Source organism: Falco biarmicus, chromosome 3 (assembly GCF_023638135.1).
Source record: "Falco biarmicus isolate bFalBia1 chromosome 3, bFalBia1.pri, whole genome shotgun sequence".
NCBI lineage: Eukaryota > Metazoa > Chordata > Aves > Falconiformes > Falconidae > Falco > Falco biarmicus.
Window position 1 is genome coordinate 96213853 of NC_079290.1, and position 288358 is coordinate 96502210.

The window sequence follows — 288358 nt, forward strand, 5'->3', positions numbered from 1 at the left end:
AGGGAGGGGGTTCTGTCTTCTGGATCCCCTGTATTTATTTATATGTTCGTGTGTGTGCACATATGTATATATATATATCAATAAAACAATTGTGGCCATGTGCTGAATGGCCTTAGGTGGGTTGTTTCGTTTCCATCGGAACAGCACTGTGATGGACAGGGGAATCTTGCTGGGTTGGACTTCTGTATGAGACCGTGGTGCTAACCACTCTGCAGACAGAAGTCGTGTTTAACTTATAGGTTGATTATTCTGTGTTTAAGCCTCTACCTAAAGCAGGGTGAGCTGAAAGCTTGAGTAAATTCAGTATATTTTTGGAGTGCTGCTTAGAGTCTGCAGCTGTAACTGGTAGCTCTTAGGTGCATGCTTTGCCATTTTCTTTCATGTCCATCAGCCTCATCCTAAAAGCCAGGGTCCTACGTGCCGTCAGCAACCCGTTTGAACTAAGATGAAGGAACACAGAATGAGCAGAGAAGCAATGCCCAGGAACCGGAGTTGTTTCTCTTGCCACCAGCAGATGCATACAGAACCAGCTGAAGTTCCCTCCTGCTGCATGCCTGAGTCTCCTTTTAGTGGAGCCTTCTAGAGGCCAACGTGCCTCTTCTAGCTGGGGAGCCGCACTGATTGAACATGCTCGTTAGCACAAAGCTGCATCCTTCTCCAGGGGCAATATACCAGCCTCATGGAAAATCAGGCTTTGTCACCTGCCCCCCACACTGTCCCTTCCCACCCCCCCCCCCCCCCCCCCCCCACCCCCCGCCCCGACCTGGGATGCCATGGGCTCCGCACCCAGCCAAGCACAGCCAGTTCTGCCCACTTCATCCCCTTCCCTGGGGATGCTTTGGGCTGCACCTCCGCTGTGGGTTGGAGAGCGTCATCCTCAGGAGATGCCAGGCCAGGGCTGGACTTGGGCTGAGGTCCCCAGCTCCCCTCCAGCACCCTGTGCCCCATTGCTGCCACCTGTTAGGGGAAACTCCTGGGGCTGCCCCCAGTGACCTGCATGGCATTGCTGCCTCTGAGCTACTTAAAAAGAGGATTTCTTGTGTTTTGTGTGTTGTTCCCCACCCGATGGCCCCCAAATACCTCTTTTTCTTTTCTCACTTTTAGGGTTTCAGCAGCCAGAGTTCACCTATCCATGTGCACATGTGGTCAGCAAATGCAGATTTACCTGAAGGGGATAACCGTTGGGTTTGACCGCTTCTAACAACTACAGCTGCTTTATGCTGGTGAAACAGAAGTGACGTGATGTCTTGTCCTTTCTCCGGTAGTTCAGCTTTTTGGCATTATGTAATTCTCACAGAAATAGCGTGTTTCAGGGACACCAGTGGAGGAGACGGATTTTGTACATCCCTTCTCCACTGCACGTGTCCTCTGCAGCGACGTGTCTGCCTGCTGCTGGCGTGGGCTGCTTTGTGAAAAAGCTGTGGGAGATCATTAGCAGACCTTCTCCTTTCTCTTGCCTGGTTTATCTTCCACCCAGTTAGGTCTTTGGGGTAGGAGGGAGAAGTTTCCAATGCTGGTTGTCTCCTGCGGGGGAATAGAGGCACAGCCCAGCAACTTTAAATTCAAGTGAAACACTGGAGGGAAGGGATCTGGGCTCCTTAGGGATTTCGTAAGGGTTTGCCATGCAAGTCGCTAAACTGTCCCGTCACTTACTGACCTGCTCCCAAACTCGGGTGATTTAGTAGCTGGCTGTGTAGACACTTGTTCTGCATTAGGGTGTTAATTCCTTCTCCCTGTATTTGTACTTTTTTTTTTTTTTTTTTTTTTCCCTTGTAGTTTTGTCCCAGGGACCTCATGGAAAGCTTTCCTGATGCTACTCCCTGGGACCTCTGAATTTTTTTGTATTTATATATATATACACACACAATATAAACTCTTTACTGGTGCTTCTCAAAAAACAGTACAAAAATAGGGCATGAAAACACAGCCTCCAGTGTAAGACTTGCAGTTACAGCAGCGGTTTCTAGAACATAAATTCCAAGGCAGGCTACTGTGCGAAGCGCTTAGAAAGTGAGGTTTGGGTGTCCTCAACAGCAAAACTAAATTTCCCTTCTTGTTGTCACTCAGCTGTTGAGGTGAAATAGCAGCTACCAAAAATCAGATTCTTCCTCTCTTGTTAGGACATCCCCACCCTGTGAAGGAGGCTTTGTTCTCTCCGTTTAATCCTATCTCTCCTCGACTTCTCATGGAATCTTCCATCAGGAACAAACCCGTTTTATTGCGGTGGGGGCGGGGTGGTGGTGCACAAAGCAGGCATGCTTTTTCACATTTGCTTTATTTCTGTTTTGGTAAGCCTTGTTTGAAAGTCGCTCAAAGCTTACTGGCCCAACGTGTTTATTTTGGAAGGAATATGTTCCCTATTAAGCTACAGTGGTAGTTGTATGTAATACGTATGTTTTTTTTAAGTGGATAAGTTATCCGCAAGTCCCAGATGATGATATGTCTTGCAAAGAAGATGCTGGTGTGGGCCAAGATTGCCTTAAAAAGTGGGAAAGTGTCATCGGAGGGTGAACAAAATGGAAGCGTTTGCTGGGGGGAAAGAAAAACCGCTTGATCTTGCGTTCATGCACTTCTTGCTGTAGCTTGCAGCCCTTGTCAAGTACTTGTTACACTTTCCTCTGATTGAATGCATTTATTTTGCCACCGTTTGTGGTAGGGAGAGCAAGGAAAGGCGAGGTGAGGTGACCTGCGTGTGGAGGGGCCAGCGCCTCACCTGCAGCCCCTGGCTACCTGTGTCCTAGCCGTGCTGTGGGTGATGCCACCATGTCCTCAGCATCCCACCCCAGGTACCACTGAGGGGCCACCCCACCTTCTGGGCTCCTCGGGGGTGGGGGAGTCTGAGATGCTGGAATGACGGTGTTGGTTGAAGTGCATGAGGAGAGGGGCTGTGTTTGGATGTGTTGCTGGGTTATGGTGTGAAGTGCCCACTCCACGGGGCTGTGCAGCTAGTGAAAGTAATGACTGCTGCTGCCGTGTGGGGAAAGTGGTCTTTAAAATGGAGAGGGCTAGGTAGGGCTTCTCTTGTGGATTTGCTTTGGTTTTTGTTTTGTTTTGTTTTTTTTTTAATAACAAAATACAAAGTGTTGAGAGTCTGCATCTGCCTGGAGTCTCTCCATTGAAATTTCTCTGTTTCATTAGAGAAATGATGATTTCTCAGGAGTTACCATTTTTTATTCTGGGAATGCTTGTTGCTGTTTTAATCCTGCTTCTCATCCCTCCCACCCTTCTTGGGTTTTTTGGGCTCTCTTGCATCCCTCCTCACTGCCTTCTTTTTACCCCTTTCGGACAAGCTCTAGTGCAGCTCGCCTTGGTTAAGAAAAATCAGGCTAGACAGCATTGGGCAAGGCTCGTGACTTGTCACATAAAGGGTGCTGAGGAGGCAATGTGGCCACAGCTGAGGTTATTTTGGAGACAGCCCTCTCATGCCCTGCCCCTATGCCCATGCCCTGCTGCAGGCTCCAGCTGCGCCAGGGACACTGGCAGCTCCGAGGGGCTGCTCTTCACCGAGTGAGGAAGAGCCTGGAAATCCCCAGGGCTAAAGAGTAAATGCATTATTTTATTTCAACAGGGGAAATGCAAGCTAAGTGGTTTTGTTTTTTTTTTTCTTTTTCCTTCTCTATTTTTTTTATTTAGAGCAGAAAAGAATCTCCAGACCCAAGCAAAAAAAAAAACAAACCCAAAACAACAACAACAAAAACCCCAAACATTTGCATTCCTTTCATTTTCACACATATGTAATGATTTGGATTTTGTTGCTGTTCTAAAATAGCGGGTTTGAATGTGGACAAGCTGAGAAAAGCCAGTAACAACTGGGACGGTTCGTTGGGAGGACTGGGTTTCCGAGAGCGGTGGCCTCCTCGGGGCTTTGCTTTTCCCCTGCCCTCCCCTCGGTGCTGCGAAGGGGCCGATGCCTCCCAGGGTTGACGGCCTTGTGCAACAGCTGCAAATGATCTGGTAAATCCATCCCGAGGGCAGCGAACTCTGGGATGGAGCGGAGGGGAGCGCGGGGCTTGTTTTTGTTTTGCTTTCCCCGAGCGTTGCGCAGGCTGCGGTCTGCTGGCCCAGGCACCGCGCCCGGCAGCTTGTGACTCAGGGTGCTGGTGATGCTCCAGGGCAGCAGGAGGGCTGCCCACAGCCCAGCCTGCCCGGGGAACCACGCTGCTACGTAGGCGCTGAGCTTGGGGCTGGGGATGTTCCTCCTCCCATCGCAGAGCAGCCGGGAAGATCCCCGTCACCACTGACAGCGGTTAGGCACAAGGCATACATATTTACAGAGGTCTCTGGGAATACAGCTGAAAAACAAACTGTCTTCCCCCCTTTTTTTTTTTTTTTTTCTTTTCCTTTCTTCTTGGGTGTTTTTTTCTTGCAATGCTTAAAAGTCCCCTGGTGCTTCACCCTCCCTCGTAACGCTCCCACAGCTCCTCTGCCAGCATCTCCCTTAAAAACACAGCTGAGCAATTACCATCGCTGCTCCCAGGGCGCTGGCTCCCGGAGGACAGTCCCAGCGAGGGGTCCCGGGGAGACCTCCCTGCTTGCCTGCCGGTTGGGTTGAGTGAGGATGCTACACCGGGGAAATCCCACATGGCCCCTTGCTGGGGGTAAACCAGCCAGGCACTGCGGCAGCCTTCGGCTGAAAGGCGCTGTATGCTGTGTGTGTGTATATGTATGTGCGTGTATAGAAAAGATATTATTATTTAGCAGCATAAGCCCTCATTAACAGCAATGGGATTTGTGTGGTTTACAGCCCCTAGGAAGCTATTTGATAGCTTACTCCTAATTTGCAAATCTTTGAAGCCAATTGCCGTACCTGGTGATTAAGGGTTGGTTTTTTTGGTGTTTGGTTTTGGGTTTTTTTGCAATAATCCGGTGCAGAGAAAACAGAGGCCTCTCAACGGCTTGCACAGAAGGGCTGCTGAGCGAGTCCTGTGATTCACGGGCCAAAAATAATGTGCTCTGTTTAAACAAGGTTAGCTCTGTGATACAAACTGACAAAAGCCAGTGAAATTTAAAGGGACGCTGTCAAAGTGGGTCTAAAAATAACCCCAGCCAGCTGTGTTTTGGTGAGTGGGTGCGTGCGCTCACATGGCACGCTCCCTCTGCTCTGCCAGTTTTGTCTTGGGTTGGTTTTGTGTTGGGTTTTTTTGGGGGTTTCTTTTCTTTTTTTTTTTTTTTTTTTTTTGCCCTGTAACAGGCTAGTACAACATTTGAGCTTTGCCATCTGGTCGCTCGGTGTATGAAATTACTCCGTTCTGGGATAAAGGGTCTGGTTTTGGTGTGGGAGAGAGCTCCTCACCCCCATTCCTGGCCCCTGCACAGCCCCCTTCCTCTGACGGAGGTGAAAAGTGGTTGGTTTGGGCTTTTGCATCCTAAAAGGGTGTCACAGCAATGCTGCTGGGTACCATCTTTTAACATGGCACGACGGTGGCAGCAAAGGGTCCCATCCATGCCCGCTCATGCTGGGTGGGCTGCCCTTGCTGTGCCTGGGTATTCCTAGGGATGGGAGGGCTCCGATGCCCACCGTGCACTGTGGTGTTTCTGTGGGACTGGGGGGCTGCTGGGCTCGGGGCTGCTGGGTGCACCATCCCCTGTCACCAGTGACCCCCAGCAGCGGTGACCTGCGGCAGACCACAGCCCGTGTGCTGGCAGCCACGCTGCACCGGCACGGTGTGTGTTAGGAAGCCTCAGGAGCCCCTTCCAACTTCCCCTCCCACCTGCCTGGGTTTTGGAGACATCTCTTCCCTGGGGAGTGGCGTGGCTTCCCTACGGCACCAGTGAGATGGGCTCTCCATCGTAAGGCAGCTTCTGTTTGTAGGACAGCGTTTACTTTGAAACTGGGATCCCCCCTCAGAGGGGCCAAAAGTGACACTGTGGTGTAAACAGGCATCATTCTGCCCATGCGCACCTCGTCTGGCCCTGCCTTGCTCTTCTTGAGGTGTGTGTGGGGGAAATCCAGGCTTTATATCTCTGTAAATGGAATCCCTCCCCTCGCCCTGTCCTCTCCTGGGCACACAGAGGTGCATACAAGATGCACATAAAGTGCGTGTGCGTGTGATGCAGCTGCTTTGAGGAGCAGAAGCAGGCTTCGGCTGGCTTCCTTATCTAAAGCAGAAATGAGAGATGGAGAGCTGGGTATTTCTCACTGTCGTTTACCCGGTGTTGAAATTTCCCCAAGTCCTGTTTTTTCAGTCAGAAATGGCAGTAAATAGCTGCTGGGGAATTCCCTCCTGTAGAAACCTCGGTCAAACACCCTTGCCCTGTCCCCAGAAGCAGCTGCCCCCATCGCCCTTCCCTCTCCCACACACCCACAGACTTCCCCACCGCCCTTCCTGCCCTCTGGAGATTTCTGTTGTGGAAGCCCCTGCTCCGACACCGGCAGTAGGAGGCTGAGCATCTCCTTTCCCCTTGGGCAGAAGCTGCAAAACCCCAAAGATCCTTAGACCTGCCCTGCCAGGCAGAGCCAGAACACGTGCAGCGTTGGGGCAGCTCTCCCCTTGCTGTTGCACCAGCAGTTGGATGCAGGATAGAGGTGGTCTACCATCACTTCTGGTTATTTTTTTTTTTCCAGGTGTGATTTCATGCTGACTCAAAATAAAGTCCCCAGACTGCACTATGGTTGACCAAAATAATTACAATAATAAAAACTACCTGGAATCCTCCTCCCAGCATGCTTCAGAGTAACCGAAGCATTTCCATCCCACTCTTTTTTTTCTTGAGGGTATAGGTAGGGATTGAACCTATTGACTGATTGTACCTGATTGACTGAAAACTGAAGCAAAGGTGGGTTTGAAATTAAGTTAAGCAACTTAATTTTAGCACGCTGAAACTCTAAATACTACTATCAGGTTCCTTTTTGCTATCGACAACATTTTTTGATGTTATCTCCAAAACAAAATGTCAGTGAAACTTGGTGTCTTGGCATGACTTTGTGCTCCTCTGCTTTTGCTAGGAGGCTGTTTTCCAAGGGAACTGGTACTCTTCCCATGGCAGTTTTCCTTTACTGGATACTTACTGCTTCTGTCGTCTCCCACATGTAGGTGATGTGTGTGTTTTGCTATAACAATGCAATACAGTTGATTACAAATGAGGCTGGTAATAGGATATTGATACTCCTGTTTGCATTCTAATGGTTGAACTTTTTGTTCTAGAGCATTCTTCCTTGGCTCCAGGCTTGTAAGTGTAGTAAAGGACAGCAGTGTCCAAGGTTGAAGATAACATGTGCCGCCAAAGGAAATGTGGCAGATATTCAGAATATCAAATAGCTGGTGATAGTCTCTTCCAGGTGTATGGGGGGGGGGGGGGGGGGGGGGCGGGGGAAGTAAGAAACCCTTCACTTTGATCTCATTACTGGCGCTGAAGCGACAATGGAGTTCAAAAGGATTTTTCATCATAAGAAGGAGAAAGGAAACTTTCAAGATGTTCCTCTGAAAATAGTTAAATGGAAGACACCCCGTCTATGGTCTTTCACATCCATTGATCTGATCCGAGGCAAGAAAGACAGAGCAGGAGGAAGAAAATAATTCTAAAGCACTTTTGACTTGGTGTCAGCAAATTGTCCGCTGTTCATCAGCATGAATTCATTATTTGTCTGAAAAATCAGGGGTCAGAGCAAGTGTTGCAGAAAACTTTTGTGAAAGTAAATTCCAAATTTCTACAAGAATCTCCTGAAATATATCTGCCTTTTCTGTTTACTTTCTGCAAATGGCTTTACTGGCGAAAGCACTGTGGAATGGGGGGGAAAAAATGGGGCAAAACCCCAAGCAAAAGTCAGAGTAGTCCCAGAAGGCAGAATCTGAGTTAATCATTCAAACATAAGTGGTTCCCCACTGCAACCTCCCCCAAAAAAGGAGTTAATCATTCAAACACAGCAAGATGCTGGCTGATTTGTGTATTCAATCAAGGCTAATCACCACAGCTTGAATTTTGAATATTAAATGCTTGTGAAGTCTGCTTACAAATTATCTGCATAATTTTTGTCATGCAGATTAAGTTATTTTATGAATTATGTCAGACAACACATATGTCTGGAAGTTGGGATATGCTGGTGGACAATCTGCCAACGGGGAGGAAATGGGTCTGAAGGAATACATGATATAATTTCCTATAAGAGTTTGTTCATTTCTGAGTTTGATTCCAAGACCTAGGGATTTTAATTTTTCAGCAATACCTGTTAATGTATGACTGATGTTTTACTGGGTTACATTTATGGGGGAGCCATCTCCCTTAGCAGTCAAGGCATCAGAAGCTAATACCTGCTGTTACGTCGCAGAGCTTCTTCCTAGGAGCTGCATAGCTGTGGCCTATTTGCTCTGCTTGTCTTGCATCTCCTTCTCGTGTTGCTGATGACTGTTTTATTGCTGTAAGTTCAAGATTCCAATGATGTTTTTACTAGCTCTGCCTACCTCACCGGGCTACAAAGAGCCTTAACTCTGTAACACTGATGGTTAATGAAGTGGAACTAGGAACTGGAAACAGTTGCTTGCTGAATCAGAGAGGAGCAATGGCCTGATTAAAGAAATCGATGTGAGTCAGCAGGTGAGAGCCAGTAAAATGCAGGGCTTCATCACCAATTAAGTAGTGAATGATGGAGCAAGTGCAAATATGAAGGCACTATGTAAGTCCTCAGGAAAAAAGATGTAAACTACGGTGCTGTACCCAGGGCATGGGTAGATTGTGTTAAAAGGTGCATTTTTTTTTTTTTTTTTTTTTTTTGAAAGTGTGGCTGAGGTGCTCTCCCTGTGCAAACGGGGCAAGCTGTGTTTTAATGGAGTCTGGCTGACTGGTGCCCTTCCCTGGGACGTCCTGGCCTTTCCTTGGAGCAAAGTGTTTTAGCATCCCTGAAGTTTGCTTGTATATTGTGTTTCTTCTCAGTGGAGGCAGGAAAATTCTGCACCTGCCCCTTACAGTGATTCCCTTCTTGTTCACTGAGCATGCATGGTTGTAGTCTTGTTCCTTCGTGCCCCTCGGCTGGGCGGCATCATGCAGGAGGGATGTTTTGTATGCAGTACCAGTGTATCATAGCCCAAGCCCATCTATAGGGTATCAGCTAATCTGAAACATGTGAATTCAGACTTTCTACTGCATTTTATAGGGTTAAGGGCAAGAGTAATGCTGTGTTTTGGATTTGGATTACTTACACAATAGACTGCACAGTTAATCGGGAGTTTCATATTTTGGCACAATTTGTGTTTGTGGAAAAAAGCCTGAAAACAACCTAACATAGCTATCAAATGTATATGGTAGGAATGATAACATACACAATATCTTTGCCAAAACATTCTTTTGAAGTAGTTTTTGTCAAATTAAATTTCACCCTAGATTTCTGTTAAGGACAAATCCCTAAAACCACTAGAAGTCTCTTTGCAGGGGCACCCCGGGTCCTCCCATTGCCATCGACTTCTTGTGACCTCCTGAGCTATGAGAGTCTTCTGATACTGTCATCGTCTGTATCTGTAGGAATGTGTTTGTGACTTGCCACAAATTAGGCAATGATAGGCAAAGAAATGCAGAAAATGTCTTTCATTTTAAAAAACTCTGATGTCAACAGCTGTTTTTCATACAGGGTTCTGTCCCCTCCCTGCTTCAGCCTTTTGAATTGAACCCACCAGTGAAACTTGACTGAAATGAAAATGAAATAAACTTGATTATCCAATTTGAGATTAAAAAAAAAAGAAAGGCTGACACAAGCCAAATAGATCATGCCTTTTTTTTATTAATAGGATTTTCAGTTATCAACCGAGCAAGCACATTTATTATCAGCCCATTTATTTGGGCTGTTAAAGTCACACCGTCTTTCTAACGAAGAATTAAGTATGGTAGCAATTGGGATAAACCTGTATAACAAGACAAGATGGTTTAAAAATGCAGGCACTGCAGTGCCACAGCACGTAATCTCCCTGCTAGAGGCAAGAGCAGGAGGCTTCAATCCTGCAAGAGAAATTTGCAATTTCAGCCTCCTGCTGCCCCAGCCACCTCCTTGAATAAGCCTCGCTCGCAGTGCAGGGCAGCTCGCCGTGCTATGCTTTTACAAAAAGTCTCACACAGCAAATTGGAGGCTTCATTTGTAGCCTGTCGAAGCCCAGAGAGATGGCTCCTAATTATTTCAACTAGTGCTGGAGCAGGGAATTTATTGCACCTAAAAGGAAAATGAGAACGTGCTGGGGAATCCATGCTAGCTTCCAAAGGGTACGTTGCTGTGCATATGGTGAAGCAGCACATAAGGGACAACAGTCTGCAAAGCTTGTAACCACAGCAAGTCAGCAAAGTCTGGAAATTAATTTTTTTTTGTTTTTTAAAAAACAACAAAACCAAAACTCAAACACAAAAAAAGCCAAAAACCTCAGCACCCCCAAAAAACCAGCCACAGGGTAGTTACCTAGATAACAAGAATATGCAGAACTGCACTCGTGCATACTAGCAAAAATCAGCAGTGCATGCGTCAGTGCCTGAAGCAATCCCCAAATACTGAAGGTGGGTCAGAGACCTGGTCAGGTAACCTCATATTTAACCACTTCTTGATTCGTACATGAGAGCTGTATTTCCCCAGGGGAGGAGCAGCAAGCCAGCTGAACTGAAACTTGCTGGGTGCTCCTTTGCCCACAAAGCCACCCACCTGACCTGGGTAAGATTTCCAGGTGTGTCACCCCTACGGCCCTCCTGATGGGATAAGATGATTTGAAAGTTGGCTGTGCGGTTCTTGAGGATCTTGGAGAAAGGAACCCTCCATCTCCGTAATCCCTTTTGAAGACCCAGCGCCACAGGCAAGGTGTCGGGGTGCAAAGGGGCAAAAAGATAAAAGGCAGAGGAAAGGAGGAGTGGGATTATTGGTTTCTCACGTAAGCAATGAAAGGATTGATTCTGCCATGGGAGGAATTAATGCCTGTTTTGACCACGCAGTATCCACAGGCTTGGTTGATCTTCCCTTATGCTGGCACCTCTCCACCACCGATGGGATTTGTTTCTTGTGGAAGGATGGCTTGGGTAAAGTAAGGCACTTCATGCATTTACAAGAGGAAAACAAATACTTTTAAGTGCATAATATATCTTCAGAGATACTCAACAGCCTTCTGGACGTGGGACCTGGCCAACCACCTCTGGGTGACCCTGCTTAAGTGGGGGGGCTTGAGCAGATCATATCCACAGATCCCTTCCCAACTCAACCATGCTGATGTGGTCCACCTCCAGTGTTTTCACGGAATGCTTGCAAGGAGCCCATGTCTTCGTTAGTGGGTGCCAGTTTCCAATAGCTTAATATTGGCAGGAGAGAGGAGAATAAGCGTAGAATAGCAGAGCCTTTTCAACGCCTCAGGGTAACGAAAAGCGAGCTCCCTTTGTTTCAGCCCATGCTGCAGTAATTCTGCGTGTGCTTTCTCTATTGATAAATGTCTCCCTAACTCTGGCTGCAACTTCTCATAACAGGAATATCAGGGAAAAAGATTAAATAAATGTCTAGCAGCATAACTAAACTAACAAGAAAAAACCCCACCCTCAGCTCAGCCTTTTCCAACCCAAAGCTTGGAACACAAAAGGGGAAAACATGCCAGAATCCACATCGTGCCTTTAAAAGCTGTCCTTGCTGTAGAATTTCACCCATTCTGAAGCAACTACAGGAAGAATGGGATTTTGACTGGTTTTTAAAGCTCTTTTTTAACATCAGGTACTGTCCGTCTAGGGTTTCTCTGACCCTTGCAATGCACAGAGTGTTCATTAAGTTAGAGAAAGAGGTGATGTCAGCCCCCTCGTGTCCGACGAGCGATGGCTGAGGTAGGTAATTAATGGGGACCTGCAGGTATCGGCTGCTGCTTCTGTGTTTGCTGCTGAATAAATTGCTGAAGGCCCAGGAGACATTAGAATAGGCTTTGCCCGAGATGGTGTGTGGGGCAGACACTTTATTTTGGAGAGAAGTGACACAATAAGCTGAGAACTAATTGGAGAAAATATTTGAAACATAGATATTTTTTTTTAAAAAAAAGTTTTTAATCTGTCACTTGAGGATAGCAGGGAGTTTGGTGGCATCTTTGCTTTCTGGCTGGGGAAGTATGAGATGTGGCAACAGGGAACGATGTTGTGGAGTGACTAATGGAAAGGGAGGTACTGTAATTTGGCATCTTCCATGGCACACGAGCAGTTATTTTAGAGAAGCTTTTTCCATAGGGATGAGTGTCAGCGTTGCTAGCAGTTTTTTATTCTCTGGCTGTAATCAGCACTGTGAGCAAGACCCAAAACTCTATTCACCACTGACTATACGTATAAGCATATGGCATACAATAGATGTGCAGGCTTGAAAAAGAAATTCAAAGAACAAATAGTCTTTGTGATTGTTCTAGTTCTAAAACAATTTTGTGATGATTCCACTGTTTTACTGAAGGGATGATGTGTTGTTTCCCAAGATGAAGGAAAGTCCTGGAAATGAAACGTAGAATATTCCACCTGGCAGATCAGTAGCTTTTCAACATCTTCCTTTTTCTTGTGTTTCCCAAATGCATGCCTGTTATTTGGAAGCATAACAGAAATAAGACAGAAAAATGACTGCAGGAAAATTTGAAGTCTTTCGTTTAAACAACTGTAATACATGAAGAATTGATGAAATCTGATTTTTTTTTCCCTTTTTTTCTTTGCAGTGAACAATGCTGTAGCACAGCACTTGATTTGTGGATGTTGGGCTGTGCAGGCCCTTTTCTAACAGCAGGCGAATAGCTGGAGTCAGTGTCTTGAGGAGCATGCTCCACAGTGGCATTTCCAAAGCATTTAATACAGATGCCTTCAGCTTTTGCTAGGTACCTGGCACGGAATGCTTTGGGTAGGTGGTGGTGGTGTTTATGTATGAACACCTGAGTGCATGCAAAGAGATCCTGGTAATGCTTAAGCATTGCCAAAAAAATAGGATTTACCCATGGCTGCAGAGAGGTCTCCAGGAAAGTCTGAGTTCTGCTCAGAGGGAGGAAGAGAATCTGGCCAAGCTGTTCAAGCAATAATGCAAGGGCATTTGTCATGTTTAAACTTCAAAATCTGCCAGTGAACTTGATCCTTTTGGGGGAGCAGGGTTACCTACGTGTTTTTTCTTTTCCTTCTTTCTACCCATCTATGGCATTGCACCTCTAACCTGAAACACTCATGTGCCTCCTGCAGCCTCTCTGCTTGTGTGCAACCCTGCTTGGCCGGTGATGCCCAGAAACACTGACGTTAGCAGAATAACCTTGTGCAAAAGCACATCTGCCAACAATGCTGAGCGTTGCGGAGCAGCATGGTGTTTTCAGTGAGTTAAAGCCATGTGGATGTGTACTTGAACAGCAGCTGTTTGGGATGACTTAGTGGGGCTACACAGAGGTGGAAAAAAAACCTAAAAGTGTGGCCAAGCCCAATGCTCCTGCCCTGCCAGGTTGTAGAGCAGCCACAGGAGGGTGGTTGCTTCCCTGAGTGGACGCGTGGGAGGGAGGGAGGCTGTTGGATGCTTTGAAAGTAGGTTCTGGAGTGAGGGGGTGACTGCCTCAATCTGGCCTCACCTGGTGGCTGAGGAGATGCTGGCAGAGCATTCACCCTCCCAGTGGTCGCACGTGTGTCGGGTTGCCCTGCCTCACCACCTGCTTGGGGAGCGTTTGTGAGGGAAAGGGATGCAGTCGCCAAGGTGTGAGTGGTGCAAAGGCAGCAGCACCTCAGCACTGCTTGAACCCTGGGGCAAGTGGTTTATTTCCACATGCAAGCGGGGACCAGTGCCTAAGACAGGGCTGCAAAAAGCTGCCAGCTGCCTGGAACGCCCCAGGATGGTCAGGAAGGCTGGGCCTGTCCCTGATGCCATGGGATAGAGACCAGTCACTATATTGCTCACCCTCAGCCTCTCTCTTTGGGAGAAGGAAGTTGCTACCCTGTTGTGCCAGGGGCTGCCTTAACACTCGTGGCGTGAACGCTGGGAGATATCCCAAGGAGAAGACCTGGACAAGTGACCAAGCACCAGCTGTAGCAGGCGACTGCAGCCCTCCTCGGCCAAACGCGGCAGAGCCATTGCGGAGAGGTGGGTGCTGGTCTTGGAGGGTGTCCGTGGTGGAGGAGCAAGAGGAGCGGCTCCCCCAGAAGCACAGCTCCGCAGGCAGCTGCCTGGGTGCGGTTTGCTTAGGGAAGCATGTGTTCCTTGGGAACGCCAGGTGTATTTGCATATCACCTTTCCCCAGTGCCTGCTCTGTGCTGACATACTATCCAGAGGGAGAAGTAAAACAAAAGAGCCAAGGCTGGGGTGGGGAATGTGGGAGGAAGGTATAGAAAGCTGGGAAGGATGAGAAGGAGCTTGGGTGAGCGCCATGGAGCACAGATGGGCTGTAGCAGCATCCTCCAGTGCGTAGAGACCTCTTGCAGGGCCAGGCAAGACTGGTTCAGGGGCAAGCAGGACTGCTTCATGCAGGCCCCATCCACCCTTCAGGCTTCTTCCACAAGCTCTTGCCCTTAACCTTCCCTCAAGGTACAGTGGTACCTGCTTGACCTTGGGGCAGAGGAGAGCTCAGGCTGTCCATTGTGCCTATCCTCAGCTTTTGGCCACAGTCAGCGAGTATATACTTGGTGTTTGCACCCCCCTCTGATTTTATTTGATTTTATTTTAAAACCTTTGAGGAGCAAAGTCTCTGGTGGGTAGGCTCCCAAAGCCGCAAAGGAGAGTGAGGAGACGGTTGATGGGGGGAAAGCAATGGGTCTGGGGTTCTCGGACATCTGCTGGGTGGTTTTGAGGACTCAAAAGGGAACTGTTTTAATAAGTGATGGTTTTCATCAGGCTTTAGGCCACTTTGGCTATGTAAGGATCATCAGGCAAGACTTGAAGCACTCCATATCGCTGAAGTTTGTATTTCCAATCTTGGCTGTGTTTTATACTAGCCATCATCCTGAATGTTTCCTCTTATTTGGGACAAGTTGCCTTTTCAGCTGTGTTTAAATGTATTTTTAATGTGAATTATCATGTTTTATGGTAGAGCATCTGAAAAAGAAAGAGGGGCTTTAAGAAAGCTTTTTGCTGGCAGTAAATTAGATCCAAGTTTCTGTGATAAGCTGTAATAGCTCTTCAGAGCAGATGTATTTTATCAATTTAAGAACATAGACTAAGAAAACATGTACTGCGTTTAGGCTTTTAAAATGTATTTTCATGTTAGCATGTACACAGTCAACAATAAATCTATAGAAGCTGTGATTGTCTTTCGGTTAAAAATGATGTGGCTTGCGCTGTGCCTGTTATTTACATGTAGGATGACAGAGACGCTTTTCAAGCTACATGTTGCTTCTTAATGCAAAGCTGAGTGCTGGTGGGCTCTTGGTGCAGGTTCAGTCCAGGGAAAAGGCACGTTCCAGGGCAGATAACGCACCCACGTGCAGTTTTATAGACCCACAGTACATGGGCGAAACCTCTCACAGTTATCTGCAATCCAGTTCCCTGACACGGGAGCCTTCTCAGCTGCTGTGGTTGCTGCGACACGTGGTGTGAGATGTGTCACTGACACCACCTTCCTCCTCCTCCTCCTCCGAAATGTCTGTGTTCCCAGCCCCAGGGATTGAGGCTGGCGTTAGCTGCTAGCTTGGGTTGTCCTAGACCCACAGCCGTGTCCCTCGTGCCAGCAACGTGTGTGTGCACGTCTCATCTCGCCTCGCTCAGAGGGACGGCTCTGAGCGGCGATAAGGCTGCAGGTGGCATGGGAAATGCCAGCCAGGCTGTCCAGCCCTGTAGCGCTGGTCCCTGGAGAAGCTGACATAGTCCCAGTCTCCCGGGTGCTTTTGTGGTAGGTCAAGTTTGTCTGAGGTTCTTCAGAGGGAGCAGGTCCACCTCCCATCGGGCAGGTATGGAACACAGCCGATATAATGTCTCCCTTGCTTTCTCATCTTCCTCTTCTTCACAACAGTGTCAGTCTGCAAGTGATGTGTTTTCACTCACCGCAGCTATATAGGTTGATGAACACTGCCAACCAACATTTTTTTGCTTCTTTAGTATTTTTTTTCTCTTGAGGAGAGTATTGTGAAGAGAAGGCTACTCAGTTTTGCAAGGATTTGTATCTTTTTTTTCAACTGGGCTGTGAAAATAGTCAACAGAATTTTTCTGACTTTTTCTCAAAAAGTGCAGGCAAAGGGGGGGAGGTTTGGCTGAATGGAGGGTTGGTTTCTACACGTCTGTAGAACACAGGGCACCCGTAAATTGAGGCAGAGCCCCTGAATCCCTAGGACCTTGCCAACACAGACACTGTGATTTCTGTGAACAAAAAGTTTTCCAGTCCTACTGGCAAACTAGTTTGCTAGAATTGGAGCACAGAAAGCAGCTACTTGAATTCTATTGTTTTCTAGAGTGGTTTTCCTAAGGAAGCAAGTCTTATGCAATCATGCTGGCTGCCTGGCTTGGGCCTCTCAATGTTTGAATCTTTTGGCCTTTTCAAGCACATTTTTCAGAGGGGAAAAAGTCTGAGGCGTTATTAAATTCTGTCAGTCTTGTGAAAATTAGAGCCCCTGTAAAATAAAAAGCCAAGATGCATGCCCCAGTTCAGGCAACGTCTGCAACACGATTGCATATGGTGTTAACTGCTGGAACACCCACATGAGAGAGACACTTTATGAATGTCCCAACCACAGGAAAAGCTTCCCTGCGAGCTTGAAATCAACCACAAGACACAGATCTGCAAGGAGCCAGATTATGTTATATTGGGGTGTGTGAGGGAGTAGCTTTCAATCATCTGTGTTTCCCCTTGCCAGCGCCATCCCTATATCATTTGATTTGCTCCGCATCCCTGAACGTCTCTCCAACATCTAAGGTTTCCCCATGCAAGGCAGTGGATGCTGAAAGGGGTGCGCATCCAGAGCACGCACAGAATTTTTTCAGAGACCCCGCTGAGGTCAAGCGGAGCGAGCAGACGTTTCTGCTTCTTCTTCGTTGCCTCCTTCAGTCCTCTCCCATCCGCAGGCAGGAGACCTGGCGTAGGAGCTTTCCAGGCCAGCTCCACTGATGCGATATTATGCCGGCTGGGTTGTTTCCTCCCTCAGTCGCATTTGTTTCCATTTTGCTCTGCGGTTGGACCGGGACGGGTTGCCCAGGGTTTGGGCTTTCCACTTCAGTTCCTTCTTTCAGTGTAAAGGAAACTTGCAACTTCTCCTTACGGTGTGATGTGATGTGGATCATGACCATCTTCATGAAAACCCTTTTCTAGTCTTATTTTGCCTTAAGCATTGTGAGAGCAACCAAACCAGATTTGTTCACGCTGTAATGATTTGCACGGAGCGGAGCAGCTCCAACTGGAACTGCTGAGCCTTAAGGCAGAACAGCCAGCAGTCCTGTGGTTCGGGCATCACTGGGGAAGGTCCACATTAAAATCCCCTGGGATTTGGAGTAGGAGCTTGAAGCAGGTCTGGGGGCTGCTGGGATGCCCCTTTCTGCCAGGGTGAGGGCTGCTGTCCTCTGTGTTGAGGATGGTAAGCTTTAGACCAGGTTTGGGTCAAGACCAGAAAAGCCAGTCAATGGCCGTATAATGCATAAGAGGAAGAAGCTGTGGCAAAAAAAACCCGCAGAAAACATAGGTTTGCTTTAGCTCGCCCCTACCCCATCCATTTCATCTGGCCAGTCTTTGGCTGCTGGGCTGAAGTCATCCTGGGTATGTTTCCTCACCAAACTGGGCTTCCTTTTTCTTCTCTCTGTTTCGGCTCTGGTGCTCCTCAGGGACAGTGTTACCTGTCGTTATGGGTTCCTGTAGGGCCTGCCACCGTGGACACTGTTGTGAGACCTCCTAACTTTATTGTCAAACTCAGAAAAACAGCCCCCATAGAGCCTGTTTGTTGCCTGTAGAGGCCTGGTGAGTGTCTGAATAAGCTTGGGAGGAGATATTGCAGGAGTTGCAGAAAAAAATGCTTGCTTCTTCCTGGGCTGAATAGCCTTGTGGGTGGCCGGGAGCTTTGCTGGCAGGGAAATGTGACATTTGCCTTTTTCTCTTTACTGGATTTGGCCCCAAGGGGCAAGAGCTGGAGGCTGTGGTTTCTGCAGCTGGTGACTTGTTTCCTAAATCATTGCCCCTGGCAGATATGTATATCTGCATATTTACTCTGAAATGTGGTGATGAGGTTCTGTTCCATCAAGGTGCTCTCAAGGACAAAAAATTTGCAAAATTCCATTTCTCATTTGACATTAAGGTTGGAGCAGGAATTGAATTTTCCCTTAGATACAATCCCCGTTTAAAACAAAATTTCCACATACAAACCAAAACCCTGTCTTTGGGTTTCAGAAGGGAAAAAAAAAAAAAAAGAGAGAAGAATAGTCACAGAATCATAGTTGTACAACACCATTAACTATTTTCTGCAACAGCTAAAACTTTCCAAGAGACAGCAGCTGCAGATCTCAGCCAGATAAACCTTCTCGTTCTCAAGCATTAGGTACCTTCAAGGTAAGTCGGAAAGAAAATAGAGTTCAGAAGTATAACTCTGTGATCCGAGAGGGAGAGAATTAGGAGAGTTTTTTCTAAGGGCTGTACTTCATACTTGGTTACACAGCCCTCCCCACCAGAGAAGGGTGTTTGCTTATTAAATACCTCCAGCATTGAGGGTGTTACTGTTGCTACTAACCCCCTGACTAGAGCAAGTGAAATGGCAAATTTAAAATGGCCAAACAAAATTCTTGGCAAAGCCACAGGATATTATTTTGTTTTGGAAAATTCAAGGACATGTGTCCTTAAGGTGAAGGGAGCCAGAATTCCTCTTAGAGAAAGGGGGGTTGCAGACCTCTAAAAGCTCCCATCACAAGCACAGACAGCTGGTGACTGAGCATCAAACCACAGAAATAATTTTCTGGATATGTTTCTGTTCATAAACCCTCCCATGATTGTGTTTTGTTTGGTTGGTTGGTTTTCTTTAATTGAAAAACCTGCATTACTTTCTAGTGCCGAGCCTAAACCCACTCTGCAAGCATGCATCTGATTTTGCAACGTCGCAGCTTGGTGCACACAAGGTCTCTCTCCCCCCATCGCTCTGCAAACAGGCGGTGGAGAAGCCCTGGCCGCTGCTGAGTCACCACCGTCGCACAAACAGGTTCTGTGTTCTCACGAGTGGGAAAATACCCGTCCCGGTGGTGTTTGGCTTCTCTGTAGCTCCAGGGACACTTGCGGTGTTATAAATAGCGACGGTGGGGCTGTTACAGGGTGTAGGTCTGTGACTAATGCTCTGTTTGAATAGCGCGCTCTCCGTGGCAGATTTATGGTTTTATTTCTAGCGTACGTCCAGCATTTATAATCTTCCCTTCCTGGAGTTCATGATGGATTTGGAAGGGAGAAGCTTTGCTTTCTCGTTCTGTGAACTGGAACGATGCTGATCCATCGGGTCCGTTGCAGATCTCTGCCTAAACATACGCCGCAGTGTAAAGCGGTGGGCTTTATCCTCCTCCTTTTTTTTTTCTCGGTTGCTTTAAAACGTGCATTTTGCCAGACTAGCCCGAGTGCTAATTCCCTGCCAACTGCCTCTAAATCTTGCCCTCCTATGTGTCACCTCTGACAGCCTGTAGAGGAGCCTCCCGGCTCCTGAGGGCTGGGAAAGAGGGAAGCTGAAGGGAAGAAAGCCTCTCCGGGGGCTGTAGGTGTCTGATCTGCAACACGTGGCAGGTCACGCTCCAGTATGGGGAGGTCTGACCTGAGCCAGGAGGCAGCAAAGCTGCTTGGTGTCCCCACAGCTGGCAGGGCGCAGATGCCCACAGCTGGGAGAGCTCCCTGCACCGGTGTGTGGGGCTGCCGCCGGAGAGGCAGTGGAGAAGGAAGCGAAATCCAGGATTTCCCCTGGGCACTCTGCGGGAGGCTGGGACCCAGCAGCCCACCACACCAGCACCGGGCTGACATCAAGGAGGTAAAGCACCAGGGACACACCAGCTCTCTCCCTCCATGTTTGGCTGGTCCCCAAAATATCTCTTCTAACAATGAGCAATCTTGACGAGCAAAATTGGAAAAAAAAAAAAAAAAACCCCAACCAAAAAAACCACCACCACAAAATCCAATGCAGAGGAACTGATGCAGATTAGGTGAAATATTCAGCAAGAATACCTCCTGCTGCGTTAGCTTAAAAAAAGAAGTTAAAAAAAAAAAAAAAAGAGGAACAAAAATCAAGTGCAAAGGAAGAGGGTAGAGCTAGATATGGATAAGTGCATTTGAAAAGCTTCTTTCTTAAAGGAGGACTCCAGGGGTATATATATGAACTAAAATATAATGTAATATATTACTCTGAAAGATATGCAGATGTTAAAGTATCTTTAAGGACTCTTTTTGTAAAAGTTTACTTATATTTGTAAATAAGTGCAACTGAGAAGCCCTGCTGGCACAGACCTCACCCAGGGAGAAACAGTTTAACAGTTCCTCAGGATTTAATGGCTTTTAACGAAGACCTCGAACCTCAATAACAGGAGTGGAATTATCCATTGGAAAACATATTCTTAATCCTCTCAAACTAATGTAGAAATCCTCGCTTCTTAATGGGATCAAAGCTGGCCTTTGAGGAAGAAATGGAAACAAATAAGAATATGAGAAACATCTTTGTAAAAGCCAGCAACAACGTTCTGCCCCAGCTTTTCCCGTGTGTTTCAAGTAGGCACTGTTTTATTAATGCATATGAGTGTTACCAATTGCACCCTAAGAAAGCACGTCCAGTCAAGCAGAAATCTAGTTTGCATACCTTGCCTTCACCTCTCTGTGATTATTTTGCTCTCTATTAAACGGTTGGTTGGATTACTAATTAAAAGGCAAAACAAGGATTTCCATTTGCAATCGTTTCAGCGCCTTAATTCCCTCGGAGGTCCAACAGCGTGTGCTGTTGACACAGCTCAAACGTTCACGTCTCGGTTATCCTGAAAAAGCACTGCAAATACGATAATGAACTTAACACGTGTATCAGTGTGAGAAGTCGGAGAGGCCAGCTCCAACCTGTTGCTCTCCTCTGGCAGCAGATGGTGGAGGAACACGCTTGGTATGGGGACATCTGTGCGGACACCACCGTGGCTATGGAGCCGTGCTGCCCCACTTCAGCGCTGCGCGTTGTCCCAGGGGGCTGCCACCAGCTTACGTGGTGGCCCACAGCCTCACAGGATGCTGAGCACCGGGGATGCGCTGGAAGGTGGCAGCTGTTTTTCCGCAGATGTGATGGAGTGGGGGAAGAAGGGAGAGCTCTGCAGCTACCCTCGTGAAACCAGCAGAAGATACTGACAGGTGTGAGACCACCTGGTGACTGTGGCACAGGGGTTTCCCATTGTGTTTGCCTTGTTTTAAAACACGTTGGCAGGTCTGCGCGTGTACCTGCTCAGCTCTTTTCTCAGTGAGCAGGTTTTGCCCAAAATGCACCATTGCTGCTGTGGGATATTTGATTTCCTTCTGCAGAGACCACGACCCAGTGGCTGTGCCCACTCCTCTGACGAGTCAAAAGCTTGTAAATTCTGACAACTGAGCTTGCCACGGAGGCCAAAAGTGAAATGAAGTTGCAGGGGCAGGAAAGTGGAGTTCACTGAAGGAAGCCGCTCTCTGGTAAAACATCAGTGTGCTGAGTTGTGCCCTTGCTGTAGCTCAGCCCTGGGGCTCCTCAACCATCACGCAGGAGGCTCCCAGGAAGGTGCGCCCGAGCTGGCTACCCTGACCCAGCGGGACACCCACCGGTGGGGGCTCGGTGGAGATAAACAGCTGCCATTTAAAGCTCTCAGCTTCTCCGCCAGGTTCAAGCACAGGTTGTGGGGAAGTGAGATAGTAACTGGTAACTTCAGGGGCAGACCCTGGTGCTGGGGGATTTCAGATAGGCACCCAGTGGCTGCTGCACCCCTTGTGTCCTTAAATGTTGTGAAGGGTCCTGAAGGGGATGGAGAGTCTTTGCCTGTTATTGATTGCAGTTCTCCAGCCTCTTCAGTGCCATCCATATGTCTGACCCTGAGATTGAAGACAATAGATATTTGCTTTCATGATGCAAGACAGGTGAGGTCATTGCTCGGGGATTGCCAAACGGTGCTGTAATAGTCTCGTATCTTCATCCTCTCAACACGCTAGTTTCACTCAAGCTTCAGAAGACAACCTTGTTGTCACCTCCAAGGGGGTTTCTTTCTGGAGAAGTTGTTGCAAATGGCAATAAAATTTGCCTCCTGCTTTCCAAAAAAGTGATTCTTGGGTCAGGACAGCAACCACTGCAGTGCTGGACTTTGATTTCTGGCTCGAGGGCAGCCTGCCTGCCACTGCCACCAGCTCTGCCCGAGAAGGGCTGTGTAGCCCTTAAGTAACCCAGCTGCATTCAGAAAACAGCCTGCGTCCAAGCTGCTCAGATGCCTTCTCCACTACCCAGCTTGGCAAGAGAAATGGAGGTGGGTTATAAACAGAAAGGGAACATATTCTGCCTACTAAGCTGCCGGAGCAGTGATCGTGCTGCTTGGGATAGTTATTATCAGTGCAATAACAACTGTGCAAGTGTATTCACTTTTCCTGGAGAAAAACGAGCTTGTAGTCAATATTCCAGTTAGTGTCCCAGTATCCAGGCTTCAGAGGGGAAGGCAGAAAGACCCCAGTGGTCACACGGTCACCTCTGGCTGTGGCTTCTTGATGCTGCTCACTCGAGTGCCCAAGGACAGTGCAGGTGTCCAAGGCAGTGGCCAAACGCTCTAAGCCCCTGTGCAAATGAGCAGCAGCAACACTCCTCCCCTCTGTGCAACGTTTGAGGGATGAGAAGGAGCAGGAGAGAAGATGGGATCGGCTGGTGAAGAAACGGTCATGAGGGACCACGCTGCCGGTGTGGCCAAGCTTAGCTTGGAGGTCAGGACATCTAGGTGGTGCCCTGGGTGGGCATCAGGAGTAACAGAATCTCATTTATGAGCTCAGCCCCTACAGCATGTGCTTTTATAAATGTACATAGTCATGCTACTCATTTCAACAAATTTCTGAGAAAGGCAGAGGTCTTAATCATTCCCAGTTTACCTCACACTGCTCTAGCTCTGTTGATTAATATTATTATACCAAAGTAATTTCTTTCCCAAAAAATCAGAGCTTCCTGACCAGATCATACATTATTCAGCAAATAGCAAATATTCTTGGGTTTTTTACAGAATTTAACTTTTTTTTTTTATGTTGTTCAACTGGCTCCAAAAATTACATAAAGGAAATTAATTTCAAGAGCTTTTTTTTTTCTCTCTACCTTTGAACTATAGAATGGTAACACAACTGTGAATTTCTGTTTCATAAAAACAACATTAAAGGTAGCGTGGAGCTTAACCTCCTTTATGTCCAGCTAAAAGTTAATGGAATTCCATTGTTTCACTTTCCTATGGTTATAAAAGTGCTGTCTTATATTGCAGTCTGCAAAACCATAAATAAATCTGTGTATTTATACTCATAGCTGGTCACATAACTCTTTCAGAGGAAAGAATCTTCCAAGAATTCTGTCTGGGTACAGGAAAATGTGTAATGAGTAATGCAAGTCAAAGAAGCAGGAAAATAGCAATTCTCACCACCCTACTCTAAAATACCAAATGCATGTAGTAATGAGGGCAAGCAAAGAGGGTTTAATCAGTATTTGCTCCGGTGTTTTACAATGGATAATGTTACAATATCTCAAAACATAATTGCTTTTGTCTCTGTTGGGACACATTTTATCACGGCACAAGCACAAGTGAATAGTGCGCTGCAGGCGATACCTTGCTTTGAACTGTCGGTAAGCAGCTTGGTTGGGTAGTTGGACGTATGTGACTGCCGCCGGTCCTTGGTCGGGCAAAGGGTAAGTGTAAGAATAACACTGTAGTCCTTCTGTCTGAGCTGATTTGCTGCACGACTAAGTCTATCACTAATAATAGACCAACTGAAGCCAAGGAGAACCGTGAAGCAAAGCAGGGATTTACAGCAACCGGAAAGCAAGGATTTAAAGCAGCCAGGAAGAGAGAGAACTGCAAGTTGCAGCATAATTAAGCCTTGATGTCAGGTGCAAAGCACGAAGGAGCTAAGCTAATGGCATGTGTCCACGCAGACTTGCACAAAACGCTTGCCTGTTCCTTAAAGTGTTTGCTGGCATCCACCTCAACGATCCCCAAATGCAGGCTGAACAAAGATTGAATCCAGCAAGGCCCTGGGCATCCCCAAGGACATACCTGGAGGTTGAGAGCTCTTGGCATCGTGCAGTGCCAATCTCCCACTTAGGTTTGATTTGGCTACTCAAACTTCAGTTAAAAATGCTTTGTTAATAGATCCATTTGGAGAGATGAGTTTTATTTACTAGGCAGACACTCCTGTCATATGCGCTTTCTTAGTTAATGCATGTAAGCTATGCTGTTGCTGGAGAAGACCACGCTTCAAGGAGGATTTTAAAGCAGAACAGTTATTAATAACTTGAAAAAATACCAAAAAAGCCATTTCAACAGCCGTTTGTCTCTCCGACTCCATTGTCACCACTCCCTGTTACTTAGCACCAGGAGAGGACTCTCTTTATAACTTTTACTGGGTATTCTGGGAGCTGAATGCCGGTCTCTGATCTCTGGGATGGCACTGCTTGGGGCTGCTGGCTTTTCTGCTTTGGATGATCGATGCTTCAATCTGCTGCTGTGCTTGTAAAGAAAGAGCCTTTAAATGTGCCCCCTTTTTTCCACCTATCCCCGGGTTTTCTCTGTTTATTAACTATGCATGTATGAAAGCAATGGCTTTTAGCTTAATTTTCTATTAAGAAACAAAAGTTGCTGAGTTGTTGTTGCTATGTAGGGGCAATCTGGCTACTACAGATTAAAGCAAATTTACAAATTATTCACAGGCAGCCTGGCTTGGAGAAGCATTCAGACAAAGAGAAAGAAAGAATAAAGACAGCAGAATAACAATGCGTGGACTTAAAAGCACAGAATCCATCTCCTTAAAAATCTTCACTACTTTTAGCACTAAAAAGATTGTTCAAATACCAACCCGGCCGCCGTGCTGCCGCTGGCCTTGGAGGATGGTATGGAGGGCAGCGTGCGGCACGGGGGAGGATGGGGCACGGGACCAGGGGTCTTGTCCCTGCTTGAATTCACTCTCTGAACTCAAGTGGGTCAGTCAAGCCTAAATGTACAAACCTGTCTTAGAGTCAAGCCCCCGCAGCCCCACACGGGTGGTTGATCTCCAGAAGTGCTGAGTCTTTGCAGCTTCTGTGGAGATCTGCTTTGTTCTGCTGTAAGGCAATCCTGTATTTACTCAGTGGGGTGAAGCTACGCAGATCTATTTTTGTTGCTGCTTTGTGTCAATTCGCTATAAACTATTGAGTAGGACAGAAAAATTTTCTTCTCAGAAAAAGTACTGGGGTGCCCGTTTAGATGCATGAGAGCTGTGACCTAATCTCTGGTCCAGCATAGTCCTGTTTTCCTAGTACAAGGTTTAGGCATAAAAGCTGCTGAACCGAAACACTTTCTTGCTCAGATGTATCAGGCCATGCATCAGCTGGTGATGCCCGAACCCAAACGTATTTAAACGATTCTCTCCATGTCTCAGAAGTTATTAATTTTGTTAAATTAACCCGGCGGGGCAGTGCACCATGTCAGCATTTCTGTCCACACAGCCCTTGTCTAAATACATTGGCAAACTAGTGCTTAAATCAATGTTTCTGTGCCAAATCCTCACCTGGTTTAAATAGACGTGGTTTTATCTACGTGAAAGCTATGCTGTTTTGCACCAGCCAGAATAATGGCTCCTTTCCAGCAAGCAATCCTGAAAGCTTTATTAGATTGAACTTACCCAGGACATACATCCCAGATGATTTTGCAAAATCATCCATGCTGTCTTGATCCAGAAAGAAAAAGGAGTTTTACTGTTACTGTGTTAAGTCCTTTTGTTTTTATCGTCTTAGAACGATTTATTTCACTTGATTATCATACAAGAGTTTCATCTGACATTGAGTTTAGGTGTACCCAACTTCATTATACTGCCTAATTTATATTTGATATAAAATGACAATAGCTTGAAACTGTATTGACAGATCTTTATTGAAGATAATTACTCAACAGGAATCATTCTGAATGAATTAATCAGATTGAAAATTCGCTTCAATTTTACAGCACTCCAGCGACAAGAAACGTAACTCTACACGTTTCCTGTGCTAAATTGTAGCTATAATTTTGTTTAAAACACTTGGAATTCTTTCAGGTAAATTTGAGCTCCCCAGAGAAGTCTGTAACACCTAAGATCAACTCAGGAGATTTGATTCATTCGCAATTCAAGATGATATTATAGCTAGAGGCAGATGTCTCCGTCGTCTCCCTGGGATGGCACGTTGTCACTTGTTTCAGAGAGATGGTTTGGTGGGAAGGGTGGGAGAAGTGGCCACCTTCCCTGTCGGTATCAGGAAGAGGGTTTGTTCCCCGTCTGTGGAACAGATGTGAAATCGGCTGCTGCTGCACAGGTCTGGTGGGGTCCATCATACAACCCCAGGGAGGAACTGGAGGACCCAGGTTGCACCCCCAGCCCTTCTCCTATGGTGATTTCAGTCGCTGACCTCCATGGACCAGCCTTTGGGGCATGTTCAAGTATCTGCAAGACTTGCTCTGGGATTTTAGGGGCCTTATGCTCGGCACTTCTCAAAATCAATCCACAGAAATGAGAAATATTACTTGTAACTTCAGCGGCTACACACATTTTACATTGAGAGGCTGCAGTAATTTACTCTTTCAATTTCGATCTATTTCCACTAAAAAAAGTTGTCGTAAGTGAAAACATAAAATATGCCTCATATTTTCTTAATCTACTGAAATTCATTTAGAAGCACAGGTCATGTGTATGATATAACAGTTGATCTTCACCTTGTATTCTTTGGCTGAAAACTGGTATGTATGGAACCAGCTTTCTGATAATTTCCTTCTAGAGAAATCTTCTAGAAATTATAATAATCCAGGATATAAAACGACAGAAAGGAGAAAAAAAATTAACAGGAAACCATGGTGGGGGAGAGAAGAAAGATAAAAAAATCGGCAATGCATCTGAGATACGGTTGTGGTGCAATCACATGGAGAATGCATTCGGTGGCCACAATAGCTTATATATGCTTGACCTGGTAAGTGGTGTAATTGCCACTCAGACATGTTGAATTAGCATTTATTTCAGGTCAGATTTAAAAATCAGTTGAGTCACGAAAGTGAGAAATAGAGAATAGCGAAGGCAGGAATGTAGAGGTAGAAGACAGACGAAGAGGGAATGATCATGTGGAGAAATCATATTGAGAATGTGCACACTACGGTTAAGTTAATTCTTTCATAGACTATTAATTTAAGGTTTATTTTCTTGTGTTGAAGCCTCATTGTCCTAATGCATTTAGACAGAGAGGAAGAAAAGGAAAGGATGGCGTGGATGTAAGTCACCATCAGGAGAAGAAAGCCGCTGAACATAATGCAGTCCCTCGTTCCACATACTCTGTCTCTATCTTCTCCCAGTAAAACATTTTTAGATTCTCCTCAGGATCTTGGAAATCATTGATATTATTGTGCTTCAGCTAGTTTATTTGTATTCATTTTCCTTTTAGCCAAATGGGATTGTTTATGGGGAAGCATTACAGAACATCCCTGTGTATTTGAGTTATTTCAGCTTGGCTGTGCTTGCTTCCTGCAGGTCCCAGAGGCTGCCAGCTGCTTGCTCTAAGGGTCTGAGACAGCAGGTTATCAGCACCCACCTTATCAGTACCTCGACTGCTAGGACTTCATATGGCTCTGCACAGAAATATGCACCAAAGGGCGCTGTGATTTTTATGTTGTTATTCATATCTGTTGTACCAGCCCTGCGAGACTCTTCATGAAGGACTCGACACGCAGGGCACTACCTGCATGGGGAGCAGGAGGTGGTGATTCCTTAGAAGCCGTGCAAACACCCTCTATCTTGTTCTTCACACCCAGGCTGCTAATGGGACAGCTTCTCCTCTCTACTCTTGGTCTGCTGGCTCCAAGTGAGGGTTCTCCTGATTCATTCCATTGCAAGAGAAGGAGGAATGTTGGTCTTTTAAATACACAGTGGTGCCAACCCCCCTCTGGCCAGCACCACTAAATTCTACTAATTTCAGCTGAATAAGCTGATTGATGCTGATTTAGGTGAGAAGAGAATCAATCTTGCTAGTGCAAAGGTTGCTAACAGATTTGCATTACCTTATATCAGATTTATTTTCCTGTCCCTGTTACAGCATCCCTTTCCTGCTTTAATATGGTTTCGCAGAATTTGCAGTAGACTTGGATAAACCAACTCAATATATTGTGTGAATTTGCTCAGTCTTTCTAGGAAAAGAAATAAAAATATTGTGTAAGATAATGCGAAAGAATTTTCCATACTTGTAGGCTAAGCACAGGTATAAAAAGCGGAGGCTGATGTGGGAAGCTGCCTTCCTGCTTTTGCTCGCTTTCACAACCCTCACTGCAGACCTGTGAATGAGATGCTGGGGAAGCTCAATTGCTTAATTGTGCTGATGAGCTCTGCATCACGTTTTATTGCTAGTCAAGTATTTTCACACATGAGTTATTATATAAAACCCCTAAACCACCTGAAGGAGAAAGCAGCAACCTCACTGGAGAAAATCGCATGTGTGTTGGCCAGCTGCTGTCTCAGCAGGATCCAGTTTGCTTCCAGTACCGATTCCCACTGTAAAAGCTAATTTGGAAGGTGCTGAACTTTTTATCCATGTAGGTTTTGCAAGTAGAAGGTGAGGGCAAATGGTGCCCTGTTCAGCAGATGAACTTAGTCTGCTCTGTGAAAGACAGGAGCTGGTGGAGAATTCTTGGATGTCTTAAAGAAGAAAAATAATAGTCGTAGTGGGTATTTGGTATTTATAATATATAAATAATATTTATAATATATAAATCTATACCAATATTTTGTATTACATTAATATAGTGTAAGCCTGGCTTCAATAGAACTGCTTGCCCGTTAAAAAATTCTGTTCTACATCTTTGGGCAAGGAAATGTATCCTGGTTTAGCCCAGTAACAGTATTTTAGAAGGATGATTAAAAAAAAAAAAAGATAAAAAGCAAAGAAAATTTTAAATCTTTTAGATCCTACAGAGGGGACACACACCCCCAACGCCCCCACCCTACCCCCCACCGTAAAACCCCTCACCCAGCATAGAATCTTAGAAAGCAGGAATATCATTGAATGAAACAAGGAGCATGGACTCCAGGACACCTGGTAGGCAAGGGCCAGGAGCTTATTTTAATCAATCCATTTGAAAATGAAAGTTCTACTGTATTAAGCCAATAAAAATACACTACAGAGGGAGGAGGAAAGGAAGGAAATCAGAAGAACTAAAATGGAAAGGGCAAATGGTACAGGTATTTGGGAGGCAGGGAAAGAAGCACAAAACTGAAAAACAATAGCAGGAAATCCTTGAAGTATCAGGAGGACAGAACTTGGAAAAGACTTGGATTATGGATAGTGAAAATGATCACTTCAGATACATCGATGTCAGTGAGCCACTGAGACAACACCTCAAATCACTCAAAAGTGATTTATTTTTCTTTTTTTCTGATATGGCTAAAGGTACTATTCAAAACTATGCAGATCAAAATGTGTTGAAAGAACTGAAAAAAATGGAGAGTAGAAAATCTCTAGAACTCTTAAGCCTGTTGAAACATAAACATTACAAAAGGGCTGACTTAGTAGTAAGAGCATTTGTCCATCACCCAAACAGACATTATCCTGGGATACTAGAAGGTGTCAAGTGTCCCTGGGGTTTGAAAGTCTTTTCTGGGGAATGAGATGACTGCAAACCACAAGCTCTTATTTGTGAACCTGGTAAGTTAAACCACAACAGATCACAGAACAATTGGAAGATACGGCAATCAGAGAATTTGACAACCAGCTAATGAGATGGTAATGTGAGAGGCGTTCAACAGGAAAATCACAACTGGGAGTAAAAAGTAGATAGGCAAAATGGTGGAGGATCAGTGGAGAGAATGGATGGATTTGTTCTTCGAGAAGACCTTTGCCGAACAGCTATCACCCTTAGGGTGCAGAAGTTAGGCTTTTCAAATTGTCTTCCTTTGTCTCTCTGTCTTTAAACCTTTGCTGGTCTATTCTTGCCAACCTTAACCAGTCTGGGGTGGAGAAGGCAAAAAAGGAATATGGAGCTGTAGGGAAAGAGTATTTGCAGAAAGGCTGCAGAAAATCAGAACAGCGTTAAGGTGGTGTTGGTAGGTGGTGAAATTGTGCTGGTGACTTCCCCTGGGTTTGGCATTTGGTGAAAAGAAGCTCAAGACAACCTAGAGTACTTCAAAATATGGATGAGAGATCTTCTAAATCTGTACTTGGAAGAGAAAACAGAGTAGCAGATAACTGCAGTTTTAATTTTCCCCATATCTTACATTTGTAATAGTGTTCCATAGTAAGTGAACAATTTTTAAAATTAAAGTGATTTTAGAACAGTGTGAGTGATTGGATATGCCTTCACCTAGGTCATAACATCAAATTTTAGCTACCCCTCGTCTAAAAAGATACAGCACATAGATTCTGGGGCAAGAAGAAGAAGCAAACAATTTCAGTTTTGGCAAGAATAGAGATTGTCCTTCTTCAAGACGTGAGGCAACATCAGAAAAAAAAAAGCTAAAAAAAAAAGCTAAAAAAAGCGCAAAACTTCCAGCAAAGAGATTTTGATGGAACCATTTAACACTGCATGTTCTCACTGAACGGTAGTTTATGCTGCAAAGAACCGTGTGACAGAAATTGGAGATTCAGATCGTACCTTTACTTGTATTGCTCGGTCTGTCCTACAGCACTGCCCAGGTCGAATTTGCAAGATTAGGCTACGAGTTCTCATGCTTGATGATAAATCTGAGACTAGCACCAAGGTTTAGGGCTTTCATCCTTGCGCTAACATGCTTATCTTTCAAGGTCTGTGATAAAAGGTCGGGCTTACCCAGGGTCCCTTGCATCGCTATCTGCGTTTGAGGCAAGTCATTCCTGGGAGTGCAATATAATTCTGCTTCATCTCGTTATGCATTTGCTTTTTGTTTTTATTGGAAGGAACACTGGAATCAGCTTATATTCTGAAACATTTTATCCAGCAGTTGAAAACTGGACTTTTGAGTTGCATATATAGTATTGCTTAAACTTGTACCACACTCTACATGGACTTTCGGAAGTATTTTTGTGGAGATTCTGTAATTTACCACTTCAAACAACTAACAAGTGAAATCCATGAGGTCCAAAATTATTTCAAGTGTTGTCTCACAGAAAAGGAAGCTCATACTGAAAGAATTAAAGGTAATTTGAGTGGTTCAATTCTAGAAAACCATAACTGGCAACTAAGTCACTGCTGTTGATTTTATAATGTGCTGGGCACACCATATTTCTCCAGACTGTTGTGGAGGTACTTTCTCTTACCTTGACTTGTACAGAGATATTCCAGGAATTAGAAGGCTGAAGGCCAGGTGCTAAGATCAGATGATATGAAGGATGTGTACCAACCGCACAATAGTGGCTTTCATATAAAATAAACATTTACTAAGAGAGTGAAGAACATCTGCACTGTAAATGTCCTATGGTCTGATCTTGGTTTATGGTACAACCTAACTAGTTAACCTGCAACTTTTTTCCAGTGAAGTTATACCAAATTATTCAAACTGGAGTATACTGTTTAGCAGTAGTAGCCGCCAGACAATGTACTAAAGATGTAATAGCCCTGAGGAGTGTAGTCCATTAAAAAAAGAACCAACCAACAACCAAAACTTCTCATGTACCTTCCCCCGTGTCCCTTCATGAAATAAAATCCTTGATTTGCCCTAACTGGAGGAAGGGCAAGCCGCCTAAGTAAGAAATATGGGACTGGTTTATGTATCTGTTATCAACCTCCCCCCACCCTGCTGGAAATAATCCAGTATCTCTGGTAGCAGAAACTTATGAGTCATTTTTCACACTGCTTGACCCTGACACCAGCAAATAAATCCCACGGGCTGTAAGGGACAGTTAGAGTGAGAAGAATAAGAAAACATATAGCCAGATCAAGAGATGTGTCTGGTTTGTAATCTGAAGAAATACACCTTCGGGTTTTCCCTCTTGCTCCGAGAATGCAACTCTTAATCTTCCTGGTGCCATGGAAAAGCTTGGTCACCCTTCTCAGATAAAGCAGTCTACTTATCTCATCAATTCCCACTCACCCATTATTTATTTCACAAGTTAAAAAGCTGTCAGCATTGAGTAAGAACCATCAGCATGAATATTTGATGACCACAGCTGCCATAAGCATAACAAATCTGATATACTGCTAGCAGCCATTAAATATTCTGTTTACTCCATAAATGTACGTTTTTAGAAATCTATTGAGAGATGCTGTCCAAGGAGATTTGAAGCGGGGTATTTAATATGAATCTTAGTTTTGAATATAAATTATACACTTCCCTGAGAGTCTAGTCAACATTTACATCCTCAGTGCATATTTCTACATTTAATGAATGCTTAGAAGACGACATCATTTTTACTTCTGACTATTGTGTGAAGAAATGCAACAGCTTTTCAGTTTACGCTCTACCGGGATGCATTTGAAAGCCACATGAATGTGCATGTGTTTTAATAGGCACCAGTATTTTTAAAAGGTGGAATAATTTTAACTTGTATTTTCTGCAATGCTTGGTTGTAATTGCATATTTTTGTGATTTTTAATCCTGTTAAAACTTCAGCAGCTTTGCCTTTATGCAAGAAAATCTCCCTGGATTTATAAGCAGACTTCTTTGTGTTTCACTATCTCCGTTTAATGCAGCAGTGATTTCATTTATCTGCTGCAATGTACAGTTCCAGTGACTTATACTGGATATAACGCCAGCTCTTTTTCTGATGTTTGGAGTTACTTTTAGATATATAAAAAATAAATACATTTGCAACCTGATTTAGATCATATTTATTTTTATTACAGAACTCAAAAATTTGTTAATGGTTCCAACTAGAAAGCCAGTCAGGAGTGTTCGTTAGGGACCAGTACTCAGCTTGTGAGATGTTGAAATGATAATGCCAAACTGGGGCAATGGGGGGAAGAAAGTCTGCCAATTTGTAGTTCCTCCACAGAGAAACTACTGAACTTGTTTGAAAACCCAGCCATTTATTTTATTAAAGAGGCTGGGTACTTAGTATTTCTGAAAATATTTTCATTCTGGCCCCAGAATGAAAATAGTTTGCACAGGAGTCTGGGAAAGCAGGGAATGAAAATGGACAGTGTACAGTCGGGGGGCAGAGCAGGCAGAGATGGTTTTCCAGGAGTTGCCAAAATAAGCCCCAGGCACAAATTGGCAATTCCAAGCAACGCCCACCATTCCCATGGCCATGGAAAGGGCAATGGTATTCTCTGATGTTTCTATATTTTTTCCCCAAAGGCTACAAGACAGAAAGGAAAATCATCCCGGTGATACTTAACTTGCACATTTTAGTGTAACAGATGAAACGCTCCTTCAAGCAATGTTTTTGTACTTCCAGATTTCAAGAACTGCCAATTTTTGCAGAAACTTCTGTAAACTTTTTAACCACGCTTACTGCTTTGCATACTTTCTCAAACTTTTGTGGCAGTATTTATGTAGACATCCTTCATCTAATATCAGCTTTGTTTGGCACGACTTGTATGAGAAGTTTAGTTTGACTAACTTGCAATTAGGTGTATACAGTTTAAAAGCCTTGAGCAATGGGCAGAATTACCTGCACCTTATTCTCAGCACTCATCAAAAGAAATAAAAATATTCCCCGGTTCAGCAATATCTGGCAAAAAGCAGGGCAGCGGTGGCAATCTGGATCCATCACACTGTGTCTCCTCCCAGGAACACAAGCTTTTTCTTCTTTGCAAAAAAAAAGACTATGGATCTGATTGAGCTGGATATTTTAAATCTGCATCTTCAAAAAAAAAAAAAACCCCAACAAAAAGCCACCAACAATGCTGACACTGTTTTAGTAGACAGGGAAAGCAATTCAAAATATTCATAAATGAAAATGAAGTATCAGTTGTACCTTTTAAAGTGTTTTTTCTCCTCCTTGCCAGTGTTTCTAATATTGCTTTAGGAGTCTGAAATTAAACCATTTCCCTGTTGATTTGGGTTGGCTTTTTCCAACTGGAAAGAAAGAAAAGAATATGCTTTCCTTTCTTCTTCTTTTCCTAGCATTGCAAAAGCCCCGCAAGGATTCCCATCAAAGAAATCTGATCAGTGATTTAACATAATATAAAATGTTATGTAAAAGCGCTAAGAAATATTCTCACAGAAGCCATTTGGGAACACAAAAAGAGACAAAACCAAGTGTTTCAGCCAACATTTCCAAAGGAAGATCTATCATTTTTATTATTATTATTTTTAGACTCATTTTTTTTTCCTCATTCAGGCACATGAAGAATTGACTTTTCAAATGTGTCTTGTGCCAGAGCCCAAGCTGGGACCAAAGTGCCTGTCTGCCCTTCAGTGTTTGATATGGCGGAGCTGAGGATCCTGTGGGGAGGGAACAAGGCTAAAAGCAAGATTGCAGCCCTGGATGTCAGGAGAGCAGGATTTGGACTCTACAGAAATTTGCTTGGAAGAATCCCACAAGAAATGTCCCTGGAGAGAAGACAGATCCAGGAGAGCAGGTTGATTTTCAAGGATCACCTCCTCCCGGCTCCAGAATAGTCCATCCCAATGAGCTGGACATCAAGCAAGGGCAGCTGGAGGCATGCGTGGATGGACAAGGAGCTCCTGACAAAATGGACATGAAAGGGAAGTACGAGCAAGAGGTGGAAGTAGGTGCAGGTGACCCAGGAGGAACGTAGAAACACTGTCTGAGAGTGCAGGGATGGAGTAAGAAAAGTCAAAGCCCGTCTGGAGTTGAATCTGGTGAGGGAGGTGAAGGGCAATGAGCTTCTCCAGGTACGTTAGTAGGAAAAGGCAGACTAGGGAAAATATGGGCTTGGTGCTGAGTGGAACAGGAGACCTGGTGACAAAGGACGTGGAAGAGGTCAAAGTTCTCAATGCCTTTTTCCATTTGCTTTTTACTGTAATACTGGATGCCAGCCATCCCAGGCCCCTGAGACCAGAGGGAAATCCAGAGCAAGGAAGACTTGCCCCCTCACTGGAGGAGGACTGGGTTAGGAAGCACTTAAGTGAACGACAGACCCAAGTCTATGGGACCTGATGGGATTCACTCAGGAGCACTGAGGGAGCTGGCTGACACGATTATGAAGCTGCTCTTCATAACCTTTGAAGGGCCATGGCATTTGGGAGAGCTTCCTTAGGACCGGAAGAAAACAAATGTCACCCCCTGTCTTCAGGGAGGAGGATCTGGGGAACTACAGGCCAGCCAACCTCACTTAGACCCCTAGGAAGATGATGGGAAAAAATCCTTCTGGAAATAATTTCCAAACATCTGAAGAACAAGAAGGTGACCGGGAGTAGTCAGCATGGGCTTGAGAAGAGGAAATTGTGCTCGACCAACCTGATAGCCTTCTACAGTGAAATTGGTCTCAATGGTTTAGGTGATGTGATAAAGCTCATCTGCACACCCACAAAGGAGCTCAAGGAGACAATGGCAGCAGGGGAGCCTGGATAATGTCCTGCTGGGCTAAACCCAGGGCCATCAGCTCGTCAAAGTCCCATCTGCACAAGTCCAGAGTAGCAGAGGGGCAGGTGAGAACCCAAACTGAGGACTCGTGTGGAACCATCATCTTGCCTGGGCCCCTCTCCAGGGCTGTCCCAGCAGAGTCAGGGCATGAAACCCATCACCCTGAGTGATGGAGAGCAGCTCTCTGGGTCACCCTTCAGGCTCAGGGGTTTGCTATCTAAGGGTGGGACATTTTATGAGATACAGGAGAAAAGCAGTTTGGGGAGCATGCAGGACTTTTTATGGGATGTTTAGGGGAGGAACCAAAGGCAGGACAAGGGAGGGGTTTGAATGCTTTTGGGAGGAATAAGAGTGGGAAAATAGAAGGGTAAAAGTATGAAAAGGGCTGGTTTTGTGTAGTCAGTTGACTGGTCAGTATGGTTGTCTGGTTGTGCCCTGCATCTGCTTTCCTTCCTGTGAGAACTGGGACTGTTCCGTCTGGAGAAAAGAAGGCTCAAGGGGGACCTTATCCATGCGTATAAATATCTGAAGGAAAGGTCTAAAGAGCCAGGCTATTTTAGCTGGTGCCCAGTGACAGGACAAGAGGTGATGGGCACAAACTGAAATACAGGAAATTCTGTTTAAGCCCAAGTAAAAGCTTTTTCGCTCTGAGGGTGGGACAGGTGCCCAGGGAGGTTGTGAAGTCTCCAGCCCTGGAGATATTAAAATCCCAACTGAACCTGCTTCTCAAAAACCAGCCACAGTTGCTCCTACTTTGATCAAGGAGGCTGGACTGAGTGATCTTCAGAAGTCCCTGCCCACCCCAACAATTTTGTGATTTGGTGACATTGGTGTCGCTGGGGTGCAGCACGTCAGGAGTTGGGAATGCAAAACATCCTCTCCTGCAGTGTTACCTGCAGCCACCTCACTGTCACCAAAGGAACCGGTAAGCACATTGCTGGCCTCCCAAGGAAGGAGCAGAAGAGGTAACAAGGAAGAGCTACAGCCTGCCACCCTGTCCCAGCCCACAAGCAGTGGCAGGGATGCTTCTGTTACGCTCCCAGGGCTGGTGGGCACCTTCCTGCTCTGCACACCTCTGCCCCTCGCCCTGCCCCAGCGACAGCCACCTCCTGGCTTGCACGTGGGTGCGGAGCCTCTTGCTCTCGGGTGGGTTAGGGTGTCCGGGGGGGGGGGACGCAATATGAATAAGACCCGGGCACAAGCAGCATCCCCCCTTTGCAGAAGGCGATGCAGCCGGGAGCGTTTCCCTGAGCATCATCAGCGCACCCCGGCCATGCCACTTGCTTTGGAGGGGGGGTCAGTCATGGGGGTCTGGCTGCCCTTCACACCCCCTTCCCACCCACAGCCCAGGCTCCTCTCTAGAGGCTTCCTTCTTTAGCACAGGGTAAATATTAATTAATCAAGTAAAATTCTTCCAGATAGCTCTAAACTGTTAAAAAAAAAAAAAAGGCTGCTGGCTAATTTTGTGCAGTCATTACTGAGAGTTAAAACCATGGGGAATTTTATCGGCCTGCTGCAATACAAGTTAAATATAGGGGCACCAGGAATTTCCCTCCAGGCCAGATAAGTCCCACATAAAATATATTTGGCCTTTGCAGGCATGCACACCCCATAAGGCGATGCTGAGCATTTCATCCAAATAATAACATAAAGAGGGCCGGCTCCCCAGCACTGCAGCTGCCCTGTGCAACGGGGCGGCTGATCCCTTTCCTCTGTGTTTTACTCTTACACTACTACACGTGAGGTCTGAACACCCTCCTCCTGCCTGTGCATTCCTCTCCTTTAATCCTTCCCAGCACGGTGGAACCTAATTCACATTTACTCCCCTCTGTGGAAATAACTTCAATAATTTTACCTGGGTTACTCCACCAATTTCCCTAGCACACCTGAGGGAATTATCAGTTTATTTACCTGGTTTTTAAAGTTCCATAGTTTATTTTCTCATTCCTTAAAACTCCACGGGAAGTGTTTTTTTTTTGCTTGGCACTCCATGTAAAGTTAAATTACAATAAATTTTTTTAAAAAGGCAAAAAGAAAACAGAAAAAAAGAATGGCCAGCTATGTTTCTTGCTTTTTAATGAAGCAGCTAATTGGTCTGTTGTGGAAGTACTCCTCCAGATAAATCACAAGCCTTCACTCCCTGTGCAGACACCTAGAAGTCCTTGGAGAAATGTTACTGTTCCAGTGTAAACTACTACTCACGTGTAAGTACTCATGGATAGCTTGCAGCCTGAAGAGGAAGGGAGCAAAAGATGTCTGGTATGAAAGAGCTGGTCAACGGAATTATTCCTAGAAACTTCTCAGATGTTTTTAAAATGAGCTCACTGTGTTAATTACTGCCTCTTTTTTTTTTTTTTTTTTTTTTTTTTTAATGGCTGTGAGTGCTGGTAGGGTAGAGGGGGAACATGCTACAGCTAGACACTTGGATTTTGTGTGCCTTACAGCCTTGGCCAAAGAGAAGCCCTCTCCTGAATTTTTTTTATATATGTTATTCAGGTGTTAACTGAGATCCCAGACTCTGCTGAAAAGGGATGTATTACTCCAAACGGTGCCTGTCTTCGTGGCAAGATGCTAAGTGGATTACATTTATAATGTTTCCCAAAGGAAGGAGCATGCTTGTAACAAATGTGACTCTTAAAAACCTGGTATTTCTAGGAGATAAAGGAAGACCAAGAGTTCCCATTACCTTTCCCCCCGGCGAAGCACCTATGTCACTGTGAATGGAAATTTACAAGTAATTAGACACCATAAGGATGATGTGAAGTTCCCAGACAATATTGATTTTTAACTAGTCACCATATATTCTTGCTTACATTATTTAATACAGATTTTTCTCTTTTCTGAATGCAAAAAAACCTCTGGAAGCATATTTTCCCTTGCCTTGGCCACACTGATGTCAGTAGGGGGGTACAGCAGAGAGGTCTATGCCTAATGCAAGTGCTGCATTTAAGGATGGGCTGCAGGGCTGGAGCTCTGGCCATAAAACTGCATCTGGAAAAGAAATGTTTTGGGAAGATGGAGAAGCAGGGGTGCTGTACTAATAAACACCTACAGACTGACAGATTTTAAACAATCTGGGACGTCTTGTTATTTGGTGTCTCAAGAAGAATCTCAAGAGTCTAAATTGTAGTGGGTTGTTTAAATAAAGCCTGTGGGGAATCTGCTCTCCCTGTGCTTGAATAGCTCAGAGGAACAGGTTGTGCCCCGGTTCCCTTAGGTGGGGAACTCCTTCAAGGGGGACCCATTTCTGCTTGCTTTTGGGGGAATGTTGTCTGCTTTGTCACAGTTGCAGGTAAATCAATTGATAACATGAATCACAGAATGGAAGGCACCTCTGGAGAGCATCCAGCCCAGCCCCTGCTAAAGCAGGGTCTCCCAGAGCAGGCTGCACAGAGCCGTGTCCGGGCGGGTGTGGGATGTCTCCAGAGCAGGAGACCCCACAGCCTCTCTGGGCAGCCTGACCCAGGGCTCCGGCACCCTCAAGGTAAAGAAGTTCTTCCTCACATTCAGATGGAACTTCTCGTGTTGAACAAGCAAGGAAAATACAGCAAGCTAGCAAAACTTACAACAAAAAGGACACCACATACATGTAGTTAAAGTCAGGGTTTCTTCCAGAGGCAAATATATGAAAAAAGCCTGTCCCTTTGTTTTGTAAGCTGTATTTTTTTGAAACACAGAATTTAAAGTTTATGCTTATTCTCTTTTACTCTTCTTCCAGTAAAATAAAATGTAAAAATAAATATTTTTAATCTCCTTTTGTGCCTCCAGCTTTCAGTACTTAGAGAAGTGAGTTTAAAGTAATCATCTTGTACAACAAGGGAAAAGTTGTATTGTCTCAATCGTGTCTCAGAGCTTTTCTGTTTCAGAAATATTACTCTGCAACATTCTGCTGTGCCTGCAGATGTTAATAACCCTGTGTCATTCAGACCAGACTATCAAATGAATTTACCAAACTAACTGCAAAGTAGAATTAATTGACCCTTCCTCACAGTCGAGTATCTTATCACCCATACGCAGCAGGTAAGTTGGGCAACTGCTGTAAAAACTGAAGCCCAGTGCATGTGTTTCATTGTGATAAACTGAAGTAATTATTGTGCAAAAGCATTTGATGCAGCGTTCCTTCATCTACAGAATCCATCCTCAGGTTGCATTTCCTCTCCCCCTTAAATCAGATCTTTTTCTGGCAAAAATACCATGATTAAAACGAATGAGCGGACTAGAAACGAGCTTGCTAGCCGCCTTGCAGCCACCTCCCCTTCCTGCTGCTCATCAGCACAAGGGGACATGCCGCAAGCTGCCTGCAAACAAAGTGTGCAAAGCCGCCGGCTGCTCAGAGCTCAGCAGCAGCACGTGCTAACCGAAATTATTGTGGCATTGTATTAGCCCTGCAAAAACCTCAGAGCCGAGAGAACCAGGCAACCGTGCACGTGCTCAAGAGCGGTGGGAAAGAGACTCTGGCGGCGGTTTGGATAACCAGGTGCACTGAGAAGGGAAGGCGCCACGTGTGAATGCGACCTCTCTGGGGAAAGTGTCGGCTCAGCGGCAGCACCCACCGCATCATGTGAGGTTTTGCTGATGCTGTGCCCCGTTCTTGTTCTTGCTGCCTTCCTGCAAAACTGCAGACGTCAGTTTTGCTGTTAATTGTGTTCTTGAAGTGACAGACCAGGAAATTCTGATTGAAACACCCATTTAGGAGGCTCTTCTCAGTTACATGCAGTCTGCATCAATCAGTAAAGCTGTGCCATGAAAAGTCATTTCATTTCACAGAGGATTTTGATATTGCAAAATCTGGTTTCATTCCAAATTGGAATGAAACCTAAATTTCAACATTTTCCATGAAAGGGAAAACCCTTGGGGTCACTGCATTTCTGGCAGGCTGCTGGGGAAGGCAGGGTGCTGGAAACCCTCGGTCTCTCATCCCAGGGCTTTCCATGCGGCTGGCAGGACTGGGACCAGGGAGCCTGAGAGCCACAGGGTCTCCCACTTTCCCAGGGAGCTGCAAGGCTGTGAGCTGGTGATCCAGTTCATGGCTCCGCAGCAGCCTGAGTGGTGATCTCTGGAGAGCTTGGTGCTGTAGCCCTAGCCCTGCTCTCCCTCCTCTGTGTGTGAGTTGGTCCAGATTGCTGCATCTCTTTGCTTCATGGCTTTGGACTTCTAAATGCGTTCCCAAAGTGCAGACCCTCCCTGAGCATCCCCTTCTGAGAACTGAGACCTTGGTATCCAGCTCTGTAGGGGTTTTGGAGTTGAGCTCCAAGTTTACGTGCAAAAACATTGTAGCTGATTTGTCTTTGGTGCCAGCTCAAATCTTTGTCAGGGCTGAACTTGACCTCCGTGTAATGGTTTGCTGTCACTGATGCAGATCCTGAGGCTGGTGTCGAGTCTCAGAGACTCCCTGATGGCTTAATCAAACCCTTTCCCAGGGCACCAGTTCTGTGGACAATCTGGCAGATTGCCTTCTCAGGGACACGTGATAGCTGAAGTGTGTGCTGCAGCCTTTGCATGAGGCTTTCAACCATATCCCCTTCCCCCCTTGCCCTTACCACCACCACCCCGACACTTTTTATTTTAGGCAGCACAAGAGAAATCCAGATCTAAGCAAAACAATAACATGCCTATGTGCCATATCATGCCTCGATTTTCTCATCATACTGGACATTCTTGAGTGCTTTCCGGGGCTGCGCTCTTGGGAACGCAGAGCCTCTTCTCTCTGGACCTGACCCTACGACATGGACCACAGCAGTTTTCCTCTCACTTTTGTGAACTCTAACCCCTTCTTTCTTCCAACATTAACATCAGACAGTCAAAGCGAAGCCACTTGGCACTATTTTCTCTCGCACATCTATCCCACTGTCTAAACCTATTGAAAATGTCAGTGACCCATCTAGTCCCTTACCTAAGATAGACCTTCACCTCTCTTTCACATATATACACACTTCATTCATCCATCCATCCATCCATTGCCCAAGCACTAGCTCCGGGAAAGGTCTCTGAAAGCGAGAGGTCACACAGGAATCAACAACTGGACATTTTCTGTAATCAGAGTCTCTTCAGAGGATTCAGTGTAGATGAGTCAACATTCTCCAATGGGCAGAAAATAGTTCCTTCAGACAGTTTCTAACCACAGAGACTATTAAGTGCTGTACTTGTGGTTCACTCTGAGAATGAGCATGCCAAGTTGAAGTGACTGGAAGAGGGAAAAAGGTTTCTAAGGATGTGAAATGCTGCCACCATTCTCAATTTTAAATGTGCCTGAGGACACGAGGTGCCCCAGTAGAATATCATGTGAACATAGACATGCTCTACCCTTACCTCAAGAGCCAAATCATGCTTTTAAGATCCTTGTCTGAGCATCTTCAGCTCCACCTGAAGTCAATAAGGGTTGATGGTACTTAACATTTCTGAAGAATAGGTCTAACACGCGATTGGTTGTGCTGGTGTTTAGCCAGCAGCTTGCGCAGCACGGTCTTTTTCCTCCTTCTGCAGCTCTGGGCCCATCTGTTATCTTGCAACAACACAGGACAGCACTCAGAATTTATATGTCTTTTGAACGGTGGCAGACATTTGATTGAAACCTCCATGTGTAGGTCTGGATACAGGTCTGCTTTCTCTTTGATTTTGTTTGACCATCTAGAAACTTTCTACAGGAGGAGACCAGAAGAGTTTAGCTTGTTTACCTCGCCAAAACCCAGGCTGCAAGAGGTTATGGGACTGGTGTACAAATGCTGGGTAGACAGTGAAAAGATCATTGACACTTAAGGACTATGTTAGCTAAGAAGAGCTCAAGCTGGAAACAAAGTGTTTCTAAATGGACAGTAATTTTTTAGGGGAAATAACAGAGTTGTCTACCCTCTTCTTTTTGAAGACAGAGCTGTATCATTTATTCAGATTGAGATACAGCATGCCTGCCAGCCACAGCAGGGAGCAAACATCAGACACCCAGAAAATATTCCCAGCTCTAAGGTCCTATAAGTAGCCTTTCTGCCAGAGCCTGGGCTATGGAACGGATAGAAAGCTGCCAGAAAAGGAACGCTATTTGAGCCTAAGCCTGCTCATGGTGAATTCATTTGAAAATTCAAGCAGATGATTTCAGGGTAATTATTATTATGTTGCCTGGTTAGCTACAGCTGTGATTTCCTTTCTGCACAGTGTAGACAGAGCTTTACGGCATGTTTCCCAGCAGCTTCTGAGATAACTGACGGCTATATGTAAACCCTGCCTATTGTTTCAGATAGCACAACATGTTCTTAATTGCATGTTTCAGATTGGAAACGGATTGAAAAAATGAAAAGACAAATAAAGCAATATAATCTTTAGAATTTGTTTCACTCGTTCACTTTTTATACATGCTCTTGCATATATTCTCCTCCTGTCATGTGCATGTAAACCCAACTGGTGTTTATATGGAAGCTTTGTGAAAAAGCTGAGAAATGACCATACTTTTCCAATATTTAAGTGGTATTTTGACATTGGGTTGCACGTGAGAGACTTCTATTCGAAGAAATATTGTCTGTCTTATTTCCTTTGCCCTATTATCTTTGGAGATTATTGATGTTTGATAAGGCAATGGCATCAAAAAAATGCAGGGCTAGATTGTGCCACCTATGCAGAATGGTATGTAGGAGTCTACTGGGTGTTCTTCCTCAAAAAAAGAGATTCCACATGCATGCAGCCTGCCCCTGGCTGGAGTCCTTCACCCTTGCTAGGATGAAGGCTGAAGACACAAAACACCTCTGTGGAAGTTTTTCTATAGAAATGAGAAGGGCACGTAGTCACTTAAGACATTAAGCTATAGGAGAGAGTGAAACTGTGGCCTTTAGTGAAAGAGAGACCTACAAGATAAACCATTAGTCAAGGCTCCACACGCAAGCCACACCACAGGTTTGAGGAGAACCATATAGATGCATGAAAGTAACACTGCAAGGAGACATAAGGAGCAGATGGAGATGACAGAAAAAGATTTGGATGCAGAGTCCCTTTCTCCATTAAGAGTATTCTTGCAAAACAGACCTGAATGGAGGACTGAAGGATTTATTTTTTTAAATTGGAAAACAAATGAAAATTTGAAACACCATCACTAACCCAGCAGACCAGCAATAATCAGAAAGCCAGAGAATACTGTATGACACTGGAAAGGATTTTATGCAGATGATGTCATTCTTTCTTTGAATGAATGCTATTAATCTGCATCTGAAGCATAAAACCATGAGGTAATGGAATACATTAATTGCTGCAAGCTGCCAGTGTCTCTGGGGCAGTGGTTACCAACATTTTTGGAGCCAGCCTCTTGGCAACTTTCTTTCCCGGCGCTTGTCCCCAGCGGATAACTCCCACCTTTGCCCACAGGTTCCCATTTCAGTTTTCTACCAGCCAGAGCCTTGGCTGCTCCTTCCTCTCCCATGCCCCAGCTCCCCTTGCTCCTGCTGCTTTTTCTTACTGTCCTCTCCGAGAACAAGACCCCAGACCCCAGCAGAGCTTGTTCACTTGGCCCCTGAGCTCTGCTAAACCTCACCCTGGATGTGGACCTCCCTCACTGGTTGGGAAGGGATGTCCTAAGCGGTCTGAATCGTTCCTCCAGCTCAACTGCCATGGTGAAAGGGGAGGCGGAGAATCTGTGTGACATTTTTTCCATTACAAATCAGACAAGCATGTGGAGCTCTTCGGTTCAGGTGGGAACTCATTATGGCGTTCTTCCAGGCTCTGGGCTTTTGCTCAGGAGGGAACCTCGGAGGATTTTCAGAGCATTGTGTAAATGATCTTGCAGAGCAAGCTATTAGCATTCACTAAGTATGTCCAATAGTAGTATCTTACACTAAGGCAACAGCACTTCCATTCATGTTTGGGGTTTTTGGGGGTTGGTTTGTCGGGGTTTTTTTGCTCTAATTAGGTTGTGCACCCTTTGGAGCACTCTTCTATGCCTATTAGAAGTACAGGCAGATAACTGATACTCAGTGCAAGTTTTATAGTAATGTATTAGAAAGATAAAGGCAGTCCTGGCTATTTTTATAGCAGTGTAAGTGCCAGGTCTCTGACCCCAAGATCTGGCCTGCCATTCCCAGAGGACAAAGCTCATTCTTTGTATCTCAAGCTTTAGGCAAGCAAGAGAATTTTATTTGTGCCACTGACAGACTAAGGTGCTGAAGGTGTCTGAGATCAGGTTAGGATGTCTGTGTGGAAAGAGCCAACAGCTGCCACTCAGGCCTGGGGTGAAGGGACAAAGCCAGACTGCTTCTGCAGCTCCTGCTGGAGGCTTTTTTTGACAGACCTGGTTATCAAAGTCTTCAGACCCCTTTCTTCCCGCCACTGGTAATCCATCTGCGTGATAGCAGCCAAGCAGCTTGGGGAGAGGAGACGTGGAAGAGGAGACCAGGAGCCAGGCTTTACAGGATGACTGAGACAGATGAAGCTAAGAGGAAGGTGACAAGCTTGAAGAGGGGATGGAGCCTAATGGAAAAGGAGGATGAGAATGGGAACTGGGAAAGGGGAGCCAGAACTGGTTCACCAATGTGAGACTGATTAGAAAATCAGTCTGGCAGTGGGACAGGGGAAAACAGTTGGGCTGAGACAAGGCAGAAAACTGGAGCTGGATGAAGGTCCCTGGTGAGCTGAGAGACTTCAGGAGGAGAGCTTTGGGATAGAGCTGGGACTGTCTGGGCGAGGAGGATGAAGGCAGAGAATTCTCCTGGGACAGGGAGACTGTACAGGAAGGGGATGCTGGTGAAGAAGGACTGTGAGGGGGAAGAAGGAAGGGAACCGACTGGCAAGGAGAAACACATAGGGGTGAGGAGTGCACCGACAGAGAAGAATCAAAACAGGAACATTGTAGTGGGGTGGGACGGAGTCAGTCAAGCTTGAGAAGGAAAAGCAGAAGAGCATATGCCTCTTGTAGCACATATTTCTTTGGTTCACCCTTTTTGGTGTCAGCAAATAGCACTAAAACCCGTTGGCAATGTGTGTGTGTGCTCACATACACACAAACATGTACAGAAAAGTGCACACAGGGAGAGACCCTGTCAGATACACAGGGCAACGGTCCAGCACTGGTGGAAGTTGTCCTTTAGCTCAAGTGGCAAATGTCTTCAAGACCATTATGCAGGTTCCTGTGTGCTGAGGTACTGAGAGACAACAGAAACACACGTCTGGGTTTTGAACATACTTACAGAAACCTAGGAAACAATGGTCACATAATTTTGGTTTCTTTTCCTTCATTAACATTTCCAAAAATGAAGGCCTTAATCTTCGAGCAATGCTAGAATTAAGGTTGCAAAGTCCTCTCAGCCATGTGGCTTACACCTTTAACTGCATCATCTTCCCTTAGGACTCTTCTTTGCTGAAGGTGCAGGATGAATCTGCTCTGGGATGGATCCAGGGCTTGCAAGGTCCCCCAACATTTTCAGTATAGAAATCAGCAAATGTGTATTGCCTGAGACAAAGAACTGAGGAAGGAGACTAAAGACTGTCAGAGCTGTATCTTGCCACAGAAAATAAAAATCTATCCTTGGTTCTGCTCTAATTCCTTTATGAAGTTAATGAAGTTTTGACAGTTTGACAGCTTATTTAAGAAATTGTGTTTCTTATAGTCTATATTCCACATTTCAGGTGCTGATGCTTACGTTTGCAGCAGAAGTCAACGTAAGCTGTTCCCCAATCAGGTAAAGTGCTGTATAATGCTAAAGCTTCTGAAAAAAAATCAAACTGGGCATTTAAAATTAATGAACAAATGGGTATTTGTGATACTATGCTGGTGGGTGTTATAGATATTAGTAATTCTGTCTCCACCACAGGGTTTGAATGGCACCATTACTAAGGCTTTTGTACCATGCCTTGAGCAATACAGGGAATAAGAAATATTGAACAGGAGCTCATTAGTGTTGCAATCAGACACAATGTTCTGGCTGCACTGGATCCTGTCTCATGGGTTGCTGACCTCTCAGATCTGCCAGCAGAATAGCACATCTCGCTATTCCTCAGTTTTGCAAAAATGGTCTGGCTTAGCGGGGAAACTGTTTTGCCTGCCCTTTGAAGTCACATACACCATCACACACACACCTCCTCCCCCCCCCCCCCCCAAAAAAAAACCCCAGATCATTTGACGGAACTTGAGTTTGGAAATGACTACAGATGGAGCTGCGCTGGCAGATCAGAAAGTGTGATTATATCCCTGGCAGAGAAGGGGTGATGAGTAGCTGGTGGTAGGGCCAGAGCAGTAGACTTACTTGGGATGAGCTGTGATCAAAACACACCTGACCCTGCTCCGCTGGAGTCCCCCACCCATCAGCAACACGCAGCGGACGCAATGGCCTTCCCCCAGAGCAAGGGAGCGTCACGTCGGTCTCCAGCACCCACTATACAAGGCTATTGCTGCACGGGTAACCTGCCTGGTGGTGCTTCCTAACTAGCCAGCCGTGAACTGTACAGCCTCAGTAGTGTTTTCTGAGCACATTTTTGTGTATAAGTACATACGGAAATGCACATTGTGTAAAATATATGTCTATCATGCATATGTATGACCTGCCCCGGAAAACTCTATTTTTGCTACCTTTTCTATGCCATGCACTAGGAAATGCTCAAGGGGCACAGGAATCAGTGCTATGGCAGAGCCAAAATCATGAGGAGTCTATCAAGTGAACCTCACAGGGAACATTTAAATCCCATAGGTATTTTAGAGACACTTAGTGACTTCTGGTGCTCCTTAAATATTAACAGCTGCTCTGGACTGCTGGGTGAAGGATAGCCTGAAAAGCTTTCTGTGCAGATCCATGACGTAACTGTGTCTCAGTTGAAGAGGAATGCTTCCTTTTAATGAATCGTTGTGTAACACATCTGATTCACCATGAAGTTGCTAAGTAGCATGTCATAAGTCTTTGCAGCAGATACGAGGTGTTATTTGGGGTGTGCGGGCGACGATGGGGGATGTAGGAAAGGGAAAGCCACGCTCATGAGCCATGCTCGTACTCTGAATCTTAGGCCAGTGGTGTCCTAACTTAACTTAGTCCTTAAGTCCTTAACTTAAGTCCTAGCTTAAACTGGACTCTGAAAGCTTCTTTGATTTGTGCCAACTGCTGGTGGCCCCAAGGACAGTCACAAAGGAGAAGCAATAGGCTGAGTGCAGCAACCAAGCATTGACTGGCAGTGTGGATGTCCTGGTCTTGATCCTTATGCCACCTGCAGAGAAGGTACCAGGATACATCAGGTGTTCTGCTAACCTCATGGTAGCCAGTTGGGCAGCTCCTCCAGAGCAAAGCCGGATGGCTTGCAGGATGTTTTGTGTTGTTTCTGTTACTTCAAAAGGCTGCAGCACAGATACGTGGGCTGAGCTGGGAAACTTTTTCCCCTTCTGTGGTGTTCCTTGAGTGATATTCAGGTATAAAACACTTCTGTTTTGATTGAGAAGGATTTACCAACTGAAAGGAGGTTTAACATTGGCAGAACTATAATTTCCACCAACAGGTATGGCTTTTCTTCACTGAAAGAAGGACTGAAGGGTATTACAGCTCAAGATCCATTTTCTGGAAGCTTAAAAGAAGAGGTGCAGCACTATGGTGACGTGGGTGTTGTGTGCAGGTCTTAAAGACAAAGAGGGCCTGGGATAGTTTACCAGCACCTAAACCTTCCCCGAGGGAACTAATTTTGCCTGTCAGGAGAAAAATAATCTGTTATTCTTTGAAAGAGGAAAACAGAGTTTAAAAATGGGAATTGCCTCCTAACAAACAGTACCATAAAGCTGGAGAAAGCTTCCTGTGGCACACTGGGTATGATAACCTGGAAGAAGCATCAGCTGGTTGAAGGGGCTATCCACGTGGTAACCACTCATGCTATGCACAAGTGGGGTGATTGATTTTTGTAATCCCAGACAAAAGTAGACTCTTCTGAAGCATTGTCGGCCTGTGAAAAGCTTCCAAAGACCAACGCTGCTGATGAAAAGCCAACAGGGTGGCCAGCTTCCAGCTTGGCATCCACGGCTAATGTTCCATCTACCTAAATTTGCCATTATAACATAGTTAGAAAAGGCATTTTTCATTTCCTGCTCAGCACTGATGTGTAGAGTTACTGTGCGCTGTTAGCAACTAAGTGCTGGTTTTCCCTTCAGAAACAGATGCCTTTTATTGAAGGCTGGATCCTGGCAGCCCCTCCATAACTGTGGAGATGGAAAAGGGTGCAAGAAGCTACCTGGACACAAACGTGCGTGTATGGTGCTCTTTCCATCAAGCTCGGTTTTCTTTTTCCACTCTCAGCTTTAGTTTCTCAGATGTGAAGCTTCTCTCCTGATAGGACCACACTTATGCAATGCAAAGAGGAGCACTCGCTGCATCTCCCCAGTGTGTGAGGGTGCTCCTGGAGGTGCTTAGCTGCAGTCCCTGCCCAGACCCACTACCCATGTTAAACTGTTGCTGTGAGAGCTACGGGCTGCTCTGTAGCTTCTAAAATACTTCAGACCTCCTCCATTAAAACGTGCCATGCAGCTGCCAGCGCCTACAGATCAGAGCATGATGGCCACTCGTGGTGGCCAGAGTTCAGCATGAACCCTATTCACTTTCTCTGAAGCTGTTCTGGAATATGAAACTACCCTTGTTCTCTCCCTGGAAAATCCCCTTCTGCCAGTGGTCATGAATCACCCTTGAACAACTCTTCCATATAGATGGTGTTGAAGTTCTGTTGAGTCATCTGGGCAATCTGGGAGGGTTTGCTGTACGCTGGCTCCATGCTGGCATTTTCCAGAGCAACCCAGAGGGAACTGCCCTGTGCGATTCCTTGTGGTGTCCCACAATGCTCACATGCAGGACCACGCACCCTTCTTCTCTGTCACCCCCATCTCTCTTCTCAGCACTTAAGACAGCTCAGCAGCATTCTTGCTTGCCAGGTTTTACTTGAGCCAAGGGCATAAGCAGGTGTTTACTTTGTGACTGTCTCTGCTGCTTGAAGATATCACTGCCCCAAGGTATCGGTTCTTGCTCCTGTGCCAGAGGTCCCCGTTCCCACCGGTCTGTCAGCAGGTGGAAATATGTTTGCATACACCACTTGCTTCTTTACAGAATTAACCTAGTTAAATTAAACTGCTAAAGAAGGCTGTCTGAACTGGCCCCACATGCAGTGGAGCAGCTTAGGGAGTGTCCAGGCAACCCCTTCTGCTGGCAAAGGAGCTGTAAACTCCCTGTGGGACACCAGTGCACTCAATCACAGCTGAAAACATAGAATGAGTAGAAGGCATTTATCCACAGCCTTGAAATCCACCTGACTTCAACTTGGACTATTGGAGGTGATGCTAGCACACGGGTGAGATCTTAAACATTTAAAATTCCAACATAAAGGCAACTAAAATCTAATTACACAAATTTGCAATGAAGAGGGAAGAATAAATGTAATATCTGAACTCTATTAATGTATTTGCATTTGTATGGGAACATTTGCAAAATTAAATGTTTTAAAAACTGTTTCAGATGATTTGGCCAGGAATAATTATGGCATAAAACACAGCAAAAAACCAAATTAGGCTGGGACATGAGTTAAAGGAAGTTACTCATAAGAATAATTGGTTTATATTTAATAGACTTTTTTCACCAACCCTCAAATGCCTTACTGCAGGATAAATAGAATATAACCTCATCCCAGGAAAGCCAACAGTTGCAAGCCTGGTCTTGTGTCTGTGTGCGTACATGTCTGCCTGTACACCGGCTGTAACAACCAGCTCGCAGAGGCAAGTCCTGGGAATGGAACTTTTTCTCAAAATTCAGGCTATTCCAGAGTTTGGTGTGGGGTCCAGCCTGGTGTCAGATACCCGCTAGCGAGAGCAGGGAGAAGGCAAACAGCAAGTGAATTAATTTTTCAGTTGATTTTTAACTTAGGAAGAACTACAGGTGCCACCAAAGACCACAAATAATGCAGAGCAGCTTGGAAAGGTTACTCTTGTGGAATGGAAAGATCAAAGGGAGAATCAATTCAGGCAAAATTCAGTCTAAAAAGTGATCATAACAGGTAGTGGGGGTAGAAAGCAGTAATGCAAATAAAAAGAAAGGATGTAGGAGGGATGTGGGAAGCATGTAGGAAGTGCAGAAGAGTTCTTTCCAGATTTACAATGACTTGTAGCCAGGCAAACCAAGAAGGAGAGATTTTAAAGTAGCCTGGATGTAAATTTGAATGCAGGCCATATCATTTGCAGCTTGGAGTTTTTGTTTAAAAGTACTTGCAATCCATTTATTGCAGCTGTGGCCTTCTTCAACTTTTTAATCCTTTGCTTGCTGTGTGGCATCAGATACATTTTTAGAGTTAAAAAAGGTCTATTCCAAGCCTTAGAGGAACTAAAGTCATAAGCCAGATGCTTGGAAATGAAGAGAGGGGGCTTAAGAAACAGAATATTAACATGGTGTCATATACATGTTATATATGCAGGGATGTACATGTGCCTGTATATGTTAGATATACACAAGTATATTTTCCAATTTCTTTTGCTCATACTCCCCATCAGTGGCCCAAGATCACTGACAGTCCTTAATGGACCTGAGCAGACCCACCTGGAACCTCCACACACCCACCTTAAAAAGGGCCCAGAAACCCTTTTAAGTTCAGCTGAGGACTGTCAGCTCTTGCCTGAGGTATTTGGAGATATGCTGGTCTCTGGCTTAGCACGACTCCTTTTCTCTGGATGGAGATCAATGTGTGGATGGGTTTCCCAGCCTCAACCTGGCTTTGTCTTGTCACCATGGCCCTACCTGGACATCACTGGATGTGACTTGTGAACTGGCTTCCTGGCTTGATCTTGGACCTGCCTTATCACTGTGCTTCTGCCTTATGGTCTGGACTCTTGGTTGGACCTGGACACCATCTCTGGGCCTGTCTTGCTTGGCTCTCTCAGGGTGCTGGGACAGGCTATGGGATCACCTCAGCTCCTGGCTTGCCATCCCTTGGAGAAAAGACCTCTTCTTGATGCTCTCCTCAAGTACACACGTGAGTGTGTAGAGGTGAGCTATTGTGGCCATCACAACTAAGACGACAGAAGATGGTGACTCCTGTCCACCCCGCAGAAGGGCTCTAACTGAAGTTGCTTTTTGCCTGCTGAAGGAGCTGTCTCTAACTGGCTCCTCTTCCTCTGGGGGCAGAAAAGTAGCAACAGAAGGTGGAGGTAAGGAACAGAAGTCTCTGCCAGCGGTGCTATAGCATCTCCAGCACAGGAGAAAATCTAGATAATGCTTTTATTTTCAGATGTCAAGATCTGTGGTTCAGATTTGGCTAGAGAACTTTGACCACAAGTAAAGGTAATCCTCTGTTTGATGTTTCACCTTGCTGGCTTGAGCCTGTAAAGCATTGCTTGCCTAGGTAAGAGATGTGCACTGCTGTGGTTCATGTGAGCATCTCCAGAGCTTGCTGTTTAGGCTGTACCCGCTGTGCCTTATCAGCCAGACCAATGCACTTGCATTTTATAGGTCAAGAGGACTGGTGCTCTGCAGTTGATGGTGTTTCTGCAGTAGACTTTCAGATTCAGCTTTTGATCACTCTTTGTCACTGCATCCAGTCAACTCCACAATATCCAGGAATGCTTTTGGTCTCAGTTGTGACAGTAGTGGGTGGCGGGTCCCAAATTTGAAAACAAAGAGCAGCCATTTGCACCTCCGTGTCCTCCCCACACTCCTACTGGGAGCTGCTTCAGAGGTGTGCACCAAACAGTCAGCCCAGGGGCAGGGTGGTAAAGGAGTGAGTGACAGGAGCTTTAGTCCTTCCTCTCCTAACCTGCAACTCCTTGAAAGATGCATCCAGATTGGGAAAATAAGGTGGAATGCATAATGTCTCCTCATGCAGCCTGGGTAGGGAAAAGATGCTTAGAAGTTGGGAGAGAAGTAGTGTGCAGAACAGGGGGATAAAGAGACAAAACACAATAGCAAGATGGGCCCTGGGAACGGGAGTAGGGAACAAAGGACTAATTAAAGAGCGTGTGCAAGTGGAAAAGGTGTATATATATAAAAAAAAAAGCTTGCAGGAAAAAGGGGAGATGGAAAGGTGGGTACCATTAGTTTGGCCTCCATAAACCAGGCTGAAATTATCATGCTCCCTTCATTCCACAGTCTGTAGCAGCGGAGTGAAGTGTTTCTGCATCTCTTGGTTTGTGTGATTAAAATGTTCTTGGCATCAGCTTTGGTTTTAGTGTGATTGGTTTTTAAACATAATTAGAAGGATTTTTACAGCTTTGTGTATTTCTATTTAAGAGACAACAAAAGTAATGCACAGTTGTGTTTTTTACCAGAGAAGGATCTCTAAAGCGTTACAGCAGAATGGCGCTACAGTCTCGATAAGATCGTGCACGGTGGAGCGTTGCAGAACTGGCTCTGGCTTTTTGCAGACAATGCCTCTGACTCAACAAAACACACGACCTGAGGTTTGTCAGCCTCGTTGATCTCGGTGCCTTGTTGTGCAAGCTGTGCACGAGATCAGATCCACCAAATGGATCCTTAGATGGGGGAAGGAGGGGTTCAGTCACGTTTCGATTCTCAAAAGTTCAACCAACTCTTTTGGTTCAGTAACATTCAAACAGAAAAAGAAAGTGAAGCTTACTGTGGAGGCTGCAGGAAGATCATGGGGGACTCTAGGCATGAGTGGTCCCACGGAGCCGAGGCGATAACTCACATGCTCAAATGATGCCTGTAAAACTCAACGCAAGGAGCCTTTAAGCGTATGCTCTGGCTTTCTGAGAGTGCGCTGGTGGGACTTTACAGACATGTAAATTCCTTCCTGAAGATAGGCACAGGGGAAATCACTCCACAAGGGAAATGCCTCTCTAGAGAGGGATTCACAGCTGTGCTGTGTACTCTTCCCCCTCTCCGCACTCTGGTGCCTGAAGCCTTTGGGGAGCCGAGCCACATTTTGCAAGGTCCTCTCCTATCTGTGCCCAGCATCTGCCTCACGTGGCTGTCGCTCTTTATCTCAGCAGGCCTGGCCTCCGTCCTGGATTTCTTCTGGTCAACCCCTGCAAAGCTCAGCACTTTTAAGAAGCGAGTGCCTGCAGTGTTTGGGGGGTTTAGAGGCTGGCCAGCCTCTCCTCTGTAGGACTTCAATGGCAATAATACAATTGACATCTCTCGGAGGAGCTATGCCAATTGAAGCCAGTGGAGGTTCTGCTCTCTTAACTTTTGCTTTTGCTTGTGTTGCCTCAAGCTTGTCTGCAAGCTTAACTGTCAGATTCTCCTCTCTGTAAATGTATGCACATTTCATTCATCAACGTGGCCATTGCACGGTTTGATCAAAATAAGATGTGTGTCATATTTGTGTGATTATTTTTTTTTTTTTGTAGACACATATTTGTGTGAACTTTTAGAAAAGGCCTTAACACTTGCCTTAAAGACAGGGCTGAGGAATGACTCGCCCCTGAAGGAGATGGCGTACTTTTTCTGTTGTACCACTTCTTCAGCCAACAGACAAGCAGCTTTGAGGTCTGCTGTTGCACCCTGGAGCGTGTTTTGATGTTGCCTTTCAAGAAATTGCAGTGTTTAAATAAAAGACATCATCAGTTGTGAGATGTCTTATCCATTCCTTTTTGAAAAGGGGCTTCAGCTGGGATGCAACAAGCCCATGGCACAAATTTCTGGAAGGGGTACAATGTCCAGCAGAGGCTGCAAGTCCAGCAGAGGCTGCCAAGCCAGCCTGGAACAACAGCCCAGCCAGGTGGGAAACGGGGATGGATGTTGGCTCTCTGGGCTGCCTAGCAGCCTTTGACTGATCTGTGAAAAAACCCAAACCCAAAATATTTCTCTCCTTACTGTGTTGAGAAGCCAGCCTTGAACAAGGCTTCTCATTTATATCACTGTTGCTCTCCCATGCCTGGCTTTCCTCTGTCTTCTACACCACACGGGTAATTGTTTATCAGTGTGTGAAAACATGTATAGGATGCTGCCATGCTGCTGTGATAGGGGTTTGGAAAATGAGATCCATGGCTTTTCCAGCGTTGGCCTTGTGAAATTTTGGGACAGCTGTAAGACTGCAAGTGCTGTGTTTTTTTTAACTTGCATTTGTTTGCTAAAGCATGTTTTGAAAACTTTCTATGCTCTTCAGCATTGGAACCTGACACTTGTTAGCTGTAGTTTAAAAAAATTTAACAAAAATCACTGGCCACAGCTAGAGGAAATGTTTTTTCAGGAGACCCCCACAATCAGGGAAATTACTTAGCAGGATTATTAACAGAAAGGCACCAACATAATTCAAAGTAAAAGCATATGTTTAGTCACTGTTGCAACCACTTGGATTTAAGGAGGACTGAACATCTTTAGAAGATGGAAATAGCACCGCTTACAAGGGGTGCTGTGTGTCTGCTTGTGATGCACCACTGCAAACGCTGTGTGTGTTATTTGAATGCCACTTCATAGTCAGGGGAACAAGGCTGAAGGATCTTGAAGCTTTGTTGTTGATCTGTGCCTAATGATCTGCAATATGCCTGGTGAAATAAACATCCCAGTAATCAAAGAAAATTTTAACTTGTTTGGAGGAAAAAAAAATCTCAATAGAACAGGGATTATTTTTTTTTTTTCCTTCTTGGTGGATTTCTTTATATTCACATCTGTACTGGAAAGGAGGCAAGGGAAAACATTTCCAGAGAAAATAATGATGTCTTGCTTACTTCCTTTTAACCCTGCAACCTTTGAGCTGCTAAGCGAACTCAATGTGCTCAGAATGTGATACTTTGAAGACCTCTCCCATCTATGTCTGTGGTAAACATAATACTAGGGTCTTGTTGAATGGCAAAAAATACTTGGGGGAGAAGGCATGGGATGAAATGCTTTTTAATCATTCAGATATGTTTAGATGTTTATGGTTGAATCTAAAGAATAAGCATACCATTGAAAGCATCTTGGCAAGGTGCACTTCTGTTAAGTGCATGTGTGTCTTCTGTTTCTTTAACGGTTAAAATAAAAGGCTTAGCAAAAAATGCTGGCAAACCACACCATATTTAAATGAACAGCTCAGAACCTAGAGCTACTGAGCAAGAAAGATCAGAGTGAACCGTCGAGCTGAGGTAAAGGGGAGATGTGGTGGAAAATCTGAGCAACTTCATGAAAAAGTTCAGAGATGGCAAGAACCCAGTCTAGCTCAGTGAGGAGTGAAAATACACGGGTGCAAGGGAGTAAAAGGGCTGTGAAGCACAGAGCCTGCTGACCTGCAGAGAAACGGATCTTTCTAAAAAGATAGGAGTGGAAAAGCTTTCAGTGGAAAGCCAAAAAGCTCTGAGATTTGTTTTTCACAGCTACATCTACACTAACTTCAGAGCACCGGCCCAAGCTCAAACTTGCCTTGTGTTTGGACACAAGAGACTGCTCAGGGCCTTGGGTGAGCTCCATCTCGGGGAGGAGGAAGGGCGCCTGAGCTGGCGCAGACCTTCAACGTAATGCCAACAGTATCACATCCTGCACCGCAAGTGAGCCTTTGCCATCTCCCAGATCTTATAACCCTGTGTGGTAATCGCCTCCCTCCCGGGAGGGTGGATGTCGCATCCCACAGAGCCCCGTGAGATGCGTGGTGTGCTGAGCACAAGGCATTCATCACATGGCAGTGGTCCAGCCTGCTCCTCATCCCGCTCCATGCGGGGCAGCAGCAGCACGGGCACAGCATGTGCCGGCCACTGGGGTTGCCTTCTGGAGAAAAAAGCAGCATTGTTTTAATCAGTCTGCTTTTAATTATTTTTTTTTTTTTTGGAAGATTTGGCCAGGCAGGGAGTGCAGCCAGTCTGCAGAGTACTGGGGATCTCTCATTCTTGCCCTCATCATGTGTCTCTGCAGGGAGGATGCTCTTTGCGGTGTGGACATGGCACTAGTTTCGCCAGAGCTGGCAGTACCGAAGGAGCCTTCAAAGGGATTCTGCTAGAAAGTGTTCTCCTCAGCGGATGCTTTCCTCTGGCCAGTCCCCTGTCCTGTGACCAGACATGTGAGGTCTTGTGTGCTGGGAGGAAAGACGGCTGATGTTGGGCTGCGGTTGTGTAGGTAGGGTGAGGGCTGTTTCCCCTGCCTGGAGGAGCTATTGCTTGGAAAAGTGCTCCTGTGATTACCCCTGGGGGGGCATCGCAGAGGCTGGGGCTCCTTCCAAGAAGGGAGAAGAACAAATAGCCAACAAGCCAGTAAAAACTTAACTTAGTCTTTTACTTAGCAACTTTACTTAGTGTGGCATCTTAAACCCAGGTGTTCTTGTCTGAGATGCTCTGCTGTCATTAAGATGAACATGGTGTAAATAACCAGATGTGACATCGGTGATTGTGAAGTTCATCGAAATGTCTGGTTAATAATACCTGGGGAAAAAAGGTGAAGCTCTGTCAGTGATTGCTGCCCTGTATCACTCCATTAACCTGAAGCTGGACAGATCTGCACCTTTCCCTGGCTTCAGGGGTCCACACCAGTGACCACCACACAGAGCTGTAGTGTATATATGTAAGTAAAAGTAAGGTTGGGCCAAAAATCTTTGCTGGATTTTTTTTTTTTTTGGTATAATGTTTTGTTTTCAACGTATAATACCAGTTTCTCCAAATCAGAAGGAACCGATTCAACTTACGGGACAAGAAAAAAGCAACCCCCCTTTAGGACAGCCTGTGAGGGGAGAAGACAGAGGATGTCTCCATGCAAAACATGCCAGTTGGGATCAGCTCCTCGCTCAGGGTCGCAGGGCATGGCCAGGTCCCTGCTGTGGTCTTTGTGATCCTGCTTCCAGGAAAGCGTCTGGCCGCTGCTGACAAGGGAGGGTCGAGAGTATCTGGGGTGACAGCTACTGCTGGAGAAAAAGGGGGAACACGAGCTCCCCTGGCAGCAGCGGTTGCTGCCCTATCTCCCCAGCCCTGCTGCGGGAGCGGCAAGCCCTGGAAAGGCTCCGAGCCCCAGCTCCTACCAGGTAAGCCAAGATCCTCTGACTTTCATCTGAACAGCGTGGAAAGAGGAGCCTCAGAGGAAGAGCTGACAGCGGTCCCTTCAGCGAAACCTTGGTGTTCATTCCACGCTGACTGCTGACGGAATTTCCCTTCTCTGAGACAAATTCAACTTCTATAGAGAAACAACGCTTGGTCTTGGTTTTTTTTCTTTTCAGAACTTCAGAAGTTACCTCAGAAATTCCCTGAAGCCTTAATAATAAAGATTCTCAGTTGCGTGTCAGGATGTAATGTACAATATAAAATTTTCTCATTTGATGCTCAGCATAGTTAAAATTTACCACAGTGCTTCACATTCAATATATCCCAAGAATTCTAGCAAAATCACATACTGTTCAACATGAGATTTATCATGGGGTGCTTAACAATGAATTATTTAAAAGTACCTAATGTATCAGGGTTTCCTGAGAGCCTAATGTGTGTTTGTGTATATATTAATGCATAAAATACCTGTGAGCCATTACAGAATACCAGTTTCTGAGCGTAGGGGTTTCGCAGAGGATGTTTAAAAATAGGTGTCCTCCTGAAAATGCAGTGGAGTTTCAGAAAGAAAAAAGCCTTAATAACCTTCCCCGTTCAGATATACACACAGTCATTTAAAGGGAATCTGTATCCTGTAGGGCTCCTTTTAGGTGGAATTTTAAGAGTTTCTAAATTCTGCTGCAAAGGATTTTTTTTTCCCCGATATGCATATTGATGTGGCATTTTGGATCTTGCTGAAAACTTTTAAAAAATTTCCCTCGTTTGCAGGTTTGACTACTACGTGCCTCCTACTAGCAATCCTCCACAGTTCGTCTCCCAAGGCACGCTGCTGAGTGGGTATGCGCTTCCTTTCTACTGATGGAAAAACAGACAAAGATGAAGCAGTCTGCCCAGGATGAACAGCCTCGTGCGCTGCTTTCCCCCAAGCCCTTGGGACCGTGTTTCCCACCTGCCCTGAGGAGCCTGCTGGAGCGACACGGCGCCAGGTGGGACACAGCTCTCCAGCCCCTGGCTCTGCTCACCGGAGCTGAGTTTGAGCTGGCTGAGGTGCATCACCAGCTTGCAGCCACCTCTTTGGAGAGGACTGGTTTTATTTATTTTCAAAGGGGGATCAGCTGGCACCATCTGACATGCCTCGGGCCTTCCTGGGGACCTGTCTCCTCCTTGACACCTCGTTGAGGCATCCTGGTGAGGACACTTGTGCCTGTTGGCAGAGGAAGGGCACCCAGTGCATTCCTGTGCCCATCCATGTGGTGGGAGGGCTGGATTTTCATGCTGCTGGGTGGGGTGCAGGTTGACTACTTCTAGTAGAACAGTTTCCTCCTGGCTCCAGAGGTTTTGCTGTGGTCTCTCAATTCAACTCACACGTTGGAGTGTTTGGTTTTAACTTACTCAGATGCTTGCAAAGAGATGGGTGACCTAGGACTGTCTCCTTTGGTACCAGCAGTGGCTGTGGTGAGTCCCTTATTCTTGGGCATCTTGTTAGGAAGGGCCAGGGTCTGATGCTTCCTCGCTGATGACTGGTGACAACTATCTGAAGTTTTGGGACAAGGAGTAGCAGGAGGAGTCAGATGCCATGTATCGCAAAGGCCAGCAGGACCGACTCTCAGGGGCAGCTGGAAAGAGCAAGTAGAGCTCCAGATCCAGTTTCAGAGGTCACTTGATCTTGGGTTTGTGACCTGGTAAGGCTTGGTGGTACAGTAATGGGAGCTTATGGCACCTGCAGGCTCATGCTCACGTCAATGTGCTCGGGCAAATGGCAGTTCTCCTCTTCAGCAAGTCGGAGCCCTGAGCCATGAAACCCAGAGGGGGAAGACAAGTGCGGTCTCCAACAGAGTGGCTCTTCTCTAACTGGAGCAGCAGAACACGATGCTTCCCCTGAAGATACTCCTCGAGGGTCTAATTTTTTTCCTGTCTGTCTGTCTGTGATGAATGCCATCCCTCACCTGAACCGCCAGGTTGCAGGCAGTGTGTATGCTGACTTTCGCCTTCTGTGTAGCGAATACCTCTGTTCCTTCTGGGCAGGAGGCAGCACAGGGATAATTTAAAGGTATAATTTAAGTGAACTCAAGAGGAAGAATAGCCCAGAGACAGTGCCTGTGGCCAAAAGCTTGTGCAGAAGCGGTCTCGTGTCTGTACACAGCTCTGCAATGAGCTACTCTGCGTCTTCCTGCCTCGGTTTCTCCCCTGTGTAAGTGAGGATCAAAGTACTCATCCGTCCTGTGGCAAACCCTGCGAGAATAACTGGTTTGCAAGATGGCCCTGTGAAAAACTCAAAGGCTCTGGTAATGGTGGTCGCGTTCTCTCCAGGCAGGGTCTGGTCTGAACACCAAACGTACAAGGGAAGGATGGAGCATGGCCAGAGCGCTTCCAGCTGGGCACGAGGGTGGCCAGGGCAGCGCAGGCACGGGAGGCGGAGGAACAGCGAGGTGATGCAAGAAATATTTAATTGGGTTTATTTGCTAAAGACATCACGTGCTGGCTCCCAATGCAAACCCGATGGAAAACCCGAGCGGTAACGAAGAGCTGCCAGCACCTGTTTGTCAGGGAGTTCGGATAAAAAAATTAAAATACCAAAGTCCCCCGTCCTCAGGGGTGAAAGCCCGGCCTGGGGCCCCTTCCCGTGCACCTTGCCTGGGGGGGGGGCGGGGCAGGGACACACAGCATGGTGCTTCCCAGCGGCTGTGGCGGGGTGACCCTGCATGGAGCATGCACGCTGGCTGTGCACACGCACTGGCTGTACGCACTCATACACCCCAGCTGCACGCACAGACTGGCTGTACGCATGCATACACAGGCTGTATGTACAGATGTGCACTGGCTGTGCATGCATACAGGCTGGCTGTACACATGCATGCATGTCAGCTGCGTCCATACACATGCACACACAGAGGCTGTATGCACACATATGCACCAGCTGTGCACACACACACTGGCTGTGCATATGCACAGGCTGCATGCACACAGACAGGCTGTATGCACGGGCACCCCTGGCTGCACACATACACACACAGGCTACATGCACACACATCCCAGCTGTGTGCGCGCGCGCACACACACACACAGAGGCCGTATGCATACCATCCCTTGGCTGTGCACACATACATGCACACACAGGTTGTATGCGCACACACAGGCTGCACGCACATGCTCCCCAGCTATGCACAAATATGCACAGGCTGTGCACACATACATGCACACACAGGTTGTATGCGCACACACAGGCTGTATGCACATGCTCCCCAGCTATGCACAAATATGCACAGGCTGCACACACATACACACACAGGCTGTATGCACACCTGACCCTGGCTGTGCGAACACACACACACAGGCTATATGCACACACATCCTGGCTGTGCACACACTGGCTGTATACACACACACAGAGACTGCATGCACACACACATACACACAGACAGACTGTATGCATACATGCATGCACAGACACACAGAGGCTGTATGCACACACACAGAGGTTGTATGCATACATACAGGCACAGGCTATATGCACACACAGAGGCTGCACACACACACAGGCTGTATGCCCACATACATGCACACACACACAGAGGCTGCACGCACACATATATGCACAAGCTGCGCACATGCACACACAGGCTGTATGCACACACACAGGCTGCATGTGCACATACATGCAGGGATGGAAGGGAGAGAGGGAAGGAGAAGAAGGAAGGGAAGGGAAAACGCAGGCTGTATGCAGACACGCAGGGTGCATGTACACATACATGCACACACACACGCAGGCTACACACACGCAGGGTGCATGTACACATACATGCACACACACACGCAGGCTGTATGCACACACACAGGCTGCACACACATAGGCTGCATGTACACATACATGCACACACAGGCTGTATGTACACAGACATGCATGCACACGCAAACAGGCTGTATGCACACATACCTGCACAGGCTGTATGCACACACACATACACGCACACACACGCACAGGCTGTATGCACACACACATGCACAGGCTGAATGCACACAGACATGCATGCACATACAAACAGGCTGTATGCACACACACAGGCTGTATGCACACACACACACAGGCTGTATGCACACACACACACATGCACACACACAGGCTGTATGCACACACACACACACACAGGCTGTATGCACACATACATGCACACACACGCTGTCTCCACATATACATGCACAGGCTGTAATGCACACACACATACACACACACAGGCTGTATGCACACACACACACACAGGCTGTATGCACACACACACACACAGGCTGTATGCACACACACACACAGGCTGTATGCACACATACATGCACACACACGCTGTCTCCACATATACATGCACAGGCTGTAATGCACACACACATACACACACACAGGCTGTATGCACACACATACACGCACACGCTGTATGCACAAATACATGCACACGCATGCTGCATGCACACACACACAGGCTGTATGCACACATGCATGAACACACACACACACGCTGTGTGCACACATACGTGCACTCTCCGTGCGCTCCCCCCGCAGCCGCTGCAGGAAGCCGGTCCCCCGGCGCACCCCCGGCGCAACCCGCCGCCCGGGCCAAAAAAGGGGCGCCGCGGCGGAGCGCGCGACGCGCCTCCCCCTCGTATTTCCTCCCCCGCCCACTCGCGGCGCGGCGGGGCGCGCGGCGGGGCTGGCTGCCGCCCGGCGTGGAAAGTTGTAGCGGCGGCGGCAGGATGCGCGGCGCGCGGTGAGTGCCCCGGCGGCGGCGGCGGGCGGCGGGGGGCGCGGGTGGAACCTCCGGGATCTCCGCCTCAGCCGCGGCTGGCTGCGCCGGGGGTGCGCGCGCGCGCGTGTGTGTGTGTGTGTGTGTGCGCGTGTGTGGTGCGCGTGTGTGTGTGCGCGCGGTCGTGCCGGTGCCCCGGGGGCCGGGCCGCGGCCGGGGGGGGGGGAGCGCGACGCGCACCGGAGGGCGGGGGGGGGGGGGGGGGGGGGGGCAGCGGGAACTTTTGCCCCCGGGGGAGGCGCCGCTTCGGCCAGGGCCCGGGTGCGCCAGGGCCCCTCCCCTCGCGGGACCCCCGGCGAGGGGCTCCCCCGGGGGCGCCGCGGGGTCCCGCCCGTGGTGTGTGTGTGTGGGGGCGGGGGGGGGGCGCGGGGAAACTGGCCCGGCTCGGCCCGGCGCGCGTCTGTTGTGCCTCGCGCCGGCGTCTCCCCCCCCCCCTCCCCGCCCCGGGCCGCGAGGAAACCCCCTCGGTGACCCCTCCCCCGACCCCTCCCCCACCCCCGCCCGCCCCGGCCGGGGAAGGGGGCGGGGCCGGGAGACCCGGTGACGTCACTGCTCCGGCCCCGCTTCCTGCAATAGAAAGTGAGAGAAGGTAAAACACCCCCCGCCCCCCCCCCCCGCGTCACCCCCCCTCCCCCCGCGCCCCTCCCCCCGCGCCCCTCCCCCCACCGGTGACCGGGGCGCCGGGGGGCGGGGCGGGGCGGGGGAGCGCGTCTCTCCCCCGGGGGAGCCCGGCGGATGCGCCGAGGCCGCCCGTGCCCGCCGGCCCTCCCCCGCCGGGCCGCCCCGCCCCGCCCGCCTGTCAGGGGAGGCCTCCCCGCCCTGTGCCTGTGTGTGTCCCGGCGGGGGGGCGGGCCCGGGGCCGGCGGGCTCCCGTGTGGGACATGGGGGGGGGGGAGGGTCCCGGGGGAGGGGTCTGCCGCGCGGGGGGCGGGCGCGGCCGGGGGCCGGCCGGCGGGGGGCTGTGGAGGGGGCCGTGCCGGGGGGCGGCGCCTTGGCCGGCCCGGGGGGACGGTGCATGGAGGAGGGGTGGGTGTCGGTGCCGGGCGGTGCGTGTGTGTGCGTGTGTGTGGGGGGGAGCGCGGGGCCGGGCGCGGCGGCGGCGGCGCTGGGTCATGTTTGTGTTTGAGGTTGTCAAGTGAAGGAGGCTCCCGGCCCCCCCCCCGCTGCCCCCCCCCCAACCCACCCCCCCTCCCCCCCCGCTCCCGCCGCCGCCGTCCGCCGCGCAGGGGTCGCCGCGCTCCCCGCCGCCGCCATCAGCCGCCGCCGCCAGGTTTGCAGCGGGCCCGCGGGGGGGCGGGAGGGGGGCTCGGGAGGCGTCGCGCTGGGGGGGGGGATGGGGGGGTGCGGGGCGGGACGGGCGCTCCCCGCCGCCCCCTTCGCGCGGAGCTGCGGCAGCCACAACACAATGTGCCCTCCGCCGGCGGCGGGGGGCGGGCGGGGACGGGGAGGACCGCAAGGCCCCGCTGCCCCCCCCCCGCCCCCAGCCCCGCTCCGCCGGGCCGCCGCGGCCCCTGCGGGACGTGCGGGGACTCCGCGCTGGCGGCGCGGCCGCCGGCTTCACCCCCGGCCCCGGGCGGGCAGCGGCTCTGCGGGGCGCTCCCCCCGGTCCGCGGCCGGGGCTGGGGCCGTGTGTGTGAGTGGGGAGGGGGGTGCGCCCAGCCCCCGCGGCTCCTCCCGCCCCAGCCCCGCCGCCGTCCCCGCGGGGTGCCGGGCTGCGGCCGCCCCCCCGCGCCCCCCGGCATGTGTGCAGCGCTTTGTTCGGTGCGGCGTTGCAGAGGGGTTTTCCCAGGCTCCTCCCTCTTTATTCATTCATGGTTTTTTTTTTTCGGTTGGTTTTTTTTTTTTTTTCCCCTTCCCTTCCCTTCCTCCTTCTCCTTCCCTGTCTCCCTTCCCTTCCATCCCTGCTCGCACATACCGGCGGCTCTCCGGGGCCGCCTCCCTCCCCGCACCGCTCTCGACCCTGCATTTTATTTTTTTTTTTTTTTTTGGAAGGGGGATGCGTCCGCCGTGTTTACAAAGGCCCGCTTCTCCCCCTCCCTTTCCCCTCAAATTAAGGAGAGAATGACTTTTCGCCTGGGTCCTGTGCGGTGTTTCCACCGTGGCTTTCACACAGCCATCTCTTCCCTTCCCCCCCCCCCCCTCACCCCCCCCGAAAAAACGAGCCCTGCTGGGAGCGAGGGAAATCGGTGCTTTTACAGCCTAAAATGAGATGTCATTTGTGCTGCAGGGCAGCATCGGGAGATGCTTATGGTTTACGGGCACCCGGCGGGGGGGGTGGGTGGGTTCAAACTCCTGCTCCCAATAACTTGCGTGAAGAACTGACGTTGTTTATTATAATCTTTAAAAACCTCGGCCCGGCGGCACCCCCACAACAAAGGGGTGACACTGGGGTTCAGGGGGTGTGCATCGCTTCCAGCAATCCAGCCACTTCTCTGCATTTCCAGTTTTTGCCCGACACCGGGAGAAAGGGACCTGTGAGCTCTAAGGTTTTATTTCATTGCTAAATCTTTCTCTTACCCTTGCAGATAAAGTGGTACGAGGAGAACAACTTGACAGGCTGCCTGCTCTGTTTTGGATTTTTCCTTGTTTTTCCTTTAAGGTGCAGTAATACCCTAGTGAAGAATCATTAGTCAGAATAACATTTTCCAGCCTTCCTTTGTGTCAGTTGCAGTCAGTTTCTTCTCCTGTTTGGGTCTTTTTATGCAGCAACAGACAAAAGAAACATTAAAAATTAATGGCTGTATTCCTCAACAGTCGCACGCTGAAGGGGTGGTTGCAAGTAGTCTATTTTAAGTGGGGTTGCATTCCATTTTTGTAAAAACATGGTTGTCTTAAAAAACCCCAACAACAAAACAACCAAAAAACCAGAAACATTACCCCCCTCTGAAATTAATACTTACAACAAATGTTAAAAATTCTACGTACTTCTTCCTTTGAGTAGCTATGCCTAATCAACTTGTCCATATTAGAGGCCATTCTGAAGTTTCTATGAATTTTTAAAATTTCTTCCCAGTGTTTACTAAAATAACCTGACTGTTAGCATGAGGTAGTACTACTATAAAAAAATAGTGAAAAGTGGTTAATTTTTTTTTTTAGCTGAAGGGTGGAATTACACCGGTCACTTTCTTTTTTAAGTTCTTATGTAAGTAGCTTGCCATAGTTCTTTGAGAGATTTCACATGCTGTAGGACTTCAGAAACTAAACAAAATACTCCTTTAAACTGGAATCAAATGGCCAGAATATTTGAAAAAGTGAGCAAATTTTGTTAATCTTAAAGATGCGGGTTTCGGGATGCAGATGTAGGTTTGTGCCAATTTAGCAGCAGATCTGTGTCTTGGGCTATTAAAAGAATTCCCTGGTCCGTGGGGTTTATCTGTACTGGGGCTTTGCTGGCTGCAGCCTCTTGCAAATGCACGGGGGCTGCTGCTGCTACATAGGATCACACCAGGGCAGAAACTTGCTGTCCAGCAGCTTGCAGGTGAGTCAAGAGCCAGTGTGATGCTCTGCTGTATGCTGATAATTTTGGCAGAAATATTCCATGGGGAGTTCTTTTGGACCTTGCACACTCCGTGTAAGGAACCCGGAGGTAGCTGATGTTGCAAATAGGGTGACTTACTGCTGATGCTGTGTGTGTTTGCCCTTCGTTCTGCTCTTCCCCGACCCCAAAATGAAGATCCATCTCTGAAAGCCTGATGTCAAGTTTTGGTTTAGTTTTCTGGATTTATTTGCATGGGACACGAGTTGCTGGAAGATGTTTTCTGGCTAGAAAACAGCTGACAAGTGTGGAAAAGTGTCTTAGTTTTCTCATGCTTCCTGAGTAATCCCAAAAGGAGTTTCACCCTCATGTAGTCTTCTTAAGATACTGGAACGTTTCACTCCGTAAAAGGATAGGTACAGAAATATTTCTTGCTTTTCGCTTGATTTCCATAGCCTCCTGAGGATGGAAGGGGGCAGATAGGTATCTTTGTTTTCCCTATTAACGCATACATCTCACAACTTTTCTTTCTCTTTTTTTAGCATACGGATTAACTGACCCCTTTGACAAGTTTATGGAGCTGCCATCTCTCTGCTTGCTGTGCTTTCCATTTCTGAGAGGAGAAAGTGGTGTATGAGAATAGAGGAAAATGCCTCGGACAAAGCAGATACATCCCAGAAATCTGAGAGGTATGTAGCTCTCAGCTGAGACAGAAAAGCTCTTGGGGAACTCGACTGCAGTTTCAATTATGAGGTTAGAGGAATATGTATTTAAGAAGTCTGTTTTGATCCAAAAATAGTCTGCAGGCAAGTTTTAGGAGTTGTCCACGAGACAGCTCTAATTTTGAGAGAAATAAGTGGAATCTGTTATTTTTCCTGCAGTCTGTGTGCTTGATGGCATTCTTGCAGCTTACAGCAATAACCAGCATGAACTTTGAAAATGCAAATGAAGATGTAGCTTTCTTACCAGAGAATTTACAGTCAAAATATACAGGGAGATGGGAAATGCGTGTAATGCAGAAGCAGTGTCAGATCTGACAGCCGGTAGTTGTTTTTCTTAATAGTAATCAGTTTGGCTTGCCTTTTGAGGGGTTGAAACTCTCCTCCCATGCATGCCTCCTCACTGTTTATCATCTGTCACCCACACTACCTCGGGCATTGCTAGCTTTGACCTTGGTCTCCTGGCTGTCCTGCCTCTGCACAGCCAAGTGATTGCTCATTGGCTACTGAAAGGAACAAGCAGGCAAGCGACCTGCTCCACGAACTGGCAAGTGTACGTGTCCAGGCGTTTCCTTGCACAAAATCCCAGTGCACTTAACCGAGCCCAGGACTGGCAGATGAATGTGAGGAATCTGATCACTGTCTGGGCAGAAGTGGCCCTGGAGGAGTTACACGAGCAGACGTGCATGTTGAGGGAGAACACCCTTCCATCCCCACCCTCGTGCTCAGCTTTTGGGAGAGCGTGCTTCCACCTGCACCCTCACGTGTAGCTGTCATCAGCTTTTTGTAACATGAGTTTTGCAGTTGCAGTATGGAAGCATCCCTCCAGAGAATACGAGCGATTACAAAACACCCAACATCAAGTTTTAGGGGCAGGAAGAGCATTTGATTCCGGTTTTAACTTCTTTATGCCAAAACCCAACAAACATCCACGTGCGTTTCGGTTGGTTTACAGCTGAGAGGCTCTCAAGTGCTAGTGCATACAGCTGGAGCCGAGACCTCATGTTTGTGGACTGCTGCCACTGCTACCACTGAAGACATTTTTTGCAGTGTCTTTGTTCAGGAAGCGCTGAGTAGTATTGCTCAGTGTGATGGATAAACCTCCATCACAGCTGGGGAGTTTCACGTTCAGGTTGATGCTGTTTCCCCTTCTCACGGAACGTGAAGCAATAAAATAGAGCCCAGTTTTTAATATTGCTGCTTACCAGGTTGCTGACATAGCTGAGCTTATGCTTTCTGATCAAATATGAGAATGGTCTAATTTTAGTACTCCGTCTGATATCTGCACTTGTATTGCCTGAAACTTAATAGGAGTTAAATCTATTGTAAAGCTTTCTATTCACTTAAATGCATTTAAAATAAATAATCTAATTAAACTCTTAATTGTGTAAGAAATTAATTGCTTTTTTTTTCCCCTTGCATAATTTCCCCAGTCATTTAGCTTTTATCGCCCCCTGTAATAGCAGTTTTCATCAGTTCCTATTTTTTCCACAACTAATGGAGTTCTTGAATGAATTACGATGAGTTAAATGTTGAGAAGGGAAATAGAGGTATACAGTGAGCCCGTAATTTGAAATTATGTTGGAGCGGTTAAATGACATTTAAAACAGCACACAGGTGCTGCAAACCTCAGCACGTTGTGGGCATATATTGCTGCTATTGTGAGTTATTAGAGGTGAAGTGATTTGAAAAATCAGTTTACTTCTCATTAGTTATGCCCTATTTCCATTTTTAGTCTAGATAATGAGGAAAACTGGATTTCAGTTTCTTTAGTCATTTTATCAGTCTCTGAGAATATTCCAGAGAATATTTGCCTAACCCCTCAGTTTTTGCTGGAACGTGTGGAGGCTGAAAGGTTTCACAGGTCTGGTTTGTGACAGCGTATTTGTATGTATGCAAAGCTAGAGCTGTCTTAAGTCGATGCTCTTAACCATGAGAACTTTAAAAAGTGCCATTTTTTAATACTGTGGTTCAATCTGTGATAATTAGTACCAATAATAACTAAATGCGCAAAAAGAATGAATGTCTGTGGTCAAAGGTGAAAATCTACAAACTCTTGTAACTTTTGAAAGACAAAGATGCAAGATTAAGTAACCTGCATTTTTAGGTTAAAAGGTGGTGGGTTTTATTTTTGTGGGTTTTTTTTTTTTTTTTTTTAATTTCTCTAAACCTGATTGTCACCTTTTGTACTATGTACAAAGAACGCTCCGTGGCCTTACCTGGCTTCTCCCTCTCTCTCCCCTCGTTGCCCCATAGCGAGTTTAACTGGAGTTGTCTGGAGCCCATCAATGTTTAACTTTTTTGAGAGATCACTGATGAACAACCCTTGACACTATCCTGCTGTGCATCAGATGGGTTGCTTGGGTTGTACTTGCGGTCCAAGTCAGCCTGGAGAATAAACAACCAAGTCCAAGAACCTCAAGTATTTTCCTCTAAAGAAACCCCACTGTGATTCAGCTCTCCCGCTGCCCCCCCCCAAAACCACACAGACCCCCCCCGCCCCCGACACGTTCCCGTTAATTAATTTGAGGTTTGCTGCAGCATAGGAGTAAGTTTTGAAGGTTTTAATATTGCCTGTGTTTACTGTAAGCAACCTTATTGTCTGGGGAAAATGGAAGGAGCGTTGTTTAATATAAAGAGCTAAATTTAAGATTCTGGCAGGAAACCTTAAAGCTGCTCTTTTTGTGACATGGCTTGATTTTACTCATTTTGTATACTTCTGAGAGAGCTGATGGCGATTGGCAGAAGTATTGGGATCAGTGAAGATCAGGTTTATTTTTTGTGGGTTGTTTTGTGTGCTGAGGTCCTCTCCCCTTTCCCCCTTCTTGGCTTTTGCTGCCTGTTTAGATGAGTCAATATAGCGCTTTACTAACCTGTTTTTACAGCAGGAAAAAAACACCCCAACCACCCTGTATCAAGAGGATAGGATACAGAAAGCATTATTTTGCAAATAACAAATGGCCAACTAATTTAATTTTTTGTTTTTCATGACTGCGTTAGTGACATGGTGTTAATGCCCGACTGTGGCTGAACGAGCGTGTTGTAGCTAAGGGTACCGCTAAGGCATCTGCTGTGCCGCGCTCGTTTCGTTATGTTGCTTTGTCACATCAGCCTTCCCTGCTTCTTACTGCACATACATCCTGAAGTCAGAAATGTTACCGTCACCAGCGGACCACTTTGGTAAGAGGAGTTGTGCACAATGTCCGACTGTCTCCTGACTAATTTCACAGTCGTGGTCGCCCCCAGCGAGTAGGGGGTGAGTGGCTAAAATAGGAGAGAAATGACAGTTTTGCAGGTCTCAAAAGGATATGGGTTGGAAAATGCTTAGTAATTTTGAAGGTGACGGCTAAAGATATGCCTAGGAAAAGTCTGGCATGGGCTACTTGTCAGCCGTGTGGCTGGAATGGAGTTCATAAGCAGGTATTCCTGATGGTCTCTTAAATAGCAAAGATACATATTGTGTTGCTAATCAAAAGCATCATCACTCCCCCTGCGGAAAATAAATGTGCTGCAAAAGTGTGCTTATTCAGATATCCAGAGGCTGCCTTTTCGTAATTTATTTGTTGCATGAAATTGTAGCTCGCTGAAGCTAACAAAAAGGTGACTTTGTGGTTACACCCTGTATTTACATGGCCAATTGATACACAGGTGTAACAAAACGTGGGGTAGAAGCTGTAATGTATTCCCAGAAGTACAGTTACATTAGTGAATCATGCTTTTAGCAGGGTTGAGTGGGCTTGGTTTGTTGTCAGATGGTTGTGAGGATACAGAAGGAAAAACAACTCATGTTTTTGTTTACTTAGAAGTACCCAGTTGCAGAGTTTAAAAAGAAAACTAATTTAATATGTGTACAGCATTTAGCTTGGTGCTCTGATTCACCAATACAGAACTGTAACAGAAATATTTTGGAACTTTCTTTCTAGATAAGCTTTCTGTTATTTTTAAGAAGGCAAGTTGTTGCTGTTTCTCTTTTTCCTTCTCAGTCAAATATTTCTATTTGAAACAAATGGTGGACAGGCCCATGAAGTTCAACAGCCATCTCCTAACACTTCACATTTGATAAGGAAATGCAAGTATAATATGAATAGCTTTGCTCAGTAGCTTGATAGCATTGCAGCAGTCTGAAAACCGTGCTTAAGTTTGCTGGAAAACTGGATACATTCCGGGCCTTACGATGTCCAGGAGAGCTAGGCATCTGCTGTGTCTTAAGGGTCATTTAGCAAAGACTCCTTGAGTTGGTTCAGAATTGTAATGTGCTTTTGCTCCTGAAAACAGGCCTGTCTAGACTGAAAGTTGACAGGTTGATATTTCTTACTAGTGTTTGGTCGTGTACTCTATAAAACTTGAGTATCGATTGGTGTGCTGTGCTTTAGTTCATGATTTGCATCAAATGACTTGAAAAAAGTGCTGAGATTTCTCAAGGCTCGCTGCTGTAACTTGTGCTGGCTTGGCTCAAAAGAAAAGTGCAAGAACAACAATTGACTTTTGGGTTTCGGTATTGTTTCGGAGGCAAAAATAATACCCCACTTCAGGGTATTTTTGAGGGGCTGTAGATGCAGTATTGGTACAGCAGAAGTGCTAGTGGTCTGCGCTCTGCAGCGTACCTGTAGACATCTGTAATGATGCTGTATACGTGTCTTAAATTTCTGGAACAAATGTGAGACTGAGGTGGAACAAGCAGTCAAGAGTTTTGACTCGGTGGCTTTGTTACAGAAATATCCTGTGATTTGGCTAGCAGTTTTTGTTTCTGTATATCAGATTGTTTTGTATGATGACTTCTGCAAACCAGATTTGAACCCAAAACCTCCCTCGTGAAGGTAGAGAGAGTGCACGGCTCTGTTGGTGTGTTGTCAGCTGGAGTACCAGGAGATCCACCTGTAATGCAATGAATAGACCAGCTCTCTTGTAGACCATAGAGGTACTCTCTGCCTTGTGTTTCTCATCTGGGATGTGGAATGATGATGTTTGTTTTTGTTTTACTTGCTTAGAGTGTAAAATCTTTAGGCTGTTTCTTGCAGTCCGAATGGTTTAACATCTTGCATGTTAGGTATCTTCTTGGCTGCAGCCCTTAGATTTTATTGTAATGTGAATAATGTCTGATTTACCTGTGAAAAACTATCTAAAATACTCTGCAGTGTAAGAAGGGCTGGATTTAAAGATGTGGTTTGCAACCCTTTCCCATCATCTGTCCTGTTCATGTATTGTTCCGTGTACCTAAATTTTGTCACGGGTTTTCAGCAGGGTCTGGTCCTATTCACTGCACAGGATAGTTGGGGCTGGTGTCAGTGGCCACAAGCGATGGACAAAAGCCCATTGAGAGCGGGTTGCAAGAAGGGAAAGAACAGCAGGGTGGATAAGACTCTTCAGCGTTGCTTTGAGACAACTGCTTTTAACTCCTGCCTCTACCACTGAGTTTCTTGTGTGAGACTGAACCGCTAATTGCATGTGCTGCATTTTGCCAGAGTTGAGATACCTGGGCACAAATTCTGAGTTTTTGCTGCTGCAGTCGGTCTGCTATGGCTACAGTTTGGATGCAAAACACTGCAAAAATTCTACATACCTTTAAAAGAAAATATAAAAAAATAGAGGTCTAGATAACTTAGTTGAAGATCCAAGATTAGCCAGCACTTTTGGCAAATCTTTTAATCTCTGTATGCCTCTTGTTTTCTGCCTGTAAATTGGAGATAGCAGTACCACGTCAGCTTTTAAGAGTTCAGAAGATAAAGTAGTTAGCATTGTAAAGCAGACGTTTGGTGGCTAAATAACGGAAAAGATGATGAAGAAACTAAAAGCAAACGGAGCCAAGCAGGGAGCACAGCCCATGTTACGCGCTGGCTTAGTTTGCGTAAACACCCTTGCATTTGGCATTCTCCAACTTCTTGCTGCTTCACTTCACAATCTTAACATTTAAAAGGTATTCTTTAGGCTTACTTCCTAGCTTTTAAAATACTAAACTAAAACCCCCAGAAGTTCCACCGTATTGAAGCACAGTGCTTGTCATATGAGTCATAGATGTGTTGGGACCTCGGACTTTTTTTGCTGCGTGAGCCGTGTGGCACGCTGATGTGCCCTGCGTGGACCTGGCGCCGGAGAGTGGAGAAAGACATTGCTCCCATCGGTGAGTGTTCGTCATCATGTTGCAGAGTTTCAAGCTGTTGCTGAGAAAGCCCCTGTGGCCAGGAGGGAGTACTTACTGCAGGAAAAGTCTCTAGAGAGGGACATCTTTAATGTCATTGTTTCCCAATTGGTTTCGAGACTGGTTTAAGCCATTGCGTCTGGAGGAGGAGGAGGAGGAGGAAGCAGCGAAGCGAACCTGCCTTCCGCCATCTCAGATGCTCGTTCCCTGTGTTGTGTTGCCCTCATCGCTTGTGTTCGCTGGCCCTGCAGTGGAAGAAGTAGTGGGACCCAGAGTTATCTATGGTTGCATCACAGGTTGGGGGTCACCTTTGTTCTGGGTTGGACGGTTCCCTGGCAGGTGACAGTGCCAGCCCAGGAAGGACAGCGCAGGGTTGTCTTGAGCCTCTTCCTTGAGCTCGTCATGAAACTATGTTGGAAATCTCTTATTTGCCTTGTGTAAGCAGCAGGCTGTTTGAGCCGCTTTAATTGTCCAAAAACAAGTATAGATTTTCAGAAGGATAACAGAAGGTGTGTTCCTTTTTTCTGGTTTCATTGCTTTTCCTTCTAGAACCCCCCTGATCTATTGACAAGGTTCAAAACTGGGAAGTGATGAAGATTCTTAATAGATGACTTGAAGAATTCTAGTGTGCTGGTAAAACAGCAGGAAATTGAACTGGTCTCAGTTGACACCTTAATAGAAAATAAAATAAAACACTCCCTCTAAAATTTGGCGTAGAACTTTCATTCAGAATGAACAAAATTTGGCTAAGATTTAAGCAAGTAAAAAAGAGGTCCAAAAAACCAAACTTGATTGTAGCTGGCACTGCTGGCTTTGAACATGTATTTATAGATTTCTGCTTATGCACACTAAATACTAGGAAAAGAGAATGGGGATAATGCTAAGAGAGTCTGCTGGATACAGACACTGGCAAAAATAGGTGCTTTCAAAGCGAGTTAAAATAACATGAAGAAGAGGGATAAAAGGATGGTATTCCAGCTAACAGGATTGCAGAGAAATACCTGCAAGAATGTTGATGAAAGGAAAAGAATGAAATAAGGAGCTTACTTTTTTTCTCTTGATAGTAGAAAACAACAAATTATATTTTTTTATGGAATATAAAATCATTATAATTGCAGTTAGAATCAGGCTTGAGCTGGAAGAAGTTGCTGAAGGGTAAGATTAAAAAAAACTGAATTCAGACAGAAACGAAAAAAGCAGCAATGAACTGAGGCTTGAAAGCTTCATATAAGCCAGTTAGATTTCTTTCAGAATACAGTGAAGTGGAAACAGTGCAGATCTGTAATTCTGCCTCACCTTTACATCCTGTATCTTCTTTATTGCTAATTGAGCGTGGAGAAAGAAATGCTACAGGATTTGGCATTTGCTGAAGCATGAACTCCGGTGTGTTAGGAAGGTCATGAAAAAAAAAATTGCAGCTGTGAAAAGAGAAACAAAAAGTAAGATTTCAGCAGTTGCTTTTTCGAACGTTTCTATTAAAGCAGGCAGTTGGCTCTGGGATGAAACTGAGTCCAGTCTTTTGAGCCCAGGAAGAATTACATTTTGTTAAGAGTCCAGCTTTCTTAGGATAATTTAGAAGAATATGGCACTGTCGGTTTGTTTAAATCCTTGCATCTCCTAATAGATGGTGGTTTTCTGTGAATATATATGTAAGGTAACTGTTTTAATGTGTGTGGGGTTTAATGTGTCTGTGTGTGTGTGAACTTAACGACCAAAAAAACCCCAACAACCACTTCTAATATGTAACCATTAGAAATTAACGTGTAAATAGTAAAATCCTGGACAGGCTGGAGAAGCTTGGTTAAGAGAGTCTCCTTGCAGGTTTACGGTCATCTACATCTTAAATGACTGTTTTAATAAAGCTAAAGGTTTACAGTCTGGTGTCTTTCTTAATTGACTTTTTACTGCTTTAAAACTATGCAAGTTTCGCTTTTGACATTGCTGTCAGTATTTTCAAACTTTGAAGGGACCGGTCCACTAGCCTTTGCAGTTGCCGGCTGTCTTACTGTGCAGTCTTTTAGCTAGCCCAGTAAATTTTCCAAGAATATTGTTACCACTTAAAAATACCTTGTTGCAGTGGATTCTGTTTGAATAAAAAAGGTACCAAAAGAACTTGCAGCATAGTTACTGTTTGTTTCAAACTTGTGTGGTGCCTGAGTTAGGATGCTTGAAAGGGTTTGTGTGATAAATGCTTACCTGCAGCTCCAGGCAAGGATTCTTGGGCTGTGGGAAGAATTCCCAGTCCTTGGCCCTTGGCAAGGTGGAGGCATGCAGGACCTTGCTTAGGGAGCTCGGGAACAGCACGTGGTTGTCTGCATGTTAGGGGGTAGTGTCTGTTTGACCTAACAATGTGCAAAATTGCTGAAGAGGTAAAAAAACCACTTTTTTTTTTTTTTTTTTTCCTAACCACAGTTAGTCATTATCACCAAAACAGTCACCCTGTAGCCCACCCTGATGTACTCAGTAAGCTTAGAAAGAGACTTGCATTTTTGGGGCTGTGCTGTCTTGGTTTCGTTTTTAATCCTGAAATTATTCCCTCTCATGGCATGTATTTTGAGTTTCTTCTTATGATCAGACAATTTGATTTCAAATTGCAAACTGCTGTAAATATTTATGCTGGAAGACATAAAGGAGACATCCTAGAGCTACACGTTTTCAAGAAGCTAGTTATACCACTATGTATTTCCTAGACTTGTTCATTCTTTGGTATGTTGGACTTCTCTAGTAAGCATTTTAGCTCAGTAATGGCTTGTGAGATGATGGAGAGAGAAACTCAAGCTCTGACTCGGTTGGAAAAGCTAGGTTAAAACGGATGAATAAACTGGACTTTAAATTTCCAATTTAGATGAATTGGGCAAAGTGCAGTCTTTCCCTCCACTTGTTTAAATGTATCGCAACTCAGAATATTTACATTAAGAAGAAGGAGCAAGGGAAAAACCCCTGCGGCAGATGTTTGGAGACTTTGATGACGCATTTGTGGGGGAAGTGGGGAAGCTCTGGTTCAGTAGGCGAGGCAGTACTGTTTGTTTTTATGCAAAGGCTTTTTAAATGCCCTTAAAGCTTCTCTCAGAATGAGGTTGCTCGGAGAATATGCTGACTTCGTGATTCCTGTATGACCTTTGATGGCAGACTGAAGAAGTAATGTCTTTCTAATGTTCTGCAGGTGGTGAAAAGTGGAAGGTGGGTTTTCGTTAAGGCAAAGTCAAAAGAGTCTACGTACTTGAAAATTTCATCTTTCACTTGAGACTTTGTGGATACTCATGTAATTGAATCTGGTTAGTGCAGTAAACTGGATTTAACATCTTTGATTGCCAGCAGAAGCAGCAAGTAGAGGATGCATGTTCATATGTTAAATACCCTGTAAAGTTTTTTTTCCCCCTGAATTCCTGTGCGTTTAAAGGATAAGTTCCCACCAAGTCCCCTTCGTAAATCCTGGGGCAGACGTCCCGGATTAAAATTGCAAAAGGTTTGGAACGAGTGCGGGTAGGAAAAGCAGGGGTTCAGCAAGAGCCTGTGGTGTAGCGTCGCTACAAAACAACTGTATGTGTGTTCCTAGTTACCTATGAAATATGTGGCTTACGCCCTGCCAGTGGCAGTAGTCATGGAATATCCAGAGCACACCGCATGATTTCCTCTGTTTTTTGGCTTGATGTTGGGGGGTGGGAAGCAGGGTAAGGTAATGTTGGATGGCATTGTTTCTAACGACTGAGCTCTGTGAAGTCAGGCGGGAGTTTGCACGCTTGCTCTTACCCCAGAGGTTGTAATGCAGACAGAATATGGAGCCAGGAAAAAGAAAGAAGTGTTTAGAAATGGCACTTGTAATTTCTGTGGTGGTTTTGCCTGTAAGGGATTTGCCTATAAGGAATCTCTAGCCATCCTGCTTTTTGAAGAGGAGTGCCTGTCTCTTACACAGAAGATGTACAGATTTTACCTCTCTCCCTGCTTCAGGATTTCTTACAGGATGAAGTATTGCTGTCCCAGATCTATGAAGGGAACACAACGGTGTATGTATTGTGTTTAAAAAAATAATCACTCTCTTAAATTTTTTAGTAAAACACCTAATACGCCAAAATGTTCCTCTAATTCTCTGTTGTCAAGAGGCAGAGCTAAGTATGTATATTGCAATAGTTTGATGGCTTGAATCTTAAAAGAGAATTGCCTTCTTCACTGTAAGGGCAACGCTTTTGTGGCTAAGAGGCAGATTAGGAACTCTGAAAATACTAAACTTCGTTACAGGGATGATTTAATAACTTTCAAACAAATATTTATGTAGTGTACACAGCAGACTTGCTGAATTTGTCTCAGCTATTGCATGCATTTGTTACAGGGGTGGGATAGTATCTTTTTGTATAACGACTTATGGAACGTTTATTTATGTTTTCCCCTGGTGTTTTTTCTTTCTTTTAAATAAAGTGTATTTCTGTGCCAATAAAATCTTAGGTTTAGTTTAGAACGCTGTGTATGTATGTTATGTTCAGGTATATGTGTCCATTAGCATGTTTCAAAATAGTGTTGTCTTTGTGTGCTTTTTCCTTTTTTTCTTAGAATTCTAGAACGTAACCTGAAACAGTGATGTAAATTCTGAAGATACGAGAGGAACTGCCGTTCTGGTATAGGATGATTTTACTTTGTGTCAGACTTGTGAAATGCAGTTTGTCTTCAGCACCTCTTCAGCAAGGTTTGGTACCCGGCTTGCTGGAGAACCTGGCTGCCATCCCTGTTCCCGTACATGACATCCATTGCCGCCATGGTAGAAAGCAAGCCAGTTTTTGCTGTTTGCTTACTAAATGCAGGTCTACTTCCCTGTTGAAAGGGTCAATCTTCCATCCTCTTAGGCTCATTAATTAGGCTAGTCGTTAGACTCGCTCAGAAGCCCTGCAGTCTTAACAGTTTATGGTTTTCTGAAGCTTTCGGTTGTCTTGGTGTGTCATCTGCATATGCAACAGAACTGTCAGGGAAGCTGAAGTTCCCTGCTGGAGCAGGTTGGGAGCTCCTGCCTGGGGCCTTTGCTGGAGGGATGCGATATCATACCGTGAGTGGGCACCATGGGCAGACTGGGGCACGTCCCAGAGCTCGTGGGAAGTTTTCACAGGCATCCAGGTGGGATATGGCCTTGGCACAAAACAGGCTTTAATTATTAATGTTTTTCCGGTATCTTATGGGTGACTTCTCTCACGTCTTTTCAAAAATAAATGAATAGTGCATTCCTCTTTGCAACTACAACTTTAACATTTTTTCTTTGCAAGTTTTTTTTTCTGAGTGTTGTTTCTCTATTATTTTTTTTTCTTCCTCTGTGCTTTTTTTCTTCTCTCAATCTCTTTTTCCAGAGTGACTTCCAGTTCTCACTATCTATGAATATTACTTCTGTACCATTCTGCCTGCTAATGCAGATATAATCAACAGTCTAGTGGGCATCTAGAGCAGGCAAGATCATAGCATCGTCTGATTCTTCCCTGATTTTTCCTGCTGTTCTTAAGCCTCACAAACCTGTGGTATTGCTAACATCTTCCATGCTTTGGTTTGCTGCCTGAACAAAGCTCTAGGTATAAAGACATTCATACTGAAGTGACCCAGAGTGTACATGATGAGGCCTGAAAAAATACAGTTAGCAAAGTATGTTCTTCAGGAGTAACATCTTGACAGTGCTTTGAGAAAGCAGGAGAAGAAATTGGCTATAGAGAAGCACGGTGTGTTAAGAATTAAGGTTCAGAGGTTTGAAGAGTGTGGTAGCTGTCTGTAACATGCTCAGGAAGCAATGCCAAGTATTGGATTTTCAGTATATCTGAAAACTGTCCCCATTATTTTAGGCACTATTTCTACCAACGGTGTCTGCAAGAGGAAAGAGCAAGTGTGCGTGTGGTTGCATTTCTCTTAGGCTTGTATAAACACATTTAGGATTGTTTGGAAGTGCAAAAAAAGAGTTAATAGTTAATTATTAGAGTTATATAATAAATAAAAAGATATATTTAATAAATATATAGTCACATAAATAAATATAATAAATATATAATAAGGAGTTAAAGAGTTAATTATTTTCCCAACTTTACAGTAATTTATTACTTTTTTTTCCTCCTTTTTTGGGGGGTGAGAGAGTGTGTAGGGGAAGGGCTTCATTTCCCCGTTCTCTAGGAGATTTGCATTTGCATGCCTAACCTCCATGCTTTAGCAAAATGCTGACCAGATTTGCACAGTAGATCTCTCCTGTTTACTGTCTTGGACTGTCAAAGTAGTAGAACAGAGCGTGCGATGAGCAGGCTGCCGTGCCCCACCTGCCTCCCAGCCTCCTTTCCTGGGTCTGTCTGTAGCATCAAGGGTAAAAGATACCTTGAACCCGTTGACATATTTTCTTGTGGACCTTAGTACGTCACCTGTGCTCAGGTATTAAAAGCTTATCAATGCAGCTTGTGAATTTCTGGTGTTCGGTTTGGCTGGGAAATCAGAATTTGCACATCATGGCCAGCCACAGCCTTAGCCCACTGATGATGGTCTTCTGCAGTTTGATGTATTAATTACAAAAAGCTATTTAAAAATTACTTAGAAACAGGGAGGAATCTGAATGTTGATGTCCTACTGGTGCAAAGTAATGGCCTGAAAAGGATGTAGTGGTCAGTGTTGTCCAGAGCTGAAAGTTTCTGGTTAACCAGGTATTTCTGCAAGGGCGTTCAGAAATTTGGAATACTTTAAAATCTACTGATGGAAGGAAGAGGGGCAGAGGAAACAAAGCCTGTTTTTAAGCTAGCAGAAAGCGATAATGTAAATGCACAATTATGTGCTGGCTACCTGCAAATTAATTTCAGTCTCACATTTCTAGTAAACACTGACGTAAAACATGTCTCCTGAGCCAGTGTTATAACTAATCAGCTTTTTCTCCAAGAGGCTTGAAAAACACAGTTTTGGCAACAGTGACTAAGATGGTATTTTACAGAAGAACCTCCAGTAAATGGGAAGAGAGCTGGTAATCAGTTTTGATTAATGGGTCTACATTCTGTTATTTAAATGTTTACGTCCTGATTAGCATGTATGCTGCATTTAAATATGCGGTTTTACTTTAGGAGAATTTGAGGCATGGAGAAAGGAGATAATCTTTCAAATGCTAAAGGCTGGGGATGTGAAGTAAGAATCTTGCAGGAGATGCACCCACCTCCCTCAGCCTTGTAAAGGGATACCTCGTGACTGATATTTTCACTTAGTTGTGAGATTATGGGGTCTCTAAATCAGATATGGTTAAAGGAAAAACTGTGTGTATGTGTGGGTTGGTTTTATTTTCTTTCGGGGTTTTTTGGAATTTTTACTTAGTCTACAATTAAGTTTTAACTGAAGTGTTAAAGCATTTGTTCACAAACTAAGTGTCTCCTGCTCCTTGTTTTGTTAAAGTCAGAGGAAGCTGAGCATGTACAAAAGTCTGTGAGATTTTTCTGGATTATTTTAAGAATTGCCAATTTATGATAGCATCTGATCATTTAAATCTGCATTTCCATTGTGATATTTGCTTCATGTATGTGTGTGCAGAATAGTTGCTATTCCATATGTTGTTCATAATGTTTTATTTTTTTCACATAAAACCACCGATTCTGATAACAGTTGTTAGGTACCAAAATATAGTGGTTTGCTTTGCCAGCTTGCTTCTGCTGCAAAGTTGAGACTTTTGGCCAAAAGAGCATGTACATCTTTCTGGGTTGCAGAACCTGGCTTTGTCAAAAACTGACTGATTCAGCAGAAAGGTTGGCCTGCCACGTAAGCGCACCATAAAAAACGAGCATCTGACAGCTCTGTGGCTTGAAGTAGTGGATCTGACACAGGCATATGGAAAATTCATGCAACAGGGATACTGTATCAAAACAATTTCTGTAGAGAGGCAAAACCAAATCCGTTCCCTCCCTTCCTCCCTCCTTTGCTTTCCTGTGACTTTCTGTTTTTACAATGTTTGCTTCTCACCTTTTGCCTTTTAAACAATTCCTGTTTAAAATGTGACATCTTACATGAGGATTGACCAGTTCCTCAAAGAATTTTTGGGTAGAACTATTGAGCTTGGAAGGGGAATATTCACCTGGAGATAACATCAGGGAGGTGGGCAAGCCATGGGTTTTCTTCCACTTAACCTAACTGTCCAAAAGGAGAGACAACACACTGTACTTGTGCATTGGAAAGGGAATTCCTGTGCAGGATAACTTGACTCTCTTTCTTCCAAAGGAATCTCAATATTCTTTCTGTGCCCTCTGATGGCACAAACCTTTTCCCCTCTCCACCTGGCATGTTTGTTGCATTGTGGTTTTTTTTATCCTCTGCAAGGATTTTGCATTAGCCTTCTATCTGGGCTCATAAAGCAAAGACTGCTGTTGTTTTGTTGTTGCTGAAGGGGCAAACTGTGAAGGGATGGGAAGTAAACACAGGCAAGCAACAAAAACAGAACAATCACCCTTCTCTCACGGCAAGCAAGGCTATAACTGACCTTGCCGGCTTATTTTGTCTTGCGTTTTCTTTTGTTTTTCTTTTTTTTTTTTTTTTTTTTTTTCCTCCCCCCCTCCATCCTGTTTCAGATGTTTTTAAAACTGTTAGACATAAGCAGTAGTACCAAACCCAGCTAATTTGCAATTATCAGTTTTCCAGCATAGGTAATACCCAAACTACTTGGCACTCTGTGTTTTCCATTGGTGTTGGACTAGCATTCATGCAGCCAGTTCTCTCTCTGCTACAAGAAAAATGAAAAAAATAGCTGGAACTGACTTAGGCGTTCATCCTTTCATTTTTCTCTAGCCTCCCTGAAGTTATCCAAAATCAAACCAATTTGACAGTAACACTTTTTATCAACTACTGCGGCTTCCGTATTTTTTGTTACACTTCTTTCAACAGACCTTTCAAAATAAGGTGTTGCTGTTAAAACTACCACAAAGCCAAGAAGTGGAGGCACAGGAGGATTTAGAGACAGCTTAAGCAAGGTGTGTAGGCACCTACACTCTACTAATGCCCAAGGAACTGCTGCACCCAAAGCCCTTGCTGGATCAGGCCCTGGAATGGTGGGTTACGGTCATGCTGGGGGAATGAAGCCAGGTCTCTCCTGGCTGCCCTGGGTAGCTGGGGTCAGCATTTGCCAACAGAACCCTCTCCTAAAATTTTTGAGCTATGTAGCCGTCTTCACAAGACCTACCCCCCAACCACCCCCATCGTGTATTTGTGCCTAGTTGTGTGAGCTGTAGATAAATGAGATCTAGATGTGTTTGTCCAGGGGCCCGTGCCTTGCTGCGCCCGTGGGACATGGCTCTGAGCAGCATCACTGGTCCCAGTCTGCTCTTCCCTCTTGTGAATCTCTTCTGAGGGAAGCTTTCTGTGGTGAATGAATTACTGAAGTGAAGCGCCTGAAGATACTGTTAGACTTTCGTTCATCCTGAGAAGTAATTAACAGCTGGATGTCTCCTGAGAATTAATTCCCTTTGGTAGTGGCCACGTCCTCCTCTGTGTCCCTGTGACAACATTTGTGTGTCTCCAGTTCGGCTGGGCTGTTGGCAGTGGATATGGCAGACGTGCCCTGAGTGTGCAGATCCGTGTGTATGGTGAGCCTGTGCAGTGGACTGGGGCTTATACTCTTAATTTCTGAAGCACTAGCCTAGCAGGTTCAGGGGAGCCTGGCCCCAGTTATGCACAAGCTGTGGATTTCTGATCTGGCTGCAGCCTGGTGAAGCAGCTGACTTGATGCCTGGGGAGCTGCACTAGCCTAGGAGCCACAGAACATGAATCACAGGGATTGCAGCCTCATGGCAAGGTAAAGGGAATGGACTGCTGGCTGTCTAAAGGTTGGAAAACTTGCTCTCCATCACTGTTGCTGTCTCTGTGCCCAGGAGTGCTGAGGAACTCTGCGTGGAGCTGCGTGGTGGAAGTTGACGTGGGTTTATCCCTGTATGTGTGCCCACGTGAGAAATACGTGTTTGGTAAACAAATTTTAAAATGCCTGGTTTGTTCCTTCTGCTTCATATGTAAATCCCAACGTGGGAACTGCATGTATGCTTGCTCAGCATTCTAAAGTTGTAGAAGGCTAACGATGTTGCAGCGTGGGGGCGTGAAGGCACTCTGTAGCTTTTTGTGTGGTAGCAGCAACCAGGGGTGTGCAAACCATCCAGGAGCCTGCTAACGGGTGGAGGAAGGGGCTGTCGCTCTCCTGGCACGTTACTCCTCTGCTCCCTTGAGAAAGCTCTGTGTGATACACAGTTGCAGATTACGAGCAATGGGACAAGAGGAAATGGCCTCAGGTTGTGCCAGGGGACGTTTATATTGGATATTAGGAAAAAATTCTACACTGGAAGTGTGGTCAAGCACCGGAACAGGCTGCGGGGGAGGTGGTGGAGTTACCATTCCTGGAAGTGTTTGGAAAAAGACGGGTAGATGTGGTGCTTAGAGGCATGGTTTAGTGGTGGACTTAGCAGTGCTGGGTTAACGGTTGGACTTGATGATCTTAAAAGCCTTTTCCAACCTAAGTGATTCTATGATTGCATCGCTTACTTGGTACTCTCACAACCTATACTGAAAAATCGTTATAACAACAATGCAGACTTCTAAGTAAAAAGTCCATTGGAAAAAGAAGCTGAGTTTTTTCTGGAGACAAATCCAATCACCCCACCCGTTTTTTCTCTTCAGAAACTGGAACTCGGGAATTGCTACAGTAACGAGTGCTCTTCCAAGTCACAGCGGTTGCTTCATTCCCTTCCTCGTGACTGTGCTCCTGTGGTGCTGAGCACGTACAGCAATGCTCCCAAGCACAGTGTGTACAAAATCCTCCATACAGCCCCGCACCCCCCCCCCCCCCCCAAAATATAAAAAATTAGTAGTTTGCAGTTAAGTGGATAAATATATTCCCCAAGGGCAACTTTGTCCACACTTGTCTGTATCTGATCCCAGTGTTGGAGCATTCAGCTGAGAGGAAGAGGAGATTAAATATTCCAGCTGAGTCGTCTTTGCTTCTTCCCGATTATCCATTTCTATTCATGCTTAATGCCCATGGAAATATCTTTTCCTTACTTTATTTTATTTGCTTTTTTTTTAATCAAGATAAATTATACACAGAGTATCTTACCTTAAAAATTGGCTTAAAAGATCGTATTTGTGCAACTAAGACAAGAACTGGAAGTAAGAGAAGCAGATTTGTGGCTTTTCATTCAGTAGTGATTCACTTTATGTGTACTCCTGTATTGAGCTGAGGCTTTTACTTTGCAGAAAAAGAAAAGCATGTACTCATGTCAAGAGCATAATTCCTAGTTATTTTCAGCAGGTGCTTAAACACATTTGTAAATTCTAGCTTATAGCTGAGCAATTCACCCTCTACCCCCTATATGTAAATTCATAGCGGAGGACACAATGAGGGGGTTGAGTGTATAAATGATACCTTTTTTTCCAGTGTGGAATTCCCATTGAGAAGTCAGACCTAAAATATCAAATATTTCCACAAACAATTGCTGCACATTGAGCAATACAACCAAGGAGGGAGCTTCTGCCGACGATTTCCCAAATGAATGCAGGAGTCCAAGCTGAGCTAGTTTATATATAGTTTTTATTATTGGTTATACGCTCTTACCAAAAATCCAGATGTGCTTGAATCATGCAGCAGATTAATGATACAAAGTGGCTGTAGCTGCAGGATTAAGGTTTCTTTTGTGTACCGTAGAGGATACAGTAACTTCCAGTTAATGATTTCAAAATATTTTACAGAATGCAAATGAGCAAGTTAAGGCATGTAAACAAAAGTTGTCAGACCTCTTTTCAAGGTAAGTGTTTGAATTACATGCTATTGATATGTGTGACTTGGTTTAAAGGAATAATTTTGTATCAGTGGTGTCCTTTTGCAGTGGGGTTTTTCAATAAATAAATAAATACATATCTTTTTTAAAATCCCTCAAAACATTCTCAGTAAATAAAAGGGAAATTCAAAAGGGAAAACCCAAAGGGAGTAAAGAAACTTTACAGGGCAGGCAACAGTCCTTCTGAAACAGTAGAATATCTTGTATAAGGGAACCTAAAGTCCTTCATTTTAGGAACGTTTCGACATAACAGAAAGTTTTGAGTGGCAGCTATTTTGAAATACAAAGTTCAGTATGGAAGGTAGTAAGCTTATGGGTTCAGCTGTTTCTCAGTGCTCATATCCAGTAGCTCTACAGGTGTATTTACCCAGGATCAAAAACTTTTATTTTTCTTCTGCCTGCTGCTGCCATACTGTATTTCCTTGGGGAAAAATCTTGGTCCAGTGGTTGCAGAGTTTCATGTCAAAGTCAGCTCTCTCCAAATTAAATCCCTGCATCACGGCCATGGCCACCAGCTACAAGCTTTCTTGTAGCTCAGGGTGGCAGAGGCAGGTCTTTTCGCTCGCCCAAACCATGTACTCGTTCATTTAGCAAAGGAATTGATGTGTGCTGTCATGGGGCTGGTTCCACCAATATCTTTAATTATATCAGAATGGTTTCAAGGACTATATATAATTGGAAGCAGCACGGGAGAGCTCAGTAGCTCTTGTTTTAATCTCTATTGTTACATAGTTGAGACCTCCTCTGAAAGCAGAGGTCTCAACTGTGTAAAAATAGATATTTTATTATATAATAATATATAATAATAATTATATCATTTGGTACCAAATAAAAAAAGACCTGTGCAGACCCGTTGGCGCTGCCCGTTGGCACCCAGGTCAGTAACTGTGGCCCGGAGCCTGCTCAGGTCTGTCTTTGCCACTCGTAACAAATCCAGTTTAAAACTGGCATCAGGCACTGCTTACACCAGCAGCTGTTGTAGCCCAGCATGTGCCCTTGAGTAGCTGTATTTTTCACTTTGTGTATTTACAGTCTAAGCTGTAAATAATGCTCAGACTCTTTCTAAGCTTATTGCTAGCTATTTTTTGGTGGAGTATTTAGATTATTGTCATAGACTGGGATAGGCTGTGTGTTTTTCTGTATTGTGAAGCTTTCATAGTGACTTTCTGCTCACCGTAACTTCTGTAGAAATTCAGTTCTGAGAAGAAGGTGACATTTGCACCAAATTCTCTGCTTCCTTTGGAAACACAGGAAAAGGAAAACATTTTCCTGTTAGTGACCGGTCTAATTTGTATTTCTGCTTGCATGAGAATATATCCAGAGTTTACAGGGAGGAATTTGTTTCGTAATGTAATCATCTCCACGAAATGTGAGGTTGCCATTCATAAGAGACACTTTTGGAGTTTTTTTGAGTTGTTTCTTTAACCAATGGCTCATCTAGGCTGGGGATAAGTGGGGCTGTTGAGCCAGAGGCAGTTGGCAGTGTTGGGGATGGTCAGGTACCCTTTAGCCTTTGATCATTGTAGTATTTAATACTGTTCTGTTTAATCCTGATAAAACTTACTGAAAATAGATGTTTGTACATACCAGCATTATATTTTTTTCTAAAGCTAATAAGGATGCTGATAGGCATTTCTTTGTTCCTCAGGCAAGTATAATATTCATACAGAAGTGTTTCCTCTTGGGACATCAGAATCAAGTCTGGTTCATGCTGTGTCTGTATGCATACCTGTCCTTCTAGGCTTGTAATATTCTCTGGAATTCCCACAGTTTCCTGCAAACAGCTTTATTATTAGATGTGTGCTTTCTGATGTCTCTACTTAGGTTATCTTCAATATCATGATGATATTGAGGTCACACCCAGCAGACAGACAGCTCAGCTCATGTATCTGTATGGGGAAAAGGCAGTCAGGGAACGGGGGTAGAACAAGGGGCTGTGGAGGAATCAAGACTGTGTAATTTACTTACCTGTATGGGAAACTTCTACATCTAGTTATAGATAAAACTTTCTTACATCTTTTCCCCAAACCTAATTTTTTTTTTGTATTTGCCCGAAATAAAGATAATGGAGAGAAATATGATATTACCAGAGACTGTGGAGCAGATTCTCATAGGAGTATAGATTATGCTGGTCTGGAGAAGATTATTTTTTAAATTATTTATTACGCTTGAACAGGGGCTCTGAAAATGTGTAGAAGAAAATGTATGAACTGGGATAGATGGTTGATGTGAAAAACACCCAACAAAATTGGATCCAGATGGAGGAAGTGGCATCTATGTTCTTGAGCTATGGAAAGGCTCTCCTTCCCATGTTTATCCTTCTTTCCCATTATTTTCAGCACAATGTGAGGAACTGTATGCTACGTTTCTGTATTGGAACCGAGAGTGAGAAAGTAGTAATGACTCTGTTGTCAGCGTGTTGTGCTTTCTTTAATTTACAGCATCATCTCTGTGCTGTGCTGCCATAAAGGACAGAATATAGCCTTTGTCCCCGCTCAACGTTAGCGGAACCAAGAATGATGCATGTAGTTGGCAAAGCCTTCAACAACAGAGTCCCCATTCATCGCTGAAGAGGAGTTTGTTTTAGCTGCGTTACATAAGCCATTTGTGGTATAACTCAGGACATTGCACAGAATAATATTGGGCATGGATATCCCATCTGTTGTGCTAGATATTGAGAAGGGAAACAAGATACCTTATTGCAGTCGGTTGCTGGGACAGACCTTCAAAAGCTAGCCAAACCGAAGAATTGAGACGCATTCCCTTAGCAATACCGTACGATAAAGTGCTAGAAGCAATACTGAGCGGCTGCAATAGATTTCCTACTTGCACAAAAATACTCAGTTTTGCCCTTTATGAACCTAATGCCAACTCATGTCTTCTGTGAGTTATGCACAGACTGAGCTGGTAAGAGAAAGTTTTTTCTGAAAATACTACGTGACATACCAGCCTCACAGTGTAACAGTGATGTGGGGCATTAGGAACTATAAAGCAGATAAGGTGCTTGTCATTGAGTTCTGAAAAGTTCCTGCCATTAGGTATTGTGTTTCCTGAAGGCAAATCTGCCTGCCTTTTGTAGTTAACATTCTGCGTGCAGAATATTGTTAACTGGAATAGTTTTGCTTTCAGTGGAAAGAAGGAAAAAGAGCAGCTGAGGTACCGCAGGAGCTGGTGATACTGGAAGCACTACCTTGCCACCCTGAGTGTTGTCTGACAAAGAAGTAGGATGCTGCATAAAACGCTCTTCAGTTAAAGCGTGAGTCTCTGCGTTTTGTTTTGGAGGACTTAAAAAATAATTAAATAAATGAAAGCAGGCGTTTCCCAGAGTCATGGATTGCCTTTGCCTTTGTTTTGTCTGCCCTGTGCCAGGGAGGCCCTGGATACTGCCTGCTTGGCAAAACATCTTACTTTTTCTTGGCATTTGATACCACTGCTCCTCAGTGTGACCTTGCAAAGCGACTAGAGATGCTGGAGAAACTTCAAACGAAAACTAGTTTTATTTCAGCCAGGTGGTGGGTTAAGTTCTTGATTACTGAGTTAGCACAAACAAAAAATGTAAAGCGTAACAACAAAGTACAGTCTTGGAGACTGTTGTCGTATGTTCTGTTCAACCTGTTTCACTAGGATTTTTTCCAAGGGGTTTCATAGCTGCAGAAATCTTGAGGATCCAGCTTTGTGTAGGTGCTCTTTGCCTCTATAATGCTCCCTTTCTAAGGGAAGCCTTTCCTAGAATTAAAGAAAGAAAATTTCGGATTGTGTTTCTCTTTTCTTGCCTTTAGTTATGTGGCAGCCAAGGTGCTGGTTGTATCATATTCTTCAAGCTTACCTGGGAACAGGTCTTGCAGATGAGGAGGGTCCTGAAAATGCCCATGCTTTACCTCTTAATAATTCAGTTACATCATGTTCTGGAAGAGTTTTATTGAATCATGTAGCACTTCGTCTTCTAGAGCTATAACACTTTATTGCGATTATGTATGACAGTAACATGCACTGTTAGTTTTACTTGGAGACCAAACCTGACGTATTAAAGTAATGACAGACTTGGCCTTGGGGGGTGATATTTCTAAATTGTCTTCAGCTCCTAGCCTGTCCTGCAGTTTTTGAGCCTCTTTATGAGGCTATGGCCATCCCAGTGGTGAATTATTGAGAACAATTTGAGAGTCTATTGTAACTACGGATTTGGGTATTATAAACATGTATGGGTGGGAAGTGCTGATAAAAATGCTAAGTCATTTTTTGTGGTTTTGGGGCTTGTTTCAGTTGGCTGTAAAATCAAAAATACCCAGTTGAATCAGTTTATTAGGAGGCATCATTCATTCCTTATACCTATAACCAAGTCTTCTGTGGCTACTCCACGCAAAAAAGAAAACGGGGACTTTTTTTGCATTTGAAAACTAATTTGAATTTAAAGGCGGCATAAATGTAAAAATTCAGGGAATGTTCCAGCTCTGTGGACGTACTTACTCTGGGACAAAAAAAAACGTGCTCTGTGTCTGTTCAGCTTTACCCATTTTTAAAATAGAATACTTAATCAAGAATAGCTGGTAGCTGTGTGAAGTTAGCTGGGCTTTTGAGTGTACAGAATTTCTGTGTGTCTTATTTGGTTCCTAAGGAGGCATTGCCCAAGTATTATTCAAGTATCACATTTCAGGCTGAATATTTTCAGTCTGCTTGTTTTGCAAGCACCTAAAATTACTGTAACTGAGAGAACGGAAAAAAGTGTAGTTTGTGCTTTTGATAACAATATGTATGTAATCATCACCTCCTGGTTAATGAATTAGTTGGCTGTTTCTTTCATACAGCAATAGGAGGGAAAACTGCTGGGATAACAAGTATTGGCAGAGGGATTCAGCAATGTATATATCAGTTAATATTTCCTTTAAATAGTTCTCAAGCAGACTAGATCAGAAATTTGAATATGTCCCCCTATGTGTCTAATTATTTCCCAGAAGCTGAGGCAAATTAAATATTACAAACTGTACAGTATTTAATTACTTTCTTAAACGTTAAGGAAGCATGCTGAATGGTTTTGTTTCCCTTTTACAATGCAGTTACTGCCTGTAGAATAAACTCTTTAGTTTTGATTTTAAAACATTGAACATATTTGAAGGCTCTTCTTTCCCAAAGAGGTCTGCTGTAATGTCAATATAAATATCTTTTTCATCTTAAATGGTGATAAGAATATGTTTTCCTACAGATACGTGTTGCGATTGCAACATATTAAGTGCTTTGGGCCCAGCCGTGCGTGCAGATGTGTTACACGTTAGAGTTCACTGCTTAGAGCCCTCCCGGAGTTCAGTATGAAGAAGTAGATGCATCAACAGAAAATAAATTCACTCTTCAGTGATGGCTATTAAACCTGTGCCCTCAACAGCGTTACCTTCCAGCACCCAGCCTTGTCTTTAAACATTGTCTCTTTCCAAACGGACTTAAAAACAAGCCAAAGTGGGCATGGGCCATTCCCTGAGCAGCAAAAAGGGGACAGAGAACTGCTGGGGAGTGTCCAGCGGAGGTTATGAAGATGGTGAGGGGGCTGGAGCATCTCCCTGATGAGGAAAGGCTGGGGGAGCTGGGCCTGTTTGGTCTGGAGAAGAGAAGCCTGAGAGGGGACCTTATCGTTGTTTAATAACATCTTAAGGGGGAGTGCCAAGAGGCCAGGGCCAGGCTCCTTTCAGTGGCACCCAGTGACAGGACAGGGGCAACGGGCACAAACTGCAACACGAGAAGTTCCATCTGAATGTGAGGAAGAACTTCTTTACCTTGAGGGTGCCGGAGCCCTGGGTCAGGCTGCCCAGAGAGGCTGTGGGGTCTCCTGCTCCGGAGACATCCCACACCCGCCCGGACACGGCTCTGTGCAGCCTGCTCTGGGAGACCCTGCTTTAGCAGGGGCTGGGCTGGATGCTCTCCAGAGGTCCCTTCCAACCCCGACCGTTCTGTGATTCTGTGACAGCCCATGGCTGGCTGCCCCTCCCGCACAGCAAGGGATGGAGCAGTTCTGAGAGGAAGAGTTGTGGCTGAGGGACGGTTATGCTACTGGCCTTGGCATGGTGCTTGGTTCCCCAGCACAGCGATGCTCTCCAGCACAGGGCTGCGTGTGCGTGATTAACCCCATCTTGGCTGGGGGAGCGTGCCCTGAAGTCGGGGAGGGACCTGACGGTGGGGCAGGGAACTGGGAGCCCGGGGACAGCTGGCCCTCGCCATGGGGGCAGTGGCGCTGCGGGGGGAGCATGGCGGGCGCGGTTGGTGGGAGCTTCCTCTTGCTGTCCACACCTAGGCAGATACTCTTGCTGATGGCAGGTGTTTGGGATTTTTTTTTTGTTTTGTTTTTTGTTTTGGTTGGGTTGGGTTTTTTACAGAACCAACAGTACATTTTTGTTTAAAAAAAACGTGCTGTAAGTTTAATCCAAGATGCTTTCACCTTGGCTGTAACAAAACCAAGGAGAACACCAACAAACCAGCCAGCTACCTTGGAGCGGGTGCATTTTTCCCAATTAGGAAGCCTCGTCGTTAGCATAATATAGAGAGTTTATTATTTGCTGTGTGTGAATGTGAGATAGAGGTTCCTTGCTTGGATGTGGCCGCTGTCACTGAGGCTGCTGGGGAGCACGGCCGGGGCTGGGCCTTCCCGCTGGGAAGCCGATAGCTGGCCGAGCAGGGAGCCAGGCCTCATGGAGCACAGGCGGCTTTGCCGGCGGTGGCTCCTGGGCGGATCCATGACCTCTGTGCCTCTCTGATGTGTGAAGGTAGTTTAAATCATTTCAGCATGACCTCGGGGATCTGTGTGCTGCTTTCCATCGGGTGGTTGAGGCCAGGTCTCGGTGCGTTCTGGTGATTTGGTGTGACCACTTTTCCCTCTCTGATGGAAACCCAATGATAACTCATTCATTATTTTATCTTTACCGACCATATTGCCCTTCTCTAAGAGGTTCGGTAGCAATGTATGAATTACAGCAGTATTTTTATCAGGTGTCCAGTAAAAACAAGTTTTTGGAAGCACTCTGAATTGTGGGAAGGTGTTTTGCAAACATCATTTTCTAGTACAATAGTGCTATAGCTAAAGGAAACCACTCTATGTATTTTGTATTAAAAAGTAAGGCCAGTTTAAGCTACTCATAACTGTAGAAGTTGGGGTCGCCAAGGCAAAAGAAATGGCCCACACAAATGACTTAAGATTTGAAGTCTGACTGTGTATGTACTTTTCTCATGTCTGAAGGCTGCCAAATTCTAGATGCCGTCTTTCCTGGGAACTAACCAATGCTCTCTGGCATGATTTTTACTTCCCCTTATGTCTATATTTGAAAAAGCATATGTGTAGTCCCTAAATGAATATAGTGGTTAACAAGCTATGGATGACAACCCACAAAACATATTTGCTAAAGTAAGTTTCATAATGCCTAATGGAAAACAAATACCAGAGCTACAAAAACAGGAATATTGTTATACATGCATACATTGCGTATATGAGAAAAGCTGAAGGAACAATCCCCTTCTGAGTTTTTCTTGAGCGTGCTTCTTCCTGTTGGATTTAGGTTACGGGGACTCTAGGGACAGAGCTTCGTTCTTTGGTACATATTTATGTTTTCCCTGGTAAGGCAGGACATAGCTATGTGGCAGGAACAGCTAGTTACTGCCATTACACGAGCAGTAGTTTCATCCTTCATTGTAAATTTACATTTACCCAAAGTCGTAAAGCCAGTAGCATCCCCTGAAAGCAGCACTGTTAAGTCATTCTGTAGTCAGCAACATCTCTTCTTGTTGCTAAAATAAAAGAGGCCGTGCAAGATTTTCCAGCCCTCTACAATGTGCATTGTGCAGAAATGATGGGACATGATGCTCAAGCAGCTTGAAGGACTGCAGTGTTTGGAGAAAAACCCTGCCTTACACCCCCAGCTGATGGATGTTCTCAGGGGCAGGTGGGGAGCAGACCCCAGCTGGGAAAGAGTATGCTGGGATAGAACAAGTGTTTCTTGGTCTTCAGTGGCAGATTGCCACAGGTCCACGCAGCCCTTGCTGCCAAACTGGGGGAGCACTGAACTTGGGAGGTAATTCAGCTAGTAACTGATAGCTTTATCACAGCACAAAATTAGAGGTTTGCTTACAAAACGCTAATGCTTAGCAGTGTTCTTAACCTCGGGTGCTCAGTCTTAAGCCAGAGCTTCCTGCAGCTGGCTTAAACTATTAGATTTTTTGAAATTAAAGGGGAACTTGAAATGTATTTACTTTCCTTCTTTCATCTGGTGCTTCATGTTGGCTTCTTCCACATGATTGCACTGCTGTGAAAGTTAGAAACTTAAGAAGAAAAACTGAGATTTCTGTAACCTTTTGCTTCCTCTGTGAAATCCCTTAAGAAATTATCAAACACTGACAAGGTTTGTGATGTAATTAAAGGCTTACTAACACCTTTTATAACTGCCAAATGCTCCAAGTAGAAGAAACTCAGTTATAGCATGTTGTGTAACCAAGCACACTAGCTCACATCTTCAGAAACAGAATTTAATGTCTGCTTTTTTCAAGTTAGCTTTTAGATGTCTATATAAATACACTTAGTTCTGTTAAGATCAATGGAAATTTTTAGCTGGGCAGCACTTCTTCTAATCTACACTGCACCTTTGTTCTGTGGGGTTTTTTTTCTTTAATTTTGGTCATTAGTTTGTTGATACTAGTGCAGTTTGTATTTGGGAAACAGGAGGTACTTCCATAGGTAACTTCCATATTAGCTACCTGGTTTTGGTAAAGCAGCTGTTGCAGGATGTCCACCCTTCTGCCAGAGTTTAGCCCGTGAAGTTCTCTATTTTGTGTTTAAGAAAACAGCTTTGTACATGCATGCATATCTAAATATGTATTATTTTTTTTGTATTCCCCTAAGCATATGTTTGTTAGCTGCTGTGGGAACTTCCTGTGGTTTTCTGATAACCTTTGTACAAACCAGGAAGAAGTGGCCTTTCTCATTACAACATGAGCTGAGGCACGGCTGCTCGGTACTTTCCACATGAGTGCAGTGCGATGTCCGTGTGGTGAGCCCGTGCAAACCTCGCGCACTCCAGCTGTTGTTACCCTGTCAAGTATGTCTCGTGAAGCCAGAGCCCATATCTACCATTGCCCTTGCATAAGGTTTTGGCTCCTTCAGAGAAAAGGAGGGTTGCTGTGACTGGTGTAAATAAAAGTACGACCACAGCTTGAGTTTCTGTTTATTTTCCTTGGAGTCTGGCACATATGTGCATGTGTGGGATACATATACATATAGAAACGTTCCACCAAACAAAGCCTAGTATTACAGCAATCCTAATGGACCTGTGTGGAACAACAAAAGGAAATAAACTTTTCAGTTAAGCACCCTTGGTCCTGGCTGTACAACAAAGTACTAAGTTATTGCCCTGTAATGGTTCTGATAAATTGTTTGTCAAAAGCCTCTGTAGTTAAAATCAACAGTTGCTCTTTGCACGAGACATGACTCCAAAACCTGCTGAAACTTAATTATATATGTGCTGTGGACCAGGCTTTGCTAAGGGAAGAGTGTGTTAGTAATGTAATTACTAATGTTCTGCTCTTCCTGAATTGGTTTTTTTTTTGAGAACTTCAGTTCTTAAAACACTGACACTTTCAGTGTTCCTCGTAAAAGGAAAAACCAAAGGAACATCTGTGCGTGGTGACCTGTCAGTTTTCACAAAAAAAAAAAATCTAGAAAGGTTTTAATGGGATCACTGACATCTCCCTGGCTTGGAGAATGTGCTTCAGCCCTGGGCTCCTCTAGCAAGCCCTGTGGTAGAAGTCGGGGTGAGTGGGGTCGGGAGGTCCAGCCTTCAGGATGCAGCGGTTCATACGCAATGGTTGGCATAAACCAGGTGGGTTGCAGGCACCCAGATCAGGCCAGGGCCCCTCCAACCTTGACAGCAGTCCAGAGACAGGAGAACACAAAATGTTTTGGAAGCCACCTGTGTTGTTCTCTGGCCCGTGCTTTGTCCCGTAGAGGCACAGTAGTTTCTGCCCCCTCATTTTTAAGATATTATTGCAATGACTTTGTTCTTAAAAAGTTTTGTTAGGTGTTTTCATCTATACCCCTTTCTTTCCCCAGCCCAAGGACTGAAGTTGGTTGGGATAAAAATCACAGTAATTTTTCACAGCTTTGCTGTAGGGTGACCGTAACATTTCCATGGGTGCTTCTGTGTTACCCACAAGACTAGCCCAAACTGTGTACCTCTCTGCATCTTCAGTCAGTCCTTCAGGCTCGCTTCTTTTTTACACTGTCTGTATGCAAAATATTTATTAATTCAGTCAGCCTTGATAATGTAACCAAAATCTGTTGTTGCCCTCGGTGTTTCAGTGTTAGTCTGTGCTGTTATTGGTGATGGGTCAGTGAAGGTTGGAGACCTTTGCTCTTAAATGTTTGGAGGAGGGGGACACCAGGAGTGTCCTGTGGCATGGTGTAGAGAAACTAGGAGCAGCAGTGGAGAACAGAAAAGGTTGGAAGGAGGAAAGAGAGAAGAGAAAGAGGAAAATGGTAGATTAAAAAAACACCCTGGAAACTTAGCAGAAAGTTGTGGGAGAACATGGGAAAAATAACTTACTTAGCTTGAACCCGAGCTTGTAGCTCGGTAGCTTGTAGCTAAATCACAGTGAGGTGGGAGATGTAACTTGTTTGAACAGCTGATGGGTGGTCAATGCTTATAATCAACTCAGAGATCCCTGTTTTTCGAGAGGTGGTGTAAATAAGTAAAATAGTTTTAACTCCAAACTACTAGTAATCTGTATAGACAAAATACCCAAAGGAGAGGGAAAAGCAACATACTTTATCTAGGAGCAGACTGCAGGGAACCTGATGTCCTCAAAGAATATGCATCATGTGCTGGTGCAGTGCACAGAAGTGAAAAGCAGGGTTCCAGCAGATTTTTGCCCTTTCCTCTTTGTAGCCCTCTTAGCATCTAACTGCAAACCCCCGCTTTTATTTTCATTGTAGCTAACTGCGTGGACTTTGGGGGTTTTGTGCATTTCAGGTGACTTGCAGTACTGCACATGTCGCTTCATCACTCTGCCTTAGACTTACTGTTGAGGGGCAGGCTGTACCTGACCGTTGCACAGGATTACCAGGGACAGCAGGACTAAAGCCTGTCTTCCTTCTGCATTCTAAAATAAAGGCACTGCTCCTCTTAGAGTCCCCTCAGCGGGCACTTGGTGCTGAGAGAAGGGTGAAGTGGTTTGCCTGCACGCGGAATCACAGGGCTTGACTGGGTCCGCAAGAAAGGATCTAACCCACTTACCCTAAGACAGGACTGGCAAAGTCTTGGTCATTTCTGACAGCAGCTGGTATCTTCATATAAAGATGTATGTTCTTATCCTATTAAAAAGATAAAATATGTATCATCTATATATGATGCCTGTGTATACACATATGTGCCATATATATTCTATTCAAGTGCTTTTCTTTCTGTCCAAAGGCTTTTCTCAGTGTCTTGGTAAAATCTTCCTTCTTATAGTATGAAAATAAGTTCCTTTCCTCTTTGCATCATCTTTCTGAAGAATTGAAGACTGCTACATTGTCTCCCTTCAGTTTCCTTTTGTTTAGATTAGATACGTAATCTGTCCTTTTTCTACTCTTCTCTGAGTGTCTTCTGGCTTGTCCACGTGTTTCATGGGGTGCAGCAGTGAAACTTGCCCAAAATCCCCCTGCTGGTATCCCAGTAAAGGTGAGTACCAACAGAAGGCTTTCCACATGGGCCTCCACTACTGTCTGTCTGTTCCAGCACAACACTGGCTTTTTTGCAAGAGTGCAGTATTGTTGATGCATATTTAGCTTATTGTGCGCTCTAACTTCTAGCTCTCTTCCACAGAACTCCTGCTTAGCTGGGAGAGTGCAAGTTGGGCAGTCAGTGAGAGATGGAATACTGGTTGTGAGTCTAACATGGGATAATGAAATAGAAGAAGAGATAACAGTGACTTATAGGAAAACTGCTCAACTAACGAAACTGTAAAAATATTTCACAGGGGGGTAAGACAAAGCTTGGAATAGTTTTTCTACTGTTACTAAATCTGATGTCAAAAGGATTTTGGCAATGTCTGCTTAAGTTCAGTTTGGGTGTCAAGGTTACAACCTGGTTGAGGTTAGGAGATAGCCAAAGAAGTCTGTTTTCCTTGTGTATGGAAGACACTATTATTAGCAATATTATTATTAACACTAACATTTGCTTGCTTGGATTGATGCATGCTGAAATCTGTCACTTTGTAGCCCAAGTTGCTTTTCTGTGTGACCTTTCCATATTCTTTGTGAAAACAATGTCAGTTCAAGTGATTTTTTTATAAAGTGTTAGATAAATTCTCTTGGTTTTGTTTGTATGTATTTTTTATGTAACAGTAATTTTGTAAGTTTCAAGAAGTGGTACTTTCCCTGTAGTCTTTTTATCCCACATTTTGAATGGCAGGGTTGCTTGTGCAGTGTCCAGGGTGGGTACATTTGCAGAATAACTCCCGTGATGCTTGTGGTTATTTAGGATGTGCCACACATACACAGTGAGTTCTTCCTTCCTGGAAAGTGGGGAAAGCCTCACTCATTGAAACAATTTGTCTTCAACATTGGACAAAAAACTGTGGGTCTCTGTAGTGGGCTAAAATCCTGCAAAATTTCACCACTGTGTTTTTTCCAGTAATCCCAAGATTGTTTGTTCAGCTGCTTTTATTCAGTGTAGCACTTAATGTGAGTATTTGAAAAAAAGAGAGATGGTTAAAGCATGGAACTTTTTTTTAAAAAAAGTTCTTTGACATATACTTGTTTCAAACTCCATTCCATGTTCACATTGTTGGTTTTGTGTGTGTGTAAAGGAGTGTGCTGGTGAGCACTCCCAGGAGGGATGTCAGCGGTTTGTAGTCCTGAGTCAGCAGAAGTTGCTGGAAAAAGGACAGAGGTGTAGTAACTCCTGCGGCGAACGCTGCGGTTCGCCTTGTGTTGTCTGATCCTGATTATGGACCTTAAGCCCCTACTGACAGCCGCAATCCCCTTGTTTATGAATCTGTTTCTAAATGCTTTCTTTTGGAGAGTCACACTGCTATGACTGCACCCGGGTTCATTTCAACATTTCCTCGTTAGCCTGAAGGGAACTCTCTAAAACCTGCTACCCCATGCGGCTTCCATTGTGGGCGTGAAAGGGGATGGTTTCAGAGCTGTGCAGGGACCAGGGGCTGGGATGGATTTGGGAGCAGGAGGGAAGGGCACTCCACTGTGGCTGGAAAACAGTGTTGTCAAATATCGGCTGTATTAGTTTATCATTTTTGACCCAACTGTTACTGAGTTGACCAAGGACTGGGTTGAAATTGCATAGGAATCTGGGAGCTTTATTTCTCTTTCAGTCTTTCACTTTGGGCTATTTCGAACTAGAACTTCAAGAGTTGTATAGAGAGATATTGTTTAATTTAACATGTCTTTTCCACTTACGCTATGGTGTGGTTTAGGCGGTTGGGGTTGTTTTTTGTTTGTTTTGTTGTTGCTTTTTTTAAAAGAAACTAACCAGCTGAATCCCCGAAGTACTACACTTAGTGACCCTACGATGTGCCCTGAGCATGTGCATTGCTATGAAGGGACAATCAGCTATAGAATTGACCTGTGCTTCGTCTTTCAAGGCCTGTATACTGTGACTACATTATTTGCTGTTGAGCATGTTCTGTGATCGGTGATAAAATTTGAATTGCACAGTTTGCAGAAATGCTGAGTAACTGCTGCTGTTTCCCTTTTATTTTGTTTTAAATAATTCAAAAAGATGCTTATACAAAGCTGTGGGCGCCTTACTGCATAATTAATACTACAACAAAACCACAGCAGCATTAAAATAATTAGTCAAAAAGGAGCTCTGCCTGTCTGCTACCTACAGAGAAAATTCTGTCCTACCTTTTTATTGCTCTGGAAATGTGGATCCAGGTCTCTCCACAAGCAGTTTAAAATAGCTTTTGCTGAAGTCCCTCTGCTGAAATTTAAGGAGGGGTAAAAAGAGCAGGAGCAAAAGCTGACATGCCCCTGCAGAGCTCAAAGGAGACCACTCCAAAAGGACAATGGATGTGAGGAGAAATCAAGTCTTTGCTCTCAGGAAGGTGGGGTCTGTATCCATCGGTTTTGATGAAGGTACGGTAGGGTTTGAGCCACGGGTGGAGGAGGGTGCCATAAGGCAGGTGTTGGGGTCACCCCATTAAGTTACACGTCCACCGTCTTTTCCAAAATCATTTGCAGAAGAACCCAACGTTAGCTCCCAATTGTAGATGAATTGTGAAAATTTTTGTATTGGTACACTAAATATTTTTGATGCAGTGGTTGGAAGTTAACAATGATGCCTTTGTGTAGCAGTCCTTTTTGAAGTAGAGAGCCCTGTATCTACAAGAAAACATTATGCAGAGGGATAAATTCTGCTTTTAAGTCTGTGCTTTATATATAAATGTCTTATGAATCTTTTTAGCGTAATATATGTTAACATGAATATTTACATATGAAAAGGAAGTAGGATTTTAAATTATTTAGCTGAATATGTAAGTATTCTGGTCCTTGTTTGATACCCCCCAAATGATCAGTTGAGAATTTCAAGGCTTTGGCATTTCACTCCCTTCGCGCAGTAATTTCAGTCCTTGAGTGCTGATACTTTGTTCTGTCTTAGCTATTTGATACTGAAGTTTCTCAGAAAGCTTTTACAACCATATCTACTGCTCAGAAACTGCTTGGCTGCTTTTTTGAAGTCTCCATCTTCATTGCCATCACAACATTTCCTAAACCATTTTACATCTTGTTTTCTTGGGATAGAAAACCGGTGGTGTTCTCAGCTGTGGCTGAAAACACTGGTGCTGTAGCTGGCAGTGCTGTGACCTGGTGAAAAACTTCCCAGGCTGGTCCAAGAATATCAGTAATGGTAACAGTCACCTCTCCTGAACCCAGTTCGCCACCAAGCACATGGGAGCCACCCAGGCTGCAACAGCAGCCGCCTCCAGCCCTTCGTGGGCTGCGTTGTCTCATGTCAGGCAGCACCACTGTTGGTTGGCAAAGGCATTCTTTCGTCTTGGCAGCCTACTGGACCGTCTTCTACTGGCTGAGCCTCAGGGTTTATTCCACCAGAGCTCAAGGGAGACATGCCTCCTTCTGCTGTGCTCTCCTGCTGCCAGTCAGGCAGGGGTAATGTGGAGTGGTCTTGATCGCTTATTCCATGCCTGACTTAAGGGCCCCCGCAGCTCCTCGCTCAGGAGAGCAGTGTGTATGGCTGTCACCGGGTGATGCGGTTGAAACCTCAGCCTGGTGACAGGGAGAAGAGGTACTGCTTGCTGGTTGCCCACGGTTGGACCCGTGGCTGTGAAGACTGAGAACTTGTGAGCCCACCACAATACACTAAAAGCATCTTCAGTGCACCAAGAACAACCCTATGAGTCACGCCATGGCTTTTTGGTGTCTCAATTTCCTTTGCCTTTGTACTCAAAGGGAGCCCAAACACAGCCCCAGAGACTCCTCCCTTCACCCTCACGCAGAAGACACCTCTGTGTGGTCTGGGCAGGCAGGACGCTTGTAGGAAAGAACCTTGATTTGGACCACCTAAGGAGCAAGGAACATAGAAACCCATCCGGGAGAACCAGCCATCAACCAGGGTGAGCAGCCATTCCGTTGTCATCTTCCACAGATTAACTGGAAAGCTCTGTCATAAATACTTGTGGCTCTCATTGTCTCTGCAGAATACTCTGCGTGACACACAGCCTTGCTTTAGGGATCTGTCTCTTAGGAATTCTGTTGAGTCATACAGTTGATGATTTAAATGTAAATAATAATTGACACGTTAAAATTTGGATTTCATTAGGTGGAGGTTTTTAGACTGAGGCAAATGATTTTTTTTTATATATATATATATAAAATACTGTAACATGCTTACTAGCTTTGACAAAGTTTTTTCCCCCTGATACAGAGATAGCAGCTAAATAATAAGCAAGCAGACAAGGTTGTGCAGCAAGGGGGTATTTTAATCGTCTTTTTTTGGAGAAGACAGACCAGAGTGAGGTACATCTTAGAAACAATCTACTTCACTGGTACTTTGGTTCAACAGATTGACAGCATCTCAGAAAAGAAAATAAGTGTTTGCTATTCCTGTCGTAGAGTTCTTTCAATCACTGCGACAGATGTTCCAAGCATGTTGTTCCTCTGTTAGATTTCTTTCATAGTAAAAATACTGCAGTCTAAAAATAGTTTAAATTGGTTGAGGTACCTTGTTTGAATATGGTTCAAAATTGCGTTGTACCTGGTTTACATCGTAGTGTAACAGGACCAAACTGTCGGAAAAGCTATCTAAGTTTATTTCAAACCCAGGGAGGAATTTTTATTCGGTCATATTTAAAGCAGTTCCAAAGAAGTGCTGTCTTTTTATAACATACCTTGCAATCTGAGTTCGGGTGACACTAGACAGTATAATGAACTCTTCTCCACCTGTTCATTGTTTGGAAGTTCCTTAGATAAAAATGGAAAAAATACTCCGTTAAATAGTTCTCTTTTCCTGTGTCCATGGTGTTGTCTCTTGTGACAGCTGTATGTTATACATTATGAATTCATAGATTTTGGGTTCCTTGTTTTTTCAATTGAGACAGAGTTTAGCATTCAGGAACAGTTGAAGTGGCTGAGATTAGAGAGAGAATCAATATGCACGCACAACATACCCGTTTTTTATTTGGGGAATTTGGGAGGTGAGAAGAACTATGGCCCTTATGACCCCCCCCCCCCCCCCTTCCCTCTGCCAATGAGTTCCAATTGAGCGCTCTTCTCTGGTCGGCTTTCCTGCTCCTGGAGATGGCTGGGAGAGCTAATGGGATGGTGCAGTCTGAGTTCTGCTGAATGTGTTGATGGTAAATAACTCCTCCTTTTTACTCTCCACACGCACACTTTGTATCTAGGTGACTGGTTGCTGTTCCCGAGACCCATTTTTGAAGACTGCTGGGTTGGGAGCACGGTCAGGTCACGGTGCCATGACCGTAACTGCTCTGGCATCCCTTACAAGTGTGATTCCAGTCAGTGTCATGGATTGGGGGAATTCTTACATTTGGATACTGGCTGGCTGAAGCTTTCTGCTCCCCCTTTTTGACATTGGCATCAGGACATGTATACAGATGAATTGCTAAACTGCAGTGTCTGGGACGAGGTGCTCTTTTGTTTCCAAAACTGATGAGTAAAGCAACACTAGGGCACAGTTCAAGGTTTATTTCATCAGTCGGACTTTCACTCCAGTAGAAGAGATTGGAAGTTCAACTTTAGAAAATAGGGATCATCAGTTTGTAATCTCTTTTTGTTTCATGACTAGTTAATTTTTTAATAGACCGTTAAAATACTCTTCCAAGAAGGAAGTATACGGAAATACAGGTGCTGTCATCTCCAGTCACTAGTGACTGAAAACAGTTACCATCCTTCGTTTTGTGCCCCGTTTTTTGGGAGGACAGAGAAGCTCATATGGTAACCACATGCTACCAGGTCATTGCTGTGAATCAGGTGGCAGTGGAAATGGTCTCTTGAAGGTCCCACTTCTGTGGGAAAAGTCACAGATAGTTGACTTGAGCATCCAATTTTGAGCCTTCACAGGAGGGAGCAGTTCATGTACACTTTGTCTTAAAGCCGTTAGGGTCCTGCTATGATTCCACATAAGAAAGCATGTTCTTCTAGGTTTGTTTCACAAATTTAGAGTTAGGAGCATTCATACTGATCTTTCTTTTTTTTTTTTTTGTTGCTGTTGTTTTGTTGGGTTTTTGTTTGTTTGTTTCAAGCTTCTCTGTGCAGTGGTGATAATTGTAGTTATTTACTTCCTAATGTCTTCATGTTACTTGTGTCGATTTAGTGCCTGTAGGTATTTAAGCTGTGAGAGCGGTGGGAAAGACTTCGGACATCTAATTTCTCTCCCTTTATGCAGCCCTATTGTGTTTAAACAGAAGTCTTGTGATTAAACACAACTGCCAGGAGGCACTTTGTGAAGTTCACAGGTAATTTTACTATCCATGGACAGCTGAAAGCACTTTCATTTTTTTTGCAGCATGATCGTGGCATTCTTTTTATTGTTTTTATGAACAATTTAAAAAAAATATTATTTTATTTTAAATGAAAGAAGGTCATTAACATATGTATTCGGTTTGCTTTCCTGTTTTGAAGAGCTGTGGGGCACATGAGGACAGTTGGGGCACTGGGGTTTCAAACTTTATCTCTTTTGTCCACCTCCCGTCCCATGCCAAGGTACAGGAGCATGGCAAGACCTGTATTTCCTGAAAGGTAACTTAGTCATTTAGGGACAGACATCTGAGATTTGTCTCTTGCTTCTTTCTCCTTATCCATTTATAACAAGAAGATTTCCAGCAAGGTGATGCCTTTAGCTTAGGATTTAGCAGGGCAAATTACTGCAAATGAGGAGAAAAGGTAAAGTTTCTTGGAGGTGAATATAGTAAAGATGTTCCTGCCTGCCCATAGCATTTGGATATGGCTAATAAGAATGGGAAACACCATGCCCTTAACATAACCTTCTGCCCTGGTACTTTGCTGTCTGTCTCAAGACCTGTACTAGGAGATTTGGCTGCCTCTCACAAGATCTCCCAGAAAGGGAAACAGAAGAGTTAACTTAAAAATGTTTTCCTTCAGAACTGTATATTAAAGAATTCAACTGACACCCTGATTTTAGCTCCAGTCGAAGGGTAAAACTGGCACAGGCAATTTTGCAAGGTCCATTTTTCTGCATATATAAAGAAAAGAAACGAACCAATAGTTTATTTAGTATGTGGAGCAGGGTATTTCTAAATGACAGCAAGGTTTTCAGGAAAAGCCACAACTGTCGATTCACTAGTTGGCAAGGTTGCTACCTCCAACAGGAAATACAATTTCTTTGTAAGAAATGACTGGCCGGAGAGCTCTGAGGAGAGGCGGTGTGCTGTGAAACAGAACCTGAAGCCATTGCAGACATGATACGATACCTCCCTGCTGACCATCAATGAGATGTAGCATTTATGTGTAAGGTTTGTAGTTTATTATGCTTAGCTTCTCAAAAGTTTCTCGGGGCATTAAGGGCAGGCAGTGTCATTTGTGCAACAGGCAAAGCCCTCTGCCTGTGGATGTAACGGTGACCTTACTTGAACTGATAAATAGCTGTCTTATCCACGACCTTTAATAGCTGAAATATGTTCACCATCTACAGTGTTTTAAGGTTTGCTTCAAAGAGATCAGTGGATAAACCGTATGTATGTATGCATTGCTCCGTGTGATCCTCTCTGGCTTGTAACAGCACATCAAGGGAATTCCAGGGTTTAGGAGTAGCAGAGCAAACACTTTTCTGTGTGCTCGCTTTCTTCCTCATGAAAGCTGCTCATTTATGGGGATGCATGGTGTTGTGCAGCCTGTTGATCTTAAGGAATAAAACCCAACACAACAGAATGTAAAGTTGGGTTTTATCCTCTTAATGTAAAATAAGACTTACTTTCTGTTTGCATTCTCTGGTTTTATTTGAAAGAAGACAGAGATTATATTAAAATATAATGAGGGCAATTCATTTTGTGGTTCAGAGTGGCTCAGATTTAGAAGAAAAAACCTCCTTAATCAGCACGGTACTTAAGGGCTCCCGTGTAAGAACGTTATGCTTAACCTTCAGCAAATGCTTATGGGCTGCCCTGAATAGTAATGGGTTTAAGCACATGCTTAACTGTTTTCCTGAAGGAAGACCTAAGTGTCTTGGCAAGCGTTGTATTACAGTTTCATTTACCTTTATCATAAATCCCAGCACCAAAGGCAAACTTTTCTTTCATCTCTTGGCAGATAGCTGGGTGTATAGATTTTTCCACCTCCGTTTGGCTTGCTTGCTACGGCTCGCTCGCTGCAATCTGATCGGCCTAGGCTGACCTTCACGGTGCTCCACATCCAGCCCGCATGGGTCCGGTTGCACGATCAAAGTCCGCACCTTGCCTTTCATCTGCCAGTTCCCTGCCCTCCCGGGGTGATGGATTCGGAGAAGTGAAATGCGCAAACAGTTTTCTGCTGCACCCGTTAATGGGAAGTAGGAATGGGAATTGTGCGTTGTGGATGAAGGGCTTTGCTGTGGTCCCTGTGGCGTGGTGGGGAGATGGGGTTGGAGTTTGTTACATCTACACCAGCTGGGAGTGGTTGGCTGTGGGAAATGCAAAAAAACCCACCCCCAAAACCCAAAACAAAACCCCCAAACAAACGAAGCAGGGAGAGGAGAGGAAAGGAAAGGGGGGGAAGGAAAGGTAAGGGGGGGGAAAGGAAACTAAAGGAAAGGGGGGAAAAAGGAGAGTAGAGGGGGAAAAGGAGAGGAGAGAGGGGAAAAAGGGGAGGGGGGAAAAGGAGAGGAGAGGAGAGAGGGGAAAAAGGAGAGGGGGGAAAAGGAGAGGGGAGGAAGGGGAAAAAGGAGAGGGGGAAAAGGGGGGGGGAAAGGAGAGGGGGAGGGGGCAAAAGGAGAGGGGGCTAGGGGGAAGAAGGAGAGGAGAGGAGGGGGAAAAAAGAGAGAAGGGGAAAAAGAGGGGAGGAGAGGGGAAAAAAGAGGAGAGAAGAGGAGAGGGGGGAAAAAAGGAGAGGGGAGGAGAGGGGAAAAAAGAGGAGAGAAGAGGAGAGGGGGGGAAAAAAGGAGAGGAGAAGGGAAAAAGGAAAGGCAACGAGAAGGAAAAAAAAAAAGGAAAGTAAAAGGAAAATAAAAAGGAAAACCCCCACCAAACCAGGAAAAAGAACCCGAATCAACCAACCGCACAAAGAGAAGCCCCGAGCAGAACCCGACCCGCGGGCTTCTGCCGCCTCCCCCGCGGGCGCGGAGCGGGGGTGTGCGGAGCGGGGGGGCGCGGAGCGGGGCGGGGGTGTACGGGGGGGCGCGGAGCGGTGCGGAGCGGAGGGCCGGTGCCTGCCGGCAGGGCTCGGCGCGCTGCTCTTGCGTAAGCGGCCGCCCGTCTTCCCCGTCGCTGCCGTTGCCATGGCGAGATGGCGGGGGAGGATTCCTGGGATCCGTAAGCCGGGGAGGCAGATTACGTCTTAACCCGGCACTCCGCTGCGCCTGACGTGATGTGGCAGGGTCGCCGGGGTGTCCCGGGGGGTGACGGACCTGCCGGGGAGCGGCAGCCAGCCGGCAGCTCCCAACTGTTGCGGGCATCGTGTTAAATAAAATAAAGCTGGGGGGTGGGGGGGGCTGAGGTATGGCAGGGGGTCTGCGCCGGGAAAGGTATCCCAAAGCTGCGGGGGGGAGTGTGGTTTGAGGCATTGGGCTGGTGGCGAGGGGAAGGGGTGGCACGAGTGTTTCTGGGTCTTGTTAGTGTCACGTGCGAGGAGGGGGTTCTCTTAATGTGCATCTGCATATTTTATGATGGCAGTTAGTTGTTAGCGTGCTAATCGTGAGCTGTGTGTATAAACGCACCCTGCAAACCCGCCAGCAGTAAGCAGGCAGCGAGCCTAAGCGTTAGCCCCGCGCCAATACCTAGCCTAGATCGAGTCACTGACAGATGTCTTTAAGATGAATGGAAGGAATGACGGAAGAAGACGTCAGTGTCTGCTTTGGTAAGTTTGCTTTTCATTATCTTTCGTTACTAGTGCTGTACTCCATCCCCTGCTCGGTGTCAGAGTGGGAGCAGTTGCCACTGATGGGTCTTTCTGTGCTTTGGAGCTTTTTGCTCCTCTTTGCCTGCTTGTATTCCTAGAGGCAGGTGTTGACTCCTCAAAGTGTGGTCTCTTCCTTTGTCACTGCAACGATATCATTAGTGCAGGCAAAAACTTTATAAATTCCGATGCTTGGTTTTCAATTTGGAAAAGCTGATGCATGGTCTAGAAGAAAGTGTGAAAAACACCGTGCTACAAAACAGCGTATGGTAAATGTGTTTCTTAAGAGGACAAACCCTACCTGGGTTAATAATAATACTCATTGCCAGAAAACGAATATGTGTGTGGGAAAAAAAGAAATCTAAGTATATTTAACATTCTTAAACTGTTTTACAGCAGTGGGGTAAGAAATGTGTTAGAATGTAAGAGAGTACGCTACTGGGAAATGAGCTTGCATGACACCCACAGAGCATTTACTGTACATTAGTTATAACCCTGTTGTTTTTGTTGTCTGCAATTAATTGAGTAATTTCTTCCATGACTGAAACTGCAGGTTAAGCATGTTTGCTTTGAAAGACAGTCTGCTGAATCGAGGCAGCTTTTGCACTTACCATATTAACAAGCTCTCGCAAAGTACATTTTATGCACTATGGGTATGAATTCCTGAAAGGTATCGGGGAGGGGGGGGTGTGTTAATTCACTGTTACATAAACAGCCAATAACAGCATTTCGTTGTACTGGAATTGCTCTAAAGTAGTTGTTAGCTTCCAGGCTAATAATGGGAAAAAGGCTCTGTTTGGTCTGTGTGAACAAATACATTTCGCTTTTGCAAATACTATTTGTATGAAAAGACAAAAATGGACTACAAGAACATTAAATTGAGGATACCGTTGTATAAATAGACAAGCCTAACCTTAGGCTGTAGTGTAGCTTTAGTGTTGCGTTTTACAGCTATGACGAGATCTTTATCTCCAAGTTGTACTTGGGGGCAGACCCAACAAAATCACATCCAAACCAGTTTTCCAGAAGCCAACAATTTATTGCGTGAGAACATTAGAGAAAAGCATTGTTGCCTCAGTTAGCAAAGCCTACCTGCTACCTGTGCAGATATTCTAAAAATGCAAAAGTCAGAGCTGGCAAAACATAAAGCTGGACGATACAGCCATACCAAATTGTGCAAGCACGGGGAGCCAGAAGATGGGGTTTATTTCAGCAGGTTTATGCAATAGTTCATGCTCCAGGCGGTGCGGGAGGGTGTTGGGAGAAACATTTCTGAGTGATGGAGTGCCTTGACTGGGACGTGGGACTGCCTGCCTGTCGCTGGAGGGTGGCAGCTATGTCTGCAGCCATTTCTGGTGGCTTCTGGCCTTAAAACTTTCCCAGTCAAGAATTTGCTGGATACTTTTGCTTTTGGAGTGTTGATTTAGCAAAGCAGGCCTCGTATCTGTTGAAGGAGCCTGCAACACTGGCGCTGTCATCTTTGGATAGGAGCAACTGTTGTTTGCTCGGGGAGCTTGAGGTGTTTGGATACGAGAACTTTGCTTGGGTTTAAGCACCCTTGGCTGCCCCCAGACTAGCTTACAGCTCTTTTCGGGAACTGGAAATATTGCTTCTGCTGCATTTCTGTAAGTAAAAGAGTACAGTGAGGGTTTGGTGGTTTCGGTTTGTTGGTTGGTTGGTTGGGGTTTTTTTTCTGTGCAGTTCAGCTGTTGCATATGTCTGATGTTTGTTAATATTGACAACCGCTTTCTAAGAGATAAAGTAACTTGTGTTTTGGTTGTTTCAGCTGTAGGGATTTGACTCTTGTTTATTTTAAAATGCAGTATTGTTCTGCATCACCAGCAGTTATTTATTTAGGCTTGTAAGGCAAACACATGACTTTGCATTAACCTTTCTCTCCCTCCCGTCTCCCCTGACCCCAAAGTAGTTCAGCCTGAAATTTGATAAGTTAATCGCAGTTACCTTGGCAAAATTAAAAACAAATGAAGATGGATGAAGCTTGACCTTAAAATTACTTTGGATAGGCTGGGCATATGCAGCTGAAAGCATTAATTGCTGCTGTTTTGGCAACTACCTTTGTCAGTGTAGGGTTTCAGTAAATGCTTCTTCCTTGGAGGAAGTAAGACATGCCCTGTCGTCTGCCTCACTTCTGGAGCTCGCTGGATTTATGAGTCGTCTTAATTAACATTGTGTAGCTACGCCTTTCAGATGTTTTCACTTCCCTGACATGGAACCAGTGTCAGCTTATCTCTGCGTCTTTATTTCTGAATGTGTCTGCTTGTCACAGGGAATTAAGTGTTTGTGCACCATTCAAAAATGACAGACCTTTACTACAGTCAATATAATTATAATGGAATTAATGACATTTTAAATGAAGAACAATTTTGGCTCATTTGTCTGTTATGTATCATGATTTGATTATAAATCCCAGCAGTGCCGATGGCCCTGGAGGTAGGTGACAGGACACAGTATGTACTGGAGGATCAGCTATTAATGTTGTTTCATCCAGCCCAGGCTTGTCTTCTGAAAAGACATTGAGAAGGCATCTATAACTCAACTGTGCAATCTGTTTAGAGGGAGACTCCAGAAGAAAACCCAAGCACAAATCTTCCCATTAATATATTTGGAAATCTTGTTGTGATATTAAATCTGATGGTGTAAGTTTGTGTAGTGTATTTTACCAAAAGTGACCCTAAACCTTTGCAAGCTCTCTTTCACCTAGAAAGTGTGTAGTACAGGGACATGGTCAGGCAGGGATATGGCTTTTGGATCTAAAGATCATTCTCCTAGCCCATCCAGAGGGGAACTGTCAGGTGGGGGGCTGAGCTGGTTTAAAAGTAGTACGTGGATTTCTTTTGGTGTGATCCAAGTGTCCATTTGAGACACTGTACAGGTGTACTGTGCTGTCCGGTCTTTACTCTTCAGGTTTTGTATGTTGTAAGGTGCATGGTCACAGACCAGTTAATACTGAGCACGGTAAGATTTTATTCTGGTTGAACATCTATGCTTTATTATAGGTTTTCATTGTCACAGCAAGATAAATATCAGGGTTTTATTACTTCATAATAAGTTTTATCTTTAAAGATCATTTTCCAAAAGGTTGAAATGGGTTGTTAGCTCACCTAGGAGTTATGAGTGGGATTGTTGGGAGCACTTGGAAGTTGAGTTAGATGAATGCGGTTTTAATTAGCAGGAGTTTTGCTATCAGCTTCTGTGGGAAAATTAGTTAAAACCCGTCACCAGCATCACAGTGCCATTGAAAATTGTCAACTGAATGAACAAACTGAATGAAGATTTTTTACTTAGGAATTAATTGCTACAAGTTGGAAGAAGAGGCTTACTTTCTAACTACCCTAATTTTGCATTGTCCACACAATCATTAGTTTACATTGGATTTAGGAGATGCGTGCAGAAGTCTGATGTGTTTTTGCAGAAGGGTTTTAGTGTGGTTTGTAGCTTTTGTGTGGGCTCAGTCTGTGACAGTTTATTAGGGTCTGATTTTCAGAAAGTCCCTTGCTGAAAACTGGGCTGGTTTGAGAACTGTCAGTGGGTGCTTTGACTCATTAGCTGCTTTTGAAGTTGTTGGTCTCAACTATTTAGTGTAACCTGTCAGAATGTGTAAGGGCAGGAGGAGTTTGTGCCCCCACCTTGGATGCAGTAATAATATGTGATGAAATAGCAACAAATCAAGCTGCCTTTCAGTTTTTGTGTGCTGTTGGAAAAGGCACCAGTAAATGAGAAGATAGGCTCAGGAGGGCATCTAAGGGGTTAATTCAAGAGTATGTTCTATGTAAGTAGTTGTCAGTAAAGTGTCTAAATATCTCTGTAAGACTTCATGAGTGCAGCAGCTGTACAGGAATGTTTTGTTGTTTTTTTTTTTTCCCAATAAATCCTTGGAACATGGAAACATTGGACTGGAGCTAAGGCATGCAGGAAAGCTGTGGTGGGCGCTGGTACTGAACTTGCATATCCCACAACAAGTTCCTTAACCCTGAGACCTGACTTTTCCCCCGCCTAAAGAACTTCCCATGGACATTTCACCCTTATCTCTCCAGCATCATCCCACATACTCTTCTGCCTTCCCATCACCGACCCCTGCAGTCGAAAACAAGCATCCCCATCCCTTTTCCCACTTGCCAGAGGAGATGGAATTTTCTGCTGCTGGTAGGCGTCTTGCTACCTGTTTTGGGTTTGTTTGTTTATTTATTTATTTATTTATTTTTTATTGCTCTGTGCCTGGATGCTTTCCAAGGCAGCCAGTCCTTACTTCCATCTACACCCTGGGATTCCAGAGGAGTGATGGAGAAGCAAACCTTTGTGTGAGATTTGGCTGGTTTGCAGAATCATTTGCCACGGGGGAATGGAAGTCATAACAAGGGAGTTCCCACAGATAGGTGGATGTTTTGGGGTTGTGCCAGAAAGTTTTGGTTTCCTAATAAAATTGTAAGATGAAATTCTGGTTCTCTTAAAGTCCTTGGGAACTTTATAGTCAGCCTGAGCATGGTCTGAATTTTGGTGAAGCAGGGGGTTTTGTGGGTTAACCATTTTTTTTTAATATATTTACGCTCTCTGCTGCTCTGGAGATGTTTAAATTCAGAGGTTGGGCTCTTAATCTGATGTCCTCTGTTGGTAGCATGTTGGTGGGGAAGTCAAATGCTTGCCCAGGTTTGGAGCATGGGGTTGGGGAAGGCTTTTCAGCTTCATCTGATTTGTTCCATGCAACAGAGAGACAGTCATCTGTGTGTGCCTGTGTACCATTGCAGGGGACAGGTGTGTATATAACAAAGAAAAAGACCAGCATTTTGAGATCCATAATCAAGTTCATAGCTTTACAATGGGTACAGTGTTGCTTGTGCAAAAGCAAAACACCTCCCTGTTGAAATTACCTCAACCAGAATATTTTCAGAAGGGGGTCCTCTGAACAGTAGTAAATTTGTTCATAGGTTGAATGAAGAATAGATGTTAAATCTACACTTAATATGTGTGTGCCAAGCTATTCCTTGTGGGTATGTCAGATGATCCTCAGAGTAGATCTGTACTCTATTCGGACACCTGCAATTAAAGCTCATTGAAATTAGATTCCTAGGTCTTTGCTGACATTATTTTTAGAAGTGTGCCTTTTTTTTTTTTTGTTTGTAACTTGTATTAAATGTGAAAAAGCAACAAAACCTAAAATGTCAGAAAACTCAAAACTTGCCACATTTCTGTAATTTTTCTGAAATGAAAATGTGTATTAGATCAGTTTCATTGTTATAAATTTTATATACTTTGTTTTGAACTTGGCTTTTCAAACTCTGCATGGCTTTTCTGAGTTTAGTGTAAATTAATAAAAATGTGAAAGATGGCTTTGGATAAAATGTGGGGGTTTTCCTTTTTTTTTTTTCTTTTTTTTTTCTTTTTTTTTTTTGAGAAAAGATGAAACTGACCATTCTAGAAAATAGTTAGTAATATAAAATTTGCTGAAGCTCATGCATTTCACGGACACCTTATATTTTGGTAATGAATTTTCTGGCAGAAGATTTTTTTTTTTTTTTGGCAGATTTTCTCTGTCAGCATCCTCTTATCAGCAGCACAGGAGCCTACAGTTTTCCTGGGAAAGCTAGGTGTCAGCCCAGCGTAGGCCATTTTAAGCTACAGAAAATTAGTCAACTATTACATCCAAACAATGCTAGCTGTGCCCTTTGGTAATATTAGAATGGGAGAAATGGCCGGTAGATTATTAAATAAAATTTAATATAGGGTTTCAAAAGACTGGAATATTGTAATGAGAGTCCCCATATTGACTCTGGTGTTGATAAGGTTCCATGTACCTTAACAGTGCATTTCCCAACCATGTTGTGTTTCAGTTTATTTGGCTCTGATTTTATGGATATGCATTACTTGTTCTGGGGATAATTGTGAGGATAACGCACCACATAATGCATTTTACTCTCCAGTACTAACATAATGTCAACCTGATTTCTTAAAACCTGGTTTTTATATGGGGAATTTTAAAGGACAGTATATGGTTTGATATGCTTCATCCACTTCTTTGTTACACAGGATTTGCAGTATAATTCTTAAAGCCCTTCTGACAATACAGCAGGGAGATTCTTGCTGCCCTGTACAAGGTATTTCCAAAACGTGTTTACTAGTGCAGTTTACTGCAGCCTTCTGGTTTTCTTTGGCATTATGCCTTAAGGAAGCTTTACTGTGTCACTGTTTGGTTTCAAGTTTCTTAAATATAAATTGGACGTCATATAGTTATAAAGCAAAAATTTGTAAATTAGTATGGCCAGACATCTCAAATCTGAAATAGAAATGAAATATTACAAATAATATTTTGATTTGCTTTGCCTCAGTCTTGTTGAATTGTATGAGATGGGAGGTATCATTTCCCATTGCATATCTTCAGCAATCAACACTGTAACAAGTCTAATTGTTTATTTACTTTTAGTTTCTCTCCCATAGATCTTATGTCAACAACAGTGTAGCATGGGGTTTTTTTTTAATGTATCTTTATTGGTTGCATAGATCAAAACTCGAGCAGTTTTATGGAGGTTGCATTTTTACATCCTGACAACTTCATATTTGTTCTTGTTCCAATTAAAACATTTTTATTTCCCTCAGACAAGTTAACCTTTTTCTTCCACTTGAAATAATGACGAGGACAAATATTTGTCAGCATCCCTTCAACCGGATGGTTTCCCTGCTCTTGCAGTATCTTGGAAGCCTGGAAAAGCATTTCAGCTGAGGGGGTGGCCAGAGGTGGGAATGTGCTGTCTGCCTCTGCAGCAGCCCTGATGGTGATGGGGGTGTCACTGCCAGCTCAGAGGGCCGCCAGGGGGACTTGCCTTACCCACCCTGGCAAAGCCCCGGGTGGCTGAGGGAGAGAGGTGAAGAGCAGGCTGCAGGTCGGTTACCTATTGCATCTTCCTTTCTCCTGACATGGCATGTGTTGTACCAGACCTGTCAGCCATGATGAGGTGTAACCTAGTGATGAAGTGAGGAAAGTTGACAGTACCTCCAAACACAGCATGGTTGTGAAGTTCTGCCACTTCACTTTGGATAAAATGATTAAAAATAGTGGTTTGGGTGAAAGAATGACCAATAGCTGAACAGCGACGATAGCTTTGTCGGGATGTGCAGGACCTTGAGCAGAGGTATGGGTTTGGGGAATCTGTAATGCTTGTGGAATAGAATCAGTAATTGTTAGTAGTATATTTAAGTTAAGCTTCTTGGGAGAAGGGGACTAACTATTTTAGGGTCCTGATCCTTTACCAGCAGGCTGTGATATGAACACCAGTGATGTCCCCGTCATCTTCAGACCTGTGTGATTATAATCCTACATCAGCATCGCAGGGATTGGGATTCCTTTGTGGCTTTAGCTGCTCAGGTTACCAGTTAAAAAGTCCCATTTCTGCTTACAAGTGATTTCAAGATCTCTGTTGTGCTCTGCCTGGCACAGATCCGATGATGGATGTGGCTGGTACCTTCACAGCATGTTCATTCGTGCTGTGTCTTTTCCCAAACGTGTTCCCAAAGGGAAGGTTACCAGAGTTTTTGAGTGACTTTTAGCTGAAAACCTGTTCAGGAGGGAGACAGTATTTTAAGTAAACTGTGGCAAGTACAGATCTTTAAAATAAGGCTCTTGTGGTCTGTGTATGCGCTGCCTGACAGATCTGAATTTGACGTCACAGATGGCTATTCAAATGCAGAGGTTAATTTTCTAGGTCTTAGTGCAGCTGAGTGTACCTTGAGTGCAGGTATCTTCCTACACAATGTCCCATTGCCTTTTCATGGGCAAATACTCCTTTAATAGTTTGTATCCTGCTCTTTGCACCTGTCTTTCTCTTGTAAAATTAGTTTAAAGTGTTTTGTTTAAGAATTAAGAATGCAGTCAAATATTGCAGAGAGGGCATTTGTTTCTGGTGCTGGGGCTTGCTGGTGTGTTGTGTAGTTTTGGGAGGAATGTTCAGCAGATACTTGATGCCCTGCCATAGGAGGAAAAAGGTGCACCGGTGAAAACGGAGGAGGTTCTTGTGAGTGTCGAGGTCTCTTGCAAATCTGGACCTCAGCCTGTGTTCCTGTACATGGAGAGATGCACTGCCAATAAATTAATCTCTGCTATGTTGGGATATTGAGGGTCTTGGTGTGCCACATTCAAAGCGCCTCTGAGCCTTCAGAAACTGCAGTTTGAAAAAAAAAAAAATTGCAGCTGGAAAGAAACTGATTTTTCTTTAATAAAAAAAAAAAAAAAAAAAGGCTTTGGAGTGCCTTGGGTGTGTTGGGTAATTGTGTACTCCAGAAGTGCAGTTACATAAGTGAGGACACTCCTGCCGCCGCAGCCTGCCAGGAGGACAGACACTGCAGAAAATTCACTCATCGCAGAAGAACTCCGGTAGGTATGGCAGGGGAGACACTCTATCCTTTGTGCTGTATTTATTCACAAAGAGAAGTTGTCTTTGGCATGCCTGTTTGGCACCGAAGGAGCCCCAGCTTTTATCCTGTGGAGCTGCTTTTTCTTGTTGGCGGTGCGGGTAGAAGTTTCCTTGTCTGACGTGGAACGGGAGAGGTGGGTATTTTCCATAGTTCATCACGAGGCTTCGCCACGGCCGGTTGAAAGAGTCCAGCTTAAGCTCCTTGTGGAGGGAGGATGGGAGTCAGCAGCAAAGCCCTGGGCGGCAGCTCTGGTGGCTTCCAACCCAGCGCTGTTTGATGGGAGAGAAGAAAGATGCGGAGGGACGCAGGGGCAGCACGCAGCAGAGCATGGTGTGTAGGACATTGGTCTGGGTTTCCTGGTTCAGTAAGAAAGACCCACTCCAATCATAAGCAGTGGGCAGCAATGTCCAGATGTACCTTTCCTGCTTACCAGTGTGCATTTAGGGGAGTTCTAAAAGAAGGACTTTTCTGGGGAAAATTAGGCTAAACTGCATTTACTTAGTATGCACGTTTTCAGTTAACGCAGTTTATGAACAGGCCTTACTGCTTGCTTACATTGTTCACAGCATAAATGTCAAATTTAAATGCATGTCAAACTTTATTTCATCCATTTATTTCAAATGTAATTTGATTTTACTGTGAAAACATTTCACAGGTTAAGTTTGGGATGTGCAGCAGAACAGCAAAGATATTTAATACTTTGCTTAATTTAGAAAAATGACCTTTCAGAGGAAAACACTGTACTTGTCAAAAATATACTGATGAATTAATTTCTTATAATGGCAGTGTGTTAGTTGACTTTTGAGAGCAACCTTATAGAGAATGAGTTTTATTTTTGTCTTAGTTCTGTCTGATTGTAGTGCCTTTCACAAATCAAGTCACTTTACTGGCTTTTACGGTTATAAATACATGGTGAAATTTGGAAGCAAAAAAACCAAACAGACCAACCCGAAGCTGTCTGATGAGTGTGGATAGCTGGAATTTTGGACGATATTTCAGTTATAAGATTAGGACCCCCTTTCACCCTCCCCGCTCAAACTCAACCCCCACCCTCCCCAGAGCACCCTTGCAATGCTGTCTACAAATACCATACTTTGATTCTGATTTTAAGTGGCCCTAATAGAAACTATGTTGCATGTGATAGCAGTGTTGTCTTGCATTACAAAATGCTGACTTTGTTTCCACAGGCTAAGTCAGTGGCTTTCAATTGGTGAAAATCTGCAAGGAATTTGAAAGCAACTTTGGTACTTCTTGTAGGTTTCTGACTGCTCAGATTGATTTATGTTTAGAGCCTAATCTTGCTCACTTTGACAAAGCTGGCAACTTCAGTGGGTTTATTTGTGCAGATAGAGTGAGAAGGATTCAGCTTTTGATATAAATACTTTAGCTTTCTGGTTTCTGAGAACTATTTTCTTGCAGTTAATTATGCATCCTTAAAAATGTGTACATTCATACGCATATGTAGAGGGAGAGATGGCAATTTTAGTTTGCAAACTATTGAGCTTCGTTTTGCCTATCAGTGTTTTTAATTTTAGTTTGAGTCAGAACAATCTCCAAAATGTTAAGATAGACTCAGATCAAGAGAGTTACAAGTCGGGTCACAGACATTGTCACATGTAGGTAGCATCATATACTGTATATAGCTGGCTGTTACTGAAACATCAGTATGTTCTAGTATATTGTTTTAAAAGCTGCGGCAGGGTTGTTGAGAGCAGTCCTTTGAGGTTCCCCTGGGTAAGGACAGATGTCAAAGTGAGAGGTTTGTGTTCTTGCGAGCCATCAGCGGCTGTTGGGACTCAGGGCAGAGAGCAGGGAAAACGCAGGAGATGGCTCTGCATGGATGGCCTTGGGAAGGGGTTTGTTGCTGCTGAAATACTGCAAAACAAAAAATCCCTGGCCGTGCTTGAATTCTAATAATTATGATCGTTTTAGATGGAGCGGTGCCAGCTTCAAAGCAAACAGCTTACAAGTTTAAAAGTCTGTGTTGTTTAAAAGAAATGTGGAAGGGTCAGCGGTCAGGTATGCTTGTGGCTGGAACTGAAGTGTCTGTATTGGCAAACGGGAGAATCTGAGTTCAGCAGCCTAAAAGGGTGAGCAAAATGCAACAGTAAAGCTAAAATGATGGTAAAACCACTGGAGTTTTAGCTTCATGATTCAAATTTATCAGTATTTTCTTGTTCTTGTGTTAGAAAGGATGTCTTAATGATTCTGGTTTGAATATTGCATTTGCTGAAACTACGGTTAGCTTCCAGTTGCTGCTGAAAATGGAGAAGCCCATATCGCTGTTTGGATCATCGTGGTTTTGCTGGGGTGGGTGGGCAGTGAGTTACTGTCGTGTTCTAGGTGGTTACAGTCAGGTCACTCTGAACTAGGCTGGGCTGAGCATTTTTGGTAATATTGCAAATATACTTCAGCTCTGCAACGGCAAACTTACTGTAAATCTGTGGTGATCTCCCTTTGGGTGGTAATTTCTTAGAATAGCTTTAGTTATTGTTGGAATAGTGGCAAGTTTAAAGGGTATTGCATGCATGTAATGGTATTTCATCTCAATCAAAACAAAGGATGTCAGTTTCTAAAGCAACCAGAATTATTTTTAACTCTTTCCTCATTTCTTTAAAACAAACTCAGAGTGATTCATCAGTATCCTGTCTCAGAGTGGCCCTTGCAAAGTGTTTCAGAGGGAGAATAACAAGTGGTTCAGTGGGCAATTCTGCAAGAACTGGCTGTGGACCACGGTGTTTTGTTCTGTGGGGTTTTTTTAACCTTTCGTGCAGTGCAATTAGCTGGGTGGTGTTCTGAAAATCACAGTAGATCGCCATCCAGAACGTTATCTGTTTGCCCTTACCAGGGTGTGTTCTTCTTAATAAAGTGAGTGTTAAGATTCCCCAGTACGCAGCTTCCATATTTCATGACAAAAGCCCAAGAGCTAGTATCTCATTGTGTTTAAAAGGGTCTCTTTCGTGTTTCCCAACAGAATTGATTGATGAATTCATTTGCAGTGCGAAAGCTAAATCTCAAAGATGTATATTTTAAATATCTGCCTGAAAGCAGGGAGGAAATGAGAGCTGAGATAAATTGGTAAAGCAAAACCAGTGAGAAGCTCAGCTCCCAACATCTACATCTTGATATTAGAAGTCAGAATTACGAGGTTTCGGTTTGGTCTTTTTTTCCAGTAATACTCAGTTTGACCTTCCCTGTAACATTTATTATTTAATATACCCATGTTGTGTCAAATGTTTTCCACCTCTCTGTAAATTAAATTGCTGCAATCTTTTAGACTCTTCTCATACAGAATCATCATCAGGCTTCTAAGTATTTGTGTTGCTCTTTGAACTTTTTCTATTTCTAAAATAGCTGTATTATTACTGTCTATATTTTTCCAAAATAACCTAACATTTTATCTGCAAATACCGCCCCCTTCCACAAAGAATTAAAAAAATAAATCAGCAAAACGCCCAGGAATGAACCTTGTGCAGTATGTGGTTATTTTCAGAGAATCATCGAGACCTGCAGGTCAGTTCCTCAGTGCCGCACACCAACAGGTCATAAATTGAATGTATGAATAGTTTAAAAACAGATACTTCTTTCTTCATGTATTTCAGTGCTTTGATGATGGCTTTTTGCTTTAGCCACGCTTGTTGTGACACAGCATTCCAGGTTCAAATGCTCCATAGTCCCCAATTCAGGCTGCTGCTGATGTACTGGTTGGGTGGCATTGCCTCTAGCTGTCCTATGGGGAGGTGACTCCTAAGGTGTCACACCATCGACTGTGGTTAAGCTGTGGATTAAGCCAGGGATTTAAACTATTTGCATGCTCAGAACTATATCCTGGTAATAATTTAAAAATGTTATCTGTCTTTCCCTATTGCAGTCCCAGTTTTACAAGGATTTTTTAATGAGCGCCATTGAGTTTGTCCCTGCTCTTGTGCTAAATGTGGAGTAACAATTTCCAAATCTTTCGTTTCCTGAAGCATGTGAGGAAATGAAATTGCAGCCACCAAAATCTTCAGAATTATCTGCCAGGAGTGTGAAAGTGTACGTTTTATCCAGTTGATAACTGATAATTAAGGTCAGATTCAGTTACTGAATCCTGGCTTGAGTTGTTAATGAATGCTTGTTGAATATTTGAATAAAACTTAATTTCTGGAAGTTCTTAAACATAAAACTGTCACAGTTTAATATAGTTGGAAATAATTACTAAATCAGTTAAACCAAATTATATCTAAGCTATTTGAACACCTAAACCATAAACCTGACATGAATGGGGGTGTGGGTGTTGGCTTTTGGGTGTTGTGGTGGTTTGGTTTTTTTGTTTTTGTTGTTGTTTGTTGTGGGGTTTTTTAAGTAGTGTATGATTAATTTTTTTTCTAAAGCATGAAGCCAAAAGCCAAATACCTGAGAACCTATAAGAAATTGTTTAATTGTGCCTCAGGATTAACCTGAGGTTATTTGGTTTGCAATTATGAATTGTAGCTACAGAAAAGGAGGAGCTGGACAGAAGGACTGCCAAAGATATGAAAACATCAGGTCATCTGCTGTAGGAGTATATATTTTAATTAAATGTAGTCACCAATAAAATATTGTCCAATGTTTATTTACAAGGGAAAAGAAAAGGGAAACTGCGCATTTAGTGTTTTCCTGCGTGCTGTGATTTCTCTAGTCGAGTCCTCACAGTATGAACTGATCGTCCTTTCAGGAAAGAGAAAGCAAAAGAAAATAATTTTAAGTGCATCATTTCTACAGTGTAGACACTTTATTGGCTTTGTGTTGCTCTTCATAATATTCTTTTTTCCTCCCCCATACTATCTTTTATCCTGCTTTTGTTCTTCTGTTTCCTTTCCTTCTCCCTCACCTGTTTCAACATGGAACAAACAATTTGCCTCTGTTTTTGAGAAGCACAAAGAGAGAAGTGTTGTCTGAGCTCTGTGCACAGCCTGAGGTCTTCCCCACGTCAGAGGCATTGGAATCCCTTGACCTACTGTGGTTCACGTGGGGGTGTTACACCAGATACGTGTTTTTGGTGGATGCCCACCTTGTCCTGCTGCTTACAGCCTTGAATACCAGCACTGGGTGAATCTGGGAGCAGGAAGGTCTTGCTGATGTGATTATTAGCAGGGGTGGAGGGGCTGGGTTGCAAGAGAGGAAAACTGAGGGAGGGTGAGGAGCACCGAGCCCAGCCTTGCTCCTGGTTTTTTTGCACTGGAAAATCTAGTCATTCCAGCAGTTTTGCATGATGGCTTAGAACAATGAACTAAGTAAATTTGGAGAAGGTATAAGCATTAAAGAGAAGAAGAAGTATTTGGAGAAGAGCAAGTATCAGGGAAGCAGCACTTGTTCCTTGGCAGGCAGTCACAATTTGTGGAAAAATTCCAAGGAAAGACCTGAAGTGCAGAGGCAGGAGGTGAGATCTGCAGCCGGGTGCCTGCCCGCTCCCCAGGCAGCTGCCCTGGTGCATCGCTGGGAGCCTGGCTCAGCCGTGTGCGTCATGGAGAAGTGATGCATCTCTGTTCCATCGCAGGATGCTGGCAGGAGGAGATACTAGACTGACAGCTGTGGACTGTTTCTTCCTCTCCCCCAACACCTTTTCTTTTTCAGCACCTTTTCTCTTTCCTTGTGTAATGCCCCTTTGATGTATGTTAGGTTTGGGTGAAAGGTTCCTGTTGTTTAACATAAGCTTTGGTGAGAAGTTGGCTGAGCCTTTTCCTTCAACACAACTCCAGGTGTCTAGGTCAGGGAGACTCCGTGGTTTACTAGTCACTCTGAACCTCCTCAGAGAAGAGAAATTAAAGAATGAGAGAGGTTGGCCTCATTCTCTCCTCCTTCCTTTCTTTGTGAGTACAAAGTTTCCAATGTTATTTTTCTTCTTATTAACCATGCAAAATTTTTGTCTCGGTTACCCTTTCTCTGGCTGGAAAAGTGGAAACTTTGAGCAGAAATTTATTTTAGCTGAGCTGTTGAAAAAAAATTGAGAAAAATACTTCTGTAAATAGGTAAGATATTTAAAGCTGAAATAAACAGATTAGGGTATATATGGGGGGAGGCGGGGGGGGGGGAATGCCATTTAAAATCTTAATAGTTTTGGAAATTTGGGGCTGTTTCTTAAGTCATTAATTTTAGTGCTACCAAGAAAATGTCCAGACAGGCACATTAAAAACAACCCCCAAAAAAGCAGTTTCAGGACATTATACTGGGTTTGCATTTTCATTGTTTTAGTCAAGTTGCACATTCTAATAATTTCTTCTCCCGCTCACCGTATTTTCCAGTAATCATTGTTCCAACAAAACAAACAAAAAATCTTCCTGTAAATGGGTTCATAAAGTTGCATGCAAGTCTTGCTGCTCTATTGTGGCACGGGGTTGATTTGTGTAAAATCTTTTTAGTAAAGGCCCAAAAAAAAATACATCTTTTTTAGGACTTGAAGTCCCTGGATGCTTGCTTCGGCACATTGCTATTGAAGCGAGCAAGCTCCAGGCTGAATTGTTCGCTTCCAAACGCAGGGTGGGATGGTGTGTGCGGCAGCTTGCTGTGGCTTTCTCCCACACGTTCCTCACTACCCCTCCCATCTTCAATCAGACGATGCAAAATTGAGCGTGAATTCTAAATAAAAAAGGAAAAAACACCCGGGTGATGTTCAGATTGCAGAGTGCCATCATTCTGTAGGTGTATAAGAAGCAGCTAGTTAATTACCTCCCTAAGCTTGCAAGCGGAGAAGGAAAATTTCACCAGCGAACCTAGAAAAAGGGGGAAGAGGGCTAGGATTTCATTTAGATTTGACTTGTTTTGCTTAAAGAAATCATAATAGTTTGTTATTCTGAAGTCCAGTTCCATGGCAGTAGGAACTGTACTTCTTGTGGGATGAGGTGAATGTGAGTGGGTCTATATAATTTTTGCTTCATTTTTCAAAACACTGTTTACATATTAATAACACACTTAACAATCTGTATACTACCAGATTTGTTTCCTATTCCTTATTTACTGAACAAAACCACCTCAGCTTCTTGTAGTAACTAAGTTTTTGTATAAAATGTGCAGTGTCAGCATTCCAGGATATTTTTTTTTCAGGAGTGTATTTGTTGTCCAAGGATATACCTCAGAAATAATAAGAAAAATAATGCCATTAAGATACTTCAGCCTACTTTCTTTCATTTTGAGGGGAGAAATTAATTATATTTCTTGGGGGGTGGGGGTGGGGTGTAGGGGGGCTTTTCAATTTTTTTCTTCAGATTTGATGCTGATTACCATCCAGGGCATACAGCAAGTATTTTAAACACCACCACCACCCCCCCAAAGAAAGAAAAGGAAACAAATTTTGGTTAGGACTGTACTTTGCAGGAGTCATTAAAGGTTTCACTGTTTCCTTCCCTTTCTCTATAAATTCAGCCTCAGAAGAGACCTTCTGGGGCTTCATTACTACACGTTTTTATGCATCAGTGGTGCTTTTAAATCATGCTGCGTTCTTCATCTCTGCTCCCATTTAGCAGGTTTGTACGATCCGAGCGATTTTGACTTTTTTTCAGCAGTCAGAGCCAGGGTAGTGCTGGCCTTTATAGGCGAGCTGGGGTGGGCACGGGGTGCCCGCAGCAGCCGTGTCCCCTGGGGGCAGCCAGAGCAGGCACAGAGGAGGAGAGAGACAAGATGTGAGCTGGCAGTGCTGGGGACAGGTTTTAACAAGTACCTTGGGAGCAGCGCAGCCCTGCTTCTAGCAGGAATCTTTGGTTTTACAGGGCTTGGGGAAGAGGAGCAGGCGGGCTTGCAAGTGGCTGGTGCGGTTTGCAGGGTAACCAGGTGGGTGGTTGTGGGTGAGCACAGGCTGGTGTGTGGTTGTGACCAGAAAATAATCCCTTTATAATAACGTGGACGTTTGTCACTTGGCCTCCTGTACCAGAAGACTTACAAGTCCGTGATTTTTCCTGATGAAACGGATACCTGTTCAGATGGGAGGTTAGGAGCTGGCAGGATGCAGGATGAATCTGGGCCCTGGGATGTTCTCCTCCCCTCCATCCCCTCTCCCTGGGGAAAAAAAAAACCAAACCCAAACCACCCAGTTGTTTTGTACAGCCTTAATTTACAAGGCTGATTTGCCATTCAGCCCCTGATAAGCAACCGAAATAGCAGGACACCTAAGTTTTTACACTGCCAAGGGGTTGTGGTGTAGGGCCTGTTGCTGTGTGCTATAGGGTGCTCCACAAGGTCACCATGCAATTTTGACTTAAATTAATGGTTAGCAACTTAGTAGCTCCTTTCTACTCCTACTTTAAAAGTAGTATAATAGCAAAGCTGCAGGATTGTTTGTAGTTTCAGCTCATCCCAGCTTGCTGGGACTATATTGATGAACATATGATCCAATTTCATTTCCTTTCAGTACATCCTGACGTGCCTGATTTCCTCTCGGCGTGCCTGCCGAAGGGCTCCTGCTTCCCAAAGTCATACCTTGGGAAGCATCTGGCAGATCTGGATGATTTCGAGGGATCAGCCCACAACTTCTCAGGTCCATTGAACCCTGCGTAGGGTGTGTGTGGTTTCTGGAGTAGTGGTTTATCCTTGCTCCCACTGTCCTTGATGGGAATGGCGCGAGGACTGGAGAACACCCAAGTACTCAATGGGATACTCTAAACCTAGTTTTTTGTCTTAGGTCGTGAGGGAGGGTGGGAGCAGCTAGAGGAAAACAGTAAAATAAATGACTGAAGTGGGTATTGGCTTAATACATATATTCCCCCCAAATTTGTGTAGTCCCTGAGAACAGAACTGCCTAGGGCTGTTTTGTTTGTAAGCCTCTTAGGGTGGCTAAGCCCCCATTCATGGCTGGATTAGCAAGAAAATATCACTTAAATTCTGTGTTTCTAGTACACCTAGTCCTACATCAGCTTGTATTGACTAGTTTTTCAAAGGTGTTTTTCTTTTTGTTAATCCAGTATCTTGTTTCTCTCACTTTCAAGCTACAGCTAGTAACATTTCATTCAGCGTATAAAAAAAATCAGGGCAAAAATAGAAGATTACTATGGAAAAGTAAGCTTGGCAAAGTCCACAGAGCAAGGTTTAGCATAACAAGTTAATTGTGGATTTTTAGGTTTTGGGGCTTTTTAGCACTAAGAGCTACTGATGCCATTATGACTGTTCATATGCTGGACTGTATTCACACACTTTGGCTTGTAACATTAAGACCTATTAGGTTCTTGGAAAAACAAGCAAGAAGAAGATGAGATACCTTGGTGAAATTAATGAAAAGCGTTAATTTTGCATGTGATGTTTAGTTAACATTTAATTCACATAACCCTAAAGAAGGATTTTGAATTTGGCGGCGAGTATGATTTTTGCAGACCTGTTCAAAATGAATTTACTGAATATCATACGACAGCAGCAAACGGCTGGTCTGGAGGAAGCCCTGAGCTGTGTGTGAGTACGTCCAGTTGTAAGGACAATACATGAAGATGCTTCAGCGCTGGCAGGGGCTGGTGAGGAAGGAGTAGGCAGGGTGGCTGGAGGTGAGGTCCCAGAGGCACATTCCTTGAGCTGTGTGGCGAAGGGACAGTGGTGTTTGGGGAGGCTGGGTTTTAAACATGGGTTGGAAATAAGGACAGGGTTTTAAAGGAGAAAGACAGAGTATCGAGTGAACTCCCCCACCACATCCCAGAAGAAAAATCTCTTGTGAATTTATTGAGAGGCTGATATTTACACATTTGGCAGTCGATATCCTCTCTTTAGCAGACAAACACTGCCTGCCATTTTACAGTTAATAAAAATGTGCCTCTGTCGATTCTCATTCTTTTGAGTGATCTGGGAAAGTGCTTGCATAGTGAAGTGGCACTGCTGCTGATTTGATGGAGTTGTCCATGGAGGTGAAGATGAAGATGCAAATGAAAATGCAAAGGATTTTGGAATGACATTAGGTTGCTGTGCAACCATATAATAAAATGACAAATGAAATTCAGTGCGGATAAATGCCAAGTGATGTCCACGGGAGAAATATTCTAACTTTTCATTTAAATTGAGTTGCTTGTTAACACTCGGGCATGAGATCTGGGGGTCATATATTTGTGTGGAGAAGTCAACTGTATACTCATTAGCTGTCAAAAAGCAAATAAAACATTAGGAATGTTTATGACAGTGTAGAGAAAAACATATCTGTCAGAGTAGCATCTGTGGTGTGCCTTCATCCTGAACAGTGGGATCGATTCTGGCATCTTTCTCTTAATTCTCTTTCCTTTCTTCACTTCCACCTCCAAAGAGGATAAAATAGTACTGCAAAAGCTTCAAGGGTTATAAATCTGTTGAACAGCTTTTGTATAAGGAACGACAAAGTAGATGAGGCCCTGCAGTCTGAAGGAGAGAGATGTGAGAAGCTCACACAGATTCAAAGCACCCATGGTGAAACTAACGTAGGGATAGGTCCCATTCATGCAGGACCTGTGAGGTTCAAATACAGCTTCTGGGGCTTGTTCCAGAGTGGCTTTAGAGTCTGGGATTTACCATGTGTCCTCTTCTGCTTTGCCCCTGACTCCTGCTCTTGGCTGCTGCTAGAGACAACATGTTGGGCTGGACTTTTGGCTTACTTGTCGGCTTTTTGTTAGTGTCATCAGAAAAATAAAATTTCTTAGCCAGCAGTACCATTTATTGTCCTTCTTAATATCAGGTAATTAAAAGAACATTAGTATCCAAAGTTCTACTAAAGATCTAGCTATTTAAACCAGTTCTGTCAAGACTGAGGATCTTGGTAAAGAGAGAATTTTTAAGGTATATGCTATGTTTAAGACAATCTGCGTTGCTAAGCTTAAAACAATTAATCTGTGTTTAACAAGGTCATTGGTGCTATAGGTTCCTCAATGCTGAATGCTTCTGCTTATATGATTTCTGCCCTATAAACTCCTTAGCGTTTGAGGAACTCCAGAAATAGAAGAAGAAATTACAGAGCAATTTGACCCCTCGGAGAACCTGCAGAAAGCCTTCCTGTCAGATGATGAAACACCAGCTCTTGATGTTGTTCTACCTGCTGAACCAGTTCTGTGCCTTTCTGTGTTGGGCAAGCCCTCTCGGCACCCTTGCAGATGAGGATGAGTGCTTTTGGAGGACCAGAAAGATGGGGGGAAAGTTTTTCCCCTCTCTGGCTGGTGAGTGCCTGGCTCAGCTGTTTGCTGCTTTGCTATAGGATCTGTATTTGAGACAATGCAGGAATTAAGGAAACCTTTTTGGGACCCATGGTTTTTTATTTTTACATATGTTTCTGGTGAGTGGCAAAGTTGGGGGTTTTGGGGTTTGGGTTCTTTTTTTAAATGCTCACAGGTTTTCACTGGCATTTATGTAATTTCTATATCAGGCTTAAAAAAAAAATGAATAAATGAAAGCCACACTTTTTTTCCAGTTTGGAGGCATCAGGTCAAAGGGCAGTAAACCTACCAGGGGGAGGGATCCTGTCTCAGTGCAGAAGGTATGGAGGTGCTCATAGCAGCAGCTTGGAGAAGGTGATGAACTAGAGCGACTCGTAGCTTTAATATTTTGTTTTAACTTTTAGACTCAATATTGGATTAGGTGTAGAAAATAAAAACCCAGAAAGTCGAAATTAAGCATGGAGCAGTGAATGCCCTAGAGGCTGTTAAATAATTATTGAGCAGATTTTAGTGATAAAAATCACCCTGTCCTAGGTACACAGCTAGAATTTGGCAGTGGGGCAGCACAATGCTTTAGCATCAGCATAGCAATGGTGTAATTGTTGTGCTAGATGGCTGATTAGGAGCTATGCAAATGGAAGTGCAATCAGTACCTCTGTTTGTGCTTTGGTATGGAAGGGAGACAATGTGTAAATGAATTCTCTCTGGTGGCAGAGCTCCTGGCTCTCAGAAATACACATAGGATCTCCTTGCTTGTGGGACAGGTGGAAAGGGGACTAGTTGTGGAAAGTGCCCCCCTTGCACGGTGGCTTACTCAGGGTGAAAAGGTACCAGGCAGGGGCTATTTCTGGAGGTGCTTCACCTGCACTTCTGAATTTTTGTGCTTGGCAGCTGCTGTGCATAACCCCATGGGTGTCTCACTGCTTGCTTTGTCCTTCTGTAAGGTGACAGCCATCCAAAAATCTTCTTCCCTCCACCCCACGCCCTCCTGTGCTCAATTTTTCATGGGTTTAAAAGCCTCATAATAAAAATTAAATTCATGTAAGCAAAAAAAGAAGTTAAAAGCTCTCCAATCATAAATTGATGACACAGGGACCGAGTTTGGGTTCATATGCAAAGTGAATATGAATAAGTGTAATTTATGCTTAGACACCTTGTCAACCTCATCAGGAACCCTTGCCATGTTTAAGTTATACATGTGATGGCAACGATAAAGTTGTTATATATTTATATACAGCCTCTCCATTGACTGTTTTATAGTATATACAGCATAGCAGTTCATTGCTGATACTAATTTAGTCTGCAGATTGTATTTTCAAATATGCAATCCTCTTTTTATCTTAAAGTGAGGAATAGCAAGAGGAGGATTTTTGTCTTCTATTTTCAACAGAGTTATGTAAAGTATCTGTCATAGGTTCTTCATTTTTAAATGCAAATAATTATATATGGCAGGGAGTTGATGAGCATTCAAAGTTGACATTGAAATGAAAATGCATAAAATTTTCCTGAAAAACTGATCAAACAGGTCATTAGTTAAGGTTATAATGACTCGCAGAATATTTTAAGATGTTTTAAATCTCATTTTAGATGTTTGAAAAAGTCGTTGATAGTTTTTAAAATGACAACTGCTCCTGCATCAGCTTGCTTGTTGCTAAGAGTTTTGAATTCACATGATTTTTAAGATGTCTTTTCCTGCCCTCTGTACCAGCAATCTTCAAACCTGGTAGCACCTGGCAAACCAAGATTTAATCTGTTTTGCTTTGCATTTTTGGTAGGCTGGAGACATCCATGCTATCAGTTATCAGGCTCAGTGTTTGGCAACCCACTAAACAGTGATGCTGTGATTCTCTAAGCCCCAAACTGGAAAGAACAAACCACAAAACAAACCGTACACCAAAAAGTGTCAAGTTCCCACACTGTAAAATTACAGAGAAAATGCAGGGACTGTTTTTACTAATCTGATATCTTCCTTTTAATCTCGAGCGTTCCTCATTAAATTAGAAAAGGGAAATGTATGGGGACAGGAGAGTGGTTTCTAATTAAAAGTAGATTTCAATTTGAGGGAAAAGAGTGCCTCATCCTGTGGGTTTCGTGAAATGTCTTTTTGCTGCTGTTTGCCAGCTTTGTACGTGTTCATTTTGGAGCAGGAAGGCAGCGGTAGGAGCTCTGGACCACCACAGGTATCCTCTGGTGCCCAAGTCTGCCAGCCCTCGCACCTCCTGGCTGCAGGGTCCCCCTCCTGCAGCAAGGGTGCTGCCCTCCCTCCTTCCCACAGTGAGCCCAGCGTGCAGCTGGGACCTGCTCCCCCTGCTCTGCTGCTTGGGGTTTGGAGGCTCTCCCGCCGCTCCGCTCTTCCCAAGGGATGGGCAAGAGCCCGCATCCCACCGAGTGCCCTGCCAGCTGCGCCGCGCTCTCAAATAATCTGATGGGCTCCTTGTACAGACAAGACTCTTACTCTTCCCTGCCCCCCCGCCCTCTATTTTTTTAATTAGCTGGTTAAAGGAAGTCTGTGGGATTCATCTCGGTTAACCAAAACATTAGGACTACGGCGTTCTTGTTTTGGGCGGTTGTAAAGAGCCTTTCCTCCTCCTAGTGAAAGGGAGAAGCCAAGCATCACAGCCCCCTTGCAGCGGGGCACGGGCGCTTCTGCATCCCCTCCATCCCTGGGCAGGAGCCACTGCTGCAGGCAGGGTGCCTTGGGATTAAGCACTGCGAGGGAACCTGCCGCCCTGGGAAGCGCTTCCAGGCTTGCATCAGCTTTGTGTGGTGCATCAGTTTCCTGCACCTGCCCTGCTGCACGCGCTGGGTGGGCACGGATGCTTGAAGCATGAGGCTTCCCTCGGGGAAGGCGTGAAACGGCTCAGGCGGGATGTGGAGGTGGGATCGGGTCCCGCTGTCTCAAATCGAAGCCCTTCTTTCCACACTGTGCTGCTTTGCACCACCCGCCTGCTGCTCGGGGTATTTTTATTTGTTTGTTTGGGGGTTTATTTACAGAATAATACCTGCTTTCAGACACACTTTTCATGCAGCAAAATGCAATTCGCTTTGCTCCTGGCACGTTTGGCTGGTGGGTTTCTGTAGGCAGGAGATGGAGATCACACAGGGGCTCAGCCTCTTTTCACTTGCTCTCTGAATTTAAAGTAGCAATGGAAAACAAAGTGTTTTGAACTTTCATCAGTGATTTTCTCAAGCTGTGGCTCCCCCCCACCAAAAAAAATGAAAACCCACCTACAATTCTGTTTTCGCTAATACTGCCTGATGCATATGGAGCGATTACATTAGTGCACTTCAGCTGAAGAATATTTTGTCTCTGCTAGTGATCTAGATGATCAACCCAAGAAAAAATAATTAAAGGGATATCTTTCTTTGTGTCCATTGACAAAACACGCAGTGATTTTTAAAATTGCTTTTCAAATGTCTTCTGATGCAGTAAGGTAAGAGAGGGTGCATTTTTTGAGAAAGCAAGAAGAAAAACTGTTGCCATCTGAAGCTGTTTTGCAGGAGGTATTTTTAGGATGACTCAGGCATAAGGCCTGAGAATTGTTCTCTTTAACTGAAGGGGAAAAAAATGCTGACATTTTCCTTCCAGCTGTTTTGGTTAAATATCTAAATATGTAACAGTAGCCTTTCAGGCAAGCAACGAACTCATATTTTTTAAAGTTTTGAAGAAGTACCCTGTTCTTAGCATCTAGTATGGTATAAATCTGCTAATTTTCCACTTCTCCATAAACAGAGGACTTAAGATTAAAAAAAAAACCAACAAAACAACAAAGCGCTTTTTATTGTTTTAGAGCAGAAGTTTTGCATCTTCAACAAGAAGCCAAAAAAATCCCCTTTTTACAGTGATACAGACCCAGGCAAATATGTACAATGAAAAATATTTGTGTTTGGCCATTTTGTATAAGCTTAATGAATGCTTCTCACCCACCACTCCCATGTGAGCTTTCCTGGTGGCTTAGAAGCAGCCTGCCTCGGTGACCGCTTCTTCATTCTTCTGTGTGTGTGTTGTCGGTACAGAGTGACTTGTTCAGCAGAGTGAAGTCATCTCATTACACTGGCAGGGGGACTCTCGTGAGCAAAAAAGAGATGAAAGAAACAAAACAAACCCCACAAACCCACAAATGGAAGATGTCTTTTTGCTCCAGCTTAAATGGCTGTCAGAAGTTACGGGGTTTATATTTTGCAGACCTCACATTTTTTCAGTATTTCTGCTTTCCTTGCTGAAATTCCTAAACCTTTATTTTTTCTTCCTTAACTGACCATCTACATAAGGCTGTGTAAGATTTTGTTGGAAATTCCTAATGCCTTTCAAATACATGTAAACATGTTCAAGTTTGTGTATGCTGATGTGCTGATATCTTTAAAAAAAAAGTAACGATCTTTATAAACTACATCTTATTCCTGGTATAATTAAAATCTGTGAGGTTTTATCTCTTAGTGAAGATAAAAAATAGAGAATGTTAAGCTGTTGAAAAATCTGGCTTATTTTTTCATTTAAAAACCCACCACAGTGCCACTGTATCTCACTCAGACTGTTGGTATCCATTTAATGATCTATCACAGCAGGAGGTGTGTAAAACAAGAAGCATATTTTACTGCGTGCCAATCTCCTTCTTCGCATTCCTAAAAAGCACAGTTACATTATATATTTAATACACTGAGGAATTTAATGATATTTCCGCACAGCAGATACCTGCTGAGAGAGCTGTGTTGGACAATAATGTGGAAAGGTTTAATACTGGAGTAATAAAAGCCATTGCACCCATGTTTCATTTTATTTTACACACATGCATATGTATATATGTGTGTGTGTGTACATATATATATTTTTATATATCTAAGTATAGATATATATAAACCTATTATATGATGTTACCCGTGCTTTGCGTTTTTGTGGTATGACCTGCCTGGCTCAGTGGCTTGTTGCACTGCTCTTGTATGGAACCTCCTCTCTGGACAGTGGCACATATGATGCTTTCCTCTTTTATTGCTTCTCTGCTTTTTCCCCTCTAGTAAGCATTGGGTGAGAAGTGTCCCATCTTAAATGAGAGTGTGTCTGTCACCATCGTCATTTGCTTCTACATGTGTGCTACTCCAGAAGGATGGCTGATGAAGGTTGGGGACATTAGGACAGGTCAGCGTAGTCAAGATATGTACTGTTCTGTCATTTTGTGGGAAACAGAGGGTGCTGTACCTGCCAGGTATTAGGAATTTCCATTAGTTGAATGACTTTCTCTTATCCTAGCAGGAGTAAATAATGTTTGAGTGATTAAGAAGCGTTTCCTTTGTAAAATTTTTAGATCAGACAGTATCACAGGTTTAAATCTGGAATAATACTGTATCAACTGAGTATTGGATCAGATAATATTATTTGCAATTACTAGCAGACTTTGCAGTTTTCAGTTCTTCCTGGGCTTTGCAGATGATTTTTGTGTAATGTATTTTTGCTTATAATGAGTTTTCAAAGGTGTGTACCATTAGAGAATCTATAATATAATTATGAAAGGATACGGTATGCTGTCTGAAATAATTTGCCTGAAAGTGTTTCACATATGGCTAATTTAATGAGACACAGGAGAAGGAAATGACAGGATTATATAAATTTGATGTTAGCAGCAAGTTATTGCTGATGTACGTGCGGGTTGTCAGAACGAACGGGGAGGAACAGGAGCGTTTCAGTGTCAGGGGTGTACATGGTTCAAACCCTGCTTTTCCCCACCTGCTCTGCAGCCATTTGGGAATAACTCGGTTCCTCCTTGCAGCCTGAGACACAGTGGTCTGTGCGGCGTTTGCCCCTATAGGATCTGTAGCTGTAAACCGCGGCAGGTGGGAAGCAGCTGCCCCGAACGCCGTGTGATGTGTTCAGTGTGCCGCAGTGCAATAGCAAGAGCAGGTAGCTGGGTGATGCGGCTTGTCACGAGGATGGAGTCCTCAGGGAAACATTTAGCAAGCAGACTCGTGTTAATGCCCGTGCCTCATGTACAGCCAGGCTCGGTGCTCTCAGTTTCCAGAACCAACCACTGAAATTTTTTTTAGCAGTTCACAGCGCTTGAAGCTGTTCCTCACCGAGATACCTCCATAGGTACGAAGACATACACACAACAAATGCGACTCACCGGGGAAAACATATCGGGAGCTGCAGGAAGTGTAGGAGACTTTCTGGCTGTGCACCAGGCATATGTTTACCTAGTTATTATTTCTGTTATCTGTGGTTCTTTCTTTGGGATTACAGTCTGACAAAGAAGTGGTTGGGAGTTTCTGTTAGGAACTCTTTTTTAGCATTTAATCATTCTGGCAATCTAACATAGCATGCTTCCAAATACTTAGGTAATTTTTCTTTATAAAATAGGATGATGGTGAATTTAAATGCCTACATTTCTTGTAGCGTTTCTGTGAAATAGGCAGAAAATTCTCTTATTAATACTGAAACTGCGGTTGTCTGTGCTCTTAAGTATAAATTTTGGTGAAAAATCTTTTACATCCTCTCAAGAGAGAAACACCAAATCTTGTACATTAGATATATCTCTAAACAGATGGGAAATTAGTTTGGTAGCCAATCTATGGTCTTCATTGCTTATTCCTTTTTGGTAAACCTTATAGCTCCATTTACATGGCTAATTTATTGATACTTATTTTTTTTCCTGTGTGTTCATGTATTTCAACAGCCACCATGGAACTTTGTAATTTGTTTATTCCCTCACCTTTCCGTGAAGCAGTCATCTGTGGGAAAGCACTATAAGGTTGTTAGATACATGTGCACGTATGTAAAAGATGTTTTGTTTATGTTTCATCTTATTTTTGTTAGAAATTGTTATTACAGCCCTTTCTGTACAAAAATGTATAGGCACGTACAGTATTTCAACTGTAGCTCGAACATCCAGGAAGATGTTCAATATCAAGTCGTCAGTGTTTAAAGTAAGCCTGCATCAGTGGGTCGATACAGAGCTGGTGAAGGGTTTTTCTCGCTTTCAGTTGCTTGCGTCAGTCAGTACAAAAGAAAGTGTGCATGGAACTGCCCTTTCAATCTATATGCATGTCTTGGTGACCTCAGAGGAAGAAGGAAGAAGTTTGGCTTTTACAATTGCAGTGGTGGTCTCCCTCATTGGAGGCTTCATTTGCTCCGGCTCTGGGTGTCTGGCTGGTTAGCATCCTTGTGGGATGTTTTAGTGCAATCTCTGGGACAATGTGCAGGGGAGAAATTATTGAGCTTTAGTGAGAAAGGAGACCTGATACTAGTGTTGAAAGGCAGAAATGAAGAACTGGAGCAAGCTGAAAAAAACCTCAGCCTTAAAGCCCGCAAGAAGGGTTTGTTTCTGCTGAGAAAATAATTGAACAACAATTTCAGACTTCAGCTGTGAACAAATGATCCCAATGTACTTCAGTGGTTCAGCTCATAAATATTAAAGTCATTTAAACCTGCTGATTTAAAAGCCTGTTGAAGAAAGGACCGTTTTCTAGAAACCTTGTGCCGTATAGGAACGCTGAGTGAAAGTCAGACTGAGCAACGGCCTCCATGCTCAGGAAGAAAGAGGTGAGGACTCTGCAGGGCTGGCCTCCTCCTCGTGTGTATGACACCCATGAGGGCTGGTATTTACGTTGTACCAGTAGAGTCAGAGAGGTTTAGGATGAATCCAGTTACGTCCTATTCTTTCAATTTAATGTAATAAAACCTGCCCTGCACCCCACCCCCCAAGAAAAAAAAAAAAAAAAGACAAAAAAAGAAAGGGGAAAGAGAAGAGATAAAAAAAAATAGTAATAAGCTTTTGCAGATATTTTGGAAAACGATTGGTTATATCTCAAACCACGTTCCAAGTTCAGATCTTGGTTGCTGCTTCATATCAACACGACCTGTTACCATCCTGAAGCCACTCAGAGGACTGTTTGCTACCAAAAAGAAATTGGTCTCAGGTCTTTATTCATTCCAGTTGCCCCTTTTCTTGCTTCTTGCTCTGCACGTGCGACTGCACACGCATGTAGAATGAGGTCCCCCTTTCCCATGGGATCTTCTCTGCAACAGCGGCTTTCCTTCCAGCCACCGATGTGTTGGGGGGGCGACAGGTGATCTGCAAAGAACAGGGTGAGAGAAAAGACTCGAGGCCTCTTTTTGCTCCTGCTGCACGTGTAGGTATTTTGGGTAGTCTCATGGAGGAATAAGCATGGGGCTACCGCTCGCCCCCGGCTACTCCCATGTGACAGTATTGGCTCCATCGCCTCACCTAGCAAATCCTGTTTGCTGTTTCTGTCGCTATTTAGTGCCTCATTGTCTTGTTCTAACAGCACTTTTCAAAAATGTATTAAAATACTCTGTAATGCACCATAATACCTATTGCAAAGAATCTCCTGACTGCATAAATTATTACAGATGGTACGAAACCACGGCAGGATTAGCTGTTGACTGCAGATCCAATGCCAGTGCTTTTCTTTCTGCAGTTCTGTGTAATTTAACATGTCAATAGCCTTGCTGGTGAAACATGATAAAATTTTATATGGCTGTATTACTCATAATGTACCGCGTATTTACGTGTGAATGGTATCACTCCTGCGTATTAACAGACAGTTCAAGACAGATTTCAGTAAATGACTTTCCAAGATCTTGCTTTTTTTATATACGTATTTTAATAATGACTTCTCTTTCTTGCAGATAAAATTGAAGAAGCACAAAAACAGCTTAATGGAACAGAAGACCAACAGAGAGGTAATAAACAAACCCGAAAAACGAAATAGAAAAAACAAATGCATTGCGGTTCTAGAGGCTGATCCAAAAGCCTTCCTGCACCAGTGAAAAGACTCGGCTGGGCCAGGCATGGGGTGCAGCCCCAGGCCTGTCTGTCTGCAGATCAGGGGCTGTGTCTGTGACACCCCAGTTTTGCTGGGGCACAAAAGCTTTGTTTTAACCACTTGAGTAGCTGCCTCGCCCTTGATGAGACTGCTGAAGCTGTGGCTTAGGGATGTGCACGTTACTGACTACAGCCTGTGCTAACCGTTGGTTCGTTATACGATTTACCTACTCATTAATAACTGTATTTGGGTTATGGCAAGCAATGTGTGATGGTGTCTAACAGATGCTGAAGGGGGACTGGTCATCACACGTTATTTTAAGATACAGGTGACCTGTGACAGATTAAATCTTTGTGTTAGAGCTTAGAAAGCTGTTGGAGAGTTGTTGTGTTTCGAGGCTGGCGGACTGCGGTGGTACCCGTTCGGGTGTGTGGTAAAGCTCATCTGCGCACCCACAGCGATGCCCAGAGAGACACTGTGGGGGAGCCCAAACAACCCTTTGCTGGGCTACTGCTAGTCACCATGGGCCATGGAAGGTCCATTGCTACAGCCTGGAGGAGCACAGGGGCAGGCAGGAACCCAAATGAAGGACTTGGAAAGGGAGACCCTGATTCCCTGCCCCACATAGCCTCAGCCCCAGTGTCCAGGAGTGAAACCCATCACCATGAGCGATGGGGAGCAGCTCTCCAGGTCGCTTTTTGGGCTAACAGCACTGCTGGCTGGAGGTGTGGGGCACATTGAGGGTTGCAGGGGAAAAGCTTTTGGGGACCGCACAGGACTTATTGTGGAATGTCTAGGAGATGAACCGAAGGCAGAAAAAGTGAGAAATTTCAATGATACATGAAGGAACAAATGTGTGAAGTAAAGGAATAACTGAATAAAAGAGTCTGTCTGCATGCTAGCAGAGGCTGGCCAGGATGCTTGTCTGGCCATGCTCTGCTCCTAACCAGCACAGGGTGTTGCGTCTCCTCATCACACTCCATCTTCAACTGTTTTCCAGTAAGAAGCTCTTTAGTCCCTGTGTGTAAGGGGAGTCTGTGGTGCAGCAACTGGAGCGAGTGTGGATGTGATTGCTAGCAAAGGTCATACCAGATGAACCAGTGAGTAGGTGAAGTGGGCTGGGGGCCAGGATGGGTTTGGAAGTGTCTGAGAGCCACCTCTGCGTGCGAGCGTGGTTGCTGGTGTGTAGGGACAAGGGCACAGGTGGGTGGCTGTAGGCACCAGGGCAGCCCTGGACAGTTCTGGCTGTGTGTGCAATGGTCTGTACCAGCAACTGGAGTGGGGCTGCAGCCCTGGGGGCTCCTATGTCTAGGTGCAGCAGCTGGGAAGACTGGGATGCAGAGGTGGCTACTGCGCAGATTGAGTTTATGAGGCCAGCTGCTGGTGGTGTCCACCTTGGACATGTAAGATACATTCCTATTAATGGAATGTATCCATTAATATACGTTCCATGTATATTAATAATTATTCCTCTGTCCTGCCACTCAGCCAGATCAGGGACCAGGATGAGGTAGTTAGTGTTGGTGTAAGTACTCAGAGCGTCTGTCTGGGATCTCTCTGTCCGGCCATAGAGATGGGTGTGTATGTATGTGGTGTACATGTGTGCTCCATGTGCATGTCCCTGTTGGGAAAACATTTTCAGCCTTGCTACTGGCTGGTCCTGGGGGCATGAAGCATCAGCAGCCACACTTCTCTTGGGCTGCCAGGTTTGGCACGAGATGCGTTCCTCTAATAGTGCCCTGTGTCTTGTTGTGGGTAGTCGTTCACCTCTGGTGGCAGCGAGCTGTCCTTCTGGCCTGTGATACATCTGTGAACAGTGTGTAAATTGTTGATGCTGTGTCCTGGAACCAAAGTTTATTATGTTTCGAAACAATAAACTTCGAAACTTTCTGAAGATGAGAGAACAGAAGAAATACCCAAGCGGATCTCAGCAGGGTCCATCTGGCCCAGCCTTCAGCCTCCAGCACAGGCAATAGGATGTACTGGTTAAGGACAACACATCACTTTCTTTAGTCCATTCCTTTCATGCTGTCCACAGACGTTGGATTAGGGATGTCTGCCTCATCCCATTAGTAACTAGACATTTATGGAGCTGTTGCCTGTGATTCTTTTCGATTAACTGCTGTCTGCATCCAGCATTCTCTGGCAGTGAACTGGAAGTTCATTACCAATCACATAAAAAAGGACCTTATTTTATCTTTTTTTTTTTAATCAATTTCTAATTCTTCTTCAGTTTTCAACGGTTGTGCCCCAGTTCAAGCATTGTGTGATTTGTTAAATAGCAGTTCTGCAGTCACCTTATCCACTGCTTTCATGGTTTTATAAATCCTGGCCATATCTTGTTCAGTTTTCTCTTCTCCAAACTCATGACTGTTTTAGTTTTTCAAGGGAAGATTTGATAGAAACTGTCTTGTACAGGCATGAGGACTGTGATGTTGCTCTACATATTTGTAAAAGGTGGAAGATTAAAAAAATAAGTAGCTAAATGGTCATAGGAGTTCTTCTAATGCTTACAGAGACTTTTCAACAAAGACATTCTACTAAATAGCTTTGATATATTTTTTAGTGGATCGTAGATGAGTGGTGTTGTCATCCAAACATAAAAACCTTGGCATGTAAGGTGTAGTTGTCTGCTCTTGTTGCTGTGGGTCTTGCAGAAGTAGTATTATTTTTTGTGATGGACTTTTCAAGTTAAAGATGAACTAACCGCAGCTTTCAGGCGTTTGTTCTTACATGTGACCCAGTAACATCTTCGCACAAAGGCAGAGAAGTTCTCTAGTGTAAACTAAATGGTGGACTCTGAAAAGGATGGGGTTGCAAAGCTTTACGTCAGCTTTCAGCATCTCAGAATCAAAGAGATCGTTGCTTAATTTTTATCTTCTAACCTAAATCCATATGGCTGGCAATTGAAAAATAAGTTTTTACATAGAAAATTGATACAGAAATAACTGAGGTAATAAGGTTACTCCTTGCTTTACAAATTTAAAATGTCCTCTGCCATTTATTTTTTTTTAGTTTCTTAAATGTCTGAATAGATAGATTTCTTGGTAATATAAAGTAAACAAAATGATTTATTTGAAGCGTTAGAGTCTGAAGGCCATCGAAACAAAGAAAATACACATTTTGACCTAAACAAGTAAACAAAAATGTGCACATATTCATGTAAGTTATTTTAAATCACAATCCAGTGTATACAGATTCACGTGAAGTATGGTTATATATTTTTCCTCTTTGTTCATATATTTTGTCTTTCAGTTCATCTAGATCACTTTGGATTTGTTTATTTCCTATCTGAAAGGAATAGGGAATGTAATTTTGTGGAATTCATCATGTTAACTGCTGCTCTGTCAGTAGCAGAGCTGTCAGTGGCACAGCGTATTTGCAGGGAAGAATTTTTCTTAAGTTTAATCATACTGGGTTTCTGCTGACTACCGTTGTGCACTGATCAGTCACAACTTTGTACATGTGTGGAATTGAAGTTAAATTTAATTGAGTACAAAAAGATATGTAATTAACACCTCATTTTGCCATTAGTTGCCGTAATCCAATTAAGTGCAAATTGGAGTAGGACTCTGTTAAGCACAGAGGAGACATCGTTTTCAAGTTTGCGGACTTTCGTTATTTATATAAAGTTGCAACTGGAAGATCTACTTTTTTATTTTTTGGAGTGATAGTCCACAAATACATCCAGATCATGGATATTTAGGGGGCCTGCCACTTGAGACCAGGAACACGTTTCTTAGGAGCCCTGGTCCCCTTCCCACCCAGTGTGTGAGGTGGATCATTCTTGGGTCGTTCCATTTTCTCTCAGCTGCCCAGTTGCTGCTATGAATTTTCATTAGGAGAAGCTGCACTTTTCTTTGGCTTTGATGGTATGTCCCAAGGCTGTTTTTACAGCCTGGGTGTGCTCCTGCTTGGGGGTTGAGTTTCATCTTCTCACAGATGTGCAGGGTTTCCTGAGTGTGGCAGAGAAGGTCTTGCTCCCAGCAAGCGCTCCAGGTGGTGTTCTTTAATACCTGGAAGGGACGGTGAGCTTGAGCTACAGAAAAATTCTCCTTGAGAAGGCAGCGAAAGCTTTCTCTGATGTGGGACCCAGTGGGTATTGTGGGTTGGAAAGCAGTCAGCCAAATCTTGGCTGCGTTATCTTTGATCTGCTGCTGGCTGTCCTCCTAAGAAAGCCATCCCAAGAAAGTCTCTCTGTCTTCTCCCTTCCAGACTGGTAAACTCAAGTCCTCTCAGATCCTTGTGATTACCACAGAGGCTTCTGATTTGGTCATCCCCAGAACCAGTTCAGCCAGTGAAGGCCAATATGAAGCGCTGTAAGCATTTCTTTTCTTCTTTATCCATTGCAGGAGTTCTCTGCCTACCACACCAGCCTGGGTCCTAGGTACATCAGCTCCACCAACACCATCACTGCAGCCTTTAGGATAACTTGGTGATCTCCATACTTGGCACTAGCAACGCTAAGACTGCCACCTAGATCTCTGTCTCTGCTTCTGAAACTGTTCAGGGAACTGAAGTTGCTGACAAACTCCAGCAACACCAAGATTTGCCATAAAATGGGTGGCAGATCCCCAAAAGAATCATCCTGTGGCCTGATGTATATATTCTGCATGCCCATTGATCCTGGAGTCTCTCTGGCTGTTAGGAGCACTATTCTGGACTCAGCTGCATCGTTTCAGAAAACTGCTTTTTGCCATGTCGCAGCCAGAAGGATCCATGATAAATGGCTAGATCAGGTGGAAGATAGATTTCCTCATTCTAATGCTCAGTCATGGCAATTGCTGGTCCTCAGTATAAGGTGGTCTGGGAACACACAGGAGGTCATCAGCCTCCTTGTAGTTCAGACTTCCAGACCGTCACGGTTGGTTGTCAGGTGTGAATTCATCGCTCTGAATAAGCCGCTGTTCTTGTTTGATCAAGATTTTGGCTTTCTGCAGTCTCATGGTTTAACCCCAGCTGGCAACTCGGCCCCACCGAGCCGCTTGCTCGCTCCCCCCACAGTGGGATGGGGGAGAGAAGTGGAAGAATAAAAGTAAGAAAACTTAGGGGTTGAGATAAAGACCATTTAAATTGCAAAACAAAATTTGCATGGGCAAGCAAAGCAAAACAAGGAATTCACTCACCACTGCCCACGGGCAGGCAGGTGCTCAGCCATCCCCAGGGAAGCAGTGATCCATCATGCGTAACGGCTACTTAGGAAGAGAAATGCCATCACTCCAAACCTCTCTCTGTTCCTTCTTCTTCCCCAGCTTTATATGCTGAGCATGACCATGATGACATATGGTCTGGGACATCCCTTTGCTCAGTTGGGGTCAGCTGTCCCCGCTGTGTTCCCTCCCAGCTTCTTGTGCACGCCCAGCCCGCTTGCTGGTGGGGTGGCGTGAGAAATAGCAAAGGTCTCCATGCTGTGTAAGCGCTGTGCAGCAATAGCAAAACCACCTCTGCATTACCAACAGTTTTCAGCACAAATCCAAACCACAGCCCCATGCTAGCTACTATGAAGAAAATTAAGTCTTATCACGTGCGGGAGGGCGGGAAATGGGTAGACTGTCTGTACCTGTTTCTTCAATGGGTAAAATTATAAACCTTTTACTGCTTGTCACTGCAAGCTGTGTGCAATATAACAAATCCATCCTGAACTCAGGTTTCCAGTCCCTGTAATGGCACGCAGGCACCCGCCAGTTTCCCCTCCCAATCTCTTCCTAGGACTGACAGGGATATCTCTGGCTTCAACAAAAGCCTCTTTCCAACCTAACTTCCCAGGCAGCAGAGGCTTTGTACCACCTGCTGCCTCAACAATTGCAGCTGACTTAACTCAGACAAAGCATGGGAAGATTCACCTCTGCAACACCACCTTTCCTTCTTCGAGGTCTCTGCTCCAGAGCATGGACCATGAGGATCATGTTCTGGTGGCTCTGTTTGTTACAGTACTCCTGGTCTCACCCCCAGAAAAGCCAATGTCAGAAATAGCAGGAAGGAATAAGGTCCCAGTTAAGTTTCAGATAGTGTGTTATGTTGGTCCCCTCCCGTTTACCAATTCTGACAGTGAGTACTCATGTTGGAGTACCCACTTAAGGGGTCTGTCCTTAAACTATGTTAAGGTCTGTTTATTACCTGTTTGAGTCTGTCCTTTGCCTGTCCACCAAGTTCCTATACTTTCTCACTCCATCATTTTCACATTCCTTAAAGAGCTTTTTCAGAGTCTCGCCTGTGGCTGGAGATGTTGCACATGGAATTTGAAGCCAAAGCTGCATGTTCTCTTGTGTCCTCCGTTTCAGGTCCTCAGCATCACTGTTCACTTCTTGGTCTGTGAAGACAGATTTCTAAGTTGCGCTCGCTTCTCCCAGAACTCCAAGCAGTTGTGACAGGTTATCTTGATGATAGATTTCCCTTCCAGACGTACCACAAGTTTGTCCCAAGGCAATATCAGAATTTCACCCGGATCAGTTCTCTTGCCAGAGTCTCATGCCTCAATATTAGTAGTGCCCTCTTCGTTTGCATCCCAATATACAGAAACATTGTTGGCAGGTCCAAGAGGTTTGTCTGACCTGATCAGTGGCTGGTTAAATGGCAGCAGGCTCTGTCACTATTTACTGAGAAACCACCAAGACAGAGCCATTCAAAGCCCTGGTTTGAACTGCAGCAAGGGCCATGCAACTTCTGGGGTGCTGTTGAAAAATACCTTTATTTCCAGCCTCTGTCATGGGGGCTACCTAAAGCCTCCGTCTGCACTTTCAAGGGATGCTGATCTGTTTCTGAAGCCTTAAGATTGACACAACATTTGTTGGAAGGGCTCTATGGTCACTCTTGGCATGCAGGACTGTAAGACTCTCCATTTGCTTGCTTAGGTCCACATGGAGCTGTGTGGAACCACCTGTCATGTGAATGCACATTTGAGCTATTGTGGAAAGAAAGAGCGAAGGGAGGAGAGATGACGTTCCAGCAGCAGATATTCTCTGAGATGCACAATCCACACGCACATATGTTCCCCTCCCACACTTACAGTCCCTTCAAAGTAGTGTGTTGGCATGGAGGAGAGGCAACTGAAATTAAATGCCCTTTACCTTGTTTGCCCATCTGCTGGGTTTTTTTAACCAGAATATTATTTTTCTAGTAAATTGAACGGCACAGAGATTTAGGTGAGGAAGTTTGTCATTATAAATGGAAGCATGAGCAAAGAAATTTAGGTTCTGTTGCAGATTCACGGTAGACATACATTGTATCTCGGAGTTCTTCCAAACCCTCCCTGCCTTATCATCCCTCTTGTTAAATGAACGCACATAACGAAGTTATACAGGGAGTTTCAAATACATTATTATAAATACACCAGCATTCTTCCTAGATAACCAAAACGTTGCGTACGTCATACCTTTAAACTTGAGGCCCTTTTTATGTTACCGTGTCCCAGCTTACAGACGACTCTCATCGGCCCACCATCTGGCCTCGCAGAAGCAGCCAGGTCCCTTCCCTGCTCTCCCTTCTCCGCAGACACTCCTCATCCCGCTTCCTGCTGCTGCACCTCTCCCTGCCAAAGAGCAGGTGGGAGCACTGGGTGCTGGTGATGTACTCTGCTCCCTAGGTCATCAGCTGTGGTCAATACTGTGCTACTTCATTCAAGAGAAATAGGAAACTGAATGAGAAGGGGAGAGATCAAACAAAAGTCTAGGAATGTAATGCTAAACAATTTAAGCATTTTGATTTACTGGCTTAAGAGTGACCTCATCCTCCACAGATGTTTCCCTGAATTTTTCCTGTAGGTTTGCAAGGATGTGAGCTTTCTGGATTCTTTGCTGTGGTGGTACCCGCATACCATCATTAGTCCAAAACATTCTCTTTCCATTTTGTATTTGTAGGAAACTATGCCTTACTTTTGGGGCAAGACATGTAACCAAGATCCAAAGTTTCATTTGCTTCTTTTCGTCTTTCCATCCTCATCTTCAGCAACCATATGGACTAGAAATACAGTTGCTTTAAAGGGAGGTACATAATCTTGAAAAGTTGCAAGTTGGAGTAGCATCCTGTTTGCTGCTTACCGCTGGTGAGAGGTTTAGCTTGCCTTCTTGTTTTTCTGTTGACATACACCAGAGCCACCTACCTTTTACTTTCCAGATGTTCATAACTACAAGTTAGCGGTGGTACTTCATGCATTTCGGTGGTGTGTTTTCCTAATGTCTCGCTTTATAAAGTGTTTGTATCTACATTAAAATATGTCAATGCATGTGTCTGAGAGGTAATTTACTTAAATTATTCTGTGTACGTCAAACTGTAAGGCTTTAAATGAAGACTGAATTATCTTCCTAAAATATTTACAGCAGCTCAGACAGCTGTGATTGGCTTCATGCAGGAACTGTTCGTGTCGGTAGCTCATGTCATACAAGATCTCACATTTTCATAAAGCACCATCTATTCTTAAAATCTCTGGTGTTTTCACATAGAGGGAACGTTGCATGTTGTTAGTAACAACACTGACGACTTGAAAGGTCCTTTCTGTCTTCAGGCACATTCATTGCAGGGCTTTGTGCCCACGAAGGACAGTGAGAAAAACTCTGCTGACTTCTGTGGGAGCAGGAGTAGTCTCTGATCTCATTTAACCTCATTTTTCACTGCTTTCATCTTAAAGAGTTAAGTACATTTTAATGTCCTCATTTTACCAGTGGGGGCAAACTGATAAAAATGGAGATGTTTACGTGTTCTGTGCTCTGAGAAATGACGTTAGAATATGGGCTTAACCCAGGGACGTTTTCTAGCTCCTGTAAACCTCCTGGGTTGTGAGTCAATGTCTGTATCTGGTATTTCTATTTTAATTTTCTTTGGTTAGTACATTTAGTTTAGACTACTAGCAGCTGAAATCTGCTCGGTAAATCCACTGCCGGTGCTAGACATAGCAAGAGCTGGTATTGTTTTGACAGGCAGACAAACAGATTTACAGTTTTAAATTGAACATTTCATCCTTTGGAGCTATTAAGAGAACTTGGTTAAAACATTAATGGGATGTTAAAGTAATAGTATTTTGACTTTTCCTGACAAATATAGCAAAGTTTTTGAGTGGCAGTTCAGCAAAAGAGATTCCAACCTGCAAGTATCATTTTTGAAGGGGCATTATACAACTTCACATTATAAAACAACTGTTGAAAAAGCATCTTCCTGACAGTAAATGGAAAGTGGCTATTCCAAATCGTGGTACAGTACGTTGTTAAATCAGTGGCTGTGTTTTCAGATGCAGCAATATTTTGAGCTTGACCCTGCTTTAATGAATAGAAGGATTTCTTGCAAGTTTCTAAAATCTGAGGCCAGAATAAGGTCGTTCTTGTGGTGCGAGGATGCTGAGCTGACAAACTAGCTAATTCAAGAGGCATACCTATGCACGTGTAGTAAATGCAATAGGTTGCTAATTTTAGCTGATGTGAGCTGGGAGCAAGCCAATTGTGGAAATGCAACATTTTTTTATTTGTTAGCTTCCTTGTAGTCTGCCTGATGTATGAGTAATGTGTGGGGGTTTTCATACTTTCTGGATACTCCCCTGTAGCTCAGGGAGCTGTTAGTTGCCTTTAGTCTCCTTCTGAAGGGTAAATAAAAGATATAAATGGATGGTGAATTAGACACAGTGTACCACTCTGGTAGCTGTGTGCTTACGGTCTGAGCTGGATGGAGTCCTGCATAGGAATCTCCTAAAAAGGTGCACGTGTGTGTGGGGGGGGGGTGTGTGTGTGTGAGAAGAGAGACTGTGCATGTGTACGTTGGTGGAAAAGGGCAGCCAAGGCTGGGGAAAGGAAAGAGCTCTGAGTAGCTCAGAGGTCTTGGCATTGGGAACCTCCCACTGATGCTGAAGCAAACCTACCCTAGGGGAGATCATCCTTCCCACCTCCAGCGCACCAGACCAGACTTCCATGCCTGGTGTCTAGATGTCCATCAAATCAACTTCTGCTGCTTTTGTCACGTTCACAGCACTGTTTAGTCCTAGAAGAAAGACCTGCTGTGTAGGACTTTTCATACTTGCTTTGCCAGAGCTCCTGTTCCTTTCTCTGTCTCTAAATAGTACAGTTGTTAGGTGTGAGCTCTTCGCTGCTCTTCGTTTCTCTTCAGTTGCTACAAGGCAGGATGGAAATCGCTCCATTTGATCCCTGCTCTTCATATGGAGGACTATGTTAAAGAGGTGCAGGGAATATGACTCAGGAGCTCATTCCGTTTGAACATAGTGATGTGCAAAGGTAGTTTAGCGAACATCTTGATCCTTTCATTTTTGTTTATTCCCCTCAGACTCACATGTGGGTATTATATTCAGTATCTCATCTGGCCAGATAGCAGTTGCTCTTTGCTGATAACCCTTAAAGTGGTTGCTGTTTCATGAGCTGTTCTAGAATTCTGTTTTAATGGCCTTTCTTTTTCTGTGTGTTAGGGGTAGAAGTTGTGCTAATGATTTATTAGCCAAATCCTAACTTTGCAGTAACAACTGATAATTCTTAAATTGCAGCAGATAATTTAGTAGTGAAACTGTTCACAACATTGCCTGACATTTGAGGAAGATTTCCAGATGTTCCTGGAAAGATGTCCTTAGTTTAATTTCTGGCAACATACTTTCTCTAACTGGTTATGTTTAAACAGCTTTATTCTTAAATGGATGACTGGGTGGAGCTGGTTTCTAATTAGGCTTTGACTGGGACCTTGTTAATTTGCCTTTGCGAGGCATCCTGTCTTTTTCCGTGTCTTTGGAGTGCCCAGCGAGGAAGGACTTCTCAAGCTGGGATTGCTATCGTAACGGTGTCTCTCCACCTGCTCATAGTCAATGTGCTTTATCTTAACAGCATTTAAGTGGTGATTACTTTGCTTAGTTTAATATTAAGGCTTCTGTGTAGAGAATATAGAGTTAAATGACTGTAATGCAGAGCCAATACATAAACTCCATAGGGCTACTTAATATAGTAAATATTTTTATTTTTTTCAGCATATTTAAAATACTGTAGTATATGCCCTTGCTGAATGTTCATATCTTGACATTTTGTGTGAGTAGTTAGGCATTAACTGTAGGTTGTGATTGACATTTGCTGTTCTCATGGTGCCTTTTCTCTGTCTCTTGAAGATGTGCTCGAGTGCTGTGAAACGTTACAGTGGTTCAGCCTCTGCTGGTTTCTTACACACGTAATGGTGGGAAATCTCCATCAATATCAAATGTCATGTTTCATTTAATGTGTTTCATGCTAGGCAGGAAATTAACTCTTTTTTGGGAAAAAAATCCATTTCACTTTGGTCAGAGATTTTCAGATGTGCTGAAATGTTGCATTTAATTCCTGTTCACATATGGATGTTGGCATTTCCCAGCTGAGGCTATAGCATTACTTCAGTGGTCAGATGTTTATTGCTGTTTGATCTTCATGGTCTTCCTCATCAAGCACACTATTTTTATGGCTAAAAATGTGCCGGTTGTTACTTTCTTCATTCAAGCCAAGAAACTAAATGCACAAAATGAGACCAGACTTCCAAAGACAACCATTCTTGGTCTCTAGCATCATAAGGTAGTTATGTCCTCCCACCCCATCAGAAGTCTCACTACCAAGGTTGTCTTGATGTGAGTAGCCATGACTTTAAAAGACGCTGACAGAAAGACAGTCCCAGACTGCAACTTGTCGTTTACTCTTTACCTATCCCAAGGCCAAACAGGAGTTGGCAGGTGCTCATGTCTGGGATGAAGCTATCGCAGAGGCGCTTCCTGATAAGGCCGAGCTGTGTGCCTCGGGGCAAAGGTGTCTCCCTTACCTTATGCTAAAATATTATTGCACAATTTGCAAAGCTGATCTGCTCTGACCTTGCTAATGGTGCCACAGTGTGTCATCTAGTGCGTGAGGAGTAGCCCAGAGTACACCTTGGGGGCTGCACCTTTAAACCCATCATTTAGTATATTCCACTTACTAGGTTGTAAGTGTTCTTGATTCTCGGGGAAGGATCTTTTATATTCTGAATAAAAGAGTGGATCATTTCTGTATCTCCAGAAAATTACTCTCCCCTTTCAGCTTTGGCGTACCTTTGCAACTCAGACACTGGTGAGAGGTGCCGAGACACGGGGTCTGAGGAACCTCTTGCTCCCTCCTACACCAGCTCTCGTCTCTCTCCTGCTATTTTAAAATATAGGCAGGTCTGTTATTTTGGGAAAATGTTACTCAAAGGCAAGAAATACTTCTTCTTCCTTTCCCCAGTGTTCCCTTCAAAGTGACAATTCACTGCTGTTAATATAGAATTAGTGGAAGCAGTAGATTGTACAGTTTAAAATTTACCATTTGTACGAAATCTTATCAAATTAATGTTTGCCTGTTCTTAACTATTGCTTACTTTTGATAGCCAGCAATTTAGGTATTTCTTGGAATGTATTTAGTTGAAAACCTATAAATTGCATACAAGTAGACTTAGCTATAAAGCAATGCCAGCCACATCTGTAGTGGTGCTCAAGCATCCTGTGGGATAAACTGGATGTTTTTAGATTGCATTGTTTTTGTTGAGGTGCCTGTTAGTTTTGCCATCAGTGAGATGAAGTGTGCACAGAATTTACTGCTTTGTGGTTTGTTTGATGGTGGAAGTTGCAAATGGGAAAAGGTATTAAGCAACAAGAAAAACAGAAAAGCAGGATTCCTGGGGGTGCTGTTCTCCATGTGGCCAGGGAGTGTATTATTGGTGTGTGTTCTGATCCAGACGGCTTAATAAGATGAAGACTTACAGAAGCATGTAAACAGTGTATTGGATATAAATGTGAGTAAAAGTGCTTTGCAGACCTTCAGCTTTACCTATTCTCATTCTTTATGTAATTCTCATAACAACTGAAGAAACTGAAGAACATTGTGATGAAGTCATGGAACGGTTGGGGTTGGAAGGGACCTCTGGAGAGCATCCAGCCCAACCTCTGGAGAGCATCCAGCCCAGCCCCTGCTAAAGCAGGGTCTCCCAGAGCAGGCTGTACAGAGCCGTGTCCGGGCAGGTGTGGGATGTCTCCAGAGCAGGAGACCCCACAGCCTCTCTGGGCAGCCTGACCCAGGGCTCCGGCACCCTCAAGGTAAAGAAGTTCTTCCTCACATTCAGGTGGATCTTCTAGTGTTGCAGTTTGTGCCCGTTGCCCCTGTCCTGTCACTGGGTGCCACTGAGAAGAGTGATCAAATGGCTTCTGTTATGAAGCGACTAGATGTGAGGACATGGGGATGTCTCTCAGGGGGCAGCCATGGGTGTCGTTGTTCACCTTGACTTTAACAAGGCTTTTGACACTGTCTCCCACTATATTCTTGTGTCCAAGTTAGGGTGGTAAGGCCAGGGTAGGTGGGAAACCAGAGGAGTATTAAGTCTGTTTTCAACAGGTCCAGGTGCAATGGGGTGCCCCAGGCCAGGGGAGCCCCTGTGGGGGGGCAGCTCTGTGGAAGGGCCCTGGGGTGCGTGCGGTGGGCAGCGAGCCGGCGGCACGCCTGGCAGCAAGGGACGCCACATCCTGGGCTGTACAGGGGAAAGTGAGACCAGGAGATCATGGCAAGGGATTATCTTCCCCTACTCCATAATCCTTTAGACCATGTTTAGATACTGTGTCCAGTTTTGCCCCCCCCCCCGGTGCAGGAGGAACATGAGGAACATGGGGTGGGTTCATCACTGGGACACCGCAGCCGTCAGGGCCTGTCCTCTGAGGAGGAGCTGAGGGACCAGGGCTCATTCAGAGGTGGTTTGAGGAAGGAATATCATGAAGAAGGAGCCAGACTCTTCACAGTGGCACATGGTGGGAGGATGAGAGGCAACAGGAGTATGTTGAGTGGCTTGTTCCACACGAGGACAGTCAAGCAGTGGAGGCATTGCTCATGGGGGCTGAGTAAAATCGCTCCTTGGAGGTTTCCAACACCCCACTGGACAAAGCCCTAAGGACCCAGGTCTGATCCTGTAGCTGGCCCCAATCTGAGCAGGAGGTTGGACTAGAGATGTGGTGAGGTCCCTTCCCACGTGGAATTATCTTGTGATGCTACAAAATACTGATTTTAAATTTGAGACACTTAGTGGTAGAAGTACTGGGTATGATTTCTTGGGCGTATATCTCAATATACATTTTCTCTACAATTACCTTTAATGTGTGAACGTGAGATACAGTGGTTTTATGGGCTTGCCAGGGTGTGGTGGTAGAGAGCATTAAAATTTAATTTGACTTCACAAAAATGTATGCTGTCATTGAGGTTAATGGCACTACTCAAAATGAGTGCTGGTACCACATATTAACACAGGTTTACCTTTCGTGCAGCTTGCGTTAGTAGGACTTCTGCTATTTTAGTTAATAATGAGAAATTATGCTAATAAAATAGTCATTTCAGAACAAAGACCTGGTGTGAAATGACAGTTAAAAGAGGACTGGGGAACCTGTCTTGCTGACAGCCAATACAGTACTGTTGATGGGCCACATTATCAACCCAGAGCTTAGTGTTGTCTGTTAAAAACACCAAGAAAAATAATAATGTGTTTAAAGGCAGTATGAAATCATGAAACCACTCTTAGCTCATCCATACCTTACGGAATGGTTCAGTATTTTCTGATAGGAACAAAAGGACAGATGCTGGCGTAGATGAACACTTGATACAATACCTATCAGACTGCTTTAACCTTTGAATATCAATGCTCCCCCCTCTCCGTTATTTAATTAATTAATGTCAGATGTGCTTTACATATAGATCAAGTGGTTTTTAAGGGTCCCCTCTGCATGTTTGGACTGGTGTTATTAGCAGCAAAGCTCTTAAGCCTGCTGACCAACATTTTCAAATATTGCTGCTGACTTGGAGCACCCCAAGTTCTTTGACTTCCCTTCTGGCCTCTGAAACAGGGAGTGGACACCCTGCGACCATCTCAAGGAGTCTGAAATTAGGCAGTTAAAGCTGTTGGTGATTGACTTTAAAATCCTCTCTGTCTGTGCTTAAAATGAAGCACAGCGCTTGGTTTAATCTTGCTTCCATTGACTTGTCGACAGTGAACATTTTCATAGTTGTATGTGTGGTTTATGTAATCAGGTTATTTTAGGGGGGTGTTTATTTTGGGGTTTTTTTACGCTTTGGAAAAACTATAATTTTAGGAAAAATATTCATGGCTGTACTTAACATGTAGGAGGCAGTATAAAGCTAGAGGTATTTAATAAGGAATGAAAGTTTAGTTACTCCCTGCTGTGTTTAATGTAAGTTCTAGTGGTCTTATATTTGCTGGCAGGACTTCATTCTTTATCTCATAATGATGTTCTTATTCATGGATACAAACCCAGTGGGGTGATTCATGAGTGCTTTCAGTATTTTCAGTGAAATAAAAATTAAAGAAGTATCAAATGTTAAGAATAAGATTTTTTTTGAGTATCTAAAGGCACTGGAAAGCTTAGCTTTAATCAGAATAAGATCCTTAGTGATGGTGTGTCTCTTTTGAAAACCTTCTGTCTTTGGATCGCCGCTGTCATTACATGTCAGAGCAACCTTTTAGCTGTACATTTAAGACGTCAGTTAGTGTCTGAACACTTCCAGAAGAGGCTTGATCTTACTTGCAGTGCTCTGGGAACTCAAGTACAGATTTAGGAGCTAAAGTTCAGGCACTCACTTTTGAAAATCTGTCTCTGTATGGAAGCCTACAATGGCTGTTAATATTCTGCAACTTTGAGTGTATGAGATGAAAATTGTGCCACTCATCGGACTTGTTGGGGCAGGTGGTGGTTGCTTGCTCTGCGTTTCACAGGGTAGGACCTAGGAAGAAGGGAGCTTGGTGCCTTGCTTCAGTTCCCTCGTACTATCTTTTTTTTAAGTGCAAGCATGTAGCTCTATTAGAAGGAAGAGAAAGAGAGTGGGTGTTGTAATAACACGTAGGCTTCGAGACAGGCAGTTCTGGAAGTTACTTAAACAAAACCATTGAGATCATTTTGTCAAGGTACTGTCTAGTTCACCAGTAAATGCTTCAGAGGAAAAAAATCAGATCAGTTATACCTTTCCTTTATTTGCTGGATGAGTTACTCTGCCAGGTTGCTATCTACACCTTCACACTTCTGTTCTTTTGCTCTATTTCCTATGCATAGAGTGAAGTGCAGCAGAGAAATTATAGGTGGACAAAATCGTGTTTAGAAACATCAGTTTTTCTTGTCATGTTTTGAGTGCAGAATTCATACCAAAGCAAAAGAATTCAACAAAGAATCTTTGTAGCAAAGCAGAACAAAGCCAACCAGGCAAAGCACAAGAGATGCTCTGGTGTCCCTGGGATGTGATAAGTGAGGTGCTGAGCGCAGTGGCATTGTTACCTCTTCTCTTGGCCTGGGTAACTCAATCCTATTTGGTGTAATACAGCTTATGAAAAAGATGCTTTTTAGACACCTGATTTAAGGGACAGCATTTCTTAACAACAACGCTTCACCACCTGAGAACAAGAGGAATTACCGCCCAACGATGAGAAGGGTTTGAGATTGCAGAGGGAGGTGAGCAGAGTGCGTGGGGTGGCAGAGAAAGAAAAGCAGATCAACTTAATTATTTTTAATTTTTTTTTTCCACATGCAACTTTTTTATGTTCTTTTTTTTCAGTGTCAGCTTGTTGATGTGGGTACATGGCCATGGCAAATTATCACGCTTCTGGAAGTTTGTAGCTCTGCAGGGCAGAAGGGTGTTTAACATTACGGGGCTGATGCTTTCCACCAGATTTTTTGTTGCCTCTGGAAATACTGATGCAGTTGATCCTTGTGCAAGCTTGTAGCTGTAGATTAATGTGTGGTGGAATATCTTCAACATAAACAGAATACAAAAAGAAGACTGGCAGAAAGAAACAAAAAGCTAAAAATAAGGGAAAAAAAAGTTGTTGGGGGCTCCTTTTTTTCCCCAGATATGCTAGATATCTGACTGTTAGCAAACATGAGGCAATTATTTCCATTAATAATAAAGATTTCTGAATTATCCAGGAGTAGAGCACGGTACTTAAGCTATTGTTAAGCCTTGTAAAACCATTGTCAAGAAAGTACATTTTACAAGATTTTATGGATGGGTACACTGAAGCAAACCTGCGATTCCATCTCAGGAATCACAAAAGATGTAGCGTCAGAAATACCAATCAGAAACTAGTTCTCATGATTGCTGTAGACTGGAATTTTATTGGTGTAGAAGCAGCAAATTAATGGTTTTGAAGACTAAAGAAAATTTCTGTTTCTGTACATAATGAAATGCATAACTTGGGTTTGCTTTTTTTTTGTCTTTTTTTTTTTTTTTTGTTGTTCCTTTTCAATTTCCTGGATAATTTTTATGTTTTGGCATGTGTTGAACAACATTTTAAAAATGTAAAGCAGTAAATAGGTTATGGAAAAATCTGATCTTGTACTCATAATTAATTTGTATTTTTAGTTGATTGATTGGTAGATTAAAGATACATTTCTACTTCCTTTAAGGCTTCTGTAAGCCACGTTACATCTTTCAGCTGTGTTGGTTTCCAGTTTGCTAGTGTGCTGTAACTTGAGTAAGCTGGTTCCTCTGCACGATATGGTTGAAACCCGGGAATAGTAGTTATTTAATATTCTGAGGCATCAGGAAGCAGCACATCATTTGGTTGTTCTAATACAGCAGTATAAAACACCTTAGTCTTTTTTGTGTACCTTTATCTGCTTGGATGTTTACAATTCCTGGCACTCTTACCTTCCTAGCTATGTGTAATGTGCCCAGCTCTTCCCATAGCGCTCTGGTGCAAACACCGGCAGTATGATCAGTGTGGAGGCGAGATTGTGACAGGATAAAAGCTGCAGTGTATGCATAAAAGGAACCAAATTACTTACACTCAATGAACATGGCCGTGCCTCAGAGACATCACCAAACCATAGCGAAAAGCACCCTTTTATATAATTACCTTTTTATTTTCTCTTTTGCTTGGTGTAAAATTATTTGTTGTTTTTGAAGAAAAACCTGTTTTGGTGGACTATGAATTATAAAGAGGTGACCATTGGTAATATTGATGATAACTTGTTAGTGTAAGCCACTTGTTCAATTGTGAAGCAATGGAAAGTACAAAACATTGTGATGGAAGACTGCTCAGCTTTGAATAAGTTAAATCCAGTCTAATATGAAGAGGTTTTGGTGATAAAGCAATGAATGCAAAGTTCATTTATGGGTTAAGTGAACGATTACTGCAGAAATCTCTTCCTGGGTACACAAAAGGAGCACAAATTTCCCATAATTAGGATTTGGAGCCATTAATTCTGGCAAGGGATTTGAGCATCTCTTTTGTTGGGCTGCTGATTGTGACAAAACAGGCTCTTACTCTTCATGGTTAAAGCTTCCTCTGGCAGGGCTGAGAGAGGAATAGGTCAGGTTCTGCAGAACATGCATATTTGCAATACATTATGTGTGGGGTGTAGTCTTTGATCTTCCAATTTGCAAGGAAATCTCCTGAATATCCATTCACCCTAAATTAATATATGTGTACAATTAAGTTGGCATCAAAAATGGGATTTTGAACTTCCAAGTGTCTGGCATTAGCATACATCCCAGTTGGGTTATGCTCTGGCACTGAGAAAACATAACAACTTCTTGCCTTTCTTTTCCTACCGGTCACTTACCATTCTCTTCTGCTAGAGAAGCTTTAGGCACTGCCTGTATTTCCTTTACATGGAGCAGGAATTTCACCCTGGATTCATCAGCTCCAGTATCTCTTGTCAGACGCACACTATGCATTGGCTTTCCTCCCACCACAGTGTAGAAGCCAGCTGGCGTTTCTGCAAGAGGATAGTCCTCGTCCCACTCAAAGGGGGCCGTAGGGTTGATGGGTACTGGAAAGTCTGAGCTTTCTCTTGTTACCTCTTTGTGGAGTTGTGCGATTTTTGTCCCTTTATATGATGTCTTCAGGCTGCTCTTTACCTAGAAGTGCACATAAACCTCTGTTCCTGAGTAACTCTATGCAGGTAAACGTACTACATGGACTTACTCAGTACTGCATCCCAGAATGCATATGCAGCTGAACCTTTTTAGAGACATCAGCCCAATCATTAAGTTCTTCCTTTGCTTTGAATATTGGCAGTCAGACGAATATGGTTTTGGCTAATAGCCTAATGAATGAGTTGTAAAAGCTTAAGGATATGGATTTACATCCATTTAATATTTGGCTTCCTCTGCACTACCAGTGATGCTAGCTGAGGCATTGGCTATGACTGAGTGTATGTTAAGAAAGAAGAAGAAAAAAGATATTAACTAACAGATTAAATAGCACACTGTTGAGGTAAACAAAGGTGTGTAACATCTATTTAAAAAATCTATTAAAAATTATTAAATAAGTTTGTTAGTATCAACACTGAATTCAGTCTATATGTGATTTTCTTAGAGGAAATGTGACTTTGTACAAATATAACTACTTGCTGCAAAATTATTCAGCTGAATAATACTCCCAATTCATTTGCTGTTCACTACATCCCTGAAACTCTGTGTCCATGCCTGCTTAAAATCAGCAACAAGTGTAGTTAGTAATGAAATAATTCAAATATAGTTTATTCTGTTTCATGATGCACGAATAGGAAGTCATGTAAGTGTGACTGATTTTATTCATCCACAGTAGTTGCTCATCTGAAATGCTATTGAAGTTCAGTAATTGGAGCTCTGAAATACAGTACTTGACAGATGGTGTGGGTGGTTGTGCCATTTCCATGATAAATCTCCTTACAAATATAACTATGAGGAAGTTGTCTTCATTCCTTGACTATGGCAACATATAGATGGAAAAAGTGACAAACACGACACGAAAACAGATTTGTGTCTTGGTTCTTCATTTTCCTGCTATAATTATTTGCATTTTTAAACAAGTGCAAGGGAGAGGTTTCTTTTTGCTTTATCTGAAAAAAGATGCTATAAATGCTAAAATACTCCGTTAGTCACCTTTCTTTTCTTACATTTCCTTTGAAGCTTTTCCTATAGTGAATTACTTTTGTAATGTCTTACAGCACCAGTTAGAAAGCATTGCTCTTTTTAGATGAAAACAAAATAGATCTTCACCAAGATACATTTAGTGTTAAAAAAAACCCACTGCAATCTGGAGAGATGGACAGTCTTCTTGTCCCAGGGCTTGCTGTTGAAATTGGAGATGATAAAATATTATAAATAAAAATATACTGCGTTATCCAGTTTGAATATTCTTTTTTATTCTCTTTGTGTTTTAACAGAAATCACCGATGCTGGTACTAGAGGAACCCAAGATGCAATTAAGGGTGTGAAAAGAAAAAAGATTGTGACTGAAAACCATCTAAAAAAAATACCAAAATCGCCTTTGAGAAGCCCCGCCGAAGCCAAGGCTAAGCAAAGTGTAGACCCTTCACCGCTAAAAGCCCTTCCAGATGCCTCTGAACATGCCACGGCGCAGGATCACCTACCCGTGCAAAATGGAAATCAGGGTACCAAACAGAACGAGGGGGCACTTGGTAGTGAGATAAGTGTTGAAACAACCAAATCTGAGACATCGATGCAGACAAAGCTTTCACTGGCACATCAGTCCTTAGATTTAGGTAAGCAGGCAGTGGAGGATACTGATGCAACCCAATTGAACTCGCCAGAGAAGAAGTGTCTCTCAAACTCCTCATCAAGCAAAACAAAGACTGACAGTAATGAATGTATTGATTTTGTTGCTTGCAGTACGTCATCCCCATGTACACGTACTGCATTCGATGTCTTATTAAAAGCTATGGAGCCTGAACTGAACACTTTAGCACAAGAGTGCCCCCCTTATGGGATGCAGATAGAGAAACTGAGACCAAATAAAACTGTAAGCACCTCTTCTAGTCTCACGTCCAATACAATGAGTGTCCAAAATCAGCCTGCTTTGTCACAGCATGAGTTTGCAGCCGGACCTCACTATTACCCGTCTACGTTAAACAATGTGCATGTAGCAGCAGCAGCCAAGACTGGACAAGCACAAGGCCAATCAGTTTCTCATTCACAAGACCTTATTACTAAAACCAGTCAACAAAATCACCAGGTTGTTATGTGTCCAAGTTTCACTAGGTCGCTGGTGCAACAGCAGAGTCAGGAAAGCCCCAAACTCCAGCAGATATACAGCATAGCAGTAACTTCATCTGTTGTTCACACCTCATCTTCCACTGTAACTCAGGTTTTTTCGCAAAACCAGTTAGTAGCTACTTCGTCTTCACCTTTGTCAATTAGCACATCAAGCTCAACACACTTGTCTATAGGTCCCATGTATAATTCAGCCCAGATAGCATCAGTTGTAAACCATGGTGTAGAACAAATATGTAGCCTCTTGAAAGACCAGAAGCCTAAAAAGCTAGGGAAATATGTCTGTGAGTATTGTAATCGGGCTTGTGCCAAGCCAAGTGTTCTCCAAAAGCACATCCGATCCCATACTGGAGAGCGACCATATCCTTGTGTGACGTGTGGGTTTTCATTTAAAACCAAAAGCAATCTGTACAAGCACAAAAAATCTCATGCACATGCTATCAAACTTGGACTTGTCCCACAGCCAGATTCAGGTGGCCTCTTCCTATCTCATGACTCGGACAAAGCACTTAGCATTCATTCGGATGTGGAAGAAAGTGGTGAAAGTGAAGATGAAGGCACTGCTGATGAAAGACAAGATGATCAAGAACTGGAACCTGCACAAATAGTGAAAGTAATTTCGGGTGTGGAAACTTTGCGGAAGGGAAGCCCTGTTCCATTAAGCAACCCAGACTGTATACCTGCTGACTCTTCGTTACATGAGACAGAACCTCAAGTAAGGGCAGCTTTACCAAAAGTAGTAGTTCATCCTGTAAATGTTTCTCCATTAAGGGCCGATAGCCCAAAAGTAACGGAACCAGCACCTGAGCTTGCTGCAGTGCAGAGAAAAGGAGATTTTAAAGTGACAGCTCTTCAGTCAAATTTAACACATACGGCCTCATTCAAGGAGAATGACATAAAGCAGCATCAGAAAGTAGACATGGACTTGTTAGAGGAACAGCTGGGATCTGCAGTAGGAGCGGTGCATGCCCAGCTCCAGAGACAACAGGCAACTGATGGTTCCCAGGATCAGCAAGGAAAATGTCTCTTGAGCCCTAGAAGTTTAGGTAGTACCGATTCTGGTTATTTCTCTCGTTCTGAAAGTGCCGATCAAACCATGAGCCCACCAGCTCCTTTCACAAGAGGACTGCTGACCTCCGAAAAAGATCCAAACAAAAACCTGCCCTGTGTGCCACGAACAAGTGGTGTGGTAGCATCAGTGGTACAAACTGTTTGTGCTGAAAAAAATCTGATTCTTTCTGGCCAAATGCGACCTCCCATGGCAACAAAAACTCTTGAGGAGCGTATCTCTAAGTTAATTTCTGATAATGAAGCTGTTGTGGATGACAAACAGTTAGATAGCGTGAAACCAAGAAGAACATCTCTTTCAAGAAGAGGAAGCATAGATTCACCAAAATCCTACATATTTAAGGATTCTTTCCAGTTTGATTTAAAGCCCATGGGAAGAAGAACTAGCTCAAGCTCTGATATACCAAAGTCTCCTTTCACACCCACTGAGAAATCGAAGCAAGTTTTTCTTCTTTCTGTACCATCCCTTGACTGTTTACCTATCACACGAAGTAATTCCATGCCAACTACCAGTTACTCGGCAGTACCTCCAAATGTTATACCTCCCTCTCATCCCCTTCGAGGAAGTCAGTCATTTGATGATAAAATTGGCTCTTTATACGATGATGTGTTTGTATCAGGACCTGCTCCTCCGCTGAACCAAGGTGGACATCCTCGGACCCTCGTTAGACAGGCAGCAATAGAAGATTCTTCTACTGGTGAAAGCCAAGTTCTTGGATCGTTGCGGTCTGTAGAAGAAAGTTATCTGGGGTGTAATTTACCAAATGATTCTGTATTGCAAAGGAGCAAGTCCCTGGCACAGGGACCAAATTTAGAGAAAACGAAGAAGTCCCCTCAGGTGCGAGGAACAATGTTTGAGTGTGAAACCTGCAGAAACAGATATAGAAAACTGGAAAATTTTGAAAACCACAAGAAATTTTATTGTTCAGAGTTGCATGGACCTAAAACTAAAGCAGCAGTCAGAGAGCCTGAGCATAAAACTGTTCCAAACAGTACACAGCCTCAAATTCTACATTACAGAGTCACTACTTCAACTGGTGTTTGGGAGCAGACACCCCAGATAAGGAAAAGAAGAAAAATGAAAAGTGTTGGCGATGATGATGACCCACAGCAAAATGATACAAGCGTACCATCAAAGAGCGCAGAAGGCCAAAGCAAGCCAGCAAGTTCTTCCAGTGTGTCAAAACACAGTGTGACAGCGGTGGTAGGATCGCAACAGCCAAGCAACCTTCTGCTTCAGAGTTCCCAAATTCAGCTTGTGGCTCGAGGCACAGATCAGACTACCGAGCCAAAGATGGCTCCACTCATTGAAAAGCAGGCAAGCTCAGTTGTGCAAGAAAAAGTGGAGTTGAAAAGACAAGGGACTGGCATTTCAGTAATACAGCACACCAATTCACTGAGCAGAAATAGCTCGTTTGAGAAATCAGAGTCATTTGAAAGAGTGTCACCGGTTTCTTCTCAAGAGCCCAACAAGGTTGCAAAGCACCGCTCTTTGAATACAGTTGTCATCCAAGAGGATAGACACTGTCATCTGAATACTCTCCAGCACCATCAGCCCCTGTCAGCAGAAGCACCTAGAGGGGAAGTTCAGGGAAGCCAAATAGTTTCTAATGAGAGAAGTGCACCGCTTCAGCCATCGAGACTTGTTCGCCAGCATAACATCCAGGTTCCTGAGATACTGGTCACAGAAGAACCAGACAGGGACCAAGAAAACCAGTGCAGCGATCAGGAAAAGACGGAAAGGTTTAATTGGCCACAGCGCAGTGAGACACTGTCAAAATTGCCAACAGAAAAGCTTCCACCAAAGAAGAAAAGGATTCGCTTGGCTGAAATGGAGCATTCATCTGCAGAATCAAGTGTTGACTCCACACTTTCCAGAAGCCTAAGTCGGGAGAGTAGCTTGTCTCATGCCTCCAGTTTCTCAGCTTCACTTGATAAAGATGAAACTTCAAAGGCTGAGAACCCTTGCAAAGCAGAACCTGTTAGTAAGTCGTCAGAGTTCCTCATGATTCCCGCTGGCTCGCACGCACTGGCTGTACCTGGACCTCATTACCGGGAAATGAGACGTGCTGCCTCAGAGCAAATCAGCTGCACGCAGCCATCAATGGAGGTTGTGGACTACAGGAGTAAGTCTTTCGACTGTGGAAGCGTGTCTCCGTCAAAACCTGCCCCGCTCGTAGAGATAGCCGCTCCGAAAGCATCATCTGCAAATGGAGTGACTGGACATGTGCCTCTGCTAGAAAGGAGAAGGGGGCCATTTGTAAGACAGATATCTTTAAACATTGCTCCAGAAAATCATCAGCCTCAAGTTAAATTGACTTCCTCATTTCAGATGGCTCAAGCTACGGATGTGCCCACAGTGCCATTGCACCAGCTGCAGACCTCCGGCAAATCTTCGGTGGAGTTCCCTTCAAGTACTCAGCATTCACAGACTCACTCCAGGCCTCACTCAGCAATTCAAGATGGTAATCCTGTTAGCCTGTCTTCTGTCCAGCAGCCTCTAAATCATGTGGTGAATAATCAAGGACAGCCATCCTTGACTCCTCAGCCTTCCCAGTCATCAACTAAAACATCAGCCCAAGGGGAACAAGTGAGTGCATATGCGCTTTCTTCTTGTCCCAACGAAAAACAGGATTGTTTTGCTCCGAAGTATCAACTTCAAGTTAAAACATTACATATAGGTCAGCCATACTCTTCTAAATTGCTAAAAAATACTTTATCAACTCAGACTGTTCCAAGTCAGGTTGGGGTGGACCAGAGTGCATCCACCTTTGAACTGCAGACTAAACTGTCTGACATGTCTAATCCGTACTCTGTGCCTCCTCTAAAGCAAATTGTCCCTAATAACTGCAGCAGTCAAATACATCAGATTCCTCCTTTTGTGGTTCCCGTCCGTATTCACAGCAGTATGCCATCCTACGGCTTTGCAACGGTTACACCCCTTCCTCACATTTTAGTGACCCAGGATCAGGTAAATCAGTCTGTTTGCAAAACAAATGTTGTGACAGTGCCAACGCTTGAAGGCAAAACTCAGCTGCCAAAATCTCACAAAGATCGTCAGAGGACTTTGCCAAATTCATTTGAAAATTCACAACCAGAAAGTGGAACCAGAAATTCACCTTTGTCAAGCTCTTTGCATATTATTCAGAAAGTGCCAGTTAGTGGACTCTTCCCTCAACCAGAAGCTACAGCTTCAAGTAAACGAATGCTTTCCCCAGCCAACAGTTTAGATATTGCCATGGAAAAACAGCAAAAACGCGTTAAAGATGAGAGTGGAGCTGCATGTATGACAGATGCTAGACCATCGCATTCACTGAACGTTAGACCTAATGACTCTACTAGTAAGCAAAAGAAGCCAGTTTTGGTAAGACAGGTTTGCACCACAGACCCTCTTGAAAATCACCTCTTAGACCCTGATGGCGTTGCACAGCATGAAAAAAGCAGCAAAGCGGGTGCTTCAGACCTGCTGTTGCCTGACCATCATTCATCTGACACTGGGGTTTCGGACACCTTAAAGGAGTCACCAGAATCTGAAGACATTAAGTCTTCAGCATCACCGGCGTTTGTAGTTAGGAAACCATCTGAATTATCTCCAGTGAATAATCAGAGTTCTCTTCTCAAGCCTGTAAGTAGCAGTCAAGAAAGAAAGTCCCTAGGTAACAGTAATGAGAGCAAGCACATCAGTAGCCAGGGCCAAGCAAAACCTGTAACTACACTGGCTGCGATGAATGTAGGAGAAATGCAGAGGTTATCATTTCCAAGCCTGAAGACCACAACGAGTTTTACCTGGTGTTACCTCCTCAAGAGAAAACCATTGCATTTGCTGCAGAACGATCAGAAAATCTCAGCCTATTCTACATGGACCGTTAGTCCCAACAATCCCAATCCACTTGGTTTGTCGACAAAGGTAGCTCTCTCCCTCCTCAATTCGAAACAGAAAGTTGAAAAACCACTGTACACTCAAGCGAGAACTACTCACCCCAGATCTGACGTATTGGTCTACTCAAGCAAGTGGAAGAACAGCTTAACTAAGGTACTTAAGCTATGCTTGATGTATACTGGTTGTTTACAGGGGATTTGCTTTGGAAATCGCACTTGTTCCTATTTTAGAGAATGTGATATGCCTGACAGGTATAGTATATGTGCTTATTTATTTTAGTTATGCTGGATCAGACTGCTAAAAAAGATCCTAAGTAAGTCCATTAAGAAACCTGTTCATAAGGATTTATTGCTTTTCATGGATATTAGTTCCTGGATTTAAATCTGTATATGAAGTGTTCATCATGGCAGGAATGTGTTTGGGTATTTTTTAAATGCAAAGGCTAGAACAAAAATAGTTACGATACAAATATTTTTAAAACACTTTTAACTTAGAACAGGTTAATTTAAGATCGTAATTGCATATTTTGCCTTAAAAGTCAGCTAGTGTTTTCTGTTATAAAAGTGCTCAGCCTGAACAGGTGTCCGTGGATGCGCCGTGAAAATGTTTCTCACCATCGCTGATCATCCAGCTGTGAGAGGAGCCGTATACCAGTCCCTTTCTCCCGCCTAGGTTAATTTGAGGTGTGAAATAATGACAAAAAATAGCAAAGTTTAAAGCCAAATTACAGCTGCCATAAAACCAGTGACAACTTCTGGGATTGATACGGCTTCAAAGATGACTTTAAACCTTGCGCAGTGGAATATACTCCAGGCAGTGGTTGTGACCCACTTAAAACACGGCATCATTCTGGAGTCGGATGGGGCAGAGCAGCGTAGTCACGGGCAATGCCCTTACCTGCCTCGGGGCTGCACACGTGTCATCGGGGTTTCACTCACTGGGTGGTTTTGTATGGACAGGATCAAAGCTGTGCTGGTTTGCACTGGATTTGGCATTCCTTAGTGACTGAACCGCCTCTGTGAATGGGTAGAGATGGCTCTCTGCCCTATACTGTGGCAGCAGGTGTCCATGTGTCTATTTAATGGGCCCAGTACTAGCTTTTAATGTCCCGTCTCGTGAAGCTGTAAAGCTTTCTGAAGCGTACAGCCCGATTTCGCGCTCTTCTTTCCTCTTTGCTGTGGTTGCCATGTCTTTGATGCCAAACTTCTTTCTGAAGCTGGCAAAACTGGGGTGTTAGCCATGGACCTCCCTTTCTCCGAAGTCCTTCATGACATAGAAAATTTTTTTGGGGGGTGGGTGGGGGTGGGACAGCATGTGTGTAAAAACAATTGCAATTTGTCCTAATCCTGCAGCCTGCCATCAGCAAAATTTCCTGGGCATTGGGCTGGAAATCAGGGTCCGTAGGTCAGGCAGTTGCATACCACAGCCTTGGAAAAAGATTATTTCTGTGGATATTGAGTGACAGAGACTGCGTCTGACAGAGACTGAGCGACAGACTGCTGTCATCGGTCACCCTGGGGTGTTTCTGTGTTTGCTAAACGTTTTGCTAAGATACAAAGTCATCAGTGGGAAAAAGAGCAATAGGATGAGAAACTGTAAGTGGAAGGGGTAGTTTCAGAATGATAGGGGGAGTCGAGAAGGTACGCTGAAACCCAAAGGCCAAAAGAGCATTAGAGTTAAACTTGGCCCTCCTGGAATCAGTGGGAGACTTTGCTAACATTGCTATTGGAGGGCAAAACTTCATCCGTAATGTTTTGTGCAGAAAATACATGCAGGCTGCTGGCTTTGTATTGCTGCTGTAATTGGATTGAATTGTTGGTGCCATATTAGCGTGCTGCCTTTGTTTAAACTCTTACTGCCTTTTCCAGCCTGCTCCCTCATACACTTTATGAGATGTTGTATTTAAATAGTGCTAAATCAAAAAGGAAAAAGGGATTAAAAGGTTTAGCTTTTTTCATTGCATGTAGTTGAGCGATTCTAAGGCAAGTCTCACATCAGTTGTGCCACTGACTCATGTTTGTTTTACTTTTAAAGAAACCTATCAGAAGAAATTCTCTGATAACAAAGCTACAGCATGCCTGTTGAAGAACCAATTTTGTCTATAAACAAATTCAGTTTAGAATATAAATAATGGATAATAATATTTTGAAAAAATATTTTGACAGCACCCTTTTAAACACTCTAGGAGTACTTAAATGCTGTAATAGGCAGCTGTCAGGTACATTTACAGTGCTTCTGCCACAAAAGAGCCACAGTTACTAATCTTTCTTCAGTCTTTCTTTATGATGCTTTGAATGAAGCACACAAGCATGGTGAAAATGAAGAGTTCTTCAGCTCTGCTTGCGGCTGATTTACAAGCTTTACTCAGAGCCATTATGAAGGAAGAAAGTGCAGCGAGAAAGCACCAATTAAAGTTTAATTGGCATCTCAGATTGTACAAGCAAGATATAAGATGGCAGGAGTTAAAAATTTCAAAGACCTGATAGGTACTATGACCCAACATCTCCCAAATTTGTTCGCTTTCCCTTCTGAGGACTCAGGCAGCAGGTTTTCAGCTGCTTTTCAGAGTGGTGATGCTGCTGTTACAATAAACCTCTGTATTAGCAGTCTCCAGTTAGAGCTGGTAATGGAACAGCCGATGCAAACTTGGAAACTTCCTCACAGAAGCTGTGTCAAAGGAAAGCAAAAACTCAGATTTCTCACTCAGTTCAGGCCTGGTAATTCTACTGTTTTTTTCTGGTTGAGCCTGAGGATGGAAAACCATGGATATCCTTTTGGAAATTAATTTTGGAAATTAAGCCAACAAACAGATTAGCAAATAATTCTCAAAAAAAAAAAAAAAAGAAAGAAAAAGAAAAAAGATCAATTTCCTGCTTAAGTGCTTGGCAGGGTCCTGAGTTCCTTCAGGAACCACAGTTTAGATTGTGAGTCTCTGGGGGCTGTGTTTGCTCAGGTGGTTTGCACATTTTAACCCTGACCTGATGGTGAGCTTTAAATGCTACTATAATCCAATGTCTAAAGAAAATAAAAATGCAGCGCTGTTACGCCTCACCTCCTCTCACAGTTGTAGCCCTTTCCAGAGTGATTTGGTGTGTTCTGCTCGTGGGGCTTTAACTGCTGATCTTCTCACCCAGAGAAAGCGACTTGCTGAACTGTTCCTGGGGTTGCCCCCAGAACTGAGTCATGTTTACAGAGATCTCTCACTGCTGCATAACTGCTGATAATCACCGTCACAAAACAGGCAATTCTTTCAACAATAGATACCGGGGGAAATGAAGTGACATGTAAACTAAATACACACAATAAGGAACCCAGGGACTTTGTTTGCTCTTCACAATTCGCTGCTCAGAGGCAATAGGTGAAGTTGCCACGTTCCAGTGATCCAGAGAACAAACCACAAAATGTTACCCTGCAAGAAGCTCCTGGAATGAGTACAGCACGTTAAAATGTAACAGGAGGTTCACTTGCATAGGAAAGGCTTATTCTACCTGCTATTTTTATTTTACCATTCTATTTATTATTATTTTTCACCAGTTTTCCTCATGCGAAGTCATTGGTGGTGTATCAGGAGCCTGTTCTTGAGCCCCCCACATTGCTCTTGGCTCCCCTCTCTGAAGTTAGTCAGTGATGTGTGCAGTATCCCAGGGTGAAGATTTTTGGGCAAGAATAGGCTGAGGAATGGAAAGTTTCTCCTGACTGGAAAGCTTTCCTGTCTTGGATGATGTGCCACAACAGTCCAGCTCACCACTGGAAAGTAGTTAAATGCAGAAGATTTTTATGTGTAAGTTAGTAAAAGTTTAAAGATATTAAACCCATTTTCCTCAAGTGGCTGTGTGCCAATGGGAAAAAATTTTAATGAATATTCTAACCTGAAATTTATAACTTTGATGATTCAGGCTGCGAAGATGGTTTTTTTTTCCAAGGGATGTCCTAAAGTAGCAGAAGTATCTATTGAACTCTGGTCTCTGGGCAGCCCCAAGAGCAGTTTTTTTCCAGTTTTATACCAGTAATTGAAGACAGTGGAGCTAAATTGGAGCAAAATGAGTAAAGCAGAAATGAATCATGGTCCTTGTCTCTATGGGAGAAGAGGGAGAGGAGACTGTTAGAAACGGAAGGCGTAAGCAACCGTGGAGAGGAACATTTTGCAGTGCTGCCGTTTTTCTACCCTTTCCACCAGTAGGTGTGGTGTTCGGGGGGATGTTAGGTGAGATACATTAAAGGATTTCCACACAAGAAACCCGTGCTCCTTAGAGACTGGCTGCTCTTTAGAAGTTAAAAAGGACCCAAGTCCCTTTTCAGCGTCAATTTGGAATTTTTCATAAAAGCTAAGAAGACTGCTTTGTTCGTTGTCATCGAGTGTATCTGTAGATTTGTGACAGAAACTCAGTGTTTCTATTAGAGCACCTCTGTGATAAGCAGCATTTTGTATGTTTAAGACACTGAAACAAGTGCTAAAATAGCATCTAACCAGTAAATGAAAGTATGTCAGTGGGAGGTAAATAGTAATTTGAACACCTGTGTTAGGTTATCTTAGGTCTGTATATAAACACGCATTAATAAAAAAGAAGGAGTTGAGGGCAGAATCCAGTGGTATTTGGCCTTGTGTTAGGTTTTGCACACTAGATGCTTTTGTGAATATACAATTTATTACAACATTGTTTCACCATAGTTTGGATAACATCATGGGCCAAATGCTTTTGGAATCTTCCTTTTTTCCTTTGTCTCTTCATTCCTGAAAATTAAATCTGGAAAGAATACTTAGTATTTAGAATTGAAAGATCAGGCACTTGAAAGTTGCATTATTCCAGCTGCTGGGGATATTTATGTGGTATTGTGTTTATTGTATGTACTCTGTGTTTTCCACTACTCTTTTCTTGTAAAATTACAAATGTCACCTTGTTACTCTTTGTTTGCAGTGGAAACAAAAGCGATTCATTTGCCATGTCGCGTATAGAAACTAAAAGATCGCTGAGCTGCAGTTACTGGAGTAGGCTCCACTTCTGATACTTCTCTTCCAGAACATCATCTCCTTTCACCTTGTATGAATGCTGTTAAAACATGCAGGGTGAAATTTCTTTCTTCCTACACACAGGCAGAGTTGTCATGTGTGCTTTGGTAGAACTGCTCAGATATTTGAAAACCCAGCCCAAATCAATCAGAGGGCTGCATGAAGGCGTACGGATTGGAGTAGTACTTGCAACCTGTGCGGATTTTAGGGCTTTGGATTGAATACGGAGACGCTTTTCCTCTGATCTGTGTTAATTTCTCATCAGCCACATTCCTCATCAGGTGGGAAGTAAAGGCGGTGGCTGAGACTGCATGGAGGACCATGGGCGAGGACTAGGTGCCAGAATGATGTCACCCTTCAATATATGTAACGACCAGTGTAATTCATTAGTCATTTTAAGTCAGCCAGCGAAGTCATTCCTCTTGCCAAGAATTCGCAAGCTTTACAGCATTAAATTTTATAATGAGTAGAAAACATAAGGCCAGGCTTTTTTTTTTTTTCCCTCATCATTTTATTCACTTATCAATATGAGCAAATGTGGTAAATGTGCCAGCTATGTGGGTAGAACAGTTTATAAATACAGCAGTAATAATTGCCGGCTAATTGGATCATTCCTTCATTGTTGCCCATTTTATAAATATCCTAGACTTGGAAGGGCTAGATTTTAATTGGCAAATGTTGGGGGAACTCATCCTCCTTTTTTTAAAAAAAAAAAAGTTCCTTAATTAATGTATCAGGGGAAATGGAGAAACTTATTTTTGTTCTGCTAGACAACTGGTATGCTTTGACTTGTAATTTGGTCTGGCAGTGGGAGTGAGGTGTGGAGTCCTGCTTTGGAAGGGTTCTGAAGCCCCTGTTAATAACCTCACTAAATTGGGAACGGTCAATTTCCACACCAAACCAGGTATATTTTTTGAAAAATACTAACAATCAGAAATGGTACCTGTCAGTATCATCCATTGGTACACCCCTCCTTCCCACCTTTCTCCTCTTTGCTGTGCCATGGCAAAGCAGCTCCTGCCAGCCACGAGGCGCTGCTGGGTGGTGGGTCAGCAGGTGGGACCTGAGACAGGTCACCTCTTCCCAGGCAGGTAGAGCCAAGGATGTGCTACTGAAACATCAGGGCTGGAGCAGTGGGGAGAAGGCACGGATAACTGCTTGTGCACTAAAGTTTGCCCCTTTTTGTCAAATTGCGGGGGGCAGTGTATCGTGCAGCTGCAGAGTCCCAGCTGAGTGGTCCGGCTGCTGCATCCAGGGCAGAGGAGCAAAGCTGTGGCCGTTCAGGAAGCACTTGGGTTTGGTTGTAAGCATCTTTTCTCCGTAGAAGGCTATCTGTGAGCTAAAAAATGTCACCTTCACCTTCCCAGAAGAGGAAAGATGCATCTCCTACTGCAGTTTGAAAGCATTCCTGGTTTCCTACTCTGCCATAATCTTCATTTAGGTTAACTACTCCACAAATTGTCAATGGATGGTAAAGAAGAAGTTTAGTGAAAGATATTTTTTGTTTCATGTACCTTAACATTTTTTTAAAATCAGTTATTATAATTGTGGCTTTTATGATGCTTTTGTTCACCGTAACTTACAGGTTTGAATGGCATATGAAAGACTTTAATTTTAATGATATGCGTATCCCATTTTCTTTCAGCGAGCATTAAATAGAAAAAAATTGACTGCAACTGAATTCAGCAATAAGGAAAACTCTGAATCAAGCACTGAGCACGATAAAGAAAACTCCTTTATCAAAACTGAACCAAGAAGAGTTAAAATATTTGATGGAGGGCAAGTATTGTACTTTGTATACTAAATATCATTGGGAAGATATTTTTTCCTTGATTCTAGACTTCGAAGAGATGTTGCTTCCTATTTGATTTATTTGAAACAACAGTTCCCATATTGTGGTCTGTGGATGTTGGTTTATGTTTCCAAGAAAAATGGAAAGTCATCAGAAGCGTGGAGCCATGAGAGTTAAGAGGAGGGGTAATGAAATAAGGAGCAGTAAGCAGTGCAGTTCTTTTTTTTTCCTTTTTGCTTTTTTTCCCAAAGGGCAAACATTAATCAGCCGTAAAGGCAGCTAGATACAGCCAATGCAAATTCTTTTCCTATATTTTTCTTACGTGATAAATAATGCCTATTTTGCAGGAGGGTTGTGTAACTGTAGCCAGAGAGGATATAGCCTGGGGGCTGAGCAGCAGAGTGCGGTACAGTGTCTGACAGCGTGCGGTGGCATACACGGGCTGGAGAACTCCTGATTTGCAAAGTCCTATGGAAATACTGAGAGCCCTTGTCCGTGCGCTGTGATACTTCAGATGGGTTGCCTGATGTGAATAACAGTTGCTTTAGCCACAGTGTTGTGCTATTTACAGCATGTTATAAAAAGATTTCATAGCAGAAGAGTGCTGGTGACACTTCTAAAAATTTTGAGCAAAAATGGTGCATATTTTATTGTTCTCGTAATTGGTAGTGGGCTCTAGGGCTTTCCATTTATTGGTTCCCAGTTTGAATCCAGTCTAGGCTAGGAGTTAAGCCATTACCAGCTGCCCAGGTGAAACATTGGTACGTGTCTCTGCTCAGATCCAAACATTCCAGGGACGAGGTCATGAAAGCTAAACACAACCTTTGGTGTCCTTGAGTGGAGATATGAAGGGTGTAATCAAATCTGAATGACTTTTTCCACCTAGAGGCAGTCGCATTAGGCTGAGTCCAGAGCACATTGATGGGGAATTTTAAAGACTTTCCCATTGTCCTAACTAACGTTGTTCCTTTTCTGCATCCAACACAGAGCCTCAAAAATGCTCTTTTAAAGCTTCCTCATGGTGCCCAAACCTGCTTCCAAGAATTGACAGTTTAAAAAAGTGTGTTCCTGTGTTGCAAATTGAAATCTTCAAATGCATAGTATCAAATGGTACCTCTATTAAAAAAGATATGCTGTTATTCCTAAACAGGTCCGTGATTACCTAGTGAAAAATCTAGATACGAGTTTAATGAATAAATGCAGAGGTCGAGCAGGAAAAGAGCATGTTGGCTTTGTCAGTCAGTCATTGTCATCTATTATATTATTTTTAAAATTCTGGTAGAAGAGTTTCTAACTAGAATCATTTTCCCATAACAACTGATTGCCTTACTCTTACGGTACTGTTACTAGGTACAAGTCAAATGAAGACTATGTGTATGTGCGGGGAAGAGGGAGGGGGAAGTACATCTGTGAAGAATGTGGAATACGTTGCAAGAAACCCAGCATGCTGAAGAAGCATATTCGCACACATACAGATGTCCGTCCTTACCACTGCAATTACTGCAACTTTTCCTTTAAAACTAAAGGTAGGGGTACTTTTCCATGCATGTTTTCCCCCTTTTTTTTTCTTTCTGTTGTAAAGTATAATTCTTTTCTTCTTACATTTGGCAGTTCATAAGCTAAAGAAGTTGCCTCTCTGTGGAGCTTTGTTGTCTTAATGCTTCAAATATTTGTAGTTTCTGATTGCCTTCTTTTCTTTAGTCTATGTTTATTCAGATAATCACACCTTTATATGAATGAAGGGTATGAAATGCCACAGTGTGTGAGAAACTAGAGTGGGATGAGGGGAATCCTACAGCAATATAATGAAAGTTAGGTGAAGCTAAGTGAGCTGCTTAGCTGCTCATCCTAGTAGGGATGGGGACACGGAATGTTAAGTCCCTAGCAGTGACCTTTTGGAGGTATGACATTGACGTATATGTATTCCTGTTGGCACTCAACTGGGTGCTCAGGGAAGGAAATTGGCCTTTATTAAATCACTATATTAAAATGTTTTTTATGGCCTTGAAAGACAAGGTTCACTTTCCACTTGACCTTCAAAGACCCAAAGATAGACCTCAACTTTTTAAAGCCTGTTTACACCAGATACTTAAATGCATCCTTGTTTAAGCAAGCAGTATATTAAGCAGTGGTAGATCCAGGAGGCAAAGTAAGTGAAACAGACAGGAGAAGTTCACAGCCAAAATACTTCCAGCAAAAATACTCTAAGCAGTAAATTTTTTCTTGGCTTTGAATGTCATTTAGCAATAATCCCCCCCAGCTGTAACCTCAGAAACATCTGTAATTTTAGTGGGTTCAAGAGTACCCAGCAGCTGGGTGGAAAACTTCCAAGAGATAAGCCAGTGCTGCAGAAAGTGGGATGGATAGTCTTTAGGTGTGTTAAAACCTGTGGCTGCATCCTGACAGGCTGGGTCATCATGTCACTTTCAAGATGAAATGCCGGAGTGTGAACCCAGTAAATTCTGATTATGGTTTCTGCAGAGTAGGTGTGCTGGCCGAATTCAAGAAATTAAGTTCGGCCCATTTGAAATTCTCCCTGTTTCAGCTGTAGCAGATACTTTTACTCGCTTCCTCTTCTGCAGTTGCTGTGCCTGGCGGGTGCCATTACTGCTGGCAGTCAGTCATGCAGTTGGCTGCTGGGTTTTGGGTAAACCAGCCTTCAGGACTTCATGCAGCCTGTAAAGCTGGGAAATTGGCCATTTGTGAGTCCATCTAGTCATACAGCTTCATAACAATTACTTCAAAATCTGGGGTGAATTACTACCTTCATTTCAAAGCAGGGATAAAGCATTCCGTAACCACAGAAGAGCCACGATTCTACCCACTGTAATTTCTCCCACTGAAATACCTCAAAGAAGCAGTGTTTTGAGATACAATAGGAAGTTTAAGTATCATACATTTTAGAGATATCATCATTTACAAATCTCTGATCTACTCTTAACCTTTTGTTGATGATATTTGCCATATTTTCTTTTCAAAGGAGAAGGGGAGAGCAGCCTGTGGGGCCTCTCAGCAGTTACGCATTCACTTCTGAAATTCAGACCAAATACGTTCCTACTCTGATTTTGAATAAAATTAATCCATTTGTTTAGGTCGGCAGTGAACATGATTACACTAAATATAGAATCCATCAAATACTGAAAGAACTGCAAGATATGAACTCTAGTTTCATGCAATGGTTCTCAGTCAACGTGACTTTGAAGGCTGAATCAGCCTTTTTTATACTTTGCCATATGTGAGGGGTCTTTTACACCAATGCAAAATACATCATCATCTAGGATTTCCACCCTATTCTATTTTATTTCAATAAAGGACTTCATGAAATGTAGCCAGAGAGCTAGTAGCATTCAGGGTGGTGAACCTGCCACAGCCCTTGACAGCTTGCATTGAGGGGCAAGGTTCTATGAAGTGTGAAATCAAATTATACAGGTGGTTATAAACATAGGTGAATAAGATGTAGACATGTTAAGCATGTATTTGTATACATTTCTGTAGTCACAGAGCAGTTAATTTCTTTTGTGTTTTTTTCTTAAGGAAATTTAACAAAACATATGAAGTCAAAGGCACATAGCAAGAAATGCATGGATTTGGGAGTCTCAGTAGGTTTAATAGATGACCAGGATGGAGAAGAAGAATTTGGTAAGAAATAAAAATCTTTCTTTACTGCATTTTTTGTATTATTATCATCCTGCTTTCCTACCCTTTCTTTTCCAAAGCTTTTAAATCTTTGTACAGAGAAAAGTTATATAGAGAAAAATCTTAGAAGCTAGTCCAAGGGAGCAAAAAAACTGGAGAAACTTTCGCCAAAAGAAATGACAAGCATATGCTAAAGATAAATTGCTGCTGAATTTTTCACAAAATGTTATGCAGTTTAACTTTATCAGTTTCACAGATAAATATGACAAGACTGAAAATACCAGAAAAGCAGCTGTTTGCCTAGAAAAAAAGGTAGTCAAAGCTGAGTGCTTTGCAAGGAGGCTAATCATCTTCCAGTGTAGAGTTCTGTCCTCCTTCACAAATAATTGGCCATAGATCAGCAGACAGAGATCACTTAGAAATTACGAACATTATTCATCTTGACCTGTTCTACTTCTCCATTAGTGATGACAGTGTTATCAAAATGAATGTATTTGCTAATAAATGGAATTCTGCACTTCCCACATCCCAAGGCGGCTGTGCTGAAGAGGAGATGGGATTGAGGACAAAGAGGGCCAAAGCAGGCTCATGTGGGTTTTGCTCAGCGTGGTAAGAAAGATGTAGCTCCATCAGACACAGTGAGATGGAGAACAGGATTGTGCGTTAGGACTGTTCTGGATCTTGGCGTGTCTCAGTGCAGCGGGAGCATTTTCTCTGTCCTCCCGTTTCTCAGCAGGGAGATGAGTTGTGTTGCCTTGCCTCGTATTTTTCTTCTTTCAGTGGAATAGTTTATTAGATTGCGGATGAGGTTTTGAGAAAAGAAAGCAGTGGGGATCTTTATTTAAACAGTAAAGGGCAAGAAAGATGAATGCACTTGCTCCCCTATGACAACCGCTAGCAGAATAAGCGAATCAGATTGAATCTAATTCTAAATAATGCTGGGAATATGACTCAGCTGGTATGATTCAGTAGTGCACTAGGTACAAAGAAACCTGCATTTTCCCTTTTTTGGCATTCTTCGGTATATTCCTTTTTAGTAAGCTAAAAACATGTCCCTCTTTGCAATTTGATGTACCAAATAAATAACACAGAAGATAAGCAGCAGTACAAATTACTGTCCTTTTCTCACAGAGGGACAGTTTTCATTAACATTTTCAGCCTTCACATGACAGAAAAATTGTCACTTTTTAAAGTACTGTTCTGTAGCATTTGGCATTTTATTTAGTTTTATAAAGTACAACTGAACAGATATTTCCATTAACTAGGAACTGAAAACATTTTATTGATTGGTAAATCAGTATTCCCAATTGCATAAATTAAAAATTGCATTTGTGGTTATAATGTAATGGGAAATGTTTCAGTTGTTTCAGTTACACACAGTAGAAGTAAGGCATTTCAAACATTTGTTGAAAGATTGCTTTCCTTTGGCTCTATGACCATTCAGCTGAGAAGGATTCTCTTTCCATATCATGTACAGGTGTGTCCAGTATAAATATATTATATATTCCCTGAAATACATTCTTTGCTTCAGCACAGTAATTACTTAATAAATTAAATATTCTATTTTGGGGAAAAAAAAAAAAAAGACAAGACATTCAACAGAATTTGCTACATAATCCTTGAAATTCTTCCAGAAATTTAATTGTAACACCCTCTGTCGTCCCATGTCCGCCCACTCCAAAAAAAAAAAAAATAATAGAGCAGGTAACACATTTTTCTTCAAGAACCCCAAACCAAAAATCAACTTGGTGGTAAAATCCCTAGCTTCTCTAAATGATCTGGCTCAGGTACCCATAGCAAAACCAGCTGTGCAGCAGAAAGCTCAGCACAAAAGTCCTGTCCAAGAGGCAGGGAAATTAAACTGGTGATAAACACACGTTTACTGCAGCCAAACCAGTCCAGCCTCTCCAGTTGCTGTGTAACACGGGGCACTTACAATTACCCATGTAAATTCAGTGAGTAACTGTACACTTTAAAAATGTGATTTCATCTGTCAGCTCGCCTAGCCACACATGAAGGTATTTCTCATAATTCAGAAAATTGCTTGTTGGCCCAATTTTAGGGCAGAGTCAGGAGGGGAAAGGAGTGTGATATATTTGCATATGTGCTTTTTTAAACGTAGGTGGTTCTGTTGCCCTCTACGAAATCCTGTGCATGCTAATTTTTTTAATAGGTTTGAATATGATGGAATATATTTATTTTTTTGAGGTATCTAGTCAGTCTCAGTTAGCAAAGTAGCTTGGACCACCTCTGTGGCTGCCGTTTCTCCAGCGCAGGGCAGCAGAACTCACGCTGGAGCCAGCACCCCCCGTGCCAGGTCTGGGCCCTAGGGACAGCCCTGCCAGCAGTGTGTCACCCACAAAGGAGAACATGATGGGCCTTGGGTATTGAGCTGCACTGGTGGCGTTACACCTTTGGCCCTTGCACCCCTCCTCCTTCTGACGTGTGTTGCCGGCAGATCTCGTTGCATACCCTTTTGGTGCTTGAAAAAATGATGTCTTTAAGCATGTACGTTTTGTAGTTGAGTAGTTCTGTGGTTGTTAAAAATGATCTCTCTCTTAAGGAGTGGTCTGCCCCGTCCCATTGCTTTCCTCGGTTGGAAGGCAATGTGAGATGCTGTAGAGGAAAGTGTGGAAAATCTGATAAGAAATAATTATGACCTCAGAAAAAAAAATTCTTCTTCCTGTAGGCTGTATGAGATTGGCCTGTTTCCTGGCCCATAGAATATCTCTCTGTCTGTCTCTTAACTAATTGCTTATCCAAACATTTGGAATACTGATTATTCTTACAGCAGGGAAAACATCTGCATCTTTGCTTGAAATAACTAAGCTGTATGTCTTCCACCAGGCTTAGAATTAGAGAATTAGCCAGAAATTTAACAAAGCCACCAACCTTTTATTTACTAAGGAATTTCCGGGTTCTATTCTTATGTAGGTGTTTTTTTCAAAGCATAGGCCATCACAATTACTTGAATATGTAAGTTTTTAGATTCATAGAAGTCAGCTTTGAGCTGATAGCAGTACAGATTAATAGTGCATGAAGATTGAATAAAGAGTGCAAAATAGTGTACAATCCTGACTGCAGGCGCGCACACACACACACACACAGAGCGCCTGTTTTATCAGTAATCTGAGAAGCTGAAAATTTGTTGTGCTGTAATGTCTAGGGAAAAATAAAGATGCTCTCTAGCTGTCTGAGACTATATGTGATCAGAGCTTTTAACACAGCATTCTTTGTATTTGGACTTGTCATCATTTGGGTATTAGTAAATACTTTCTGGCCTGGCTTTTTGTATTCAAAACCATTCCCCCATCCATTTATCTTTCATCTTCTGCTCTGTGGAATGTTCTTGTCACCACAATACAGGGTTACAATGTAAGGAATGTTAATATCTGAATTAAATTGTCAGGCGAGGTGAGCTGTTTAGTGTGACAGACGGCAACTGGGTTAGTGTGGCAGACGGTAACTGGGAATATCCTCGTTGGTCGTGTTGACCCAACATTTTACTATTCAGCCTTAGAAACATAATAATTATGTTTCTTCAAATTAAAACAGTTATGAACTTTAAACCTGTAACATTTCATATGTAAGCTAAGGTGTGGTACGCCTGAGTAAACTTGCACAAGATCGTTATTTAATAATGAAATGAGTAGATGGGCAGAACTTACTTAAATGGTCTCTATGGGAAAAATTTATCCCAAAATATTAATTACTTTACCAGTGAAAAGACCTAATTGTAAGTTTCAGATATGTATTTAAATATATATACACACACACACACACATATATTAAAAAAACACTTTCATTTTCTGTAGTATTAAAAAAACCCTTCTAAAGATACAATAGTTCTAAGTTAATTAGCTATACATTACTTAGAGTAGATCTTAAAGTGAGTTTCCATGGCTCTTCATTAGCTTAATCATGACTCACTCTGTGTTTTTACTGCTCCTACATTTAAGGAGTGAAAATAAATTAAAATCCTTGCAATAATATCCTCCTTTTGCAAATAGTATGGAAGGCTGGTTCTTTATAGTTTACAAGAAATGTTTGGGGGGGGGGGGTTGTCAGCTAGATGTACATTAAGCATGCTGGAGCCCCACAGTAGCTACAGCCTGGGAATAGACTACCTAGCGCTAGGGTTGATTTACAGTATGTAGGTTACTCAGAAAGGCTTAGGTGTAAATAATCTCTTTAAACAGAGGTTACTCTTAATTTTTTGTTTAGTTTTACTTTGTTACTTTCCATACCTTAGGAATGTAAGTCAAAAGCCCCTAGGCTTTGGGGGTTTTTTCTCATTTCTGAGGAGCAGTGGCTATTACCAGTCTGAATTTAACCCAGCAGAGGTCACTGTGAGTCCTGTTTGATGGTGATGAGCAGTGGACATCAGCTGAAGCAAGGCTGAAATCACTCAGGTAAAGCCTGTGAACAGACTTAGACAGGAAGACAGCAGGTTGGGATGTAGGTGCTAGTGTTGTTTCACAGGACTTTGTTTTACCTGTTTTAAAATTTGTTTGAATAGTTGTGGAACAGTCTATTGCAAGGCTAATACGATGTCTGAAAGGCGAGTCTAAGCTTTTAATTGTTTAAAATAATAGGGAGTGTATTGATGACATATAGACCTTACTTTCAAGTTTATGATAATGACATATTTAAAAATATTTCTGCTTTTATTGCCATAGTACATATGTATTTTTTCTTGAGTTTGATGGAGTATATGTAATATAGAACAGGTACTTGATTTTTAAATGCTTTGACGTAGATACTAATCCATAAATGAAGATACTCCCATAATTTGAGGCAATAAACACTGCTTTGCATTACTCAGATGCTAAAAGCCAATAAATTTAGTAAATTTAAATTTAGACGTCATAGATAGTAAACAGACCAACAGATACTATGTAAGCTATATCTTTAATCTGCATAAGTAGAGCTAATAGCAATCCTGTAGTTACCGACGGGACTGTCTGTTTGCTTAGGAATGTGTAAAACTTCATCAGTCCAGACTTAAATTTTTAGGTGTTTCTTGTCTTCCTGCCAGTGAAAGAATGAAAATGAACATTTTGTTCTTTATGGGAAAATCTACCTAAATGTTATTAAGTTATAACCAAATATGACTAAGTTGTAGGTCGTTGAACTTCATCACTGGATTTGGTGCAGGAATTGCTAAGTCTGTAGCAGGGCCTGATAGGTCAGGTCATGTGATGGACTAATTGGTGATATTATTGCAGTTAAAATTAAAAGCTGTAAGTTGAGACTCTGAATAACCTTTCTTCTAGTCCTTTGCAGTATAAGATAATCAGATGACCATTGTTAAAACCAAGGAGAGTAAGGATTTCTCTAGGAAAAATTTCTAAAATAAAGAACTTTAAAGTATATCAGGAGACCTATTTCAGTTACCTAATTCATAGCATCACAAGTGGAAAAAGCTGTGTGTGGACTTAGCCCCAGGCACTTCACTAATGGACATACTAGGATGTTGGTATTTCCAACTAATGCTATTGTGCTAAAGAACTTGAAGGTTTTCCTTTCCCGCTTTGGGGAAAAATGCCAGTATAACAGAGCCTTAGCCAACTAGCTCATCAGCACCACAAACACAATACAGAGCTGATTATCTAACTGAGGACTGACAACAAAATAAATGAAGGACTAAGCTGATTTTTGCCTATGATTTGTATACACTTGCTTCAATACATAGGATTAAAACCTTGGGTTTATTAAACATAATTATAGCTGGCACGCGAGCAAAATCCCCAGTCAAAAGTTGTGTCCACGTTTCTATTATACTTTTATTTCCAGCTGTTTGTAATTTTTGCAGAATTCAGGTCTCAAGCCAGAAGTTCTACTTTCTCCTGTGAAGTCCAGGGAGAAAAGTCTTTCTAAGGGTTTTTTAAAAAGATTGCAGCAGACATTCCCTACTCTTCCAAAAACTCTCTTTAAAAAAAATGGAGGCAGTTTTGAACAGTCTTTCTGTTAAAGTGGTGAGAGTTATACATTTTTCGAAAGAGAAGTAGCTTTCATAAGCCTTCACTTAATAGTGTGAAACTTTTTTACCTGTTTTCTTTTTAAAAAAAAACAACCGTGAACTTTCATGCCAAAAGCAGTTTCCTTGTATGCTAGTGGCTTTTAAATTTACATCCTTCATTCTGAAATACCCCACACTGCTTTAAAACCTCATACAAAGTTAAACACAGAAGTCATTTTGTTCCCTTTGGAAACTGAGTTAGTTCTAAGGGGTTTTTTTTACATATATATATTTATATTTTATTTATATATGTATGTAAGTATGAGCTACAGAAGCATATGGTTATAATTGTGCATAGTTTAAGATAGGAAGCGAAGAATTAATTTTTCCCCAATTAAAACTGCAAGGGAACTTTAGTAGACAGCTGTCATGGTTTAACCCAGCAGGTAGCTAAACACTGTACAGCCACTTGCTCATTCCTTCCGCCCAGTGAGATGGGGGAGAGAACTGGGAAAACAAGTAAAATGTTGAGATAAAGACTGTGTAATAGGACAGAAATGGAAGGCAAATAATGATAAAATAATAAGAATATACAAAACAAGTGATACACAATGCCGTTGCTCGCAAGCTGCTGACCGATGCTCAGTTAGTTCCCAAAGAGCAGCCCCTGGCCAGCTTTCTCCCTAGTTTATGTACTGAGCATGACACCGTGTGTCTTGGAATATCTGGCCAGTTTGGATCAGCTGTCCTGAATGTGTCCCCTCCCAGCTTCTTGTACCCCTGGAAAAACAGGACTCCACCGGGACTCAAACCTGGACACGACAGCAGCGTACAGTTACCAGAATAGATCTGGGCCAATACTACTTGGTGAACACAACTGAGCTTGGAAACATGTCCTTCACCACCAGCAGTGGTCACAGCCTTAGCTCGAAGCCTCTTTCAGAGAAGACCCATAACCTGCCAGGGTCTTCCACTGCTTAAAACTCCAGCATCAGGTTCTCTTGCAACTCCACTGATTTACAGCGATGCTGCAATGGGATGCTTAATTCTGAAAGCTTGGGCACTTCTTGTTTCAGCAAACTTGCACGCAGGTATAAAAGCCAGAGCAGAGTGTTCCTTTGTGTATTGCCAGAGCAGGCAAGTCAGGAATGGTGGTTTTTTCTCATCTGATGCTTCAAAGCCGTGTGGGAGTAAAGGGAACCACATTCGCTCTGTCACCTCGCCTACACTGCAGGCTCTGGCTCCAGGTAACCACACTTAAACACAAGCTGGCAAATGCACAAAGGGTGGAGGTAAACAGGGAAACAATAGAGGGAAATGATATCCCACAGAGTCCTGCATGTGAGGAATCTGTGTCCCACACACAGTTCCCCTTTCCCCTTCCATGGTTTTATTCTAGAAAGCTGATTAATGCAGACATGTGTGCAGAAAGAGATGTCTGCAGAAAATTTCTGCATAAGCAGCAACTTGCTAGTAAATCCTGTAGCATTTTTAAATGTCGATTTGAAAAATAATAGTTTCTTACTATAAATCAGAGCATTGTTTGAGCATGTGTTTTCCTCGCTTTGCAAGTGTGACAAGTCAGTCTAATCACTTCAGGTAGTTTCTCCTGCCAGTGGAGACAGTCATTCGTGATTGACATCAGCTTTCACAGAAAATGTGATTCACGTGGAGAGAGGAAGAAAAAAGAAAAGAAGCAGTAGGATTTCCCAGAGAATAGTTATGTGATGTTGGTAAAGAGACCAAAGTTATGGGGGAGTCCAGACTGAAATCCGAGACTTTGCAATGCCCCATGCATTATTCAGAGTTGCAGGAAATGCATGTGTGACCCTTTTTAGCTGTACCACATGGAGATGTCTTCAAGATCTGTTACGGCGGCATTAAGGGAGGTTATTTTCATTCAGAAATCAAACATATGTGGAGGTTCTAACATTTTAGATGTGTTTGCTTTGCTTCATCTTAATGATGAAGAAACACTGTGTGAAGAAGAGAAATGACAGGAGTTTAGACAAAAAAAATGTTGTATAACTCCATGTGGTTTTGTTAATAATATTTTTAACAATCCTACTTGCCATATTTTTGGAATGGACCTTACTGAATTAATTTTTCCACTAAAATACATTTTCTTTTTTGAACAGCTTTGTCTGTAGTTGAGAATTGTAAATGAAGACTATTGAAAAATCTAAAAAATATTTTTGTTAGCATCGTTCCAATGACCTGGAGGATTTGGGGTATTTTTAATAACATTTCAGTTTCATGCCTGCTGTAGTAAATGTAGAAAATCTATAGTTTCCATATTTAGTTAATGTACAAATTACTGTGTAGGCAAAGAGGGGCAAAGTCATTACAGAGAGATTTTTTCAAGGAAGCTATTAGTCTCGTTCCTAATTGCATTGCTCATTTGAAACCATAAAGGCTTATAATGGTGAGTAACTTACTGAGAGGTAGCTCAATTAAACCCATTTATTATACCTGGAGTACAAGATGCTTATTTTGGTTTTGGTAATGTAGCAGCTTAAAGTATTGGTAGTACCTTCAAATTCTTCTAAGGGTCTGATTTTTTTCAGAGTCGTTCATTTTGATGGTAAGTTCCTGTGCAGATTTTCTCTAGAACAAAGTCTCTGAGATTTTAGCTAACCAGCCATCATTGCTTTTGCAGAGCCAAATGATTTTTATGCTGATATTTTTTTTGGACAGCTCAGCCGACAGACCTTTAATCAAATGTAAAATATTAGTGCATTCAAAGCATTTTGTCTTTTATAAAATATGATCCCAGACAGTCTGGCTTGGAATCAGATACAGCAGATGGGATTTTCTGTCTATGTACTAAAGAGGATTCTTTCTTTCCAAGTTATGATATAAAAGAAGGTGAAAAGCTGTGTCGAGCTGTATTTTGTAGAGAAATTTGCTGCTAGATAGCAGTTTGGCTTTAAGACTTGAAGTCAGGAGGGCTTCTTCATATGAGCAAAGTTTCGTGCATAGGTGAGTTTTGACAGGATGAGAGCTTTCTTGCCTCCTAGGACATCTTGGGTGTTTTGTTAATAAACCTTTCAAAACATTACCAAAGTGAAGAATTCTGGTAAGGTCTAATTTTGGTCTCTTTTGCCTGTTAACGAGACAGATTCCTGACTAACAGCCTCCAGTCTTTCTGTTTGCATCCTTCAAAAACCTTTGCAGCAGTGAATCATGTTAGGTACAAGGACACCCACTTATGAGTCAGAAACAGCTAGAGAATATCCCACTGCTAAGGTTGGCAGACCAGCTCCGTATGTCGTCACCGGGAACTTAATGGACCAGGAATCTGCTCACTTCTCCCCAGGCGAGAGAGTGAAGGGTGACTTTGAGCAAATGGTTATAAATGGCTTAAAAGAAAACAGCCAAATCCAGAAGATTGAAAAACCACGGAAGCAGATGATGAAAAATTACGTAGCTGTATAATTAAATATGTACACTGGAAAACAGAAACAAAAATTAAAACCTTCCCTGTTTCTTTGATGCAATGGGATGTGACTGAAAAATGCATGTGCCATGTGTTTTTTTGGTGTTTCTAATCACTCCCTCCCGTCTCTTTCCCAATCAGTCCAGGACCTTCACTGATTACCTTCTAACTCCCACTTCTGCAGGTGAGAAGCAGAGATTTGGCTATGACCAGTCGGGATACGATGTGGAAGAGTCCGATGGTGCAGATGAAGATGAAAATGACAATGAAGATGATGATGAAGACAGCCAGGCTGAGTCAGTCCTATCCACAACCCCCTCGGTGACAGCCAGCCCCCAGCATCATCCATCTCGACATGGCCTGCAGGATGCTGCCAGCACTGATGAAGACATCAGGCTCCCCGACTGTTTTGCTGGGGTTCACACGGACTCTATGGATGGCCTGCCCAAAGCTCTGCTGACAAAGATGACCGTCCTTAGCACGGTGCAGTCAGTTAGCAGGACCTCTAGGTCACCAGCAGAATTCACCCATCAGGAAGCACATGAGGATAAAGCCCAGGAGAGGGGAGCAGGTCCCCGCAGTGCTAGTGTGACGCTGGCAGACGTCGGTCCGACATCTCCAGGTCGCCAGATGTCTGTGGATTACCCTGATCCAGAACCAGCCTTGGACCACTCCTTAATATCAACTGCAGCTCTCACAAAGGTAGGAGTGTCTGACTCGGGGGGAGAGAGTGGGATTTCAAATCCTCCTTTTAAAGGTCTTTTGGGAGGTTTTTCAAAGAGCAAAATGTTTGCCTTTCCTTCCATTCTTGGCTGATGAGTATTAAAGAAGAGTTGAAAGTAATTGAAGCACGGATGTATAGAACTCTAGAAACAACGATGTTGTAGAAGCACTGCTTTTCAAATTCTTAGTTTTGACTGTATTTTCCTTAAAAGGATTAATTGTAATATGGTGGTTCAGCTGAAGTTTGGAGCTGGTAGATTGTATTACAAATAAGAAGGGATACAACAGATCTGTATGTAGAACAAACAGACAGTGGTGGTTATAAAGTTTTCAGAGGAAAGTGTTAAAATTCAGAAGTCATTTCAGTCTGAAATAAGACACTAGAATAATTGGTAATTCCCAAGGGAAATTAATCTAGTCCCAAAAGTTTTTGCCTTACCACTATTAAAAAATTCTGCAGTTCCTTATCTCTGCTCCAAATATGCTTAGTAGTAGAAGTAGAAAGAGCACCAGATGTTCAAGGAAACCAGGAGGCTGCCCGTGCACAATAACAAAAGGACAGACGAGCACAGAACTGAGACCTGAGTTCCCGGTGCTCTCAGTTTTTCTCCAAGCTCAAAGAACATTTTAATTGGAAACGGATCAGGTTTGGCCATGCCTTGTTCTAGAACACGGCTCTTCAGAGCAGTGTGCAGAAAGGTGAGGGCAGTCTGTGTGCAAGGCTGCAGAGGCATTTGGTAGTTTTGGTCTTTAAAGCTCTGCTAAGGAAATCGCAGAGGGGAACTGGCAGGTGTTAAGCCTTTTACAACTCAGCAATATTTTAATGGACTGTAACGGGGATGGTGCAAGTCACATACCTGATTGACCCTAAGGATACCTCTTGAAAGTTTTGAATTCTTCTTGCAGACCATGAAGGCATTAGAGCTTTCCAGAGTAATGCTCAGAAGGATGTGATGCAAAATGTAGTTTAAATAAAGGAGTAATTACTGCCTTCTTTGTGATGAATGCAATATTTACAAATAAGACATGCATGTGGTTGTAGAAAAATAAGCAGCAGGAAGTTTGCAAAAGCATAAACAGTAAGTAAAACTTTCATTCTAGTTTAAGTACTTATTGGCTTGGTTTTTCTTTGAAAAAAAATCTCTACTACTGGATTTATTTTTTACAAAATTTATGATAGTGAACTGTTGACAAGAAGAAACAGTAAGAATTATTGCCGCATTTCATTGTTTGACACAGGTTCATTCCTGCTTATGAGAACTGTCCATCCATGTGGCAAATGTAAATTGCAACAATTGTGTAGTATGACAGAGGATAAAATGTAGTGGTCTCTGATCACTGTATATACTTGCCACAAAAGGAGTAGGACCTTCATATTTGGATTGGGGGTTTCAGTTGTGGCCAGTAGATACCAGAAGGACATTTGACTGACGTTACTCCCTCATCAAACAGAACCACTGAAGCCTCAAGAAAATATTCACACAATTAAAAATCGACAAGTCTTCATTAATATAGCTCTAATAATCATCTAAATTAATATATTTAACATAAAAAAGGCCTGTAATACAAGGCAGTAATTCCTTTCCAGACTACCTCCTTCTTTCCCAGACCAAAACAAGCAGCAGCCAATGTGCCTGATGGTTAATCTAGTCAGTTCCTACGGAGGAAGGTCGCGGATCCCACTTCTTGCAATCGAGACAAGGGGTCGAGACAGCTCAGGAAGGCTGTTGTATGTTCTTTTGAAAGCATCCATACCAGTTATCAGGATTTCTTGTGAGGTGTCAGGCAGGACTTAATTCTGAGGAAGGTGTTGGCTTCCCATTTGGACTGGTCAGCACTGCATAGTCAGCAAATCATATTCTCCTTTAAGCAATACCTTTCCTACCAGCAGTTTTCAAAAGCATTTCTGTTCGTGTTTTGGTTTTGTGCCTGCTCTAGAGATTTCTTGAGAGTTTGGTCAAAACCACAGAATTACCATTTAGCACAATAAAAACTAAACAAGGTTGCACCACTTGTCTAATATGTCTAAATACTAATGTAAAGACTAAATATGTCTAAAACTAAAAGGTACTGCGAGACTGCGATTGCAGTTAAGACCTCTTACTTCAGGAGGGTTTAGGAAAGGAGTTGCCAGCGTTGGTCAGTAGCACAGGCTGTATGAGAAGAAAAGGGAGCAAATAAATATAATTATCGGTCTGGATGTGTGCAGCAAATCATGGTGAGCGGAGGCAGCGGTGGGATGTGGGTCCCACTTCTCACTCCAGTATCCAGCCGTCTCTGTGGGTGCTGCAGCTGTCACCCGTCGCTTGTCACTGCGTGTCGCCTGTCTTCCACATGAGAAGCACCTACAGACAGATGTGCCATGATGCTGCCTCTGCCTGCTGGAGGCTGTAATGCCTCCAGGAAAAGAACTGATGCATCAAAAATGCCAGCTTATGCTTATTTAACTTTCTTGCCTGAGGCCATTTCCACAGAAAACAGTTCTCCAAAGCCTTCTCGCTCCTTAAAAAACACATACAAAGGATATTCATCAATGTTTGCCAGTGTTCTAGAGAAATTAGCCAGGGTGATTAGGAGAGGAAAATTCAATTAGTGGGCGAGGAAGGAGTTTGAAAAAGAAAGGAAGGAAATTAATTCATTGTTCAAGCTGGGCAGTATATACTGTGAACCAGTTTGTTGTTTTTTCTTAAAGGGGAGTGTGGGAAGCCCTCCCAGCTACCTTGTGTCTCACTCGAGGATAGTGCTGGCCACCGCATTGACACACCTGTGTTTTTCTCCCCCAGAGCACGCCCTCTGTCAGCTCGCCCTCCTCGCCGGCGGACCACAGCATGCAGACCGCAGCGCTGTCGCCCTACGCCGAAAGCCCGGAGGAGAAGCTGGCCGGGTGCCCGCAGCACGTCACCGAGCCGAGGGCTCCTCAGACTCATCTCTTCAGCCACCTCCCCCTGCACTCGCAGCGGCAAGCCAAGGCACCCTACGGCACGGTACCAATCGGGGGGATTCAGGTGGTCCCCGCTGGCCTGGCCACCTACTCCACCTTCGTTCCCATCCAGGCGGGACCAGTGCAGCTCACCATCCCCACCGTTAGCGTGATTCACAGAACTACCAGCACCCTCGGCGAGGCAGGCGGCACGGCCACCGGTGCCGCTGCCAACCCCATGGGTGTCGCCGAGGTGAACAGCGTGGTGCCGTGCATCCCCATAGGGCAGGTGAGCGTGCCGGGCATCCAGGGTCTCGGCACGCCCGGCTTGCAGACTCTGCCGCCACTGGGCATGGAGACGGTGAACATCTTGGGGCTGGCGAACACAAACATCGCCCCGCAGATGCGCCCTTCGGGAATTACCCTGAACGCCGTGGGTCTCCAGGTTTTGACCGCCGGCGCGGCCCCGCAGGGCAACCCCAGCCCGCAGGCCCACATTCCCGGCTTGCAGATACTGAACATCGCCCTGCCGACCCTCATCCCCTCCGTCAGCCCCGTGGGTGCCGAGGGGCACGGGGCTGCCGAGGCGCCCGCCCCAGGCAGCAAGGCCAAGGCCTGCGAGGCACAGCCGGAGCCGCCGCCTGCCGGCTTCCCCGCGGCCGAGGCCGGCCAGGCGGGCAGGGCCGCTTCTCCCCAGGCGGCGGCTGGCGGCCAGCGGTACGGCGGTACGGGCCACCCCGAGCCCGCCCCGCTGACCGACTACGAGCGACCCAGGGGTCCGGGGAAGGCGGATCCTGAAAAGACTGACCTCGCCAGCCCCGCCAAGCCAAAGCGCAGCGTCCCTTCCCTGCAGGTGAAGAGGGCTGCCCCGGCGGAGCCCCGCTCCAAGGGGAATCCCGATGCATTAACCAAGTCCCCGGTCCACCGAACTGTCTCCCCGGACAGACAGGTACACAGGCCAGCCGCCTTGCCCCGGCGGCAAAACACGGTGCAGTTTAGCGATGGCAGCAGTGACGATGAGGATAGACTTGTAATAGCGACCTAGTTTTTGTTTTTCATTGCGTTTTTATTTTTTTGGGGTTCTTTTTATAACACTTACAGGTTTCTTTGCAAACCTTCCTTTCCTTAAAGCACATTTTTCTGACACAAACCCATTACTAATCTTCGTGCAATCATGAACTCTTGACCAATAATTGTTGTTTCTTGTCAGCTCCAGCCATTTTTGTACATGTTGTATAGACGATTGTGCCTTTTTGGAGTTTTATGTTTAGAAACCTGTATAGATTGTTGAAGATATATATATATAAAATATATATATATAAAATATGTATATTAAAACCAGGTAGTTGCTTGTGTTTAGTAAGTAAACATCCTATGTCAGATAAATAAAGGATTAAATTATATGTTGCACTGTTAAATGTAAATTTTTATGGCTGTGGGACAAAGTTTCTGTGTACAGATCTAGTATGTAAAACTCCATATTTATTGTATCCATATTAGTCTTGGAAAAGGGTCTGTCCATCTTTCTTGTGTAAGACGGTAGCTTTACACTTAAAAGAGAAATACAGTATCTGTGTTATGAAATATTACAGTAAAATTTTGTTTACTGACTTTACCATTGCTTATGTTGTGCCTTCTTGATGCAGCCCGGTAGTTGGAGAGGCGCTTGACTCGTTCCTTTTAGTACCCTTCCAGCTGTGTTCAGCTCGAAAGGACCCGGTGGTGGTGCACGCCCCCGTGGTTTCACCTGCCATGAGAGAGAGAGAGAGAGAGAGAGAGAGAGAGAGAGAGAGGGTTCGCCTTTCAGGCTTCTTGGAGCAAAACCTTCCGTTTTGAAACATCCGGCGATGGCAAAGCGGGGAGGGAGTCCGTCAGCTTTATGTAGAGTGAGCATCCATCCACCTCGTGTTTTTAACACTTCCTAACTAACGTTTGAAGACTTCCCTGAGGGAAAATAGCAAAAGGGTCAAGATGACATATTTTTTTATTTGTAATCTTGAACTATGAAACCACTTTTTATTGACATTAAAATGTTGTTACGCAAGAAAGGAATAATTCTTTTGTGTGTTCTTAATTGCAAAATCCGCCATACAGTTAGTGAAAATGCCACTGCTGTAACGAGGATTTGGCATTACCGATTACCATCAACTTCTTATGAGACTGCATTTCAGGTGATCGCTTACAAGTAGATAAAGCCACGTTCTCCCCAAATACGGCTTTGTCTTACTCGTGCAGGGGAAAAAAGGGGGGCTAGAGGTCTTACACATATAATTTAATCTGCCCTTATACCAAAAAACTCATCATGATGGGCATATGAGATATGGGTGGATCCCAAAACAATGAAATTGAATAAAATTCTGTTTGCACATAGTGAAAACAATGTAAAGTTATTTTTTTAAAGTGTTCAACTACTGCAGGAGACAAGTCTCATGTTACAGGGCTACACAGACCTTAAAGTTTCAAGTTGACCTGGAATTCATGCTCTAATTTTAAAGTAGAGTTGCTTTTCTGCTGTGTCCTTGTATGACATCCTTACAGAAGTTTATAAAACCATTTTAACAACCAAATTCCAGTAGAAAACTGGAAGGTGTAAATTCAAAGCATGATGACCTTTATGGAATTAACAAGGATGAGGGCATATAAAACAACTGGAAGAAAAGGGTGGGAAGCAAATCTTGAAAAAGAATCAGGAGTAAACCTGAATGTGAGCTGGGCTGCTTTGTTCACAGATTAGCTCCTGTACCCAGCTCAAAGAAGTAATTCATACCTTGTACTGCTCGTATTCAAGAGCAACACTACCCTAGATCCATTTTTAACTTTGCATTGGCTTTTGTACTATACTCACATTGTACTCATTGCATTATTCCATTACGGTATGTTGTAAAACTGTAGGCGATGTTGAGTGAGCTTTATTAACTTTCAGAAAGAGCACTTCAGTACCAGAAAATCATTTATATTACTGTGATTATCAGCCAATTGTACTGATCCAGCAATTAGAAACGCACTTACTAGAAAGAGGAAATTACTCTTGTCTCAGACGTGAATGTTGGTATAATTCCTTACTGTGCAGAGCCTCACTGAGGGCCCGAGCACCGAGCACCTGAACCACGAAGCACTCTCAACTCGCATTGAACTTAATGAGAGTTAAGAGTACTCGGCACCCCACAGCGTCAGACTTCAAATTTGTGAGTGTCTTATGTGCAACCACTGTGTAAAACGTCACTGTGCATTTGTGTGTTCTTTTTATAAACATGTAGTGATGTCAGTGTCTTATATCATTATCATTTATACCAAACGTGAAATCACCTGAACCAGCCAATGTTAAAAAATGAAACATTGCTGCATTACATGTGCTTTGAGAGCCTGCAAGTTTTGCGAGTAGGATCAGGTGAAGGTTTGTAGTTAATGAACTCAAGAAACTTTGCATCGGTTTTAGCTTCTTTAAAACGGACACTTACACTTGCCAGTAAAACTAGAACTGTGCTAGTTGATTTGAACATATTTGTCTACAGCATGATAGAAAAATGATGACTGGATCAAATAGGTTTACAGCAAAGCAAAACTATATCCAAAATTTTGAATGCCATCACAAGTTACTACTGGTTCTCGGAGTTTTATAAGGAAGCAGTAGGTAAGAGATTGCTGTTCCACATGCCCCAAAGTCCTGATTTTACTTACCATTTAGAAACTCCAGAGACTTACTGTGTCTTAAATATTTGCTTGACTAGTAATTTGTGATGTGCTTATATTCGAAGGATTAATTCCAGGGAGTTGCTAATTCAACAGAAAATTCAACCTCGTGAATCAGGCGATCTACATGTGTCTCTTTTCTGTTCTAGGTGTTTTGAAGACATCAAGGCCATGAGATGGAAGTGGTATCTTGAAGAGTAAGAATGACAAGACAACAGATGTGTCATAAAGAGGAATGTTAAGATGTGTCACTTGGTAAGTTAATCGCAGGACAATAGAGAGAAAGGACCAAGAGAATGAGTACTGACCGATGGTGAGCAATCATCACATTTAGCCAGGCAAAGCAGATGATCCGTATTTGAAGCAGGATCTCTAATAACAGAGAAAAAGACTAGTGGGTAGTTGCAGATATATCCAACCTTGTTCAAATGGAGTTGGGAGGAAATCACAATTTTCTACAAGAGAGATGTTTATGTCCTGAACTGTTTCCCTTCCCTCTAGCATGTTTCCACATGGATATTCCTTGAGCTGCCTGTACAGCTTTTGCAACAGGAATAAAACCAAACTAGGAGTGTGACCAGACCTCAAAGAAGGTTAAACTCCATACCTCTCCCGTTGGTGTCTAGCAGTCCGTTTCAATCATGCATGTAACCAACATCTATGCTATATGTTGGCATATGTGTGTGTCCTGCATCAGCTCAAGCCTGTGACCACTGTGTTCGTGATCATGTTTTCATTCTGAAATAATTTCTTTTATTTTAAAATGTGTTGTATCTATTCTCTTGTCCAGAGTCATAAGTGAGGGGGAAGTTGTACTCCCCTTGCCACAAGGATCCTTCCGTTCAAGCCAGTAGCAAACATCTCTGAGATGTGCCAGTGCAAGATTAGTCCGCTCTTCAGATGGTGTAAATTATCGCAGCTGAATTGGAGTAAATAGCACCAAGGCTGTTTACTCAGGGATCAGTTTTTAACGACTCTGTAAGACACTCTCTGGCACATTCAGCACAGCTGTTTAAACATTAAAAGGCCAGAGCAAGTGTTGCTCCTTGGTGCACTCAGGCACAGTCTGGCATCTTCACACAACCTGTTCTCATCAAGAGGGTGCAAGCAGGTGCTAGCTAAAGGCTGGGTGCAAATACAGCTAGAGTAAGGACGTGGCACAGCCCACGGCTGTGAGACCCGTGCAGATGCTTCCCTGTTCTCTGCCAAAGGCCCTGAGTACAAAGAGAGTTGACCAGTAGCCCGTAGCTCTTCTCTTTCGACTTGGACCTCAGTTGATTTCTCAGTGCAATACGCGATGTCTGCTGGTGATGTGGGTATCTCATTTTGAGGGCTGCTGTCTGTATAACAGTACTGGTTTTGGAATGTGGGCTCTATTAATTCCCTGTCTGGGCTTTAATAAGCTACAGCGTGACCCACCTGTCGCTTCCTAGGAGAAGACCTAAACCAGAAACAACCACTTGCGCAGCAGCTGGCCTCAGATCTCTTGATCTGTAGCATTACATCCCCGGACCCAACTCCCACCTTCTGGGCCACAGCTGCAATAAAGCAAATTTCCTAGGTGCAGGGATGCCCAGCCCTGCGTCAATGACTGCTGCTGTTCATACTTCTGCTCCTTTCACCTCTCAGGTAACTTGCTGTAGCTTCAGGTTGCCATAAATCACACGCTGAGGCTAGAGCAGCCCACAGTTGGTCCCCACCAGCCGGTCCCCTGCCAGGGAGGCTGACAGAACTGTTTTGCATACAAGCAAATTCAAATGCACATCGCGTTGTGTTTCATCTCAGACAATCTACTTCGGCTGAACGCAGTCTGGCCCACAACAAAAGCAAAGCTATACCATAGAACAAAGACACAGCATGCTTTACGCTTAGTTAAACATTCTCTATGGGTTCTTTATGAAGAGATTTATCTCGCCTTGAGTTTACTGACAGAGATGTTAAACAGAATATGAAATTAATTTGTCACTATACAGCTTATTCCAGAAGTCCTCATTTTTTGCAAGGTAATCCTCACTAAGGTTTTATAAACACTTTAGTTTAAACCTGTAAACTGCCTTTCAAGCATGTGTTTAACATGTGGATAGTTTTGTCAAAACGAAATAAAAATTGCTCAGTTTTTGCACGAGTGACTTGCCAAAAGCCAGGGAAACCAAACAATCTACAAGTAAGAGTGCTTGCTCAAGATAGCCTTCAGCTCATTTATCGGACAGGCCACTGCTGCTGTTGCTTTTGAAAGATCTTCTGAGACCAGTTACATCTCATAGCAGGGAATCCTTACCTTCCTTTCGTGGCTTATAATACAAACAATAGGTGTCATCCATCTCGGGTGACTGTTGTGGTCAGCCTCTAGTTGTGAAAGTTAAATTATTAATGTCTTTAAAAAAGTAAGTAAAATTGTTTTTCCATGTCTTAAGGAATTTTCCTTTGCTTGTAAGGGGTCTTAGACCTACAGACGGCCATTTTTAGCAATACATAAAATATCAGAGATTTACACCACACAGAACCCATTTATGACTTATATCTTTGAGGATGACATCACTGTCTTGGGTCTAGACACTGGATTGCTAACTCTATTGCTGTCTTAGGATAAGAACAAGCTACTTTAAAATACTTTAGATTGATTATTAGGTAATTTTATGTGGAATATCCATGGGTGGATGAGCAAACAGCAACAAGGATGTAACAGGATGTAATTAATTGATGTTTGTGTTTTGTTCCAGAAACACCGAATCAAGAAAAAAAAAAAAAAAACCCAAACAAAAACCAAACACCCCCCACCCCCCCAAGACCAAAATCCTTATAGTAAAGGTGTCGCAGGTGTTGTTTGACCCTCCACTTCTCTCTAGACTGGTCAGACTACTGAAAATATTAGGAGGTGGCTGGCTGGTGATTTTCAGATATTCTGTGTGAGATCTAAGGAAACCATGCTGGCTGAAAGATGGCAAAGCTTTACATTCCTACGGTTCAGTCATGGAAACAAAACTTTTCCTAAGATGAGTCAATTAGCTAAGGCATGCTTAGTTTTCTTTGGTAATAGCAGGCTTGTTTTCCCCAATAAGGTCAAATGTTAAGACTTGTTTGGTTTTGTGGCTGTACTCTAGCGTATTTGAAATCCATTACCATGCATGAGGCATTTGTGCTGGAAACAGGCCAACTGAAGGCTGTTTGTAAAGTCAAATACCCTTAGCATTTCCTCTTCTTGTTGCGTTAACGTGGTTACAACATCCCTTTGGGCTTCAGAAGTTCCGTTTGCAGGCAATTCAGGTCTAAGGTGCTCTGGTCTTGCTACCTAAATACTTCTACAGTTGGATTCCTCCTTCAGAGAAACAAAATATTTGCCATAGGTGATATTATTTGCAGCTTTCTAAGGAAAACATTGAGCGTTAAAGAATCTTTCCCCACCCCCTCATCTCACTGCTCTGGATGCAGCCATGGGAGCGAGTTCACCTTGCACGGGGCTTGTCCCCATCACAGCAGCAGCAGCAGCCCCGCTGTTGTAAGGGGCTTTCCCCGGGAAGCCTGTGCAAGGCAGGAGTGATGGTTGGACATGCACATGCAGTGAGGGACCAGCACAGAGGGAGCATCACCACCACCATCCACCCACATCCCAGGAGCACAGGGCCACGGCACACTGGTAGGGACTTCGCTCAGCGCCGGGTGTCGTGCAGGTGCAGATTTTGAAAAAGGAGCTGGGCACCATCCGCAGGACCTACCCAGACCTGGAGTGGCTAAGTGGAAAGCCACTGTCTTGAGACTTCCCCCTTTCCATCCCTTATGACCAAGGCATATCAAGTCAAAACGCAGGTTAAAAGCCACCTTTTGACAGAAGCTTTTGACAAATCGGAAGGAATTTTGACATGAAGCCAAACTAATTGCTACAGCTGTATTCCTGCTAACACTGCCCAGCCTGAGCTGCCGCCCTTCTGGCATCCAGCTCTCCTCCACAGCATCTAGGAACAACTTTGCCTCCGTGAGGCTCCCCATGCCTCAGGCCCCCTGCGTGCAGGGAGATCAGATCCCTGATCCGGCGCGATCACAAGGGCTACATTCTGAAAACGTGAGCGTGAGGAAAAGGAGGTGGTGATGTCCACTGACATGCTTGGCCAGCGGCACTGCAGCAGTGGCACCGTCTGCCACTCTGCCCGAGGGCTGCAAGGACCACGCAGTCACTGCCCTCTCGCTGCACCAGCTCTCATCGGCCGGGCACTACGCAGCAAGGGTGGCGATGCCCCTCAGCTCCCCTGGTAAGCGGGCACCATCATTAGTTACACCTCTTTCCCGGGAGGCTGCTCCAAGCTCCCGTGCGGTAGCCTAGGCCAGCTGCAGGCAGGAAAGAGGCCACGCTACAAGGCAGAAGGAGAAACCAGGCTGCAAGACGGAGCGAGCCAGGGAGAGCACCGCGCTGTAAGCAGGCGGCTGGCTTGGTGGGGCACAGGAAGGCAGCGTCCTGTACTTCAGCCCTGTTACCCAGCATTAGGTGTGTCCCTGGTTTGCAAAAACAGTCTGGGTGCCAGATCAGAAGGCAATGTCGAAACAGTGACGCTTTGCAAAACAGAGGTCATGTTTTCAGCCGGACACCAGGCAAGTTTTGCTCCACCAACAAATCAAGTGGGTGGTTCAGAAACCATTTTTGACACTTAGAGGTTTAAATTGTGTTTCTCTCTTTCTTTGTTTATTCCCATACCTATAATCATCTGTGACTCTCTCTTATTTACAGTGTTTCAGAGCAAGAGCTCACACACCTAATGCTGATTAATTCTGCTGGACTGGGTAACTGGCTCCCCTGTGCATATCCTGTTTTCCCGTGAATCATCGTTCCTCCTTGAGACATCCTCCGACGCAGATCAAAGATCCAGAATGTATTAGATATGAAGATATCAGACAGCTCAAACAGATTAGAAAAGACACACAAAGAATTGTATCCCTCTCGTCCTGCTGAAAATTGGCATGGTGAACACAACCCTAAGCACTTGTTATAAAAGAAACAGTAGAAAGACAAAAAAAAAAAAAAAAAAAGAAGAAAAAAAGGAGGCACGCTGGAAATTTAGTTTATCCAGGGTCTTCTATAAATTACTCTTTCCAAGTATTTGCACTTTTGTACTTACTTCTCCCTGGCAGCTGGAAACTCTTCAGGCTAGATCCTCTTCTGATGGAAAATGACATCCGTGAGCTTCAGCAAGAGCTGCGCTAATTGCATCAGCAGAGGACTCGGTGCTATCCATTGAAGTATTGAGCCTTGCCTACAAACACACAAATTAAATGAACATGAAAACATGTGGTCTGCTTTTTTTCCAGTTTGTGCAGTCTGTTGTGTTCTTGATGGTTTTATTCAGTTTTCCATTTAGCTGTACAAGCAACTGAAAAGATTCTGTACCAGCGAAATGCCAAAACCCAAGGTCATGAGGTCAGACTAGATTATCTTAATAGTCTCTTCTCCCCTTGCAATCTTTGAACACAGGTTTTATCTGATAAAGCAGTTAAAGACTTTATTTCAGCAGCGTTTGATCTTGAAGTTTGCACAAATAATTAGTCTTTTAAGATTCTGATTTTTTTTTTAATAGATTTTTAATCTCTCCTTCTAATGGATGCCTTTTAATCCTCACATTTAAAAATAACAGCTATGTTTGATCTAAGACAACGGACAATGTGTTTGGATAGGTGGAGAGACCATTTTTGTGGGAGTGTTTGAACAATATATTGTGGTTTTCCATTAAGTTGTTCCTCCAGTCAGTGGGAATAGCTGAATGAAGGACCAAAGGACTGTCCTTTTTCTGTCATTAAGCTCATATGAAAGGAAGATAAAATATGCTATCCTTATATCTGAGAGTTGTCTGTACAGGGCTTTTAGTCCTAAACTTCTAACTCTTCTATTAGTCTTCTGCACTTGGAGGGGAAAAGAAACACTTTTAACCTTACACACTGTGCACACTCACTTGAAGGCAATGGAGGAAGGAATACCCAGCAGGAATATTCTCTGCAAGTACCTGGTAAAATCTTTAGATCTGCATATTCTTAATCAGTGAAGTTTTGGCAGAATTAAGGGTGGGTTTTCATCCAGACTATAGTTTGTCCGAGTCCCTGTGGGGTTCAGCTGTTTGTGTTTTCTTTGAGGAAAAACCTGATGCTGAGTTGTTCTCCGCCTCACCCCCCCCCAAAAAAAAAAAAAAAAAAACCAACAGTGTGGGAGTATCAGCACGTGGTGTGGTTGTGAGAGACTTGAAATGAGCCCAAAGCTTGCTCTTTGCCACAGCTTTCCCAGCCGGGAAAGGGCCACTGCAGCCGTCCAAGGGAGGTGGGACTGGTTTTGGAGGAACAAGGGCTGAATACCATGAAAAAGATTCCCCTTCTGCACAGAGACAGAAACCTTGTTGTCCAGCCCTGAGGACAAACGGATAATCTTTTTGTTTTTCATAATCTGTGGGTTTTCTGTTGTTTTCATGACCTTCCCCCTTTAATTGGATGCATGTATGCAATACACACGTAATTAGCAATGCACTGGAAATAACGACTGATAACATCATTTTTCAACCTTTGAGAGAAAAAGGAGGGTGAATTGTTGGTCTGTCCAATCTGGAAAGCAGTCTGTAGGTGCCAGGCAGGCATGCCAGGGCATATGCTTGAAACTTCGCCGGGCACGTAGGCCATCATCCCTGGTGCTTCGCCTCCCCGGATCCCTCCCCGTCAGTTCATCCAGGGAAGTGGTGAGGGAGCCGGGGACTGCTGGCTTTTTAACCAGGTGCTAGCCACTGCCTCCATAGAGTTCACACTCCTCCTTCATCCCGTTAGGGACCATTCCTTGAGCACGTTTCGTGTGTTGTGTGCTGCAATAACACAGTTTGGTCAGCCCCGTGTCGAAGGACTGACCAGGCAGTAAAGCTGGTGCCAAGGGGGGGATGAAGCTCCAGCCAGGTTTGCGCATGTCCCGCTAGGAATTCTTATGAGTTTCTGGCACCAGCATAAAAAAGGAGAGCTGCCTGAGAAGCAGATGGACTTTGATGCTTTGGAGGGTGAGGGAGGATACTTTTAAAATAATTGTCTGGGCAAGAAAATGAAGACGAAGCCTGGCCTCCGTGTCACCAGCAGTCTCGTACTGCCCTCAGGAGTGCCAGGATTTTTAAGGCTGGAGCGTGGAGAGCATCTTACAGCAGACTGTGGGTGTTTCTGACACAATGGGGATTGCTGTTAATAACACCGGAAAGTGATTATTTATTTATTTTTTTTAACCTGGCATTGCTCCTTCAAGCAAATTAAAGTCTGATATATTTGCATTTCTACATGTCATTAACCCAGACACCTACTGCAGGGCCTAAAGCTTGTGTCTGCTGGCAAGACTAAATCCTACTAATGTGCTTTTCCTAACGCACTGAGGAAATCTGGAGTCTCTCTTTTTGAAGCTGACTTGCTATTTTGACTAATTGTTTCTGGTAACAGTTAATAGCATTTTGCAAATGCACTTCATCTGCTGACAGCAGACTGATGTAAGGAAGGGACACAGTTCACATTTCCAAAGGGAACATCGGGAAACCCATTACCAGCTCCATTAATCTGTTAATAATAAAATTAAAGTACAAATAAAATGTGACAAATTGGGTTCTGTTGTGAAAGTCACTTTAACAGGAGGCTCTGAATAAAGGTCAAAACAGACTCTGATTTCTGCTGTGTTTTAATAGTAGAATCAGAGGAGAGCGTTGTAGAAACACTGTAATTAATCTGGCAATACTCTAATTGTCCACAAACTATACAGAAAGAGATTGACAAGTGATTTTTTTTTTCTTTTTTCTTTGAGAACTTTTACAAAACCTGGAACATAAAGCTTTGTCACACAACATTTAAGTGCTAATCCAGTTTCACGGGAAGCTTTCAGCAACGCAGGTACAGTAGACAGGCTTACTTTGCCTGCCTGCATGCTGGCGGCTGCTACCTCGGCCGAAACTCTTAAGTCAAGCACAGGGGCAAACGAGAGGAGACAAGCCCTGCAGGCACAGATCTTCTAGCAGTCACAGAAATGAGCCTGACATTGGAAATATTTCATCAATGAGTCAGTAAGCTGGATCAGACATCCTTTTTCTGGCAAGGACGGGGTTAGCTTGCCAGCAGCCCATTTCATTTTAAATGTTAAAATGAAACCTGTATAAAATCAGCTTAGTGTCCAGCCCTTCTTTTAGAGCTATCCCCCAAACCTGCGTCTCTACCGTCAGCCTTCCTCACCACATCCTCGGTTAGCAAGATCTCTTGGTCTAGGCTCTACTCTTAAACAATCCTCCTGCTGGGATCTTCAGCTAATAGCGCAGAAACAAAACTGCTAAGAATGAGACCAATTCCACCCTCTCCAAGGCATGGTGTTAATAGGTTCTGTAGAAAAATGTCCAATTTATCTAAGTTCCTGCTTATTACAGTTGAGCAATCGCCCCAAAAGCAATCAGTTGCAGAGCATTCGGGGACGCAGCTGCCCCAAACGGAGGGCTTCCTGCAGCCTGCCAGGGCAGCGTCTGCTGGGAGCACCTGAACCAAAGGCACACTTATGAAAGAACCCATCCAGGCAAACAAATAGAGAAACGTGTTTATGTGAAGTATTTGAAGAGAATGGCTCATTAAGTCGGGCAGGATCACTCCGTGGAGAACCGATCACTATTTTAAAAATCAGCAGGAGGAAAAGGAGAAGGCTGTCCTTTCAGTTGATGCAAGCCACAAGGAGTCTGTACAGCCTCCCTCTCCTCCAGTCACTGTAGGAGTAACCTCAGACCCCGAAGAGACCAGATTTCCAGTTTGAGAAGCACCATGTGGAGTTAGTTATGTCAGCAAAGCAGCAAGGGGAGGGGGAGGATAAAGAGGAGCAGAAGGAGGACACACTTGTCACCTGGCCTCTAAGAGGAGTTTGCAGTCACTCGTAGGAGGTGTGAACAGTGTGGTGAGGAATTGCCCCAGTGCTGATGGGCAGGGGGCTGGGAAAGGCAAGAAGCCTGGAGCAGGTGCCCATCAGTGTGAAAACGCTGATAGACTGGAAATCAGATATAAATTGGGCTTAGGGGCAGGGAACTGTGTGGGCTGTGAGATGAGCTATTAAGCAAAGAGGCAGAGTATGGGAAGGAGAAATGAGAGCAAGAAAGCAGCCTGCTCCAGGCGGATAGCCTTGCATTAGCACAGCCCTCTCAGAGGAAGGAGCAGGACAGAGGCTCACACAGATGAGCAGATTTTTTGCCACAACACATAGCGAGAATCCTTCTTGTGCTCAGCCTGACTTTAGCTGCTTGCTTTATGCTCAGTTTCACGTTTAAGATCTACTTTTTATTAACAGCAAGTCAGATCTCGAATTCTTGTTCTAGTGATTTGAGCTCTAGAAGTGCAGCTATCGATCCAGTTCTGTTTGGGTTCACAGAAAGCTAAGTTGTCCATGCCTGGGGGAAGATCTTGGGCACAGCTATAGTGGGTGGGTCCAGGATTGCAGCCACTTTGGGAGCTGGCAGTTGTCTGGTTTGAGTTCAAGTTAGTTGAGGACTTTCTGCTGCCTTTCATCTGCTCAGCCAGAGCGCACGGAGCACTGCTCTTGCTAGCAGAGTGCTATTTCCTACCTCCTTGCTCCCATTTCCCACGCTCTCTCTTTTCCTATCTTGAAATGGGTCTCTCTCATACAACATCTTTACAAAGGGGGGGAAGGCAAGCTGCTCTTGGTCTCTCTCTTTCCTCCTGCTTGTATCTCTTCTGTCCAGAAAAAAATTGTGCATACCTGACCCAGCATGAACCTGAGGAAGATAATCAAAACAATTGTAAAAGATCATCCACAAGGCTGTTTGATACCTGCTAGGTTGCTGAGTCTTCCTCAAAGTTTATGCTAGCCATATCTGCTGCATCACAAAGAGGGGAGCTTCAAACTGCTATTGCCGATGTATAGGATCCTGCAGCTGCCTGTTGTACAGGCAATCCTGTAAAAAAAAAAAAAAAAAAAAAGCCCCAGGCTTTTCTTCTGTTCCTTTCTATATAGTATACAGCTCTCATAACTGCCTTTTCTTCCTCCTTCCCAAAGAATTCTGCCTGGTAAAATATCAGAGGGAACAATCCTATGCAAAGGATTAATATCAAATAGGGTTGGCCTGAATGCCCAACTACAGCTCCCATAGTGCAGTCATTACAGTATAACTCCAGCATCAGCATTTGTTCTAATTCATTCCAGCTCTGTATTTTAATTCTTCAAAGGCAGCAATTGTAATAGCAAAACCCTGGCCTTGATTTTTGGGATACCTCTACTCTTTTGCACATATCTGTCAGAATGTCAAGAACACACAGGATGAGCTGTAACCAACCCCAGAGAAATCTGGCAGCTATTGCTTCAACAGTTTCATTGCCACCTTCTTTCTCTTCTTCTTTGGACTGTAGATGTTGACTAAAAGGCATTTTTTAATCAAGGTTTATGTATCCTGTCACCCTCTAAAACACATTTTTCCATAAAGATAAAAGAAGATGCTGCAGAAAAACCGTGCCTTTGTGTTCAAATCCTCATTGCTCATGGCCAACAGCGCTGAACTTCATTTTTTTGTTGTCTCTTCAGACAGTGAATAACAGAGCACATGTACTGTTCTGCATGGAGGATTGGGATTAGTATAAATAAAGCAAAGAAACATTTATTTCATGTTGAAAAATTAGAGATCAGAGTGCCTATTTAGAAAGTTAATTGGGTCGGGTTTTTTCTTGGGTTTGTGGGGGGTTTTTTGTTTTCTTTTTGGGTTTGGTTAGTTTTTGGGTTTTTTTTAAGCAGTGGCAGTGTCTCAGCAGTGTGCCCATAAGGCATTTACAGTTTTTCTCTGTTGCTTCACACATATGCTCTACATAAAACCAGATGCCGCCTGCTCTACAGATTTTTCTTTCAACTGTGCCGTGGAACAGCAAGGGACAACAAGGTGAGAGTGGCATCAGGGCCACTGGGGCCAGGGCTTCACACATGGACAAGAGGTGCAGTCCCACAGCCCTGAGCATGGAGGACAAACAGGGCAGGCCCGGGGGAGCAGCCCAGAGTCCAGATCACTGGACAAGTCCACAGCAGCCAGACAGTCCAAGTTCAAACCAAGACATCAGCCCACAGGTTGTGGTCAGGGTTGAAATGGTCCATGGCCAGGCAGGAGAACAGCTGCAACCAGTGCAGGTGGGACCAAGCACCTGAGCCTGAGCTGAAGATCAACGCTCAAGGTAAGCATCTACATGTATATCTTCTGTGCCAGGCTCACCTATAGGAATGAGCATCACAAAAATTCCCATACAGCCTAAATGGCTGATTTCTGTCCTTTAAGAAGCCTTTTTTGAGCTCTCCAGGGCTTCTCACAGTAGAACAAAATAGTAGGAAACAGAAAATAAATAAGTTTTGAAGGACAACAGAGTAGCCTGCTCAAGGAAGAGTAGAGATAAGTATCACTCCTGGTAGTTTGGAAAACCAAACTATTACAGAGAGAGCCCAAGTGAGGGATGGCGTGGGGGTAGGAAAGGGCTGTTCAATCTGCCAAGAACAAAGAAGCAATCAGCAAAAGCTGGAAGCTTAAGTGAGGTGTGTGTAGTGACAAAGATAGAAGGCAAATGAGAATACACAGCCAACGTGAGAACAGTTTAATGTGGGATGTCCCCGTTCTTTTCAGTCTTGTCAGTATTTGGGTAGCTTCCTCCAGATTTCTGAGCTCAATGCAGAATTCATTGAATGAGACTTTTTGGCCTGTATTAAACAAAAGATAGAGAGTCCTAATGCTCCCAGTGGCTGTAAAATTTATAAGCATATGAATTTATGGGACTGGAGCTTACTTTTAAGATCCCAGTCTCTGGCTGGTTGTCTGGCAGGGGGATGGGGCAGGAGCGATGTATCACCTGAAAGCGTATGTGTTGGACACTGAGCCATTACTACTCTTGAGGCATTCCATCCGTCACCAGCATCATCAGCTGGGAGCTAGACCCAGCTGAGTCTTTTCAACATGTTTTCTAGGGGAGAGTTTCTATCCTTAAGCCCAAGCCTGAAGGCAGCCATGATTTATGTGCTTGACAGACTACAAGTAGTGCCACTAAGAGCCTGGCAGAATGGTCACCGAGTCAATTGCAAACCATAATGTCAGGTGTATATCAAGCCAAAGGGACAGCTCATTGCTGCTCGGACTAAAACTCAGCAACACAATCAAGTGTTTGAACTTCCAGGGCCCAGAAGGATCAGAACAAGTATAGACAAGAAAACACCATTGAGTGCTGTTTTGCAGTTGTGGGCACCGTGGTTTCTTAACCAGGTTAAACACATAAGATTATACCTTGGTGATGGAGCCTTAAGGGAATATCTGTTGTGAGAAAAGATACTAACAACTGCTGGATTGTCACAGCACTATCAAAACTAGCTGACTGCAACAAGGCTTTTTTACCATCACATACCAGGTTACCTTCAAGAAGTAGGCAGCACGCCTTCCCCCGGCACAGCCATCCTTCGCCTTGTCTCACCTACATCCTGGGCACTCTCTCTCCTCTCTCTGCTTCTTCCAGGTCTCTCTTCATCCAGAACTCCCCTTCCATACCCCTTAGAGCTATTTAACTACTTAGCAGGAACCAGCCACAGCTGCACCTTATCCACACCAGCCAACCCACCGCCCCTGAAGCCAGCCCACAGCTGTATGTTATCAGTGTTAATTAACCCAGCTTCATTCCTCCATAATTCCTGTACACTGGATGAATTTTCCTCTTCACCAGTGGAAGGTAGCATCTCCCAGACTGGGCAGGAGCTCTGGTCGAGTTCCCTCAGGCAGCAACACAGAGCTGTCAGCCAGGACACCGGGACTGGTCCGTGGGGAGGGGACCACCAGTGGTAGGCAGAGGCCTGAAACACCAGCATCCTTGTGCCTGGAAGAAGGAAGGAGTCATCAGAGCCAGGGGTGTGGATAGAGAATGAGAAGAAAGATGGGACTGCTTAGGTCAAGAACAAGCTGGGTCAGCAAGCCTGGGCATTTCAGAGTGAAGGAAATAAAGCCCTGACACATTCAGGGAAGCAGGACTTTATCCCCTTCGTAAGCAAGGTCACACCAGAGACTTACGTGTATTTATACATACGGGTCTCTGCCCCAGCTGTGTCCCTCTAAGGAAGAAGAAAGCCGGTCAGGCCCCCCAGATTAGCAACTGCTTTGCCAGCCCAGTGTCTGCAAGAAACATACAGCTGGATCCAGCTATTAAGTCTTCATCAGGACCATGAGACCATCCCTAATGGGATTCTCTTCCCCCCTCCCGCCCCTCTCCATTTACACTTGCCAGCCTTAATTTCATTTTAGCTGTAAGAGTCTCTTTGCTCCTGACATTTCCTCATGTCTTCCCTAAGTAAACCTATGTTTATGACATTAAATACGTTGACTGTGTATTGGCATCAAGCAATTCCTTTTAAAACGTGATCTTCCCCTTTCTGTTATTACCCCTTTATTTCCTCTGCTATTTTTCTTGGTGAGTTATATGGGGAAGAAATTACTGCTATTTTGTCTTGAGGTTTCCCTGAGGAAGCTTGTCAAAATGAACAATCCTTTTACTAAGCTTTCCTATACAGATTGAGCAGAAATAAAACAAAATAATTAAATGGCTCCTGAAAGAATTCCTTGCCTGAAACCCTGGGGGAAAATAATGGTTTCATCTATGACATTGTGAAAGCCTTTATTGAAGCACAGCGTTGATGTTCTGCATAGGGTCTTAGGGTGTCATCACCATCACCGTCAGATCCGAGTGCTTTCCAGGCGTGCAGTGAAGCGTCGTGACTCACAAGTGTTGTCTGTTTGTTCTCCCAGCCTCCCCCCACTGGGAGAAACCTGTGTGGCTGAGCCTTGTTTTGGAAGTACATTGCTTTTGTTTCAGGCATATTTTTATTCTTGGTTTTAGTATACTTCTTATCATCTGTTCCCGTTACAGAAGTTTAGCGCACTCAGGGAACGAGCGTGTCTCCTAGCTGCCCGCTCTCCTGAGCGCTTTGTTCTTCAACAGAGGATTGAAAAAAAAAAAAAAAAAAAAAGTATTTGGGAAGTTTTTCTCAAGTTAGAAATAAGAGGCTGAATTTCACACTGGTGATACACATAATCTGTGCCTGCAAACCGGCATGATGAATAATATCTTGGCTTGCTCTGCTGTGCAAAAATACCCTGCATCCATGCAAAGTTACGGCTACCACAGCCCTGAGCACGGCTGCGGCACGGAAACCCTGAACTCCCTTTGTCTTTTTTTTTTTTTTTTTCCCTTTCTTCTTACAAAGCGCGTGAGGGTTGCTCGACTTTGGAATTTGCCCTCCCCTGTGGGATCAAACAGTCCGAAGCTGTTAGTTTTCTGGCTCATCTGTCCCCCCCTCCCCTACTTCTCAGAGAGCAAGAATTAATGGGCTCAGTCCTGCAAACCACTGATCTTTCTGGCACCGGTTCAGCAAACCACTTATGCAAGTGTTTAAATTTTAACCACGCATAGGAGCTGAGTCACTGAGGTTAATGCGACTGTGGTGGGATCATCTTCCCTGACCCCACGGCCTGACCTGTCGACATCCATCTGACTCCCGCGCTACCATAACTTGGGAGTGACCTCAGCGCATGTTTCTTTATCCTGGAGTTAAATGAGTATATGGGCACTTTGCTGGATCTGCCTTAGACCGCCCTGCCCCAAAGCTCAGATCTCCACAGAGCAGTCACCGGGGAAAAGCAGATGGCTGGGATCAGCTCCATGATATTGTCCAAAGTCAACCACCTCCCTTGGCCATGAATCCCTTGGCGCACCTGTGACATTGGGCAACCTCCAGGGTCAGCACCCTCTTTCTCACCACGTTTTCTGAGGGGTTTTTTTTTGCCTTTTGAGGGGATTTTGTGGTGCAAGGAGGGGAGGCTGGTGCCGTGGTTTGGGTACTTGGGTTTATGGGGACCTGGACCTCAGTGGTTTCCTCCAGTGCCATGTTGTAACGGTGGAAGGAGAGGTCAATGGCCGTGCATGAACAGGGGCTCTCACAAGTTCTTTGTTCTTTATAGAAACAACGACAAAAATTCATCTCTAGAAATCATCACTTACAAACTTATAAACGTTCAGAGACAGCCAAAATTGACCCATTATTTTTCTTGAGGGGAGTGCGGGAAACAAGCTCCAGTGGTCCCAATTACTCTGTTCACTAGAAAAAAATATTTTTGTGTAATGACCTCAGTAGGGAGTGAGTGGCTCCTTTTGTGTATTAAATTAAAATCTCTGGGGGGACATTAGGCCCCATAATTCGTATTTCTCAGACGCAATTTAAGTCTTTCATCAAAAAAAACCCCTCGTAATAACTGAGCTCTGTGATACCCAGTAGATTCATTTTCATGTGAAGGATGAAAATAGCCAGCAACATGTTAACAAATTCCATGGGGAGACCAATTGTAATGATAAAAATAATCTGACGTGGACTGCTTTATGGATCACTGAAAAGGAAAAGGCTGACTTAAACACTTCCTTTATATTAAGATAGAGGTGGGGAAAAACTCTCTAGCTTGCTCATTAAGAATGGAGTACATGAGCAGTTTCCAAAGAACAGAGGCCCAAAATAATGCATCTCTATACCTTACTTAGAAAAAAATCCCGTGTGCCAGGAAGACTGCTCGCACAAGTTGTCATCACTTCTGTTGCATCAAATTGACTGAGGAAAGGAGAGGTCTGCATGAGTAACAGCTCTCACATACGGGTAACTGCAGAGAAGAACATAGTTTCCTGTGTGAATAAGTGATGCTGGATGAAACCTCATGTTTGGAGGAGCACATGTAGAATTCCCAAGGTTTTGGGACTTTTCCAAGAATTGCCTGTGAGTGTAGGAGAGCCCCAAGCCTCAAGATGCTTCCTCTGCCTGCATCCTGGGAGAGCGCTGGTATGTTAGAGAATCTCAGCAGGAATGGACCTTAGATACAGCTTAGCCCCTGGGGTGGGTAGGCATTTTCTGGTGGGAAAAGCAGCATTCCTCCCCCTCCAGCTGGAAACTTTATCTAACACGATTGCTTATTAAAGTACACTGATGGATGCATGCCTCTGCAGCGGGTCATCTCCTAAGGAGAAGCAGAGCCTTTGGTAGGGCTCTCAGCAATACCACTCAGAGCAGGGGGAGATGGGAGAATAGAAGAAAATACAACAAATTATTTATCAAAATAACAGATACAGCCATTGCAGTTGCAGTTGCACGTTGGTTTGGGTTGGTTTCTTTTGGGGTTTTTTGGGGTTTTTTGCAGCCTACATTGCAGTTCAAGTGACAGTAAAACATCTGGCAGTCTCAGAAAAGGACAGTGGCTTTGACAGTACATTAGCAGCTTTGCCTAAAACAATTTTAATTATTATTTTAAGCATAAAAACTATTTTAGCAGAATTCATCATCTGTTGTTGAAACATTTTCCACTGGAACCCTTGGGTCTTGCAATCCCTAGATATTTACTGCTATTGAAGTAACACATGAAAAGACGCTTATCAGTCCCATCCAAAACATGTTTTGTTGCATAGAAATGCTTTAGTCTATTTTTGTATTTAATCATCTATAAATAAGAAAACTAAAACCCAGTCCCACAGTACACATGCAAGCCATGTGTACAACAGGTACTAATTTTCGGTGTGCACTTGATTTGTCAAAAAATTTGAGCAGAATAAGCTTCCTAAGCCCTGGTTAGTAGGAAATCGGACTGAGGCAGACTACAATTACAGCAGCCTGTGAAAAGCAGAACAGATCAGGCCTATGTTACACATTTTTCCTGCTGGAGTTGTGAAGGACAGTTTGCAAGGAGATATGGCTGGTGAATGATGCAGCTGCACTAGAAAAATAACTCAGAGCAGCCATAGCTGTGGAGCACGGGCCTACAGGTACAGGTTATCCTGCTGAGATAAATCATACTGGCAAAAAAATAATTGTGCCTCTGCTAAAAGCCTTTCCCTGACTGAGTACAGACTGAGAAGACCTAACACACACAGACATGGCCCAAGTTATGTGGTTACCCTTTAACGAGAGACCGTGACTCATCATCATTGGCTCCTACCTCCTTATCATTTGCAAGGTAGTGAGTGAAAATATTTTTTTTTTATCAAATCCTGTCAAATCACTTTATCCCCAGAAAGCTGTCTGGAAAACCACGGAGGAAGTGTAACAGGCATGTCCACAGGCAGGGGAGAAGCCAGCTCCATCTGCTCAGACCAGGCTAGCTGAAGCCACCAGAGAAAGAAGGGGCAGATTGTTGTCACGTTGTTAGTACTGATAACAACTCCTTATTTTCACCATTGCAAAGGATACATTAGCCATTTCCTTCTCCTTTCTTCTTCTCTCTAACTGTGGATACCTTGATGTTGAGTTTACACAGCTCAGTTTAGGCAGGGCTGATGGACAGGCTGTCCTGCTGTAACTCCTTCCACCAGCATGTAATGGGAGAGCACCAAGTAATGAGCCCAGAGACCAAGAAGGAGGTGAAATGGCAGGGAAAAAAGGCCAGTGTGTTATACAGGAATTTCTTTGTAAGCAAGAATATTAAAAGGATGAAAATCGATTCATAATGAATTCAGGAGGCTCTCTCTCCATATTTTAACTGCTTGGTATTATCTCATTGAAGAGGCACTCCAGGCTCACTAATGGGCGTTGTTACACAAGCAAAGCATTCCAGCATTGATTTTTCTCTTGCAGAGGATTATGAATCAACATGATTTAACCAACTCTATGGCTGAGAGTAATGGCCAGCCACTGAAAGTTTAGCCAAGCCCAGGAACTTTTTGGACATAAGCAGTTTTGTATCAGTGCTTTTAATTACATTTGAAGACATGGATTGTCCATTAATATTTGACCTCTAATTATGTTCTTAAGAGGTGGCTCTATTGAAAACCAGTTACATCAAGAAGATGTGTGCAGGAGCTTAAACCAAACAGATTTGGTTCTTTTCCTCTGCAGCCCTTTCAGGAACCTTTGCTTGAATGAGATCTGCTTTTACCAGAAGGCCAGAGGGGCTAACACACGCACCATCAGTCAGGTCCCAGGGGCTTGTGAACCTGATGGGGATGTTGTGGTTATGTATGCTACAAGGGTCTGAACTAAAAAGCAAGTAGCTGCTGCCCTGGCTTGCATTTGGAGGCACCGAAAGGATGCGATTGCAAAGTGGTAGCTGTGAGGTGCAACAGCCACAGCAGGCTCTGCTCCGCAGACTGTATCCCATTGCTTTCCCATCAGCAGGACCCAGCTGAAGTTGCTCCAAGGCATCCAACACCTGCTGGTTGTGCAACACTTCTGACTTGGGCAAGAAGGGGAACAAACCCTCCTTCCACAGATCCCCAAGAGCATAAATACATGCCGTAGCTAGAAAGTAAGCATTTAGCATTGGCATCACGGATGAATTTGCTTGGCCTTGCACTTCCCACTACGGCAATCAGCAGCTATTTGCTGTCTGTGACAGCTGCCAAGTTCAGTGACCTTTTGGACAGCAGAGAGCCAGGCAGGGCCCTCCTGGGGCTGGTGGAGTTTGTAGTTCTCTCACCAGGATCCTCCAACCTGCCCAAGCTGAGAAAACCCCACATTTCTTTTATGTTTGTCTCCTCTTTCCTCAAAACTCCCCAGTCTCCAAGCTGTCCAGATGTGCTGGTATCATCCAGCGAGCCTTGCATAACTTCCCTCTTGAAAAAATAAAAAATGAAAGTGCTGCAGTAGCAGTTCCTATGGAAATTTATTATTCTAATAAGATCCTCTGAAGCACTCAAAACCAAACTAACAGCTGTTCAGAGACCAGTTGTTTCCCCTGAATTCATTGAATTTCTGGGTGATCATGGACATTTGGGATATAAATCTGAACACTTCTAAAACTGAAGCTCGAGAAACATCCAAACCAGAAACAAAATCTTGATGAAGTTGAAAACTGAATTTAGCATTCAGGTCCCTGTTTTCTTTCCCCTCTGGACATGAGACAAAAAATCACTGGTTTATCGTTCTGTTACTAACAGCACCAAATAGCTTTGGATGCACATAAGGAAATCTCTCGTGTTTGATTTAGGGCCAAATCGCAGGGGTACACCAGAGCTTGCATTAAGAAAGCACAAAGCCATATTCTCTTCTGTGCTTCCTGTACAGCCTCTGTAGACTTTGCCATGTTACTTCTGACTTACACCAGCACAGGAGAAAGGGAGACCAGCCCACATACAGCAGGAATGGCTGTGGGGCTATGACAGGAGCCTATAAAGCCCTGCATGTCAGGAAGAACATGTGTAAGGGTCCTCCATGACAGCAACTAGGGATCATAAAGCAACGACCAGGCAGCAGGTTTGAAACGAGCTAAAGGTTGTATTTTTTTCACACCAAATACAAGTGAGCCACAGAAATTTGCTATGAAGTGTTGAGAACAGTAAAGCTCATCTGTTTTCAGAAAACTAGATAACTCAGTGGAATAGGGAGCTGTGGAGGGCTGCTAGAGTCAAAAGCACCTCCTCTGGCTCAGGAAGCCTTCGAGTGACAGACTGATGAGGGTGTCTCAAGCTATTAATTTCCCTGTTTTTATACTCTTTCCTAGGAATGTGCCTTGGGCTGCTGTTGGAGGCTTTTGTTCTGAGCCAGCACAGTATGAGGAAAGGGTTTGTGGCAGCCTGACACCCTTCCCATGACAAAAAATCCAGCACAGAACAAGGTACACAAGGGATCTGAATGGAAGCACAAGGGATTTGAAGGGGATGCAGTGTAGCACCTGGTCCCTGGAGAGGCTGAGCAGGGTGAGACAACCCTCTGGGGCAGGAGTTGACCCAAAATCTCAGGTGCCTTTTTGGTTTCCCAATTACTGGTTGACACAAACTCTCCAGGATCCCGCTGAGGACCTCCACGGCAGCTCAGCCCTTCTTCGGTTTTGACTTCAATGTACAAGCTTCAGACTTGCCAAAATTTCAGTTTATGTTTGGGTTTTTTTTAAATACAAACAGTGCTCAGGATGATATTTACCATGCTCAATTTAACTGTATCTGGTTCAGAGAGTGTAGAAATATCTATATCTATATCTATATCTATATCTATATCTATATCTATATTATCGACAGATATCCTTAAGAATTAATCAGGCTATTTTCCCTCCTGCCTGGAAAGACCAAAAAGCATCCTGTCTTAGGACCTTTTTGTGAAGATTTTTCCATGTTGTACTTTGTTTTGTTTTTCAGTTAAACAAGTCACTGGACAACACAACAGATGTGAAAAAGCTGTTTCCTTTACACTGTACATTTAGATGGAATTTATTTCCCTATATATCACGTGATAAAGCCCAAACCCTTGGTCTTACAGCAGGTCTGCAGTACAATTGCCATAGATCTGTGCCATCTTCCTTCAGAGGTAGGCAAAGGAGTGTGAGAGCTGGCTTCTGCCTTTGCTCACGCAGAAGGCACCTGTGTGAGAGCATAAGATGCTCAGAAACTGTGACCCTGACAAGTTTTATTTGTAGAAGGAAGGTGGACAAACTTTCTCGGCTCTGTAGGGAAACATCTGTGCCTTTTCAAGCCTGGCAGTGGTGTCCTCGCGCAGGACTGCTACTAAGGTAACTCCGCTGCTCTCTGCTCCCCTGCGTGGATGTCCCTGTTTTAAGCTGGATCAGGCATTGCCTTCCTCCCCCTCCACGTTCAGCTCTCGCACCATCACACACCGAGCTGTGCAGCTGCTGTCCTCAGCTTTCCAACTTCCTCTCTGTGTGCTCCCTCTCCAGCAAACTTTCCCTAGAAGAGCATGGGAGAAAGCTGACCGTCCCCAAAATGCTGCTGGAGTGCCACCCTTATGTAAAGCCAAGGAAACACAGTATATTTTGCCATCTAGTAGTCACCTACCATGAAATCATTCCATTTTGCATACAGTAATTGTTAGTGATGGGGGGAAAGGAGTTATCCAATTCCAATATACTTAAGCCACCTTTCTGGAGAGAAAAACTTGAGTATATACTTAACTTTAAAGCCAATATTAATACCCAAGGACCTCAGGTAACTATAAGCCTTGCATGAATTTAAGCAAGGCACCACACAGTCTTCTGAGTAGCTCCTGCATTTCCTCAACACAGGAGTTTGAAGATGAACTGCAGAAGGAAGCATATCGATATGTCTGCATAAAGACCTAAGCACAGAAGAATAAGTATCAACTAATTATTCCTCTCCTGCACCAGTCTGAAATGCTTTTAAAGGAGCCAGTTATGATCTACTTATTTCAGCTACTGACGGGAGAGCAAGCCAAGGAGGCAGCAGGACCTGGCTGGAGACAGAGCGTGTTACCCCTCTTTGGGAGAAAACCACAGCACGCACTCATCCTCTGGCTGAAGCCAGCTGAACCGTCCCATGGATATGCCATTAGCTGGGTTCAGAGCCTCAAAATTACATGAGCTGAATCAGGGTCTATAAAGGCATCCTCACACAGCTTTTAGTGACCATACATGCAGTGGGTTTAGGATTTTGGGTTTTAGTGGTTCTGCATCTCCCCCAGACTCCAGGTCCTTCAGATATTTCATCTATTATGTGACCACCTCCACAGCCATCTCCTCCCCAGGGCCCTCTCCAGCTTTCTTCTTTTCCTCTCTGTCCCGTCCACACCACAGCTATATCTGGCCTCAGTTACCATCTGTAATTTTCTTTTTTTCAAGTTTCTTTTCCTCCTCTTCTAGAACTGCATAACCCTTTGGGTCTGCCAGCCGTGGTGAGGGATGAAGAAGTTAAAATAAGGGAAGAGAAGTCAGAGATATTCCTTGGTATTTATTATAAAAGCCCAAATTTGGATTTAGCCCTGAAAAATTTTCACATTGCAAGTCTAACACCCTCCTCAAGCAGCACCCTGAAATAAGCAGCACCCTGAAACAAGCAGAGCCCCAGGTACAGGGAGGAAGGAACCAGAGCTGCCAGCTAATCACTCAGCCCACCAGAAAAGATGATGCGAGGTCTCCAAATGTGTCCGAGAAGAAAAACAACAAAAGGCAATCTGGTAGTTTGGGGTTGGGGGTGGAGAGGCAGGGAGTAGTTTATTTCAGAAGGATTAAAAAGGTCAAAGGAGTCAGTGTGGAGAAGTCTGCCCAAATTCTCCAAAGCTGTTAGCATGGGATCAGCTGAAAAACAAATCCAAGGGGCTAATCCTTTAGCTTGTTCAGGAGAGCAGGGCATATCAGAAAAGATGTTCCCCCTCCTCTCGCCAAGCGTGTCTTGCTTCAGAGATGAACTCCGTGATGACCCTCCTTGGATGTCCCTCCAGCTGTGACACCACCTCCTCCTTTGTGCCCAGTTTGCTCCCTCCTTAAATGCAAGTACATGGAAACCTGTAGGGGCAAGGAGGAAGCCCAAGGGCAAATTCTTCATCCCCATACCAAATACAGACATTGCTGTTTCTCTCATGAAGAGGATATAGCAGGAAAGAAAGTAGCAAGCCTCCCAAGACAGCTCCTGTCTTCCAAAGCAGAAGTCGGGGAGCTGTGTTACCCCAGCATGAGGGGGGCTGTATATGAACGCGCTGTGAGCAGGTGGAAGTTGGAGTGTCTCAGTCATGTCAGCGCTGATTTGGACTTTGCATGGCTATGTGTATCAAATAGTTTGCTTCAAAACAGAGGGTGTGTTCTGCCTCCTAGTTGCCTAGTGGAAAAGGGAGACATGATGAAGAGTTGTGCTGTGCTCATCCCAAAGCTCTGAACCTCCCTGGTGGATGTCCCTCACCTTGAAGATATAAAAAGAACCACCAAGAACTGCCTTATCCACACCCAGAAGACTCAGTGTATCTTTCCGGTTCCAGTCCCTAATATTGCCCTTCTTTGCAGTCGAGGATAAGGAACAGCTCTATACCATCTGCAGGCATTCTTTGCCCCACAGGTGTCTGCAAGAGTTGCTCCTGCCCCACACACAGAGCTTTCACACAGTTCAGGTTAGCAACACAGGCTGCAGAGCAGGAAAGAAAGAGGCACCCGCTCCCACTGATGGCCCACGAGCCTGCCCATTTCTTTTTTCTCGTAACACTTCAGTCTGAAGGATATGAACTTGGTTACATCTCCTTACAGACACCAGTTCTCCAGATGACAGGGCTTATCAGCAGCCTCAGGGCAAAGCAGCTGATGGGTTTCTTTGGGATGTGGGGCCTGACCCGCTGTGGCTTTAAATGAAGGTGTCTCCGTCAGCTCTGGATTAAGTCTGTATGTGGGGTCTGGAGGAACTGCAGATGTGTCTGTTGCTGCGGGGGGATCCCCACAGTTCTGGCTGTGGCTCCTTTGCCTAAAGCAGACATGCTTTTCTAGCAATACTGCGGTGAAAAGGGCTCAGCAGGGCTGCCTGCTTCGCTCCCTCTGCCACGGGCATCATGTGCTGGGCAAAGCCCAGCCTCAGGCTGCTGCTCCCCAGCTCCTGGCACTAAACTTTAGATCGAGGCACCACCTAGAGGCATGTGGCCTGTAGTAAAGCTGGAGTAGCTGAGGAGCACAGCCAGGCTCCAGCAATTTTCAGCAACAGTAACAGTGTGGTACTATGCCTATCAGAAATGAAAGCCACAGTGTTCCCATTTTCCTGTTCCGTATTTTAGCAGAACAAGTTGATTAGTTTGAACCATAAATGCAAACCTGGAAGCCTTCTGAGAGAGCAAGCTGTGGTCAGATGCTCTGGGAGGGGAAATTCAGGCAACAGCAAAACCAGTCCAGTAGGACACTTTAGTTGGGGTATCTTTGTAATCCAGGCAAGATGTGCTCAGTTTACTAACAACTTGTTTTAGGCTTTTTTGTGTGTGCAAAAGTCCCAGCCTCAATTTTAGTCATTAAACAATTCCAGGTTTTTTTGCAATTGCTTGTTGTCATCATTCACAATATCACAGCTTTTTAGTCCTGAGTACCTAAGCAGCCTCTCCAGGCCAGAACCAACCAGGATTATAGCACTACTGAGGGAAAGAGCTATTTCTCTCTTCTCCGGAGTCATTTCCTTTGGGACCTTGATGCTGAGTTGAGGTACCAATTCCCTACGCTGAACCTCCTCGAGTCCTCTTTTTGCCTTCAGATCCACTCTCCAGAACCTCAGGAACAAGTTTCTTCAGAAAACAGATCCATATGCCTTAACTTTCTACCTACCGCCTTCTCATTTTCTCCTTTCCAGGTTGTCCTTTTCCTTGTTGCAGCCCCCTTTTCCACTGTAAACCTGATGCTGGCCTCTCCCAAGTGGGAACTTAAAAAAAAAAATAATGCTAGGTTTTTGGAGGCAGAGTTGGTTTTATTTGGTTTATGCCATGGGGAATGCATCATGAAGTTTGTTGCATCACTGAACTCCGCTATTATAATGAAGTAGCTCTCCATAATAGTAACTGTATCACAACTGGAGACCAGCCCTGGATCTGACCGTGCCTCCAAGGTGGTATCTTCCTATGCTTTGTCTCCCTGTCCAGGAAGAAACTTTTGAAGAAACATTGATGGCCAGTTTTAAGATCCAGAATAGCGGCCTGTGTGGTCCACATATCCCCAGACATGTGGAAAACATCACTAAATCCACAACCACACCTCTGACACAGCTCAACAGGGAAAAAGAATAATAGTCCCTGAAGCCCCTTAGACAAAGATCAAAGTTCCTAAAAAAAGAGAAATGTCCTCGGCTTAGTGAAGCTCCTGAGCTTTGGATTTTATATGCCAGAGGCATGCTTCACAAGAAGTAGGTGACCACAGCAGGGTGACACTTTGCACCTGTGAGCCCAGAAAGATTCATTTCCTTTCTTAGTATTCACAAGGACGCAATACCTCTAGAGGTGTTTGAAATACTTCCGTCACCTACACCCTGCCATGTACTGGCACCCCCCAAAAAGGAGACACATCGGACCCTCATTCTCCAAACACTTGAGCATATGCTTGAAGATATTCTCAAAGTTAGTGGAAATGGTCACACAGTTAACACCACTGAGCAAAGGTGTTCAAATGAGCCCAGCAGCGAGGACCTTGCAATTTCGACAGCTGCATGCATCTTCTGGTGGAACTGTCTCTCCTGAATGGCTCCCCAAAACACATACTTCTTCCTCGTGCCCTGTTTTAAGCTTGACACCCCGAGATTTTAATCTTTCATGCCTCTTTCATGGTCCGTGCTGCTCTGGGACTAAGTTCAATGTCAATGTCACATTGCACAGAGGATGCAGCGCTTTGTAGTTCCTTCATTGCTTAGCTGTATTTCTCATGCAATGGGCCAACACGTCTGCCTAAAGACTCTGGGCTGTCAAATAACCTTTGGGAAAACCATGCCCTTGGTGATAAGACCAAAGAAAAGCCAAAAAAAAAAAAAAAAAAAAAAAAAAAAAGGCTTTTTACTTTTATGGAACAACAGTTTAGATTGCATGAACCTAATCAGCGCCTTCTTTTGCTACCGTGTACTTTGATACAAGGAAATGTAGGGCAGGTTCCCTATCTCAAGGCAGCAGTTTTCCGTAACTGTTCCTCAGGAGGAGGACAGAGGACATGGCACTGGCTCCCACAGCCCCACAGAAGGGTTTGCACTGCTGCCTTCTTTTGGGGAGGCCTCACACTGTGGCCTGTTACAATAACGTGTTCCCTGCCCTCCCAGTAGCAGCTCTGGAGAGGGGCAATGCTGGCCCCGCTTGCTTATTTCCCAGAATTACTGGTAGGACAGGGCCATTCACAAGGTCCGAGAAACCAGCTGATATGCTCCAATTGAGCTGCCACCAGTTTATTTTCCATACAGCACATGTGCCTTTGGTGGCACAGGCACAGCCAGCAAGCTCTTAGCTGCAGAGGACTGTTTCCAGTAAAAACCACTCTTTCCTACAGCGCTGGAAATCCCACTTTCTCCTTGTAAGGACTGTCTTACACAATCCCGAACAAACTGCAAGGAAAACAGGATGCTACTCTCATTCAAGTATCACAACTGATATTTATGAGGAGAGAAGTGACAGAATGGAAAACCTGTGAATAGTAACTGCAGCAAAAGGTAGGTGGCCTTAGATGCCCTGCCTCCTCTGTTTCTTGTAACAAGGGCAGTGAAAGAAAATGAAGTTTTCTAATTCATTGATAGTGTAATTTCTCTAGAAAAAGGAAGTGGGGATTTCTGGTTTGTCTAAGCCTGAACCGGCTTCCCGTGAAGATAAGTGGGTTTTGAGAGGGTCACTTTGCCTTGTTGCTTTTGACTTCCACTTTGCCAGGGAAGCAAGCAGGCTGCAAATAAACAAAGTTTTCAGCTGTGTCATACAGCCCCATTCAAAGAGTGCGTATCAGCAAAGGAAGCAAAGGAGTTCTATTTCTTTTTCTCATTATGCAAAATAAAACATTTTCAAGTTTAGTTTCAGCGCTTCTGGGAAAAGATACAATTCTGGTCATCGGTGCCAGGAGAAAGGTTAAAAAATTTGGTGTCAGGAGAAAAGGTCTTGAGAAATGAGGCTTTTAAATGATACCCTTGCTGTTCCTAGTGTTTGGCCTGGACATTCTCGTAAGTTTCATTTTTCTAGAGAAAAGTGTGATTTTAAAGCCATTTTAAAAACTAGGTACAAAACTATATGGATAACCTACCACTGAAGTGTACTGAAAACACTGGTAAACTTTGTTTCAGTCAGGTTTGCACCCTCCTTACTATTCTGTCCTTTTAAACCAAAATTAAATGGCTCCCACTGGGTTTCAGCTGGTGTGAAACTGGCTTAGCATCTCAGAGTCTTTTCACTGAAAAAAAGACATATATCTGCAAGAATTCGAGGAAAGCTGGTCTGCTCTGTCAGCTGACAGCTTGAACTCTACTGTGTGTATTTTCACAAGACTCATCCTAAAGCCATCGTAAGAAACAGCTGTTCCGGACTGTGTCTGTTGAAATTGAAACCAATAGTACAGTTTTACAGCATAATCCTGTTAAGAAAGGTAGAATATGTTTGTCTTTAAATAAGAAGATGTCATTAAAAGCTGTAAAAGGTAGGGAAAATGACACTAGGGAGCAATTCTTAAGGCAACAGCTGCTCACATCCAGTTACACCAGTGGTAACAGGGTAACTACAACTCAGCTAATATGAACAGGGTTAGTCAAAGGATGATGAGTGTTCTGCATGTACAGTACTGGGAGTAACTGGAAAAAGTCTTCATCATAGGTAAGCTCAGGAGGTGTGGATTAGATGAGTGGATGGTGAGAAGGATTGAGAACTGGCTGAATGGCAGAGCTCAGCGGGCTGTGAGCAGTGGCACATAGTCCAGCTGGAGGTCCGCAGCTCGCGGTGTTCCCCAGGGGTCACTGCTGGGTCCGGTCCTGTCCAACTGACTCATCAGTGACCTGGAGGAAGGGGCAGAAGCGCCCTCAGCAAGTTGCTGACGATACAGAGCTGGGAGGAGTGGCTGGTACCCCAGGAGGCTGCGCTGCCATTCAGCGAGGCCTGGGCAGGCCGGAGAGCTGGTGAGAGGGACCTCATGGGGTTCAGCAAAGGCCCGTGCAGGGTCCTGCCCTGGGGAGGGACAGCCCCGCGCACCAGCACGGGCTGGGGCTGAGGGCTGGGAGGCAGCTCTGCGGGGAAGGGCCTGGCAGTGCTGGTGGGCAGCCAGTTGCCCGTGGGCCAGCAGTGTGCCCTGGTGGCCAAGAAGCCCCACGGGACCCTGGGGTGCGTGAGGAGGAGCGTGGCCAGCAGGTCGAGGGAGGTGATCCTGCCCCTCTGCTCGGCCCTGCTGAGGCCGCACCTGGAGTGCTGGGTCCAGTGCTGGGCTCCCCAGTTCAGGGGAGACGGGGAACTGCTGGGGAGTGTCCAGCAGAGGTTATGAAGATGGTGAGGGGCTGGAGCATCTCCCTGATGAGGAAAGGCTGGGGGAGCTGGGCCTGTTTGGTCTGGAGAAGAGAAGCCTGAGAGGGGACCTTATCGTTGTTTAATAACATCTTAAGGGGGAGTGCCAAGAGGCCAGGGCCAGGCTCCTTTCAGTGGCACCCAGTGACAGGACAGGGGCAACGGGCACAAACTGCAACACGAGAAGTTCCATCTGAATGTGAGGAAGAACTTCTTTACCTTGAGGGTGCCGGAGCCCTGGGTCAGGCTGCCCAGAGAGGCTGTGGGGTCTCCTGCTCCGGAGACATCCCACACCCGCCCGGACACGGCTCTGTGCAGCCTGCTCTGGGAGACCCTGCTTTAGCAGGGGCTGGGCTGGATGCTCTCCAGAGGTCCCTTCCAACCCCGACCGTTCTGTGATTCTGTGAGATTCTGTGACATCCACAAACTTTTTTTCAAAGCACAGCCCTGCATTTGCTCAGCACTCTGTTGTACCAGCCCATCAGAGCAAAGGTCCCACGTGATACCATTCCTACTGAGGCTTCCCACCACTCCAGCTGAATGCCCACAGCTCTAATGTTGAGCACATCTAGGAAACTAAGGAATCTGCATTGCCTTTTTTTTTTGCCACAGCAAATAAATCTGCTTGGAATAGCAAGAACAGAAAGGTCTGGGGTTCCCAGTGGCACCAACTCAGGCTCTGCTAAGTAGCCAAAATGGAAACAGCTGGTGAAAAATTCCTAATACAGTCATGTCGCAAGGATGCTTAGTGAAAGCAGCCACAAAAGCTGGCTTCATTCCTACATGCTATACATCATATATGGTAAATGTCAACATAAAGCCCTGCTGGGCATCTTGGTTTTATAGCTGCTCGCAGGAACCTGGAGTCATACAGTTTCTTCCCTTCCAGCAGTGCATCGGTGATCCTCAAGCTGCTGTTCCGGGTTTCCTGGCCCTGACAGGACATGAAATCTCCTTGTCACTGTTACCAGCAAGTAATTGCCATAACAACCCCTGGATCTGTGTGGTCTGTATTTTACCTCAGACAGACAGTAGACATTTTAACGCATGTATGTCCCTTGAAAAATAAAAGGGTGTCCCTCATATTGTCCCTTCAAAGCTAAGGAGAGCTCCTCAATTTTATTTCTTTGTTGCTTATTGTAGTTTATCTACAGCTTTTCTCCTTTTACAGTTCTTGGTGTAACTTGTTCAAGCTGAGACTGGGTGCAAGAAACAGCTGGAGCATGTTTAATGCATGTTTCCTCACAAAGCTGCCTTCTCCTGGGAGAAACAAGGGCAGATAAAGAGTAGGAACTGCAGCTGGAGAGAGATGGTCAGCATTTCTTTTACAGGCAAAGCATGCCCTGGTCAAAAAAACAAATAAACAAACAAAAACCAAAGACAGACACAAGCACCTGCCCAAATGGATGACAAGTAGATCTTTACTGCTAGGAGCACTGGTTTGTATGAGGCTGCTTTCCTACCTACCTTCCAGGCAATGATACACAGAAGTGTAGTGCTAACAGATCTGGGAGCACAGCAAGTATCTGGAACAAGTAACCAAATTAAAACAACTTCATACCTATGGCTCAGGCTACATCTAAACAGGTGCTCTTTCTTAGCACGTACTGGTTTCTCTCACAAAGAAAACAGTGGAACCAGCAAGTCGGCTCATCTAACGCCAGGCTCAAAACGGAGGTGGCAAAAGAGTCACAGGGGGGCTAGACGTGGTAGCAGCAGGGCTGGGCTGTAAAGAAAGTTCAACACCATTCCTGGAACAATGCGTTTGCTAATTACCTTAATTTCGGCAAGGCCTTTATGCACTCAGGAAAGGGTAGAGCCGGCTAGCTCTCAGAAATCTACTAACTTGAGTCTTTGGAGGCAGTCTCGTTCAAAGGTGGAGCAAGTCACATAATAGGTGAAAAAACTAGGCATGAAAAGTCAATTAAATTCATGAATTCAAAGAAGTGTCTCTGAGCAAGCTGCATGAAATGAAGATCTCGCAAGCACCTTTTCTGAGCAAAGCAACATAAAATCCAAGAGAGAGACAAACTGAAACAGCTAAGAAGTCAGTTTTGATTAGCAAACCTCGATGTGAGTGCTGATAATGTAGCAGGCAGGATACAGGACACAGGTTTGAGGAACTCAACTCATATCTCCAGCTCCCCAGCAATTTCTCATGGGACGCTGGACAAGTCACCCACTTGGATTCATCCCCAGCTAACTCTAGACATTAAGGGGACAATGGTGCCTAACTTTAGGACTGTCAGCACCTTAGGCTCCTTTGCATATCCTACAGAGCAATTCAAACGCCAGGTGAGCCAAGATGTTCACCTAATTTAGAAAATGTAGCAGAGTATCTACTGTTAAACAGGATGAGTACTGGCCGCCTTGCTTCAATTCCCAGCTCTGGGCACTAGGACGGCATCACTGATTCTTTGCCAAGACTATAAGAAATAGGCCTTTATTAAAGAATATGAAATGTGCTGCTGATAGGAGCAAGATGATCAGTCAGAGAGCTGTGCATTACTCTTAGCGATTTGCTCCGGAAGATTTTCTAATTGGATGCATTGGGTTTGGGTTCCTCACAAGCCAGACTTGCCAAGAAGTAAGTAAACAAACCTGATAAAGCACATTTTCCACTAACTGTTATTTGCAAATAAGTATTCTGTCATATGCTGCTGTAGTCGTAGACGAGGTTGTACACAGAACCAGATCAGGTTTTCTACAAGTGACGCTTTCTGTTCTGTATTTTCCTTTCCTTCACCAAACCCTTCTGTTGCAGTCTTTGCACTAATCTTTTGTATTTACTGATGATAATTTTATTATAGTTAAACTCTTACTTGCATAACCCATTCTTAAAAGGCTGATTATTGACACATGTAATCTTTTATCCTCTTTTCACACTTCTAGAAGACATAATTCATACTGCTTGTATTTTGAACTTGACTGATGGAATGGAGCTGAAGACCATGCAGAAATACTGATTTTCCCCAAAAACCAAATTTGGAGTTCAAGCATAGCTATGAGAATATATCACAGACCCATGAGATCAGACTATCCAGCCCAGCATTTTGTGTCTGACATGGCTGATGGTGGATGTGTCTGCAGGAGAACAGGGATTAGACACCGAGATTTGAGATTTGAGATTTTCTGAACCAGAAGTGAGGTCTTTGCCTTATAACTCGTACTAATATCATCAGTGACATGAGAAAAACTCAGGTCAATTAAAAAATGAAATTGAAGTTAGGCACCCCAGTAGAAACTGTAACAGCAAAGGGCTAGGGATTGAAATCCTTCGGGGCCTCTGTGTGCAGGATCCAGAGCTACCACAGCAGAAATAACCACCCGCCTGAGCCGGCAGGTGAGGTGCCATCCTGACACCACGCAGGGCGCTCCCTCAGCAGTACAGGTCACCCCTGTCACCCACGCAAGGCCTGGCAGAGAGGGCTCTGGTTACCTGCCCGCAGAGCTTTACCTTGCTCCCAATACACTGCTTCTGCTCCTGCACAAGAGCAAAGGCAGAGTAAAAGACGGAAGCAGGAGGAGCTGCTACAGCGTGCTGGGACGGAGGATGGCCAAGCGCCTCCAGCACCCCTGTGCCTGGCTTCAGGGGGAAGTGCGCACTCTTTCTCCCACAACATCCAGGCAGTGTAGGGAAGGGAGTTTCTGTTAACTCTCACCTAAAAATTATGTGGATTCTTTATTCCAAGACTATTTAAGCCTTTTCCCTTTTCCCACCTGATGTTTCCCCTCCTTTAAAATCTGTCTTGGCTTCCAGCGAAACATTTCCCTGATGCTTCCCGTTCTTTGTTGTGGAAAGTGTAAGCGAGAGGAAGGTTTCACAACAGTACCTCTGAAACCTGAATCTCTGCAAACTGTCCTTATTGTGTTTCTGGTAATAACAATTTTAGCCCTGGGAGAAACTGTGAACTTTGCTCAGTAAAGCTGATTTTTCTCCTCTATTTGAGCTCTAAGCTGGGTTTGATTTCTGTGTTTTAAATGGTAACTAGTCACTGCCACCTGGTGCCAGGAGATGCATGGTCTGAAAGAGCTTTCTTTTCTCATCTGATGATGGCTCGTCTGTGCCAAACATCATATAGCTGCCACCTTCCTCCCAACTTTGAATGGGGTTTTGTATCTGGAGGGAATTTTGGAAGGAAAATGACCACTGGTGGTACTGGGATGGGGAGAGGATCCGGTCACATGCTACAGACAGGTGGGGCCAAGGTTGCTGGATTAGCGGGTGGCTTTCCTCTTCTCCTCAGCACTTTAAGAGGTCCACAACTGTACCATGAGACAGGGACCTACGTCCTTTGATAAACATAATTCACTGGAGATGGGGAGAAATTGAGGAAGCTGGTTTGTGAGAAATTATGCTTTTGCCCAAGGACCCTAGTATCTATAAAGGGAAATAAATCCGTTGTAGGCCGGGCAGATGAGAACAAGGTAATTTCCAAGAAGCCTAAACTAGTTAGCTCTTTAACTTGCATGTTATGTAAAAGAGAAATGGGAATCTTCACCCCACACCTTGTGGAAGGAGGGAAGCAGGGGGACTGGACAGCCCATAAGAGGCAAGTGAGATGCAAGAGGGGCAGCAAGTGGAGTAAAGGGACAGGTTACGCAACTTTGATTTAATTGAGAATTGTGTTTCAAATCTGCAGAAAACAGCATGTTGCTCCCCTTGTTCCCTAAACAGAAAGGCACAGTTTTACAATCTCCTTTTATTGTTTTGCTGATAAGCAGGCATTTCACATTTCTGACACTATACAAAATGTCCTTTAGAAAACTCGGTCAGTGCCATGGACTTTTCCAGCTGGAACATTAAAACCAGAGCCTGGCTGGCCAGCTAAGTTTTCACCCCATAACACCGTGTCTCAGCTGTGGCTGGCCAAGGTACTCCAGCTAGAAAGGGGGAAAGCCTGCAGCAGGAGAAGTCAGCTTCAGCTCCTGCTTCCCCCCTCACCCAAATGGGTAGCAGCACAAATACGGCACAAGCTTCCCCGCCCATGGGGCAAGCTGGCTTCGCATGCCCAGGGACGACTTGTTGAGTACCTGACTGTACGATCGCACACGACTTTGTATTTCCATTCTGCAAACACGGACTGCTAGCCAAAGTTTAGTCCTGTTCTGCTTATTTTATAAGACCCCTGCTGTGACCCATACTGTTACAGACTCCTACTATAAACAGCTATAGAGTGAGCAAATCTTCCTTCTTTGGCAAAACTCCCAAAGGGTATTTTTGCGTGGCACAGACCTGCCCAGTACCTCCCAGCATCCAAGAAAGGATCGGGGGTTACCCCTTTCCTGGGGAAAGCCACCTCCTGGCCCGGCAATCCACGTGGCCTGAAATGATCCCACTGGGCTGCTGGCAATGGAACATAAATTTGTTTTTGCATTACTCGAACAAGCAACAGGAATAGCTTGATTCTGGTTAGTCTCAAGATCTGAAAGTGGAGCTATCAGAAATCACTGAATCGGAGGATATGGATCTCTGACAACAATAATATTTATGAATCCTTACCAAAAATTGCTGAAAATGTTTTTTGTTTTTTTTTTCAAAAAAAGAGAACAGCACCTTCAGAGGTCCCTGCGATATGCTTGTGCTTTGTTACTTAAAAAAGGAAACATGCATGCCATTTTTGCCAGCTAACAAAATACTTTCTAACAAGGCATTTTGACAAAGCTGAAAATATCTTACACGAATGTGAGTCATTCTGGCTTCAAGTGCACATCTTAGAAAAAAGAATCTCAGGAAAAAATCTCTTTTAAGTAAGTGCTGGCATGAAATACAGTCTTTAAGTGACAGGCCTGGAAAGGCTATGCATATTTGTATTCTATACAGAACGATAGCTATCTTTCAACCCACACAACTACTTTGTGCTTTTTCTTTCTTTTTTTTTTTTAAACACCAAGAAACAACAACAACACAAAATTAATCTAATTTCTTTCTCAACTTTTGGATACTGATAAAGTTTATTACTTCAGTGGGCTATGATTGCTTTTTAAATGTAGCTAGGTGACCTCTGCTGGTAGATTCTTATCATAACTGCAATAATTCACACATGCAGGTACAGATACATTGGTATTCTGGTAAGTGCTGCCCTACATACACAAGAAGGCATAATACACATGAAGATACAATCCCTGCTCTGAAAAATAGACTCCCACGCTGGAAAGGTGTGAAAAGAATACCATATAACCCAGCTGTCTCTGCTCACAGATGTTTTATAGGGCAGTTTTTAGAGAACCTTTGGAAAAAAAAAGGTATGACCAACTCAGGATGGGGCCACCGGTGTTTATTCAGCACAATGGTCTAAATGCCCGCTATTTCTTGGAAAGCCCCCACGCTTCATCCTGTTAGAAGCAGGGAGGTTATACCGAAGGAAGGATTAGTCTCCGCTTGCATTCCTTTCTTGTACTCTTTCTCCTTGCAGCCATTGTGCAAGAAAGGATACCACCTAAATGGACCTTTATTCTGACTCAGCATGGCTGTAGACAGTCTGTCCACTACGAGACAGCAGCACGGTATAATTTGATACTTCAAAAAAAAAATGGCCATTCACCTGCGAGATCACAATGCAACTTGCAGTTAACAGCCGCGGTCTTTGTGATAGCCAAGGTCATTTCTATTATTACAGCACAGTGCACGGAAATACCACAAATACCAAGAGAGTCTTATCTATTTATCATAGGTGAAATTGGCATGCTTTGCAGCACAATGGCTCCACATCGGATCGCAGGCATTTGAGTTCACTTGAGTTTATATTCAGAGGCTGGCTTTCCCAGCTAGGAGCCCAGTGGATTTCATGCGTGGATATATTCGTGATGGCATTGCCACAGCCGTTTCCTAAGTGTCCAGCTTCCACACTGACAGCTGCTGTACCTCAGTGTAAAGTGGCAAACAGAAACGTGCTGGATGGCATTGCCACTGCCGTTTCCCAAGCGTCCAGCTTCCACACTGACAGCTCCTGTACCTCAATGTGAAGCGGCAAATATAAATGTGTGTGAAAACCCTTTGCCCTGACCTCACCAGGGTTAGCGGCAGGAGCCAAAGGCAAAGGCCAGGCACGGGTCTTCCCTCCTCTGCCCCCCCCCCCCCGTCCCCCCCGTCCCCCCGGCTTTATTTCCCTGCTGTTGCTCGCACAGCCCTGACCCTAAAGCTCACTCTGTGGCACGGTGTCCCCCGTCACGTAAGAAAAGGGGGGTTATGCCTGAAGGTCCCGCTGCTGCTGCTAGACCCGAACCGCCGTGGGCCCCAGACCCAGCCGGCCGGGCCGCGGGGAGCGGGGTGGGGACAGGCCCCCTCAACCCGTCACCCCCCTGCGACCCCGGCCCTCCGGCCGCCTGAGGAAGGGCGGGAGGGGTCCCTCGGCGGGTCCCCAGGCCGGGACGGCGGCGGGAGGGGACCCTCGGCGGCTCCTCAGTCCGGGACGGCGGCGGGAGCGGCGGGCCGAGCCCAGAGCCCCGGGCCGGGCGGCCGCGACACCTTCCACCGCGGGCGGCACCGCGCCTGCCGCCGCCCGGCCGGCCCCGCTGCTGTGCCAACCATCAACAACAACAGCAGCGCTGACAATAATCACGGTAATTATTGTTGTTATGGCGAGGGCCGCGGAGCCCCGCCGCCGGCCCGCCGCGCCGCCGCCAGCCAGCCGCCCGCCCGCTCCCTCAGGTGGAGGCGCAGGGCGCCCCCTGGCGGCCCGCCCGCAGCGCTGCCCGCGGCGCCCCCCCAGCCCCGCCCCTCCCCCGGGTCGCCCCCGGCCCCCCCGCCGCCGCCCCCCGCCGCTCTGAAGTTTGCAGGCGATTTCCTTTCCAGCCCGGCCTTATCTCGGCCCGCACGTTGCCGCGCGGTGACTAATAGCAGAATAACATTGTCTCGGGATAAAATAGCGCCGGGGCTGTTTACCCGCTCCATGGGGGTTCGCTATAAAAGGGCGCCGGGGACCGCCGCGCCAGCCAGACGCGCCGGGGAGCACCGAGCCGCTGCCAGCCCCCGCGCTGCGCCCCGGGCACGGCACACGGCTGCTCATCCCGCCGCCGGCACAGCCCGTCCCCGCTTTTTTCTCTTTTATTAGTTTCCCCCCCTCTTTTTTATTTTATTTTATTATTTTTTTTCCCCGCCCGCTCTCCGCCGCCTGCTATGGATTACTCCCAGATGCTCGTCTCGCTGCTCTTCGTGCTGTGCCCGGGGCTGCTGCCGGCAGGTAGGTGCCGGTGCCCCGCCGCTCGGGGCCAGTCCTGCGAGGTGGGGCTGGGGGCTGCCCGGTGGTCCCCGGGGAGAGACGCCGGGGCGAGCCGCCGTGGAGCTGCGGGGTGCGACGGGATGCGGCGGACGGGGATGCGCGGGGTGCGCGGTGGCCGCGGGTGGGGACCGCGGGTGGGGACCGGCGGTGGGGACCGCGGGTGGTGGCCGCGGGTGCTGAGCTCTGCCGCTCCCTCCCGCAGCCCCCGCAGCCCCTGCAGCCGAAGCGGGCGCCCCGCCGCCCCCCGCCGCCGCGCACCGCCGCGCCCGGCGCTGCTCCTGCTCCTCGCTGCTGGACGAGGAGTGCGTCTACTTCTGCCACCTCGACATCATCTGGATCAACACCCCCGAGTGAGTGGACCTGCGGGGGGCTGCGGCACTTGCTGGGTTTGCAGACTACTGGGTTTTCTTCTCCCGGGGCGGGGGAGGGAAAAATTAAGAACCGTAAACCCCCCTGCAGAAATGGGAAGGGGAAGAAGGAATATACTTTCACGGTTTCTCTTGCTTCCCCCCCCCCCCCCCCCCCCGCTTTTCTGCCGAGTTCAGAGGAGGAAGCATGCAGGGTTTGACAACCTAGATTGAGCAGGTAGCTCCTAACAGCCCTAACACCTGCGTTTCTAAAATCTGGACAGGCGTATTTCCTTTGGGTGCCGCTCAGCAAAGGCTGCGGGATACTTTTTGCTATGAATCAGAAGCAGACTGAATGCCAAAAGTATGATTTTGCCAGCTTGAATTTGTCTGACCGTTTTTCTTTCTGTCAAGTTGGGAGGCTAGAAAGCTTACTTTGACATGGGGCGGCTCCTTGCCACCTCTTGCTGCTCTCTGCTGTGAATTATCACATCCCACGTGTTAACAGAGCGATGTGCAGGGTCTGTTTCTACGCTTTCCTTACCAAAAAGTAGTGAGCCAGAGCCTCACCTAGTGCTGCAGCCACTGACTCAGGTCATTTGTTCTGCTGCTGGGTTTCCTCGGAGCGCAGAGGATCTGCTCCTCACTTTTATTGCTGCTTTCGATGTTGGCAGTTGCCAAAGTTCAAAGAGATGAGGTTTTATTGCTTTCTATTGCACAGGGAGGCACGGCAGCCTCATGAAATCACAATTAGAAGGTCATTAGCCTTGTCAGTAGCCATGCTAATGAATACATTGCAAGATGATCAGAAGCATTTGCATGGAAATTATGACCAATGAGGCATTCCCAATCCCACAACCTTTACTCATGCAATCGATCCCATTGATAAGATTGCCCCAAATCCCTCACTGTTTTGAAGCCACGGAATTATTTGAATGACTTTCATGTTGTCTCTTTGATCATAGGAAGACTGTTCCATATGGTCTCGGAGGCCCTTCTCGATCCAGAAGATCACTGAAGGACATGGTGCCGGAGATGCTCGCTGAACCTAGCAGCAGATGCCGATGTGCCAACCAGAAGGACAAGAAATGTCTGAACTTCTGCCAGACAGGAAAAGATCTCTGGTGCGTCTATTGTTGCTACTCTTTAAAAGGCAGTGCATGTAAAAAGTTGTGGTAGACTTACTCATTTTGGCACTTGCTGAGCGAATAATCTCCCCAAAGCCTTGCCTCCTACCTGAGTGCTCACGCTGCTATGATACATACTATGGTTTGGCCCAGAAAGATTGCTTAATACATGCCTTGAGAAGTGTTTTTGATGAGGTGCCTCACCTTGTGGACTGCAGACTTTTTTTTTTAACAGCAGTGCCTTTTCACTCTTCACAGGGCTCAGTCCACGGTGGAGAAAACCTCACGTCACCGCACCAAAGCTGGCAATTGCATTGGACCCAAATGCATGAACCGACAGCTCGTTGACAGCAAGAAAATGAAGCGGTGAGTTTCTCCTCATCCTGTTGTAGTTCCCCAGAGTAGCAATAGAGAGCACAGTTCACCTGCCTTCGGGTCAGCCTTGGGCTCAGCTGGTGATCTCAGCTTGAGAGTTACAGAGGGATTGGTGAGGGTATCTTGAGGGTTCTTCTTCACGCAGTGGGTTTGTAGCTTGTGAAGACAAGAGTGCTGAGCTCTGCCTTGCATCCTCCATTTGCTTGGAGGAAGTAGGCTTACTCGTAAGGCCTAAAGATACACCACGCTTCAGAAGAGTATGAAATACTGACAGAAATAAATAGAGCCTGTCATTTTAGTGAGCTCGTGCCCTATCTTCACTACTTAAAAAACCATCATGTCCCAACTATTCTAATGTGAAACGGAATTGGAATGCCTTTTCTTAGGTACCTTGTTTTACTGGAGGGGAAAAAAGATGATTATTGATCTGTCCAGATCTGTCTGGCTTTTTAGAATGCAGGAGACAGGTGTCTATCTGCCTTATCTCTTACGTTGCCCGATAAACCTGTGTGAAATGAGTACTGGATGTTAGCGATGGGAATGGCTGCAAAAAGGTGGAGGAAAGGGAAAACGAAGACTAAATTAATATTTAAACCAAATTTAAAATTTGACATTAAGTAGTAAATTTAAAGACTGCCCTTTGAGGTCCGCACACATTCAGTTGAGTAGCAGGAGGCAGCAGCAGCACTCCGCAGTGCAGGTCAGAGACGCGTGCGCTGGCCCTGGTGCAGCTGGGAACCCCATGGAGGTGAAGTCAGCTTTGAAGCTGAGTGTTAGTCCAGCCGTATCGGCGTATGGCACACAGAAGTTTGCCCCTACAGAAGAAGACTCTTTAGTGCTATTTTCACAAGCGGAACAGGATTTGTACGAGCAGGCAGCCTGATAATTTTGAGTGAGAGTTAAGCCCTGGAATTCTGAAATAATTTTTGAAAACGGGGCTGGCTTGCTGGCTTACTTGAAAAAAAGCACCCATTCATTGGAAGCAGGATCAGGTTTACCTAAAAGAAACAAAACAGCTGAAATGAATAACGCTGAAGACCTCTTGACTGGATACATGCTATTTAAGGAAGTCTAGGACATCTGTATTTAAATTAATATTTTAACTTATTTTAACGTTTGCATTTAATTTCTGAATCCAATATTTCAAGTGGCTTAAGTTAGCGTAGTTGTGACAGAGGCGTAGCAATCAGCAGTTTCTGAGGATCCCATGGCAGAAATCTAGACTGAGGTTTATTTAATCAAAAACTGAATGTCTGCACACTGGAGATGCATCTTCATTATTGTAACAACAAATTTCTTGGGGTTTTGCAGGCTGGAAGCCATTGGGAACAGTATCAAAGCTTCCTTCAGTATCGCAAAGCTGAAGGCTGAGCTCCAGAAAGGGCGGAAGCTGAAACATAACAGGGCGAACAAAAGGCAAAGCATTTGGGAAAGCCTGAAAGCATCCTAGTGGGAAGATCTTTCCAAATCTTTCTCATCACACTTGCTGACAAAGCGTCACCAAAACTCTCTTGACTTCTAACATTCCACGATGGCGAAGGGCCTCTCTGTCCAAGTGTTTGCACAGCAGAGCAAAACACTAAGGAAGTCCTGCATTTGGAGGTATAAAAGGAAAGGATTTCATCATTTTGGAGTTCAGATGGATGGATAGAGGGGACGAAGGGGAATCGGGAGTAACATACATGAAAAGCCATCTTTCTGAGGAAACACTTAAATATTGCTTCTGGAATGTTATCCATCAATTGAGCAGCTTTCAGGGTCTACATCAAAAGCGTCTTGCAAGGAAGACCTCACAGATGTGCTTAGAAAGGACAGAAAGCAAGATCTGAGTGGACAAACTTCAAAGCGAAAAACTGTACCTTCTGATTAAAATGCAAAAATGAACCACAGTGCTACTTTTATCAGGACTTACTGCATATATACATGTCTACCTCGCATACTGTTTGTTGCACTCCTGCTAGAGTATTTTTACACCTTGTTATTGCCTTTACTAATCAGCTGCAACCCTTTGCCTTTTTTCAGATTCCTAGTTTACTTGTACAACCAGAGTTATCTGAATGTGGGTTAGACAATGTGGTTGTTTGCATAGTCAATGTCCTTTGTGTTTGGATACCAAAGGACTCTTCAACAGAAAATAAAAGTTAGAGGACACTACTAGGTTTCCCATAACAAGGATATTTGGCTAAGTGAAGCTCTAATAATAGAAATTGTTGTGTCTTACATGCCACCAAAAATGCACTGAAGTAGGGGCGAACCAGAGGCTGTTGTGAGATTTATTCAGTGCCTTGTACATCGAGACAAAGGGTTGTTTTGAATTATGTCAAAAGGCTAATATTGGGTGAATGTTTATAGCAGTGAATTTATTCACGTTGTTGAATTTGCTGAAAGGTTGAATCTTATGTGCTTTTTTTTGTTTTGTATTTATATTCACACAAGTTCTTCATTATATTTACCATGTTGAATACCCATTAAAGTAGGCCATATTGGTCTATGCATGTCTTATGTATTTCTGTATGAAATTGGGAAATGCTTTATGCCTATCGAGGTAAATATCTTCAGAAATAAATATTTTTAATTACTGTACTGGCTTGTTTTTCTTATGCTCCGCTTTTCTGTAGGCTGTGGCTCCATGATTATGGAGGTAGATAGCCCCACGTACAGAGCTGACCTAGACGAAGCGTGTGCACTTGCTTGCCTTTCTGTCAGATCAGCCAAATCACAACACAGAAAGTTTGTGCCAGATGTGAGACAACAGATAATACTTGTTCTAGCTTCAGGCTTGCTCATTAAAACTTCATGGCAAAATTTGAATTGGCCAAACGAATTTATGCTGGAGCAGCACTCTCACATAGCTGATGTGGTTTGCATCCAACAGTGCAAATTCTAATGGTGGATTTACTGTACCATTAAAATATGGCAAATAAGGGGTTGGATAGAGATGAACTAGAGGAGAAAATGCACACACTAGATGCTTTGTAGACTACATTGCACCAGGCAGTGTTATGTTACTTATTACCATGCTATCCTGAAAGCCTCAGCCCAGCCCATGCAAGCTAAAGAGGGAGACCTCAATGGAGCCTGGCCCAAGCCCAGGAAAGAGCTAGAGCAATAGTCACACTTTGCATGTCTTCAGACACTGGCCTAGAGTGGTTATAGCTGGAAAGATACTTAAAGCAAAGCAAATAAACGGATTTAACTATCTCTGACACTATAGGGAAAAAAAGCACAAGAGTTAGACCATGGATAAAACTGAGTGGTTTGGGGTTTTTTTAAAAAAGCAAACTTTTACAAATACAGTATAAGGTGTGTGACGCTTACAAACACTGACAGCAGTCATCGTTAAAAATTTCTGAAGTTGTTCTGCATTTCTTGTCAGTATTCATTTGTCTGCAGCATTTTTCATTCTCAATCACCCTAAGGTTGGATAAAGCCCATATTGTGTTTCCTTCATGCTGTCCTGCTGTGTTTTGGAGCAGTAATTCAGCGAAGAGATGGCTGTGCTGGCAGCCTGGCCCAGGCAGGGGGAAGGAACCAGGACCCCCTATGCTTCTGCAGGGCAGGATGCAGCCCCTAGAGCCACCCTTTGATCTCTGCATCACCCATGCTCACTGCTCAGGATGCGCATGGAGCAGTGACCCCTGTCAGGTGTGAAGAGACCTCATTAACGCTCCCTGGTCTTCCATTTCTTCCCCTACCAGTAGTTGCCTTTGGCAGGGAAAATAAACAAGCAAGCAGTCCAGGCGCTCACCCAGCCTGCACAGCAGGGGAGCGAGTGGTGTGGGGTCCTCCTGCTAGGGAAGGGGCTGCGCATTGGCATCCCCATCCCAGTTGCTCCTCTTATCGCTCCCAGGAAAAAGCCAGAGGAGAGGAGCAATGCTGAGAGCAGAGGAGTGCCGCAGCAGCGCCTGTGCCATTATCAAGGCTGGCTATCTGGATTTTGTAGGTGGCCAGGCTAAATGGTGCTGTGTGTGAGATTTAGTAGCCCAAATTCCTGGCCAGCGTTTAAAGGATTCTTGAGAGACCATCCTAAAAATAAACCTGTTCCTTCTAGGGTTTACTCTGCTCATGCCTGGACTCGAAAGCTGGCTTTCTTCCTCCTTTCCTTCTCTGTAAACTGACCCCGCTGCTTGCTCACGCTGCAGTTTTGGGTGGCGAAGGGCACCCGCCAGCCTTTTGGGAAGGCACATCCCCAGAGCCATGCAAGGTGAAGTAAGAGCACTGAGCCCGAGCAGCAACACAAAGAGCACAAAGAAGGTGAGATGCCCCGATGCCAGGGGCTTGCAGGCTTTGGGAAGAGTGGCCAAAGCTGTTTCATGGTGCCCAGCCTGTACCAGGGGTCTGGCTGCATGCGGCGGAGCCGGGGGGGGGATGCACCCCTGCCCCTGCTCCTGCACTATTTACCTTCTGGCATAGAAGCATAAACTGTAGGTTACCCTGGTTTGCATTAATGAGCTGGACCGAAAACCAGAATTTAACAGTCTGTTTGTCTCTGAATAAGCAAAAGGGAACATGAAGCATTTTATCTGAAGGCTGGCTCATGTACAAGCACCAGGGTCTGCCCCAGAGGTTTGCTCCTTCTCAAAGTGAGCTCCATGGCAGAAAGAGATTCAACCACTCAGGCCAGAGCCCGGGGTGAAAGGAGAGGCATGGCATGTGCTGGGATTGATGGCACTGAACAAAGAGCCGTGTAAAAGTACATTCTTATAATAAACGACCTGAGCAAAAAAAATATTCTACCTGAAGCCAACGGAAACATTGTGGTGACTGCAGAAGCAAGGCTGCGGAGTCAGGGCTCTCGTTCTTCCAACTAGAACTAATCGCATTTTTTCTCTTAAAAAGTAAAATCTTTTGTGACTGTGATCTGTTTCCAAGTGAAAGGTTCTTCTAATCCAGGATGAAATTTGAGAAGGATGAAGGGAAGCACCTAGAGAAGAGGGCCACCACCTTCCAGTGTGGCCATGCTCTAATGGTCCTAAAATACACCTGATGTATGGAAATTCCAGCTAGGATGAAGAGCAGGGAAATGCCCCATTCCCAGGCTGTTACCAAATTGCATTTCCCTCCTCTGATTTTTCCTGGGCTCAGGATGGCCATTTCTGAATTAGCAAAAATTTTGCAGGAAAAAACAACTATTCCTCTCGGAAATCAAGCATGCCATACTTATTTTGATTCGATGCTGTGTGTAATTCTTTCTTGCTCAGCTGGTTTATTTTTATTTTCTCTGGTTAAAGGGTGTTTTGACTATCTATCAAAACAAGGTATACAATAAAACAAAGCTTCGACATGTGAGTCAGGCTTCAAGTCAGGAAAATACTACAATGCTACTGAAATTCTTTGCATCTTATCTACGTAATTCTGACTTAATTTTTTTCCAGAAATGGCAATGCTAATCTGCACCATGTTATCACGAACCGCCCCAAAATAATTCACGCAGGATGTCCTAATGTTGCCTATAGAAGTTACCAAATACCAGCCTCTTTGTTCATATTTCCTTACATTAGGATAAATTTAGCCACCACAACAGGCTTCTATATTTACAAACACAGACTGAGCTGGATAAACCGCTGTTTGAATCCTATCTGATGTTTACTTTCTTCACGCTTAACTGTTTGCCTCTGTGTATATAAAACTATATCAATTTTGACTTTGCCTGCATCACGGTGCTATTATTAGGTTCCTTGGTTAGAAATCCAGCTTCCGTGCTCGGCCAATATCTTTATTTAATTTACTGTTCTTCCTTTGTGACCTAGGAAACAAAAGGACAGAGTTTTTGATTAATTAGAGGAGAATGCTTGGAAGCTGTGATGGTGAGTGTAAGTATGTGAAGAGACAGAGAGCCACAGATAAAGTACAAAGATAGCAGCAGGATCGTTTTTCCCGAGGTAAACATCGTGCAAACGACATTTTGGAAACTTAGCCGGAATGGGTGTTCGTGTCTTTCTTTATTTTCTATCTCCCGATCAAATCTGAGCTAGGTGAAAAATGATAGGGAAGCCTATTTTGCTATTTCTCAATATGGTTAAACAATCGGTTGGTATGTCTTAGCGGTGTGCCCGGGACTGCTCTGATCAGGTCAAGGAGACCTGAGTTCTGCCTGAAGTCCACTGGGTCAGTCGGTCAGCCAACAATTCCCTCAGCTTTTGAGGCATCCTTTCTGCCAGTGAAAAGGAGACCAAAATTTGACCCAGAAAGGTTTTGTTCTTTCTGATACCAGCATGGGGCGGGGGGGGGGGGGGGGCAGATGGACACTGCTTTGCTGATGCCAGCACAGGGCTCCAGCAGCTCTTGCTGCTCTTGGTCTGGGTTGGGTTGGGTTTTTTTTTTTGTTTTGTTTTGTTTTTTTCCTCCTGCAAGCATTTTCTGGTAACAAATTAGATAAATATCACTTTGGTAAGCAATGGGACAGTTTGCCTCTGGCTCAAGAAAGCTGCATTCAGAAATGGATGAGCCCTGTGGAGTTTGCGGTTTCATTGACCTCTCCAGCTATTTTGGGGGCTGCAGAAATGATTTGAGTTCACCAACTGTAATTCAAGCCCACACTGTTGTTGCTGTGGTTTTCCCCCTCAAGAAATATTTTTTTTAGAAAAAAAAAAAAACAACAACCCTAGACCTAACTTTTTTCTAGCTAGAGGAAAAATGTATGTAATGTGCCAGTCACTAGAAACAAATCCAACCTCTAGTCTGGCAAGGAGAAAGCAGCATGCATTTTGGTCTTATGTATTGGATTTATATTTTCTTCTTTTTTCTCCGTCTCTTTTTCCCAGACACAATTCAGCCAAGCACTTGGTGAAGTGCCTATCATGAAAAATTAGCTGATGCCCTAAGGAATTCTTGTGCAAAGGTAGCCACATGCACTGAATGGTTTGATGGACCAGAGCTTCTCCTCTTGACATCTTTCTTGTCTTCCTTTCAGTCCCATGGTTGCAAGAGGTCTGTTTTTCTTCTGCTTCTTATTTTCATCCTCTCTGATTTCTAACAGGAGTATAAAGCAGTGATATTCACAGACTAAAACTTTGAATATCACAAATTCATCAAACTAGAGGGGACAGAAAAATTGCGCAAATGGTGCCTGTCGTATTCTTATCAGAAACATCCAGGTCTTTAAGTTGTTTATTTGCCTGTGGAAGCATTTCCAAGTAGCTGGGACCTCTTAAAAGTGATTTATTTAACCAGAAAAGCTCAGCCCTGCGAAGAGTTAAACTGTGTGGCCATCAGCTGCTCATGAAAATGTGGGCATGTAAATGTGCACAGACTGCCTGGAAGCTTTGAAGGATCCAAGATGCTGGGAGATTTGCAGGACCAAACTGCCTCCTCGAGGGAGCAAGGGCTTTTCCTGTACTTTCTCATACCCTGAACTTGCTCATCCGCTTTAGGTGAGCATTCCTCCAGTAGCACAAGCAAGCACAAACCAAGAACCCTATTATCTGCAGGAAAGGTGCCTTGAGAATGCTGTCTGGGTTCTTCCCTCATGACTATACATCTCATCTGACCTCAGGGGGGACATTTCTTTCTTGCACACAGGCTGACCAGCACATCCATCAGGCAGCTGACTTCATTATATGGCAAGGCGACCAAGAACCCATGCTGCTGAAAAGAGCAATCATTGCTGGGCTGCACAGAGCCTCCCCTGCATGCTGCGGGCATGCTCCTCAAGGGACGGGGGAGAGGATGGCTGCAAGTCACAAGTCACACCAGCAGCCCTGCTTTGTCCCCTGGAAACATAAACCATGGTCCCCACGTGGCTGTGGGCTCACCCCAGGTACTGCCACGATGGCAGCTGCTCATCGGAGACCTGTCGTCTCAAAGTGACCCCACGTGGTTTATCAGTATCTTATAGCAGATTTTTCTGAGAAAGCATCTCAGTTAGGAGGGCTCTCCACTCATCCCAGTTTCCCTATAGGTGGACTAAACTGGCATCATTCAGGTGAGTTTGGAGGAACACTGCGGATTTCATCAGGTTTTCCAGTGTATCAGCCCTGCAGCAATAGTATGTGACTGTGAAATCCACATACATCTACAGAGATCCACATTTCTTCCGTGTATTCATAAGAAGAATCTTTTCATCATTTCCCCAGAAACTTACTTCTATCTTTCTAAAATCTTAGGCTTTTCCTGAGGACTTGGCCTGCTCTTTTTCCTCCTGGATCTCTGCAAACCATTACATCATTCCCAGCACTCATCCAGCTGGACGCTTTGCAGCAGTGTGCTTTCCAGTGGCTTCCAAACAATGTGTATCGAGGCTGTTCATTTAATTTTAATTCACCCTGAGTCTCCTTCCTCATAAGCCCAAGGATGTCTTTCACCTGGCTGAAGAGGGAAGCTCCTGTGAGTGCCGTCCTTTGCCCTGAATTGGCAATGCCTTACGGATCGCTGGTTCTGCTGTTGACCCTTCAGGCAAGTCAGAAAGTTGGCTGGCTATTACTGTACCATAAAAATTTATTCTTTGAACTAACCGCTTTCTGCTGAGTAATTATTTATCTCCATAAACATTTCTATAAATGTCTATATATGCACAGGGGTCAGCTTTCTAAGCAAACGACAGCCTTTCCTTCCCCGCTCCTATATTGTTCTTCTCTCAAAGTGTTTCTGTGCCATTCCTGTGACCAAACACGGCTTTTATGAGCTGCTGCTGTATGAAGCTGTGATCACAGCCTTTCTTTCAGCCTGTGATCTGTGAACATCTGAAGAGCCACGAAACATGATTAAGGGATGCAAGTTCATATGTGCTTTACAACAACCTGCATATGTGAAATTCCTGGAAAAGTTTGCACTTCCACTGGAAACTTTTTGGTGGTCCACATTACAAATTAATTAAACCCATGTTTTATGCATGGAAAGTAGGTTTGAAAAAGAGTTGCAAAAAAGAGCTGTCAGTGTAGGAAAGTGCAGAATTGAGTCCAGCCACATAGCAAATAAGAAAGATACCATTCTAATAAAAGCGTAAGTGACTGTATAACTACATTATCAGGTCCTGCAAAAAGTGTGTTCAACAGGGTTCACCAGGGGAAACTTGAAGCATTCACCAGCTCTGCACGTGTACTTGTAAGCGTGGCAGCATGCACACATGTAATGCAATGGAACATAATGTAACAAAGGTCCTCCTGATGTTGTACGACATATTTTGCCAGAGAGTTCCGGACTCAAGGGGCTCTCTGCCTCAATGGCTGTCTTTTTTATCCCCAGTGAGGAGAGCTCTGGGCAGGATAGCCGAATTCTGTAGGCGCCTTTGCAAAGGACGCATCGCCAAGGGTGCTGCTGTTCACAGCGCTCTGTCCAGGCACTGTTATGCAGAACAGTTGCTTTTGCCCAGGCTTCTCATCTGTTCAAATAAGCTCATATTGTTTACACGGATTTTTTTACTATGAGGTCTACAAGGAGAGAGTGTATTTGCCATCAGTTTTCTCTCTCCGGACAGCACAGTTGGAGAGCTCTGAATGGTTTATAGGCTAATTAAAAACAGACCACAGGTTTTGGTTGGGCGGTTGGGTTTGGGTTTTTTATTTTTTTCCCCTTCTTTTTGCTGCATTCCAGTTCATTTAGCTGCTCAGCAGGGATTTGACAGGGGCATTGTTAACGAGACAAAGAACCTATGGCTTGGGTGACATTAGTGTGCTAAGAGATGCCTCCTTTTCACCTGACAGCCTAACCACATTGGATCAGGTATCGGAAAGACTGACAAAACATTGGAGGACATGAAATATTTAGCAAATGACTGACCTGCACATCCTACCTGGCTCTGGCTACAGTAACAACTTTGCAGGGTAGCTGATGCAGAACTGCCCTTCTCTCTCCACCTGACAAGCTTAAACAGCTGATAAATTACCAGAACTAATTGTTGCCCTGACAGGCCTTTGATCCCTGGAACAGTCAATTTATAAATGATGAGCTCCTTTTACATGCCACCGCTGATGGAGCTATTGAAATCATTATAAAACCAATAATCCCTGCAGTCTGGGGATCCTTTAGTTTTCTCCTTTTTATTCAGGAGACAGTTCAAAGTGCCTGCAAATACTCATTTCCGTCTCTTCCCAGCACCCTGGCCAAAAAAAGTCAGGCATTGCTGCAGGAGTGAGTCTTGGTAAGGAGGGAGAGAGAGACCACCTGAAAAGCAGGCCAGCCCAGATGAACATCAAGCAGGACGCAGGACAGCCTCTGGATCTCACTCTCAGCCACTTGGGATGGTCTGTCCATCCCGCAAGAGAAAATTGCCAAAAAGAAGGGCAGAAAGGCAAGGCGGGAAAAGTTTGGATGGTAAGCAGCATCATGGGGAATGGCAGCATCTTCAGGGTAAAGTAGAACAGAAATCCCATTCATAGCTTCCAGTGTCCAGCCTATACTGGGAGCCCAGCCAGTCTGTTCCTGGGGACATGCTGCCTCTCCCAGAGGCAGAGCTCACGGCGATCTGCCAGCACACACCTCCTTCGCCTCTGGGCATGTCATTACAGCACAGCAGAGCGCCAGGAGCTGGGCTACAAGCTTCTGCTATGGCTTCATCTGCATATGGCTATAAGTGGCTGGAGTCCACCCCACGCAGCAATGATTGTATTTTCCAGGCTTTTTTAGTGTGAACTTGTCTTTGTTAATCTAAAGGAACAAGACAATATTTAGCCAAACAGATTCCCTATGGGTACTGTACCCCATGGGTACAACCTCATGTGCAGAATTTGGTCCTAGACCTGTATTGCAAGAGCATATCATGACCACCACATGATGGAGAACCCAAGGAAACCTCATCCTGGGGCTGTTTGAGCAGGTTACTTGCTCTTTTACAACAGACCCCTTTACAGAGCGGTTAGGATACTCCAGAGGTCATGTTTTTCTTACACAGTCATCTGATGACTTCCTTTTTCTCTACCTTTTTTTTTTTTTTTTTTTTTTTTTTTTGTGTGTGGAAAAATTATACCTAAGTATAGAAGGATACTTAAGATGTGATCGAGGAGAGTTGTGTCCTCAGCTCTCACAAGCCAGCACAGCATCAATGATGGGAGCTTGCTGGACCTCTAGCAAGAGGCAGCACCAGAGCAGAAGTGGTCCTCCCGTGCAACAGGTCTTCACTGAGCAAGATGCTCCTCTGAGGACTGCAGGTGTGAGAGGGAAGATGGCTGTCACCAGCGGTGGCCATGCAGAGAGAGGAGCAATGCTTCGTTCCAACTGGAAGGAAAATTTGGCTGAATTCTGGTGGGCCCCTTTGCAGGAACGCCTGTCATTTTTGAATAGGAGGCAGAAAGGGGGGTGCTCACTGCTCAGTACCCAGGGTTATGAGAACCTGGTTTCCAGCAGCCCAGCTCACAGGGAGTGTCAGCACCACCACCGGGGTCATCTGGGACCCCATTTTCCCTGGGCCATCAGAAGCAAAGGACATTTTAGAAGAACAGTACAATAATTGCGCTTGGATTTGAAGGAAAGTCCTTGGCCTGCTCTTGCTGGTGTTTGCTCATTTTCCAGTTGTGATAACAAAACAAGAGCACTCCAGCAGGGCCTGGCTTACTCCTGGGAACAAAGTTTGCGGGCTTGGACCTGACGTTGTTACCAGTCACCAAGCTTTGAAAACACAGCCTAGCAACCACGGACCTGCCTCACATCTGGAAACCTTATTTGCACGCAATCTTGTCTTTCAGTATGATCACTTTTCCTCTGCCTGATTATTCCGATGAGAGAGAGCCCGTTAGAAAAACAGAACACCACAACCCGAGTGCATGCATGAGCCTGGAACAACAGGAGGTGCTGACTGATGCTTCACTTTCCATTCTTTCCTGAAAGCTTGTAGATAAATGTAAGGTTTTGTAATGCTGTTCAGTATGGTTACTCCAAAGCGACCTGGGGCCTGGCCACCGAGGCTTGTCCTCACCATGGGCAGAAGAGGTGCTCCCTAAGGGTGAAATTCCCCTCTGGTGTCCTCCAGACTGTGGAGCGCTTGGATTTAAATCATAGCGTCCATTATAAGGGAGACGTCATTAACTAATGGGCTGTTACTGTGTGAAGGAAATGGCACATGAACACACGTGGCTTATACAGTGAGATCCTGCCCTTCTCCAGCCCAGTTCTTCACTGACTTACCAACCCTGGAAGTTCTCCAGACCTTCAGCCTGGGTACTGATCACACCTAGTGTGCAGGTGATCCATAGGGAGGTTTTTTTCTTCAGGCCACAAGAAGCCCTTAGGACTGGGAAATAAACATGAAAAAGTTCCTTAATTAATGTTGAATGGAGTTAGATGCAATGTGCAGCCTTCCACTGGAGGGAGAACTGAAACTTTTTGTGAAGAGGAATAGGGTTTGGGGATGACTTTGCATCACCAGCTCGTGCAGCAAACTGAAAGGAAGCTTGTGTCAGTTGCCTGCCCCAGAAGAAAAAAGGACTACCCCCAAAATATGGCTTCTGAACCCAGGTCTGGAGGACAGCCTGAATCACTGTGCACTCTGGGGAGCTACGTATCCACGAGACAACAGGACAGAGGTAGGAACAATGCAAGAGCAAAGTGAGACTGAAGAGACACAGTCTGTACAGCCCTTTGTTGAATGTCACTTTCCAACCCCGAGGGTCCCATGAAACTCCCAACTAGAAGCTGCCTTCCCAGGCAGGGAGCACAATGAGAATGCATCACGAGGAGCAGAGCAGGGGGATCGGCTCAAAGCCCTCAGCCTGGTATTAATTTAGTGGCAATTCAATACTGAACAATTTATTCTCAGGATGCTGTTCACCCTGAAGTACCAGTATGTCTCCTAGCTGAGTGAAGGGTGTAGAAGGAGACACATTTTCAGATTAGTTAGCGTCCACTAAGCAAGCCATGGTGGTGGAGCAAAGGAGAGGTACAGCCGGCCTGATTTTAGGAGAAATGGTTAAGTGGAAAGAGTCTAGGGGATCTTCTCCAAGGAAATGAGATAGCTTCCAAGGCGTTATGCCCTGTGCATATTATAAAAGAGGTGGGCATGGGCCAGGAAGACAGGTTGGTATGGAGAGGCCAGAAATAGGACAGTGTGGTAAATGTGCAGGAAGGATCTACTGGGAACGTGGAGAGGCAGTAGGAAAAAACTGCCTAGTTTAATCCTACCTAATTTACATATCTCACTGATGCACCTGAACTGAGAGGACCTTTCCTCTGGAAGCATCTGGCTTTCTCCCTTAACCTTGTGAAGGAGCCTATGGAGGGATGGCAGGCACAGAGATGAAGTCAGGACCACATCCACCTTACCTTCATGAAGTAGCATTTGAGGGATGCAACCATATTAAACAGATGGAAATCTTTTTGGGGCCCACTGTATTCAGTATCTAATTTTCTTAAGGGTAATGTGGATTTCCCACAGAAGAATAGCAGGGCAGCTATTATCAATTGTTTTCCCACAGACAAATCATAATCTTTCAATATGTTCCAAGAGGCAAGCAAGAGCAAGATGCACTGTATAACAGCTCTGCAATAAGCTGAAGGTACGGCGAAGAAAATAGGAAGCTCTTGGCAGGAGAAGCTCATCTTCTTCAACTGGGTTTCGAGGACAGGCTTAATTACCTTGAGTTAACTCTAGGACATCCTGAGGAGGCAACAAGACAGAGGGAAGAAAGAAGCAGGAGGGCAGCTAGGCTGGAGAGAATCTGGTTCCTGTGAAATGTTGAGTGAGGCAAGCTCCTGCAGCCTGGTCTGCCACCCTCACACAGCTGGGCTGGCTCCAGGGGAAGAGATGAATAGTTTTGATTATCATACTGAAAGAAAAAGTTTAAAAAAAAAAAAAAAAAGCAAACAACTTCTTCATGCTTTTTTTCTGACTTAGTCAGCTATTTGGAGAGCATGTCACACCCAGGAGATGTTATTTATATCGTACTCTTCCAGGAGAATCTCTCATTGTGAAATCTTCTGCCCTGAAAAAAGGGGAAGAGTATGATAATTAAATGAAGCAGTTCAAATAACATTGCTGGAAATAAGTAATTTCAGTGAGGTTAGAAAGGATGTAGAAACAACACTGAAGCTGTTGCTTTCAATAGTATTGAGGCACATGCCAGGACCTCGCTGAAGATCAGTTCTCACAGCACTCACTCCCAATCTGGAGGAACCTTGTGAACACATGCCATGTGTGACTACTGTCAGAAAGACAGATCATTTAGACCGCACCGGCATTCCTTGACTGAACTAGTTTAAACCCTGTTTCTCCGTGTAAGTTTGGCTGGTGACAAAGTCAAGGCCAGAATGGGCCACCTGAAGTTTCCCAAGTGCCATCAAACATGAGGACTGAGCAGGTCCAGCCCCACTACACTCTGCCCTGGAAGATCTAGGTGACATCAGTGACCAGCGATGCTAGCTTTGAGTGAGGTGGGTGCTCAGTGAAATCTGAAGTGACTTTCTGTGACGAAGATAGAGAACAAAGTTGTGAGATGGAACCACCTTGATTTGAATTGATTTCTCATTAATGTTTCACAGCAGAGGGTACTGCTAGCTGCTGCAAAAACCTATTGTATTGGCAAAAAGCGTTCTCAGGTCTCTTATATTCACAGCCAATCAAATGTGACATGTGTGTCTACTATTACTTTGGATAAGCTGAAATACTGTTTTTCTCATCACTGGATGAGATGATCAGGGTACAGATAACTTCTAAATTGATCTTGACCTTTCACTGCTGATGAAAACAAAGGAGAGGACAACAGCCTACCTCTTGTGCTCTTATGAACAAGTGCACATAAACTTTTGTTGACTTGTCTCTTAATCCAGAGACCTGACTGCAGCTGCAAAGATAAAGCAAGCTTAGCTTATCTACTGTTTGTTTAACGAGCAGTTTACCTGGTAGACATGCTGCCCTCAAGTTCACAGAGACTGGTGTTTGTGTTTCGCAGCATTGCAATGACACAAAGAGCTCCGCTGAGGTACAGGGAGCCATGTTACTCGCTGGTGGATGTTGTTGAAAAGGTTGAGGCGATACCTGTAGGCTTGAATGAGGAATGACAGTAAGGATGGCACTTGCTGGAAGTGAGTTTCGTGGTCAGGCATCGTCTTCTGGCACCTCCCAGGGGAGTGGTGGCATTAACACTAAAAGCAGCAGAAGGTGGTTAGAGGGATAAAAACCATGGTCAGTATTCATGTCCAACCAACCCTATTTCTGAAATGTTTACAACTATGGGAAAGAGCAGAAGAGAAAGGTAGACAGGGAGGGTGTGGAAGTCACACACTGAGACACCAGAGGAGGTGTTAATGAGAAGTCCAAGGTACTAGAGATATAAGCTGGCTGTAAATAATGGGACTAAAGCATCAGATTACACAGAAAATATATCTGTCTGGAAATCTTGCAGGAAGCAGATTTCTTTTGAGGTTCAGAGTAATGCCGGGTCCTACCCCCTCTGGTAGGCAATTAAAGATTAGCTGAAAGCCAGAGGTGCAAAGTCTGCGGTGTCTTACGCAAGCCCCGCCCCTGTGGTACTCTTCAAGTCACAATGACTTCAGTGAGACTGCAGCCTGTGCCAAAAAGTATCGGGCACGACTTTTCATCGGGGCTTCAGGAATTCATTGAACTGGGCTGCAGAGTCGTGGGGAGAGCTAGACAGCCCCAGCCCCACCGTTCATAGCTCCCAGTGAAGTGCACAATTGCTCGGAATTTGTGTCACTCTTTTCCAGCTGCTGATACCGACCCTTCCGTACTTGTCTAAGTAAATGCCAGCACTTCTCCAGTGTGGATGCTTCTCTGATTCCCAGCTGATGGATTTATCTTTCAAGAACTTAACTTTTGCTAACATGAATATAACATATTCATACATAACAGTTTGCCATTCAGTTCCAGATATTAACTAGTAACAGGGATAGCCAGTTAAATTGAAAGGGAAATGTGAGTCTTCAGCCTTGTCCCTTAAATGCTTGCGGTGACACCTTCGATATATATAACCAATTTTCTCGTAATATTTCAGTTTAAAAGTCTTATTCAGACTAATTTGTTTGGGAAATTCGGTTTTGAGGTTGCATTCTTCCTCCAGGGTTTCACTGGGTTGCATCACAAAAGATCTATTTCATTATGTAATTTTGCATTCAGACGTAGATGAAAACTGATGTACAAAGCTGAGCAAACTGAAATGCTCCTGTGTTGCGTCTCCAACACACGATGCTATTATGGGAAAGAGAGAACTGGTGAGAAATGGACATTATCATAAAAGAAAGATTTCAGTCCCACAGCCCTTAATTTGGAACAAAGTAATGCTGACATAAGACACAAAAATATTTTCCATTGTGAATCAGGTGCCTTGGCCAAGTCTGGAAAGATCTGAATTCTTCTTCTCTTTATATTTGAAAATGAAAAAATGTACTGTTATCGGGACTTGACATAAAAATAGATGCATTTTATTTCATGTGTCAGCACTCGCCTCTTTTACAGTTCTGCAGTAATCTGAAAGTGTTTTCTTCTGACTTGCCAACCAAGTTTCCAGTGCAAATGAGTTACAACTCAAGAACTTGATACTCGAGGTTGCTAAAATTTTGCAAGTTTGTAGCATATGAATGCACCATCTGTTCTTCCTAATAAGTAGCTATTTTTAATTATATTTTATATGATTGCTGCTGTTGTTTGACCAAGAGCCTAGGAAACAGCTTAGTAAACTCTGACACACCAGACAGAAATAACTTCAAAGGAATTTTGGTGTGTTTCCCTCCAAATCCCAGATTATTCAGTCACATTGAGTATTCACAATGTATGTTGTTTAGCAGATATATGTTTACAAGGTACAGAACTCATTTTCAGTGGTTTGTTAAACTGGTGCATGATTTTCGAACAAAATACTTTTTATTAGGTACTGGATTCTTTGGGAAATAATAAAAAAAGTGGTCCAGAGTCTGATTTTCAAAACATTTTTTTTTTTTTTTATTTTCTGTTGAAATGGAAGAAACAAGGCTTTTTCATTCAGGAACTTTCCCTATGTCATTTGTTTCGCCTGTATTCTTTAGCTACTCTTTTCATCCTTTTACAGCAATGAAATGGTTAAATGTGAAGAGAAGGAAAGAGGAATAACAGCTGAGAATAGAGAAGGGAGAAAAATTTCAGTCCTGGTGTGTTGTTAAAAATAGGACAATCTGTTACAATGAACATCTCCCTTGTTGCAATTACTGGTGTAGCAACAGCAAGGTTTTAGAGAACTGATAGGGAAAGTCACTCTATTGCTACCATGCCTCAAGGACTCTATTCCTATTTTAGATCTTCTGGTAATTTTGCTTAAGCAGAGCAGAGGGACCTGGGACGTTTGATTTTTAATAGCTGAGCAAAACTTAGCTTTCTAAATATCTCAGTTTTCTGAGAAAATGAGACAAACTGAGGGTCTGATCTCACCTCCCCCTTTTTTTCAGCTGTGTCTCTGTCTTGCAGTCTTTGGGAAGGTACCATCTCTCCCCTACTGCAGCCTTCATCCTGCGGTGCCTTGTCCATCTGCTTGGGACAGAGGTGACAAACGCATGACAGCTGGATCCCACCTAGAGAAACGCTCTTGCCCATGGGCCCTTAGGTATGCCCACAGCCGAGAGGAGCTGCAGGCAGCCCACCACAGCAGCAATGGGACCTGCTGAGGTCACTTTTCAGGGACATCAGAGGACCGGGAGGTGTGTGGAGGAATAAGCCAGCAGAGCACAGGGAACTGGGGAAGTGAGGCAGGGATGCAACGTGCCCGTCTGCAGCTTGAGCTGCAGTGCCGGTCGGAATCGGAGAGGAGACACTTAGGAAACTTAGGGCATGGAGCATCTATCACTCTTTCTCCAGGTTGCCTGGAATATGTCATTGCCTACTCAGCCTGCCATCTCACAGCTGTGAGTTTTTCATCATGTTCTTTTCAAAAGAAAACAGGTCTGGCCCCTAAAGAAGACTCACCACAGTCCACCCCGAGTGCCCCCCTCTAGCTGGTCTCTCTCTCTTCCAGCTGCCCGTCTCTTGGTTTTAATGAACTGAAGCTGTAACAAAGTCGGGACAGCACAAGGGCAATTCAGTACTGGATTTCTTTCAGCAGCACTAATTCCTCTGGCCTTTACAGGGGCATTGAACCAGAAACACACCTCAAATGGGTAGAGGGTAAAACAACCCAAACAAACAAGTAGGGGAAACAAACTGGAAGGTTAAAGAAAAGATAACCTGTGCCTGTTCTTGGGAAAGTAGAGTGTTTTCTTGCAGCTCCATTCACCCCATGGCCAGGCAGGTCAGGCCTGCTGGTACTGGGTAGCTCACCTAGGAAAACAAATATTCCCTTGTTGTATGAAGTGCCACATGGTTGATATTCAATGCCTTTTCAGGTTTTAAGGCTCTCCAGACCAAGTCAAAATCAGCCAAGCTAATTAGGATGTGCAAGTCTTTTGTCCTGATTGTGTTTTGTGTACCAAAGTACACATAAGAAAGCAGGACCTCCAGGATGGTCTAAGGACATGCAAGAGAGAGAGGAGAGATGAGTGTGTGAATGCGCGACAGACAAATGACTGTGTATGTGGGAGACCAAAAGAGAACAAGGAGCCTTTCTCATCATTGAAGATACATATAGAAGATTTCTTCCTTTTAAAGAATGACCAGAATGATGCATGATAAAGGAAAAAAAGATAACTGTAGAGGAATTATGGAGGAATGAAGCTGGGTTAATTAACATTGATAATATACAGCTGTGGGCTGGCTTCAGGGGCGGTGGGTTGGCTGGTGTGGATAAGGTGCAGCTGTGGCTGGTTCCTGCTAAGTAGTTAAATAGCTCTAAGGGGTATAGAAGGGGAGTTCTGGATGAAGAGAGACCTGGGAAAAGCAGAGGGAGGAGAGAGAGTGCCCCAGGATGTAGGAAAGGGCCTGGATGAGGAGAGGTTGTCTGGAAGAGGACCCTGAGGAAGAAAGACTCCAGATGCAGCAAAGAGAAGAAGCAGTGTGGACTGGCCTGAAGAGGATGGAGAAACAGCATGGACAGTAGATGAACCTTTGAAACCTTGTGTGAGACTGATGATGGTGCCAAGGCATGAGAGGGCTGATGTGGGGCAGTAAAAGCCTTGTTGCAGCCGGCTAGTGCTGCAACAGATAATGGGGCATTTCATTTATATAGCTCATTCCACTGAGCTATAGCAATCAAGTTGCCTGTGCATGACTTAGTCTGGAAATGATGAAGAGAGAGATCAGATTAGGGCACAAATGAGCAGCTTCTGCAAAATGATACACAGGGTTGTGGATTTCCTTCCCAGCTGGAAGTCAGGTGTGCTGAGGGATACTGCGTGTGCAGCAGGAGCTGCTGTCTTACTGGGAGGAAAAATGCCACCAAACACAGCGTGGAGTGAGATTTAGCAGCAGCAGTGCACTGTGTGCAGCAGCTCCCGGCTCCCACCAGGTCCAAAGCTGAGCAGAAGCAGGAAGGGAGCAAAACCTGCCATCGCTTACAGACACCAGTCACAAAACACAGCGGTTTGCGGCTGATTGCTGGCCTTTCTGGGGGGATGTTCAAAACCAGCAATGTTCTGTTCTGGCCAGCCTTTGACAGTCTTGTGGCGGGTTGCCTGCTACTTGGGCTACCCATAATTTTTGGACAATAAATGACTCACTATTAAGAGATGCCTCTATAATCCTTAGGAAATGAAGTGTGAGTGATTGTCCTTGCCTGGGGTCATCAATCTGGTCTATGTAGACTGATGAAGAGCTGTTGGGTTAACAGTTTGATTCTTTGTCAGGTCAGCTTGTACTGAATTGTTTCTAATACCAACTGTTGGGTTTCCATTGTACTCTTCCTTGCCAAAAGAGGACTCTTCTGGAAATACAGGCACAGATTATTGTATATAGATCAGGTTTTTTGGAAAATATCAAACTCTTCACTGCAATAAAAATCTGTGAGCTCCCCTAGCAGACTTCTTAGGTGAGTTGCTAAATCTATGGAGCTTGAGAGCAAGCCTAAAGGCAAAACTGAAGGGGGAAAAAACCCCAAACCAACCAAAATCAGTTTATTACAGTGCAAATCTACAGCTGAATGAGAGCTCTAGGCTCACAGGCAGGAGGATTCACTCATGTTACTTACTGCATTTCTGAAAGGTATGCACTGACCAAGAAAAAAGCCCTCCAAAACCAGGAAGGAATCTCTTATTCCAGAATGGAATAGGCTATTTTGATGCACCTGAAGTTGATTAAAAAGTCATACTGAGTGCACAGAATCACTAAGGCAAAATAACATCCCTGTAGTCACTGAGCAAAACAAATTGAAAGGTCGGTTAAAATGTCTTTGTTACTAGTAGTGAGTGTTTCCACACTGATCAAGTCCTTAAAATAGTGTGAGTGCTGGAATGGTGACCCTGTGACATCCCAGTTCTACATGTTGCATGCTGACCTAGGCCTGCTTGAGCAGGGTGAAAAATAAAGCTTTTTCTCTCCAGCCTGGGGTTTCTGCACAGCTGGCTCAGATGTAGGGTACCATGGAGCTGTGGGGGCCATGGCGGGGCTCAGATCTGCTCCTCTGTGCTGTTTCTGCCTGGTGTGTTTGATGGGCATGTCCCAGATGAGGCTGGACTGAAACACGGGGGCTGGCAGAAGGCCCAGGTGTTTCCTTGCCTCTTTGCTGCCTGAAGTGAGGCTGACGAAATTCCTTGGATGTGCCGCTGAGTTGAGCTGTGAGCCTGCTCACCGGCCGGCCAGGCACGGATATGGGATCTGCCTGGAAGACAACTCCTAACGACTTCCTCCTGTCGGAAGCCTCAAACCTGAAAATCTCCTTGCTGGGGGAAGGGAGGAGGAGGAGTAGCAGCTTTTGGGTTTATTTCCCTTCTCATGCAACCATGACCTGATTCTCCATAACAAAATAATTATGCTTTGTCGGAATGCCACCCTTAAGTGGAAGCCAGTGCTTTCAAGAAGATGGGCAGACCATGTACCTAGCCACAGACACATGCATAAATATATTTCTATGTATTTATACCTACTTACATGCATGTGTGTGTGTGTATATATATTTGTGTGCAAAAACTGTATGCATTGGACCTGACCATCAGTTCACTGCAGAAAAAAATTCTGTGCCTCGGAGTGTTACTTGCAGTTATTCTATAGACTATATCTGGACCAGGATTCAGGCACTTTCCCAGCTGCAACATGGATTATACCACAGATATAAACCAGAGGGTTTATAAAACAGCTAAGAGAGTAGCTGAAGTGCAGAAGATAGATATATACCTGGGATCCATAGTATTAGCTTCATTTTTAGAAGGAAAATTTAGGCTTCTCCATCAGAAATGTATTTTGCCATTCCTGTCCATCAGCCCCAAAGCAACAACAAGGTTATTTAAAATTCAGCCTGTGTTGGGGGTCTGCTTTTGCCAAGGTTTGTACTCAGTTTGTACAAGGTCACAGTGGACATTCACATGGGGACACTTCAACTGACCTCAGACTTGTTTAGCTTCCACAACCAGACAGTATCACAGCCACAGGTATTTATTAGGAACAACGGTACAAATATAGTTGTTCCCCCTCTTGAAGACCCTGTTCCGCAGGCTGTACAAATCCATTATTTAGCAGAAGTCATGGAGAAATCAGTGGATGCTTTCCTGGAACAAGAAATTTAGTAATAAAAGAAAGGAGCCTATGCTCATTATCCAGTTATTTCTGCTCTGGAGGAAACCTGGCAGAATTTGAGCATCAGCTAAGCACATACCTGGCCCACGCTGTAAGAGGTCACTTGTACCCTTCACCACAAACACGGTAAGAATGCTTATACCTTCCTGGATCCAAACGGAGTTTACCCTAGCAGAAAATAAGTACATGAAAAAAAGAACCAGAGAAGAAATAGAAAAGAATTGGAACAAGGTGCTGACTGGGAGAACAGAGATTTGCATCATTTACACCCTTCTGGGGCCTCCTGGCTGCTTTCTTAACCTACTGCCTTTTTCCCCTGAATTGTTGCTATTTCAGCATGAAAGCTCAGCCTGGGCCCTATTAATGGCATTGAGCAATTTTGGCTTTGTTTAAACTTCAAGTTCTTCAACAGAGGAATTTTGTTCATTTGCAGAAATGACAAAATGTCATTCCTGATCAAGGATACAAGTTTCAACAAATGTTGGCGGGAACGCTACCCTGTGCGAACGACAAACACGGGAGCCTTGCACACCTTCAGCGCTTTGCTGTCATCTGTCATTCTGCTCTTTTGTGCTGTTTCTGAGAAATCTATTAGCTGGTGATATGGAGCTCAGGTACCGTGTTAGTCTCACCTGCGTGGTTGAAACAGCTGCTGTATGTGCTCTTCTGCAAGCAAGCAGCACATCCATTGGGGTTCTTCGCTACTTTGCCAGAAATTGAGACTTTTCAGCAGCTAACAGTCCCTCCCAAGAAATGTCAGCACAATTTCCTTGTGGATAGCTTACACATACAATCAGGGACCTAGTGAAAGCTTTCTAGTTCTCTGTTTCACCCCCAGTGTATCCTCAATCCTGTTCTAAATTATGCCAGTTAGCAAAGCCCTCTGCTACTATGTTCCCAGTAGTATGGACCCTTCCTCCAACACCTCGTTTCCCCCACATGCTGCGTAAGGTTTACAACACATAAATTTCTTCTTCAACTTCTTCTTCATAACTTTCTTTCAACACATAAATTTTTCAGGAAGGTCCCCAGAAAATGGCTTGCTTAGCTGGTATTGCAAGAAGAGCATCACGGCACAAAAAGGGAGAAGCAGAGGTGGGATTCTTGTTCTGTGTTTCTGGGTTTTAATGCAAGAAATCATGTTCAAGTGACTCAGACATCACCTTGCATGATCACATTTTAGCTAACTTCTGCCTTACAGCATTTAAAAAAAAAAAAAAAAAAAAGAAATAAATTCTTTGTCCAACACACAACAGCCTTCTGCAAGATTTGGTAATCTGGGAAATATTTGTGACTGTCATGTATGGCCTCAGCAAAACGCCTTCGGGAAAGCTACCCAAAGTTACTATGCTGGGGCTTGCACAGGTGAAGAGCCAGCTCTTCTCTCTGTGGGAGGTCTGAAATGTGTTGACTCAAAAACTGTGATGCAACAGCCTTGAGGAGAAGCAGAAAGCATCCTGCTTGCCTCCTCCTCCCTGCTCTCACCCGGGTCAGGTTCCACTTGGAGAGCTGAATCTAGAAAGGTACATAGGTACCCTCAGAGCAACGGGCAAAAAACTTTACTAGGGGGCACAGCCTGAATTTGAGTGTGAGCCTCTTGGCATACACCCGTCATTGTAACTGTCTGTTTTTCTGGCTTTTTCCAAAAGAACACTGACTGCGTTTGTGTACACGGTTGCCTGCCTGTCATTGCAATTGGTGACTTACTCTGCACAAGCTGTGGTAGCTAATCTGCTGCAGTAATCTGAACAGAGTAATGTGAAACACCTTTTGTAGTTGTACTTACTAGGGGAAACTGGGTATATATGGGTAAAACGTGATTGCTGGAGTTAATACTTAGCTTAAACCCCAACACAACCAGAGGGCATCCCTGCATAGCACTGCAGTTCTGTTGGCTTCACACACAGATCACCCTCAAGGCAAGTAATGAGATATCAGCAACAACAAGGAGCAGTCAGAATCCTTTCTGGGTTGTGTTTTACCTGGAAAATGTCTATAAAATAAGGACATAAACTTGCCTCGTGCAGTTAGTCCACCCACTCATGTGGCCAGCAGCAAAAGCTCAGGGCAAGAACACAGAACCAGGTGAGCACACATCTATCTGCCTCCTTCTACCTTTAATGAATTCAGTGTTTAGCTAAATAGCACGTTGAATCTTCCAAGACTCTGGGTTTTTGCGAACTACTTTATACCTTTGCCTGCCACAAATTCTGAGCGGCATGGAGCTGTAGAGCTTGGTTATGCTTGTGTGAAAAAAAAAAGTACTTTTCTGTTTGTCCTAAAACTTCTGCTTGGTAAATTGATGTTGTATCTGACAACGTGTCAGATACAAACTCATCAAGGAGTCTCTTATGGTGTTTTTTTTCCTAGGTTCTGCCCACAAACCTGCAATGTAGTTCCCAATGGGGCTTTATGATCTGCACGGTGCATGGTGGATGCCAGAAGCCAATTTATTGGTGTGCACGTGTGTGACTGTATGTACTAACCTGAATCACTGGTGAGAGAACAATCAAAACCCATTGTATAGTAAATGTGGTGTAAAACAGAGGTGAACGCAGCCAGTCATTTGTCCAATATAATCCCCTGCATGAATCCCTACTCCAAGCTGCTGTGTCACTGGGTTTTGGAGCCTGGATGTGTTGGGGTGAATTTCATTTCCTGGGAATGGTGGACAGTGGGATGGAGTCTACACCTGGGAGGTTTTGGAAAGGAGAGCAAAGGTGAGCTTGCTGAGGTGAGTGCTCTGCTTTGAGAAATTATATTCTTGGCCCTTAGGCATCACTACCTCTAAACACACTGGCTGACAGCTTGTCAAACACAAGAGAGATGCACCCGGCTAACCGTAGTTGGTACAAATATTACAAAATACAAAAGCAACTGAGACAGCTCCATGAATGGTTACGCACTGCCAGTTTGGGAGAGCTAGGGTAGGGAGTGCAATGAAAGCCTAGCACAGCAGAGAATATCCCCAGCAGGCTGAGGACACCCTAGTGCACAGGCACAGAGAAAACGCTGTCATTAAATCCAACGCAGTGGTGCTTTGACTTACGCGGTGTCGGTCCTCGCTTTGCTAACTGCCAGTGCCTTGTGCACCAGGGGTGGGTGCCAGCTGATTTGTGTGCTCCTGTCTTGTCAGCTATAATTCTGAGTGCCTAGAAGATGTGTATGGCTTTATTTGTGCTGCTTGCACAACGGTCACCTTCCAGTGAGAGGGAAGGGGTGCCCACCTTAGATGCCATTTCCAGGGCCCATGAAGACAGGGCATGCGCTCAGTGGTCCTCTCGCCGGTGAGCAGAGCTCGTCAGAGTTTTGTGCTGGAGGACCTGGAGCGCTGCTTGGAGTCCGTGTGCTCTCAGGCTAAGCTGATCCTCACTACAGACGAGGAGTGGTGCAGACAGGGCTGGTTTCCCGGCTGCTGAAATGCAAAGCTTTGCCAGTTTGCATAGGAAGAGAAGACCAGCCAGGTCCCTGTCATCACAAACAAGCCAGGCAGTAAATGCTTAATCTCAACAGGGCCCTAGAGCATCACCTCCACATGCCACTGACTATTAGAGGCTTCAAAATAGTTTCCTAATATCCTCTGACAAATTAAGACCTATGGTAAAGTCTGAGAGCCAGTACAAATAATGCAGTATGTAAAGGGAGAAGAAGAGACCCATGGGAAGCCCATGTCTGGAGACAATGATGCAGCAGGAAAATCGTTACTTAAAAGTCTGAAATACCCCTAGGAAGCAGGTTGTATCTCACACGCTACATAAGAAAGAAAGATTCCTCTCCTTGCAAGGTCTTTTTTGGTCAAGTGATTGGCTTAACCTGGACATCATGAACAACACACTCTATGAGATTTGATGCTACTAGGATCTGCAATACATGCTGCTATACCAGCATTATACCCAGGACCTCAACAGTTTCACATGTTTTCCCAGTCCTTATTTTCAGCACTTCTCTAGCACCGTACTGACAGCATTTATGATCTCTGAGTAGTGGAGATGCAGCATATCTGGAACAGCTCAGACTGCCTGGGCAACAGGCGAGCGAACAATTCAGCCCTTGCAAAGCCACTTCTGTTGGCATCGCACAGTCCTAGGGAGCTAACGCAGAGTTAATCTGAGGAACAGGCTAGGTCTGTGCTTGCAGTGCTGGAGCATCATGGCAGGGCAGTGTTTAGTGCCCAGCAGTGGGCCAGTGCATTTGCAGGTGGATGTGCTTACAGGTGGACATCCCTCTTTGAAACCTCTGCTGACTATTTGCCAGGTCTTTCCGTTTTCTTCACATTTGTGGAGGTGGCTTAAAAACCAGGTCCAGCAAAAGCAAAAAGCCACACAGATGCATGCCATAGCTGCATGGCAGCATTATATAGCCCCTGTCTGTCCCCCTCACTTGGAGCATGGGGCAGGCGACTTGTCCATGGATCTTGCATTTAAGTGGTCACGGCTAAATTTTCTGCAGATCAACATGCCATGCTTGTGAGGATGTGACGGCGCAAATTCAAAGGCTCCCCATGAAGATGTCCCCACCACAGTTGCCCCTTCTTAGCAGTCCAGGTTACTCTGTTACCCCCAAAAGGGCTGTCCTGGAAACTGAGCCTTGCCATCTGCTTATGCCTCTCCACAGTCTTTCCACATTGTGAACGGTACCTTCCTTGACTTCAGGTGTACACACCACTGCAATCCCTGCCTTTACACCCAGGAAAAACTAATATTAAGCCAAGAGATGTCCGGTCTCTAGTTCTGCCTCATCTATTTTCAGCATTTTTCAGGTTTTTTCTTTATTAAATGACACCAAAATAAGCAGGCAAAAAATCTGCTGACATCTGGGAGGAGTTTGACTGAAGTGTTGCATCTTCATCTCCTACTGGGATTGCTTTATTAAGGCCAGTGTTTCTGTGAAGCTGGAGTCAGGGCAGCTCTGCTAGCTCACACCCGCTGTATATCAGATTTATACAATGACAGCTTACAAGCTGGCAGGTGGCTGACTTCATTGTAGCTGCAATTAAACCTGGAGTTCATTAGTATTCCAAACGATTTTACAGATTTACTTGGGCAATTTCACTCACTTGCCTTTTAAGACAGATTTTCTTTGCTCTCCACACACACATCCATCTGAGAACATCTTTATTTCTTAACTGCAGAATCAAAGTCTAGGTTTTATTTTGAAGTAAGCCTTAATGAATCTCCCAACTGGAGCAAATAAATAACAAAACAGCCTGTTTTCTCACATCTTGTCTGTGGCTGGTTTTTTTTTTCCAGTCACAGAATTTGCTTTATAACCCTAGGGTACAGTCACTGTGTGGATGTCTACTACTTGTTACTGGTGAGGTTGTTGGCCACTGAGTTTGTCCAGTATGCATAACCATTGTGCAAAGCTGTGCAGCGTGTGACAAATACAAGTTAATTGCAAGCACAGTCCTCAAAAAGACACTGGTTCCTGTGGCTGCAGACTATCCTGACTAAATTTCTCACTTCACACAGTGACTGAATGAACAAAATTAAATCGCCTCAGCCTGGCATCTTGTACTGTCACTTGCCTCTGGGAGAGCTGACCTCTTCTCCATCACAAGCCATTCCTAGTGCACATGCCAGGAAATAGCCCAGTTGGAGACACCTTGCGTCACTCTTATGGATACTTAGGTCCGGACATTTCAATGGAAGAGGCAGGGTATATGGCAAAACGGACTACTACATCATCTGTATGTTGGTGCTTATGCCAGAGAAGAATCGTGGGTTCTCTGTGCCTATAGACAGTATAAATTCAGAGGCTGTTCCAGCTTTCCTCAGAGGGATGCACTGCTACAGCTGCTGCAGAGCACAGGGCTCACCGTGGTGAAATACGACTGTTCTTGCTCTGTCTTGAACTGAGAGGACAGAGTAATCTGCACTCGGGGGAGTGAAAGCAAAATTGAAGGAAAACATGACAGAATCAAAATTGCCCATTCATTTATCTCGAGGGGAACCAGCGTGTCCCCATTAACAGCTGGCAGTATTTTGCATAGCAGCAAGTACAATAAAATGGACCAAGGCAAGGGAGAAGCCAAGTACCCTGAAGTGATGTTGCTGTGTATCAGCTGCAGATTGGATCCCAGCTTGCTAAAATATTAAAGCTGCTAAATATTTTGGCGTGCTGGTGTTGGCAAAACAGTGGTGTTTCTTTCAAAACAGCATCTAAAAATTGGTGGTACTTGCAGCAAAGCACTGCCCAAAGACGACTCCTGGGACATGGTTCAGTACATCCCCATATGTGCTCTGCGTCTCGGCCACAGAACAGCAGCTGGGGAGCCGAGTGCTACCCAGCAGAAGGCATTTTTCCATGAGACCGATTCCAGCTTATAAGGAACCTCCCTCACTTTGGCTAAACCAGCATTCCTACAAGGCACAATTCCTCTGCAGGGGCAATTTTTTGTTGGAATAAGCAATGAATGGTGTGATGGTCTTGCCAGGCCTCCTGTGCCATCTGCCATTTTTCTCTGCTTCTGCCCTTTCCCAGGCCAGCCAGGGCCAATGAGTAAGTTAATCTAGGGAATGGTATGTACTGTATGTCCAACCACAGTCCTCTTCTGCGTCAACACCTTTGACTGATACAATATCTATGAGGAAGAGAGATCCAGTCATCGAGTTGATACATGTCTTTGTAAGGATACTGAAAAAGAATAGAAATTTTACAGTTTTATCTGCAAGATGCCTGAGCCAGGAGAAAGTCACAAGTAGTGCTTTTCTTTTTTGGGTGTGAAGGGAGAGAACAAGCATTCCCTTTTGTGCTGCATTCACAGCCCATCTAGATGAACCTGTAGTCCCTGCCTGTTGACTTCAGCCTTAGCTACAGCACTCCCAGACCACCGTGATGGGCCAGCAAAGGGCTCAAAGGCAGAAGGCAGGGGCTGGACACCATCTCCCACAGCTGGTGTTAAACCTGTGCCTCATTCAGCTCCTACGGAGCCCTCTCTGCCTGCCCCTTTGAGGATACTGAGGTCCTTGACTACTGCACTACTGCTCGAGAGTAAATGGTCAGTCATCCCCAGCCCACCACGCTGGTTCCTCTCCTCAGGTCTTACAAACCAAGCTGGTCTTGCCCATGAGATGTTGCTATGGAATAAGTCTCTTTATTCCAGTTGAACACAGAGGGAAACCAAGGCACAGTGGAAACCATCATACGACATTTCTTTTCATGGAAGGCTGTCTGCTATCTGCCTACTGAACCTGGACCTGTATAAATTTCTTATAATGGTGGGTTTTCAAAGTATGCTGAAACCTAGAGCCAGAGGAAAAAGCTGACCAGTGGCAAGGCCTGAATGGCAGCTGGAAATCTTTTAAAAGATGCTTTTTGGCTTTGAAGGGATCTTGGCAGTGAAAAGGATCCTTTTTTTTTTTTTTTTTTTTTTTTTTTTGGCCAGACAATTTAGAGATCTTTCACAATGCTGAGCATTGTGTCTCATACTACTTTATAGAAGTGACATTCCCAACAACAGGGAGGATCCTCAGACCACTGGATCCTCTGGGGTGTCTTGTCACACAGTGCGTGGTCTGAGAGTATGTATCCCTTTGCTCCATATCCGTATGGACACCGGGTTATGTTAAATCACAAGTATGATTTTTTTTTTTACCTTAGTTGACTGCTCTTTCACATTTTAGAGTGAGCTCCATTTTTAAAAAAGTCACAAAACCTGGCACACGACCAGTTGTAAATAATTCAGAACAAATCTGCACAATTACTTTAGAACCATTACTTCTAATACAAAAACAGGACTAGAAACAGTATAAACATTTAATCATACGCTTTTGCAGTGACTCCTGTAACATATTTTGTACTACAAGTTCTCTCAAATGCCTTTTCCAGTGTGCTTCATCCTGTTCTGTCAGTTTTTATAATTTACTGGTTCATCCCAAGACTTTTCTTTCAACTTCTAATATATATGTGAATTTCCTGGATAAAGGCAAATCGCTATTAGATCATCATGTATCTCCCCATCATGAAAGTAAATTCCTTGCCAACACTAAGTCAGCATTAGTTGTCCAGAAGCCATTAATCCCAAAAGCTTAGAAAAGGTCAATTTTTTAAGCTAATAGTATAAAACCCACATAATATAACATTCGGATAGAAAGTTTAGGAAGTCTCTTTTGCAACTTAATTTAAATCCCCTGTAGACCAAAATGTCTGGATAAACCCCACAAAAGATTAAAGACACTGGAGGACCTGATTTTCTAACCCATTGCATTTTCTATCCCCGTGCAAATCCACACAAATCTTTACCTCTTTGAAGTTGCTAGCAAATCTCTTGGTCTTTTCAATAGGACTTACAACTTCACTTCTGGTAATTACATCAGCCTGCCACTGTGGAACATCACTCCTGGGAAATGTTAATAATATAAAGCTGGCCACTGCCAGATCCTCTTTGTACCAAAGCCATTTAATTTAAGCATTTTTTTCTTTTCCTTGTTGAAGACGCGAGGATGTTACAGGCTTCACAGATGCACAAATCACCTCAGAAAGGAACAGGCTGATCCTTTTAAGAAGAGTTTGAGCCCTGACATTATGTTTTAAAGAGCAGATCGTGGCTAGGCAGTCAGCTCTCAGTGAATCTTCCTTCTCCAAGGCATGGCTTTCCTTCCCCTGCTACACTCTCTGCACATGCCTGCCATAAGGCTGTTCTGCAAATTGCTGTTATCAGCTACATATCTCTCCCCGCTTCCCCCTAGGACCCATGATTGTGCCCGATGGGTCTGTGGGGGTTCAGCAAAGCTGCCAGCCTGTGCCCTCCCCCTGCCCAGCTCAGACGCTGTCTACATCTGCCATGCTGCTGGGGATGCTTCGCCCCTTTCTGTGCGCCCTGATGGCTCAGCAATAAATAGAATGCACATACAGCTGGGTAAGAAAGTAGGTCACCTTTTAGCAGCAGCCTGGGCACCCTGATAAATCTCTCCTTTGTGAACATCTCCAAGTTAATACGATGTGGTGGCAGGTGAGGATGCTGAGGAGCTGATGCCTGTCTGGGAGTACTTCCCCTCGCTCACCACTCTGTGTCCACATAATGAGAGAGCATCTTTGCAGGGCAGCCTGAAGGGCAAGGAAAGGGAGGCAGAAGGTGAAAAATGAGCTGCAAGGAAAGGGAAACGCACTCTTGAGTCCCCTTGTGTTGCTGATTAAGCTCCCAGCCAAACTACTCCATTGATGGAAGCACTGTGCTTTGATTTTTGTTTGTTTTGTTACATTTCTTTATTGATTTAGATGCAGACACAGGCACACAAAGGAAAATCCAGCAAAATTAAATAAAATGTTTGACTAAAATTCTGAGGTTTCTAGTGGATCTTGAGAAAGTTCAGTTGCAAACACCAAACTGTGAGGTCTGTGTCACCACACTGTTGTCCGAGGTGGCATTCACTGTAATTCCCTTGCTGAAAACTGCCCCCAGGCTCCCTCCGTCAGTCACAACATGCCTCCCTATTTACAAGGACATGTTCTTATGGTCTGGCGGGTTGCTAAAGCAAAAAGCTTCTTGTGCACTGCAGGCTGCTGTTCCTATCGCGGTTGCCATTTCTTTTCTTTATAGGGGAACTGTTGACAGAGCTGATGATAAGTCAAAGCCCAGATGATGATCTGGGTCTTGACAGATAAGATCAGCAGGTTTGCTGTCTCAACCCAGGCACTGTTTATCCAGTACAATGGTGGGCTACTTTCGCTGGCGCTATGTAACGCCCTGCCATAAAGGAGTTATTATAATTCCACCTAAAAGCTGGCGCTGCTCCTCCCTCCCACCATTCCTCCCCCTCCCCGCCAGGTAAATGTCGGTTGAAAGGCCAGACGCAGAGATTGCAGGCTCCACGATCTGTTTTGACCTACGTGGATTTGCTCAGAGTATTAAAACGATGCCAGTCTGCCATCGTACCGGCTGCAGGTACTCCTCACTCAACGAGAACCTCTGAGATTTAAGGCATATCACTCCCTAGGCATCAGGAAAAGCACACAGTGTTAAACTAGTATAATTTGAGGCTGGAATTACTCTCCATTACATACTAAATCCTGTGTTATTCCAACACCTTTGATGACTTTACAGTGGATGGAGGCTTGTGCTGCTGAAGGTAAAACCTGGCCTGTTTTCTTCTCTTTAATCACAATCACAATCTTTCGGGAACAGCAAATCAATTTTATGTCTGTGTGACAAAGAATTATTACACAGAAGAGTTAATTAAAATCATCGCTTCATAGTTCTCATTTGAGTCATTTAATTAGCTTTGTTCCCAGGTGATAAATGAGGGCTTTGCCAGGAAGGAAACAGTGTTGTCTTACTCATCACCAGAAAGCATTTGCTGAATTATGTCAAATCTCTTATTGCTATCTTCTTTGACAAGTGCTTGTAATTTCTTTACTTCTCTCAAAGGTATCTCCCTGAAATCACCAGCACAAGATAAGGTCTGTTCCTCAAGTGCCTCCCTCATGCCTCTCCATTCATCACATCGCTTGGAGATTTATGCCCTTGGCAACAGTCCCAGGAAGATGCTCACATCTTCAACTCAGCATCGGAGATATGTCTGAAGCAACGTCCAATCCCACCGGCGGTGACGTCGGTTAGGAAGTAGCTGCTGGAAAAGTGATGAATGTGTTACAGAGGTACCTTCTGTAAAATTGCAAATCGTAATTAGGGCTGAATGGAAAAATAGAAGTAGCTTGCCGAGAAGATGAATTTGCATTTTCTTACCGATTCCCTCTGATAGTATCTATGCTTCTTTCTAATGTTTGTATTGCACAAACACCTAAGCGATAAGGATTTTTTTACCCACACAAGCCTAGGCTTGGTGAACCAAGCTCAGCATGGATCGATCCTAAGGTCCAGAGAAGGGAGGTGAGAAAACGTCTGCCCCTCAGTGATCAATCCCTCTGGTGGGGACGGGGCTTCCAGCCACTGTCGTGGCAAGTGCCAGCTCCAGAAGAGGTACAGCAGTGAAGTCACATATAATCTAGCAGTCTTTAGGGCTCCTCCAAAGTGCAAGGGACAGTCGTCCAGGTGATTGCCCAAACAGAGGAAATGCAGCTCTCCTGAATTAGCTCCTGTGTCCATTTTTGTGAACTCCACGGTAAAGCAGAGCAGCCGAACTTCACAGTCAAACAGAGTGATGTCCTGTCCCTTCTGCCGTCCTGTAGATTCCATGAGGCATATTTGTTTTAAACTCCTAGGAGAAGAGGTAACGAATGTTTGTTACTGCATGATTATCATTAATGTTTTCCTGTTTTATTTATAGAATTATTTGGCTGGAACTTGTGGTAAGCCATTTTCCCTCCTTTGACAAAAAAAAAAAAAAAAAGGAGGTTGAGTCTCCTATGCTAAAAATCGTAATGGTCAGCTGCATTGGTTTGCTGTTAATAAACACTGCTAACTGGAAATTTAAACTTCTTTTATTTATCAGACTGAGTCAGAACTTTAAAGCAGAAGCTAGCTTTGAAGTGGGGCCCAAAGTAAGAAAAAAAAACCAAAAAACCACAACAAACCCTTTAATGTTTTATCTGCAGGTTTGCTGACCAAATCCATCTGCTTTATTTGACAACTGATAAAGACTGGCAGGTGCTCTAATGAGCCGGCTTTGGCTGCACTTGCAGATCATCCTTTTGAAACCTGCAGCAATGTCCTTCTCCAAATAGCTGAAAGACATGATTGACCTCAATGTCAAATGTCTCAGTGGATGTGTGCATGACCATTCTTGCAAGCATGTGTAAAGCACTCCTGCCCCCCTCGCCGCAGCTCCCTGACCCCTGCTCCTGTTTGCCCTACACACATGCACGCCTGGCCACTGTATTTCGGCTTTCCTCTCTTCCACTTTGGGTCCAGTCTTTCCCACAACAGGAATCCATCTGTAACAGTCCATATCTGAAATGAAAACTTGCCAAATGGCCCATGTCACCCCCCGGGTGTGTGCCACAAGGGGAGAAAGAAGCTGGCCGGTGCCCTGTTCTTATCTAGTCAACAGAGCTTTGAAATTTAAAAAAAAGCAAGTTTTATGGGAATAGGTAGCTTAAAATCACAGGTCCCCAAGAATAACTAAGGGACCTCTGAAGGTCGTCTGCTCTGTCCCTGGCTTTCAGTTTCAAAGTTAGCATCTTCAGTGTCAATATTGTTTGAGACCAACTCACGCACCTTCATCTTTCAGCTTTGTAGGTACCAGCTGGGAATATCTTTTCTTTCTCATACTCTAAGTAGACAGCACAGTTGGGTTAAAATTAGAGCAATTGTTCCCAACTTGTATCTAGCTTTTCAGCTTCTATTTTTGACTTGAAGAAGAACTTCTGTACCCAGGCGCTTGTTTGCTTTTTCAGCTGTATCAGCTAGGCTGATAAAAATATTACCTCCTCCTGCAAATCTTGCTGGTATTCTTAGACTCTCCCAGCAAGAACATTATCTTCAGTGACAGTTTTGACTCAGCAGTGACCAGAGAATTTTTGTCCCTGAGATTACATACATTTTATCTCAGTCAAGCCGCTGAAGCTGTTATTGGAATAAGGAGACTAATCCATGATTCAATAAGGCTATCTAAAGGCTTAAATGGTACAGAAATTGAAAGAGAAACTGAAGTAAAATAGCCGATGCAAAATAAGTGATTCTTTGTTTTGAGAGTTATTGAAATTAATTTGTCCCAGTTATCCAGCCTGTTTTTTTGATGGAGGAATAAAATGCCACACTTTTTTGCTGCTGAAGTTGACATGTTTGGTTTGCCATTTCAGGTGAGAGGGGGAAATATTAGGAAAGCAGACTAAAAGAAACAGGGTTGGGCGGAGATGCCACTGGTAAGATGTGCTTTGCCCAAAGTTCACTTATCTTAATTATAGTAAATTATTAAAGGACATTACTTCACTCTAATCCCTATACCGACAGTTTCCTCTTAAAAGTAAAAGCTAAAAAGCTGACACAAGAGCGCTGCAATTATCTTTAAATTAGTCTTCACAACCAAAAATAAAATAAGAAAACTTAATTTTTACTGGGAACGTTATGGGAAGCCTGGATTAGACATTCTGCTATGTACTCCTGCTGTTTCTGACATGACTAGGCACAGACACCAAATCTTTCACTGCAGTATAATCTTGCTGTGTTGAATCAAGTCAGAAACTTAAAAAAACTCCAACCATATCACCCTGAGCAATCCTTGACCCTCGCAATTACATTTTCAAATGCTTGAGGAAAGAAAAAAAAAGTCAGGATGAGCTCTTCAGGCTGGCCTGAAAGGAATGCAGAGTCCATCAGTGTCCATTTGCATCAGTCAGTGGAAATGACCCCAAAAAAATGGTCTCAGATTTAATTGCTCGAGCTTCACTTATTGGATTAAGCACACTTCTTCCTGGTGCCAGGTTACTATTGCTTATGGTTTAGGCCAGTGGATCTGTTCCTCGTGGGCACAGTCCATCCTCCGAGGAGTTCATAATGTGACCACAAGGCAAATAAAGGACAAGGAGAAAAGATCTGTTATCGGCACTTATAGACAGGGGTGTGGTGCACAGAGGGAGATTAGTATCTCAAGGGGCAGCTTGCGATGGGTTGGAAAAAGCACAGAATGAAACAGGCTTGTGTCACGAGGGGACACCACGACAGGGCAGAAATCCCAGACTCCAGAGTTCTGTCCTGTGCCTTGCAGTGGGAGCAGCTGAAGGAGCATCCCTGCTCCTGGAGAGTACCTGGGGCACGGGCAGAGTAACTTCTCAGCCGCAGACCTCCCCTCAGGACAAGACCTCTTGAAATATCCCATCACAGAAGCATGAATACCAGCAAGGAAAATGTTTTAGAGGCCACAGCAGGCCTACAGAGCAGGCAACCTGCATGTTCATGGGAGGGTTGTCAAATAGGGTTTTATTGCCCATGCTGCCCAGTATCATTTTGCTTCATGGTGCTGGTTCCCCATAGCCTCCCTTCCTCTCCTTTTTGTCCCACCTCCTCCCAGCTAATGCTGACAGGGGGGCTTAGACTGAAGAAACAGGAAAGGAATTGTTATTTGCCAGATAATGCTGGAGTTTAGTGAGTTGCCTGTTGGACACTGGAGTTCACAATCTGAAATGCTGAGAGACAAGTTAAGAACAAGCAAGGGAATGGAATTTCTTCCCCTAATGTCCTCTCCCAAATGTTAAATTTAAATATGCCACACTTATAATGCAAGAGCAGTTACAGTCCTGAAGGACAAGGGAAAACAAACCACATTGCTGTTCCTGGAAAACTTATATCTGAGGGCTGGCCAGATAACCCTAACAACTTTTACTAAGCCCTTTGGGCAGTCACATTCAATGTCTAGAAAATTCATCAGCTCCAAGGAGAAGAGCAGTTCTATCCAGGAATAATAGTGAATCTCAGGGAAACAAAGCAACTAATGCAGAAATGAGTGGCTGAAATCCCACTGCGATAAAAGTGTGATTGTAACGCTATGGTTTAAAATCCATTAATATGATCATAGGCTGCATTTGTCCAAACAATGGGTGTGCTTTTCCCTTCAGGTTTTGACTTAAAAATCTGCCACAGGCCATTGCTGTTTCGTGGTTAAAAGAGTCCAGCTGCAATCGCTTGCTGTGAGCAGGAGGCACAGGCACAAGGCGCAGCCACCACTGGTTTGCAGCACTTCTTTGAGTAAATCACAGCATCGCTACTACAGAACGGTCAGGGTTGGAAGGGACCTCTGGAGAGCATCTACCCAACCCCTGCTAAGGCAGGGTCTCCCAGAACAGGTTGCACAGTCACGTCCAGGCAGGTGTGGGATGTCTCCAGGGAAGGGGAAATGCAGCACAGGCTGTGGGATCTCAGGGCAGATCCCGCTGATGGAACTGCACATTTCTCAACCATGCAGAGGGTACCATAAAAAGGGGTTACCGCTCCGAGTCATATAAGGTTAGTACATTGGACGTATGTGGAAACGGCAATATGCTCATGTCCAACGTGTTCCTCTGAGTACTTCCTATAGACTTGCTGCTACACAGACTTCTGACCAAGAGCATATGGGACGTCCTGCTGAATTCAGAGGATAGAACATAAACCTCACGTGTTGATAAAGTCAGAGACTATTAGTCTCTAAGCAAAACCTTTTGAAAAAGTGAATGAAATAAAAGAGACTGAAGTACATGCAGGGGCAGGGTAAAGAGATAAATCACAGAAGATCTTCTAACTGTACCTTTTGGAATACTCGTTGAACCTGAGGGTGCAGGGATGATATATTCCAAACTCAGATCACAGATGAGGCTGACATACACGCAGATTTCCCTTACACACCTCAGATCCTACCAGACTGCAACACCCAGAGGTGTGTATCTCAGTACTTCAGGCATTTTACATGCTTGTCAACTCTGCCCCACATAGACTGAACCTCTCTAATTACCGCATATTTGTTAGAAGCACTGAGATTGTTTCCACCTGAAGTCTTTAGTTTAGGTCTGCATTTCTCCTGTGTCTGGTCCTTGGCAATTCAGAGAGCAGCAGCTGCAGCCCTAAAGCAACCATCTTGCAGCTTCCCAGTTTGGTTTTGGAAAATACAGCTTGAAGCAGTGCTAGAACATGAAATGCAATATGGGAGAAGCCCTCACAAAACCACTTTTCTAACATTGGCTTGGCTTTGCTGCTGGTTTGTTGGTTTTGTTTGTTGTTTTTTTTTTAAAATAAAAAAGTTTGGTGTTGACAAGCATGCTCCGTTAAGAGCCATATAAAATGGACCCATTAAATCTGCCAGTGGGGATTGAAATACACACTTACTGTGACTAATGTATATTAATTTGAGGAAGTGTGGTTGCTGCAGATAGCAGAGCTGATCAGATGCTGCATGGAAAGCTGCACAGGTCTGGGCAGCAGAGCCTGTGAGTTTAACCACAGGGTCTGTGGATTCCTCAGGTAAAGTCATCAGCTCTTGCAGACTTCCCAAATAGAGCAGCTACCAGAGAGAAGGAGCCCACACTTTCTCAGGGACATTCTTGTTGCCACTTGACAGCTCTGGATTTCCTTGTTCGCCACCTCTCCTCCCTGCTTAACTTATCCTTTAAAAATGAAACAAGCTGAACATGAGGGAAAATCAATCCTTGTGGTCGATGGCTAGGCTTAAAACGTAAGAGCTAAGTGTAAGGATGAGGAATTTCTCTTCTGTCCTGGTGGGGATCAGCTGGGGATTCCTTTAACAAGCCTGCTCACAGCGAGCCACTGCCTTTTGGCCCTCTTGCAGCATCCTATTGCCCTACATCTTCTGGTCCCTACTTAAGCAAAAAAAGTAGTACTGTACCTTCCCACACAGACCTCAGATCCTCCTCCCATCTCTTAGAGCAACTGCTTTTGAAAAGCAAGCCTGCAACTTCCAGGTAAATTCAGAACAAGAGGGGGAGGGAAAAATTAGGGTAGAGCTGCTATCGTGGGGTAGGAAGCAGGCCTGGGGGGTATCCTCAGGCAGGAGACAGACAAATTAAATTATGTGACAGACATAAGCCTGCCACCGAGGTCATGCACAGAGGTTAATGAAATAAATGGCAGGGCAGGGCCTTTTCTGGTGGAGGTCTGTGGGTGAAGCATCCAGTACCAGCCCTCTCCCAGCTCAGGGCACTGGTGCTCCACCGTCCTGGGGTTCCTTGAGCAAGACACAGTCATGATCCCCTGACTCTGTCTGAGTTTGTCCCCTCACTGGACTCGGGAGCAGGGAGACAGCCAGCAACGCTTGGTGCTCAGCACAAGTCTGTACCTCCATCCTCCAAGCCGCACCATTAATGAAAACTGGGAGCAAAATGCCTACATTTATAACAGGGCATATGGATTGAATTTGGCAGTAGTGGTAGCAGCGCACAAGTTTTTCTCTTAGAAACATGTATGCATGGTCTTACAACCAATCCTGTCCCACGTGCATCAATCCTGAGAAATTAATGTGGTAGTGGGAGGACCAGTGGAAGCAGCCTAACTTTTCAAACCTGAGTCTCTCCGCAGGCAAGGTTCAAGCAGACTAAGACCCCACATCCTACATATCCAATAAACCAGCCTAGAAGATTCTATCATAGGCTTTGTCTGAGGTTTGTTTCATAGCTGGGCACTTTTATCCTGACAGGTAAAATGGTCTTGAAGGAAGAAAATGACTAAACACAGACTTCCATGGGAAGAGATGCCCAGACCTTTATGCAAAAGCTGCAGCTTCTTTCTTTCTTTTTTAAAGGTACCTTCAAGTCAGAGCAACAAAGTTCCATGTGTTGATTCAGGCTTTAAATGCTCTCCTGGTGATGACTGCACTGCCACAACTGACCCTACTAAATAAAGTGACTTTACTTAATGTGACTCTCAATAAATACTGTCCTGTGTCCTCAAAGGACAGAACCGTGTTACCAGCCTCTTGTTAGTTAGCCTCAGGTTCTGTATAAAGACGGCAGTGTGCTAAACCTCACATCTGTTAAGATGGCAAGATACTCTTCCATTTTATATAAACCCCATGTTTTAGCAGAATTAGGTTCAACTCTCGAGCTGCAGCTCATGAGCAAGAAAACTATTATTAAGTAAACCTTTATCTGAACAAATACGTGAACCTAATAAACCTATTTCTCTTTGAGTAATCAAACTGCAGAAAGAAGGCAGCAGTGAGAACATGGTAAAGGTAGCAGAAGGAAAGGTGCCTGCTAAATAATACCTTGTCAACCAAAGAAGAAGACCTGTGAGTGACTCTATTCAAGTTAGGAGAATTGGATGTACATGTTTGCACACATATATGGAGGAGTAATGTGAACCATGGTGAGGTCCATTTACTTTGATGTCTAGTGGAACCTGGGGTAAACAGCAAAACAAACAAGAGATCCAAATCTGAATTTTTATACTCCAAAGTAACCTGTTACTTGAGGAATCTGAGCCTCCTGTGGCGCAACTCTGCCTGTAATTACCCAGGAACAGCATTTGTGGTAGCGTCAGGACAAATATTACCTACATTAGGTCTTGAACAAACATGAATCGAGAGGTGTAGGTGTTCTCCAGCTCACCACGGCCACATAACACCAGTTAATTGATTTTATTGGGCGCGATGGGCACCCAACAATTTGGAAAACTTGTGTTTTGCATGCCCTCTAGTGGCTTTTGCTGCTGCAGATTTCTTGCCCAGAAATCCTGCGTGGTCCCACAGGCCAGGGGAGCAGGGCTGCAAAGGTGGGGAGGGTTGGTGGCCAGCGGCAGGGCCAGGCGGGCCACCTTGCTGAAGGCATGGAGAGAGAGGGGCTGGGGCTCAGGTTGGTTTAATGCAGTCATAGCTCCCTTATAATGATTTTTAACAAGTTGTTTAATGCTCGTAGTCATTAACTTGTTTGGAATGTGATTTGTCATAGAGGAGCGCAAACTCTCCGACCATCTCCTGGGGGGAGAGGGGGCAATACTACGGGCTGCGTTTGAATCTGTCCAGCCGTGGGATTTACTCCTACGCCCCCTTATGTCATTTGCCTCATGGCAATCCTCTTTGGATTTTGTACAGCTCCAATTTAAAGCTTATGCCAGCAAATTAGCATTTTTGGGGGTGAGAAACCTCCACAAATATTGCTCCTCTCTGGTTTGGAATTGCAGGCAAAGGCAGACCCAGCCTGGCCGGGCGCTGGGTGCCTTCACCGCAAGGAGAAAGCGAGTTACCCCATGGAGCTGTGATCCAAACCTGGGCACGGGCACAGTCCTCCAGGCTTTCCAGAGCTGGCCCTCTCCATCTCCTTCCTGCAGCAGATGCAAAATTAGTCTGTGTGTTTTAATAATTAACAGCAGTGATAAAAGTCTACAAGGCATCTGTAAGTTAATGTAAGACCTTGTCTGCTTAAATAAAGTTTCTAAACCAGACTTCTGTTTCTCCATCTGCTTTTTTGATCTGACAGCTATCTTAATATAGGAATCAGCAACAAGCAGAAGGGTGTGTTAACGTTCCATTTATTAGCATTGCTACAGGCGAGAAAATACTTGAACTTCGAGAAAAGAAGAAAACCCAAAACAATAGAGTAAGATCAAAGTGAAATCTCGGATGATTTTTCTTTTACAGGGTTTCCTTCTTTTCCTCCTCCTATTTTCTGAGATGTTTCTGCTCTTGGAGGTCACCCTTAGCTATTTTTTTGGAGAAAGATGACACGGAAACATTGATAAGAGCATTAAAATGATCCCAAAAGGGAGTCAATGCAAGACCAGATCTGAGGACAAAACTTCTGCTTCAATCAACATCAGCTGTTCTGCTGCACTTGTTCTGCACAGGGGAGCTCCAGCTGCCGAGCCAGCGCGGCAGAAGCAGCTCTGCAGGTGAGGCAGCTGCCATACGCACTGAAGGGGACAGCTTCGCTGGGGCTTCAGCTTTTTCTGCTTTCAGGTACCATGTGGCAACACAAATGAATCAAAGTCTGAAGGACAGATCACTTCCCAGCTGTGCCTGCCCCTTTGCAAAGCGGATTAATCCAGCAAAGCAGCAATTTCCACTAAAGCCAGTTGTCTGCACGGGTCTGGACTGGGCATGTGATCTTTCTGAGGCTGAGTCCGCAGGCAGAAGTGGTCACCAAATCAATGGATCCTAAGTGAGTATCACATGCCAGCCGTCGATGGTCCATCTCGATTTTGTTGGCAAAATGGAACCGAAAAATTAGATGTTATAGTTATCTACAAAATTTTAAGGTAGAAGAAAGCGGTGGTACTGGTAGCTGGGATGCTGGATTGGCAATAGGAAATCAGAAAAAATAGGAAATTTTCTCTGCTATCGGCCTGACACAAAGGCGTGACATTCTACTTCTGTGCATCAGACAGGGGTCCTGTTCTAAAAATGCCTATCATGAAACTGTCTCCTTCTGGAAAAGGCATGGATATCTGCTAAGGGGGAGGGCAGTATTTAAATGCTAAAGGATATTGCGATCATATGGTAATACAAGGGCAGGATTTAGGCTGATGTCCTGGGAAAGATAAAATGTGCTATTGGTCCCAGGTTTCTGATCAAATTGTTTGGATGGTTAAATATCAAACTCTTGCAGTAGTACTTTCAAATGAGCTGCAGCCTGAGAGGTTACAAAGCAAATAATTGCCATGAAATTCAAGAAGAAATACACTGCAGAATCTAGCAATCCAGTCAAACTAGTCTACAAGAGAACAAGGAAAAATCAATTAAATAGGCTGTTAATTACCAGCTGTATGTTTAATTTCAGCTGCAAAATAATGACTATGGAGTAGCAAATATAGCCCATGTGTGGGTCTTGAGCAGCACCCAGTTCAGGTGATTCACATCATGTCACTCTAAGTCTTCAGATAAGCTGGTTCAGATACCGGTTGGTAGGAGACCAACCAGTAGAGTTTGTAGGGAGCAGCTCTGGCAGGAGAAGAGGGGCTAGACAGCCCTTGGTGGGGCTGGTCAGAAGCAGCCCTTGCCCCTTAGCATCCTGATGGGCTGTGGACAGCAATTGTCAGGTATACAAGGGCCTTGCTATGGTCTCTGAGGGATGGGAATGGTTAGTAGTGTGTTCCTGTTGACCAGAGTGTGTTAGTTGGTAGAGGAGGTGCTGATCCTATTCTTGTGCTATGGATGGAAACCTGAGGCTTAAGGGGACAGACCCAAGAGCAGGAGCTGCAGAGGCAGGAGCTACCCTGGTGCTCTACTGCTGGAAGCCTTGTATGTGGTGTGGCTCTCTGGGGCTTTGCCTGCATGTCTCAGGCTTGCTTCAGCATGTGGAGCTGGTGATCATAGCCAGCTCTGGTTTACAGAGACCTGAAGCAGTTGCTTGGCTCCTGCTAGGCTGAAAATGCAGCTTATTCCGAGTGAAGCTGAGTTCTGTGTGGTTTGGGGATTATGAGAGATTCCCAAGGTACAGGGGCCATATAGCTTAAACCTATACCCTTTCCTACTTTCCTTAGCTATTTCCTCTGGTTTATTCTCATTTAGATTAACATTAGGGTTTTTTTCTTTTCTGCCCCTATCACTTATGTGTTTGACCAATGTATATTGCAAGGAAAAGCTGTTTCACTCAACTAGAACGTAAAAAGAAAGAAAAAATATTCCCCCCCCCCAATATTCCATCCTGCAATTAATCTCAAAATTGTCTTCTAGAATCTCACTATCTTCCCACCTATCATGGTGAGATTTTGATTCCCTTGTTAAAATCTACTTTGCTGGTAACTGTCATCTGTTTAACTTTTATAACTTCTTGTTCAGATGTGCTTTATTTCAGTGCTCATTTTAATTGCCGTCTGAGGTTACCAGGCGATCGTTGCTTGACTTGTCTTGGCACCTACACAAAGGCCCCACCTAGGGCTGAGGTATGAGGGAAAATAAAGTATAACCTGATTCCATCGCAATGGGCTCATGTGAAAATGGTACTACTGCTGTTTTGCAAGCTTTGGTAAAGCATGAGCTACACAAGGGGGAAAGTCGGGAGTTTTGCTCTTTTTTTGGAACAACATGAGAGAAAGACTTGAGATACAGAGATGGGGACAGCATTGTATTATATTGCAAGGTCTGTTCACATTATTGCTCACAAAGGGAAACCTATATACTCATTTGGGGTTATTGATGACTTCATGTCATTTCAAAATCGAGAATAAACTGATAAGTTGACTCATATAGTGTTTTGACTGCAAGTGTGTTCTGTGGCAGACAGGTAATCTAGAGACTCCCCTTGGCAGGGTTTTTTCTTTTACTTCTAGTGAGTACCACATTGCCCTTGTCTAGGTTCAATACCTGTGGGTGTTACTTGCTGCCCACAAACTGAGTTAACCTCAGAGTAACCACCCTCTTGCAAGGCTGCCTCTGTTCCTTGGAGCCTCAGTAGAGGACTCCCCTAGTTATTAGAAAATCAACAATCTCTTTTCTCTCATGTACCAAATCCTGATGAAGGTATACTGTACTGGAAACACTAGGTGCTGCAAGTAGTATTTTGTCTCTCTAATGCAGCTTGAGGTGTTACTTGTGTCTTAGTCTCTCAGCCCTTAAAACACCCCTTGACGGCTTTTCCAAGCTTTGTGTCTCACTGTGAGGACAAGTCATTCAATTATTGATTTTCAGAGTGCTAACTGCACTTAAAAAACCTGCCTGACTCCAAGCTTTTATGAAAAATAACTCCGCGAGCACTCTGTAACTTCATAGGATCATCATAGCCAGTTTGTAACACAATCAAAATATCTCAGAATGTAATAGGGGCCCTTCAAATCTACCCACTGCTAACCTGTGGGTAGTTTTCATGCTTTTTGCATTGTGTGCCGGGTAGAAGAAAGAGAAAGTTTAGGAAACGTTATTGCTACTTGCAATATCTTAATACACATCTACCACCCACTGTGCATATCTAATGCGCTATCTACCACCTAGTAGAGCCTCATACTGCACCATAACAAAATTTAACAGCATTTTGAAAGAAGAAAAATAACTTCTCATCTCATGAGTAGGCCTAAGTCTCCCCGTCTTGCTCTGTCAGGAAGATCCACTGAGGTCCTACTGGCCCTGCCAGCTCTGAGGTGTTCACTTTTTATTGATTTATACTTACGATTACTGGACTGATCCATTCTGATATGCTTTGCATCACCTCTGGAAAGCTAAGTTTTCCCCAGGTTGTCTGCATTCCCTAGACATCAACAGCTTTTAGCAGAATAGCATCTGTATGGCTGAAAAGATGCTGTGTACAACTGGGAAAAATGAAACGAGACCATGCAAACTGACCTTTGTGCTGTTAGGTTTGCTGGTTCTGCTTACAGTTGGCCTGATAAACCATAGGTGTCAGTTGTTCCAAAATTAAGCATAATACTTTGTTCCAAAATTAAGCATAATACTTTGTTCCAGGTAGCAACTTGATGTAAAAAGCTTGGCAGGTGATTAGTTAATAGTACCACTTAATCTGTTTCAGTAATTTAAATATTGTCAGCAGCTGAAAAAGTGCCTATTGCAAAGTAGCTGCTCTAAGGATGCTTAATCTCTTTGTAAAGTGCTTTTGAGATCTACTGATGAAAGTTAGGTGGTATTACTATTATTATTGTTGTTGTGTCATAAAATCTGGGCGTATACTACAAAATATTTTCTATGAGTACTCATTTGAATTTGGATTTTAAACAGACTGTTCTAGCCAACCTGTATTTCTTTCAAGCTTGCTTTCACAAATTTTGCTGGCTGGTGAGCTTGCAGGGTATACATTTTAAGTCTGAATTCTGCAAGCATTTGCATTGTAAATCTGATAGTAGAGATGACTGTTGCACAACCAGAAGACAACAGTGATGCCAGGCAAAGTATGACAGAGCAGAGAAGATCGGTCTTTATACAGTGATGCAGTAGCTAACAAACAGGGGTGAATAAACTCATCTGTTGAGCTTTCCAGTCAGAAAGAAATCCAAGCATCTCTCCGAGGTTGAAGGTGGGGAAGCTCTACTGGCCAGTATTTGTTAGATTGCCCCACCGGTGGGCCATGGCTGGAGCAGAGCTCATAGGAGATGGCTCAGTTCCCCATCGCACTCTGTACTTTGCATGACTGGGAAAGAGGATCCCTCTCTGTTCGGCGAAGCATTTCAGGTCCTGCACATGCAAATGGAGTAAAACAGCATAATTAGTCACATATTTCAAGTCTTTTTCTCTTTAGGCAACAAAGTCTATGGGGAGAAACCACAAGGGCTTGGTCAGGTCCAAATAGCTGTGTTTACTGAATGTACACAAATGTAGGAGGCTAGAAACCTGCACCGGTGAGCTGGCTGGTTTCTGGCACCTTCAGCAACAGAGAGCTGCGGGGGCCTGACTGGCCCTTTAAAGGCGGAGTATGTGAGTAAGAATGTAATGTATAGGGTTTAGTGGTGTTTTTGAAACCCACAGCAGTAGGACACCAATATAATTTAGTCCCATTTTGAAGCTCCCTTATGTTTCCAGAATGATACAGATCAGCCACCTTGTGTGCACCCGGAGGGTCTGACTTACAGTTTTCACTAGAAATGGTTGCTCTGCTCTTGCCTGGTAATACAGGTCTGCCACAGAAGACCCTCACTGCGCCCTCTTGGATACACTGTCTGTCTTCCCCTTGTGTTTTTCATTATCCTGACATGAACAGCTCTAAATGAGCAAGGATGCTGTGGGAGACTCGGGGACACGGTGTGGGGTATGGGTGGCTGTCTGGGTACCACTTCATGACTGGATCCAGGGGCAGGTCTTTCTGAGGCTGCTGAGGCAGAGCCTCGCTGATGGGTGAACCTTCAGCTCTGCTTTCAGTGAAGTTCTTAAGGTATAAACAGCCGCTTGGTTCCCATGCACTACAACAATATATACAGTAACAGAAAACATACGTGTAATCGCAGTGCTTGAATTGTCGCAGGTGCCCTATGTTACCGTGCTGCCTGGGAAGGCGCTGCAGGTGGGGTGACTGGGAGCAATGACCGAACCTCAGCAGAAGAATCTCTTCAGTGATGCTGCAGGTACAGGGTTGCTTTCTCATTGCCTCATGCTGTCCCCATGGCTCCAAGTCAGGCCCGGAAGATGAGCAAGCATCTTCCAGGGGTTTATGATGAATGTATGAAAGAAAGGATGGAAATGCACAGGGTGCAAACTGGATGTGCATATGTCCATGCTGTGCTGTGGGGATGCACGTGCTGACAGGATTCAGCCCCTTCTCTGTACAAAGCAGCCCAGCAAAGCAGCAAACGTTTGGCCAAGCAGGGACAAGCTGACCGACCTTGGGCTTACCTGCACCAAGCAGCTTCGCAACCCTGTGCAGCCTGGCTGAAGGGTGGTGTGAGGAAGAGGCTGGGGCTGTGCTGAGCAACACTTCCCCAGGGGAGGCTCCGGCTACCCATCATGACGTGTCTCTAATGATGGCTGGAGGGTTAAAGCATCGGTAGCCTGTACCCCACCCTGAGAATTCCCCCTGCCTCCCAGGCTCTTCCCTTTCTATCCACGGAGGCTTTTGGAGCCTCCTGGTAATGAAAAGTCAAGGTCTATCCAGTTTAAATGAGAACAACAAACCAAGGAGAATGCCTCAGCGCTTACTCTCCTCTCTGTGGCTCTTCTGGGCTGTGGCTGACTGTGTGAAAGAGCCTCGCTCAGTTCCAGGGAACCAAAGGCTGTTTATGCGAGGGGAGAAAAAAATGTGCTAGTGAAGGATTAAAGATTTCATAGTCATAGAGGAAAAAATGCTCTGTAATGAAGTATCAACACCAATTGACTAGTTTCTGCTGTTTTGACAATCACCGGGTGCTCTGCAGTAGCATGATCTGCACCTGCCCGTGCTGTTTCAGCAGCACCAAGGTGCTCTCCTCCCCACTGAGCTGCCTCTTGCTGTGCAAATCTCCCTTGAGGAAGGTGGGAGCAGTTCGTGTTTGGTATGCTCTCACGGAACCAGAAACCCCTTTGGGCAGATAGTTGTCATATTTGCCTGTTCGGACAAATGTGGGAGTGCTCCTCGGCGGCTTTTGCCAGGCGGCCAGCGGCTGGCTGGGGGTGTGCAAGGCAGTGCGGGATCTGTGTGGGGCTCCCCCCTGACCACTCTGCGCTCCTCTGTGCCAGGGGCTCAGCACCCTGGAGCTGGGCTAGCCCACAAAGCCCTGTGCTTGCCCACGGTGTGTACCTTGGTCTGGGCTAACCTCTCCTGCAGGGAGCAGTGCGGACCCCCTAGGGTCAGGGTGCTGGGCTTGCACAAGGGGTGGGCACCCAGACCTTGGCTTGCAGGTCTCCTCCGCAGGGAGAGGTTGCAGCGGGTGTCGTGTCTTGCTGCATGTCTGTGAATGTCCCTCATGTTCAGAAAAGTAATCTTTTAACACAAGTATCCTTTCTTTCTGGCATTGACTTCTGTTTGCCAGACTCTAAGCACTTTTGACAAACTTTTTGTAGAGTTTTCACCCTTCTGCTCCTGATTCTGTCAAACAGCCCACCAGCCCTGTTCACTCCAAGGTGCTGGTCAGCACTGGGACACAGATAAGAAGGAATGAGGAAAGCAGCTGATGCAGGGTCTGGATTTGGTTTGTATAGCTATAATAGTCCTGTCTTCTGGCAAATTTCATCACCCCATTTGTCTTGTGCCTCATCTCCTGCTCCAAGCCCAGTGCTTTCCTCAAGCATGATACACTCCTTGTATTTCAGTACCTGACACCCATACGTACTTTACTTCTTAAGGCTGGAGGAAGAAGCTGTCATTCCTAATATATTTTAAGTCACTGTTCCTAGAAGCTGAGGGTGAGGTCAGGCAGCAGGGCGAGGCCAACGTCGTGCTGTGGTGCAGGGGCTGTCTCCCCATCCTTCCCCCTCCCAGCCATGCCATTTGACTGATTCCCTCTCCCGGCTCTGGCGTGTATCTCCGCACAGACTTATTTGGCCCACTAGACTGGCCGTGGGTTGTTGTTCCCCCTCCTCCCTGGGTTAGTTTCCTGCTGGATTACTGGCTTGAATTGGTTTATCAGCCCATCGGCCACGCAGCAGTGCCAGCAGGAGGGAACAGGGAGGGGAGAGGGGCTGGGGTGGATCCCCCCTCCCGCGGCGTCTGCCAGCCTTGGTATCAGCCCAGCCCCATCATCTCACCACACCCTCAGACAGAAAAGTGAAGGACACTTCAGCTATTCCCAAGATAGATGTCTAGAGAGATAACAACAATAGACAATAAGCACTGTGTGCTGCACACAAGCATTTTTGGCAGATAACAGCAATTCGGATATCGGTGTCTGAAGAGCAATGCTAGGTCTAGCTGTAACTGCAGACCCCACCGACACAAAGGCATGGACATCTAAGTGCCTTTTTTTCCCCCTCGGATTTTTGATGCATTTTACCTTGATGGATAGAGACTTGTCTGAATTAATTGCATCCTATTACCATAAAGGTGGCTACTTCGTAACTGCTGGTAATTACGCTTCAGAAATACGCTACTGAAAGATTGGCACATCTGATAAAATTACTGCTCCTCCCATCATTACATTTCAAAAATACATGTGTACATATTGAAATTTGGTTTTGTAATCAGATTAATCTGCTGTGTTCTTGAGTCTTGGCTCTGAATTCAGAAAGATGCACAGGTTCCCAGAGATGTATTTTTAAGGAACAAGCTTCCCTATTAAAAATTCAGCTTATCCTTTTGCTCTTTTCCTTCCTCACTGAGATGGACCAAATCTAGATTTTCAAAGGTGCAGGTTTAAGCAAGCTTCAATTAAACCTCTGTAAGTGAATGCAGCAGTAACTGGGATTAATGGTTACTAGAGCACTTAAGCCTGCCTAGGTTTTTAGAGACACTACAATTACCGCAGAAGGTGCCAGTTCCTACAAAGATATGTGAACTGCAGTGACTCTTCAAGAGTCCATAAAAATTGGAGCCTCTCTAATACTTGCATTGGCAAATTGAAGGCTGGATATACTTTCTTGCTCAGTCCTTGCTTCAGGAAGCACTTAAACAAATGAATAATTCTATTTCTGTTCAGCAGGGCATTTAATTTCAGTAGTGCCAAAGGAAAAAAGGCTTTACCCTACGATGGGTCTTAATGTGGCTGAGAACTGGAGGATATTATGATTTGCATTTTGAAATCTCTTCTGTAATGAACTTCTTTCATGCTTGACTCTAGTGGACATAAGACCAAAATTGAATCTCGTTTACTCTTGATAGTCAATGCTAAGATCCTAAAACCTAAGCATCTCTAGGATGAACCTTCTTCATGATTTTCAGAGGTGCTGAGTGTCTCTGCTTCTGGCTGGACTGAGTGGCACAGGGACTCTGTAGAAAAACAAGAAAGGCTTTGCAGCCTACCCCTAGTAACCAGCTGCCAGTTCATAGAAGCCACCTCTCTTGCAGTGTTTCCAGTGGGTTATGGGACAATAAAATAAAGCTTGTTACTAAAGGGCTAAAGTCATGCTCTGATCTTTTTGAGAGCTTGCATGAATTGTCCATAATCTTCTGTTTATCAACTATTGCTAAAGTTCATTTATTTATAACCATGACAAATAACCCTCATGTACATTCCTCCAGTGATTTATTGTGCAATTGTTTTGCATTCCTGAAATGTAAAACAGACCATCAAAGTAAGACATGATGCAAGATACTAATTTTTAAGAAACAAACAGAGGAGAATAATTCCTTGAAATGGACAATGCAAAACGTAAACCAGCTGCTCATATGCTATTATGAGATTTAAACTAAAAAGTTGCAGTTCTGATGAGTTCTCCATGAGAAGTGCACACTGTTTTATTGTAGAATAGATAATGATTATGCCACTTCATCACAATGTCACTTAGCTCTCCAATAATTCATTGTCCTGTCTTAAAGACTGTGCTGTTGCTGGGCAGCCTGTGTCCCTCATTGACCTGTAGTTACAGCAAGTGCCTCATGCAACCGGATCCAATTTCCATTATGGAAAGAGAGGGCTGGATCAGGCATTTTGTGTGTTGTATCAGTGGTCATGTTTATATTTAATCTCCACTTCTCCATCCTTCACTCTTGCACCAGGAAGCTGAGCTGCAATTGGTATACCATAAGAAGCACGTGGGAGTTGCACTCTCTCTCCCAAGGTCTTGGGAGACACATAAGGCTGGCCCTGTCCGAAGAGTGGCTGCTGTGCAGGGAGGTGGTTTCTTTGCTGGCTCTGCTTATCTTGTCTGTCCCAATTAAACCCACAAGGCAAGGAAAAGCCCTCCAGTTGCTTAGGGCTTTTGTATGTGCACAAGCACATTGTGTTCACCTAGAAACCAACGGGCACGCAGTGTGCTGCAGGGGGATTCATCTAAGACAAGGTCAGGACCTTCTTCCCAAGTGTTAGTTTGAGGACCCTTGAATTAGCATGACTCCCTCAGCCAGACCTATGTTATTTGACCAATATGTCCTATGGACATATATCAGATATTATATGGGCTGTGCTGTTCCGTGGTGTCCTGCGTAATCCAGGTGCTGACCATCAGGATAAGTGAGGAAGCGTGTGATGCTGACTGCATTGCTGTTGATGGTGCTGTTGGTTTATTCAGCTCCATCCCAGTCCCACCACCAAGCTGCAGTAGAGCACGGGCACACTGGGAAGTCTGCTGCCATTGTTGGGATCTACCCAGGAGCTCCTGGGTTTGTGACCGCTCACAGTGGGCCCCAAATAAAGTTTTTCTTGCTCTGTCATATGTGTTTTCTGGGGAATTCACCCTGCAGCCTTTCCCTTGAGTGGCCTTTTTCTGAGGTGTTTCTTATAGTTGACTGCCTTGTTTGCAGGACCTTGGTTATCCTTGTAACCTATGTCCCTCGATCAGGCCGGCCGAGATTGATCGGTGTCTTCAAGAGCTGGGAGAGGAGGACACACCTATATCTCTGTTGGCAAATACAGGCACACACCCATATGAAAATACACATAAACAGGCACAGTGTAATCCTGCACACCTATTTTTCTAGAAGTCAGATGAAAACCCTATAGGTGCTCTTTGCCCACCCTTGGTATGGTGAGCAGAGTCAGTCAGGATCCAGGAAGCCTGGAGTGAAAGTGTCTCCGAGTTAAATTAAATGGCTGGCTAACACTAACATAATCAAGCTTCATTTCAGCAAGAGCTGAAACAATGTACAGAGCTCTAACATTACTGGAAATCTGTGAAATGAGCATGCTGTTTCTTGGTTGTTTTGTTCTGTTTAATACCAATTGTTTAGAAAAGAAAACTTTCCTGAAAAAGGAAATCAAGAGCATTTCTCCATCCCTACCGTTGCTGCAATAACAGGAAGCAAAATTCACATATACAGAGCTTGGCAGATAAGAGCTGAATGGTAGTTTGTTTTTTATAGCTGGTGGCAACCAATCCAAAAGAAAATTGAATCAGGAGCCCATTTAATTCATGGTGAACGGAGCCCTGAGCCCCTGGGACTTGTGCAGGCACCAGGATGGAGCTCCCCAAGGATGAGAGCTGCAGCAGACTTCTCTCTTTGAACTGGCAAAGTGGCTCCAAGCCGACCAGTTCAGGGTCATGGGTTGGCAGCTGTAGGCACCACCTGCGTAAGGTGACCCAGCCACTCCGAGAGGAAAAGCAAGGTGGCTCTGAGCAGTGGGCTGTGGCTCTGAGCAGTGGGCTGTGCCTCACCCAGGGTTTTCTCCAACTTATGGTCTATTGCTTGTCTGATAAAATGTCACATAATCGGAGGATGGACATTTTCAGCTGACTGGTTGCATGGAACATCACAATCCGGGTAGCCTGTCCCTGGTTGCCTTGGCAGGAAGGTTATCTGGTAGTCTTCCCTCCTGCAGCAAAGCTCCACAGCATCTCAAGCTCTGCAGTTGGCACCGCAGGGGTTGCCCTGTAAAGCACCGCAGCTGTGAGATGAAGGGGTTTGCAGCAGCAGTGCAGGGAGTAGCTGAGGGCACGGCCACAGTTGGGGCTTTGGGGCAAACACAGCAGCTGCACGGTTCTACTGTTGCTATCAGCAGCAAAGTAATTAATACACTCAACCACTGACATGTCTTTTTGTGGGGGTCAGGGTGGGTTCCCAGGAGACTTGCATCTCTCGGATGATTTCAGGCTATCTGTGCAGTTAGAATAAAGGTGCTCTTGTTCGTGTGTTTCAGTTTATAACTTCTGGGTGAGAAAAACGAGGGTTTAAGATGCTAGACCCACATTTCTACAGCACACCAAGGACTGTGCTGCACAGCCCTCCCCACCAGGAGCTATATGACACTCTGCAGTTTCCACTTGGGCTCCTGTGTCTTGTCGCTCCCCTTACATTTTCCACCTCGTTTCTTAGGTCACTATGTAATGTTTTGTTCCACATCTGTGTTCGCAGAGCCTGGAATACTTCCGGTAGCTTTCATTTAATCCTTCCTTTTCTGAGAGCTGATCCAGTTTGCTGACAGCACGTTACTGTCGGCACCGCTGGCACTGCTGAAGCCCAGGCGTTCGGAGCCGCGGCTTGCTCGCCAGCTGGTACCTTTTGGTGTATGTGTATGATACCAAGTCAGTAAAAGACATGCAAGATTACGTCTTTAACAGTAAAAACCAAAGCATTTTAAAGAACTCTGCACTCTGACCATTGTGTCTTCTGTCAAGTGTGAGCCCAAGAGGTGAGTACTTACTCATTTCTGGGGTTGCAATAGTGGAGGGAGCCTTGAACAAGGCTTCTACAAATAAGGACCTGTAGGAACACAGGACTCCTGCCCTGAAGAATTTGCTATTTAAGGAATAATGTACTTCTATAATGTATGTGTGTCACCCAAAGGTCCAATCACACAAGGTGTTTTAAGGGCTGAAATTAAGCTTGATGGGGTAGTCTTATTAAACCGTTTGGCTGTTGTTGCCTTTAGGCTGGGCTGCATTGCAGGCGTGTTTGCTGGCTTAAGTGCTTTGAACCAGTTTGCCTGTCTTGACACAGCAGAAAAAACCTACTGGATTTTTTGGGGGATGGTGAAATACTTTGAATAGCATCCACCCAGCTGGGATTCCCACCCCTATGAATTGCACACATGTCTCAATTGCTTAAAACACAGAGACAGAAAACCTGTCTGTATTTAGAATGGACTTTGTGTATTCACGTATATATGTATATATGGACTGGCAGCTCCCTGTCATTGGTCCTGACACTCTGTTCTGTCCACTTGCTCCTCGTGCTCCCAGTTTCCTCTGCCTGATGCATTTCTGACCTGGGAATGCATCCCTTACCCACCTTTCATTTACCACCATGGGATAAAGGTGTTTGTTTTTTTTTTCTCTCTCGTGAGCTGTAAAAACAAGCTTTATTTAAATGTAATGATAAAGCAATAAACAGTTTTATTACTGATATTACTAATGCAGTAAATCTTTGACACTTGTGAAATGGTGGACGATGCTCTGCTTGATACCTGGGTCATTTGAATTTCGATCAGGTAGGGTGTAACTCAAAAAGCTGCTTGTTGTCGTGACACATGGCTGAGCAATTCCCACCACATCTTATCAGGGAAATACCTACAGCCCAGCCATTCGATTGCTGTTACTTTTTTTAAGTTAACTGGGAAATGTGTCATCTTTAAATAATCTGTAGGAAGTATCTGAGCTGGCAGTATTGTTTGTGGAAGGCAACCACTGCAAAAGTTTGGCATCTCTGGTATTTGTATTTATTGCCTGTATATGGATGGTGAGGTGTAAGCGCAAACAACTGTTGCAAATTGGAGCACAACAATATGTATCCTGGATGGCTTCTGAAAGCATATGGGTGTGCGGGGATTTTCACGGGTGGAATCTCTAGACACCCACTGCAAGGAAATAAGAAAAAGAAGAAATAAACCCAAATCCTGACTATGGGCCTTAGCACACAAATTCAGAGCAATACTTCTCTGCTACTGAATTGTTCTTGTAGACTAACCAGTTTCTGCTCATATGCAGGCACATGCTCCTTGCTGTCTGGTGGCTGGCTGTAAGCTTCATATGACATCTTCACTGAGATGAGTGCAATTAAATTGTCTTTTATAGATCTGGGCAGCTAAAACCTGGATGGAACTGAGTCAGCACTTCCATGGTGATGCACAAGCTGGTCAAGACCCATTGCCACTTACCACAGGGCTAAGAAACCTCAGCCAAAAAATCCAGGTGTTGACAACGCTGGAGAATACTCGCTGCAAGTAACAAGCAGCTCCGCGAAAACAATTCTTAATTAATAAATCATTGGAAGCTTTTGTAATGCCCAGTTTAATAGAATTTAAAGAGGAGAGAGGATTAAGTGAATAACAGGAAGCATCCTGCAAAAATATCCCCCAGAGCACTGTGGGCGAGGGAATGAAGGGAAAGAGGGAGCGCACATGTGTTTGCAGTTGCAGGATGCATGCCTCTGAGGGGTGGTGCGTGCTCCCGCTCCTGGGTCGCACACCAGCACTGCTGGAAGATCCTGGGGCTCGCCAGGGAGCAGGTGGGCAAATCCCACCTGGCGTTTGATGTGTGAGTTGCTAGGATGCATTTTGCCTTGCATCTTCTTTGCACCTCTCTGCTCCCTGCAGCAAAGCTGTCCTGCAACTCTGAGAGTAAGGCTCCTTTTGCTGGGTAGATGCTGCAAGGGGCAGGATTTTCAGAGCAATGCTCAGAAGCAATGTCACCCAGCAACTAATGTCTTTTATAAAATACATAATTTTTCCTGACCTACTTGAAATTGGCTTAGTGACAGCATGGCTACCCAGGAAAAAAAAGGACTGTCTGCATGAAACATAGAATCATTTAGGTTGGAAAAGGCCTTTAAGAGCATCGAGACCAACTGTTAACCCAGTACTGCCAAGTCTATCACTAAGCCTTGTCCCTAAGCACATCTACACGTCTTTTAAACACCTCCAGGGACGGTGACTCCACCACTTCCCTGGGCTGCCTGTTTCAGAGCTTGACAGCCCTTTCGGTGAAGGAATTTTCCCTAATATCGGATCTAAACCTCCCCTGGCACAACTTCAGGCCAGAGCTAAATTAACATTTTCATTTGAAGCATAAAACATTGATGAGAAACAACAGCTGTAGATATAAAAGGTAGTTAAGCAGAGAAAACAAGCGTATTGCTTAAATAGGGAAGCTTGACAGAGTAGGTTATTGAAAGGACAATGATGCTTGAAAAATGCTGTGAGGATGACAATTTTCTGCCACATAAGTGGAAGTATGAATCTCCTGAGCCACAGAATATAATAATCTGGAGTAAATCATTCCCTCTTTTTTCAGACAAGCACTTTTCACTGCCAGAAAGAGACAACTGTACCGAGAACGGGGGAAAACAATTACTCTGCAAAACTCTGAATAGCACTTTGTTTCCAGCTATCAACTTTAAATTGCCATATCAAAGAAGTGTCCTACTAACATTTTTTAATTAATGACCATTAATCTTGTGGCCCTACTGATACTGCCAAAAGAAACAAATAAGTGCATTTTATTCATTCCCAAGGCAAGAGTGTTGTTGCAAGAGCAGTGTAGCAGCTATGCACAAGGTCCCAAAGGTGCAGGAATGAACAGCATTGCCCTGTGAACTTGGGACTGTAACTGGCACGTTGGTGGGAAAAGGAAGGGGAAAGTGTTTCAATTCTCTTCGCAGCCTCTAAAATGTTGCAAAACAATGTTATTTCTCCATTATAATAATGTGATGGGAACATGGAAAAGGCTCAGCTTGCTAACAGCTGTATAGACACATGGCCCAGACCTTGATAAAGTGCTCGTGTTTGCCAAGCAGTAGTGCAGTCCAGGTTTCCCGTCTGTCCCCTGTGTATCTGTAGCTCCTGTTACCGTATTAAATTAATTTTGTGGGGGTTGTTTAGTGTTTATCCTTGAAGAGCCCTTTAAGATGAGAGAGTGCTAGCCTCTAGAGTCAATAGGAAAACCACAAAGACTAAAGGACCCCTCTGAGGTGAAGGAGGGAGGTTGTGGCAGAGCAGGGAACTGAACCCACACCTACTGTGTCCCAGCTACTGTCTCACCCACTGAATCGCCCCTCACCTTCCTCCGCTTCTGTCTTTGGGGCAGCTTTTCTTTCCCTATAGGTGTGGGAATTGATCCTGGTTTCTGCAGGTCTTGGTGAGAGAGTGATGGTCACAGCGCTGTGCAGTGTGTTTGGGCACACTTGGTATCCAGAATGTGCCCAGTCCCTTCATACATTCACCAGTGACACATGGGACATGTCCCACAGCAGAACAAGCAACCAGACCATTCACTATGGGAATGTCCGTGGAGAATGGAAGTAATTCCTCAAACGCCCCCTTCCCCCACTCTGAACTATACTCACACACAATTTATTAGCCATGAGTTAAATTTTCACCAGCTGGTAAAATTGTTCTTATGATCATTGAAATGCCAGAAAGGAGCAAAACACCTGCTGAAAAACTGAAAAATCTGAGGTACCGTAGTAGAAAAGCAAAGTGTCTCCGCACTGACATAAATTGCAAGCTGCAGTGTGTGTCTTTCATGCTCCCAGTCTTTCTTCTGTCTCCTGTGAGGTACCACAGCATGGCACCTCAGTGGCAGACATATAGCAGCCTAAGGGGTGAAGGACAACTAAGGAAAGAAACCTGATTTAAAACACCAGTATGGATTTAAAATCATGGCACTTCATCATCAAGATCCCTTTTTTCTGGGTGAGAAAAGAAAGGGATGGAATATTTTACTTTCCAACTAAAGCTCCTTTGGCAATTTTCAAGTGTAGAGGTTTTCTAGTGAAAATGGGAAAAAAAATTATGCATTACTTTTATGGAAAAAAACCCCTGACTATATTTTGTAGTCAACCTTCCTTTTTTTCCCCCCCATCAGATAATGTTTGTGATCACCTTTAACTGAAAGGGAACTTCCCATTCCCAGTACCCCAACTCAAAGGTGAGTTGATATCGGTGTGAGGTTTTGTTTATTTAGAGATGTCAGGATCAGGCTTTAAGTCTGTAGAAACAAGAGGCCCTATCACTCTTTTACTTGTAGATGTGCAACTGATGGGTGTTCAGCCTCCAGGAGTTTAGATGACTGAGATAAGGTTTCAGATAAACATCCAAATGTTTAGATTTTTACCTAACCCAAAGCTCTGAACCTTTAAAGGATTACCCACCTCCAGGGATAATCCTGCAGTGATTTCAACACCTGTACTGAGTCAAAGTGAGTTCAGAGTCTCCTGGCCACAAGAAATGGTCCTGTCGTTTGTTTTGGATGGCTAAAACGGTCCATGTCAGATCTGAACACGCTTAGCTGGGCACTCTGATTTTCAATGACTCCACCACAGGATAATTCAAAATAGTCATCAGTAGGGTCACTTATTACCAAAGAAAAACAACCTGTGACACTATGTTTCTGTGGCCTATGGATCAGATACACCCTGAATGTTTTTACAGTGAATCAGAAGCTCTAAATACCTCACGGTCTTATAGATACTTAAATGAGCTGCTTTTCTGTCAGCGTTTTGCTTTGGAAGCAGACTTTGCTGCCCTCTCTTGCAGTTATTGTGAAAATGTGTTTGTGTTGGCAGACGGCAAAGCTCCACTGCAGGTTAGCAGGGCTGATCCTAAAAATTACAGCCCTTGGATACGGAGCGAGGTATCTCACGAGTGGCCGGTGGCCGTCTCCCTCTGTTACCACAGGTTCATTAGAGGGAACTTTTCCTGGTCCAGTTCTAGCACCTGCGCCTCACAGAGCCCATGGCAGGATGGGCTGTGCGCTCCTCTCCCTCCCCAGCAGCTGCTCGTCCAGGTGCCCTGGGCAGCAATTGGACTTTGGGCTTCATTCGGGCTTCTCTTAAACAGAGCAGTAACTCTTATCAGGGTAACTAGCATTCTCCCAGCATATCTGACAAATTATTCTGGGTTTGGTTTCGGTTTTAGGTACTGTGATCATGCTTTGCAAGCAATCAGGGATTGGGAGGAAATGAATTATGCCTAAGACTCTATACATACCTGCATGTGTTTAAGGTGCAATTGATTTCACTGTGTTTCTGAAAGCGCTTCACAAGCTTTACCTGATCATGCCACAAAAATCTCCTTTTCCTTATTAAAAAAAAAAAAACCATAATCAATGGGTATTATTCTGACAACAAAATTAGAGACAGAACACAACCTTCCCTGAGGCTTTTCAGCAAATCCTTTTTATTTGGGCTGAGTCCCCTGTTAGCATGAAAGGAAGGCAGAGTGGTTTTTAATAGAAGGATTTCGCAGCAAACTGAACTGTTGCATTGGGTTTTGGTTGTTTTTTGGTTTGCTTTTTTTAAAAATCTAAGCAAGAAAAAGAGGGTTCACTGTTCTTCATTTAAGAAGTTCATCTGCTTTAATGTATCTCTGGAAGCAGCTACTGGCTTTGATCACTTTCCTGAAGTACAATGGTATTTCAGGAAAAGCTGATCTTATTTTAATCACTGGTTCTTCAGCTCACCTTTGTAATTAGAAGGAAAGCTTGCCTCAACTGTGCTCAGGTGGAATGCATAGGAAACATATGATTAAATGGTGATTCTAAGTTTAGCATTCCACCTCCAGAAAGCAAAACAAGTATCAGGTGCAAAGTGTTTTCCATAAAGTCGAGACATTTGAAAGATGAAGTTAATTAACAGTGGCCTACATAATAGGCAAAGACAAGGTATGAAATACTAGTAACTTAAAGGCAGTTGGAATCTTGCTGTTGCATTCAACAGGGCTAGACTGTCAAGCCTCCGTTTTCACACTGGGTCTTCTCTACAGTTGGCATGTGACATTCATGGTGAGGTGTGTTGCAGAGGACTTTACCGATGAGGAAAACAAGTACAGATTGAGTTTGCTTTCCTATGCCGGTCCTACCTGATCAGCCTGGAACAGAACCTTCTCCCTGTCCTGCTGTGCATCCTACTGCTTGGTAGCTTCAGGCTTGAGGGTTTTTTTTTAACAGAGTTCTGGTGATTAAGTTCTCCTTAATGTGTTGTAAATCCCTGGAAGCGGAGGAGGATGTTTTCCTGGAGAGAACTTGTTTTCCCTTTTAAATAAAACTCTTCTCTCGTAACTAAGTTGCTCTGGCTACTGGCAAACAGGTCTTTGCAAATGTATGCGTTAGGAATGTTTAGACTTAGGAAAAACTGAGATATGTTGCACCACAAGGTCAGCATCTGACTTATATAAACATGATGGTCTGGGGACTATGTTCATCCACATTACTGTTATTATCGTAGGATACCTACTGTTTCCATCTCTGATTCATCGGTTATTTTGCCGTCATCCCAAGAAAGATTTATCCTTGGTAGTAATTTAGCAAAAAGTAAGAGAAGTTATTGCATGAACAGGCAATGCTGTTTTCATGATATTGCATACTAAGCCATCAATACAAAACTAAGAGTTCCTGGGAGTCCCTTCAGTTTCTTCAGCCAATGCTTTCCATACTTCTGTGATATTCTCACCAACCTGTTTCACCCTAGAATTTCATGTCAGGTGAAGTAAAATCCAGTGTGTACCATTCGACGAGTGCAAATGCACAGACACTTGCTATAAAGCCATTCACAGTTCTTTTTTCTGAAATTATGTTGAGCAAAGTCTTGCCTCATGCTTATTTGTGTTTGTAATTGGAGCTCAAAGGATCATCAGGAAAAAAGGCCATTTGCTAAAGTGGATTTTAGAGTCTATGCTACAAAATATGACACAGAGTGAGAACAGGCTTTCTGGAATCTGATATTCAAGTCTGGAATATTTTCTTTCCCTGCTAAAAGGAATAAAATGTGCAGTCTCAGTTTTCACCTGTAGAAAACAATGGTTGGACCTCGATAATGGTCTCCAGTGGCAAAGCGCTGGTAGGAAATCAAATACTAGATTTATTTCCCAACTCTTTTCAAAACCAGTTCAGAGTAAAAAATTTTATTAACAGCAAATCCCTTGAACAATTAATTTAGGGATTTGGTAGAGCACTTGAAATCTCTAGAGAGATACAGAGAGAAATTTAAAAGTTTCTTTAACTCAGAAGTTCTGGACTAGATGCAGAAGCTGCCTGATTTGAGGAAAGAGATCAAGTACATAGGAGAAAGACCAGATATCTGGGTTTAAAATGTAATGTAGATTAAGTTCGCTTTTTCAGAATAGTTTCTTCTCTCTTTCAAACTTCGATGTTGGTGTGATGATCTCTTTTGAAGACAAAAATCTTTGTAAAAGTCCCTTCAACTCCGTTTATGTCCATTTACAGAAGAGCTGCGTGTGGGTCAAAAAGCCCCAGGAGAGCCCAACTCCTGGCAAAAGGCAGTCAGCCTTTCCTGAGCACAGTAAGCATAAGCATGAGATTACAGCTTGGAAAAGTGAGAAAGAAAGAAACTGATGAGGCCACAGAAGGAGCAGAAACACCTCGCTGAGTCTTCATCTCGCTGTGCTCATCCCGCATCACTGTGACTCATGAAATCATGATGTCACATCAGCCAGGGGCCTCTGAAGGGACTGGAGATACCAGGCATGGTCTGCAAGGTAAAGTAGTGGGTATTTACCTGAAAATGCCATGAAACAACACAGCAAACATGCATATTTTAGACCCTGTGAACCAAGCCTCAAGCTGCATGGTGAATAGCTTTGGATAATAAAGTAGCCCGTTGTTACATGGGTATTTATTACCTGGTGAAAGCTCTATAACTGTTAACTGAATAAAAATACTTATTTTAAACCTGCTGATTGGCAGGGACCAACTACTCTGAGAACTGTAGTGCTGCTGCGTGTTCTTTATCTGACATTTAATTGGGTTATGGGGTTTTTTTTGTAATTTTGTTTTGGCAAGGATTTCTCTTTCTGTTATACTCCAGTGATTTACTGGTTCTGATACTGCCTGTTGCTCAGAGAGGAACTGACATAGTAATGTAGACATATCTACTCCCCCAGTAAGTGATAAAATATACTCTTTTTTGCACACTAGTCAGGAAAATCTAAGCTTCCCAACGCAAAATATTAAGAAAGTTGCTTTGATACCTGCAGTTCCTTGGCAGCTCTCATTGAAACACTTTGATCACTTGGATATCTAGAACATCACATTTTATAGATGAGTAAAAGGGGTCTCAGAGAGGCCAGACCATGGCGAAAGCCATGATCTTGATCTTTTGTTCTCCAAAGCCGAACAGCCAAAGCAAATACGAACACCGCTCTTTTTCAGAATGGCTGTCTGCAGAGGGCTCACCTTGCTGACCTGTCTCCTGGGCCATTGGAGTGTAAGACAACAGCTGACACCTGATCAATTACACATTTTTAGGGTACATATCAGCCATTGATAAGCAAACAAAATATTGAAAATGGGGGGGGGGGTGGGGGGTGCGGGGGGTGCAGCTGTGAGTCCCTCACACCTGACCAGTGAAGCCAGCAGCCCAGCCACCTCTGCACCAGTACAATACTCCCTTTTACAGCCTCTCGTATTATGAATGGAGTCGAAAATACATCTGCCCGGCAGTGAAAAGTAAGAGAGGAAGACGGGGAAATGGACAGGAATGGGAGGAAAATAATAACAACAATGCGGTTCTTTGGAAAGGTAGGCTGGGCTCCGGCTCGACTCCAACCCCACGGAGCTGCATGGTGGCTCGGCAGCCGGGAGCTTTTCCTACCGATATTGTGCCGGAGTGGCTTCTACTGCTGCTCGCAGCCACGCTGCTGAAGGCTCTGGGGAATTACCGTGGTATTTAATTTGTTGTTATGAAAACAGTGAGTTTGACTGCAGCAAGAATAGTTTCTTCCCAAACAGTTACCAGAATCCTATTGTTGTTCTCCTTCTTGTTGACCTTTTTGCTGGTTTTGCGATTATAATAATGATTTTCCTGGCTTTGCTATCTTGAATTTTTTTGATTTATACTGTGCCAGGAATTCGGAAAGGGAAAAAGCAGCCCATCTCAGGCAGAAGTTCTGCTAAATGAAGGATTTTAGAGAAGTAATTTTTTTGAATGGAATTGTGATGGCAAGAGCAAATTTATTCTTGCTTTAAGCATTGCAATTATATATGGCTATTAGAAACTTAGGGCCCATTTTCAGCCCAAGTATAATGCTGCTACCACCCAAGCTGTTCAATTGTGGTTTTCTAAAATTAGATTAAATGCAAATGCTACTTCTTTTAGAGTGCAAAGACTGTGAAAAAGTCTTACAATGATTTCTACATCTATAACTTGCTGAGGTCAATTACTTCCTCGTTTGGTTTTGTTCTGAGGGTATTTACTGGGGTTTCTACTCTAACTCCCCACTCATGTAAAATTCTGAAATGAAGAGAAAACCCCTCAAAGAGCAGGTTACAAGCCTGCTTTGGATACCTATAAATTGGCTTTATTCATGATCGTGTTTGCAGCATATCTGTGTGAAACCCCTCCTGGACCTCCCATGAAGGTAAGGCTCAGGTAAGTCTGGTTTGGGCTATGCTTTACCTGCTTTTGTCACAGGGGACAATGCATGACAAAATCCTTTCCAGTTTATTCTCCCTTGTCTTCAGAGACCCAGAATTTAATTTCTCAGAGTGCCCAAGACAACAGCAATCTTGGGAAGGCGTTGTCTTTACTGGCATGGAAATAATTTTTTTTTTTAATTATCTGGCTATAAAATAGGGCACCAGGGCAGCTGCACAAGCTCCCCCTCACCCTCTGCTAACAGCCCGTGACACTGCCATGACGGAGTGTGTAACTGCGCCTCCACCTCTGTGTGTCCCCCGTTGTTTTTTAACAAGTCTTGCGTGGTACCCAATATACAAGCAGGCAGCTAAAAGCTGGTGAGAGCGTCTGTTAACTTAGACACGGATCTGTGTAGATTTACGATGCCATTGTGAGAGCCAATTGTAATACTGAAATAATATATAATGGTTCTTACATTTGCCACCATAAATGCTCCTTACTGTAGATAGTTGACTATATTTGAGGTAACATTTGCATACAAACCTACGTATCACTGTGATAAGATAACGTAGTCATTATGATGTTATTTGCTGTGTTTATACAGTATGCTGATTCAGTTCCTGAACATTGCTTTTCCTTTACTACTTATGACTGTGCTTAAAAAAACCCCAAACAACAAAACACAGAAAAGTACTATTTTTTTAAAAAAATTGCATATGAAACTGTATGTTATCATTGCTTTGCAATGCTTACATTTTAATTTACATTTCTTATCTGCAAGGACATACTTTTCTACAATAAGGGCAGTGTGCCATAAGCTACTTAGGAAAGTGCTATTAGGAGACAATTATTTTAATTATTATATATTTTAAGATTAGAATACTGCTAAAAAGACGCTACCCACTTCAGGCGTCCAAAAAGGACCTCTCCATCCTACACGTGGTTCTCCCAGGAGAGGTTGCCATCCACAGAGATGGAGCTAAGAGGGAACAACTGCATAAGCATGCAGGAGCTGGGAGATCAGTGTGGCTTCAAGAAAACACAAACACAGTCTTGAACACATTTTATTAAGACCTAGACGAACAAACTCTAGAACTGTCCTGTCTACTGTATGTATTTTGTTCTTAAATGACGGCAATGGAAGTGAAAGAAGGCACACGTTAATTGCTGGTTTGCAACCACCTCTCCCAGCAATGGTGTCATTTTGATGTATTTCTTTAAACAACATTATTTTTCTCTATAGCTTCTTTCTTGAATTTTGCATGCAATAGACATATATACTGTGCCCACAGATTCTGTAAAGATGGGCTTTATGTGCCCCGTTACAGA

The 288358-nt window shown here is 44.4% G+C and overlaps 2 protein-coding genes and 1 long non-coding RNA gene across 8 annotated transcripts; all 3 read left to right on the forward strand.

Moving 5' to 3' along the window:
- Nucleotides 1-61942: 61942 nt before the first annotated feature.
- Nucleotides 61943-185112, forward strand: HIVEP1 (HIVEP zinc finger 1). Of its 6 annotated transcripts, XM_056330538.1 has the most exons (10): nt 63326-63388; nt 64644-64717; nt 66136-66282; nt 133943-133996; nt 154223-160170; nt 166671-166804; nt 168168-168343; nt 170352-170456; nt 180039-180556; nt 183361-185112. In XM_056330538.1, exons 3-10 carry the CDS (start codon nt 66243-66245, stop codon nt 184540-184542), a joined length of 8157 nt encoding a protein of 2718 aa, XP_056186513.1. In that variant the 5' UTR covers nt 63326-63388; nt 64644-64717; nt 66136-66242; the 3' UTR covers nt 184543-185112. The 6 variants fall into 6 exon arrangements, with proteins under 6 accessions (XP_056186512.1, XP_056186514.1, XP_056186513.1 ...); XM_056330537.1 differs by lacking the exons at nt 63326-63388; nt 64644-64717 and adding an exon at nt 61943-62082; XM_056330539.1 differs by lacking the exon at nt 64644-64717 and having other exon boundaries at nt 63131-63388.
- Nucleotides 185113-186492: 1380 nt separating this feature from the next.
- LOC130145580 (uncharacterized) lies at nt 186493-192455 on the forward strand. Its single transcript, XR_008820612.1, has 3 exons — nt 186493-186682; nt 187337-187442; nt 191905-192455. It is a non-coding gene; the product is annotated as an uncharacterized LOC130145580 (long non-coding RNA).
- Nucleotides 192456-222694: 30239 nt separating this feature from the next.
- EDN1 (endothelin 1) lies at nt 222695-227529 on the forward strand. Its single transcript, XM_056333475.1, has 5 exons — nt 222695-223058; nt 223300-223447; nt 224410-224568; nt 224830-224937; nt 226258-227529. Exons 1-5 carry the CDS (start codon nt 222995-222997, stop codon nt 226394-226396), a joined length of 618 nt encoding a protein of 205 aa, XP_056189450.1. The 5' UTR covers nt 222695-222994; the 3' UTR covers nt 226397-227529.
- The last annotated feature ends 60829 nt before the right edge of the window (nt 227530-288358 follow it).

Excerpts from the sequence above, each read along its gene's own strand:
- HIVEP1 (XM_056330536.1), top strand. The coding sequence starts at position 125,151 with ATGATGAAACACCAGCTCTTGATGTTGTTCTACCTGCTGAACCAGTTC. Across the intron at positions 168,344-170,351 it reads CTTTTCCTTTAAAACTAAAG|GAAATTTAACAAAACATATG; the intron begins GTAGGGGTACTT and ends TTTTTTCTTAAG. Across the intron at positions 180,557-183,360 it reads CAACTGCAGCTCTCACAAAG|AGCACGCCCTCTGTCAGCTC; the intron begins GTAGGAGTGTCT and ends TTTCTCCCCCAG.
- EDN1 (XM_056333475.1), top strand. The coding sequence starts at position 222,995 with ATGGATTACTCCCAGATGCTCGTCTCGCTGCTCTTCGTGCTGTGCCCG. Across the intron at positions 224,569-224,829 it reads CAGACAGGAAAAGATCTCTG|GGCTCAGTCCACGGTGGAGA; the intron begins GTGCGTCTATTG and ends CACTCTTCACAG. Across the intron at positions 224,938-226,257 it reads GACAGCAAGAAAATGAAGCG|GCTGGAAGCCATTGGGAACA; the intron begins GTGAGTTTCTCC and ends GGGGTTTTGCAG.